Raw genomic sequence first — 288,358 nt, 5'->3', positions numbered from 1 at the left:
CTGTTAGGCAGTTAAGCCACTCACGCATAGAGAACCAGAATATACAGCTCAGCCCGAGCTCCTTGCTAACTTGAACTTGGTTGCAGGACCAAGGACATATAACCTAGCTGATGATGTTGCTGCTTTCATAGTGATGTCCTTGTAATTTGACTAGCTTACCCTAGCAGAGAATAAATTAGGGGACATGCTAACCGAGTACATGCATACAGAGAATAACTTCACGCTCACTAACATCAGTAATGGCTCTGTCAGGTCAGCAATGCCTTCGCTGTGGAAACTGACTGTATACCATTTACTGCAGGGCAGGCAAAACAGTCAAGCTAAGTTCTCCCAGCTTTTACAGCACAAAATCACCTACAAGGAGCAAGTTTCACTTTCCTTAGTATGCCATACAAATGTATTACCTTCCCTGGGGGAACGCTCAGGCTGACGTCATCAAGCAGAAGAAAAGTCACCAGGAAGGGCGCAGCTCCAGGGGTCTGCTCTACCAGGGCAGCTGGGGAACACCCTGCCCCTCTTACAAAACCAGCCTTCGAGTCCTTCCCATCCTCCCCTACATGCACTGGAAACTGCAACTGCCCAGGGAAAGGGTGGTGTGGGCCCTTAATTCATCAGTTCATCTTGTGAGCATTTTTCACTGGTTTATTTTAAAATGTCACCCTATAGAAGAACTAATACAGATGGAAACATAGTGGCTCTGGTCCTACCCACTCCCAAAATGCTATCAAAACCCCCTTTTGGCCCCAGATGCTACGGTGCAGGGGAGGTTTGCGCACGGTGCAGCTCTGGGTACCCACCCAGGCTCCGTGGGCAGAGGGGAGGCAGCCAGCCCTGGTGCCGGTTCCAGATGGCAGATGCAGGACTGCCGGAGGCTGGGCTCCAAACGGCACATCCCTGTCATCTCTCCACGGGTCAGCTTCTTTTAAAAGGGGATGAGGTAATCGAAGTGCCCATATTCACGTTGCCTAAGCACTCAGATAAGCCAGTTCGGAGTATGGGATATCCAATTTCTTGTTTCTTTACAAGCAGTTTGAATATGTCAGGGATGCTACACAACCCGGCAATAATTTGGAAACTGAAGCCCGGGGCAATTACACAACCAAACGCAACTGGCAAGCAGCTTAACAGCCAGCAACATCTCCAAGCTTCTACCAAGCAACTCAGGAGAGCAATCAAAACTGGCATTACCCAGAGCCAAACACCAAACAGCCCTAAAAAGTAAAGAAAAAAAGAAAGAACAAAGCATGCCACAAGCAGCAGGCAACCTTGTTCCATTTAACAAATCTCTTAAAAATACTGTTAGATGGGAAATTGCAGGCAAACCAAAACATCCTTGCGAATGATTCCACTGTCAGTAAAGGCCAAATATAAAGGAAAACATGCAGGCTAGAAAGACAGGGATCAGCTGTATTAGTGCTGTTCTCCCCCTTACTTCGCTATGGCAAGGCAAGGAATATTCTCTTAATGTTCACACAGTGACTGGAATATGCCAAGCACCTGCTGAATGCCCCGCGTGCTCCGCGATGCCTCGAATGCAGCAGTGGCCCCAGGCTCCCTCTCACCTCCATCGCGGCCCTTGGAGGCGGCGCAGCGCTGCCCCGTCGGCCTGTCCCCACAGCCCCGTAGGAAGAAACTGCGTTTGCCCGTGAATAAGAGATTGTGTGTCCCAGGTCGTGGGGTCCTGAGGGGTCCTCGCTGCACCCCACAGCCGCTGCACGGCTTGAAGCAAATCATTTTTTGCTCCTCGGATCTCACCTCAAAACTGCTTAGATTGCGAGTTCTGTGGCCTAAGGTCTTCCTCTTTGGACTTGGCATCAAAGTAATAGTTCCTACATGAAGCAGGACTCATATTTGTGTAACCCACACAGCATAATTAGAGAGCTTTGCCAGTAACTTTTCCTTTGTCGGCCGGGGCTGGGAGAGGACTCCCAGCAAGGGACACACACATAACTGATCTTTATAAGCACGCATGTATAACTAGAGCTGATTCAAACTTGTCTGAGCAGGCAAAGATTTACTGTGCATTTGTACCAAGACTGTAGAAAAATGTGGTTGAAAAACATGTTACTCTGTTCCCTTTTACCTTGGGCAGGCCAATGATACACGTTTCATCTCGATAAGGAAACCCTGATCTCATTTGGGACATTGCTTTTCTGATGTAGTACTAATAATAACGACGGTGACGAATCTGCTCCTTAACAAATAATTGGCATTATTGGGTGAGTATAGCATTTGATGTCCTTATATCTTTCCACAGATAGACATAAATGCTGTAGATGAATCAGACTGCACTGATCGTTCACAGTCTGTGATTACCCTCTTCAGGGTCAGTACTTTTCCTGTCTTCAGCTCCTCCCTGTGTACAACCACAACATGTTATAAAAATCAAGTGCTGGCTGTGAAACTTCCAAGTTGAAACTGTTTTCTCTGCCTCCCTTGCTAAAAAAAGCCCCAATGCTTCCACGGTTTCTTGCAAACTCTTTGTGAATCCTAAGAAACAAATGGTATCCAGATTTACGTTTTTTCATTTTCCTGTTGCAAGTTCAGACACAGCTTTGCCAAAGCGCTCCTTCCCACAGAAGGTAAATCCAAAGTGTGAGTTGTATGCTCCCCAGTGGTTGTTAATAAATTTAATGAGCAATAATTGTCCAAAACAGATGCTTGCAAAGATCAAATTACTTTTGGCTTCATCTCTCTGCCTGAGAATACTCTTTTATAACAGGCGGTTGCAGTGCAAATGACCGTAGTTGTCTATAGTTGTTGTCTATGTTAACTTACCAAGACACACTTGATAAGTCAATGCTACTGGTTAGGCGAGGAAATGCTCACATAGTTCTCATTGCTGTGCAATCTAATCAATACATAATTGCCTCACTACACAAATCTGCATTTAAGTAAGTAATAGTATGAATGCCAATAAGCTCCCTTCTCTCATGCACTCACTCAGAATGGCTTTTGAGAAATAGATTAGACTCTGCTACATTTGCAGGAAAGAATGGATTTAGGCGGTAAAGTCTTGTCCTCAAAATAGCTAAGAAGGTAAATAAACTCCAACCTTCTCTTGCTTTTCTGCCTGAGTTTGGGGAGCAAAAGATTTAAAGCCTTCCTTCTGGAGCGTGGCATCCCTCCACTCCCACCACCCTCCACTCCGCCCTTTTGCTGAGCGCACCCTTGCATGCCGCAGCTTGGTTTGGGCATTCATCTCAGGTCTGTGAATTTCTGCCTGTACTTATTTCCATTCGCTACCTTTCTTCTCCCTCATCTCCCAGTGGGGATTTGCCTCGTTTAAACAGAATAACATTAGAGGGAGAAAGCAAAGTCTCTTCCTTCGCAGCCCCCTCGCCCGGGAGTCAGTGGCAGGTTGACTGCATGCGCTGCACCACTCCATCTTCCAGAAGGTTTTGGGCTCTCTTCTCCCACAGCAGGAATGAATTGGATTGACAGGGTCCGATGGCCAAGCAGCTTTCCCGCTTTCAGTCACAGTCCCTGATGGCAAAAACCCTCAGTGAACATGAGGCAGGTAAACAGCCAGGAAAACTGGCTGAGTGAAGCAGGGATGGCCTCCAGAGCTCCTGCAATGCCTGCCTCTTTTTGCATTTGGTTCAAGGGATGGACACCTCTGAATATGAGGATTCAAATATTACTGTGGCTTTTGCTCCTGCCTAGCTTGAGCTGCAGGAAGCGATGAGCCACAAGAAAGGAAGGAGTCTGGGGGTCTCCTTTGGGCATGGTCTGCTGCACCACCACTGCAGCACAGCGGAAACAAACCCAAACCAGCAATTACGGCTAAACTCAGAACTATTAAAGCAGGTTATGAATAAAGGGCCTGGATTAACTTGGCCACCTGCATGGCAGAAGTTCACACAGCTCTTCTTTGAGGAGAGCCGGAGCTCTTACTCCCTTCCCTTTCTTCATGGCATTTTAGCTCCTGAAAAAACAATGAGAAAGTTGATCCTGGAAATATGAAACAGGTTCGCTACAAAAGGAAAAAGTTGCACTTGTCAGCGAAGTTTTGCAAGCAAGGTAAAACACATGCTAATAATTTTTGAAAACCAAGATGAAACACGTATCATTGGCCTGTCCGAGGTAAAAGGAAACAGCGTAACATACATTTTTCAAAGTGCAACCATATTTTTCCACAGTGCCTCTGAGTGCAGGATGTATTGTTTGATTTCTGATTTCAGCATCTAAGGCCCCTGCAACCGAGAACTCGATCAGTCTAGAAGGAGAGCATTAAATGAGTTAACAGTATCTACTTTCAACCACCATCACAGATACAAGATGGACAGATGCCAAGTCATCTGTTTCCCATGGAAAAATAAAATATTTTCCACTATTGACTCCCACCTTAGCTTTCAGATCCTAAAATAAGTAGGGAAATTTCCTGGAGTTTCAAAACTCTTCCCATGACAATTTAGGGTAGCTCAGATAATTGAAATTCTTCTTTAACATGCTAATCTACCTATTGGTTCAAATTCATGTCTCTGCATTAATTTACTCATAAGATGACAGTGCCTTCCCCAGCACTTTTTCCTATCCTAAAACTTCCGATGCAGCTCTCAAACTCTTTCTGTCAAAATATCTCCTGGTGGAGAAGCATAAACCACTAAAAGCAAAGTCCCACCGACTTCCTTACATCACCTTACTGACACAGTGGCATCCTCTATGCCTCAGCACGCAGGTAGTGAAACATTTGACAGTGTGGCTTCCTTGCAAGGCAGATCCAGTGAGTATGTGCTTCTGCTTTCTGACTTACAGAGATGAGTTAGTGTCCCACATTGGAACGAACACCCGGTGTTAGATACCTTTGGGTTATGTCTCTATCCGATTTCAAGATGAGGTTATTACCCCTTTGCCTAGGTGAGATGCCATTTGAAATCATAGGTAGTCTGTGTGATTATGGTGACCTACCAGGAGCAGTTGGCACAGTGTGAGCCTCCAAACGTGGAATATTAAACCACCATGAGATTACGTGGGTGGTAGGAAGCTTCCACAGGTTAAAGACAAGTCCTGTTATCCTTTAAAACCCATCACTTGAGTGGAATCTGGAGCCCACAGGACAATCTCTGTGGAAAAGCACCTATCAGTTGTCATTAGTGTTGCTCACAGTTTAACGGACACAGAAGTGACAGGCACTGAATAAAAACATTTTTAAATACACATCTTCTGCTTTAGTCAAGATTTATTGCCAAGATTATACATGATTGCTCCAGTTTTCCTTTAGAGAACCATCACTATGAATCAGCATCCAAGAGCCCCCTTCATACCAAATGTTTAGTTGGCAAGAGTTAATAATTGAATGAAATCATTTCTATATTTAAGAAGGTAGCAGAATATAGATCTTCAGGCAGATAGTGGACAGGGTGACTCACTATGCTATTTCTCCTCCTTCCCTAACCCCTCTCCCTTCCTTTTCTTGGTTCATATACTAGGTTACTCACAGTCTATAGCTGGCTGAAAGGAAAAAAAAAAGCCATGAAAAATAAGAGGATTTGCTCCTGTTTATCTTCCCCCATTGCAATAATGACTGCTTAAGTAAAAATCAAAGCTAAGGACTGAAAGGAGCCTGAATCCGGGTCTGTTCGGAGCACAGGACCCAGCTGAATCTTAAAATCTCTCTGCTGGAAGGCGACTGCTGATGTACACCAGAAACAGGAGGAGGTTGACCTTGTACCTTCACAGTCTGCTTTCTCCCATGCCACAGGAAAAAGCATTTATAAATATAGTTTCAAAGAATACAACCTATTGGTCTTAAACTTGTTTTCTGGGTACAGAGCCTTTCACAGATGTCAGATCTCCTTTCCTGTCTAAATTCCGTCTGCCATTTTATTTGCACCAGCGCACGCGACAGAAACTTGAAAACTTAAGACACTCTTTAACAGAACAAACATCTTACAAGTTCTTCATTTCTTTGTTCTTCTCTCTATATAAACTTCAGATAACTCTACCCAAAACATTAAAGAGGGCCCATTAAGACAAAGAATTCAACTTACTTCAGTGAAATTTTGATAAGGCCTAACCAATGGAAGACCATATTACTGTTAACTTAAATGAAATACATTTTTCAATATTATTATAGACCACTGACTCCATGATCACAACAATATGTTGCCCCAAATCTATATTTTAGGATAAATCTTTTGTTGGCCTTTTCTTTTGGGGTTCCAAGCCTGTGCCATACTGAAAACAATTTTAAGTTTCAAGGATAAAACTCCTCTAATTGTTGTTCTTGTTCAGGTCTGTTCAAAATGTTGGAATAATTAGCTTCATATACCAGTTGTGCTCTCTGGCCATGGCTCACCTTCACACTTCAGTTCAACACATTTTCCTTAAATTCCAGCTCTCCTTTCAAAAGAGAGAAATTCATTTTTTATAGGATGCTTATTAATTTAGCTGTGCTGTCTGAAATTGGTACGGTAATTTTTATTCTCTCTGAAATCTTTGCCACAGTAAAAGCAAGAGCAGTCATGATTTTGGACTGTCATTGCCTGAACATATATTGGTAGAAAGAGTAAATGGATCATGAAGAACCATGTGTTAATTACTTCAGAAATCAATATGCTCAACTTGAATATCCCCGAGCAAAGACTGTCCTTTGCTATGTCAAACCACAGATATTTTGTGCTCAATAGCTTTTTGCCTGGCTCTGAATTCACCACAGACTTATTCCTATTCCATTTGTGATTCCGATCATAGTGTCCTGAAAGCTTAGATGCAATAAATATTGGGGCAAATGGACCCACTAGCACTAGAAGAGTTTATCGATTAGTCTGACAAATCAGCTGCTTTAGCTCCAGACATAAGATTTTTTTTGTTTTCAATGGAGTTTTCTTAACTGCTGGAAATTGAAAGCCTTACTTCTACAAACAACTGTTACAGTGCTAGCCTCATGCTAGACAGCATCGGAGACAATACCTATTGTGGGGTTTTTATTCCTCTTGCACAATTCTTCTCTGCTGCAAAGACACTTGCCATTTTAAGTTCAGGTGGCGCAAAAGCAAATGTTAACATTTTGAAGCAGCCTGTGAAACAGTATGTCCCCTTGTATTTTCACCAGAATAGTTTATTTTCACCATAACCACAGTACCTAATGCATGCCTGGTTTAAGACTCAGCCAGGCACTGAATTAAACTGACTTATTTTAGGTCACAATGGTATAATCAGCATCCTTACATTATTTCTTGTTCCTCCGTGAAGCCCAGATGCTTTTTCCTTCCAAAGTCTGTGATAAGTTTAAAACCATTCACCTTTCCAAGTGTGTCTTCACAGAACAACGTGCTAGAGACAAACTCTTCACAGAAATAATCTCAGAAAAGCTCAGTTAAGTCTCTTTGGTCACAGATGGTACATCCTTCATCAGGCCCAAGCATTAGCTTTGGAGGACAAGCTATAAGACAGCTACTCGGGCATTGCTCCCTGTCTCCTGAACACCAGGCTTTTGGATAACTTTCATTTTGTTGTTCTTGTAATGGAATAATCAAGGCCATCTCCTGGAAGCGATACACCTGCCCATGGCCATTGCAGGACATGAACATCATATGGTTTCCTGTGCTTGCCAGCTGGCCAGGAGGAGATTGTCTCTCCGCTTAAAGAAACTAAAAAGTACTGTGCTTCCCGCAGTGCACATGGATCCTTGTTCTGCCATACTGTGTCCATAGCTACGCCCAATCATTTCATCACAGTGCGCAGCTGAGCAAATGACAGCGACTTCAGGGGCTTTGGCAAACGGCCGGTTCACTCACGCACTTGACCAAATTACAAAGACTTCCTGGCCATTACTGGGATGAGCAAAAACGAGGTCTCGTATCAAATTATTTTAATCTCCATGTACAGGAATAAAAACTATGTGATACGCTGTTAAGCGCAGGAGAACATTTATCATGCCATAACTGTAAATGCCATGTTGGTTTTGTATCACTGCGCGCCTCATTATTGGAGCAAATGAGGCTCGGGTGACATTGGCTGCCACATTCCAGCTGCTTTTTGAAGCGCCTCCACCTGTTGTTTTGCCCTTCTTGGATCCCAAGCAGTTACATTTAATGAATCCTTGTCGTACCAGAGGAAGATCATTGTTGAACAGCTTCTGTCACACATACAACGTTCTCAAGATTTACATAATTTTCACTCAACAGCTCCCAGGGTTGGGCTGCAAGAAGCCTGCCCTCCCCGGGGTTCCTAAGTGGCAACCAAAAAATAAGTAAATAAATAAGAGGAAGAGAAGAGAAACCCGGCTTTCTCAGGGTCCAAAATAACATAAAGAATGCATCCTGAATGACTCCAGCCTCTGCCCACAAGTGGAAGAGGAAGGGCCACACTCTCTCTCCCCCTTACCCATAATTGTTGAACATTTGCTCCACTCCTCCTGGCTATAGCTCTCAGGAAAGTGTCTTCTGTCCTTAGAAGACAATCAGTGTCCACAGGCACTGACCCAGAGAGTGTTGCACGCTGGCACCACAAGCCAGCCTGCACTTTAGGTCACCACCCTCTGCTGCAGAGCGGGACCTCCCTGGAGCCGGTCTCCAGAGTACATGCGGGGGCACAGCAACAGGGATTTGCCTTTATGTCAATGGTACAGCAACATTTCACGGACTCCTTAGCCAAAATGGATCTGTCTTCAAAGATACAGGTCTTTGAAGGTGAGACATCACTTTTGGAGAACAGCTATTAAAAAAATAAGCTTTACGACCTTCTCATTGTGTTTCACCCATTTCATCCTACAACTGCCCCAGCTTTAATACGTTTCTGTTTCTCCTTCACCTCTCTGGCTATTGTTTTACTACCATGTCTGTCATTGCAGCTTTCGGCAGATGCTGCTGTAATCTTCTTGCTGTAAAGTCCCATTACCTTCAACATTAACTTCAATAAATAATTTCTTTCCCTTCAGATACTCACAGGCCTGTCTTTGGTCACTTTTTCTGCTTAAATCCGTCATTAGAATTTATTGCAAAACATCTGGACATTCCCTCATCTCATTTCTTCCTTCACGGTTCTGTTTTACTTCACGCAGTAGATTTTCTGTTCTTTTTATTTATTTGCAACATTGGTTAATTGTCTGTTTGGTTTTCCATCAAAACAAATGTCATAGATTCATAGACATGTCAGTTGGAGGGGACTTTTGGTGGTCTCTAGTCCAGCCCCACGCTTGGGGCAACACTGGCTACCACCAGCGCTAGACCAGGTCACCCATGACTTTGTCCAGCCACACCGTGAAAGCCTCCCCAGAGACTTCGCACATCGTCTTGGGGTAACGTGATGCAGTGCTGCACATCCCTCCTGGACTCCTAATCCCATCCCAACAGCCATCTCCAGAGCTGCAGCAGCTTCGGCTGAAACAAAGGGCCAGGCTGCTCTGAGGTTCACTCCTGGTGCGTGGAGAAGGGCACCATCAGCTCTGTCCCAGGAACGGAGACGAGAGGCACCAGGCACCCTGCCCACCTTGTGCACAGTGCACAGGCATCCTGGCATCTGAGGAGCTACGCAGTGGCTTGCCCCAAGGGGCCACATGATCCGAGTCACAACTGAAAACCTCTACAAAAAGGGCCTAGAGTTTCCACAGCGCCTGACTCTATCTGTGATCCAAACGAGTGTCAGCTCATTCCCACGGTAACTCCCTCCAGGGAAAAGATATTTCTCAGCAGGAATGGGACCGGTACAAACAGGGTCATCACTTGAAACCAGGAAATTTTGTGGCCATTCAGCTGGCTATTTTGACTTCAACTGATCGCAGGTCTGCCAGGATCCAAGGGAAAAGAGAAGACTGAAAAAGATACACACCCAAGTGTCCTCTGGACCCAAGCATGCACCCCAAAAATACTGCACTGCTTAGAAGCTATGAGGAAAAAAAAGGACAAGACCAGAGGCAGGCAAGCCAAAGTCTGCAGTGAGGCAGGGCTAAGGAAAGACACTGGGAACCAAAAGTACTGTCTATTTTTTCATATAGCCAGGAGAAGAAAAACAATTCTCCATATATATTAGTGGAAGGTACAGAAATGCTTATACATATTGCTATGCAGACTGGTGATCCGCAGAATGCATCTACAGGGCCAACAGAAACACCACATGGGCCACTGGCCCCAGCACCACCACACAGCCTACAAGAGCATTAATGTGAGGGGCCCAGAGAAAAACAGTGAAGCTCATCAGTAGAAGAATTGTTAGGGAAGTTTAACAGTGTTACGCTGAATGCTGGTACGTTTTTGCAGAATGCTTTGCAAGCTGTTTGCTTTGTTAAAGCAAGCAAGCTCTAATAGCAGGGTAACTGTATAAAATGTGTGAAAGCCAGCAAAATCATTTCAATAAAAGTGAAGCAAATAACACATTGTGTAACAGCAAGCAAGAAAATTATTTTACCTATGAGAAAAATTAAGAAAGGCTCTGTGGGGATTGCATGCATGATCCCAGAAATAACTGGAAACAAACAATGAAACAAGTTCATTCCTGACACCATTCCAAAGGAGCCAGTGAGGAAAAAACACACTGGGGAAAAATTTGGCCCTGTTGGCGTATTTACACAGACAGTGCAAATATTTTGATCAATAGCTAAGAGAAACATGTTGAAAAGGGAGGTGCAAATTAACTCCAAAAGGTGGAATGTCTGTTTTAGTAAAGGAGATGCACATTATTAACCGTAAGAAACCAAAACTTAAGTGATTTCCAAACATGATGTGAATCCCCAATAAGCGATACATCTCAGCCTCCCCATTTTGAACCACTGTCATGTCATTGAAAAGATATTAGCTTAATGTGAATCACTCTCAATTTACACTGATGTAAATAAGAGCTGGTCAGCTATAAAAGATAAAGAATCAAGCTCTCTATGAACTATACATTGGAGAAAGCTGGAAGAAGTCAGCTTCTAATCTGAAAATCTGAGACAGGTTGATTAACATCCCTTTATGAAAAAAACATTTCTGCCAGCTGAACAACCCAGGTCAGGTTAACCTTATAGAAGCAAACTGCCTGCTGAGATGCAATCCAAATGAAAGTTGTTCTTCATGTATTTCTTTCTGTTTCTGGCCTAAAAGTCAGAGGCTCTTGAGCAGGTTTCACTGAAGTGAGTTGTGCTGGGAAAATAAGAAGGCAACGGCTGTTTGGAAGCTTCCAAAAATGGACAAACTGATTAAGAGTTTTCAACCTGGTGGGTTGAGCTCTGTCAATAAAGAAGGGTATTGTGTTACTGCTAAATCAAAGCTGGAGAACCAGACCTTCATCATCCTCATTGTTCAGTTGACAGCTGGCTTTGCCTAGACTGCTTGAAGGCAATTCTTGAGCATTCTTCAGGAGATGGTGCACTCCAAAGGCTGCTTCCCCAAAAGCAAGACAGATGAGGTGACATCAGAAGTCTTCCTCCTCCTTACTTTGTACCCCAAAACACCCCCAGCAAGCCTGGACGCTCCCCAGACGCTCACAGGGTCCCTCATCCACCTCCCATTTGCTGCTGTAAGCACACCACTCTGCGGGGGCTGACATGCTATTTCAGACTATTTGACCTGAAGCTCCCATACACGCACACACAGAATGGTAATCACATCCTAGGGTCACAGGGGCTGATATTAACCTTGGAGATGGCACAATCTCCACCTGGCATTTTCCAGAATTTCATGGTAATTCCACGTTGTAGAAGTTTCACGCGTTCTTAAAATTTTGTTTCACTTTGGTTAAAAATGGTCACTAAACAGAAAAACCCAGCATTTTGAAATTTCCATCAAAGGGTAAATCCTAGTCCTGGAGTCACCTGTGTGACTTGCTGCTTCAGAGCCCAGGGCTCTGGGGTCGGGTGCCTCTGGCCCGGTAAGCTGGTGCGCTGCGAGCTGCCAGGGTGCGACCTCCCACCAGCCTGCAGCCCGGAGCAGAGATGGGAGACACCCACCCAGTTTTCCCAGAACCATTTTCTGTGATGGGCTGTTTTGTAGAAAGTTTTAATTTTAATTAATTCCCCTTCCTGATGTGAATAAAAAGCTAAAGTTGTGTCAGAAGCTTCTGGACCAGCTCCAGTGATGAAAGCAATTGCAAGTCGCAAACTATCGGTGTCTTTGAATACTCAGTATTGCCACTGAAAAAAAAAAAAATCCCAACCAAAAATCCCCACCCGACTGATGAGCTTACCTTGTTACAACATGAGGGATAGCCCCCATGGTCTCTGTGGGGTTTATAATGCAGAACAGTTAGAGCCACGTGCCTCTGCCACTGTATAGGTAGAAATACTTGTTACTTGTGCCATTACCAAGAGCTCAGACGGGGGAGAAAGATCCAGTCCACTTTAGAAAAATCTGCTTCAGCAAGTTCTTATGATTAGTTTTCTTTAGAATTCCTTCCACTATTTTACTGCTGTTTCCATTATTTTTATGGACTACGTTATTTTCAAAATGTCCATTCCTCAAAACCAAACAAAGCATCTTCCCTCTCAGAGCATCACAAATTCACTTATTCCCGCAACTCCCTCCCCCTAGACAAGCCGCTAAGTGTCCCAATTCTGCCAAAAGCGAGGAACAGGCCAAGCAAAACATGGCAGAGATGAGGAGAAATTTGCCCCGAGTGCCTTCAGGAAACACAAAGCAGGTGGACACAGCATGCCCAAATGAGCCCACGCTGCTGAAGGGGCAACGTGGAGACGCGGCAGCGGCACAGGCGGTGCTGGAAGTCAGGCCAAAGCACAGACCCGTTCGATTTCAAAGAGGAACAAAGGTCCCTTTGACAAGGTCCTTAGTACTTTTGTCTCCTTTGCCAGTGATAAAGGACAACGGTAAGCCTCTAGAAGTTAGGCACCATTTAAAAGAGCCCAAGCTGACAGAGGATATATCAGCATAAAGGTCAGTTTAGATGGAAAAATATTATTCTCAATTTAGCTGCAAAGTTTTCCACTCAAGAAGCATAGCATACAGCCTCCCACCTAACCTTTCTCTATTAAAAAATGGGTTTGGAGTCTTTTGTCTGCATGCCAACCAAAACAAACTTCAGGAGCTGATTTTTTTCATAAATCACGATAGCATCACTCTGCAGAAAAGAAAAGCAGCTTCGGAATTTCAGGGCTTATCAAAAACAACTCTGTCCAGAGCTCAGTCCTGGGGAGAGGCAAAAAGGCCAAAGCCAGCTCTGCAAACAGAAGTAGTGAAAGATTCCTGGCCATTAATCATTCACAACAAAGCATCATATTTTAATTGAGAGGCAATTGCAGCCACAATCTCATGTCTAACTTGCCTCAAACTGTAGATTGCACATATCAATCTTACAAAGCGTCCAGAGGGTAAAGTGTCTGATTTCAGTTTTATACATGGTTTATATAGAGTTGACCAGATAAGTCAAAGTGGCCAATTTCTACATTAAATTTAATATTGTTTTGTACAGCAAGTCTATATTTCTAGTGAGTTTATAGATAAAGCTGTAGCAATAACAGATTTCTTAGTTTATGAAAGATGTGACAAAATGCCATTTCAGCTCCAACTAGAAAAAAAAAACCTAGCTGCATTTTAAAAGATGAAGAAGTTTAAGTGAACCATATTTAAGATCAAACAAAAAAGTTTTCATTCCAGATGTTTAAAAATATTTTTGATATCCAAGTCACATTGAAGAATATTGCAAAACAAGGCATTTCCAACTAAAAAATCCAAATATTTTGTTTTGAAACTAAGAGAATTCTTTTTTTTCCGTTGAATCTTTATAAAAGTTTTTTCTAAACAAAACACCCAACAAACTTAGAAAATGCACATATCTGAGCATTACTGAATCTGCTATTTTTACCCTCTCCTCTCCAAGAAACTATAAGGCTTTGACTCCCATGACACCCAAGCGCCTCACTACACACGATGCTCAGCATCCCTCTCCTTGACAGGAGGAGGAAATGAAAAAGGAGGCCCAGTTACATGGAAGTCGTTTGCCCAAGATCAGCCAGCAAGAGCAAAAGAGACTATAGCACCTACTCTGTCCCATGCTAAGATGCATTAGTCTTCACTGATCAAAAGTCTTTGCCTTAGAGTATGCAAGAACTTTATGAAAGTCTTTTTCTTTTCTTTTTTTATTTTATAGACTTCATGTCAAACGTGCCAGTGGAGATCAGGAAGATAGGCTGTGTGTCTAGATATTGGACATGTTTGCGCCTAAGGATTTCCAGAAGATTCTACAACCAAAGAAAGTGGAGATCTGGGCACCTAAATTTATTATATTTTTCTAGAGCTCTCACACAGGCATGTAGAGCAGGCTCCAAACCCTTGACAAACATCACAGTGAAGATCTCCTGGGTTAGAGGTGTTTTGGAGCACCTTAACCACATTCATGGGCTTCAGCAGGAGCCAAGGACTTAAACATGGCCACAAGGATCTTACTGAAATTACCTGTCCCATTTCAGCACAGTCTGGGACTATAGGCGCGAGGGCAGAAATCATAACAGTGCCAGTGATTTTTATGATTGCTTTCATATCAGCACTTTGAGTTTTTTTTCCGACGTAGCTATTAAAAAATGAGCAGGAAAATAAGTGAACTGAAACCATGACGAGTCTGGTGTTTAAGCACTTCTGAAGGTCTGTGGCATAGTTCACATGGGATTGGTTCAGTTTCCCCATTGTTCGGCTGCAACTTTTAGGAGAAGTTTCATGGGGTGAGCCCAGATTTACAGGCAGGCCTTGATCCCAAGCCTCCCAAGCACAGCAAGCAGTCCCTTGCCCTGCACAACGCAGCACTAGCTCCGGCAGGAGCAGGGCTGATGTAAAGCACCGGTCAGCATGCAGGGCTGGGAGCTGCCAGCTGAATTTGCTAGAACAGTCATGGAACAGGAACAAGCCATGATGCAAACAGCTGAACTCTTTTTTTTATTTGAGCCCATTTTCAGACTGCTTGAAAAAATATTCCCTGCTCATTTCATTACAAACCAGCCAAGTTTACTCCAAAATGACTCACTCCGTCACTGAGGGAGAAGGTACAATCTGCCACATGTGTCGGAGAAGGCCTATGAGGTAATTTCATTCTCTCACCATATGAAATATGTTATTTCCTCATATAATAAAAAGCAAGGATGTAGGTGGCAATCCTCAGATGGACACAAAAATGAAAAAAGTTCTGGTGGATTGCTAATTGTGTTTTGAAAAAACAAATGCATTTCATTCATGGTGAATATTTCTTTGTATAGAAAGTAGGTTTTTCTCATCTGCAGCATCCACATAACATTTGGCAATGACAAGCATAAGCCAGAATTGATATGCAAGTGTATCTCATTTCTGATGCTGACATTTCATGATGAGTTGAGTTACCCAGGAAATTCAGGTGCCATAAAGGGTAAGCAGCCACATATAGCATATCTTTTGCTTCCTATGTAGTTCCATTACTCTTTGGTACACTTCCAGATCACATGAAATACAATCTTGCTCACCAAGTTTTCTGGACCCTCAGCATTTGAATTAAGCACTCACAGATGTTCCCTTTGCTCTCTACTCCTTTATGCATGATGGGTCCCCTCACTGCAGGCTCTCCACTGAGGTACAGTTGTTTTCTCACTTCGAAAGGAATTTCGGAAACCATTTCAGTTCATCTGCGGAATTTTCCATCCGAGTGTTGTTATTTATTTGCATTGTCACCACCCACCAGACGCCAGTCATTAGCAAAAGCCCTACTACAAAGGTACTGATGAAACTTATATGGTCCCCACTACAAGCTTCCCAGAGGACTGTGATAAACCAGAACCCAGCATTTTATTTTTAATTACCTCAAGCTAAAAAGGGGCAGGGTGGTCAGGAAAAGAAGTCTAAAGGGAGAAGAACAAGAACTGAGGACCTCTCTGGTGAATCAGTAGGGTCAACGCTGTAGCTTTGCTGCCTGTGAAAGTGCCAGCGAGACAGACAGCTGAGGACCCATGCAGCTGAGCTCCCAAACCACTGAATTCTTTGAGCAGCATTTCACAGCCTCCAGTTTAGAAGCAGTCTTTCCCAAGAGATATGTTCATCTCCTAATTTTAGTCTTCAGAAACACACATAGTTGGACAAACAAGCAACACAAATGTTCCACCTGTGCCAAGACCTGCATTGAGTGGGAGGTTGTATATTCAGTAAGGACTTGGTGGGCAGGGGGTGACCTCATCTCCCTTTCCTCCTGAGGTGGGACACCCACACTGCAAACCAGCTATTTGCACTCCAGCACTAAAGGGCTATTTGTCCTTTAGAGGGCTGCTGGGGCTCTGATGGACCCCAAAAACTCTCAGGGCACAGCTCAGAGTAGCCCCTGGTGAAATAGGAGAAATAGCACTATTTCACCAGCTTGCACCAGATGAGGGTTACAGAGATCACAGGGCTGGGTGGCTACCATAAGACTCATATGCTGAGAAATATTGAGTCACTCTGGAATTTGTGTACTGCTGCACAGAAACCCCATGGAGAAATAAGCCCGTGGCTTGTGTACATACACCAGTGTGCTCCAGCTTGCATTTGAGAGCAAGTCCATGACACAGCTGGGAGAGGAGCCCCATCCTCAGCAGCAGGCCTCAGTTTCACAGCAATAGTCAATTAACTCATTTGCTCTCCACCTCAGCACTGACTAAGGTGAGACAGCTGGTAGAGCAAAGGCCTTGTGCCCACTTTATAGGACAGGCTAGGCTTTGCTGTTCTCCTGGGTTAAAGAGCCCCATCAGGGAGAGAGAAGCAGGACCCAAATGGACCAGAGCCTCCCCACAACAGGAACCCAGCACAATCACTGGAGAGGCACAGCTCAGACCATCCTCATCTTACCGCCCAGGACAGAGCAGTGCCACAACTCCTTCACCACCCTGAATCCAAATCCGATTCTGTGCTCAAAAAAGCAGCAGAGAACAACACAAGAAGCCAGCACTACAAGCCCAAACTCCTCTATTCCCTCTCGGCTACCAGCCTCGGTACAAACTGTCTGCAAAGCCTGCTATGCTAGCAACCAGAGTCTGCTCCACAGGCTGGGACCCTGCATGGCATCTCAGTGCCAGGGACACAGAAAAGGCTGCCCTTCAGCTTTTCTCAGCAGTGACATCCACACAGCTATGGGAAACCGTGGAGTGGTACAACTCCTGGGCTGGTTTTGATACACGTTCCCCTTCTCTCTGCCAGATGGATTTGAACTCTGGCTTCTAAACCTCCGCCTTCGGGTGCTCTGGAGGGTGAAAGCACACCGAGCACCATCAGGGAGCAGGAACGGCCATGGTCAGCATGGAGCATGGGCTCAGTGACTGTAGCAGCAGAGTCCCAACAACATGTGCTACGTATATAAGTGGGGATTTGGGAATGTGGATAATCAGCCAGATTTAAAAGTTTTGCAATGGCAGCAAAAGACATGTCACCTCTGCAGTGTTTTTTTTTTCTGGGCACCTGTTCCAAACAGGAAAGTGTTCCTAGAGGAAATATTTTTCAGAAGAGATTAAAAAGACTTTGACAACTCAACCTGTTTTCTTCCATTTCTTGGATACTTACTAGTTTACTAACATTTTCCCCACCCCTGAGAATTCGCACAGCCAGCACAAAAAGCCAACGCAAATACTCCATCTGACTCTTCCAACTGAAAAATGTAACTGAAAAGAGGAACTCAGGGGGAGGTGGGGTAAACCCAGCTCATCTGCAATGGTGGCTTTTATTCAAGATAGGCCTGAGCCAAGTTTCCTTGCTCTCTCCTCTGTCCTTTCAGGACCATGCTGTCATGGGAGCCAGAGACTCCACACAGAGTTCCAGCATTTCTGCAGATGGTCTATTTTAGGAGGTGAAGCCCCTTGCAGGTACAGCTCCCCCTTGCCTGAGGTAGCAATCAAGTGGAAACCCTACGGGCCCAATCGCCCTTGTACTCGTGCCCGTTCTCTGTGGACTGACGTCAAACATGCTACACATTTGTATTGGCGTAAATCACAAGACAGGAGAATCAATCCCTGTTCAGCCAAACACAGGTCACTTCCATCCCCTGGCCAAAAGTACTCAGTATAGCACACAATTTGGTACATTGATTTTAATATATTGGTATATCCTCCCTTTTACTGCGTGGACATTTTGTTTACAATTTCAGAAAGCCACTTTGGAAAACGCTGTTATAAATCAGGATAAATAAAAGCTTGTCCTGTTTGCCTCCAGAGGTGGACATGGATAGTAGTGTGGGAGGCAGGGCAATTGGGGATACAAAAAAAAAAGAAACCCAAGCTTTCTTTGCTAATCCCTTCATGTTTCAGGTAGGTCTGGACTGTAAATCTGTTGAGCATTTCGACAGTCACTCAACAGGAGTGTAACTTAGTGGAGGCATTTGACTCTCTTTACCAATTCATTTACAGTAGCCATCAGTATTCCTTTAAAGTGGCCATGGCTCACACACTAAATCTCTCAGCAGGGAGGCAAGCCTTGTTCATTTGCTCTATTTGTGTGTTACTTTAAACCAAAGAGTAAAGGGATAATCTAGATCAAATGTGTATTCTGGATTGGCTTGGCTCTGTTGCAAAGGGTAAGCACAGAGCTTCTCTTCAATTAGCAGAAGAGGCAAAGCTGAAATTGCTCTATGAATTTCCTATAGCATTTGAAGAGACAGCAGAGGATATGGCTGCGCTTTCCAAAGCAAAATGAGTCACCTGTTGTCTGCAGGAGCTCATGCCAAGAATAGTCAGATTTGAGCTCAAGGGAGAGCTTTCCAGAGGACTTCAGCCAACAGCTGTTTCCCTTCAGCTGGATTGTGCTGAGAATCTAGCCTCAAGTTAAAGCATGAAAAGAAAAAATGGTACTAGATGCCAAAAGAAGTGTGAAGGCCAAATTTCCCAATAAAATGGAAACATGGATTGTTGGAATTGCTTACGCTACTTTTCTGCTCACAGACTATCCCCAGCTTAGTGTGGTGACCCTGCCACAGCATTGGGGTTGCAGGCAACCAACGGAGAGCCCTGGAGAGTTCCTGCTCCTTCCTGAACAGATCAGAGGACCAGTCTCATTAATACATGTGTTCAACCTGATCCAGAAGTTCAAGCAGATAATTGTTCAAGCAGTGTTAAAGTCCAGGGATGGTTTGGGGAAGGCAATTTCCATAGGGGTGATTGAGGAGACAGAAGTGAAGATGAGGCTGAGGATACGTTAGATCAGCATCCTGCTCCATCACAGACTACCTCTAGGCATGTTCCTTGTTGCTGACCTCCTGAAGGTATTATGCATGCCTGACCAGCCCACCTGATTTTGGTGGGAGCTAGGTGCTCTATATCTTCACAGATCCGGAGCTTGGTCTGTTTCACCTTTCTGTGAAATGGGGTTAATGCTTTTCTCCTCCATACAGGAATTACTGTGAGAATACCTGAGGAGCACAGACCTCCTCCCTGTTAAAGCCTGTGCTTCAGCTTGGTGGTGAACTATCTTCCTTGCACAGCCCTGAAGCTCTTTTGGCACTCATGACAAAATACCAGCCAGAACCCACATTCTGCTCTCTAAATGGCAAGTCACTGCAGAGGGAGAACACTTGAAACCATTTCCCTCACCACTTTGCAAACATGAGCTAGTGTTAAGCAGGATCTTAAAGGAAAAAAATATCAATCTTTTCCACTGCAACTATCACTGGAAGCCTTCAGCTGATCAGTGTAGAATGCAAGGGTAACTCTGCCTGCTTAGCAGCTCTAACACTTGGGAAGATTCTGCAGAGATTACAGCAAATGGGTGCCCAGCATGGCAGCTTGCTCTTGCTCCCTGACCCTTCTTTTTCCAGAGATGCATATTACTGTCACATCTATCATGTTTTTGATATCTTCACCTCTCTGCAAGGGAGCCAGAGTGGCTTATATCTCATTTCAGCAAGTATGCCTCCCAGAGACAGGTGATTCCCAACATGGACAGACAGCAGAAAGTGACTATAAAATGCATTTCTGTGTTAAGACCAAAAGCAGTTTGCCAAGCCTCAATTCTTAAAAAAAGAAGTTACCATCAAATCAAGAGAAAGACATCTTTTTAATAGACTTCAAACCCAGGAAGGATTGCTGATCAAGTCCAACACTTAGTAAAACACAGGTCAATGATTTCATCCAGTGAAGCCAGTACCCTGCCCATGCATGCAAACTGAGCCTCCCAATTAGTACTGGTTAGAGCTTTCTAGTGCAGTATCAGGAAACACCATTTCATTGGAAGTGAAATGTGTCAGCTCCAATTACCTTTTCATTTAAAAAATAAAAAATCAGGCTACAAATTTCCAGGACAGGCCAAATGTAACATTTTGCTTTTCCCTTTTGTAATGGCTTTTTGTATAATTTCCTGGAGGAGTGGGCATACAAACACATCCAAAAGGAAATGTTTTGATGAATATTCAACTTTCACATGAAAATTAAACAAAAGTGTTTATTCTTCTCTTTGGAAAAAATGAAAAACCTCGTTCCCACAGTGCCATCAACAAACCAAATGCAAGATCATACACAGACAGTAAGGGGAAGGCAAACAGGATTAGCAGATAAATGGCAACATTCATGCAATGTTGCTCACTTCTATGCAGTAACACCATGTTTACACCCACAAGAGTAAAGGCAGTAAGGACAAAAGCTAGTTTTGAGTCCCTCAAAATCTCTTAGAAAGAAACCTTTTGGCTAAAACATGTCTGCAATGTTTAGCCAGAAAAATATTTTCTTCCCTGTATTCATAACGGTGAGATGATGGGAAAGAAATGTAATTCTCAAGACACAAAAAGGATTACTTAATCATTAAAAATTCTAATGAATTTTCACACCCTATGTCACAAAGCCTTGCTTACAAACATCACTTGATCTTCTAATTATTGAAACCTTCTTTAATTCAAGCTGCTTTGACGGTCTCCCACAGTGCTGAGGCTCTTCCTTCTAAAGAAATTTCAAATTACAATGCAGCTAACTAAATGAACCTACATGTGCTACCCCTGCTTTTGACTGCCTGGGACACTACTAAGGAAGCTTCACAGTGCAGTGCATTTCCCAGGCATTTGTCTTATCATACGCCTACCAAGTTTTTTCCCTTTTTCCATTTTCTCATTTTCTCCCCCCCTCCCCCCCACAGTTCATATTGCTAAAATTTTCCCCATAGGAACTTTAAAGAATTTGAATTTAAAATTACAATATTTGTGATGGTCTTCCCTACCCTCAAATTAAAAACAACAACAACAACAACCTTAGACATTAGGACTAGATAGGAAGGGGAAAAAAAAAAAAAAGTAAAATTTTGACCTGAGTTCCAATTTTGAAACCAGCACAGTGGTTTTTTGTGGCGGTGATTTTAACAATTTTCTGCTGTATATCAATTCAAAGTTCTCATTTTCTCACTTTCAGCCATAGTGAGTCTATCCCCACAAGAACTTCACACTGCTTCCCCTCCTGAACACAGTTACTTTCTGGGATGCTGAGCTGAAGCGTAAGGAGGGCCTGGTGCTCCGTGGCAGCTACGCCACACTGGGGAAAGCGTTGCTGATGGTCCCAAGGACAGAGCACACGCCAGACTGAAGAGACTCATGCATTACTGAGGGCAGTTAACTTTGAAACACAGTCTCTCTTGGTACGAAACCAAATTTCCATCACAACAGCATCCTTCAATATTGACTTATTTCAGGTGCTTACTGCCATACCAGGAGACACTATAATTTTAACAACCAGCAGCATATTCCTCAGATGGAAGAAGCAACTTGTAGGGCATTCAGCATCCTGCTGCAACAGAGTATGTCAACACTGACACCCAAGCCTACATAAACCAAAGGAGTATCAGTACCGTAGACACTGCCTATATGTTACAGGCACTGCCTAGAGGTAATTGTGTCCCACCCTATGGAGCTAGCAATGGACAGGATGCCTTTTCGACACCCAGAAAGTCTCAGCATGGAAAAGATTACAGTCTATAGACATAAATAAAAATCCAAAGCTTCTTTGTCTGAAAGAGTAATTATCTGACTTAAGAATTTATGTTGTTACTCATTACCAGAGTATCTAAGCACATTCCAGTTTAAATCAGTGGGAACAGAAAAATCTCTGGTGGTGGCACTTTTTGAAACTCTCTACTTAATAGCTGAACAAATATGTATGTTGCATCTATAAAGATTTTTTTATTTCATCTGAAAGCAGGCCACTATCCTTTGTTAATGTTCACAAGGACATTAAGGTCCAGTACAAAAATCTGTGCTTGTATTAAGCTTAAGTAGCAACGATATAACATCGATTAATTTGACAGTAGAGGGAATGAGCCACAGAGGGCCTACAAATGCACAATGCGCTGGTTTTAAATACTCATTTCTGTTGCCATATTTGCAGCTGCCAGAGACGCACTAAGTTCACCTTGATGTTGCAAGCAAGTAAAGCAGAAACTCCTTACAAGTAATTATGACAGCAATAGGAAAGGGCAAACAATGAACTACCCGAGAAAAAGGCAGTATTGCAGTATCTGAACTCAGCAGTAACCAAAGAAAACCACTCTGGGCTACCTGTGGCCATTCACAAACATATAGGAAAGGAGGGAACTATAAAAAGGAGTCAGGCTGACACCTTCACCTGGAATGGCAGCCCCTGCATTTTGTTTGGGAGCCTCTCTGACATTTAAGCCACCCACATCTTTAGTTCCACTCCAGCTACACGATCTCTAAGCATCCCTGATACAGAGAGCTTAGGAATTTAGCAACTCATACCCTATTGCACCAAATACAGCTCTTATCAGCACCAAGAGTCAAACCACTTGTTGTCCCATGCTCCATCTTCATTAAGCGTGTCCACTCAGGGGAGAGACACAGAAGGAAGACCGCAGCGGAGGCAAGCAGCAAACTGAAAATGTCAAGCACTTACCACGAGGAGATATGACTGCAAGTTTTGATGGTCCCTCATGTGCCTTGCAGAGGAGTGCTTTGCCATGGGGGTCCTTGGAATCTCAGAGCGTAATGGGAAGGTTTACCCTCCTGCTTGAGCTGCCCCATGACTTGCTTAGCTGTGGAAACACCTCCCATCCAGGAAAACCTGGTCCAGACAGTGCAAAATGGGTCATTTTGTTAACTGAATGTTTGCCAATTTCCTGGCCACTTGCCACAGCGGCAAACACGACAGATAGGAAGCTCTTCAGACTTGTGGGAATGACACCTCAAAAGTTAACTCAGTGAGTTTTCCCAAAAATACAGGGTCTAGTTCTCAGTTACATCTATGTGACCCATTTGACATTTCTTCTACATTCATCTCCAACACAGTGAGGCAGCTAACAAGCTCATTAACTGCTGGACTCTGACTTGTCACAACAAAGAAATCAACAAATTGAATATTAGATGGTCTACCACATTGGATGAGATCCTGAGACTAGACCTGTATTGCACGCAGGCTTTGAGAAGAGAAGGGAAATTTCCTCACGTTCTTTGGTGAAAAACCCTTCACATATTCTCTTGCATTGGGCTTTGTAGGCTGATTTTCTACCAGGCAGCCACATTGTACTCCAGAGAGGCTGCATTCACATACAGACAAATGGGTGAACTAGACAAAATCACTTGCAGTCTTTTCACATAGGAAGCATGGGCTGGTCTGCAAATGTCAGGGAGCAGAAAGAGCAGGGCTGCTCCCTGAGGGAATGTGAGCCAGGAGGGACCTCACAGCCAGGGCCCATCATCCCACAGTACCAAGGACAGACCTGAAGATGGCAGCCAGGTCCAACCAGAAGTCCAGACCATAAGGCAATATCACAGTGTTGAGGCAGGTCCAAGGTGAAGTTGGGCAGTCAATCCACAAGTCAGGGTTAAGGATAAGGTCCAGTGATGACCAGGGAGATCCGCAGCAACCAGGCAGAGTTTAGGTTAAGCCAGAAGTCAGTCTGCAGGTTGAGGTCTAGAGCAAGGTACTCTATAGCTGTGGCTGTAGATCACTCCTCTAATATAGCTCTGGTAGGGAAAGGCTAAAGGCCCAGGAGCTGAGCTTAAATAGAGCCCTGGGGCCCATGGGTGTGGTTGGAGGCCCCAGGCGAGGTTGGTCAGGGCCATTAAGGCCCATTAGTGCACTCAGGAACCTGACAGCAAAAAATACAGATTTTTTTTTTTTTTTATATGTTTGTGAAGTTACTTAGGGTACAACACAAGGACCTATTCAAATCAATGCAAAGATCCGGGCCAGTACTCAAGGAGTCCCAACAGAGAAATTAAAATGAGCATGAAGACACACCAAAGTGCACAAGTGCTCCTTAATCAGCCCTACCTGGTTGCGGTTGAGATGCTGTGAGTGATAATGTGGGGAAGCTTGTGTCATCTCCACATCTGATTGACAGATAAAAGATTTCTGAGAACTGACTCAAGCCTTTTTGCATGGAATCACTGAGCATCTTCTTTGTAACAGATGTACTACTACATATACACCCTATCAACGTGGGTAGTAAAGCAATAATTTGACACACCAGTTCTACTGGAGTCACTTAAAAACAGAATGAGTGTGTTGGCTCATCCTTGTTTGAAAGTGAGAATAAATAAGTATTACCATTTTTGTGAGTATTACTGTCATCAGTGATTAATTGGAATAATGAGCCATGATAGTGAGCTAGCAGAGGTTCCTGGAGATGAAAGGTGTATCATACCACAGAGAGAAAATCACTGGCCCTTACAAAAGACATTCACTGTCTCTAGGAGAAAAAAAAGTAGTACAATTAAAGGAGTACAATAGGCATTATCGCCTCCCAGAACATAATCCTGAAGTATGATAAAATGGTATTTCACCCAGAGATTATGAAACATTCAGTTCCAACACAGTGGGAGATCATTTTCAGCAGCCTTGATCTAGTACTGCGTTTAGCACGACATAGGGGCTTCAGGGCACTTAAAGCCTATCTGTGGGGAACATGAACGTAATCTTAGCCATATTCACACAGACGAAAGTACGTAGGGATATGACCCCTCTTTTGCAATCAAATGGCTCTGTTTCCTCCTGTCCAAAGAGAAAACAATAGAAGCACACGCCTACTGCACAAATTTCTTTCTGGGCTCTGTTCTTTCTAAGTGACATTATATTCATATCCAATCATTACAACCAAAGGAATAAATAAAACATCTAAAATATACATGGATGGTCTTGTTCTCCAGACAGCATGTGATGTTCAAAAGGACTGAGAAACTCAGACATCAAACCCATGACTTTCCTTTACAGCTGGCTGCATAATTCCTCTAAGGTCCAACCATAAAATTCTCTTCCCTTCCTGAACCCTGCTGAATTCTTGCATTTCACAGGGGAATTATGCCTTGTGTGGAAGAAAATATTTCCTTCTGCTACTTCGACGTTTGCAGCTTTCAAACTGCTGAGTGTTTGAGGAGGAGAGAGAAATAAGAGCATGCGATTTATTTTCCTTAGCAGGACAGCAAGCGTGGCCTGAATGAAAGATTAGGGCTCCAGATGTGCTTAACAACCATCAGTCACCACTTTCAATGGACATGCAGCTCTATTTAAAAAGGGACTGTTTCCACAAAATTCTTTATCTGAGGGCCAGACCCTTGAAAACTTAACCCTAATTGGGAGCATCCTCTTAAAACTTTCCCCTACCCTTTTGAGTGGATCTGACATCCTCCACCACCCCCGCCTGCCGTCCATTGCTGACCTCTGCTGCTGGGTGTAATTTAATTTCTCAGCAGCGCCTGGTGCTGGGGGCCAGTGGGAATAAGCAGACTCTGTTGGCACTCGTTCTGGAAAGCTTGCAAAGACAAAAGTGACTGTCCCAGTCACTCCACATGAATGCCAATAGTAGCTATACATCAACCCACACCTTTGTGTATCTGTCAGTACTATCTGCATCTATCAATTAAAATTGCTGAATTTTGGGCCAGAAGTCTGGGCCTTGGAGAAAGACCGCGAGAGCTACCAAAGATAAAGAAATCTTTAAAGCTGAGTGCTACCTACCTTCTCTTTATCTAATTGTATCAAGAAAGATTTCATAGAGAGAGCCTGACTCACTTCTCACACTTGCTAATTAAACCTTGTTTCAGCAGTAATTCAGTGTTAATACTCCTCCCTTACAATGTTGCCCGAAGAACCGGTAAAGGCCTCTGTAAGAAAACTTACTGAGAAACTCACCTAGGATTGGACTGAGTAAGTTTCTGACAAATAAAACAGAATGGCCAAAACCAAGGATGGTTTCTTCCGAGAATAGCTCAAAGCCTGGCAAATGTAACACCCACCTGAGAAACCCAGGCCAGATGCTCAGTTTGGGCTCCTAAGGGCATGGACTGCAGCCTAGGTCTTCTTCACCTCCAGCAACTGCCAGCACCACTGCCTGTTGGGCTTTTTAAGGCTGGCCTCATGCTCGCTGTATGGGGAAAAAAAATCAAAAGGTCTCAGGTTAGTCCTGGAGTGAAATGAGAATTGTAATCAAAATATTGGTATGAGATGCAGAACCGTTTCCTGTAAGGTCCTGGGCAAGACACAGGACTGTTTCGAGGAGCCAAGTGATGAGCAGACAGAAAGGACACAGTCGCTTTGCCCTGTAAAGGTTGCTCATCCGCTGCCCCCTTGGCCAGGTGGTTTTGAAGGCCTGGGCACACACAAAAAAAGCTGTGCCTCTCTTCCCTCCCACCCTTTCAGCAGCCCACAGCTGCTCAGGTCCATGGACAGCCTGACCCAAAAGAGCCCACAAGATCATGGTTTTGCTTCTGGCAGAGACATCTGCCTTTTGCTTTGCTTTGTGGAAAACACAGACGCACAGTCATGCAATCACAGCAAGTGGTGGATCCTTGGAGGTGTTTTACACCAGCATGGTCTACCCCTGAATGAAGCCAAGTAGGCATCAGAATAACAGAAGTGATGTCAGGTACGCTGCAGCCATAATTAATCAGTTGCAATTATTGTTCAGATACATTCATGTCTCATTTGGCCATCAGCACCAAAAGCATGAAAGGACTCCTTTAGCACAGTCAGCGTTATTTTATTGTTATGGATGAAATAAAGCACAATAAAGCGAAGGATTATTTGCAGGGAAGAGCCTGAGACATGGGGAGGATTAGAGTTTTGTTCCCAGCTTTACCACAGGCCTCATCCGTGACTTGGAGTGAATCACTTCATTTTTACCCTGTACAATGGGGATCTTCCCTTCTCTTTGCTGCTCTTATCAGTTTAGGGAAGAGTCTCTGACAATGTGCAGGCATCTAACAGCCAGCACACAGGCGCCTTAAACAAGTTAAGGGCTTTGAGATGCTTCTGTAATTGTAAGAAAAAAATCTGCTTTGATAGATGAATTATATTGTTCTGTCTCATAAACACATTCACTTGTGTAACATTAAGCAAGATGATGTTTTCGTAGCTATTTTATGCAGAAAAATACCATGTTAGCATACCGGGAACTAGAAAGATCTACTGGATAGGCACCCGCGTTTGTTAACTGAGCAGAGATGGACTGAGAACGTTCTTCTGAAGAAGTTCAGTTCCTCTCTTTTAGTTACTCACCTACCACAGTGAGCCATGGGATCGGACGTTGGGGCAGTGTGGGAAAACCTGAGCCAACTGAGCATCTCTTCAGAGAACAGTAGATATCACTCAAATGTTTTGCCAGTGTTAAACCCAAAAAGGCCCAATCATCTCACCTGGATGAGAGGGTTGGTCCCATACATAGGCTGTCTTTACCCACATGCTCCACAACTGAGCGAGAACTAAAATAAGCCCTTCTGAGCTCTTGCTGATTTTTCCAGCAGCAACCTCCCATGGCCTGCCCTTAATTATCAAGACCAGCTCATCTCTATCGGGTTTTGGAGAGAGACAAACTGACCTGCATTTACTGGGTGCTGTTACAGCCCACCACTGCTCCAGCACTGCTGAATGGGCGGGTTCTGACTCAGGAGAACATTTTTATTTGAGCCATGCACAGGGGTTCTCTATGAAATAAAACCCTGTAACTCCAAATAACTCCAAATAACTGTTAACTTCAAAGCCCTGGCAAGAGCTTTGGAGCTGACAAGATGCGCTGCGAACTGGCAGCTGGGACTACTGGGCTGACAAAGAAGCCTCCTGGACACACTTACCGTATAAACAAGAAAGGTCAGATCATTCTCCTATGGAATATGATATTGATACCGCTTACCCATGGGGTAACTATTGGGTTACAGGGACTGGCATGATCCAACCTCTGCGTGGGAGAGCGAAGAGAGCTCTACACACCAGGCTCTTCTTTTGTAGACCTTGCAAAGCAAAGCCTGATTGATGGTGTGGCTTTCTAGTGACAGTGCACAGAAAATACCTCCAGCCATGCCCTTCACTGGAAAGGTGAACATAGCCCTTAACTCTCCTGAGAGAGAAATCAACACCTCGGGGCCCTGGCTCAGCTAAACCAGCAGCTGGCAAAAGCCCCAGGAGCAGGAGAAAAACAACCGTGAGCTTCTTCTCCAAGGCAGATGTCTCTCAGGACCAATTCACAACAGAATGAGGACGACTAACAAGACTCTGCCTCATCCACTGCCGTTCCCGCGGGCTGGCAGTACGCTGCTCTCCCCCATCCTGCTCTCCCCCTCTCTGCAAGGAGGTAGGACCTGTCTCAGCTATCGGCTCCTGAATGCAGGGATCATCATACCTGCTATATATTTAAGCAAAGGCAAGTATATTGGTGCCAGAGCTCAGCAACATTAACCCTCTGCTGGTGCATCTCACTGGGGGAGCTCAGAAAAGAGTAGGATCCCTGGGGAAGTTGAGTCACACAGAGGCGAGGTGAGCTGGCAGACCTGTAACACCACCAGGTCTCCAGATTATCAGAGGGAAAAAATGTGAAGTACATATTGCAAAATGTGCCTCCCACAGACAGACAGAGAGTCCCTGATAAACAATCTTCAAACATTGTTGTTCAAATAACATTTGAATCATTCTCTGACTCAGTGATCAATGAACGACGGGTGACAGAAATAACAACAGTTAGCTAAGACAGCAGAAAATGTTAAAGAAAGAAGTCGGCAAGGTGTGGTATTCACAGCTTAGCCTTTGGTGAGGCAGGTCAGAAAATTACCAAAAAAGTCACTGTTCTGGATAAATCCTCTATAAAGCTATGATAGCAGAGCTTACATTAGAAAATGTTCATCAACTGCTTTGCAGTCAATGGTAATTCTTAAAATGGGATAGCATTTATAGTTTGCTCTGTCCAGTTTCTCCTGATCTTCATGTGCTTCTCTGGCACTTTTCCATTTTCTTGCTCTTGATTAAAGAGCACTGAGAATCTCTCTCAAAATAGCAGTGAGAATCAAATTACATCTGCTCCAAAATGAGGAAAGATGATAAGAAAATGAGGAGAAAACTTAGTTAAACATTGCTTGGGTGTATCATTTAGGGCTTTGCTAGAAGAACTTTCTCTTCAATGAGTTAAAAGTGAAATAAAAAAAAAATTGCTGTCCCATGGAGAAATCCACGCAACTGTTGGCTCACATCAGTGGCTTCCCACTTGTCTGATAGGAAAAATCAAAGTTTTTCAGTAAATGACTAAACAGATATGAACATCCATGACAAGAATTACCCATTTCTGTAGTTGCCCAAGGTGACCAGACATGACTATACAGTTTTTTCATTTTACAGAAGTAGTCTTAGTCACACTATTTTGCCACATGCAAGCAATTCTGCAAGATTTTTAATTTAAAAAGCCCAACATAAGCAACCACCCCTCCCCAACCAAACCCAGTCAGAGTTTAAACACCCCTGCTGATGGACTTAGGTGTATCTCTGGAGCAAAACAAAAGCTGCTGGTCTTTGGAAGCACTGAATAGAACCACTCCCATTTGTATCATAAGACATGTCTTGAGGATTAAAAACAACTTGTGTGATTAAAAGGGTTGCAAGACCATGTCTTCCATGGTTTGGCCAAAGTAGCACCAGAAGTCAGTAGCACAGCAGGAATTTAACCTCTGAGCACTTGTCCAGCACTCTAACCTCCTGGCAACCTTACCTCCCTGCCTGATGAAGCCAGGGCAAAGTCCAGAAGATACATGAAGGAATCGTGACCATACAGGTTAGACCAGCTGCAGCACCAGCCACTGCTGACACGTGGTCCATGGTGATGTGCAGGTGGATGCCATGTGCACACCTCGAGTCCTTCCCAAACGGCGGCATTTGGGACTGTCTCCAAGGCACAGGGCTCCCAGCAGGGCCTTCACCCAGGCAGTCCAGGGAAATAATAAACTCCATTTTACAGTAGAAAGATTTTTATTTGTCCTGGTGCTATTGTGAACTGATAGAGAAGCTTATCTCCCCTCACAACGCCAGCCTGATGAAAAGCGATAGAGCGCCTGTGACAAGGCGCCAGCCTTTCAGAAAAAGCCTTGTGCTACCTTTAGTTTTGACAGGGACAGTGAAGGGTAAATCGGCAGCCTCTGAGGCTTTAAAAACCACACAGCTTGCAAAGACCTGGTGAGGAAGGGGGTCCCGGGCGTGAAGCCCCACGCCGGGGCTCAGGAGATGTGGTGCTCTCCCAGCTGCGGCAGCAGCCTCCAGGCTGGGCAATCACTCGATCTCTCCGTGCGAAGGCTCGGTTGAGGTGAGAGGAGTGGGAGGTGAGCTCATTTCCCCCTCTCTCAGTTTCCCCCCACCCACCCCACAAGAGGCGGCGTGAGGATAAGCTGATGAACGCACGTGGGGTGCTTCGATCCTGCAGTGATAAGCACCAGTAAGGCCCCGCAGACAGAAGAGAAGCAGGATGCCAGCAGCAGCTGCCAGACCTGAGCACGCATCCAGGCCCCTGCAAGAGCTCGCCATGGCTTTTAAAGGACCTGTTCTCTTGGGGCTGATTTGTTTATTCCTGTCCCCTCCCAATCCAATATGTTATCTTTACATCTCAAAGTTTATTTCTGAACATGTCAACACACTTCTGAAAAGGTCAGACACATGAGGGCATGCACCCGTGATGGTGCACAGGGAGGCGCAGGCACAGCTGCATTCCTGGAAATCACGATTTGAAGGGTTTTCACAGGAAAGTCTGACACAGCAGCTGGGTTGGCAGACACACGTAGGCGAGCCACCATCTTCCCCCTTTTGTTATCACTCCCATTTCATTTCTGTGCTTTGCATGAAAAATCTGAAGGTTGCTTCTAAGTATAGGTTTTGCTGGCTTTGTTTGAAAGCTTGCCATAGCTCTCAGACATGATAACACCAGCAGGGTGCTAGCTGAACTATATTTATCAATGTATTTCATAAAGGAAAAACTTAAGTGGTTTTGAGAAGTTAAGGTATTTTCTTTTCTTCCTTTCTTTTCCTTGCAGCAGACAGCTTAGTTGTGTTATTTACCAGATGTCACCCTGACAAGTCAGATATTATTAAAAGAGGAGACCCAGGATCTGTTTATAGGCAACAATGCTTTGGATAAGTAGCTTGTGTTTAAACAAGACTTGAGAAACGTGGTAATTCAGTTTTTCTCTCCCTTTTTTTTTAATTTCAAAATAAATAAAGAAGAAACTCATTGGTTCCTCTCATCCCTCAGCCTGAGCCTTGGTCTGCAGCTCCCAGGGTATCTATCAACAGCAACACCCCAGCAAAGCCGACTGATGCTCAGGGATTGCTGTCTGCTCCCACCAGGAGCAGTGACAGTGCCAACCAAATGCCTTTAAACTAGGGACTGCAAGTAGAGTTGCTTAAAATAGTGAAAAGTGAAAACAGTGAAAACAGCCTTTAAAACTATAAAACAAGTGGTACACTTTTCCAGATGGCAAACATACCCCAGGTAGGTTACAGGTCCTGTTAGGCACCTGGAGATGGCCTGGAGCCACACGTCTGCTCCTTGCCTCACGAGCCCCTGCACGGCAGGGGATGTCTCTTTCCAGAGCTGTGTAATCGCTTGGTCCCCAGGTGCCCAGCCTGACTGAGGACGGCATTGTGGAGGATGACAGAGGGATCCCCAGCACCACCATTTCCCCCATTAACACTCAGCTCTGCCCCGCTTCGGGGCTCTGGGGGAGCAGCAGCGGGAAAGGCTGGAGCAGCATCAGTGGAGCCATGTCTACTCAGCAGCCACGTCCCACCAGGAGGGCAGGGCTGAAAACGACAGGGAAAACACTCCCTGGGAGAGGTGACAGATAAGAGTGCTGAAACGCAGGCATTCAGCTTGTCTGGTACATCAGCACATCAATGCTACAGCACTGATGAAATGTCTGCAAACGGGCCGGTGAGAGGAGCTGTGTTTGGCGCTGTGCACGGCGGTGCTGGTTCCTTACCCAGAGCTCCCAAATGGTTCCTGCTGGGGGACGACCGAGAGCAGCCACACTTCCTGCCTGGAGAGCGTGGGGCACCCCCCGGGCCTGCCACCGAGCTCCCCCACCAGCTGCTCTGCTTCGAGCAACCGCTCTCAGCATTGCCCGTTCCTCGATGGGTGTTTTGATGCATGTTTAACATTAGATCCAGCAAACATGCAAGGAAATTAATCCCAACAACCTGAAGACAACAAATTACAAGCCTAAACATTTTGTCATCCTTGGAATTTCTCCACTCCAAATGATAACAAAATCGACTCCATCCATCTGGAAGAAACAACGTAGAAACGCTAGAAAGTTAGGAAATTTTTTCACAATATTCTGATTTGCTGTGTATGAAAAGATCCCTCGAAAGTTCAAATATTTGATAAATTACAGCCTAACCACCAAACCATCTGTGGAAAATTTTAAAAGCCGTACCCATGAAAATGTTCACGGTTATTCAGAAACGTATCATTCAGAATTTCAAAACATTTACAAGCTGTACATAGAGTGATTAACTCGGCGGGAGGGAAGGGTCTGGATGAAACCCAGCACTGTGTGGGCAGAAAATGTACCACGGCTCTTCATCTAGAGGCTGACGTTAGTGCGTTAACCCGTCCTTTTTCTACTTCCCATCCCTCATTCGCGAGGGCAGGCCATGCTGGCCCAGCTGGCTGCTGCCCCTGCCATCCCAGCCACACCGGCGGCGCTGAACGCTGCCTGGGGGAAAGCAGGCACTGGGACAGAAGAGGCTTCATAGATGCCAGACACTTGGGCTGATGCTCACTGAGTTGGTGCTCTGTGCGGGGATGGAGGAGGGGTCCTCGGGCCCACAGCGACACACATGATAACAACAGCAAGAGCTTAAACTGTTCCCAAATCAGTCGGTCACATTACGTTCCTCTAAATTGTGCCCTTAAAGTTCCACAGGGAAAGCTACGGAATCAGAAGGTAGATGCTGTATCTTAAACCTGGTGAATCTCCACTTTAGATCAAATTCAACCAACTCACTGCAAAAACAAAAACATATCTAAAAGCTTTTCTTTATACACAACTAAAAATACTGCTGACTTTAATGCAACTATTCACCTTTCATAAAATCATCGAGCGGGCCACAGATTTATACTGCTGAATGCTGTTTAACAGTCATCATGTTCCACCTCCCAAATGATCACCTCTAAAAATGGGAGGAAATGATTTCTGTATAATTTTATCTCTCTAGAGTGTAGACATTTGATAAATACATGTTGCTTTTGTATTGTCAATGACAGCTCACCCCCTTTTAAAGTAATCCCTATCCCCCAGTCCCCAGTTTCTATGTATAGCACACACCCTCAGATGTTTAAAGAGTGAGACTCAATGTTTGCCATCATTTCAGACTTATCTTTGGCAAACAAGGAATTGACTCCAGTATAATCCCCAAAAGGAATATATCTGTCCTTCCAAAATCCACATTCAGCCTGGCTGCTGTTGTACTAAGAAATTCAGGTTCAAATCACATGGTAGCAGTCTTGAAAATTGCAATTTAACCTTGAGTTCACTCTCAGCTTCTCTCTTAGAGGATCCTTTAGACTTAGTACCACAAGAGTTTTTACACCAAAAAGAAAACAGAAGTAACCACAGTGTAAATTGCTCTCTCTGCAACTAGGAAATCTGTAAATTGCAGCATGATAAGAGCAGGAGAGATGGGAGGGGGAAAGAATATATATGCATATAAATCTATCTATAGATAGATATCTATCTATCTGTATCTGTCACAGTATAAAATCCCTCTCTACTACTGGTCAACTGCATGATTACACAGAAATCATTTTACTTTTTTGTGCCTCTCTGACCACAGAAAATGGGGAAAACGAAGCTTCCTTACAACTGAATTGCTACCCTTTGGGATCAGTACAGCAGCACATTTGAGACTGTTTAAAAGGCGGCGCAAACAAAGAAAGCTCCTGCTCAAAAGAGCTCACTACGTCCATACCCCTGGAGCCAGCCGGTAGGTGGGAAAAGCAAAAGGGGCATGGGAGGGATGGATGAAACTACAAGGAAATGACAAAGCTGCAGCAACTCTTACAATGCGTCATTAAAATTAAATGATGAACAGATCTTAGCCTGAGAGAGTGTCAGCAAGCTCCACCCAGTGCAATGGATACAGTTGTTTCCATAGGAACAAATTAGTTTCAATAAAAAGTTAAAAAAACAAACGTAATAAAGCCAGGCAAAGATGTGACACGCACAAAATATGGGATGGGGCTATAAAAGTTTTATCACTGCTTGTTTGGCATAACCTGCATAATTCACCAGTGCTTCTGCCGTTCATATGTATTGTGGTCACGGCTGTAAAATTTTACACCCTCCTCACAGCTTTGCAAATTCTCTATTGATTTGTCTCTTGCAAACACACCAAGGGGAAGACGTGAAAGTGCTAAGCCACAGAGGTGCTGCCTCTCCCCTCACAACCTGTTGCCGCGTGGAAGAATGACCTTAAATTAAACAGGATTGTGGTATGTGCCTTCTTTTGCTAGTCATTTTGTACGGGAACTGCATCTATGCTTCTTGGTCTGGGTCAAAACAGAACAAATGGTCACCAATGGAGATCTCACACAGTGGGTGATGCTAAGATGCAGTCACCTGTGAAGTTTGCTGCAAGCATCGGAGGAACAGAGCCAGGAAGGTCCAGGACATCTGTTACTGTGCTTCCAGCAGTACGCAGCAGAATATTTGCCACAAGGTATTGGCAATTCAGCTTGTTAAGCATCATCAGTGATTCAGATCACAATAATCTCTTGGTGGGAACAAGAGGACTGCAATGGCATACAAAGTGTGCCCTACACTGTCAGGTAAGGCCCTCCACAAGCTGTGCAAAACCTACTCACTCTGGCAATGACTCTTCTTCAACAGGAATTGTTTTGCTCACTTTTAAACACGGTGGCTTCAGGGGAAATTTTGATCTTAGATTTGTTAGACTGCTCTGAAAGCTGCCTTCAGTCCTTTCGTCTCTCCAAACACACACTCATGATATTTGGGATGAATCAACAGACTCTTGGGTCTACAAACGGGGAAGACTCAGAATTTAATCCCAAGTTTTTGTTTACCCATGTAAGGACCATGTGCATGCTTCTGTGTGCTTCCAGCAGGAGTCTTACCAGGCACCTCTTGTGAAAGGATCACGTTTGCATCCCAGCACTCATTTCAGAAGGGGACAGGAAAGCTCAGTTCTCATAATAAGAGAGTAGCAGAGTAACAGGACTTCCACCACCACAGTCAAACCCAATGCCACCGTTATCCTCAGCAGTCCCACAGGCTGGGACTTAAAGACACAATGATTCCCTAAGTTCAAAGAGCGTCTAGATCCAGCACTCTCATTTCAGAGCAAGTTAGTGCTGGAGCCAGTAAGATTCTGAAGACTCATCGCCCCAGTGCAATGGAATTTGAGCATATTCAGCGCTTGGCAAGATCCATCCTCGGTGCCTCGATGTTGCAGGCAATAAAAATGATAAAGTCTACATGAGCGAATGGCTCAGTGCCTAGAAGCAGTCTGGAGAAGTAGAACATAACTGGTTAGGCTGTTAAAATATTCCCTGTTATGCTTTCAGCCTTTGCAACTAGCTCTCTCAAACATGATCTGTGAGTCAGAACAGACCCAGGAACACCTCAAAGGGCAGTTTGCCCACAGCCTCTCTGTCCTGCGTGTTAAAAACATTTACAACGTGGGCATGGGCTTTTCCCTGGTAGTCCCCTCGGCAGCCAGTGCTGTTCCTGGATGCAGCTGGCTTACGAGTGTGCTGCAAGGCCTCCAAGTCTTCCCAAGATCTTCCGGAGTCCATCTGCTGGAAAAGCTGACACCTTACTTCTGAGCTCATGCAGACAAGCACTCCATATGACCTAAATTTGGGCTCCAAATACAATTACAGTCAGACAAATAATGGATAATTTGGGAAAACTAAAAAAAAACCAACTAAAAACTGAAGAAAAAAAATCAACGTGAAAACTCAAGTTTTTTCTTTCTGCTTGAAATATTTTGTTTGACAAGACCTTGGTTTGTTCCCTGCTTATGGAAACCCATTGTTTATTTAGCACCTTGAAATGGAGGGGGGGCAATGTTCGCTTTATAAAAATGACCCTGGTCTCTGCTAATACTATTCTGTGACCATGCACATGGGAAATGATAGTTGTATGTCCCAGTTTTCTTAGACAGAAAAAACCACAATGGGCTTCAGAAAGGAAATGTAATTTTTTTAATGACCTGATTTAATAGATAAATGTTTCTTGAGAACCTCATTAAAAAAAATAGAAACAGCAGCAGGTCAAAGAAGCCATCTGCAAAATAAATATAACAGGTCAGATCCTTCAAATGCCATAAAATAGATGCAACTTCTGTAATTTCAGAAGAACAACCCTGCATTTGCAAGAGCCCCAGGGCAGAGCCCTGCCTGTCTCTCATGTGAGCCATACAAGCTCCCTGCTGATTTCCCTGTAACTGCAAAATACCAAACCAGGTGGAATCTGGGCCTTCTGGATTTGCCTAGAAGGGTGAGTAGTCCTTGTAAACCTGCCTAGTGAGAGACAGCTGCTAGGTTGTGATCATCTAACCATCACCCAAAGATAAATCTGTTACTCTCTGAAGCACTGGACAAACTCTTCCTGCCTGTTGGATGGATAAAAGGAGCTTCCCTTTCACTGGATGAGGCTATCACCCAATACAATTTGTGTTGTGTCAGTCCTCATGTCAGGTCTGGCCACCGCTGTGTCTTGAGGTACACTGAACCCATGCGCAGCTCGAGTGAGGCTCCTCTCCAGGGCTGCATCTCACGAGCACTGAGGGGCCATGAGTGCTGCAGCTCTCTAGGTGCTGAGCCGCTATGCAGAGACCTGGGAGGCCCGAGAACAGACTTTGCCAGGAAAGGCTGAGGCAAAGGAAGTACTGAGTCCCTTAGTCTTTCCAGTGTCCTTCATCACAGTACCACCTAACCCACTCAGCAATAGCCCTCCCTCTGCTGCTGATGTACCGACAGAAAGTCCCTTGTTGCCCCTCATACCCCTCACCAGTTCTAACTCCAGACAAGGCTGGGACTGCCTGTTTCCATCCCTGCAAGCCCAGGAGATGCTTCTATATTCCTCCTCAATGTCCTCTCCCCTCTTCCACCTCTCCTTAGTGCTTGTTTTGTTCACCAAGCTCAGTGAGGGATTTCCCATTCAGCCAAGGTAACCTCCTGCCACACCAACTCATCTGCTTGCACACAAAGGATGGGTTGCACATCCCTGGGCAGCCCGAAATAGACTGCAGTACTGGTGGTTTTACTGGGAATACTTCTCCACTGGTGAAGTGGTTAAAAGCCCTCACCGTGTCTGTGTTAAAGAGCAGTTGCTGGTGGTGTTTGCTCTCACACAGGAAGAAAGGCTCTCCCTCCAGGCAGGAAGAGTTTGAGTTTCTCTGTGAACACTTCTCCCCTAGAAACCATACCAATGCAGCAGTCACATGGACAGAACATAGCCCCTACTTTGTGACCCCCTCCATCCCTAAGTGGGGAAAAATTTCTGCTTCCTTCCTTGCCCGAGGACTGGTAAAATCTGGCCTTAATTCATTTCCAAGAAAGGAAACACGGTTGTATTCTGCTGAGTAACAGAGACACCTGTGAGTTGGCAGTTGGGGTCCTTTGCCCCAGCTGAGCTGATGGATCACAGCATTTGTAGCAGGCAAAAATTAAAATAGCTATAGCTAAATCCTCCCTGATCCTGTTCATTGTGCTTCTAAAAGTGCTTACAAATGATGTCAAAAACGAGATGCCCAAGGTCAAATAAGTGGCCTTGGTTTGTTGCTGTACACAAGGCTTTGACATAAACCCCTCATAAGAGATCAAATGGGCAGAGCTATGCCCTGCGAGTGGACTTCTGCAGCGCCGGTGGCAGTGACTCAGCCGGTAGCAGTGGCCTGCAGCACTGCTCTGCTGCGATGTTCGAATCTCAGCTCTGCTGGCTGAAGCCAGGGATTCATCTGCGGATGCAGCAGACCTCAAAAACACTGGAGGCACAGACAGGCTCTTTTCTCTACAAGGAAGAAAGAGCTGACCTGCAAGGAAGGGAACAGCTATCAGCTGGTGTTATCTTGACTTGGTCTGATCTTGTCCGAGCCAGGAGGATAATTTAGAACGAAATATCTATCAGCAAACTTAGAAGATGGAAGATGTATAGTCAAGGACTGCAGGAGGACTGGCAGGGGTGATTTTTCTCTTGTCCTTCTGTATATTTTCTCTGTGAGTATTCTCCTAAGTGTTTGAAGAAGTATATGTTACATGTATTTCCATATGGATGAATGATTAGCATGGAGCATCGCAACTGCCTTAAGCTGTAAACAGAGCTCTAGCACAAACAATGGAAAATATAGCGGTCATCATTAAAAAGTGAACATTTGCCAGAAAAATCACCACACTGTGGTATATGAAAAGACCACAGTTACTTCCTGCTCTGAGTATAAATGGAAAATGTGGTGTCTCAGATACCAATAGGCTGGTAACTGTTAGCAAATGTTGACTTTTCTATGGTATCCCAAACTGAATCTAAGACTTTTTTGAGGTCCAGCCATTGCTATTTTCCAAGCCACAACAGACTGCATTTCACTGGTGCATGAAACGATCTTTCTGCCATGTATAATAAGTTGTGCAACCCTTTGATATAGCACAGAGTGGGTCACTGTGTGTGTGCACCACTGCCCTCCGATGAGTGTAATCAGAACTGCTCTGAGTGTCACTTCATCCCCTACCACCCCGCATTCGGGGAAACTCCCCCATTACAGGACGCGAAGCTTTTGAGGCCGGCAGAGTTATGCTCTTTCCCATCTGTGCCATCAGCTTCCAAGCAGCCGCTATGTGAGACAACTAAAGCTGCTTGGAAAAATTGGGCTGGAAAGCTTTTTGATGAAAAACGGAAATTGTTTCCCAATGAAATCTTTGCAACAAAATGTTCTATTTCCTCGTTAACTATAGAAGTGGTTGGAAATTTCCATTTAAAACTATTTCCAATGGAAACCAGATTTTCCCCCTTCCTTTCCACCCCACCCCACCTCCTCCTTCCCAGTAAAAATTATGTGTGCAGAGAACAAACGTAATTTTTCAGTAAGGTCTTCTGAACATCATCACATTTTTCAGTGGCTGTGGATTAGATGCAGTCCCTAAGATAGCACCCTACATCCTGGGGCTTGGCTGTTTCAGTTCTTTCAAGTTCCATTAGAAGGTACTGTGGTTTGATTCATTGAGAGAGACAGAAAACAGCACATCTTACTTCCCAGTCGTGGCCCTCAAAGTCCACTCCCAGTTCTGGTTACATGCAAGTTTCTTCAAAGTTTTGCCTGCAATGCAGCACATCAATTCCATGCCTCTGATCCCATGTGAATTTGTCCTTACTATTTGCATTACTGTTAATTTGTTCTTAAATGTACTGATTTTTCACCAATTAAACTGGAACCCTCAATTTCATTTCAGACAAAGATTTCCAAAACCACCCCACTAGATTAACACTCCTTCAAAATGCAGGTTGTTAAAAATATAAACAGATTTGGATTTATGCACTCATATTTCTCTTTCTCAAATGCATTTTATGCCTAGCCTTTCCAACAAGAAAAAGGGCCAGACACCATGACATCTCCCTTTCTCTAAACACCCTGAGCCACGTTAAAATTAATCACTTCTTAAGAGGTACACACACACTCTTGAGGATAGGCTTGTAGCTGGATTTTTTTGGTACGGAAGAAGTCAGCACAATGGCAAATGCAGAACTGAGTCTATGCTCTTGTGAGGAGGGGGAAGAGGGAGACACAGTTTTATACTTACTCAGAGGATATGAGAGGTGCCAAGAGCAACATAATAGGAATACAACCTATTATACCACATATGGTCTCACTTATCTGTTATTCATATAAGAATTCCACATCTTTCCCAAAAAGCAAATAAGAGATGAGCATGTATACTTGAGGAACTGCAAATTTCACTCTGTTTTAAGCAAGCCAGTGTTGAATATGGAAATAAGACCTGACACAACCTTCTAAGAACAGTTAAAACAGAATTTAAATCTGAAACTTTCCTAATGCCCTTCTCTTATTGTTTCTGCTTCTATCAATCTCTACGTGCAGAGAATATAACAGAAAATGACATCCTCTCTGAAGAATTTTTGACCAACGTGGGCAGTATCACAGAACAGAGCCCTGCTTAGAAAATAACTGCGTGATTTAAGCATCCTCTTGAAAGATTGACAATTACCTTCCAGATTAGCACACTCATTTTCAATTCTGCAGGATCAAAGACCTCTATTATACATTATATAAATTTGCCAAAATGACCTTTAAAGGGAAAACTGTCTTGAAGAGAGACAGCAGAATCCTGATCCTGCTCCGTTGCTGTACCTAATCCCCAGTCCTTCAGACTCCAGCCTGCAATCAATTTATCGTGACTTTACACAGTACTGCCCACCAGCCAGCTCATGCAAACTGTCCATGTGCTGGCTTTAACCTGGAAGAAATAAAAAGCAACATGAGTAAAACCCTGGCAAGTTTGCACATCAGGCAACTTAAACCTAATCTCAGTTCCTGTTTCCTTTCCATAGGCTGTGGCTGTGTTCAATTCAACTAGTCACCAAAGCTAAATTTCAAATGCCCTCCAGGGATGGACTTGTTGAGAACCTTCTCCCGCTCCCCCACAAAGTTCTGGACATGTAACTCCACAAACAGTTCCACTGAGCTCAAAAGCACAGATTTAAGAGCAAGTTGTGATTCGGGATGAATGAGGGTGGTGGCTTTCAGCTCTGTACAATCTTGGAAAGGTCATTCCTCCCTTTGAGCCATAGAAGTACAAAGCATTACTTTTGTCTTATTTGACTAACTTGCTTTCTCGTTGCTCTTTAAATACAGGAGACAGCTTGCTTAGTTTCTGCACTTACTTGGCACTATCACTTTGTCTAACAGTACTTAATACTTCAAGTACTTAATACTGAAATTAAATGAAAATTTATCTGTTCATGTCTGTGATTTTTCCACATATTTAAGACTTCTTTTGCTTGTGTTTTATTTCTTTTAAGTAATACATGAGAAAGTAAAAATCTCATTCATTTACAGAATAACTGGAAATAATGGGTGTTTGCAGCCTGCTCCTGCAGAAATCCATTTCTAAGTGTCCTGCTGTGACCCATTCCTTTTTAATAGAAGAAGTTGCGTTTGGATGGGCTCCTAATGCAAACATATTCCTGCACTGAATAAACAAATGAGTAGATAGTTGCTTCCAGATCTTCAATGCTTTTGATACTTTCAGTTATAATCCTCAAGGAATAAAGTGAGGGGAACGCGGTCCAAAAAATACAGGCTGCTCTGATCTTTAGAGCTCCAGTTAATAGAAGCTTGTTTGTATCCCCAGCTATGGTTGTGTATTTGTTTCCTTGGCGTTCATATCTGCTGTAATACTGGTTGATTGACATAATATAGTAATGGAAACTTTCCTTAATTTCACTCCCACTTCTTTTTCTTCCTTATTTACAAAAAAAAATTACAAGAGGACAAATCAAGCAATTAATGTATTTAAAAATATGCACATTTACGTAAGTTTATTTAATAAGGGGGTTTTGCGCGATGTATGTAATGGAGTTAATCAGCTCCTGTCTAGACTGTGGAGCAGGTAGAGCCTGCAGGCCACATCACAGCTGAGGTGGAGCACATCGCTCTGCCCAGCCTGGGCTTTCTTCTGAAGGAAACATGCCCCAGCACGGAGGAAGGACCAAAGCCTCTGTGACGTTTGAAGAGTCCAGACAGACTGACTGTCTCAAGAAGTTCGGATAATTTGAACAAAGGCAGAATAATCCTATGGGATTGTATTTTGGCTTCACTGAAGTCAGTTGTCAAACCTCCACAGCTTCAGAGGAGCTAGGATTTCACCTCTGAACTGCCGGGAGGTGATGTGGCCCAGGATATTGAGCAACACCCAGCTCCTGGGTTCCAGGCCCTGTTTCCAGCTCTCCCCAGTGACTAGTTTTGTTACCCTTGGCAAGTTTCTTAATGCCTCCACTTCTTCATTTGTAATTGGGATGGCAGCAATTAGCTTTTGTAAAATGCTTTTCATTCCATGGATGGATAAAGCCGTGTACAACATGATGCTGTAACTCATTCTGAGCTTTGCAGCCCTTTGCTGTAAGCCTAACAAATAATCTAACCTGAAACTCTGCTAAATTCAAATCTTATCTGACATTTCATCTACCAAGTGGTTTGGCTGGTGATTTTCTTTTGGACTTGGCAAACGCTGATATTGTTGGAACGCTATAGAACAGCCGCATCTTACCAAAAACCTGCAAGACTTCTGATGATATTCCTAGACCAAAAAGTGGCAGTTCCCAACATTATAAATGCAGTTTGTAATCCTTGCAAGATCCCTTCATCACTTTGAAAAAATCTGTTCAGTAAAACTGCTGTTAAAGCCTCTCCTGCCACTAACAGGATTGTTTATAGGAAATACGGTGGCCATACAATGTCATTGACTTCCTCAGCATTGCATTTAGGTGCTACATGCTCTCATCTAAAGGCAGCTAAGGACAATTAGAAGGCAAGATCACTGCTGGGAAAGGGAAGGGTATTGAGGTGGTGTTTTCAAGGTGATGTGGAAAACAAAATCCGCCAGACCTGGGTGACCACAGGTCCCAGAAAGCCTGCCACTCGTGGAAGAGCACCACAGATGCCCTTTTTCACCTCAGTCTTTCCGTTTGCCACATAAGCCATTTTACATGGAATTGTGTTTGCTGTAGAACTGTTTCTTGTGGGGAAAAGCTGTTAAAACACTTTTTAAAATATCTTGCCTCTGTTCAGTAACCAGATGTTTCACAAAACCACATCTGCTAACACACAACCAATGTCAGGGAGCTGGATGGCTCTGAACTAAAGAAATGGTTGTACAATTACTCCCTCCCCATGTGTTGTTTAAGTTCATTTGTTTGGCCCTTTTTTCCCTAGCCAGAATAGACATAATTAACAGAACTGCTGGGCACTAGCCTGGCAGAAGAGATCACAGCTTGAACTTGGCTGGCTTGCTTCTACACAGCTTGGTCTTTCATGATGAAAGATGTGCAAACAAGAAGAGACATTTCTAGTGCAATGTCCAGAAAACTGGTAGGGCTTGACAATATGGCATCTCAGAACATCCCAGTCAATCTGTTGTCCTGTGTGCAAATCAATTAAGGTTAGCAGATGCTAAAAAACTTCAGTATGATATGCCAGATCCCATGGCGGCTTTGATTATGTCCCCAATACTGACCTTATCATGCTCTTATTAAAGCCAGCAATAACCTTTGGTCGGTTTCATTGTTAGCAATAAAAGCCCTCATTGACTTTGCTATAATGCCCCACAGTACTACAAGGAGGATATAATTTGAGTTGTGAATGATGAAAGGCAGCCTGTTTGCTACAGTTGCTTATCACAAAAAAAAAGGCCAAGACACCTGACTCGGTAAAACATGTCTTCTTCTAGAGGGCAAGTGAAGCAAGAGGTCCTTAGCTACTAAGTCCTAGGACCTAGTCAGAAATTATGCTGTATACACTTATCTGTATGAACGTGCATTTGAAAGGTTGGTGAAAATTGGCCTGAACACAGTTTACATTCACCACGTGCAATAATTCAATATCACACATATGTGCCAGCAGGTAAAACTAAGGACCGTCAAGCCACATCTTCTCTGAACTCCGGAAGATAATTATTCTACAGCAATCTTCTTAATGCCTCCATTTCCCTGTCTTGGGTGTGACAGCAAAACACAGCCTTGATTATCCAGAGATATTTGAGGCACCTGAAATCTGCTGATAATCACTGGCTTAAGTAACTGGAGATCTTCAGCTTCTGCTCTAGCATGGATCCAAATGTGTCTTTACAGGTATATTATCCTGTTATTCTTCAACCCTCTTCTCTTCTGGCCTGGAAGGATCTGGGCAGTTTTCCCAATACCTCAGGCTTTCATTCTGAATGGAGTTCAAATGGTCCAACCTGGAGGCTTCAGGGGTATTTTCACGTTTTTAAAGACACAGGAGCTGAAGCAAGATTCCAACATCTGCCCTTGTTGATACATTTGCCACAGAGCTGAAAGCAGGGTCAGTTCATAGGAGGGGATAGGAAAACATCCTATCATATTCAGGGAGGAATTATTCTCACTAGAGAATCAGGTTTTACCCAGACAGACCAGGTTTCAGGGTGCTTATTAAGTAAGTTCCCCCATAAACTGTTCTTGCCAAGATGCTGTGAAGTTTCGACCCCCCCTTCCCCTCCCATCCCGTGGCCTCCTCCAGAGCATGGCCACAAACATGGCAGAAGCACAGCTCCCCAGAGAGGAGACCGGGCTAACGCTGGCTAGATTTAGGTCCAGACAGATCTAACAAGTCTAAACACAGTACAGCAGTATAATTTACTTGCACTGAATATGTTCACAAGGAGGCACAGTAAAACCTCCCAAAGAGAAGTCAGGCTGCCTTCATATACCCAGCAATCATTCGTGGTCTACGTACGTGCTTATTGATGAGCCTCCATCCCAAGATCATTTGCCACAGACACAAAAGGGCAGGGCTCCCACACACTGCCATGACACAGCTCCAGCTCCACATCCATGACTCACCTCCAATCCAGGTTCCTTGAGTGAAGCTCAGTGAGACAGTTTCTGAGTTAAGAGGACCATGGTGCGTGAGCCAAGTGGGGTCATGCTACAGCCATCTACAATGAGAAGCTTAGTGGAAAGTTATATTGATTTCTGGCAAAGTTCTTTAAGCCCCAGAATGAAGTCCATGATAATCTGGTGTTTACTAAAGAAAAAGGGTCTCAAATCTATGGCTCCTCCAATATTTGCAGCCAGGAGTGATGTTATGTGAAGAAGCCTTTAAGAAAAAACATAGCAGGCATTAAGACAGGGCACTATTGTTGCAGAGGCCCTGTGATGCCAGAGTATTTCCTGCCCTAAATAAAAACCATGATGGCAGTTGCTTAGTGAATGAACAGTGGCAAGAATGAGCAAATGTTGGATAACTCTTTGAACTGAAACAGCTTCTTGCTTTGAAGATATTTCAGTAGCCTTGGAAATAACTACTCTTGTATGAATGGAACCTCAATCTCCCTCTGTATCTTGTTACTATCCGTCAAGATGTTTTCACGCAACGGAGGTATGGCAGCTCCCGCAGAAGTGTGACTTGGACATGAGGAGGGAACTACCACATTTTTACAGCAAATTTTAGATGTTTCCAAAAGTAACTAGAACATTCAGAATGAAGAACAAGGCAAAATGTGACACCAAAGTAGAGCTGCTTCTGTTCTGCTGTCCCTAATTCACTGTATTCTTCCTTGGCACGTAATCATGTGTCTGCAGCCCAAGGGTTGTTCTTTAACTCCCAGGATTGCTGCCATTTTCCATTCTGCCAGCCAAATGAGCACTGTGTGAACTCTGTCTCAGCAAGTGAACTCAATAAGTCCTTTTATTCTTCTCTGACCCTGCTAAAATGGTTGTTAAAGCTACCCACCATTTGTTCCCTCGGAGTATTTCACTTTGGTTTCTCATGACTCCTGCAGCTTTCCCTTCTTTCTTCCCCGCAAAGCCAAAGCAAGAGACTTCCCTTCTGCAACCCCACTATTCGTTTCCTACTGAAGATCTTTCCCCTTTGATCACTTAGGTTATTCACATCCACAGAGACTGCTCTAGAGCAACAGATTTGGTGGCAGTGTATTCCCTCCCCCTCCACAGCAGAGATCAGTGCCTGCCTAATTGAAGGGGATGATGTCATGCTGGCTGCTCTTTTTAAGGCAAATAAAAATACATCCTGTCTCTTTGGATGCTGCTTTGGAAGCCTGAAACCTAGCTGGAATCAAGAAATGGGTTAAAATCCAGCAATGTGCTCATACTGTACCCAAATATACTGATAAATCTTTTCAAAAATTACACAAACCTACCGACCTGACCTACAGGCCACACTTAGGACCCTGTGGAAATGAGCTCACTTGCTTGTCAAGCTGTTACAGGTTGGACAAGGCACAGTCTCCTCCGTTTGCTTAGTGGATTTGCCCTGGCTCACCCTCTGTGTGACCCTCAGCTACTTTGTGCCTTGGCTTCAGTAAACTGAAGACAGCGTGTACCTGCCTCACAAGGAGAGGAGCTCATCTGCAAAACTCAGATGAAACTGCAGCATTAGCAAGTGCAAAGTAACTTACTAGGGCTGAAAAACACAAATAAATGTTCATGAGAAACAGGAGCCAAATCCTCCGATTCATAACTCAAAGGTAATTTCACAACCAAGAGGTAATTTGATTCAGCTGATTTAAGCCTTACTTCTTGTTTAATTCACCTGAGTCTTTTAACGACAAGGCTTTGGATTTTTTTAATTCTCTCTCTTATCATCTGTTCTGTGGAATCAAAGGAAATTTATCTCAACTCAGAGTATTAAAAAATATACCGTTAAAAGACAAAAGACTGGAATGAAAATGTATTGTTTCATTTCAGTGAAAGAGAAAAAAGTACAAAGTCACTTAATCATTTTATAAAATCACAAAATTCAGATCACATTATTCATCCAGAGCAACTGTTGCTGATGTGCTTTTTCTCGACTGCTCAGAAGTAAGGCTTTATTCGCAAACATTGTCATCTTACTTCATGTAATGGAGCGCCTTGCTTTCCTTGTTCCAGCAGGACAAGTGAAGGCAAGGGTGCACCAAGGCGCCGCGCAGCAGTGCTCCCGAGGGTGTGCGCTGCTGCTCACATGAATTTCCTTTCTTGACCCCAATACTACACATTATCTGATGTGTCTGCTCCACACTTCACCTCTAGTACAATTTGTATCATCGGAGAAAGACAGACATAAAATACTTGGTGTGAAATCCTCCACTATATTGTTCTGTTTTACCTCTGTGAAGTTGATAATGCCTTAGAAGAGAGCCAAGCCCTCAGAGACCACGACAGAAAACACGGACCATTACTTTAGGACACCAGAAATCATGGCTATCTGCAGACCCCATTTGAGCTGGACCTTTTATGCCCAAATGGTGGGAAAAAGTTTCATCAATGCTCCCTCAAAGGTGCTGAGCCAGGGAACTGAGGAAATCAATGGAACCACTCTGAAAACACCACACCTAGAATTATTACAAGCTATCACAGCGAGCACAGATGGTGTTACTGATGACACTGAAATACTCAGAGAAGAAAAAGGTGGAAGGAAGAAAGTAACTCTTCAAACTCACAACGCAGCAGAGGTTGGAAAACAATCCCCAGACTCCATTAAGTCACCTCCCAAAATCATGTATCCTGAGCAACCTGAAGACTATTTTATATGACCTGGCCAATGTGGGAACGTACTGCAAGCATCTAGGGCTAAAGATGACTTCATTCATACAAGGCACCTGACCCCATCCAAGACCCATGACTCCAGGTAAGCGGTTCAGAGCACAGCACGTTGAAGTGAAGGAGTTCACAGCCCTCCCCCCCATTTGATTTACTGTTGTAGAGATCAAGAAAGAGAGGGAGAGAGATGGAAAAATACCAAGAGCTAGAAGCTGTCCATTATTTAGCTTGGAAACAAGTTCAACCCATTAACTGTGAAACTGGGCAATGTCTGACACCTTCCTCCATTCAGTTGCTAAAGAGAGAGTGACCAATAAATTAAATACAGTCAAAGCCTGCTATGGGCTCTGAGGAGTTTACGTGTAGCTCAGCCCTGACGCTTGCTCACTGGGGCCATATCATCTCAGAGAGAAGGAGCAAAGCCACTCTTCCTGAAGGTGGTTACAACAAATATGAATGAACTTTAGTCTCCATTTCAGGTCACTTTTCCAGTGGCATGTATTAAATAATGCAGCCTCTATACACAAATTGGTCTTTCTGTTCTCCAGGTTGTGTGATACCTGCTTTTTAAATAGTGTACATGTGTACAATGTGGGTGGTGCAGGTCTGATACTTCCCCAATATCATCCTTAAGAGGGTTTTCTCACTGTCTCCCTCTTCTAAGTGGGCTGTTGTTCAGCTGTACTCGGGTACAGAGAAAAGCACTTGAAAAACAGACATTGAACCACTAGCAAACTACTGCCCTTCTCCATGTCCAACACTGGAGACTTTGCCATTGCAGTGCAGTCCTGCCGACGTCTGGTAGTTGGTGTGTTCATACTGAGGCAGCTGGGAGGGAACCACACAAGTATATGCCTAGGACCTCCCCCATTTAAAACAAGAAACTGAAGCAGAGTTGTTTTCAGGTCTTCCCACTTTTCTTAACCCCCAAGAGATGGAGAAAGAGAAGCAGCAGGGCAGAAAGACAAAATTTAGCCAGAAGCTGGGTATTATCTCACATTTAGAAAGAACAAAACAATGAATTTACACATGTAACTACCATGAAGCTATACCTGAAATAAAGTATAACTTGCTTCTGAACAAGGAGACAAAAAAGCTGTTGTAGTAATAAAGGCTGCAAAGCGTTAACAAGCCAGTCACAGGCAAAGCAAGCCAAGAGCACTGTGCGCCACAAAGGTGTGCCTAAGCTTGCCACCTCTGGAGGAACAGGACCAGTTGTATCCAACGTTAGGGAGCAATGTTCAGCACTGTAACTATGCAACTGGGTGACACCCACCTTTTTGCCTCAGACAGGTGTAAAAGATAGACAACCCAACCACTGTCCGTTTAGATTGTCAGGCAGAAAAAAAGAAGTATCTTCTCCAGATCCAGTCTCTAGCTCCAGTGCTGTTCACATCAGATACTAATATGGACAGCCCTGGACACCATGCTTTTTGACTCATGTTTCCAGAGCTCCTCCATACTGTTTACTCAGCATTTTGCATTCAATGATGGGGAAAAACAAATGAATTATATTTTTTCTAATTTTGCTGCTTTTCTTCAAATTTCCTGGAGTGATCAATACCCCTTAGCTTGCTGCAGTGCAGTTTTCTTGCCATGAAATGGTATTATGCAAGCACAGCAAAGCCTAGGTTTAGGCACGAAGCAATATAATTCCAAGTGAAAATCCAGATTTTAGGCAGATGCATTAGCCCCAGAGATTCCTTTCATTGTTATTTAATCATTATATTGCAGTAGCAGACAAAATCCCCATGAAACAACCCCAGCTGTATTAGGCACTATACACTGAGTTAAAAAAAGAACTTGCCTCCCTCAAGAGTTTGCAATTTAATAGAAAAAGCAGGTGTGCCATATAAGCAGCAAGGAGGAAGAGGGTAATTGTGGTATAAAATCTCTAGCTGGGTTCAAATTGAATTTAAAAACACAGGACATAAATCAATCCATCTCAGAAGTCCCTCTTACTCACACGCGTTGCCCGACGGGGCACTGACAGGCTGCAATTGCGAGGTGGCTGCTAACGTGGGCTCTCCTGTCATGGAGCAGGCTGACTCACACCACAGCTCAGGGCTATCCGCAAACCTGCCGGGAGGGATGGAGGGAGTCAGGGACGCCCATCCAGGGAGCTCGACCGAGGTAACTGCAAGCTGGCAGTAGAGTCGTCTGGGAGTGTGTCAGAGAAAACAGATTAAAATGTAGGATGGGGTGAAGGGAGGGAGACCCCGGAGGGAAGGATCTGCTGGTGACCCATGAAGAAGGTGGGAGAGGCCCTAGGAGAGCTGAAGATGATCCAGAGTTACAGAAATTAAGAGGAAACAACAGACAGTCCTAGCTTCATGGAGAAATTAGGCATGATAAGCATCACCCTCCTTTTGGGGACTGCTTATTAAGACTACCTCTACTGAAGCCCATACAATAACATAAATGTGTAGGAATTCATACAAAAAGAAAGAAAAAAAAACCCTATGGTTTCTTATTTCTAACTTTCACCCTTACAGGCCTCAGTCAGGTCTCTGCTCTTTCTCTCGCAACACAAATATGAAATTTTCCTGGAAAGTGCTACGAAAAAATCTCAGTGATACAGCAGTCATGTACATCAACATGTCTCTCTCAAGTTGAAAGTGAAAATCACACACAGCAGTATGAAAAGCACTATGAACAAGCATGTATTCTTGTCTAACTCGGTTAAAATTAATGCTGTAAAGGCAATAAACTATCCAGGAATAATCTGAATTGCTCACGTTGAGAAGACCACTTGACTACTTGCACTACTTGGTCAGCGCTGCTGCCGTGCCATACCTGTTTCCCTTGCTGTGGTCACACGCAGATGATCTGTTGCGTCCCGTGGCACCTTCTACCAGCCAGTGATCTAAGACAGGCAGTGAACAGCTCTTATTTCTGTTTATTTGTTTTCATCTCACTTTACTTAAGCTTTGAAACTTTGTGATCGTATTAAACGCAAAGGCCAACAATAGGAAATACAGAAAATAACACCAGGAAATGGAAATGTGCATGAATGCAACGTGCTGAACAAAGATTTCTACGGTTTCTGATCCAAACTAAACATTTCAACATTCCTAACAGTTTAGGTTTCCCATTAACTGTAATTGAATCATTTCAGAGCCTCCTGTGAGAGGGACTGTGGTGTTCTGGGTGCCCCAAGAGCATCACCATCATATGATGTACAACAACAGCTAAGGTGAACACAGGCAAATGGCAGCCACACTCAAATCAAAATTTCATCTCACAGCCTCCTGGTGGAGAATCAAAACATCTGCTTCTCCTCAGATCGCTGGGATTTTGCAGAAGCTATCACTTCCACAAGAGCCTACCAAGAATTTTCTGTCTTCACTGTTTTTCCTTGCAATGTTTATTGTTCAAATAAACTTTTTGCATGAATGTACAGACCTGCTTCGATGGACTCTGGTCCAAACTGGAATCTTCTCCAGAGTCACTAGAGCAATGAATAGCTCAAAATCTAGAAAATTCACTGGAATTACAGAAATACGGTATTCGAGTTCTTGTTTTGTCTAACTTAGTTCAGTGACTTCAAGGTAACCCTTTTGCTCCATCATCTGTGGCATCCTTTGATCAGCATACCAGAGGATATTCCAAGAGCTGGGCATTGTAAGATCCCCTGATGAAGACATGCTCCTGTACATAAACAATCTTATTGCAGCAGAGACTTGTGCCACAGTTAGGTTGTGGGCCCAACACAGTTGGTGGGCGACAAAAATTCTCTCTCCCTTTCCCTGTCCCCTCTGTCCACCATGTTTTTTCACAGGGACTTCAAATGCATGTCTGGCTGACTGAAAGCTGATGAGTGAAGAATGTGCAGAATATTCAGGAAATTATCCTCTCCAGTTAGGATGCTTCCTCACATCATCTTTGTTTCTTTGCTTTAGGTAAACCTGCACCTTAGGCTATCTGCTCTGTTTGTTCACAGGGAAATAACGTTAAGGAGAGTTATCTGCGTATTGCTCATTTTCATGCTGAGCATAAATACCTTACCTGGTAAACCCAATAACTTATTTAATATGAAACAATATAGCTGATAAAGAGGATCCAAGGGAGATGCTGAAAAAAAGAAATGGCGAAATTGCCCAGCTCTTGTGTAGGAATAATGTACAAGATTTAGATTAAAGTGTAATTTATTGTCTGAGTCATATGGGGAAGGGGATGCTAAATTGGTTCCCAGGATGAGAAAGCAGCTGCCACCAGCATTCTGTTCTCTACATGCAAACAAATCAGCTCATGCTGTAATGCCTCTTTCTGCTCAGGCACTATTTGGCGGTTGGGTTTTACGGGGCTGGGTTTTGTCACCCAGTTAGAAATGCTTTCGTAAACTGTACTCTCAGTCAGAAGCCACCTTGGATATGGGGTTCCGCCATCCTCCACAGCACATACCTTGTGAAAGAGAAAGCGAGGGCCAATCTAAAGGCCTGGTGAGAGCCAACTTACGCTCTTTGCTTCATTAAAGCAGCTCCGTTAAACCCCCAGCCTCCCTGGGCTGTTACCCCTCTGCACAGCAAGAAAGAGGACAGGATCGATCAGGTAGTGTTTTACACCCACTTTGCATTGGTGAAAATCAATACAAAGCACTGAATGAGCCTGCTTCACCAGCATTCTGCTTCTTCCAGAAACATAAAAGCATCTGTAACCTAGTACAGCTGCTTGTGCTCGGCTGCAGCAGCTTTGTGCTGCCAAAACAGCAAAAGGCAGCCAGAGGATATTCAAGAATGAGACTGTAGTGATCTAAGCCATAATGACTTTACACTTCTTTTTTAGTTCTGTTCTTATTTAGTTAAAACTTTCACTGGTGTCATATTTAGGTCTGGCCTGCTGGCTGCCCTCTGCCAGGTTTCCGCAAGCTTACTGCAACTGGGCCACAGAATTGGGCAGGGGAAGCTTTGTGCTTCCCCGCTGCGTTGGTGCTTGCACTGCACTCACCACTGCTGGATCTGACCGCCTTCCACCATGTGTAAAGCATGGGCACAGCTGTGTCCCACCTCGGGACAAGTGGATGCAGCTGAAGGCTATTTTCCCTTGCACCAATTCAGCTGCATTGGGCTGTCCTGGAGCATCTGATATTTCCACACAGATCTAGCAGATATGGTACAGGATCCATGAGAGGTCTTCACCCCTCTGGAGAGACAGTTAGAGACCAGGTGGTACCCTACAGCTTCTCAAATGATACTACACACATAGTGCTAACCCTGACTGTCTCGCTATAAGTGACAAATTTTCTTCTTGAAAGCCTTTGAGGATTTTTTGAAAGTACGCATTATTCAGGGGTTTTGTTACAGAAAGCAAAGGTCAAAAGAATTCATCCTGCCCAGACAGGAGAAGATGCATGACGGTTCGTGGGGAGTTTGCCCAGAATCGCGGCCCACCTCTTGAAAAAATTATAGAAGGAACCATTCCCAGCTGAGAACACATCTGACCCGTGACACCAGGGGAGCAGCTCTGAGAACCGCTCTCCTCCCAGCCGTCTCGTTCTTAGCTTAGGCCCAAGCCAGCTACAGGGTTACAACATGATCTTGTTTAACCATTGATGGAAAGCCAAGTCAGCAAGTGAAATGGAATTGCAGGAGCTGCTGGGTCACTGAGAAGGTGGTCTGCACCATCTTCCATCAGACTGCAGTTCCTTGACCTTGATGATATTGTTCCCACTACCCCATGCCATGCCATACAGCCACAATGTAACGACATCACATGAAGTCAGGTCATCGTTTGTCAGAATGATGCAGATCCTCTACTCATTTGTGGATGGTAAGAAGTCTTATCACAAATGCCACTACTGAACACCAGCAAGGAATCAGCAGCCAGAGCTGGTCTTTACAAAGGAGATCAAAACTGGGCGTCTTTACAAAGGAGGTCAGGAGCTGCATAGCAGCTCTTAAAAATGTTTCCTCTGCCCCTTAAAGTCCCCTCTGCCATGAAAGAAGCTACACAGCAGGGAAAATGCACTGGTAAATCGCATCCTGAGAATCTCACAGCATAAACTTTCCTTTGATTTTTGAGTATTAAACTACAACTCTACTGCTATCTTTTTCTTTTCTGTCTTTGCAGCAGAAAATAAAATACAGAAGGTGAGCAATTCTTTTTCCCTAAAAACACAGACCTTAGGAACAGCTCATTTTAGAGTGATGCTGTTATCTGTTTAAGTTTGCATTTCTTTGTTCCTTTGTGCTGTTTTATTACCTCCTTCTATCAGCCATATCCAATGGCTTCTTAAATTCTGCCTCCAGCCACAAGGAATGTAAGCAAGTATAGCTGATGTAAAATGACATCCATGCCTTCATTCACTGAGCAGTGATTGTCTGTTGAGTACTGGCAGGGAAATGATTTTCTTTTTTTTTCCCCAATACAAATCCCAAGGCAGCTGAGGTTACACAACCAACTTCATACTTACTTTAAAATATGTCTCAATTTATAAGCCATCTGCAGTACTCATCATTAAATGAGAAGGCCACAAACAGGAAAACTCACAACAACGATAAATAATCAGGACTCAAATGAGCATTCTAGTTCGAGGCAAGAATCTGGGTTGATCGAAATGCTCTCTAAATGGTGCCAGCACAATGAATGGGACAATCACATCACAAACCACTTGTCTGGGGCAAACGGCCCACTTTCCAAAGTCAATGATACATTTTCTGGCTCAGGAAATCCCTGACCTGCAAATCATTAGAGAGTAGGAGAAGTATCATTAGATGCTTGCCCTTTTCTTTACTCTTCCTTAGGCGTCTGCTTTGGCACCATTGTCAGAGAAGAGACATGGAGGTAGGCGGGTTTCTGGCCTGACCCTGTACAACCATTGCTGTGGTCTCAGGCACCAAGCAATGGGTCTGAGAGCAGGATACAGGGTGTGCTACAGAATGCAAGAGGCAGAGTGCAGTTCAATGGATGCCCTCATCTTCGCCCACAGATTCCTTTGTATCAAAATTACTGTGAATTACTTCATTTACTTATATCCCTATTTATGCAGGAAGAAATATGTTGATATGTTGGGAAGATTTGGAAAAAAGCAAATTAAAGAAATTAGATTCTGCATTTAGATCTGAACGTGACCAAGTTAGAGACTGCCCTGGTATCGTTCACGGACTAAAGCACTCCCCACAATGTCTAAATGCATTACAGGATGCAGCCATGAGCAGTACCACTGAAAAGAAATGCTGGACTCACAGAAATTGGAGCCCTCATCTTTGAGAACATATAAAACCAAACACATTTATATCCCATGATGAAAATTACAGGACAAGTGGCATTTATCTGTTTGTATAGTGAAGACTAGGCAACTTAAGTCTCTCAAGATTTCCACCCAAATATGTTGATTGCCTTTGGGATTTAGATTTGCAGAGGTTTTTATGATTGCATTTCAAGGCACATTATGCGCTCTGGAGAGGCACTGTAATTTCTTTATTTTTGTGAGGCCCCAGAAGGATTCCTAGATTTTTGAAATTAGAGATGGAAATATTTATCTTTCCCTCTGATGAATTCCCCACCAGGACAGGGCTGCCTTCTAAAGCATACTGCCAAGGACTCATGTTGTCTGGTTTGGAGTGACAAAGCTTGTATCTGAAGGCAACTCCAAAATTTTAAAGGTTTCACTTTTATAGACCAAGTGTCAATATGACTGGTCCTATCATCAGCTATTGTTTATTAATACTACCTTTTTTAAAACTCTCATCCCTTCCCATTATTCTAGGAAAATTGCAGAATTTCAGAAGTATTTGTAAAAGAAGCCACTATGATAAAGCTGAACAGACTTATGCTCAGTGGTACCTTATTTTATCAATAAATTCCTATTGAGGTCATTAGGGTTCTCCATACAGTAAAATCAGCAGGCTTTGGCCCTCAGAGCTCTCATGCAAGAGGAATAAATCAGAAGGCACTAGAGCAGAATCTGTTCTTGTGCTTTTGTCTAAGTTTTTTCTTGTTGTTGTTATTTTCTTTCAAATCTCTCATGCTTGATTAAAGAAATTTCTCCTTGGTTTTCTGTTCTGGTTTTATTATGCTTGTAGATAAAAAGCCTTTGCACGGCAGGAAGAAGAGCAACAATTTGCCAACTCAAGCTGCATTTACCATCTGGTATCCAAGAACTTAGCAGACTGCTTGTTCCATCAATGCAATAATATTATGTTGCTTTAATGACCTCATGCTCTGATTTGAAGATAAGCAAGTTGGACTCAGATGACAGATAGGGACATTCACCTCCTGTAATAACCAGCATTTCCTCAGCTGTTGTCACCAATTACCACAGCATTGATCACAGACTGATAACAAAAGGTAGTACAATTTCAGAAAATCAGCTTTCTCTGCTTTTTCCTTTTTGTGCCTTCTTTAATTGGGTTTCGATGGCTGCAGTGCCAGATGGATACAAGCTGCACCATGTAAGACGACGGAGTACCATTTCCCTAGAGAAGGGAGAGGGGGGCAGTGCCCTACCCACACCGCTAAAGCCAAAATTTCCAAAGGAACCGGCAATTCCGAAGGCTCGGTGTTAGACACCTCAAATGAGACATATTTTCCAAAGGAAAATGTTCAACATATTGCAATAAATGATAGTGTGATTTTTGAAACCTGGCCGGTCAATGATTGCCTCTGACATTAGACCTCCAGTACAGCTGTGCAGCAAGTAAAATGAAACACAGATTTGCTAGGAAGAGCGCTACAGTCTGAAAACCTTAGTATGAAATGAAAATACAGCTTCTCACCCCCATGATGTCCAACTGGGGGATTTAATTAGCAGCGCCACAGAGGAAAACTCAGCGATGACCCATCTAGTTCTTGTAGCTGGCATTCCTCGTTACCCATCTACCCACCTCTGCTTCTGCCTCCAGTCGCTCTTATTTACTGGAAGCCACATCTTTCTCCTCTTCCAACCCCACAGTTACTCATCAGCTTTTGCTGCAGTGAACACGGAGTATATTGCACACTGCGGTGTATTCAAAAATCGGCTTCTGTTTTCAAGGGCAAGGATGACAAATTGAACGCGAAGCAACTGTTAGTTTTATGGATAAACTATGTGTCTAAAGTAGAGGGAGAACATACTCAGTGCAGGCTACTACTATATCACCTGCCACAAAGTGATAACAACGACAGCCACTAGCAACTGACTATTGATCTTCCCCATAGTCAGTCGGAGCCTAAATAATGAAAACAAAGTATTTGGGGCTCATACAGAAAGATATTAACAGAGTGTTCCCTGCAAAGAAAGGCTTGGATTTGCCGGAATTGTATGCAGAAGCATCATCCTTTAATAGATAAACATGGGAATAATCAGAGGATCATCCTTTTTGGAGATTAAAAAAAGCCTGTTAAGCCTTACCCCCTGCCAGGGCGCATTACAAGTAAAACTCCCTACCCCAGTCTCTGCATTTACCAAATGAGAGAACAGGCAGGAAAGATGGGCTGATTTCCAGGCTGTTTTCACAGCTCCCATCACACCTGTGATGCTGAAGGAAGTAATACAGCAGGGGAATTTAGAGGGAATGAACCCCAGCGGCCCCCAGTCAGGACATCCTCTTGGAGACCACTGTTTATGGGCACACTGGCCAGCTCACAGATGTCTAAAGCAAGGAGGAAAATCACAAACATTTCTATGGAATATGGGCAAGTGCTTTACAAAGCATGAATCATAAATTAACCAGATGCATTTTGCCATACGATAAGGAGAAGAAATGATAATAGTTATATGTCAAGGACACTTTTATCCAGAGCTGTCATGATAACTCCTTCCACTATAATACATTTACTAAAAGAGTAATAAATAAAAGCTAAAAGGAAGGATACTGTGTGTAAGCAGGAGTGATGAATTTCGAGCCAGAAATTTAATCTTGGCTACCATCCCCAGAATAACCAGCTTCATAAGCATCTACGTGAGTTTAACAAGGCTACTCATGAAGCAAGGGAGCCCATAATGTAAGTGAGGTGTTCATGATACACCCATTGATGGCAACAAAGATAAGCTCCACAGTGAGATATCTGGATAGCTTAGCTATGAAAATAGCCACAAGAAGTAGGATGTGGTCCAGGGAAGGGCTCTGGAGAAGGGACTCTCCAGCAACACTGGAAGCAAACTGGGTGAAATATCACAGCTTTTAAATATTGCATAACAAACTCTTATGTAATTCCAACTACAATTTCCTAAATATTATGCATTACTGTGCCATGTATATTTTATAACGTTAATTTTTTAATTGTGATCTCATTTATGACTTGGTGGAGACTGCAGCTTTATAAGGACCCTTTAGGACCCTAAGGTCCACACTATCGGTCAGAAGAGGCAGTGCAGACCCACGGAAGGAGGTGTGCTCCCAGAGCTACGGCTGATCCAACTGACCACTGGCAAACAGGGCCGCAACTTCCTCGGTCCTCCCATCTGGAAAGGGGATGTAATGCCCTCTTATTAATCCGTCTCACTAGAGAACAGATTAAGGGAATAACTCCAATGCTGACCTTGACTAAAAGGCCTGGAAGAAGGCTTTTTAAAGTTAATTGAGAGAATCGCACAGACTTCAAGCTGCTTTGTACCGGTTCCTAACAGACAAATTGACTGTACCATAGTGAAATGCAAAGCACAAATATATTAAAATATTGCATTTAACATTTTAGCTCCCACTAAAAATACCAGGAGGAGCTAGGATCCTTATCGTCTAAATCCTTCCACCTTGAACAGTGACTGAATAGTACAACAGCCTAAAGCTATTAAGATTCTTTTGTTCATAGGCTTGTTACTATGAAATGGTTATTAGAGAAATGTCATCGGGGAGAAAGAGATGTTGCTTAGTTTTCTGGAACAGGAACTTATTCAGAAGATAAATTCATATTATTATCTCTTCCATTTTTCTCTAGTGTGTTTACTGATGTTCTGCCCACAGGAGAAGCTGATCTTTCTTGATGAAAGAATAAGCTGTTTGAAAAAAAAGCAGCAGATCAAAGAGGAGAGCAGCTCAGTGATGGAAGATGCCAGCTAGAGGAGGGGGATGAAAGTTAATGTGCTGCTGGTTGAGGAAGCCATTTTTGTTCAACTCCATGTGCACAAGATAAAAGCAGGGCTCTCTTTCTGTGTATTTGTTCATTTCACAAATTGTCCAAGGTAGTATTTTTCAGCCCGCCTACCGAAGCAGTATCTTCATATATAACACAGGCACTAGTCTGTGCAATAGAAAAGGCACCTCACAAGCAAACAGGAATGGGTTTGCCTAGAAAGAGGGATGGTTTGAACCCCTCAGCATCACAGACACTGATTTTGAAGCTACAGCTCAAGATAATACTGTATTCTTAGAAAAACTTTGCTCTCAAAACACAAATGTTCTCACATTTGTATTTTTTGGCCTCTTCACCAAGAGACCCTATGTATTGTTTCATGTGACTGTGCCTCGCTCCTCAGTTCTGAGATCATCCACAGCACAGGGACTCTTCCCATTTTCAAACCTCCCTGGAAACCTCACTTTGCCAGACTTCCTCAGGGAACCTAGATGATCTGGATTTAAAAATACGTACATATTTCTTCCTGTCCTTTCCTAGGTGTTCTTAAACAAAGCTCCTCAGAACAGGGACATTTTGTTTATATTACACCAGGCATCTGACAAGACATTAGGAGCACTTCAATAAAAAATGAAGAACAGCAAAATATTGTCTATGCTAGGTGTCTCTGCCCCACTTGGCCTAGCCACTTAGCATGCTTAGGCTAATTACTGATGGATCCACTAAACCTAAGTACCAGTCATACACTGTTGGCTTTTAGAGCTCCAAACATGGACTTTCAAGACAGATCTGGATCAACTAACACTGCAGCTGACTGAACGTCATCACTAGAACCATCACTGAGCAGCAAAGGGAGAAGAAACTAAAATGTGGGTGCAGATGTGAATTTTGACGCTCCCTCAGATCCTGTTAAATCATCCTGGAAACAGAGAAATTGGGACATAAAGTTGTTGTCTTGCTTTTTTTGCTGTTCAGAGTCACGATACCAAATAAAGCCCATTGCAAACCTGGCAAGGAGAACCTTTCTACAGATTATGCTGCTAAACTGGAAGCTACCAAAGGCTTGATCATAATTATCACACTTAATAATGTAACTGAAACTAATTCTTTTCCCCTGAACTCCTAAGCCCCTGTAACAGAAACCCTCCTTATTGTAACAACAGTGTTTGGATTGACTTCCCACTACAAAAGTTAGTCAAAGATGACCAAGGGTTTTATAAAGATTGGTGTCACAGTTTCTAAATTAAATGCAGAATAACAAGCTGCATGAAAATTAATGGATTATCTGGGTTCACATACTAAGTCAGCGGCAGAGTCCAGCTAAATCCGTGTATCCTACCTTGAAGTAAGCTGTTCTATTCATTGGCTTAACATTACAAATGAGGTAATTACTGGCTTACAGGTGTATATGCAGCCACCTATAATAGAGTAAATAGTCATGCCACAATGAAATGGACTGCATGAGTAACCAACACAAAACCCACACTACCTACATTAGCTGGGAGTAAAAATGCCCTGTCTTCTTAGTAACAGCCATTGAGATTGGACCCAGGACAGTTCCTGCTTATGCAACCCTTCTACTCAGGGCTGCTGCTGAAATATTATTTCACATCATTCACTCCTGCTACGTGGCCTGGAAATAATTGTCTGGAAGAGGCTGGCTTAATTTTTTGTCTAAGGAAAGAGCACTTCTTTTGAAAGAGTGGTAGCCTCAGATTTAGATTGTGTCTAAAAGACAGTTATATAAAACTCGGTATTGGTGTACATGTTTTCAAGGGATGGTTTTCAGACTTCTTTGGGATTCAAGCGGTTCCCCATGGACCTGCTGTGAATCTAAACAGAGTGGTATTGCACTATTGCAATGCATGATGTGGAAGGAACAGTGGCACTGAAACAACTTCTTCCGCAACAGCTGAAGCAAGATAGAAAGGGGGCAAAGGAGGAGGGCATTATAATACCTGCTCAGCCTTCTAAAAAAGCAGCATCTTCCTCAGAGGTATTCTGACTTATGCCAGCTATTAAAGCTACTGGATTCCTAGTCTGGACTTCACCTTGCTGATTTTTGTTTAATGTTCAAGAGATTATATCGGCATCATCTAGTACTTTCCTTTATTATATTATAAAGTTTGTCAGCCCGTACCTAGTGAGATCACCCTCTGTCCCAAGGTAAACAGTAACATGCAGCACGGATGGGGTCACCATTTAATTCTGCACACCCAATGGAGACAACAAAGTAAGGTCACAAGGACCTGGGGTCCATCAGACAGAACTGCGAGTAAGATCAGGCAAAAGGACTCACCACATAGCTCAGGAAGATGTGCCCCCACTGTAGTTTTGAGAGGAGGTGTACCCACCCCTAGGTCTTCAAGGACAAGCTACTGCTTCTGCTCACCAGAAATATGTATGTTTCCTACCACTATACTGCAAGAAAAGTGTAGTATTTTTGACTCAGGAGACAAGGACTACATAAAAACCTGTGTTAGTGGGGAGTGGGAGTGGAGGGGAGGGCTAGGCTGCATGTTGCAGTCTGCCGCAGAGGGATCTGGAAGCCCCATGGAAGAGGGCTTCTCACCTGGCAGCCATCCTTCCAATCTCACAGGCACATGGAAGAGGTATCCCCAATGGGACTGTACTCTCTATCCTGCAAATTCTCTGATGGGCCACTGTACGGAAGACACACAAGTATCTCCCGCTTCTCCTTAGACCATTTTGTTGCACCTACTCCCAATGCTTTGAACAGTCTCTTTGAAGTCCGAGCGACAGGCAGAGCTGGAGAGGAACAGTGGCAGGAAGACAGTTTTACGTTTCATTCCCAGCGAAGAAGCTGCTTCTGCTCCGAAAGGGACGCCCACAGCACCTGCAGTCCTGCCTGCCCCAACCAGGACACACACCCAGATAAGCAGTGAAGCGAGAGGTTGACTCCCCGCTGCGACCTGAGCCCACTTTCATTTCCAGGCCAGAGCATGGCATCACCCCTTTAGAATTTACATTGCTGTTATCCACCCCATTAAATGACGTTTGATCAGATTAACTAACAGCGGCCACTGCTTGCCCGTGAATGCCAGCATTAACTGTAACACAATAGGAGCACAGGCCTAAGCCCATTTTTTTTGCAGATAGCAAACCTGTCAGCGGAGCGGGAGTGTTGATGTCATCTTCTGACTCAGTGGTAGTGCCTGCTCCTGGATTCACCCTGCATTCCAACACCATCAGCATCCCCTCTCCAAATCTCACCTATTATTTGCTCATTGTGGCTAGATTTTGCCCGGAGGAAGAAAGGAGAAACAGGCTGACATCACCTGCTTATTAATAGATGGGTAGAGAAGAACGATCTCCAATAAAGGCTTGGGTAAGGAAGTTCTCTTAGGGTGTACTCAGGAGGACGGTGTGTTAGCGAGCAATACACGCTGGCAGCCTTTTAAGGGAAGCAGCTGTCTGCCCAGTGGCTGCTTCTGAACCTTTGAACTGCAATTTGCTGGTCCTTCCAGAGCACGGTTAACCCTCACTGGAAAAAACGGTGCTGGGCACCATCAGCGGGAAATGGGTTCCTGTGCAAAGCAAAGTCATTTGTCTTTGTAAAGGAAAATAACAAGGTTCTTTGGGGAGAAGGCGTGACTCTGGCACTGCAGAGCAGTGGCTCCCACCAATGACCCCGCAGCTGTCAGTGACACCAGGTTAGGGATCAGTAAGGAGCTCCCTGTCCGGCCCTCGCTGCTGACTGATCTCAGCCTCCAGACTGAGGCTTGCAGCTGGATGCAAGTTGCAGTGGGTAAAAAATGTGAAACATCTCATTTAATCAGTAAATCTCCTCTTCTCTGCTTGCATGTTTTCTGATAACAAACAGTTGGAAATGTTATCAAAGGCATGTGTTATTGAAAGTTGTTCGTGGTAAAAAAAACCTTGGTAAAGAATTATTTGCTGCAGCTCAGTGTTAGGAATGATAACTCCATGTCATATGGGGTGGGGTTTTTTAATGTTTAAATAGTTGTGTGTGACTCTTGGTATTACGCTTCCACAGCAAGATCACAGGATTGCAAGTTTAAAATTCACCTCTTGTAGATCAACTGCTACGTTAAGTTCAAATGCATCTTTCCAGCAGACTTTCTTACCAGGAGGCTACTAATGAAAAGTAAACTTAGAACAGGAATAAATGAAGTCTAAGCAAATTAATCAGAAAATGTAAATACACATTCTTACTTCTCCTTTGTTTCTCCCAGCTGATGGAAGGAGCCATTTAACATGCTCAAGTGAGCCAAAACAGAGAAATTAATACATACTCATATTTCTAAGGCTTCTTTGACATATCTCCTGCGTATTATTCCCATTTACCCACTTCCAAGACTTGGAGACTCCAGCACAGAGTCTCCTCTCAGCAGCAACCCTGCAAGATGAGAGATTTGTTTATTTCCCCCAGAAAAGGCAGAATATTACAGCATTCCCTCCTATGTGAACCAATCGATTTACCCACTCTTGGCTGCACTTACTGTCCCTCATAAATTACCAGTACAAAAATTAAGCAGAGGGGAAAGGCAGCCTGAACCTTACAACTCAGTGGTAAAGTAAAGGTCTTCCCAGGCGGATAGCACTGACCCTGCTGGTGACGTGCTGGTGCCCCTGACACAGAGCAGAGCACTGCAGCTCCTTTAGGATGACCACACACTCTAAAGCACAACGCTAAAACTGGAGGCACTCGGCAGCACCAAACTGGCGTATTCTCCAATTTCTTTCTGAAAGTGCCATAAATTGAGTGGTTTAGTGAGGAAGAACACTGTTAATAAGAAAAGGGCTTTCTTTTTTGCGTTTCTTCTTCTTTCTCAGATGGATGGTAACCGCCGAGGAAGCATTTGCAGAACGTCAACTGCAGCATGTCCATCTTGCCTCCCTCCCACTACTGACTGCAAACACAAGACCTGAGCAGCAGGCTGCTGCAGTGTCTTGTTCACTGACACGAGCATCCCGGTCTACATTTTTCTCGGGTATTCATGCTGGCAAGCCTGCCACTGCCTCTGGCTGCAGGTCTGGCTCATGATTCAGACTGCTTAAGTCTTCCAGAACATTATTCTCCTTTTGCTAGCTGATTAATTTGCTTGCTTTCATCTGTTTTCAAATAAACCCTTGCTTAAAATCCTCCCTGGGATTTCTATCAGCCAGTGCAGGAGGGAGGATGCCTCTTTCCAATACAACATGCTCTGACCTTCGCAGTGCTGCCATGCCAAGAGAGCTGGCCCATTTCCATGCTTTAAGAACACAGAATTGCGAAGAAGTGACAGTGCTGCCCAACACCTCTGTCATCCTTCCTGCAGGCACCGCTCACACCTTGTGCAGTGGAAGAGGACAAGAGCCACACTAGATCATGCTGTACACAAAGGGAATGAAAATTCTCTCTCTCCATTGCAAAGAGGGACTTTTTACACCTAAAAAATGAGATCTGGTTCTCCCTTCCTTGGTCTGCATACCTACAAACGTTATCCTTGGTCATAAAATCACAGAATGACAGCCACGGTGTTTCTCTCTGAGCTGCAGTGAAAAATGAAATCAAATGCTAGCAAACAGACGCGATCAAGTTTGCATGGTTGCACCTGTACATCAAGTACGTCAAACATGCATGTCCGCCTCTATCATCCTTCCTCCTGCTGCAATCTGGATACAAGCTTGGAAATATTAAGGTCTGCATTTCATGCCACAGGACGAAACAGGATGCAGGTGACCAGGTTTTCCTCACATTCTCGATTGTTTACAGTCCAGTAAGGATGAATGGGAACCCAAGAAGGAGAACACAATAAATAGTCATTCTTACCATTTGTATGCCATGTTTCTGACAGAGATACTAGGGGGTTGTGAAAGCTGAGTTCACAAGGAACAGTGATGAAAATAGCACACAAAATTAATTTCACCTTTTTCATACTACTGGTGCAATACAGTCTATCACACACTGGTAGTATCCAAGGGTGACAGAAGATTCAAATTTGTACACTTTGAGGACTTTGCATCTAAAATTATATTCAGATCTGAGCCAAGGCCAAATGCAGAAAATGAATCTGATTGAGATTCCAGTCATAAAATCTCTGCCCTTTGCTTTCTTGTGAATTTTTACATGGTGTGAAGACTACATAAAATGTAGCTGCTTTTCACAGCTTTATTTTTAAAGTTTGAAAAGTTTTATTCCAATTCAAAAGAAACAAAGTAAGTGACAAGCTGTCTGTTGCTTTCTCTTTCCCTAAAGAATGACTCCATTTGAATTCAGCAATACATACAGCAACCACCATTTACTTGGACAATCCCTGTAACTCATTGACATTCAGAGTCAGGTTCCTGACTCGAACTTTGCAGCTAGCTCTTGTCTCTTACAATGGCATATACCAAAGCCCAGGGTTTGAACACCTGTGACTATGAAGGACTTAGATCAACAATTATACTCAGACTTTACTATCCAGACCCACCTTTCATCAGTATTAATTTTGAAAATCAGGATCCTCAAACCATATTGTACTACTCAGTGGTGGCACTGGTGTACTATAGAGTAAGGGATCTTCTTGCAGGTTTTGGTATCTGGATATGTGGAAGAAATAAGCCTTCTTAATTGGAGACAAGCTTGGGCAGACAAAAAGGAAGATAAAGCCATTGCTTCTCGATCATGAGGCCTTCAGTGTCACAGTCTGGCCAGCTGTCTTTCCCAGCAATGGACTCAACGGCACAGTGATGGTGTGAACATCCCAATGGGGCATAGTAAAAAAAAAAGATGTGGACAGTAGCCACATGAAGACTCTCTTCTGCTGTTACTGAAGATGAGGAAGCTATAAAATTAAGATCAAGATTTGGATTTTGAATGTTAAGGAGTTTCTTCGGCCTAATCCCTGAGTCACATGTTTCAGCTAATGGATGTACTATTGTTTTACAAGTGAGATGTCTTCATAGAATGTGCCATCACATAGGCACGAAGCTATGCCATTACTATTTACTGTGCCCTGTTCACACAGTAATTCATACACATACATTTATTCAAAGAAGCCTTGAAATTGGCCAGAGGCCAAATGTTTGCAGATGGGTTTTATAAGACAGGATAGCTCAGTGCCTGGCTGGACACAGTTCTGCCCACAAACACAGCCTCCTTGGGGTTACAGTTTTGCAAATAAGAGTACAAAACGTCAAACACCAGAAGAAAAAGATGCACTGACAAGCATGGGCAACTATGTGCTCAGAGCCGTCCCTGCCTCTCAGCAAACCTGCTCTCCGCCCATCCCCCTAGCTTGCTTATTAGTAGCGTGTTTCATTTTTAAGGAAATGGAAAATTGTCAAATATAAATTTCCATTTACTTGGCACATTGCCCCCAAAAAACAAAGATCTAAGGTGCATATTCAACAGAATTTAAACTGAGCATTAAATTGGATGCAGAGCTCAGTCTGGTCCTGCAAAGCAATGCTCCATTTGCCCGCAGGATTTTCTATTTCTGTGCTGCTCAGGATAACAACAGATGGGACCCCTAATTCAAAGGACGATCTTGAGGCTAGAGGCAAGAAAACTGGACCAGAATGCAAAAAGCAGGGTTGTTGCAGATGTGGGGGAAAATGTGTATTTTCAGCTGAAAAAAAAGGATGGAGTCCAGATGGCAGGGGAGGGTACTCTGGATTGCTAAAATATCTCAAGATCCCACTGTATTTGCCTCCCTCAAAACTCAAGCCATTGGTTTCACCGAGAAGGCCAAATTAACTATGAAGGCAAAAGAGGCAGGTCTAATCCAGAAGATCAGGAGTTAGGTATGGAAATTTGCTGCCAGCTCAGAGAAAGAAACTTCTCTTCTGTGCTACCAGTAGAGCTGGTTAGGAATTTTCTGCCAATGCCTTCTGAAGAAAAAGGCAGCCATTTTTATTTTATTTTAATCAGAAAACCAAAATGAAAGATTTTGTTCCAGGTCTCGTTGACCCAATTGAAATATGCCAGGTGACCCATTTGAAAACACTTCTTTTTAGGTCAATTTTTCATTAATCTCTGCTGCCTCAGCTACCACACTGTCTCAGAGAAGTGATATCTCACATTCTTCCTTTCTTCTTTCCCCTACTCTTTCCTTTCTCTGTGTTCTCTGCTTGGATTTAATCTGAGAAGATGCCGTGGGATATCCTCCCCAGCTGAACTTCTGCTGCATACCACGGAGATGAATTCAGCCACAAATGAGAAGTGCCTAAGGCACTACGATTGATCCAGCAGATTTGGTCAAATCAAGCTGAAACAAAATGCTTTGACTTTCAGAATGAACAGTTTGCAACATCTGATAAATTCATGATAAATTTCAGTACTTTCACTCTTTGTTGAACTATTAGACCAAAACCAACTACTGAAGCATCCACTTTCCACAGGACTCAAATTCCAGTTTCTGAAAAAGCTGCGTGTGACCATCCTGGTGACCATGCCATTCGAGACCTCTTCGCTGCTTCTCCACCGCTTGCCCTGGCTGGTTGCAATGTGCTTTCCTGCCTAATTCAGCCGATCTGCCCAAGGTTGCTTTTGTTTTGGAGCCAGTGGCAAGATGAGCTCTCTGCCCAAGCTGGAAGCCTCTGTGAACACTGCTCATTGCTCCCCCACCAACAAGATAGCCTGGAACAAATTGTCCTTTCCCACTCCAGCACAGCTGAGCTGTTTATGGCTAGAACAGCTTTTAGCTCCTGGCGTTGGACTTCCTCAGAGCTCTCTCGCAAGCTCAGCCTCACCGTGTCTGTCCAGATGGCACAGTGCTGCACAGGGGCACCTGCACTGGCCCGCACACTGGAAGTGATACACCTGCACAAGCGCAACGCTCCATCTCCAGCTGATACAGTCTCAGCGTGGCAAATCTGGCAGGCAGAGTGCCACGCCGGCTCTGCCTCCGGTACCCCAGCGAGCTGCTCACTCGGAGGGGGAGGCACCTCCTGAGACAGGGCCAACCCTTCCTGCCAATTCTTTCACCAACAGGCACGGGCAGCTGGCAGCCCCGAGGTCATACTCCAGTACGCAGAGTAGGGCAATTCCAGTAAAAAGCCAGTGTTTCAGCGCTGGACTGGCAATCCTCCCAGCTCGTCTCAGCCAAGTGGAAGAGAGCAACACCAAGAGATCGTGAAGCCAGAGAGGATTTCTGCCGTGCAAGTGCCGAGGAACACGGCCAGCAGTGGAGCAGCAGGCAACTTCATGCCTCATGGCTGCTGTGGTCCCTCAGGCTGCCGTGCTCTTCTGCAGCCATTTTAAATGGGGCAGGCCAAAAAACCCCAGTAACACTCATGACAGAAGTGGCATCCTGAAACTCGTCATTCCATAAGATTAGCATCTCTGCCATGGGCTTCCTACACAGCCTTTTAAGCAACATTAAGAAGCAGCACTTTCTAATGCTGTAATCATACCATCCAGCACTCAGATTTCTCCTCTTCCTCTCCGTGCCTCAATTCCCTCCCCATATGCTTCTGTCTGCTCTGGACATTATTTAGGGAAGGTAAGGAGAGTCTCTCAGTAATGTCAGGAGAGGGTTTATCACAGTGTCTGTAAGCACTATTGTACCACTCCTTAGAGTTCTGGTTTTGGGTACTTTTACTGTATGAATATTTGCTTGTACAGCATCTGTTCAGCTGCAAATTAGCAGAGAGTCAAGAAGACCCAAGAGTTACATTAAATGATTTTTTTTCATGACTGACTTAGATCTGTTCCTTTGCTGCTTGTATGTTTTTCACATTCATTCTATAAGCATAATAATGTCATGTTAACAAAAGACAGTTGCTACAGGGATTTTTTTTTTAGTTCAAAGTGCATACAAACGATATCTAAAAACACGTGCTTTGCAATCAAAGTGACAGTCAAAATATCACTTAAATATTTTGATGTCCCCTAACTGCAACAAAATGCCCATTGAACATCTCCCCCTTGCACGTCGCATGCTGGTGACCACCAGCACAGCAAGTTTGCAGTGCCCTCTGGAGGTGAGTCCTGGGCTCTTGGGGGGAGAAAAATAAGAGCATTGCTCTTGGAGGCTTTTTGGGGGCTTTTAGGGAATGGGCTGGAAAGTGCAAGGAGCTTCTGATGTCTGGGTTCACACTGGCATTTGCAGCCAACAGGATGCATGGGGAGCATTTCTTGTAAGCGTAGTCAATAAAATGAAGAAATCCATATAGAAATTCACTCCTTTGCTTGACTGTAACTCACTCTCCGTTTCTTACACACATGCAGTTTGGTGGCTAGAAGCACAGGATTTGGACGTCCCGCTGCAATTCTGAGCTGTGTAGCCAGGAGACAGAGACCCAGGAGAAAACATTTGAAAAACCAGGAGCCCTTTGGAATCAGCACCACACTATGGTCAAATTTCATCCACGCTGTAATGAAATTCTTACATAAGGCCATTTTCTTTGTTTCTGTTTTTCATTTTTAAGAAAAATTTGAATTTCTAGGTGCTGTGTGGTACTGGAAGGAGAAGTGCTGAAATGTTAGGAAAAATATAAATCTCTTCTTATAGGATCCCCTTTTTCAGCTTAAAGGGGTTTGGCCTAGAAAAAGTCTGAACAAAAGCATCAGAACTTTTTCATCTCAGACTTGAAATATTTGAAAATACTTCCATCCTTGATAGCATCCCTAGCTGTCACAAATAAAAGGAAGAAGAAAGAGATTCAAGGATACTTTAGATAACACTGAAATTTCCTAAGGATATCTGCCAGCATGCCAAATTAAAAGCCTTCCAAGCCTAGAAAGAAACACAACCAAAATCAAGGAGAATATGAAGAAAAGCAGTTCAAAAGCTGGTATTATTTTGATTCTTTTGTTTGGCTAAGAGAGCACCGCAAGCAGAAGGCCTTATCCCTCCCTCCCTGGAATTTCAGATGAGAAATCCTGCACTTCGTAACCTCGGCTCAGCTCCGTTACTAGAGATGAACACTGAACTGTGAGCAGAAAACTGACCTTTTGCCAGGAGCTTCATGTTTCTGGAGTCTGGAGCTGCAACTATGAATTGCATTACAGCCTTTGGAAAGTTGCATGACAAAATCTCATATATAACCTTTGTTTTCTCTGACACTTCCATGGCTTCTGATAGGTAATTTTTAGCTTACTATATATACATTTCCCTAATTGCTATCAGACTAATACATAAATGATTGATGATAGCAGCAATCCTTACATTAACGAGGATAGCCCATTATAATATGTCCACACTATTCAAGTGTTTTCTTACAAAATTATAATAATGCTGTCTTTTTTCTGGGACCATCGTGTCTATGTGTGTCTTGTTCAGCTCTTTGGGCTCTCAGTGTGTACCTGGCACAAGAAATACAGAAACTTAGCTGGTGCCTCTAGATGGTCTTCTCAACAAAGGTAACAGTGAATGTTTCAGAAAACTGTCTGTATACATTACCGGAGAAGGGAAAAAGGAGAAAGTGGCAGGGGAGAACGAGAGAGAAACACTTTCCATTTATCAGCCACTACTATTCAGCTTTCTCTCCCCGAGGGGTCACGGCATCAATAATCTCAGGCAAGTAAGTGATCCAGAGACATTTTCAGTTAAATAGTTCATCTCCCTTCTTATTCTGATGCAAGAAATGAGAGAGAGCTGGTGATACCAGAAAGGCATCAACTTAAAACGCACACATGAACCTTCCCCCTGACAGAGTACATAGATAAGATGCAGAGCTTAGTATGTGCCTTAAACCAAGGCCCAGACAACAACACAAACATCATCTAATTCACTAGCAAATACAAAATGAGAGACTATCACACTCCTCGTGGACCAAAATATGAGGCAGCGGCCCTTGCCAGCTGAGAAACATTTTCTCCCCACTGTAGACACACTTTAAAAGGCAGAAAGAGGATTTCCAGGGCTCTTATGTCCACAGCTTCCAATTCACCTATGGGCTGTTTAGGATGCACTCAGATCTACAAGGCAAAGTTCACCAGCTTCAGCTGGCCTTCTGCAAAGGGCTAGATCCAGCCTCCGTGACATAGAGGAGAACAACTGCAGTAAAAACTCTGCCTTAAATAGCTTTACTTCTATTTAACACAACAGATTTTGGCCCCAATAACATGCTCTTAAGTGGACCAGGTTTATGCTCTGCCATGTTTCAAGAACCTGGAAGGGGAAAGAAATGGTGCTTTCAAAAAGAAGAGGGTTTTTCTGCTATCCGTTTCTCGTATGAGATAAGCATTACATTGTGGAGAAGAAGGAAAGTTGCCAGGAAAGAAGCTGTACATGAGCATGTTTTCCAAAGCCGCACTGAACAGACCTCTTATACCTCACTGAGACTAAAACTTAGCAAATGCTTATGCCCATAAAAAATTGTATTTGGCAGTAAGTAACATTTAAGACCAGGTTCCAACATTTCTCTGTTGTTTTACAGAGATTTTAAAGCTTGACAAGAGTTACAAAATTCCTTTAACCCCACAGTGCCACAGCCAGCACTAACTTGGGATGATCAAGTGGCAGGTAGGAACCCGGTTGTCTAAAGCAGCAGAGTGACACGAGCAGGGTTTTCACCACCATCTCCAAGTAAGAGCAGGAATGCACTCTCAGCCACCACATCTGATAGCGTCGCTCCTCAGGATAGACCTGCCTTCACTGCCCACCCGTCCCTGAAGCAGCAGCACGCAGTGAGCTACCAACTGTGCAGCCAGGCCCATGCCCTGCCTTTGGGCCCCGCAGCTCAGTACGGCTCTGCGCTGTGGAGGACGCCTGTGCCCTGAGCATGGTGCTCCTGCCCACGGAGCACGACGTACAATGTAGATGTGCTTTTACTCACTCCTGTTTCAACCTCAGTTTAAAAATGCAAAATTAAAATTGCATCTAATGATGATTATGGGATACACAGACACAGTACAAATAGGGCTCATGTGAGGGAGGTGCACGTTAATGGGTTTCAAAGTGTACTAAAACCATCTGAAGCAATGAAGCAAACTGGGGGGTGTGCTAAGCACCAGGCTGGTTTGTCAGATTGTTTTACAGACATCCTGGGAAACAGCAGATATTCCACAACCACAGAACAAGCCTTGAAATTAGCCCTAGCATGCCACAAGGCATTGAAGTGATTGTGGAAGGCAGAGAGTGTCAAAAGAAAAAGCTTCAGAAACGTTTCTGAAAGCCAACATACTTCTCTCCATAGGACTAATAAGAGAAAAGCAGCACGGGTCCTGTTGTATAGCACATACTCAAGCTGAGAGGTTTCTGCCCCCAGACTGGACATAAAATGAAATGCACACTGCGTAAGTGAAATCACATAAATCAGTACCAATGTTTTTAATATAGCAAATTATGCTGGCTTTATAACCCATGAAGAACAACTATAGATCTAGAAAAGACATTATGATTAGAACAATAATGAAAGGTGGAACAGAGTTTTTGTTCCAGGTGATTGACGGGTTGTCAAGGATAAAATGGTCCTGAAAGAAAACATATCCTATGTTTAGAACAACTGCATGCCCACTGCAGCGATGCTCAGACGGAAGAGAGGCATGAATAATTGGGGACACTCCAGTTTCTCTTGTTTCTGGAAGCGATTAATTTGAATTATTCTGCTTGTTAATGGGAAAGAACAAGTCACTTGAAAATAGCCAACCTGTCATGTGGCTGGGATAAGAAGGGAACAGCACCCCATTATTTAATCAACTTACACTAAATGCTTCACCTGAAGCTGGCTGCTAATAAACAAATTCATAAAGTCGCAGAAAGCTGAACCAGCCTCTTTGCAAATCACTTTGTGCTGCCAGACAAAAAGCTGGGCCTGGGAGCACGCAGAGAGCTACTCTCACATCTGAGCTCTGGCTTTGCGACTGAACACGTCCCCTCCTGTGCTAAAAGCACTGGTTAGCTGCAAATGAACAAGGTCTGGGTGAAGTCAAGCATAAAATGCCGCTGCCCTCGTGAGAGCACCGGCTAGAACCAGTATCTTTTTAGGGCTTCACAGAACCTGGGTACCACAATGGTGGGGAGGTTGTTAGATGGCCTGTTAGACAGACTGGTATTACTGGTATAACTGGTAGTTGGATAGACTGGTAAAAGTGGACTCTGACTAAACTGAAATAACATGACATCAGCACTTCCATTTCCTTAGCAAAATCATCAAGATACATTCCCTGCTTCTGAGGACATGTACCAGAAATGCCACTATAACCAACACAAGAGCAAGTAGTTCATGTTGGCTGCAGTGAGCGTGTTGAAGAGGAGATGCAGTAATGACCATATTATCCAGCTCAATTTGTGGCTGCTGGAAGGCTCTAGGCAGGAGGTACAGGAACTCTCTGCCGTGAATCTGAATTGCCTGTGACTCTCCCTTGAGATACTCCGTTACCTTTCATGCAGTACAATAGGCTTTAAGGACAATCTAGGCTGAAGACTGAAACAAAACTCCCAGGCAAACATTACAATCAAGAGCTTTCTTGTGTATTCCCAAGGCATTTTAATGAAACGTTTGACTACAGCTTGGAGTTCTAAGGAAACCATTACACAAAAAAGTTTGGCCAAATATATTTTGGCTTCTGAAGTCCTACTTGTGTTCACAGCTGAGCCCCAGGCTTAAGTGATGAATATGTCCATCCTTACAACGGATGCTGTGGTTTTCAACAGGCTTTCCTGCTTCATGCCAAAGGGGAAAACAGTATCATTTGTGAAGACTAACGGCTGGGTTAAAAATCAGTAAGGTTAACTATAAGAGAAGAGAGTCTCTTTCTTAGTACTATACAACATCAAGAAACTAGTCCTGGCAATGACATCCATTATGCATGCCATTCAAAACAGTGGAAGGGGCTGGTGTCAGAGTGCATACAGTGCCAGCCTGGTAGGGACTGCTGATAGCTTGTGCAGAGAAACCCCTGCTACTGGTCTCCTTCTTTAAAAAAAGTCTGATTATCCTTTGAAGCTCAGCAAAATAATTTTGTATCTACAGGACAAAGTTGCTCTTCACTGTGAAATAAATGGATGGTTTCTTGTTCCTAGCAGTAAATGGGTCTGTCAGAAAAAGCGTAGAGGGCCAGAGCCATCTGGTCACCTGAGGATAAATGAGAACAGGATGTGGCCTAACCACGTAAAGGCAAGTAGGGGCACAAGTTGGACTGATCTGAGATTCCCTGATCTCTGTCCCACGTTCAGTCCTGAATCCACGCCGCCTCGCTAGCTCTAGACACAGCAGTGGGAAGGTCTGACTCCACACTGCAGTACTGATCTCCTGAGAGCTGGTTTGTGGTACTAAAGCAATGGAAAGTTGCTGCTACAGACCGGCCACATGCCATCAGAGACCAGAGTCGCCACCTTATCCTTCTAGAGGCCTATAGCTCACAACTCGAGTCACGCTTCAATTTATAGACAGCCAAAGAGACCAAGACCTCATGCTGCTCCTGGGCTCAGTCACCTGCAAGGAAAACAGATATTTCTGCCAGAGGTTTCCAAAAGAGACATTCATAGTCTTCTGCTGCCAACACATACAAAGATGTCGGGATGCCCAGGAGAAAATAGTGAATTATCGCAGTTGCACTTTCCAAGTAACAGGAGCCTGTTTCTTTTTCAAGACAGAAACAACCAAGCGTGCTCCACTTCAGATAATACAGACATCCCACATGTTTCAATACCAGCGCTGCACCAACTAATTTCCTGATGGGGAAATTAGGGCTGGCATTGATTACTAAGTCTCAATTCATTCCCAGTACCTTTTACATACATAATGTGCTACATAAATAGTGTGTACTTTCGGAGAGCAAAATAAAGAAAACAAAATTATTGAGTATTTCAAGAAACTGGATTATGGACTGTTTTTACCTTCATCTGGACAAAGAAGGGAAACTTTCTTTGTTGCTGAGAGTAAGTCAAGTAACTGGGTTTTCCTTTTCTATTATTTTGCATGGCTTTCTTTTGCATTTCCTGTAGATGTAAAATAATAGCTATGTATTTGAGACATTACTTGAAGCTTTTAATTTATGTTATTGATATGACTTCACAGATTTCAAAATTATAAGAAACATATCTGGGCTATGATAATTCATATACCAAGATCCATTCCAACTCAAACGAAATATATTCATTTCCTCTGGCCAAAAAATGGGAAGTATTTCTGACTTCCAGAGCAATCATGAAAGTCAGGCAATCTTTAGTTACTGGAAATGGTGCACTGACCCTAAATGGATGCACATGCACGATCATATGAGAATTAAGCTTTGATACACTAGTTAGACAGAAACTCCTTCCATCCTGCTTTATGATAACAAAACCTCTGAAACAGAAGCTTAAGAAAGCTATCAATAAAAACTGCTAAAAATGCTTAGCGTTAAATTCTAATATTTTAATAGTTAAAAGACTGGCTGCAGTCACTGAGTGCAACAGACCGAGAGTATTATATTTGAGATATAACTTTTAACCTCCTCTGCACTAGAGAATTTCAGGGAGCAGGTCCATCAGCGATACTGTAGATTAGTCTCCTTTTAACGGGGCAGACTGCCCATTTTTATCCCTTTCCACAGTGCTTTCAGTCCCAAGTGTTATATAAGGATGAGTATTAATTACTAAGTGGAAAAAGTCCTAAAAAAGAAATCCAAATGCAAGTGTTCCCAAGCATTCAAGGGAGCCAGTATATTTAAGTGCAGTCTCTAATGAAGAGAGGCACTCCTTCAAATAATTTATTCCCAGTCTTGAGGGAATTCAGTGTTCAAAATTTACACCTTTCAAAAAGGGAGATAAAAATAATTTCTTTCTGTTTTAGGTGGGTGTGAGATCTGTTATTCTGAATACCATAGCCATTGCACAGGATCATAACAGAGATGGATGATAGAAAAGACCTGAGCTGGGAATGCACAAGTTGAGCAGGAATTTATTTTTTAAATAATACATTTTTAAATATGAAAAAGGAAAAATACAGATTTGGGGCCTTATGGGTCATTCTCAAACAAAGAGAGAAAATTCTGCAATATGCCAGCTACTGGCAGGGTCACAAATTCTAAGCAGCTTAAGATAAACCCAGTTTACTAACACTTTTTAAAAGTAGATAAAAGCTAATTCCCTGCTAGGAAATTCATCACCAAATTTGTATTGCGAAAGCACTTCTGTGTTGCCTTTTACTTGACTGAGTTTTCTGTATCTTCCAGTACGAAGTTTGAGGTTTCTACTGTTTGCCCTCACTTCTTAACTGTGCGTTAGTAGCTGAGTTCTCACTAGAACTCCATTACTCTATAGCTCAAGAATGCAAGGGGGAAAATACTTAATTTCCTCCCATCTTTAATATCTTTAATGCTATTTCATGGCATCTATTTTATGTTATGTCTAGAGGTCTGGGTAATAGAAATGACTCATGTATCCCATGCTTAGCAAAAGAGCATGCTTTCTCTGGGTGGATAACCTGAACCATAGCAAAGCTATCTGACCCTTGCGCTAAACTATAAACAGAAATTTCTTGCACACCCTGCTAGTGTTGGGTGGTCTTTGTACAGGGATAAGTTTTATAGGCTCAGCTTTGAATCCGAAAATGCACTAGATCAAGTGGTGCTTTGGGAGGAGCCTGGTAGTTTCAGAAAGCTTTTACAGACTTCCCAAGTGACTGAGCAGTAGTTAAGACACAGCCTCACTCCCGTAAAAGATGTCTCTTTTTTCCTAGTAATGCATCTACTCCACAATAGTAAAATCCTGTGGGGTCCTTCCTTGGCAAGCACAGCTCTGAGCAAGGGCACGGTGAAAGCTGAGTTGGCTCAATCCCTCTCGTGGCCAAGCTTGCAGGAAGAAGTAAAGGTGTGGAAAGTTTTCTAGAGATGCTTTTTAATAGCATTCCCCTTAAATATGTCCACAGGGGACAATAAGAGGGAGGAGGCTTTGCCTCCCTGTTCAGGTCCTAAAAACTAGGAGAGCTAATGGGATATATAGAAGGCTAAAGCCAGCTAGGCCAGTAGCTTAGGTTTTTTGTCAGCTTCATTCAACCAGGGACAAATTTCACACCAGAGTTCACAAGAAATGGGCCACACAACTGCAAATGTCACCATTTTCTCAGCCAAATGCAAAACCAAAACTGCTTCTCAAAGATAAACATACACATGCTGTATTTACATAACAAACGCTAAGTGCTCCTCTGCATATGCATGAGGAAGAAGATGAAGCCAAGCCACTCATCACCTGATATGTTACTCCCACACAATTTAATGTACTACTGACAGGCACGCAGACACCATCATGATAAGTACAACCAATGTGACACAGAAGAGAAGATACCTATTTCTTTATGCACCGGTGACTTTGTTATTCACTCATTGGAGCAACTTTTTTACACTAGCACTAACCATCTAAATGTTCATTCTGGATTCAAGGAGCTGACATGAACATAAGCCCTAAAGATTTTAAGTGCTACTGCAGCAAACAGGCAGGGGACAATAAATCCAGCTCTGCAGACCTCCTGGGTCATTCTTCTACAGCAGTGTTTGCAATATGATGTCTGAAAGGAGGGAAGTCTGTTTTGTTTAATGATTCCAGACTGAAGCACAGCAGGTAGGATGATCTCTCCAAAATTTCCTACCAGATCTAGATTTTCTAACCTACAAGTCAATGCCATTTCCTCACATCAGCCACTGTTCATGAAAATAAACTGCAAAAAGTTCCCTATCTGACCAAGCCCATCAAGTGACATTTTCACAACTTGCATAAATGTTCAGTATCCAAGAGCCATACGCGCTTTGGAAAGACATGCTGCAAGTAGGCTGAGCGAGCAATCCATACTGAAAAAAGGGCATTGGGCTGCAGCTCTAAATTGGCATTGCCCAAGGAGAAGTCAGAGGAGCAACCAGAGAAGCAGACTGCAAGTGCATGACAGGAGGAGACATAGTTTACAAAAGCTGAAGCGGCAGCTTTGCAAATGACTGGAAAGCGGAATACAAGAGAGATCCTGGAATATGAAAAGACTCTGGTCAGGTGAGTACTAGCACTCTCAAAGCACAGCCCGGGTACATATTTTAAAAGGATTCATTACAAGGCCATAAGGCTAATGGACACGGTTTACAGTCAGGGAAGGAAGTTTATTTACACATTATGTAAATAACTGCAATTGCCTCACAACTCAGTATGCCACCATGAAAGGGGATCACTTTAGCAAATCCTGTTTCTACGAAGTAAGTCTCAGTGCTAGAGCATTTTAAGCCACAACTGTTTTTAACAGTATAACTAAAATGGACCACGTCCATTTTGCATGTTGCAGCCACGCTGCAATACCTTCACACTTCACACTGCCTGCTCACAGGCAGCTCTTTTTGTCCAGAGGGATCCTCTGCTGAAATCAGGTTCCTTTTACAAGCTTCCCTGCTTTTGCTTGTCCCTGTCAAGCTTGAGCCAAGGTTACAGGGAAGGTTTCCCAAGGATCCTGAATACTGGGGAATACCAGAGGCACTGTACAATAAAGCAGCCATCAGGCTACTGTAAAATATCCAAGAAGACAGTCAGATAAGCGCAGCCTAGGGATGGTAAAGGTTATCAATAGGCAGTATAGATGCTTGCTCACTACCTATCCGTGCCAAGCAGCTTACTAACTTTTAAGACTATGGTACTTTCTTCACTGGGCCATCTCACACATCCAGCCTCTCCTAAGCACCCTAGACATAGCTGCAAGAAAAAAACTGGTACCCCAACTCATACCACAGTGCCGAGAGAGAGATACAGCCTCAATACATGGGGAACAACATTGACACGGTTATTTGGATTGACATCAACAGACTAAAACACATGTTTCTGTTTCAAGTGGCCAGAGGAGGACATCTTTGTCCTGCTGCCATCTTCTCCCATGAAGAGCCACTTCTGAGTACTCTGTCACAGGATGTGGTAGGAAGTTAATATTTCTAACAGAATTGTTAGGGAGCTACCTCTCATGTGCAGGACTGATGGACAAGCTTAGAAATAACTCCTCTGCATGAAATGTATGGATGCCAGTGCTGTTCTGCTGTCCCCTCAGAGGACATCCAAACAACCATGCTGAGGTGAGCTGAATTTGAAAGCCTTTTCTTAATTTGCTCCAATAGTTACTTCACTGTAAAAACAAGTTAATGCAGAAGTGTTCACGTATGAGCTCAGGAAGCCACCCTATTCCTTTCTTTCTCCACCCCAGGCATGTTGAGTCAAGGTGTGTTTGTGGCAGGAAGGTGCAATAACAGGATTAGTGATTATGGCAAAATCACAAGCATCAAACCAGTCTCATCTGTTTCTTTACCCTCATTCTTTTCACACGTTGCTTTGTATTTCCCCTCCTTTAGGTTAGTCTTCTTCACTCCTTGCTTTGAAAAGTAGCTCCTATTCCTTCCCTCTTCTCCCCATGCCCTCCATTCCCCAAGCAACATTGCCTCAACCTCCCGGCTTTGCCTCAGCGGGACTCCCTCGGCACTGCCCACCATGCATTGACACACACAGGAGGAAGTTATCATGTTAAACACTCCTACAAATCATATTCTACATGTTTGTAAATGGCACAAATATCCCTTCTCATGCCTGCCAGGCAGGCAGTAAATATACCAATCCCAGTCTTACCGATTCCCATCAACTGTAAACTGGTATAGCTCAATTGACTCCAGTGTTGCTATTGACTCCAGTGTTGCTATCCCACTACCAGCAAGTGAAGGTCATTATTCAAAGCCCGCAAGAGGTTAGCAGGTTGGCTTCCACATGGCCACCCACAAAGACGGGATTTGAGTGACAGCATTTCATTCCCCGAGTCCCATGCACACGTCTCTCAATAACCTCACCTAGCTTTATTTTATGTCAGCTGGGAAGCCAGCTCCAAGGTTTGCTTTTGTCCTGGATAACAGCCATAACAATCCACTTGACTTTAATTGTGTGGTATTTCACACGTCCAGCATGCTGAGGCCATATGTACTTGCGAGTGTTTACAGTGTTCTCAAAGAGACCCACTTCTGCACACGGTAACTTTAGGCCTCTGATTTTGTGCTGCACAGCAGTGACTCCCCCCTTTTGCCAGCTCTTCAACACGCCGCTGTTTTGCTTCCATTGCCTGTGGGATATTAATGCTAGCTGCCAGCTTGCTGGTGCAGAATGGAGTGGTTCAAGTTCAGCTCAACAGCTGTTGACTCATATGTGAAGTATCAATCCCGGGTCTGGAAAAGCAAAACACTCTTGTGGAAGGGCTTTTCATCAAGAACAGAGAACGCCACTTCAAGGAGCTGCACCAGGCCCCTGAGAGCAGCATTATGGCCCTGTTGGGTTGCACATCATCGGATCTAAGGACGCTAATTGTTTCCCCAAGCTTAGAAACTGTGTGATAACAGGTGCTTAGGTCAGGCAGCTGTAGTCCCTGAGTTATATCACAGCTAATGCTGGTCTACAATATGCTGACAGTTTTATTCAGTGGTAGTATGGATGGACACGCTCCGCTTGAAACTCTACATCAGCCAAAACATTAACTAAAGTCTTACAACTTCTCTGTCAGCTTCAGCATAGAGGGGTTAAGTAACTTATGGAGCCTCACCAAACACATCAGAAACACATCCAGAAATTAAATCTGAAGGTGAGGACACCCTATCTTGTTATCAGCCACTAACTCGCCCCAGCCCACCCGTATACATCAGAACTGGTGTCTCACGGCAAGTGACAACACACAGAGTGCAGCATCAGCTCCTCGCTGGCCACAACAACATGCTGTGCTGTCTGCATTAGTGTGGGGCTGATTTCAAGGAGGCTGGCATGATCTGACAGCGTATAAACACGTCTCCTGCCTACACACTACCAAACAAATTGCTCTTATTTGGATTTTGCCTTTGTCTTTTACAGTTTCATATACTCTCGGAAAGCACCACTTTGGCTGAAACTACCTATCTAGCTACTCCAAGAGGGCAAATGCACCAGCAGTTGTTATCCACCCATTTCCCATACGGCCATCCTTAGTCCAACCTAACACATAAGAGTTTGTCCCCATTGGCTCTCAGTAAAGGTGCCACTTGGATGGTGAGTTTTGTCTCACGGCCTCTAGGCAGGCTGACAGCTAAACTGATGCAAGGCAACGTGATCAACACACTGCAGGACTGCAGCCTCCCAGTTGTGTCCTGGAGCAAAGCGTCTGCTCTTCTCTTCTAGCACACACTGGACTGAAGATGGCCTTAGCTTTCCTTGCAAGAATCTTCTGGCGTACCCATAACCTGAGTCCCTCTCACCTCTCCCTAAAGCCATGAGCAGTAAATCAGACAGTCCTCTGGCCCACGTTTGGCAGGATTTTAAGCAACAACCTATAACTATTTCATTACCAAATCCAGACTTTCAGGTCCCAAAAGACATTGCACTTTACAGGGAGATGATACGGCTGAGAAAATCATCCATGGTTTTCCACTCACTCATTAAGGGAGCAATAAAACATCTGTATTCGTTTACTTAAACTGTTAAACCAGTGAGACAGAAGGAAGCGACTTATACCCATATTTAGAAACACGCAGTCTGCTCAACAGATCAATTAGGGAGATGAATTTACAGCAGACAATACCATCATAACAGTGGTTATTTAGCTCCTATTAACAACTGAGAAGAGCTATTGCATCAAAGCACAAGGCAGAGCTTTCTTTCTAACTTCTCCACTGACTGACAGGCTAATTCAGCAAACCAGTCCAACTCTTTGCGAGCTCCTCCAGCTGTTTGACATAAGTGTGACCCCCCCCCCCATTAGGGGTGACTCTGCCAAGTTATATTGCAGCAGGATTCAGGCTTTTGGAATTGCCATTCCCTCTTGCGGGGAAAGGAGGAAGTCTTCGGACGAAAGCAAACAGGGAAGCTGTATGCTTAAACCGGTGGCAAATAGCTTCCATTAAACACAAGATTTCAAAAGAGAGAGGGGTTATAATAAAAAGGCCTACGCCACACAATTTCAAAGATCAGAAGTCTTTCCACGCTGCTTTATTGATTACTTAGAACCAGTCTGATATATTTAACTAAAAATCAATGGGGAAAAATAAAGGACTGCCTATTTGACTCAGAGGAAGAATTTCATTCACAGGATAAAAGAGCCTAATGAGGCAATTCAGTATTCAAAGAGAGCTATTAGCGATGAAGGAATGAAGTGGTTTTGTAACAAAATGATGAGCACTGAGTGCAGATGGAGGAAATGGTGTTTTGTAAATTCAGAATCCGGGATTTTTTTTTTAAATCTTTAAATACTTCATTGATATGCGCTTTGCAATATTTAACATGATTTAGGGTCTCATTCGTGGCCATTTTTTCCCCAGATGGGGCACCTGCAAAAATATGCTTGAAGCCAGTAGAAGCACTTGCACACAATTACAGATCACTTATTCATATGGGCATGCCCAGTACATCCTCTTGTAAGAGTCAACATTTTTGAGACGTTAGTGCTTCCCCCAACAAAATAAACAGTGAAAAGAGGCCATAGACTGACACAGCTATTATTTGTAGCTCCATCTGGACAGAGACTGATTTCAAGAAATGCTGCGTGATGGTCATGTTTTTAGCCTGTGAGTGGGGATGAGGATAGGGAGAGAGCAAGGCAGTAGCCTGTCCTTCCAGCAAACACAGACAGGTAAGTAGGGGATGACATGAGGATGGGCATTTCACATGGCTCTATTCAGTAAACTCAACCCAGCACGAGGCAAAGATCCTTCAGACGTTCTCCTTTTGGTTCTCAGAAATACCTGTCGGTGTTCAGGCAGCATCAAATTGTTTGGATGAAAAAACGTTACAGATATTTCCTGAATATCCACATCATTGCCACTTTTTTTTTTTTTTAAATGCATCTACTTGCTCTGCTAGAAAACTGACCTGATTCATTAACACGGACTCATTACCTGTTTGTTGAATAGGTGTTCAGATAATAAATATAAAACAGATCCTCTAAGCAGAGATGCCTACAAATACAACATAGCTCAGCAAACAGTGGGAATATGCACTGACTGAAAGAACACAAAGCCTTTCATAAAAAATTATTGGCTGGCCTTTTGGGGGTCTTAAACCTGAGAAGATTTGCCTGTAAATGTGCTAAATAGCAAACTGGTCCCTGCACCAAGAACCTGGTGCAACTGAGCTATTTTAGCAATAAAGCCATTTTGTGGCTATCACACAAGCTGCCCGTTTGGATGCCTATAATTAAGGTTGCTCAATGCTTTCTATTAGAGGATCCCACTCCCAGTTGGTTGCGGATTTACAGGGCTTTATCTGAGTGGAGAATGCTTGGTGTCCACAGCCAGCATGACTGTATGTGAGGAAAGAGTAGGCAGCCTGACCGCCACTCCCAGCTCTGCCACCTATGTGTCTTGCTAGCCTGGCAAAAATCGGGGCACACATCCACACTATCTGCTCTACCCACCTCAACTCCAGAACAAGAGACCTGCAAGAACACGGCCGGCACTCTGCTAAACAAGAGCCAGCTCGAGTAGGGAAGCAGTTTAACAGGGAGGGGAGGTTTTCAGGGAGAGGGAATATCCTTGTTTTACCATCTGATAAAGCCTGGAAAACACACCTTTCCAGGCTCTAATCTCCACATTTTCTCAGGCAACTAACAAACTCTAAGCAACGTATGGTCTAGACATATTTCCACTAAAAGTCTATACATAGGAATCATGCTCTTCAGCAAAATCAGTGTAAAAAGCTCCTCCTGTCCCTGCTCAGCCCTCAACTCCAGGCTGCTCCTCCCAGCCACCACTGCACTTCGCTCCACCATGCTGCTTTGATCCTTCTCTCTGTGGGCGAGACTGTAATCTGCATTGCTGAAGTGGCCAGATTAAGAAGCCTCCCTGATTAGCACGAAAGAAACTGGTTGCTAGAACAGGTAGAGAAGAGAGGATGTAGCTAGGGGACAGGCCTCTGGAAGAGACGGAAAGCAATGGAGAAATACCCCCTGTGCAGCGCAAGAGGAGGCAGCATGATTTTTGCGTCTCAGCAGGGATTTAAGTTTTAGGATGACACTTCAGCATTTCCTTTTAGGATGATCCTGATAGATCAGAAGCAGAGAGATAGTTACATGAAATTAGAAAAAAAAAAAAAAACTAAAACCAAAAAACAAACACGTATACAAAACAAACCCCCCACACTTTTCTCCTTTACAACTGGGTATCTGTTGCACCTTTACAAATGCCTGGCAGTTCATTCTGTGGCCCAGTGGATGCCCTGTCTGGAGTACTGGATGACATATTACATTTTGGGACAAGCACATACAGGCTGTGTGGATTTAAATGATTCTGTCGGGAGGACATTTATTACCACTGCTATGCGACTGCATTTATTGTTTGGGCACAGCTTGGCTCTGCTTGGAGTTTTTTGATCTGCAGAAATTTTACTTCTGGTGATTCTTTACTTTGATTTTTCTCCTTTTAATCATATCTGTGCAAAAGTTGCATGGCTATGGAGTAAGTGAAAAGTCCTTTCAAGGAAAAATAACTGGTGAAAAGACAAAAACCAAAGGGTAAGCTTTCACAGTGGAGAGAGATCATCAGCTGATTTCCTCAGGGAACTGTGCTGATATTCAATACACTTATAAAAAACTGTCAAAAGGTGAGAAAGTTTGCTGCTGATAAAAAATTATTCAAGACAGTAAGAACAAGGGCAGAACTAGGAAGATTTGCTGAGAGGCCATACAAGATTTGGTGACTGGGCAATAGAATGGGAGATAAACGACAATTTAGGTAACAATGCACATGGAGAAAAAAAAAAAGAAATCGTAACTTCACATAGGAAATGATGCACTCAAACCTGTCAGTTAACAGCCAGGAACAACATTTTGGCATTAGGATAGTTAGCTCCATAAAAACGTCAACTCAGTAGGAGTCAAAATAGTAAAATTAAAATAGAAGAAAATAAAAGAATACACATTATCAAGAAGAAATGAACAACATAAAACCTAATTATGTGACTGTATGAATCTATCTATGGCTCTTCCTCCTCTTCAATACAGCGTGTCGTCCTTGTTCCCTCAACTGAAAAAGGCTGTATCAGAATGGAAAACGTTCAGAGAAAGGCAACTACATTGACCAAAGCTACAGAACAACTTCCATACAAGGAACAATTTCCATATGGTCCTTTCAGTATGGAAAGGGGTCATTTCAGTGCAGGGATGATACTGATCTACAAATCAAGAGTGGCCAGGACCAGACAGGCAGGCATCAATTATGCACTGTCTCTTCCAATACAAAAATGAAGGCCATAACGTGAAGCCAGAAGGAGCTAACCTCAAGGTAAAGGAGATGGTTCTTCATGCAACAGGTAGTTGGCCTGTGGAATGTCTTGCCAAAGGGTGTTATTGTTGCAAATAGTTTAGAGGGGTCCAAAAGAAGACCAGACACTTCCTTGGAAGAGAGATTTACTAAGGAGAAAAAGGATCTGAAGAAAAAAAAAGTTGGTAGAAAGTCTTGTATATGCCTGTCCTCCAAGTATCTGCCAGTGGCTGCCATCAGCAGAGGACACTGGGGCAGGTGACCTTTGTTCTGAACCAGTGCTGCTGTGCTCCCTTGCATCTCCGCCATTTTGTCCTGTACTTTTGCTGGGTGACACAGTATACTCTGGCTGTTTGCTTTTGGATGGATCAAATGTCCTATTTTTATACACGCTAATGAATAAAAATTGAAATTATTTCAAAAGCTTGTCTTCCCCACTGTGAGGACTGCAGCACAGGCCCAGGAGGGACTTTACCTCATGCTTGGAATATCTGGCAAACCATTTTATACAGAGCTGATGATAATGAACCCAGCAGCTCATTTTCCTGAGAAACAGGAGCTCACCATTCCTTTGTCCAGTAGGAAATTCACAGATAAAATGTTCAGCCTTGCAAGAGAAAGCGAGAGAATCGAACTTCAAAATGAAAGGATTCCTACTTAGATATAAAAGCCATCTGAATCAATAAGCATGAAGTCTTTTAACTCTTCTACTGTGTGTATCTATGAAGAGGCTTTACCTAACCCTCAAGAACTTCCTTGGTACAAGAATCACCATGCTGCTTCCTCATGAATATGATTAAAGTCTTTACCCGCTAAGGAAGCTGGTCATACACAGATATGCCACACAGATATTCAAGGGTAAATAACATGAAAATGATGGATAGAGCAGAGTCAATGCTGGTTTTCCAACATTACCTCTGAGGGTGAAAGGGCTGCTATTGGAAAGAAATTAATGACTGAACGGCAGTCAGACAACTTCTGGTAGCGTTCTGCAATGCAAAATTAAAGTGAAAATGTTGGCAGAGCTTCACTTGGATAGCACCATATCAGGATACATCAAATAAAATATGTCCTACCTTCTCCTTCAAGATCTGACTGTGCCTGGCCTGACAGGGAATTAGTGAGACATTTCTATCTGCTGACTTATTTATTACTGAAACACTCTTGTTATAGTCTTTGAAATGTTCCCAGTTTTAGCCTTTTTCTGACTTAAATTCAGTGACAGTCCTGCAAAAACGTTCAGAACCAAATGGCCATAATATGTTCTGCAGACATATGAAATACCCTGAGGAAGGAGTTAATGGGAATGAACATAATAAGGCTTTTTGAGGAGAGTGAGATGTGGTATATATCTTATCTTAGCAGATTTTAACTAAATCCCTGAAGGTTCTTTATGTGGGAAAAGTTTTTCTGTTTAAGTGAAAGTCTAGTTGAATTTGAAAGGAGATTCTAATTTTATCTTCCTCCAAGAAGAGTGTTGATAGATTTGTTCTATGCTATTTTGGTTTGGGGTTTTTTGGATTTGTTTTTTTGGACAAGGGTTCTCTAAATGCTGGATAATCTTCATTAGCAGAGACTAATTCAGAAAAGAGGGACCAAAGTATTTAGATTTCGAGCAAAGATTAAGATGGCCTTCCTTTCACATCTCCATTTCTGCATCCACAACACCACTTTTTTCATTTGTATAGTTAGGCATCACTAAGGACCTGATTCAATTCCCAGTGGAATGAGTGGAAGATATTTCCAAATCAAGGATATCTCAGGAAAGGCAGAACTGCCAAAAGGCAGTATCGCATCTACCCACAACATGAGTTCAACCCAGTCTTCCCTTGCAACCCAAGGGAGACACTAGGAACGCATAATGCTGTTTCATAAAGACCAAGACCACCCTTTTTAGGGGCAGTATGGTCTCAGACTGGCTTAGATCAGTGCTGAAACAACACCTTCTTTCCAAAGCTTAGCAAGTCTTTAACTCTACCACTGAAATCCTCTGAGATATTAAAAATGCAGCCTGACAACACTCCTCTTTTCTCCCTTTTTACAGGGGACAATAGCATGTGCGCAAGTGCGAGAACGCCACAGGGATCCAAAGCACTTCACCAAGGGTAAGTTAACGTGGCCACACAGGAGTCATACTGTGCAGAGTCACACTGTGCGGAGTCACTGGGTATTTTTGCTTAAGACAACTTGGATGTCTCTTTCTAAGCTCGTTTGTATGATGTACCACAGAAAGCTTCACTATCTATCTTCCATCTTGTAGTTTTGATCAGTTGTTTCATAGATGAACCAATAGCCTGATTTACAAATTAAAACAGGAGAAATGCAGGAGACTCAGGTGTGTTGCCAGTGTGTTCTGCCTACTCCTCTACTCGCAGTGCATCAAATGAACTCTAGTGTTCATGGCCACCATCAGTCAAGTGGCAAGCTAAGGTAGCTAAGCTGGTTTAGGTTGCATGGATTTAGGTTCATGCCCCAAATACTTCTTGAACGACCACGCTTTGGGAAATGCTGACGAGAAACAAGAAGCTGCAAGTTTCAGTCCTGAACGTGTGATCTGCCCAGTGGATTTCACCGGCTTTTTTTCAGGCATTTAACTTATACATTAAAAAAGCATAAACTTTTTAGTTCAGTCAATGGTTTCAACTTCCTGACCCCCGGTGGTTTCCAGAGTGAAAATACTGAGGTTCAAAAAATAAGTATCTGGCTTAGAAACATACTCCTCCGTTCTGAGCAGGCAGCGAGGTGAACATTCAGTGCTGCCTACACACCCAACGGCCTGCGTCAGCATCTCCTGGATGCGCTATAGAACAAGACCTGCTTTACCTTGGGCTGATTGGTCTCTTTTCTACTAGCTTCATCTCTCTAGTTAGGGACCTGAAGAAAGTAACCTCTGCATGTTAACATGCCAATTTCAAATGCCTTTGCCTAGGTTGGTATCACTCACCTCTGAGGCAAGGCCATGATTACAAAGCACCACGATTGCCCCCATGCACTCAAATGTAATGAGTGCCAGTAAGACCAGTAAGTCTCATCAGTGTGATGATGGCCAGAGGAGCTCTCCTCTAAGAACCACAGGGCAATGCTTCTCCAGGGTTTCCCAGGTCTTAATGGGGTGTATATCAAGCCCACAGGGTTTCCCAGGTCTTAATGGGGTGTATATCAAGCACCCAGCTCCCACTTTCTTGGCCTGTATCTAAGCACCTTCCTCTACAATTCCCCACCATTTCCATTATGCCTGCTGTTTCCATAGAGGCTGTGTTGAGTCTCAGCATGAAAGGTGCAAAGCTCAGAGGATAAGAAAGGAGACTGACCTGCTTGAAGACCAGAGTGAAAACAGCGAGGAAATCCATTCTCTGAACTGGCATACGTACCTGGGGGGTCTGGCTGAACCCAAGTAAATCCCTCCTTTGACCAGTGGATCACTTTGACATTATTAGAGAGGTGATATTATATTCCAAGTCTTATATTCCATCAGGTTCTGGAAAGGGCAGCCTCCTTTCACTCTCTACGTACGTTTCACAATGTAAGGCAATCCCTGCTGTTAAATAAACCTCAACATGCAAAGCTTACCAACTGTACTGAGATCTTTTCTCAGCATGTTCTTGTCCCTGCCAAGCTAGCTGGCACACAGAAACCTCCAGATACAAAAAGGGTGGGAGGAAGGGAAGAAACTTTTATAGAATTCTTTCCAATTATATACTAAAGAGAATACATGCAAGCTTTAGTTTTGTGGAATAACTACATCTTAGCAGAAGCAGCACCCTGAGCCCTGCAACAAGTGTTTCATCCAGCTCCAATTAAAATGGTAGGAGTTTATCACCCACTGAACTCACAGTGCTTCAGGCAAAACCTCTCATGAGGCTGCAAAATAAACCCAACACCTGAATGTTATATTGCAAAACTCCTTTATGGATCTTCTTACTCTCATGGCTACTCATGCCTTGCCACTGTGAAAAGTTTCTGCATTTCTTCTGTGATCAGCTGTCAGTCAGGTGGATGAATGATGAAACTTCATCAGGATCAGCATTTTAATATACATTATTTCTCAAATTTTGCAGAGGGCTGTGAAGAAATTGAACCTACTCACACATCTATTCTAGACCACTTGAAAAAGTGGATGATGGGATGACTTCTCCTCCCTTCACAGGAGGTGACTGCAGCAGTACAACAGGATTGCTTTGTTCCAAATTCCTCTGTAACAGCACAACCACACTGCAGGTGTGTTGCCCACAACACTGGACAAAGGGTCAAAGTCAAACCTGCAGCACACCCAAAACCACGGGCCCTCTTTGGAAACTTGCATATGGATTTCATGCATATGCCTCGTTGCTATAACTACATTCTTGTAATCTTAAGCTAGTTCTTGGAGATGTGTACACTTCAAAAAATAACGCTGCAATACAAACTTATTTTTCTTTTTCTTACCCTCAGTTATAACTTTGAGTATGAAGTACACAGCCATTCTTGGAGATTTCACAAGGTGTTTTCAGGATGTCTTCCACTGTCTCTGACTAAATGCTCTGCCCCGTTGTGGTATGAACTATTGAGGTTCCAATCGGAAAATCCAACCCCCTTAAAAGACCAAGCACTCTCAGATGGTTTCACTGCTCAATGCAATAGACAGATTAAGAGCTCATTGTTTGGAAATCATTTTTATCTTAGGAGTAAACCTTAGAAATGTAATGTTAGATTTATAGTTTCAATTGGTAACTTTTTATAGCACTTCCCAGTAATTTTGGTGTTTTCCATGTAATTTTTTCCATTTTCCAGAGCATAATTATTGTACATCATATTAATAAACTGATGATTAATTGTACAGAGGGCCAAACACTATCAGCTGTCAGTAGCTAAGATCAACACAGGGAAGGGAAGAAAGCTCTTACTCGATGCCTAGCAGTAAGCATATGCTTATCTTCACTGTATTTGAAAATCGAGCTCTAATGCCAGGCCCATTCCCCAGTGGGTCACTTAATCCCATTCCTGAAACCGCACTGTGACTCTGGGAGCTATACATCTCAGGTAACACCACCTCAAGAACTCTCTAGTAAAAGAAACCAGACCATATTCAAAAACCACTGCAAGATACACTTCCTTAACTTAGGTTTTACAACAAGCGCTGAACACATTTCTAGCTCTGTCCTTCTGCAGTACTGGCGCAGGTGGGATTCACCTGGTTCAACAGTCCCCTTTTGCACAGGGAGTTTCCCTTTCAGCCCAGGCTAACGGCAGCACAGCTGCAAGTCCTAGCAAGTACCGTGTAATCAATAAAAGTGGGCAACCAGTGGGAAGTTTGTTTGGCCTTTCTTATTAGTTAAAGGAGGACACCAGAGTAAGTGACGGAAGACGTGGCGCTACAGAATTTAAAAAAAGCATCAGCACTGAAGATGACAAAGTTAATATGAGTGAAGCAAACGATCTTTCCTCAGACATGCTATTTCCTTCACTGACCACAAGCTTTTAGCTTACAAGCCCTTCTTCGGTTGTCTGATAACAAAACCCCAGGCTTCAGGTACTGCAGCTTGACTTGCCGTGATTAAGCTGGAGGCCCTGACAGGCAGTTTGGTGTGCTAAAAGAACAGCCTGACTCCACCTGTAGAAACAACACAACTGCCTGGCTATGTGGTGCAGCTGCAAGCAGAGAATTTACACCAATGGCTCAGGTCATGAGTAAATTAGAAGGGCTTGTTCCTATTGTTGCTCTATGGCCTCTATGACCGATTAATTTAATGATCATATAGATGGCTCCTCTGTCAGCCTCTCAACCCTATCTATTTCACTCTTCCCAACCAAGCATTTTACTGTTTTGGCAGCTGTTGAAAACTACAGGGTGCTGACTGAGAAGGAGAGAGAGATGCCAGACCCACACTAACTACCCCATCTGCTTCCTGCAGGCAGGGCAAATGAGAGGCACCTACTACATTTTCAGGCATGGAATATTTATCACTTGATCAGTGCTATCACAAAGGCAGCCTGAAAGCTTTCCTGCATTTAAAGGTGCAGTATAATCAGCCCTAGAGTACAGTGGCAGTTGTTGCATGCCAAAGAAATGCAGGACTGGGCCCCACACTTGCATCTCAAGGTATCTGCTACCTTCATAAAGCACAGGCAAAGCTCTTCAAGCTTCATTTTACGCTGATACATTGGCATTTCTCCCTTCTTATTGTAAGCATTCACAAGAGTTGAGTTTCTCCTCACATGGGCTGGGGTGATATGGAGGGAGGAATTACACCAGTTCTTTTAATAAAGTCTAGAAAAATAAGGCCAGTCAAATTCTGAGTCCTTGATGAACAGACTAAACTGTGCTCTAAATCTTGTGTAGCAGTTTGAGAATCCAAACCTGTCATTCACACCCACAAAGATCTCCCTGACTTTCAACTTCATTTGAACAGCTAACATGGGAGCTCTGGTGTTAGAGGAGAAGGGGAAGGCAAGCTTTGGAATATAAAATTAAAGGACTTACTGATTTCCCAAATGGCTCAGTCAAGCTCTTTACTGCACATTCACAGTTCCAAAAGAAGGCCTGTAGAAAAGCAAATGATGAACATTTTTGAGAAGCTGGCCATCAGATTAGTTAGTAAACTCTGTACAGTATAAAGGATTCAGCTGCAAAATTCAACTCTATGTCCATGTGCAGTCTTTCCTGGAGTTCAGCAGCACCCAGTTTCTGGACCAGGCAGTTGCTGTTTTTCCCCATCAAAAGAGGTATCAGTCCCATCCTTTAAATTACAAACTGAGTCTGGAAGCCAAGTTTAAGGATTCTCAGATGTAGTGTTTTGATTTGGGCATAGCCATAGCTCTGAGGAAAAACAACAGCATTTTCCCTTAGCAAAACTATTCCAGATCTGTTTTAAAGAGAGTAAAGACAGAAATTATTTTAGTTAACATCTAATGACTTCTGCAGGATACAGTGACTGCTAAAGTAATTGCATTTTATTTTATTGCAGAGGCAAAGGAGGAGTAATGCAAGCAGTAAGGGTCTGTAAATATCCATCTTTAGCAAACATTTTGGCATATGCAAGTGCTGTATTAGATTGCATTGAGTGTAATGTGTGAATCAACTGAGATCATTCTGTGGTGTTTAGGCCACATTTGCAGTGTTAGATCCACCGTAGAAGGACGCTACATTTCATTTTGACAGCGAAAAGTAACCTGGAGAGGAACAACACATCGTGGAAGGGTGATTTCATTACGGCTTATACGTTGCCTGCTGCATTAGGAACTCCCTGGCCAAACACTTTATGTACACCCAAACACATGGGACACCTTACACTTTTCAGTGCAGATATCTTCAGGATTGCTCTGCAAGGAGGGGAAAAACTACCAGTGAATAATACAACAAAAGGAATGAGACACGGAAGGTAGATGCCGTGAGCGGCCTGAGAGCCTTTAAGTGAGGCAGGACCACCTAAATCCTTGGGGAGCATCCATCTACAGGCTGGGGATTCTCGCACCGCCCTAATATCAGCACCAAGCTGCCCTGTTCAGAGCAAAGTCCCCTCCCATGGTGCCGGCAATCAACTAAGAGTAAAACTGAAGAGAAACATGGAGGTGCCCTGCAGATGCGGGTCGCAGTGTTCAAAGGGAAGCTCATTATTCTTATTAGACAAGAAGGACACTGTGAGAATGAAGGGATCTGCTGTTGTTTAACATTGGTGCTTCACAGCAAATTTCCCATGACCCCCAGTTTCAGTTACACACCAGACTGGCAGCTAAAAATATATCCAAATGTTACCTGTAAAAATAACCTGGCAAGTAGACTATGCTGTCACCGGAGATAAATATTTTCCTTGGACTTTTTGCCTTCTACCGTGGAAGGGGCTAACCTATGTACAAGAAACATTTTCCATTCATGCGTTACACCTCATAGTGCATGCTGCAAGTTGCTGTCTCGTACTGATATCGTGGAATTTGAGCCCCCTGCAGATGGTAATGAATTCAAATGCAGTACCAAAACCCTCTCACAGAATAGGGGATCATTAAGATCTTCAGTTTGAAGATGAGACAACTAAGAAAAACAAAGGTGACGTCACTTATCCACAAGCATACAAGGACACTGCAGCTGAAATGGGAACAGAGCTCGTATTTCATGAGTGCCAGGCCCATTGTTACCACAAAGCCCTCCTTTTCCCTCCAAACAGGAATACAGTAAAGCTGTTATACCTAATTCAACACTCTAGAAAATTTTTCCGTGAACAGTTTTGCCACAAGCCATGAGAATTATCAGAACAGGGAAAAATTCACAGTGGCCCTGTAAATTTCTGCAGAGATCACAAGTTTGACACTTGGGTCCAAAACGCTTCCAAAGAACAAGCTCGCAGGTAGCACTGCACTGAGCACTTGCCCAAGGCACAAGAGATTCATCTCTATTCATTTCCCAGAGCACAGAAGGAGGAATCAGAAATTACCCCAGAGTATTTTTCAGACAACCGTATTTGAAAAGGATTAGTCAAGTATTATGCGAGTCATGCGAAACACAAAGCCACTCCAATAACAATACACTCTCCATTGCTTTTACTTTACTGGAGTCTCACAGAATTTAGCAATAATCAAATTATTTAAAATTGATCAGTGAGCAAAATTTCCAAACCATTTTGATTACTAAACACTCACCTGCAATTTGTCAAGGAGACTTGGCAAAAATGGCAACTAAAAGCAGCATTACTGTGGATCCCATAATTCTGAAATTGTCCCATCCATCAAGCCATAAAATAAGAAGCAGAGCAGGAGAGAGAGACACATAAATCCATTCACAGCATAGTCCAAAGCATGAGAGAAGAGTGTCAGCACTTGTCAAGTTAGATATAACAGACATGAGAAACTGGCCACATACGAAAACAGAAGCGGACAACTGAATTAAGATTAACATGGGAAAAGCAGCCAGTGCCTTTTACCTTGCTGCTCTTTATTAGGGTATAAAATCAGGAGGTGAGGTTACACTGGGAAGGTGGCATGGCTCTGATAGCCGGCTCTGAGTACATTTGTTTTAGACCAGGATGAAGGCCAAGAGAGCTGGAGTGTGCCTTCAGATCTGTGCGACCTCCAGCGCACAGCGGACCCAGGGCGCAATCCAAGATGCAGAAGGACGCTTCCCATCCCCTTTGAGGGGCTCAGGCCTCACACCCTAGAACATCTGGCACAGGCATAAATAAAGATACCAAATGCAATGATGGTTGGTTTTCTTCTGATTTAGTGAAGTATTCCAGGAAACTCGTCTGTATGGTTTCCTCTGTTCTTTAATAAGTTTCTTTTTGCTAATGATTTAACCTTTAGATGACCATAAAAAGCTTCGTAAGCCCAAATTATGCAGGCAGCCAGAGTCTTTCTCCACCCACCAAATGCTAGAGACTGATACAGTCAAAGTTTCCTGTCTGTCGCGAGACAGAGATCTTACTAATGACAATCACTAACAAACCTCCTGAAATCTGTGAAGCACACAACCTCCAACTCGACAGCTTCAGCCTGTCCAGAGCTCTCATATACAGATAGCTTATATTTTTAGGCTTGTAATGGAAACCTGGAGATCAGGTGCCTTGTGTTCATGCTCCCTTACACTAGTGCAAATCAGAGTAAATCAAATCAAGCCCCAGCTGCACCAGTAGCAACACTGCTTCCTCCCCACCCTACCTAATGAAGTTGGTTACCACCTGTGAAGCATTAAACATGCATGTATTTATCAGGTTGTTCTACTAAGGAACAGGAGGAAGATAAAAGAATTGGTATCTGGATTTTCTGTGATTTATTTGGATCTCTTTCAAAGTCTCCCTCCCTCCTTTTTAGGTTTTCACAGTGCTAATTCCTGATGTCCCAGCCTGTTTTCTAGCTTAACGTGCCAGATGACAGGATGTCAATTTTGCCTTGGTTACCCTTTGAAAATCATATTACACCTCTGTTTCCCATTCTGCATTGATTGCTTATAACCTAGTGTTTGGCACAGAGGCCAATAGCAGCAGCAGGATGCTTTCCTGACTGAAGCAAGGATTTTGTCCATAATGCACGCAGGATTAAAAAGAGGTCTTGTAAGGAACAGCAGGAACCTTTTGCTCATCCACAGAAATGCTTGTAAGAAAATACTTGGCATTGAATAAAGAAATGAAAGTAAAAGATAATACATGGGGTTTGGTGGTTGTTTTTTAAAATCAGTGTATCCTTATGTGAATTATAAAATGTGTTAAGGGAGTCTAAATAGAATCCAGAGACATAGATGTTAATCCATACACAGTACAGGAGACATAGTGAAGTCTTCTGCATTTCTAGATGGGAAATTTAGGTATTAAATGGCAGATGCCAGTCAAGAAATGGCATGTCTGCAAGTTCATTTGAGGTGAAGAATTTTGCCAGAGACTGCTCTCACATGAAGGCAGCAAGCAGGCACCATGTGCGTGGCCTCTGAATTCAAAGTAATAAGACAGTTAAATGAGTTCCTTCAGCTCTAGGAAATGGTTCAAATTAATTAATGTTTCAACTTGCTTCTAATGCATGATAAGATGCATGCAGTGAGGAGTGAATTAAATGAGAAAAATGCGAAGGACTAATTATGTTTACAACACTGTGCTGAAGAACAGCAAGAGAAGAGATTATCTAAGCACCAGAATCATCTGAGAGACCTATATTTTATAAGAGACTTTTTTTTTTCTCTTACTAACAGAAAACCCCAAACAGGGTGACTTGTCAAGTGGTACAAATCAGCTACATAATTCTTCTCAGGTAGCCTCTTCACCATTAAAAACAGACAGTCAAAACCTAAGAGAATTCAAGTTTGTTGGGAAAGAACTTACTTATCACTAGTACAGTATATTCCAAATACTGATGTTTAACCTGCTCCAGAAAGCTAAAGTGATGTTGTTATCCCCATGAGCAAGAAAGGGCACACACACCAAAAAAAAGCACTTGGCCCAGGTCGCCCAGCAAATAGTTTATCACAGCTAGTAAAACCAAAGTCCTACATCTCCAAGTCCTGTGCTCCTTTGCGAGGGAGCGTCATTGCTTTCCATGAATTACTGAATTAAGAAAAAAAAAAAAGAACAAAAAAGAGGGGGGGCGGGGAGAAGGGAATTAAAAGCCAGGGGGAGGGGGAGAGTTGTTTGTTGTTAGAAAGATACAGCGTCTATACTTGCAGCTCCTTGGAGTTTCTCTCCTGGAAACGTCCCCAGCAGCTCCCACCACTTGCGCTGTGCTGAAACAGCTCATGGAAGTCACTCATGCCCTGTCTCAAAGCTCACGACTAGCACCTCATTTTCACCTTCCTCGAGCTACCCCACTCCCAACACACCGCTAGCCACACTCCTCCCCTTGAAATTTTATTTTGCCTTCCGTGACTTTTTTCTCTAGGTTTACCTGTTATACCTTTAAACACCTCCCCAGGCACCTCTGATGCAGCCATCAGCTCCATCACACTCCTGTTGCTTTCCACAGGATTGGGTCCTTTTGTCCTGAAAGCTGAAAAATGTGCATGAAGCACAGATCAGACTGCTGAACTGTTCAGATCTCTCTGCAGTTTTTGGCAACTGGTCTGCACTCCCCAGTGTATTGGACAATAAAACTACATGTTCTGCTTGTATCTCCTCTCTGTGGCTATCATGACATCAGCTACCTTTAATCCATTAGCAAGCTTGTCAACAGCGTCATGCAGGTGCAATTAGACAGTTATAGCCAATGTACTGGTATGAAATAGAAATTAAAATTTATCAGCCTTTCCACTAACAGCACCTCACTAAGAAATAAAATTTTACAATGCCAGTTGTAAGAGCATCACTAAAAGCATCTCTTCCGTGACCTTGAGATTTTATCACAAGCCAGCAAAACAAATCTTTGAGAAATCTTCTGGGGAAAAGTTATGAATAAATAACATGTATTTCTGGGGAGGGGGCATGAATAATGCACATAAAACACAGACACCCCCTCCCCCTCCACTAATACCAGCTTAATCTTTAATGAATTCTTTGGTTGCAGCAGAACCCCTTTTTATTATTAATAAAGGTTTATTTTTATTGCAGCACAGTCTCCAGCCTCCAGACCCCATCCAGGACGCTATAAAAACAAGTAAGAGTACCCTTGACAAACATGTTCTGTGAGATGGTCCCTGTCTGCCCTGAGGCATGACTAAGCTAAATAGGTAGTCTGGAAGGACAGCATTATTTTCACATCTATTCTGAGCAATGAGGGTCTGGATTCTCCTACTTATTTCTATAGAAATTACATATGAAATTATTCATTTGTGGTCACATAGAAAGCCAGTAGCAGAAGCGGAAACAGAACCCAGAATTAATTACCAGCTCGTTTTTCTAATCTCCCTTCCCCTCACACTCATCTTTTAAGATTCAAATTATATCTATCAAAAGCATGTGCAAGAACATGCCAAAATAACATGCATCTTTCCCTTCATTAAAGAGAAGGGAAACAAGACACTGAATAGATTCAGCGACTTGCAAAACTTCACAAATGGAAGATTTCATTAGCTCTTCCCAACAGACTTCCCCCCTGGAGCCCTGTGGATGCTCTCCACGGAGGTCTCCGCGGGCGGTGCTCTGTGGACCACTGCTGGTTCTCCATGCTTTATGGTGGCAACCGTACTCCGTCGCGCCTCGCCAGCCCATGGTCACTTTATCAGTACTGCTAGGGCTATGCAGCACTGGAAGATATCCTGGTGCTTTGTGCTGCCTTCCCTGGTGCATTCTCCTGGCATTTGAAATAAAACAGTATTGTTTCTCACACCTCTCACACTGCTGACTACAGTTTGGGTATTTTTTTGCCTACCCTTTGTGCTGTTTTCATCTTGAATGACAAGATCGGGACCCTGCCATTCCCACTTGCCTCCTGGATTAGTTTCGTTTATACTTGAGCATTTGGTATTGTGTATGTGGTTGTTTTAGCCTTTCTTGGGGTACTCTGACCACCTTGCTCTCTAGAGAGACTTCCTTAGGGTTGCTTTTAAACCTCTCTAGTATACCGAAATGGCAAGCCCATCACTGGCAATCCCAGAGCTCCCAGCTCTCTGGGGAAGTTAGTTATCCCCTTCATCTGGTAAGTCAAAAACACAGAAACCCTACCTTATATGCACGCAGTCTTGTTTTGTTCAGGGTCACAGAAATCACAAACTTTCAACAGCCACTCCACTGCTTCGGGCAGTGATCCTACACAGTATTACGTCTCAACCACTTTCTCAGGAATGTGTATTCCTAGTGGAATTATTTCCTTACTGAAAAGTTCTTCGATTTGGAAACTAAATTTCTGCACAGGACCCTGTTGGTGCTGCTTCCACCCTCTGCTTTCTAGTGTGTGGCTCTTCTCCCTCTGGGTTCTTATAGGTTGCAATATGGATAGTACCATTTAAAGAAATGCACCCTCAAATCACAAGAACCATGTTTCGGTCTTAAATGCATTCATCTAAGCAATAAAGCATATATTATAATGCTGACAATTCTCAATGCAAACTATGGGCCTAGCTCCACCAAGACATCTTCTTCCCTTTATATGCTTTATAGCATAAAAATACTTCCTCTTAACATCATCTTATAAGACTAATCCCAAACTGGTCATCAGAAGAAAAATCATCAAGGAGCTGATCATTTTTATTATTTTGCCAAGTCAAACACACAAACAACTTGCCAAAATCAAAATGAGGAGAGTTCAAGCCATCAAGTCCTGCTGAACATTTGCATGAGTAAAGCAATTTGAAATCTGCATTGACTTGCTAAACCTCTGGCACTAAAGATAAAAATAATTTTCTCCAACTCTAAGTGCATTGGGTTATATCTGGAAAAACTGAGACTGGAATGCCCTTGAAGCTAAATGTCACAGACCTGTCATTCCAAAACCAGTTCCTATTTCAGAAGAAAATCATAGAGTTACCTCCTAAATATAGATAATTATTCTCAGGAATAACTGAAAAAGTGCACTGTATGGACTGCAAGTCAAAATAAGAAACGCTATTTCAAATTTAAGGGAGACAAGCTCGTAAGACCCAATAAGAGTTTATATAAGTGTTAGCTTCATGATTCTGCTTCAAAGGTTTTTGCTGTTTGAGACAATAAACTCTAACAACAGTTATAGTCTATATAGTAACAACATTATAAAACGCAACAGCATTTCATACTGTGTTCTTCACCATTTTGCATGGCAGAGACTCGTAGCTACCAAGAACAGAAGAAAGGGATAGTCTTGATCTGAGGACTTCTTGGGACATTGACTTGTTCCCAGCATACAATGGAGCATCCTTATAGTTTGCTTTCCTGTCTCCTCAGAGCAGACTTTAAACCTCTTCCCTCATGTGTGGGGCTGGCCTCAGCTGTCTTGGTTCAGCTTAAGAGCCAAGAGGAAGCTTGAGACAGGTTTTGCCTATCAGCCCCTTACTCTCCCAAAGAGTGACACACTGCACTTCACCGACACATCGCTTAAGAAAATGCACTGTGTTGCCCATGGTGAGCGCTACGGTGCATTTTCTATATTATCTTGAAATACAGGAAACCTCTAGATTTGGAAAAGATAGAAATCTAATTCAGCTACTGCCCAAGAAAAACATCATACATTACCCATCATCTTTCATTTTCAGTAGCCTCAAAATGCTCCCTGACCACAATTCTCAAAGGATACTGCTATAGATAAATTTCCAGAATGCACATTGGAGACAAGAAAAGCACACTGTGAAAACGCATGTGTTATTTTTATTATCAGAATTGACAAAATCTCACTGCTAGTTTTAGAATAGCCTGTTAAAGCCATAAAACCCAGAATGATGGGGGACAGCTGCGTGTCAGTGCTTTGGCATCAAATTCACAGTACGGAATATACAAGTGAGCATACTACTACTCTGGTCTCAAAGCTCATTGCATCCTACAGAGTTATCTGTCAAGCTGAAAATACTTCTTTTACAGCTACCCTGAAGAAGATCTTTTTCTTATTCCAGTAAATTGAACTTGTGTATGGGTCTGCTCAGAATAACATTGGCAAATGGCTGCTTCTAGCACCTTCTTTTAAGCAAATGCTATTGAATTTGGGCAAACAGACAGACTCTTTACCAGGCACAATATTGTCTTTGTAAAGGCACATGAATCTGTTCCTGATTTTCAATGTGCTTCATAGATTAAGGACAGAAAATGCCATCTGCTAATCTGCTTCTGCCGCACACAAAGAGCCGCTGCGTACGCCGTTTCTGATGGCTTGAGGTTATGGCCTTTCTCCGCTGCTCAGGAAAAATATGCAACGCATGTCATAAAATCAGTTACATGGGGTTCTTTGTAGTTTATCCCACAGTGCCACTGTCTGCCAGGGGGTTTCCTGCTCATCAACAGCCAGCAAAATGGTTCTCCAGTTACATACGGCGTGGTAACCTAACCAGCTGTAATGGATTCACCAGACGCTGGTATTTAGCAACGCCTGCCAACTGCACAGCTACCTGCTGTGCTGCCAGAAGCAAGTGCTTATGCAATTCACCTTCCTTCTTCTGGGCTTTGGCTTGTTCTTTCAGTCTGGAACGTTAAATGGGTGAGAAGGTACAAAGCCTCAGCACTGCCAATGCTGTCTGCGGACAGTCACCCATTTGTGAGAAAGCACACGGACACACACACTGTACGGGAAGAATAACACAAGCCTTGACCAACCTGCATGTGGCTCGAAAGACCCTGATCTTCTGCAGGAGAACTCACGTCAAGTGTACATAGCAGTGGATGAATACATCTAATAAAACAAACAGCACTGCCTCAGGACAGTCAGCCAGACATGGCGAATAGCAGCAGCAGGGACACGAGAGTGAACTCCATCTCTTTTTTATACAAGAAGTTCAAATATTACTCCAGGCCACATTCTGATCTTAGGCTTTTTATTTCTTCATGAGAAATAAATCAAACCACCCATCTTGAGCTTCTGGCCATCATCAAAAGATGAGAGAGGAAGAAAAAATAGAACACAGATATGAATATTTCAGAAACTTAACTAGAGCAGGTGCATCTGGAAATGGGATGGGCAGAGAGGCAGGATTATTATTTTTCTGATTAGTTGCCTATCTCCAGTGACCACCTGAAAATCAGGCCTCTCCGAACAGTCTCATGGCGAGCATTGCAAATCGCTACTTTGAAAATCTTGACCTAAAAAGCAAATGTGTATTTTTAAATAATTAATAGCATTCTCTAAATGGAATTTTCCAGCCCCAAATGAGATGTACAGCTGAGTTCCCCTGAGAAGAGGTATTTATAACGGAAACACTGACACAACTGAAATGATAATGCACTGACTAGCAATAAAGCTTAGCACATGCTTAGTCATTTCATCCTTCTTATCAAATTGGACCTGGTCCCACAGAACCATCATGGCACTTTGCTTGTTTGCTTGACCTCAGTTTAAACACCTCTACAGCTGAAAAAAAAAAACATTGCCAGTTCGAAGTCTAACATTGCTTTCGAAGTCTAACATTAATAAAAAACACAACTCGATATGTGCACAAAGATCAAGGCTTGCACCCAGCAAAAAGGGAAGTGCTCTTGTTGCCTCTGCCATAACTTTGGTACAGGGATCTGGGAATCCCTCCTCCAGAGCTATCATGCCCTCATGACTTCAGAAGCGAGGCAAGACCCCGCTCAGCCTGGCCACCGGCTGCTCTGCTTTGTCCCACATATGTTGGCTCAAGTGTGCATTTCCAAAAGAAGTAACACCGTCCTTTTGGTAAGTGACCTTTACATATTTAGTACCAAAAGCTGCCTTTTGCCATATATAGATATATACTTTTTTTTTTTTTTTACAGTATCAAAAGCAGCACAAAGCACCTTTTGGATGACCATAAGTGGTCAGACCCAAACCTGGACAGCATCATCACATTTTCTCCAGCCCTATAAATGTCTTAGTAGGATCTGTCCTCCCTGCATGTTGGAAGATGGGTGATCTGGACCTTTACTAATTGAAACTGGATCTCCTACCTAAATCTTATGCTATCTGGGTCAAAGCTGGACTAGAAAGTCCCTGAAAAGACACAAGACATGCTATAAAATGTATAAACCTACTTTTAGGACTGATTAAATGGGAGAGAATGACAAAGAACCAGGAAAAGATATAGGGACAAGCAAACTACAGGCAATAGTTGACCAAAGCATGCGATTTCTTGGTGTAATATACAGAAATATGTATGAGTGAAACATCTGCATCCTTACAGGCAACAGGATGTTTTCATTGATTTCCATGAGATCAGGAGCCCATTCTCTGCATTTCTTCATGATTTAGACACAGATGAAGAGAAGGCAAGTGGAGATGTTGATAAAATTTGGACAACAGAAGAGAAAAAAATTCCACAAAAAAATGTCAATTTTTCAGCCAAAGATCAAAATGCTCTAACCCAAACCATTAACAGCATATATACTTCCTGAATTCAGGAACCAGAGGAGATTCCACCTTACATTAGCCATACTCCCTTGTTAAAACATCTCAACTATCTACCAGACTCATAATCCTGCTCTCAACTACGGGCTAGGCTTTTGGGTCAGAATACCTTTTCCCATGACAAACCATGGTTTCTTTCTGGTGACAAGAACAAGCACATCCTGAGAAACCCACTGATTCCTTCATCACATCTGAGATGAAATGGTTACAACAGAGACATAAATGAGACATTTCCCCTCAGAAACTTCCATGGATATAAAACTAGGTGGCTGCAAAAGTCTGTCTAGTTATCAGTCATCCTACCCATTCTCTTCCTATTAGACTATATGCAAAAATTTCATATTAGCTCAACTGGGAAGAGGAGGAAGGCACTTCAGTATCTTATGTATACTTTTGTTTCTTTCAGGAAAACGCTCTCCTTTTGAATGACGGTGTTCAGCATTTCAAAGCCTAAAAGCACAGAATCACCCACTCTCATAGAGACCATGAGTTAAGTTATTGACTGAAAAAATATCACTTGTTTACAGTAACACATTTGTATAATCTAATACATTGTAACAATAATTCTTTAATGTATATCACACTGGCTGCAGGCAAAAAATTCCTTGAGTGTTAGAGAAATGGTGAAAGATGAGTCAGAACTTCTACATCAGCATCATCTTGAATAATAAAATACATGCTGTAATATTTCCCAGCAGTACTCTGACGTCAATCAATAAGACCCACATTTTTAACTTCATAAAACCCCACATTTTTAACTTCATAACATCAGTCTTTAATATACTGTTTAAATTATATTACTGCCACATGCCGTAGATAAACAAACAAACAAACAGAAAATTTAAAAAGCACAGCCAGGCAGGTTTTATCGTAACGTAAGGCCGTGATGTTTTATTCATCCGCTAAGAAGAGGAGCAGCTTGCAGCTACCCAGGGAGAGCTGTTACAGACACATGGGGAAGGGGGAGAACAGGACGCAGCTCAGTGAAGCTGTTAAGCAGCAGGGATGCAGGTGGGGAGTGGAAGGGGAAATAAGATTTTCCCCCTAGATGTTCAGGTGGCTTCACTGGATATTTATTAATCAGGGCAAGAGCTATTTATTCCAGACAGGAGGAGAGACGGCTGCTCTGTCAGAAGCAAAATAAGGGATGCTCAGGATGGTGCAGGCTGCTGTTTCTGCCCGGAGGCAGGCGTGTGGTCTCCCTCAGGTATGCTGTTACTCAGACCACCAAGGACCAACTGGACAGCACTGGGGCCAGCTGCCTTTCAGTCTTGTTGGAAATCTTTGCTTTCTGAGATGCTTCTCCAGTTACTTGACTGTGGCGGAGTGGAGGGGGACCCAAGCATAGCGTTGACCCCTGTGACGGATTCTGACAGCGACCCTGTCTTTGCTACAGCTGTCCCAAAGGCTGTGGACTAAGAGAGCTGGATTTACCCTACCTGCACAAGCTATACAGCACTCCATAGAAAACTGCTGCTACAGGGGAGGGCATGCATCCCTTCCCATGCCATTTATTTTTACAGAGCCATTTGCCCTTACTTTCTCTAGAATACAGAGGTATATTTCAAACTGAGGAAAATTTGAGACACATTTCTCAGGCTTGTAACGTCTGCCTGAATAGATGCAAGACCAGCACCCTACAACCAGGCCACGAAAGCAATGAATGATGTTTGCTACACCATGAGATTCAGGCTTGTGGGTAACCGCTACCTACATTCCCTGCAGGGAAAATGCTGTTTAATAAACAGAGCATGCTGCAGTGACACAAGGCATCATGACTTCTGCAGAGTAACATTATTTCAGAAACGATGGGCATTTCTGAAAGAAATTCAGAAAGAAATTTCTGAAAGAATTTCAAGAAAAACTTCCCACTGAACGCAAGAGCAGCTGCTAATTCTTGGCACTTCTGAGAGGCAGGCCATGCTGCAAAAGCAGTCATGAACCTTTGGAGATTCAAACATCCCAAGACATAAGCTGAAAAATGCAGCTGATAATAAAAAAGGAAATAAGCAAGAAAATCTTTTCTGTGAAGGACTGGTAATAGAACGCAATGAGGAGCTCGCTGCTGATTACAGCGTCAACTAATCTCCCTTGTGTGAACCAGGGGCAATAATACCTGTAAGATGCAGAAAAGATAACTCTGTCTCTGTTGACCTTATGTTCCAGCTCACTGATCCTCCATTTTGTTTACACTAGCCACACACAGGTATAATTCCTTGTGGGGACTTATCAGCACAATTTAAAACAAAAAAGGAAAAGAACTGGCAGGGGGAAAAAAGCAAATGGTCATGTTGCCTCCAGACATCTCTAAATTCATATTCATAACCTCCCTGTCCAAGTAGCCAAAGAACAAGTTATAACAGTAGGAGGCCATGCACTTTTACAGGAGTTCTGCAAAAACATGAACTGTACTCCAACTGCTACAACATCTAAGCTGGGCTTCAGGGTTTCCTATGGCACCTCAGATGCAGAGAAGAAAGAAATCAATTAAGTCACCTACTTCATCCAGAGCTGGCAGATTCTGGCTTCACGTATCGCCAGCAGGGAACAGGCAGCTTACCCGGATGCCCCGGAGGTACAGACTTTGTGTACCCACCTCTCCTCTCTTCCAGGCTGAAAAGACACAGTCTTCTGAGTCAATCTTCGCACAGAAGCTATTCCAGATCTACGGTAACACTTTCATACTTTCTGCCCTTCTCTGAACCCTTTCCAGCTTTAATATATCCTTTAGAAATGAGGGGAACAGCACACGTTAATCAAAGTGCGTGTGAATCATAGGTCTATACAGTGGCATAGTGACATTTTCAATTTTGCTCTCTGTTCCTTTCCCAATCATTTCAAACATTTGATTTGCCTCTTCAACTGCTGCTGAGATACAGGTATCCCCAAATGAGTGTTGTGAAAAGTTTTATTCTATGCCACTCTTAATAGAGTTCACCATGGGCAACGCTGAAGAAGAATGTTGTTATTTCAAAAAAGGAATGTGTCCAGGCAGATATTCTCCTACCTCTCCTTGGTTTTGAGTAGAAAGAAACAATAAACATACTAATTAGAGCATTCCAAGAGCAACAAGGAAAAATACCAGATGACCCTCTGCTCTTTAGCCCTGGCATAAGCCAATACTTTTGAGGACAGAGGGGTGGTGTGAATAGGCAGCTTCAACTTGCATCACTAGTGGAAATTGAAGTAAATAAAATACAGTTTGGTGGGGCTTCATTCTGTGCACTCCTCTTCACTGGTTTGCCCTGTCCTCTGCCCTCCTCCATACCCACAGGCCCCAGTCCCTTACTCTGGACAGCAGAGCTGTGACGCAGGACACTCGCACCCCAGCCAGGGTAGAGCAGGAATGTGGCACGCATGGTCACGGAGGCACTCCCCAGCAAGGGTGGCCAGCCAAGGTGAGCTCACTCTGACCTGTGACGCTTCAGATCTGGGATTCAGCTTCTTGCAAACAAATAACAAAAATGACCACATTAATATTCCCAAACCCCTGTGTGAAGCACTGCAGAGCACGCTATGATCTATCAGCAACGTCACAGGGAAGACTCCATACGGGTGCATGGTTGACTATAAATGTTTTTACACCACTTATATTGCTGTCATTCCCCAAGAGTCACAGTCACCAAGGTATGTGACAATTTCCTGACCAGCCAATGCTATGCCGATGCATTTCATTTACAACCTTCCTGTCTCAGTACAGTGTGGATTTAGCTCCCTGCAGCTGAGGGATATGATAGAGCAATGATCAGTGAGTGCTAAAATTTGGCAATGCAGAGACAACATAATAGAAGAGATAAAGAAGCAACTGACAGAAAAAACAGCATTTCCCCTTAGTGCACGTACGAGCCAAAAGCAAGAGACGCTGAGAAGAAGCACTCTTGGGTGAATAAGTACAGGAAGTGAGTGCTGAGAGCAGCACCAATTGGACAATTTGAGAAACATCTCGTTTCATCAGATTTCAGCAAATTAATGAATCTTTTGCAGAAATGGACCTGTTTTGCCAAAGCAGCCATAGCTGACAGGTAATTTTCCTTCAAAAGCCTGGTTTCCTGGCATAACCCCTTCCCAAATTTCTGACAGCCCCTACACTCCCTGCTGCTTGGGACGTCAGGCTTCTGAAGCCCAACATTTCCAGAGCAAACAGCCATGCAGACTGTCGTTCATTCCCAGGACACCAGAGGCTGCAGTGCCAGGGAACCAGCAAGAGGCAGGCAAATGGATTGTCCTGTGGCTTTCCACAGCTCTGTCCTCCGGTGGTCCCATCGTGCACTTCCCTCTGAAGGGAATTCAGGAGAAAAAAAAAATTTGCTTTCTGCCAAAAAAACCGTGCTTTCTGTGCATGCACCTTAGTCCTGAATGGCATTAAATCTTTCCGCTTGGTTCAGGTGACAGGACCTGGGTTCTACTCCACGCTGCAGGCAAATCTCCTATTCCTTCTGTGCGCTGTGTTCCCCATCTGCAAGGCAGGCAAGATGCATCACAGAGAGATTACAAATTTAAGGACTGGCATTGATAGTAGTGGAGAGACCAATGAGTTACTATTAATATTCTTTAGAGATCCTTTGTCCACCTAGCAGCTGAACATGACCAGATTCCCAATGACCTCATCTTCATTTATGTTGGGGTCCCTTACACAACGCAGAAGTACAGATGGACCATAAAGTAGGAATAGATTATATTACTTGCGGTTCAGAGTCCCTTTAAACCAGCCTGAGTGACATAAAGGGGCTTTTCTGTAAAGGAGAATCTGGTCCATCAGTCTTTTTAATGCTCAGAAGCAGGTGATAACAAGCTGCAATGCACGTTACAGATGGCTGGCAGCACGTAATACAGAGTAACACACTGTAAATAGAGCCACTATGTTGTGAAGCCATCACATGCTCTAAATTGTCAGAGGAATAATGCTTTTAGCAGTGAAATTTAACATGGGGTTTAGGTTATGTACCAGCTCTGGGCTTTCGCATAGGACATGGTTCGTAACAGATGCAAGATTGTCACTTGGCCTTAACTGAGTAGTCAGATCAGATAGCAAATGTAAGGAAAATGCGTTATTTACACTGTTTTAAAATGATACATGGTAATCATTTTGCTATAGCCCTTCAGTTCTTAATCTGTTCTGGACACAAATGTGACCACCATAAAGAGATATTATTCAGCACCAGAGAACCCCAATATTGTTTTCTCTGCCTCTGTGCCTCAACTCTTGATGGGTTGTGCCTGGGATCTGATCCAGATGAGGCCATCGGATCATCCAGTGTCTTCTCCTTTTTCTCATATCTTTCAAGCTAGGGCTGCATTCCTGTAAACAGTCAAACTATGCAAAGAGGAGTCTGAGCAAAGCACCTGAAGAAAACCCCTGGTACGTAAATCCCATGCACACATAGAAAGAGGTACCAGCAAAGCCCCGGTGCTTCAGTGGACAGCTCTCTCCCTTTCGTTCAATCCAACTTGACAGGACAAAGCACTGTGGTTTCAGACTGTCCACGTATTTCACACACAAGAGTAATGACAATATATCCACTTGCCTTGGAAATACTTAACTACTTCAGGTTAACTGGTTATTTCAGGTTTATTTTGAGCACTAGCTCAACTTCAGCAGAAAAAGCCGAGCGTAAACATACCCAGAGAAATAAATCAGTTAGTTAGATAAGATGGGGGAGAAGGGCCCATCTTGCTCATTCTTTAAAGGGATTGCTCGTACCTTGAGCAAATCCCAGTGCAGCTTCTTTTTGCCTCTGTGTATTCTCCACATTGGTTCAGTTACGATCCTTCCTTTCACAAGGAAGGCTTCTCTGTTGCCATAGCAGAAAGTGACCTTCAGAAATCAACCATAACAAGTTTTTACAGTAACAGGATCTTTGTTTTATGAGCTTAAATTAATCAGTTAATCTTATCTACTGTGTAGACATCATGTTCATGCTCCAAAGCTGTTATTGCCTGCAGTGAGGTTTGTTAAGGCTTCAGGACTTGGGTTCAAAGCTCATGAAAAGGGCATCCTCAATTTGAAAAGCCCCTTACTGATTAATTCCACTATAAATAACAAGAGGAGTATTTTATATTGTTTACTCACTGGAAGCCGCCTTCCCATGGGTTTCCACCATACCATAGAATCAGCATCAGTAACATTTACTCAGAAAATCTTCTCCATGTGTGTGCACTTAAAGACCCTTCGCCTGTAATCTGTGTGTTTCATTTGGCACGCTCTGATCCATGAAGACACAAAGCAAGCTGCTCTTTCACAAATAGCCCAAAATCTCAGCCAAAACAATTGAGACTGGACTTGAATGACATAATGAGAAGTGGTCTGCAGCTGATCCTTAAAGCCATGATAAACATTATGGTTTACATTTGATTACAATGGTAATAGTAAAGGAGTGCTGTGCTGTGATTCCCGGGAAATTTCTGATGGTTGACAGAGGCCTATTGGTCTGAAAAAAACTGTGATCTGAGAAAATACGTGGCCAAGCTGGACTTTCCTACTTTGACTAAAATAAGACTTCACAGAAAATAAAAAGCAAATTTTGACTGGATGTTCACATTTCACCCTCATGTGTGAAACCTGGCAACAGATGAGGGCTGGTATGACTAGTCCTCCAAGACAAAAAACTCCTGATCTTCTTAATGTAAAACCAGGTTGACAAATAAGACATAGCTTCCTGAATACATGAAGTAGTAATGTATAATTTTCAGAAGTGACACTGCCTTTTGAAATTCTAAATCCTGTTGACTTTCAGTGAGAATTATCAAATTTTCATAAGCACTTAGGAGTTTATGTACCATTTTCGTAAGTCAAATTATTATGAGCTTAAAACGACGTGCAATGATGTAAGTCCATAAAACTGAGTTCCTTTACCACTGCTGAGAATGAAGCTAAAGGATCCTAAGCCATCTCAGCAGCTGTGGAAAAATTTACACATGAACCTATCATGCTAATTAACTCAACCACTTGAAATATTTTGTTCTCCTAATTGCCCTGTATAAATCTGACCACACTGGCCAGGTCTTCACAAAGAAATTAACTTAGAAATCACAATGTAGTAAGACAGATGTTCTTAAAAACCCAACCCTCTCTTTTCCAGCTCCACCTCGTCATGCTGATCCATTAGCTCCATACATCATCCTGGCACTGCTCTCCTTGTGATGGCTTACAAAGCATTTGGCAGCAGCAGAAAGAACCCCCAGGGAACCTATTTTCTTTTGATATCATTATTTTTCAATGTTATAAATGAAGTATTTAGTTAAAACAGAAGAACACAGCTCGGAGAGCCATGAGAGAAGGACATGTATTAAATCTTGGTTCGTATTCTAGGTGGCTCACAGAACTGAGATGCCTCAAGCCAATGATGAAAAACGAAGATAATGAAGATAATGAAGTGGTAGGTCATATTATGAAATGTTTTCCCAGATTTCACCATACGTGCCAGGTATTTGCAATTCCCATTTAGGCTACCTGTCCACTCAGTAGTGGTCAGGAGCAGACCAGAGGTGTACAACTGACCAAACCATACAAGTTGTGCAAACAACTGAAAGCACCGTGGGTAGCAGCATCTCCCTCAGCCACAGCCAAGTGCAAACTGAGCTTTTCTGACATACCAGAGTACATCAGTGCCCAGACTGATTTTCTGGTGATCAGTTTATAAAGTTAAAAATATCTTAAGCCATATTTTCAGATTAAACTGTGCTCTTGCCTTACAGTAGCCCTTCAGCTGTTCTGATAAGATAGCAAATTGGGTCAAAGTATAAGTATGCAATAATGAAACATAAGTTGTTGATAATAAGAGTACTTTAGTTTTCAGCCCTACAAAACTGTGTTTCGAGTTCACATGCTGGAAAAAAAAATAATCTTGTGAGGCAGGTGCGACTGTAACATACTTCTCTTGTTTAAATCTGGGAATTAAAAGCTTTGTGGTTACCAGTACAGTAAACAGCAGTGCTTCTCAAACTCTTAATCTTACTGCAGATCTGTTTTCTATCGCTAAATTTCTCTACATCGTGATTTCCCCAATCTGATTTGCCAACGAAACTGATCTTATCAAGACATCAAAACAACACTGTGAAAAGGTGCCCATGCTGAAAAAACCAACATATTTCAGAGCATAATTCGGAGAAAGTACACATGTACTTAAACAGACAGCTCTCCAGGGACAGGGAGGAGAAATATGCTCTGAACCAACTTGCCATATAGATGACAAAAATAAGATAGGATTTCATTGGACTTGTCATTTCAAGCCTAGCTGGAGTTAAATCCATTTAATCAATAGTACACACATTTTATCACCAAAAAATTAGAAAGTGTAGTTAGAGCCTGCATGCATTGCTACTCATTATAGTTCAGTTTTAAGAGACTTAGATTTAAAATCTAGAGCCCTTTTAAAAGCACTGGTCACTCGGCTTACTTGACAGTTTCTGTCCCTCTTTTACCTATTTTCTTGAGCCTTCTTTAACCTCAAGCTCCACTTTTTTTTCTTTTTAAAATTAGCCTTTCTTAATTTTCTTAAATTTTGACTGTTAATTTTCATAATTGTGTGCCCAACTGTAGACTCTCAAATTCCTAGCTAGATGCCTAAACAAGGACAGATTTTTAAAGGGCAAACCATTCAGCAGTTACAATTGCTAGAAGAACCCAATTGCTGTCAACGCCACTTTTTAAATCTTAACCTGTGGCTAGATTTCACAGAGGAGCTCATGACATACCACTAAGCTTGTGATATAATTCAGCTTTAACTAGCCATCTCCTTGTTACTTCTTAAAGTAATTTGTCTGTAATTCATGTAAATCCATTTAATTACAGAATCAGTCAAATAAATGTAACTACATATTGACAGTGTGGAATTTTAAATAGCTCTATTTCTAATCATAAATCTATACAAACCTCACCAATCAATCTGGAAGACACAAGTATGGACATGCTGTAAATTCCTGCATGTTTGGAGGACTACAATGTGCTGGCCTAAGTGGCAGCAAAAGAAAGATTGTGATAACAGCATCCTTTACTGTTTGGTCCCAGAATAACAGAAATTGGGGAGGTAGGAAACCTCACAAGCCACAGATTCACTACAAAGCCTCAGTCTTTTTTGGACATTTTAGTTACAGCTTGGATTAATGCCTTCACTAATCTCTCTGTGAAATAGCAATCCGTTAAATTTCAAATTTATTTCAAATAAATTTCAATTATGCATCCAAGAGTAGGCTACTATAATTCTTCATTAATGTAGGATCAACAGGGTCATCACCATTTCAAACAGTGTCAGAGGCTGAGCCTGTTAAAAATATGCTCACACATTTAATCAACAGCTTTTTTCTTTATACAGGAGAGGAGTGAGCAGAGAGTCCCTCTACGTTAGCTAATCCTCCAGGCTCTCATTTAAATAACTTCATTAACTTTATCTAGAAATTAGACTGGGTAATACCAAGTCATAACACTGGCTCCAAACAAACACACTAAAAATATATACGTTATCAATTAGTACCTTCCTGTGTTGGATTGGATCAGCCATGTATCTAGATAATCTCATCTGATTTATCCAATGCCTCTCCTTGATAAATCTTGTGTGACAACTTCAAGCTAACCAAGCTAGAGTCTCAAAGTAATACATAAAGTTAATAATCCGTAAAGAAAGATGTAGTATTTCCAGACTAACATTAACTCCTTATTTGAAAAAGACTAGAATTATTTGAGGGAGAGTACAGATGATTTACGGACAAAGACTAAGCTACTAGTAGCCTTGTAATTAGAAATCTTCTTTCTTAGGCTACTTGATATATCTAATCAAGAAAGTGTCTTGCTGGGCAGAGAACACAAGCATGTCCAACCTCCTGTAGTTAGAAGCGATGTTTTCAGCACCACTCTCTTCCCCATTATCTTTAGTCTCTGGTGCTGAAAGAGCTTGGTCTTGGCCTGATTACTTAATCCAGCATGAGCTATAATACTGTGAAGAGGCCATTGTAGACGAGGAGTGAGAGAGAACTAGATCTCTGCAAATCAAATATGCCTGAGAAGTAGCGGTACGGCAGAGGAGGCATTCTGCATGTGCCGGTACTGTGGAAAGTCAGTGTACTACATACCAATTTAAGTATTAAAGACATTTTCTAGACACAAGATTCAGGAAAGAAGTATTCTCATCCTTCTGTGTGTCAGAACAGGAGACATTCCCACCATCCTTGTTTCCTTTCTTCTTGTGGAAGACTTCCAGAACACCAGTTCTATTTATTCTCCCATCTACTTGTATTCCACAAAGAATGAAAAAAAAAAAATCAGATGAGATTTTCAAAAACCATTTTACAACCATGAAACATTCCACAGAGGTCTAGTTAGAGCATGGCTCCTTAGTCATCCATGCTGCCATGTGAATGCAGATTGAGATTATATATGCAGTCAAGCCAGAATACTTACATTAAAACAACTACATCTGATGGATGTTGACATTCAGGATCTTGGATAGGGCCAGAAAACAGAAATATCTAAGCATCTGAATTTGGATGCAAATTTAATACTGTCCTCCAAACTTTCTCAGTGTTCTGGAGTGGGAACAATCTTGTTTTCCCATTCAGGCCTATTTGAAGCAATGACATTGAAGTGATTGCAGATTTCATGCAAACTACTTTGTTGTCTATCTGGACTGTATTTGTATTGCCTTAGCACACAGCAAGGTTTTGGCTAAGGATGTCCTCTTAGCTTTCCCTCTCAGTTAATCACTCTTTGGTTGCACCCTATCAAAGTAGCCAGCCCTATTCTTCCTTCCCCAACCGGCTTCAAAGGTAGAAAACACTGTGCCTGTTTGCAGTGTTTATTCAAACAGGTTTATGTGATAACTTAAGGATAATAGATTGAGGGAATCACTTTTATCTGCAGTGCAGGAAGGTGCTGAGGGCAGACAGAGATGGGCAATGCTTTTTCCCTCCAGCCGTTACTGTTCACGTTTGCCCGTTTTCTTTCAGAGAGCACTAACTTCTTGCTGCTTAGTTGGATTGCACAGGATAAACACAAGTCTCATTCACTGGAAAATTATTTTCCACATCATCTTTCCAGATAGCTCCAAACACTCACTCAGTTGGACGAGTTTGTGAGTGGATTTCAGGCACTCTGATTATTGTCATTTATCCTCCAAACTATCTTTGCACTCAGAGGCCTCAGATGAGGAGAGTTCCCACTGTGCTCCACACCAAAATCCTCACACTGGGACTTGGTCCCTACACTGAGGAGCATAAAGTCAAAGTGATTAAATACAAGAGCAAGTTAGGAAGCAATTTGCCAAATTGCCAGTGTGCAGCAGAGCCAGGACCCAAACCCAGCTCTCCAGAGCTCCAGTCCCAGCTCTGAACCACCTCCTCATTTAAGCCATCCATTTTGGAACAGACCCCAATACATTTTTTTCACCTCCAAATTTAAATTTCAAATCCTTTGCTGCATTTCTTTTGAAATAGTCCAGTTTCATTATCATTTCTAAGCTGCACTTGAACACGTACACAATTAGCAGCTCTATTATCTCACTGTGGTAGCATAGTCTGCATTTTAAATACAAAGGAAGACCCATGAAAACATATAGAACGATAGGCAATTCTGCGCCTCAATCGCTGAGACACAGCAGATCCTGCACACAGTATGCAGTAAAGACAGCTCTGCGTGTCCTGACACTGTGCCATTTGTGTCATACAGATATACAAAATAGCACAGAAAATCATGGGTGCATACAGACATAACTGAGAGCTTTGAGATATAAATGAGAGTTTGGGGGTTCATAAAATGTGGTGGGGTTTTTTTTCTTATCTCCATGCTGCCCTTTCCCCATCACTTCCATGCCTTTCGTACCCTGGCCATAAGCAGCACTCCGATAAAGTCAGCAGTACAACTTCCATTGATTTACCATGCCAGAGGCCAATTTCCTGAAATACTGTAAGACAAGCTTCTCTTACAGTATATCCTCCTTGACCACAAAAATACTAACAAGCTACAAAATTTGCTGTAGTGTGAACCAAATACAAAATCTCTCCTCGTCTCCCTGATTTTCATACACTTACAGCTTCACTCTTACAGAGTCATCCTTCAAAATAAACCAGAGTCCTCTGTTTCCATACTGTTTTCTCACCATCATCAAAAACAATGTAATTCTTTAGACTGATGGACTAGCATCAGAAGAAGAGTGATTTGATTACATGTAAAATGACTTTTTGGCAATTTTTTTAGCATTGAGTTAATGTTTTTTCATAAACTAATATGATAGTTTAAAAAAAAAAAAAAAACAACACAAAATAAAACTGAATGTCTTTCCTTTACACTGCAAAAGGGTTGTTTTCTGTTAGCAAGCCAGTGTGAAATACAAAAGACTAATCCAAGATGATGGCCCCATCTGAAGAAACATGGCAAGAATAATTTTTTTAAGTGGAAATCATTCTCTATTTACCAGACCATCTACCTGAGACACCCACCATCATTTTTCTTTCCCCTGGGGCACAGGACATAGGATATAGAAAAAGCGAGGCAGCATGATGCTACACCATGAACCAAGAGGGAGAAAAGAGTCTTCTATGGCTTCAACATGTTGGGGTTTTATGGCATTTTTAATCCAAGGTTCTCAGACTATTCCTATTATTAAATATACTCAACTTCCAGTTAGTTATAAATATACCGCTTCTACTGTTTGTACCCCATTTTCCCAAAAAAAGACAAATGACTTTCCAAAGCACACATAATAACAAGGTACTGGTAGGGTCCAGCAAGACATATGGCTGGCACTCCCAGCTATTTTCTCACATACACATGCACGCAATTCTCTCTACACAAAATCAGAGTACAACATATCATCTGTAAAAAAGGTATAGTCACACTGGAATATGTCATTATAATCAGGTAGATTACTATTTACATTTGTCAGTGCTTTGCAATTGTTAGCATAAGGACCATAAGGAACTATTTGATTAGAATCTAATTTTGATTCATGTAATGACAAGCAAGGTGATATCTATTGCATAACTATAGACACAAAAAAAAATACTGAATTTGGGTCTATTTCAGATTTTCTGTGATTTCAAGCTGAAGATCCTACCTTTCCAGGATCTAGAAATCCCATAGAGGCTTGTTTTGACCTGAAGTTTCATATAATACATGTTGCGTGTTTGGTTTCGGCTTGCCTTGTCACACACCATGCACAGTGCCCTGCAGAACTTTGGAGCTGACCCTGCAAAGCAGCACCTGGATTTAAGATCCTCTTTTTTAAAAAAAAAAAAATCAACCATGACTACATCACCAAAGAGACTGGCAGAATCACTTGGCTCTTGCACAGGCCAGCTATCAGCAAGAGAAAGTCCCGTGCTCTCCTTTTCCTCATAACCCCTTTACTACAATAACTTTTGCAGGAAGGTTGAACATCTCCTACCAGCTTAGGGACAAGTAGGTGCTTCCCGTTTTCTGGTCACTACTGCTTTTTTGAACAAAACAAAAGAACTGGGTGCTCTCATGTGCCTATGGTGCCCAGACAGGTGTCTATGGCTCTTTTATAGGACACCTATAGAAAACAAGTTTAGAAAGACCATAAAGGGCAGTCTTACTCATTATCTGTCCCATTCCAATAGCAACAGTGCCCATTAACTTTTTCTCAGAAATTTGTTTACCCTGTTCTTAAAAGCCTGTATGTCAGTCATTTATGTAGCCCTGCTGTTAGAAAGCCTTTCCCGCTGTCTAATACGGATTTCCTCCAGTGGAGTTTAAGCCTACTACTTCTTGTGCTATCTGAACCGCACACGGAGCATACCTCCTTCTCTGAGGCAGCCATTTTGTTTTATGAACTCTCACAGCTCTGCAGTTGTCTTGTCTCTAGATTAAACAGATTTATTCTTCCAGCCTTTCCTCGCTGCCTGTGTTCTCCAGATCTCTGATCTCCATTCACTCCAAGTCTCTGTGTGGGGCCTGGAACGAGACAAAATGCTCCAGCTGTGGCCGTACCAGTGCCAAACACAGCGCAAAGGTTGTTTCTGGTGTTTTGCGTGGTATGGTCTTGTTTATGCTTCCTTGCATCACTATGATAGCCTCAACTAGCGTTCAGTTTGTTATCCACTATAGCCCCACATCCTTTCTTGAGAGACTGCCAGCTAGCCTTTCATTCCTCATCTTTTAATCTCGCAAAAAATTTATAACTCGTCATAGGACTCTGTACCTGTCCTTGAACTGAATCCCACTTAATTCAAATGAGTTCTTCTAATTGTCAAGATTCTTTTGAATGTTAATCCTTTCATCTAAATGCTTGCAGCCTTTCCAGCTGAGCGTGGCCTCCAAATGCAATAGGCGTATTTTCTAGTTCCTCACACAAATTACTGCTCTAACTACCAACATGCACTAGACCCACTACTCCTTCCCAAGGAATCCCAAACATTGCATCCTCCCCATTTGACAGAAACTCACAAATAGCTACTCTTCAGGACTCTCCCCACTATACTACTCTCACTTTGTGTCACTCTGCGTCTTTATCTTGTTTAGGAGAACGTCATTCAAAATAGTATCAAGAAGCTCTCCTGCAGTGAAGATACAAGTTGCCTCTTCCTTATTGACACAGTCTGCTGTCCTAATGTGGGAGAAAATTAAGGTTGTTGTCATGATTCAATGCCGTTGGCTGTTTATTAACACCTCATCATATTCAAGATGGTTTATTTTAAACTTTTTGTCCCACTGTTCTTCTAAAAACTGAAGATCTTTGCTTCTCCCCCCACCCCCCTACCTCCATTTTCAAAGCTGTTTCAAATGTTGGCCCTCTCTGGAACCTCACCCATCCTTCACGAGCTCTAAGAAGCAATTCCTGCTGCCTCTTAATTGAGTCAGCCATTCCCCTTTCAACTCTTTAACTCCTCTCTGACTTGTTATTTTCCCTATTTTAATCTGAGCTGTTATCCATTCTCACTGAGGCTAGCTGTAGCACATGCCTGATCATTGCTAAGATTTTTTTTAAATGAAGCCTAGGGAGGGGAAAAAAAAAAAAAAACCAAAACCCACACCAACACCCAACCAACCAACATTAAATGCTTTTCCCTGATATCAGTCTGTTGTTCAGATAGAAGCTGTATTCTGATTTGCCAGCCATCTCTAGACAATATAACATCCATCACCTGTCTTCTTTACCCTGAAACTTTCTGATGGCCCAGCTCCCACCACACTGGAGCTCTGTGAACAACCCCATGGGCTCCCTAACCCGCCTCCTCCTCCCTCACCTCCTCCACCCCTGCACTGCTTCCTTTCATGGCATCATTCAGCCACGTGATTTATCCCACTCAATCTCTGTTATGCTAATTAAGCCATCTTTTTGATTGCACGTAAAAATGCTCAGGTCCTGCTGCTAGAGGCAGCGATCTTTTTGAGAGAAAAAAATGGCTTCTGGAAAAAAATGTCTATTCAAGCCATCTACTCTAGGAGTCCAAAGTAGGTGTTTGGGGAGCCAGAACCTAATTCCCCTACTTTAATTCACCTCAGGCATACGTGAATTAAGTTCTCCTGTTACTCCACTCCTGATTATTCTCAATGAAAACTCCTATAAAACAGTACATAAGCTGCTTTCTTCCTTGTTGTGTTTCCGTACCTGTAATGTTTAAGCCATTCATATTATTTTCTTCACTAATGAGCATATTTGTCAAAATTACTTTGACAAGTAATTTTAGTTAGAATAACAGAATTTTTTTTCCAATTTAATCTTTCTCTCCACTCCATTTTAACCCTGAAAAATGTGAGAACCAAAGGCTTTAAAAGCTTCGTTGTCCTTCCATCTGATGTATCCAACAATCATGACACCACTGATAAAAAAAAATAAATTTTGAGACAAACTAGGTAAACAGCTGTTAACTTTTAAAGGAAAAAAGAGCTAGAGAAGTTAAATACCTGGGTGCTTGGTGTAACTACCTTTGCCCTCCTTTCCCACAATTATTTAATCTTATTTTAAATTAACTCCTCCTTCTGTGTGTTCACACCTGGGTGTCAGCCTTTAAGGACACTCACCCAGAAGAGTACACAAGGACTGCCTCAGTTACAAACCCTTGGGTATAAAGCACTAGTAGCAGGTTCATTTTAAAAGAAAAAGGTGGTGCTTGTCTTGGGGGGGGGGTGGCCTTTAGCTCCCATGGTGCCTCATCAACAGGACAACCAGAGAGGTTTGCTGCCATCTCAGAGGAGACACAGCACACCTCAAAGGAGACTAGGTCTCTGTAAACGACCTTTTCAAAGGTAGTTTCAAAGTTACCTTTTCAATGCCCTTCCGCAAGGCTCGGTGCCGCCAACATCCTTGACACAGCACCTCCCCTCTGCTGTACTAAGTGGACCTCCCATGCCTCTTCCCTCAGCCAATTTTAGTGGCCCCTGCCTCTGAGCAGGGAACTGCAGCGAGGGTCACATACTGGAGCTATTGGCAATAAATCCTTGCATTAAGCGTACTGCAGGACCCTAGGTTAGGAGGTCCTGGAGCACTGACTAGCGCCTGGACGTATTTTTTAGCTCCATCTGGTGGGAAAAAAAAGCTGCTTCTGGGCCACGACCACCCACTCCCTTTTGACAACTGTTACTACATTTATGAGAAAAAGAGATTATTAAGTGAGACTGTCTTTATTAACATCAATTTTTGCTTCTCCTGTTAAGAACTCAATTTATAAAGAGTAAAATACATCACTGCTGGCTGGGATTATTTCCTGCACATCTCTCTCTATTTCCACATATTTCAGTTATAGAACAGTGTTTACCTTCACAGGTCCCAGACAATTGAAACTACGTTCCAAAAAAATCAGTATATATTTACAATCACCACTCCTGGGACTCGAAGTACCCTGGTGATAGCAATCATCAAGCAATTCATGAACAACTCCTAGGCAGAAATGGAGCAAAGACAGAATTCCTACACGTCGACTGTCTGCTGTTACACTACTGTGCATAACCACAGTGGAGCGTCTGGGCTCAGTTTTTTCAGTCATTACCCAGGGATATGATTCTGCTTGGAAAAGTGGAAGGAGCTATAAATTGCACCCCCACTGCACACGTTTCCTCAATAGAGACCTCATCTAGCTCTTCCCCAGCAAGATGGATGAGAAGTAAATGAAATATATAAAAGGAGCTCATGATAAAGGATTCAGCAACTCCTTGAATTTGTCCTTGTCCTCACATTTCAAAAAAATATAAACATTACACAGAAAAAAGATCCATGGTCCAATGAAAGGCAGAAGGTTATAATACATGGCTCCATTTAAATTCTTGACGGATTTCATTTGTTCATCTCAGTGACAAGCTTTGGAATAATTTTTCATTCTATGTTGTCAGATTTTTATACTTGAGAAACAATAGAGGTCTATTAATTGAACTAAGGAACAAGATAGTCCCAGCCATTTTGTCTATGCACCCAGCTAATGACAGAAGCAAAAAGAAAATGTTTAGTTAAGTATCTTTGTCTGCAAGCTGGATGCAAACCAACGGCATTAATAGCTCTCTTTAAGACAGACATATGGACTAAAGCCCAAGATTGTATCTCTGTAATTGTGATTACAATAGATTTCTAGTCACTGAAATATGTGTCCCAGTTTAACAAGGTCCCTACTGTCACTATTTTTTTTGCTGAAGATAAAGCAATAAATAGTTCCACACTCTTGATTTCTGGTTTGAAAAGAAACAATTCTAATAGTATTGCTATGGCCTTTTCAACATCAGAGTTCCCTTCTGTCTTTATCCTTTTTATTACATTTGAGTTAATTTATTAGAAGACAAAAATATTTCTCCAACTTGCAACAGCAATTGTATTTAATTAATTCCAATATCAACTTATTTCATTTAGTGCTGAGTAAAAATGGTTTCCTATCAAACAAATCTGTTCTTTCTTAGGCTACATTTAGTCATTATCATGACCAAAATGCATTTTGATTTTTTTAATTCCTGAAGATGCAGACTTAGCTCATCTTAGACTTGTCATAGCAAAACATTTTATAAAGGAAGATATTATAGCTATTGTACAAGTGATGGGGTAGCTGAGGCACAAAAAGATGAAGTATTTCACCTCTGGAGGTGAAAATAGGAATCAAACCCAGTTCTGTGGACTTCTGATGCAGTACTATACCCCATGATGTGATGTAGATCCTTCATGTACTATATTGCTAAAGCTGCTTGGTATACCCATGTAAAAGCTTCTCAGTTTGCAAAGGTTGCTACTAGCAGCTCTGAAAGAAGAATAGATTCTGTTTCAATTCTGAAATTGTCCACTCACAGAATTCAATTCTGAATTGTCCACTCACACGGTGGACACCCTCCTGGAAAAAAGGGGCTGTGCCTCTGACTTGCTCATTAAACATGCAGCTTTTAGCATTCAATAAACTCAGTAAACAACATGCAGCTGTTTATTATCCATGGTACCTATGTTTCTCAGAGGAGACAGACTGCCTAAATATGCAGATATGTACTCATATGTGAACAGCACTGATGAGTCGCATCATGAAATTTTACTTGTCTAACCTAACTGAATCTATCCCAGACAGTAATAACACTAAAAAAAAAAAAAAAAAAAAAAAAAAAGGAATTTCACAGCCTCTGTTCCCTTTCCCTTTTTCATAAAAAGCTCAGCTCGGAGCATAATACACCAGGGCAATATTTGAATGCTACAGTGCACAGATGCAGTCACACAGAAAATTAGAACTGCTCCAAATATAAAAAAAAAAAAAAAAGCTATAGTACATAGCTGCGTCAGTACCAGCTCAACAGTGGAAAAGTACTTCATCTGCTTAGCCCCCTTTCTTTCTACTCTGTTGGTGACGTCAGTCAGGCACTAATGAAAGCCCAATTAGCATATCACCTTGTGTGTTTGAATGTACAAGTGGAGCAGCTGATGATTCTCTTCTGAGATTTTAAATAACCACCAAAGCTGAGCCAGAGCTGCTGCTTGGTAGGAAAGATTTAGCTTCATAACATACTCAGTTCCCTATGCAACACAAACAAATAAATGTGCCAACGGAGGCAAAAAAAAAACCCAACCCAGAACAGATGCATTTCTCTGAGGAAAGCAACACAAACCAGATTCAATTTTGAACAGTATTCATTTGGCCCTTTTTCCAGAATAAAGTTTTTAATTCCTAATTGAGTTTGAAAACTGCATTGGCTATTTGCTCACAAAAATCAGGGTACAGACCTTGGTGAGCTTTAGGAAACCCAGTACCCTTAATAATGTCCTGCCAATTTTTCAGGAGACAGTGACTGAAAAGCGAACAGCCATGGGACAGAAAGCGCATCCTTCTGCTGTAAAAGAGCACATTGCTATCACCCAACATAGAGAATAAAGGGAATCTGCAGACTGTTCAACTTCAGATATTGACTGGAGCCTTTGGCAGGTGCTTAGTTCAGGGGTCTATGACTCCCCGTGGTCCCCATTTAGCCACCAGTGTCCAAGAGAGGACAGCAATGTATGGCTCTCACCCCATGCTTCTTACCTGAACACCTGCACCCAGCTATTCACGCCATAATCACAAATGTGAGTGCTGCCATCCAGGGAGCCACAAGTCATTTTCAATATAGCAATGCATCAATAATTGGCACTAGATTTCAGTCCTGATCAAAATGAATGAAGGAGGTGAGATGTGAGGTTAAAGAGGCACCCACTGAGGCAATGTAATATTGACAGAAAAGAGAGAAAAAATGAAAGGCCTAAGTCTGTAGCAAGGAGTTCTCTATTCTCTCTCTTTTGCAGCATTTGGGGGCTAGAAACTGGAAAACCTGTCTTTGCCAATCCAACAGCAATGACAGGAAAGTGCAAGCATCACGCAGTGCTCTGAGCAAGAACTTCAACCCTGACCTAATAAAGACTATCTAAAAGAAACAGAAATTCAAGCGCAGCTGGACTTCCTTGGAGAGTCTGTTGAAGTGACAAAGCTACTTAAGAGGTTCAACTGGTTTTGTAAAGTGCTAGTGTTGATTGTTCTGCCTAAATGGACAGCCTCTATGGAAATCAAACCCCGAACACAACAGAATACACTAAGAGCAACCCTTCAATTCCTATACACCCCAAAGAGCTTCTGTCCACTCCCTAGTCCCTTCAGGTACAGAGTCTTCCTATCTGACTGTGGCAGTCTTAGGACACAAAACAATCTGTAACCATCAGTGAATGCTTCATAAGCAGGCAGAAGTATGACAGTTTTAAAAAGGTTATGTTAAACGAGCTTATGTCATTGACTGATTTCAGCCTCAGTCCACACTCTTACTCGTAGTCAATCACATCAACAAGTGCCAGATTTTGCAGAAAAAAGGCAAAATGCTAATAAGTCAAATAGGAAGATGATACTGCATTTAGGTCTTTATTAAACATGCCTACAGTGTGCAGAGATGTAATTAAAGCTTGGGCTTTGATTTGGCAAGCAGCCTCTATAAATAGTCTTTCTGTTACACTGTTCTTTCTCCTCAGTGCTTCATCAAGAGATGTCCTTCAGCTCCTCCCCCACCCCTGGGATGATCAAATATTTTATACCTCTGCAAACCTTAAAACAGCCAAACACTACAGCAGTAATATTTAGGTAACTCATTGTGGGAAGAGAATTATCTTCAAGGTGTTTTTCTCTCAGCAGCATCTTGCATCTTCTTGCCTGGGGTGGGGAGACTTACCAGATAGCCAGAACAAAAGAGCAGGGCCCCATTCCAGAATGCAGAATAAGAACATAGACTCGATATCGTGGCTCCTTCCAAGTGGTGATCTATCTTCTAAGTGATCTATGGGAAAAGGAGACAATATTGAAAAACTTTAACACTGGAGCTAGCTACTTCTTGCCAGCTGATATATTTCATCTCGTTTCTCATGAGAGAAATTAGTTTGGTAATTATGTCTAATGATTTTTTATGGTAGAAATTTTCCAAAAGATTTTACATTCATTCTTACAGCACTGAAGAGAACCTGTCATGTTGATCTAAGCCCATATTGAAGCTTTGTAGCAAATAAAGAGAGCACAAACAGACTTTTAAAAAATCCGTAGATCAACAGAAATGTTTTATTTTCAGTTCTGCAAAAAACAAATCTTTGTTTTCTTTTGAAAACTTCCTTCCACTACACCATAAAGTAAAGCAGACCAGAAATATGAGTTGAGCTGACCCCTTTTAGCATTCAATAAACTCAGTAAACAACAAAAATCAGGAAAAGGAATACCAGCTGCATAAACAACAAAAAGTAAAGTTGACATCTAATGCTATTTATTTTAGTACTCAAAATAACATCCAAGATTAGCATTTTTAAACAATCACTCTGTGAATTGGAATACAGGAGTGTCTCCTTACAGTATTCTAATGCTGGAGAAGATAAAAAAATGCATAAATATTCTTTATGAATAGATCAGTTGGCAAATCAGTTCTGGCAAAAGGGTATTTGAACGGAGCAGCAACCCCAACTGGATCTGATCTTTGGAAAACTTTTCTTCCCAAACAGCCTTACAGTCTCAAAATCCCCCAGAAATACCTAGACAACAGCAAAAGCAACAGCAATAACACAACTGAGAGAAACATCATGAGATCTTCTCCCCAGAGTGATTTAGAGAGTTAGGGTAAAAGATTTACATGTGCTCTTGTCCATTTTCAAGTCATTAACACGCGCACAGAGTGGGAGTGAACTGCTACCATATCCAAAGGCAATGGTTTGTATTGACTTTCCTTACACATCAGTGGCTCCAACTAAACTTCCAAAACGTCTCAAGTTTGCCTGTCCCTAATATGCCCCGCAAAAACACACAGCCAGCTATACCCTCCCTTATTCTAGGGGAAATAAAAATTAGTTCCAACACAGTCAGCAGTTTCATCCAAGTAAAATGAAAGGAGAACTGAGCTTCTCCTTTCAAAATTGACGATGTGATTTGCAAGCTGTAATGGAGAATTCCCGCTTCCCCTTCCTGGGGGCTGGATAATTCATCTGCACACAGAGTACCTGGGAATCTAGAAGTACTCACTTCTCAAAGACCGCTACTTAAAATGACTAATCTGAATCAATAATAAGGACACAATTGATTCTTTGTTGGCTTCCAGTGGCTGCCCTTGTCAACTTACAGTTTACTACATTTCTAAAAATCATAGGGTTCTTTGCTTCCAGAGAAAACACTTATTTCAGATAATCTTGCCTCCACAAAGTTATTTTTCAATTTTCTTCAGTCACTGCTAGGCCTGCAGGAATGTCTGATTATCCATAAAATGCTTTCTGACAGCTCAGATTCATTACTAAATTACCACATTTAAATTTTTCATGTGCACAGGGCAATTACTTTTATGAATGACTGCCAGCAATATTTCACTAAATCTGAATGAATTTTTAAAGGATTCTAATTGCCACTTAGATGCCCCTATAACTCTCGTTTTAAAGGTTTTCATTTCTTTTCGTCATAGTCACCTGTGTTCAATGCAAATGTGTTCCCTCTCACATTTTATATCACTGAAAATTATTTACATCAGAAACAAAGAAACACGAAACTGGTGGTGCTACATAAGCAGTTAGGCTGCACAGCAGAAATGATTCATAGCCAAAGTCTTGAGCATGAATAATCTGTAACCCTCATTTGGAGCTTTTGCGTCAAGTTACATTATTCATTTGGGTTTTGGCAGGGGAAATTAATGAATACCAACTTGACAGACACCTTAAAAAAATTCTAACTTTTCAAGTAGTTGGGCCAAACTAAACCTTTAATATGTCCCATGAAAGAAAAAGGGGAGGTGCACAAGGAATTTTTTTTTACCAGTGAAATTTAAAAAAGCACAGATACAAACAAGTGTTCAGAGAGGACAGGTGAGCTTTTAATTACACCACTAAAGATGGGTTGGAGTTCTGACTTATCTCCCAGTGGAGTGTCATCAGGAAATTTCATTAACACAGTCTATTTTTTATGCCAAGGTTGTTAACGAAAGCGATAAACAAGATCAGAAATAAACTAATCATTGATGAACTCCCTCAACAAACTCCAGCTAGACTGATATTTCTCTTTGAAGTGCCACATTTTGTGTCATGTTCTTCATCCGAGTGCTTGCCCACTTCAGAGATTTTTCTGTTTCTCTTTCTGTTGTCCTGTTCCCTATCAGTTTGTAGAGAGGCATCAAATCAAATGTTCCTTTGAAAACCAGCTGGATTAATGCTCCTTTATTTCTTTCCTCTAGAAAGTCAAGGATCAGGCTAACAGGAAAGAAACAGAAATGTATGTCTACAATGTCTTCTGAAAGCTGTCATGAGTTTGGTCTTGAAAGCAAACCCACCTGCCTCACGAACAGCAACTGTGAATGCAGAGCTCCAAGCAGAGCTGGTTAGAGCTGGCAGGTTAGGACACCACTGAGGATGCTTGTGCAGGTCATCTACGCTGTGCATGGCAGTCGTTTGGGCAGAAAATAGGGGGTATCCCAGGCAAGACACGGGGCATAGCGGTAGCTGTATCAATGGCAGAATTACAGCACTGAGATTTAAGCACAGACATACATGATTCTCTATGACTCTATAACTGAGCCAGTTGCAGATCCTAAAACGACTCAGAGATAAGCAGTAATTAAAAAAGAGGTCTAAGAGAGATGTTTGAAGAAGGTCCCATCAAAAGGGATACGTTGGAAAATAGACTATAAAAAAGGGCTTCAATTTCTTAAATTATATGTGAAGCAAATGACCCACCACAATCCAAGACTCTTGGATTACCTTGCTGGTTTTGCCAGTGGCTGACTGCAGAAATGTGGGTAATCCAGTGAACTCTTCCATCTCTCTGGTTCTATTTTTAGTAGGGAGGGAATGGGGGAAAACATGTGGCATATCCACTTCTGTAAAGATTTTGAAATCTGCAGATGCATGTGCTGCAAGTCATTTTTAAGCAATATTAATCTTCTGCAACAGCAACCTATTTCACTGCGACCTTCAACAAAGGCTAAAACCTCTGAGGGACGGTTGCCAGCAGTAAGTTACACTTCAGTATTCAACCTTGCACAGGATCCAAGAGGGGTTTTCATCTGCATCTAAACTCTAATTAGCAGCTCTCATAAAGCTGCATTTGATAACTTTATTCCAACATTTAATATCAGCCCTTAATACCTTCCCCTGTGTGTTACTGTCCAAAATACACAGCTATGGATGAAGAATTGCTTGAAAAAGGTGATTCCAGCAAAACCTGCCACCTGCGAGAAACACTCCATTGTAACACAGAGGCAACAACAGGTCAAACCTGGTTGAAGCTAAGTCAAGGGAGCAGTAAGCTGCCAATGCTATTCCCTGCTTCCCAGTTGTCCCACTGATCTTGTGTACAGTAACTTAATGAATGCTGGTCTTCTGACCAGTTCCAATACAGATCAGCTTGTCTCTGGCTTCAAGCCTTACTGGCATGCTTAGATACAGATGAATGGTCTGTAAGTCTATTTCCAGTCAGCGGGCAGAGTGGGTCGTGTTTTGCACTTGTTATGGATCGATATAAAAGAATCCCAGGTTGCTATGAAAACTGCAAACATACAGGAAGGGTTGGGCTTTTTTTCCACACATTAGGGTACGACCTTGCATTTCCAAAGATCCTCAACATTTTGCAAGAGGACCCTAAAAACTGAAAGAGTCTGAAGAAGCTACCTCAATACATAATCTTGCTTTCCCCCTTCTCCAGCTTCCCACTTTAAATTCCTCCTAGATGAGCAATATTGAATGGCTCTCCAAAAGCTCTGACAGTCCTGTGTCTTGTCTCATTCTGAGAAGAAAGGTCTACATTACAAGGAACACTGTTTGTGCCAGCTAACACCTTGTTAACAGTCCTAACAGAAAGTAAACTCCACAAAGTTTGCTAGACTTCAATGGGACATAATTACAATGGTAATATTTGAAAAACAGAGGCTGTTCCCCTTCAGGCTGTCAATCATGTTGCCCAGACATTAAAATAAACTGCATTCATTTATTTCTTAAAAACATCACAATGACCTGAAACGATGTCAAGCCTGACTGGCACCTGTCCTTACTTCTCATTCCACGACAGAGGACCACTTCTTTCCCACCACAGATGTAGTGTAGCAGACCGTCCCAGGCAAAACAGAGTAAACCACAACAAGTAGTGGAACTGGATACTGAGGTTTATTTAAGAACCAAAGAGATTAGACCTTTTACCCTGCCCGATTATCTCACATGCATTCACTTGCTCTCCTCCAAGCTTTATACATTCACTAGGTCTTGACAGCCCCTCCCCAGAGGAAGATCATTGCTCGCCTGAGAAAGCAAGGCGGAAAGTTCTTTTAGTTCTTGCTGTGCAGCTGTTTGCAGTCACCAGCCTCAGGCACAACTGGCCAAGGTCCCTGCACATCCCCGAGCATTTGCCTCCAGGCAGCTCCCTGATCTCCAGTACCTACCCCCACTTCCAGGATCTGTACTCCAGCCAGGATCTTTGCCACCTTCCTTCCAGGTCCCCTTCTTTTCAAGACCACTACTTGTCTTTGGGAAGCCACCCTTTTGGCTTCCTTTTCTTTCCAGCACCCCAAGCCTCTGATTTTCCCAATCTAAACAGTCTAATGCAGAAACACAACATATGATCAGCCTGCTCATTGTTGGTTCTTTTTCAGGCCTGTTTATTAATTGGAGGATTTGGGATGTGCCACTACTTTTTAGTCCATGTTATTAAAATTTACAACTGGCCGGTACTGATCGCAGCTTGCAAGTAGCAGGCTTCTGCTTGAGAGTTCGAAAGTTCAGTTTCAGACATTCACACACACATGACCAACTATTTGCCAGCTGCATGCGCTCACAGGTTAAGCTATTTTTTCACCTGAGACACAGACAGATATGCTAGCCACGTTGAGACAAACTGAAATCTGCAGATCATTTCCACATAAGAGCCATCTCTCCCAAGAGACCAACACAGTAACTGGATTAGGTAATGTGTCATCCCCTGGTCTCAGTTCACTCCCCACATGTGCTCTGGAACCAGTTCAAAAGAAAGCAAATCGCCTTCATCCAAAATGCACTGAAGTCTGTGGATGGATTTCTCTGTTGAGAACAACTGGATCAGGCCCCAGTCTCGGGCTGTCATACGGCTTGTGCTTTTGTCTAGCCTGCTCGACGTGCAGCCGCAGCGAAGTATGGGCAAGGCAGCACAAAATAGGGAGCCCCGATTCATTTTGATTTTTCATATCTCAGTAGGAAAGAAGCAATTAAAAATATCATAAGAATATTCCTAACTGGATTTTGAAAAGTTCTGAGGCTCGTTAAACATTTTTTTCAAAGCTGACAATGGTTATTCTCAATAGCTCAGGGTAGGAAGATTTAATGGCTTATGTAAGACCAAATAACATAGTCAGAAAAAAACAGAAAAGCTTTAGGCCTTCTACAGGATCAATTTTGTTCTAGCTAGATCAGTAGACCTAATAAAACTTTATCTGCCTCATATCCTTAGGCTATCAAAGCTACAAGAACGCTATATTCTTAATAACTTAGCATCCCACCAACACTGAGAATCCGACTTCATGAACATGTTTCATTTTAGAAAGGAGACATGAACAGAGGGAACCACACTCTGGAAGACTTAACGTGCCATTTATACTTCAGGAAAGGTATTTTCTTTCCATGGGAACTCGGAGCTATCCAACAGTATTAAGTTTATGAGATAAGTACAATTTTAAAGTTCTCAAATATGACAGAAGATAATATAGCTGGTTTAACTGCTTTTTCCCCAATAGATTAAAAGTGAGTGTATATATAATATGCAGTTATTTGGATGTTAATGAAAGTTTCTGCCACTGATAAGCTCAACACTCAGAGAACAGGCTACTTTACCCTGCAGGTTCCATCTGTCGAGCTACAGTCCCAGTACTGCAATACCCAAGCAGCTCAGAAATCTTTCTGAATATAATGCATCTCCTTGAGATTGGGGATACACCATCATCCCCAGTTTGCAGGTAAGGCATTTAGGCAGAGAGAGATGACTGATGAACCTAAAGACACCTGAAGTCTACAGAACTGCTGTAATTTGAATTTCATTCACCTGTGCCCCAAGCTGATGGTCGTCAGTACTGAACAGTCCCTCCTGGGGGATGGTCATTGCCCTCCACAGTTCACTTTGGCAGGCACTGCTCCTACACTGCTAGCAGAACTATTATCCATCATATTATTTGTCCTCTGTTCACTAAGAACTGAAGCATCTTCAGAGCTAAAAATCCCCCATAGCTATATACATCATGGACAGTCACAGCTAATGGCCTTGACACTAAGACAAACAAGAGACAGTATTAAAAACATCGGAAAAAAAAAAGATTATCCTCAGTCCAGCAATGCACTGCTGTCTCCTTTGCTTTTTTTTTAAATAGCACATCTCTGTCTCTTTAATTACAGCAGGCAGGATGTGAACAGATGCTTACTGCACCCAGCAGCCCAATGATTCAGGCAAACTTTTAGCTATTAGCAAATCCTTTAGGTAGCTGACTCAGGCAAACAAGATGTGCAGATTCCCCCCAACTGATTAACAACGGGGAGTTTGCACAAGCTTGGTTCACTGACCACAGCTGTTGGAGATACAAATGTCCTCAGCTGACAGCCCTGTTCTCAGTTTCATCATCGTTTTGGGTTGAAAACAAGAATGTCAGCATTCACTGACATCTTGTCTGGAGTTGGGACAAAATATCCCAAATCAGTAGGTGAGGAATTCCTTCATGAAATTAATCACAGGTTGAAGTTATTCAGATCATGAAAAAGAAAAGCAGAGAACAAGATACAGGCTACAGTGATACCCAGCCTGCATTTCTCCAGATAAATCCTATGGATTTATCCACTGCTTACGGATATCTCAGTTACAAGGTCTGGCTCTGTAACTACCTCCCAAGGAAACAAAATCCACACAGATTTGCAATTATAAACAAAGAGCATGTGAATTAAATTTCTTTAATAATCAATCCTAAGTCCCCAGCAGTTCCAGCTGTCGTGTCCATTTCTAGTTTCTACAGGCACTTCATCAGTCTTCACTTCCAGAGCCAATGTCACACAACACATCCACTGGTTACTGCTGCGAAAACATCTCCAGTTTCACACCTTCTAGAAAGAAGCTCCTCCAAAAATCCTGCGCCACAACACATAGGTGCCTCTTGACAGCCTCTCCAGCACTAAGCAGGCACAGTTCTAGGAAAACAGAACTGATCTTACAACCCTTCATCTCTCATCACATCTGTCTTTGTCTGTTCCTGCCACATTGTTTACCCTGCCTTCTCCCTCTACAGCCTTTCTCTTATCCACAGAAACAACCCTCTCTTTGGTAATTACCAGGCTTTCATAATCCACTTGCTGATGAAGAAAAACAGAAATGGAAGTAAGCACACATGCCTTTTTCCTTGTTTACTTTTAGGATGCTACAGAATTTATCTTCAGCTCTGACTGGATGGATCTGAACACTGGAAGGATACAGACAAGCTTTGGGGTTCTTGCTGTAACCAAACAAGCATTTATGTTGCATGTAGAGATGCTGGAAGAACGAAGTCATATTAACTGTCAAAACTCAACATCCCCAGAGTTTTACAGTTTTTTGAAGTATCACAGCTAATTATATCCGAGTCCCAGACTTCCACTAGACAAACATAAAAATGTACAAAGGATGTCACAATTTAACTATATTGGTTCTTAAAGTTTCATTCACTTTCAACTCCATGGGTTCAAACCATAAGTATAGATTCCCCACCAAGAAGAAACTACCTGCTGTTCATTAGGAGTCTGCAGGGTGGAGAGCACCTCCGCAAACTTCAATCATCTGTGAACAGTCAGTAAAAGAGATGCTGAACACAACTTGCAAGACTGGGCCCTGAGAACGATGCACAATGATGTGGAGTGCCAGACTGAAAGATCATCCAAGACACGAGGGTCTCTTCCTATAGGCACAGTAAATAGGCTTCAGATCAGATCCAGGGGCCAAGGAGTGTAGAAATCCCTTCCCTCAAAATCCGTACTTGCCATCCAACATTGTCCCTATCAAGCAAAAAGTCATATGGCCTTAAAGGCATTTGTGAGACACTTAAGCTAAAGACTCCATGTAGTCCATTTGCTTGGAGGACAAACGTTTGCTCTTGTTGGTGAAAAAGAAGGAAAGGACAGGATGGGAAAGTGGGAAGAAACCCACTTTCCTGTGGGACAATCACTCTGGATTAGTGATGGGAATAAAAGAGAAAACTGCATTACTCGTCATCCTCTCGGGCGGGGGGGGAATCTATATTCTCATCTTGCATATGCAAATGAAGAGCCTGGCAGTGACTTTTTGGATTAGCAAATTGTAGCATCACTATACCCACTTATCAATTACCCTCCAAATGATTTCCCAGGTCCCAAGGAACCAGAGCACAGTTATCATCAGTGCCCAGCACTACTACAGCATTTCAGCACGCTGAATATCTAACAGCAGAAATTACATAAATCATTATAATAAGAACTCTACAGATTCTTAGCCTTGCTAAAATAAACAGTATTATATGCTATCCTATTATAATACAAAAACTTTGAATTTCGTATTTTATTCTGGTGCCATTTTCCCTCCTTCTGAACAATCATGAGGTCAGGTTGGAAGGAAGGAAAAGAATCTTGTAAGATGCTAAATCTACAGGAGCTGCGGGTGCTTAGCACTCCACAGAGTGCAGACAAATGACAATAAAGCAAATAGACTCAAGGAAGAAATTTAAGTTATTATTCAAGTCCTCACCCAGACAGTCTTACTGCTATCTACTGGATTTTCACCACAGAAAGGCTGAGCAAAGGTATAAATGGATTTGCTCCTGAGAAGTCACAGAATTTGCAGTGTAACAACCAAAACTATTCTCTAACACTGCTGCTACCACTGTGCCTATGAACCTCAGTCACAGACCAACCCCACTGTGCTGAGCCATATACAAGTAGAGAAGAAATAGTTCCTGTCTCAAAGAAGAATTAAACTGGACGCACCAAATGAATATGAACTAAAGAGAGGAAAGAAAGGAGACAATACTGTCTATATTGGCAGGCTGTCACAAGACACCAGTGGCCTGGCTTGACCACTGTAGACATCAATGAACAAAGGAAGCTTTAAGGAAGATCACGAAGGGAGGTAACATGTTTACAGAATGCTCCTCCCAAACATTAGAGTTAGCATGAGTCCAAACACCAAGATGGGCATGGGGAGCTAAGTCCAGCCTAAGTAGATGGCAATCCTGACATCTCAATAGCGAATGAGAGATGAAAGATGAGACGTAGTAGGCTAGGATGGGCCTTCAAAGTGAAGATGAGCAATTTAATGTTTAACCAAATGAACAGCGCAGGGAGAAACACAAAGAGAGAAGTGGCATAGCCAAAGGGACAGAATAGGAAAGTTTGCTTGACAGCAAAATTTAAATGGAAAAAACAGGGGGGGGAAAAAAGGGCCAAAGAATGTTGGTAACCAAGAAATAAGGACCTGTGTGGTTGGTAGAACTGCGCTGGAAATTGTCTACAGACAGAACCAAGGCTTAGACACAGTCCTGTCTTGTTCAGTCACACCCAGACTGAGCAGAAGTCATTCTGCTTCCAAATTTAGCTGACAGATAGAAGGGCTGTGCCCTGCACAGGGATCAAATCCAAAGCAGGACACGGGCTGAAGAGCTTGCAGGGGTAGATGAATATCTCCACAAAAAAAAAAAAAAGGTTCAGCTTTAGTTAGTGATGACTTGTGTTCCTGACAGGGTGACCAAAACTGCAGTTTATATAGAAGAGTGCAGAGGTAGGTCTGTGAAAGCAAAAAACTCACTGTTTATGGAATATACTACTTTTTGGGCACATACAAAAATAAAAGAGAAAGAAGGAGAGCGAACAGACAACTATGGGACTTCCCCAGAAATGCAGAGCGCGTCGCAGAAGAATAATCCATTTACACTGGCCTCTAACTAAAGAACAACGGAGATCTTTAGTGAAGATGGAGATGTGCCCAAGAAACAGCGGTTCTGCAGAACCAAAAAGCATTAGCCCAGAAGCAAACAGGGTTTGAAACGTTTTTGTTTCCTCTATGATTCACCAGTGCGCTCCAGACGGTGTACTGACATGATGTGTAACAGTCTGAAGATTACTCTTAAAACTTACCAGCTTTGACCACAGCATCATTCCCGAGAAAAAGATCAGTAGATTAAGAATCTGAACCTAGCCACCCTTTCCCTGGCTATGTTCCCAGCCAGCAGCAGAGAGAAGATGGTCACACAGACGCTATCGCAAAAGCTCTGCGCCATTCGCTGCAGAAGGCAATTCTCCGTAGCAGGAAATCCCCGCAGCGGTAGGGTGCTTTGTCTCCTGTGCGTCACCAGCATCCTGAGAGTCCAGACTAACCTTTGCACAGCAGTCTCATTCTGAACACCTCCAAAGCCCCAGGGCATCCAAACCCAGACACGAGCACATCAGTAGCGAAAGTGAAAAGCACTAAATGAAACGAAGAAATGAAAAATGAAGTTTAAATCGCTCCTATAACTGATACGAATGCTATTACAGGGAGTTATGGGTTGGTCTTTGGTATTTATGTGGACTGTTCTATTTGATCATTGTTTTATAAATGGTTTCTATCAGTATGTATGACTCACTGATTACAGGGTATGCTATTTCACTCTATCAGGCTATTCCCCATAACACATACAACTATAAATTGATTTCTTGTTAGATTTACGAGTTTTTCCCCATTCCCCTTGTTTTACAAAAATGAAGTTTTAAAGTGTATCATCAACTTGTGACACTCCTAAAGATACACCTACAAAGATATTCTTAAGCTAACTAACAGTTAAAAAAATTAACAATTAGACAGTTATGAGAAGAGCAGCATTTGCAGTTGTCTGCAAGGGCATATGCTAATCACCAGCTGGAATCAACAAAAAGCTTTGTCACACACATATTTTCAACACATTGCAACACCAAGTACCTAGAAAGCCATTCCTCCAAGGCTGTACGATTCCTCAGCTTCCACTGGAGTAAGTGATAGCTATAACCTTTCACTCAGACATGGTCCTTAGCCAGATATGCTCATAATATTTTAATAATCAAGTGTAATTAAATATTTTCATGATTTCAAACACAGTAAGAATTACTTACTTACTCAGTTTCTTACTCAGTACTTCTGAATTTGGAATTTCTTACTGAGTTTGGAATCCTGAATCAGCAACTGTTCACCGAATTTCAAAGAATAAACATTTAAGATCTTTTTCCACATATATATATATTACAGATTATAAAACATACCAAAACCAACCTTGTGCTCAGCAGAAAAGAACTGCTTGTCTAACAATGTCAAGGAAGAAAAACCTACACTGCCCAGCCAAACTGCATATGAAAATAAATTTATTCTAAATGGGTAGATTGACTGCTCTCAGGATTATACACAAGACCTAGCTCAAAGTGGACAAACAGTATGTTACTCAAAATAATTTTCTCAGCTAACTCTACTCACAATTCAAGCAGTGAATAGGAGGTTTTCTACAGATCTGTCTTTATCTTCTTATCTAATATCCTGCAGGGCAAATGAGCTTTTTCTTTTCTTCAATGTATGGCCATAGTGAAGAGATTTCAAGATACATCTCATGAAAGCATCTTACGGAGGCATGAGAGCCTTGAAGCAATCCACATTTATGCATCAACATTTTATTTCAGTAAATATCAAGACTTTTTTTCTCCACGGCAGATGGGCCCAAAACACCCGAATGCAGGTTCACTGGATTCAGTGCTTGAATTTAGTCTTCTTATTTAGTTTCTTTTACTGTTCCAAAGAATTAGCTATTCCGGAAGGATGATGTCTTGACTATTTTTGGTGATAACAGTATGCAATTCTGTAATTTTGGGGTTCTTATACTGTACTCACACATCTAATGTCCAAGTACCATAGAGCAGAGAGTGCTCACACAATGGTTATCATCATGTGCTGTTTCTTCCCTCCTTCACTTCCTAGGGGAAAGGACCATGCAGAGTAGAGTGCAACACTTGGGAAAGCAGGCTTCAAAGTGGAGGAGGGAGGCGGTGTTGTTTGCAAATCAGCTGATGCAGGCTAATATGCATTTATTTTACAGCAGGTTCCTACACTAGTAACAGAATCACAAAAAAATGCAGCTGGGAACAACCTCAGGAGATCATACAATCCACATTTCTGCCCCAAGGAAGAATCAGCTGTACCTTTGTCCTTTCTGACAAATGTCTGTCTAATAAGACTTTATTGTCTTCCAATGGCCCCCACTGCCTCTTTATGCAATATCTCTATTTGCTCCATTTTGTTGGTTATCTAGTACCTGTCCTAAATCTTTCTTATTGCAGAATAAGCCCACTGATTTAGAGAAGAGATTATTCGCTTCTTTTAAGAGTGTCATTATTTTCTCATTACAAGGATGGCTCATACTCTCCTTTTATCCCTTTCTCAACAGATGTCTGAATAGCTCCAATTCCCTCAAATTCCCTTACCACCAGCCCTGTGCTTCAGAGAATTCTCCTCGTTGTTCAAAAAACCCCACAAATCTTCATCTATGTGATCTTCCTGGTGTGGTAAATTGGAGTAGGTCCTCATCACTAAGTTGTCCATGTTCTTCCCTCTTTCCATACCCATGAGTATAACTCCTTTCATATTTTGGATTTCAAAGCAAGTATACATACTGTTGATAAAAGGGCAAAACCCACACCTCAGTTCTCTGAGCAAGTGACTATAGAATCATAGAATGCTTTGGGAGGGAAGGGACCTTTAAAGGTCACCTAGTCCAACCCCCCTGCAATAAGCAGGGACACCTTCAACTACATCAGGTTGCTCAGAGCCCCATCCAGCCTGTCCTGGAATGTTTCCAGGGACGGGGCATCAACCACCTCTCTGGGCAACTTGTTCCAGTGTTTCACCACCCTCATCATAAAAAACTTCTTCCTTATATCTACTCTGAATCTACCCTCTCTTAATTTAAAACCATTACCCCTTGTCTTATCACAAGAGGCCCTACTAAAAAGTCTGTTCCCATCTTTCTTAGAAGCCCCCTTTAAGTACTGAAAGGCCGCAATAAGGTCTCCCCAGAGCCTTCTCTTCTCCAGGCTGAAGAACCCCAGCTCTCTCAGCCTTTCCTCATAGCAGAGGTGTTCCATTCCTCTGATCATTTTTGTGGCCCTGATGTTCCCTTTTATCCCAATTCACATAGAGTTCTCCCAAGAGGTCTCAGATAGGTAGGTAAGTCATCCTGTTTATAACATATCAAAACTTCCAATTCCTTTTATTTATTCTCTCACTTCAGTGTAGTCTTCATCTAAGACCCCATTTGTTCTAGGCATTATTCCTAGCATGTGTCATAGAGACAGAAATTTTCCCTTGGGATCTTCAAAATTCCATCTTTTAAAGGGCTTTAATTTTATGTGACTGGGGTCAGAGAAAGACGAAGGTTTAAAAGTTCTGCCTTGGTAAAACACGCTCACCTGCAGTCCATACTACATAAGCAATAAGTTATAAAAGGTCTAATTTACACACAGTATTTTTGTCTCCCTGTGCAATGTCATTATAATGTTAACACTGCTGTTGAAAAGCGGGTGTTGCCAGCAATGGGCTAAGTGGAAACATTAATGTGACAGTTGATTAATCAATTTCATCTCACAAACCCTAATGTAACAAAAAGAAGCATAAATAAATGTCTGATCTGTTAAAGTTATATATGGCCTTCACATTGAGACGTAGGCCTACTTTAAATTTCTTGGCAGTTTTAGTTTAGGCTGCTAACACTGTTAGATAATATACTAGCTAAATGCATGAATGGTTTAAGTTTGGTTTGTGTTTGCATTTAATTTTCAGTGAAGTTCAGTACCGTTGAAAGGTGCTGGATCAATAGTGCTGGTTTTGAGCATATTTATCTTAAACTTTCCCCCCTGGTCTTATCGGCTCCCAGATGTGAAACAGAATTCAGCTTACCTGGAACTTAGTTAGCACTTGCTGGTTTCTCAGCTTCTTCCTAATTAAAAAATAACCTGGAAGATACTAGGCATAAGATAGGTGCCTTCCAGAGAAGAATTCAACTAGCCAAAATCTGCTTGCTTGCTCCCTGTTGACTACAGAGAAAGCTCAAAAGTCATCTTCGAGCTTTAAGCTGGCAATATTTACAGCTCTGTGCCCCCTTGCCCCAGCTAGCCGTCCTCACTCCCGTGCTGCCCCTTCCCTTGTGCTGACAGAAGAGGCTGTGCCTGCACGTGGGGAACCAGAGGGGAGAACTGGGTTAAAACAAACCTGTTCATCACACTTGCGCTGCCACAAGAAAGAGGGCTGTATGGGAAGGAATGACAGGGAGGGGTCCAGCTGTTTCTTTCAGTAGCTGTGCTGGCTTCCTCCCTGGTTAAAGCACTCGTGAAACCCTAATGTCCATTTACTGCCTAAAATCAGACAAGATGAATCCATATCTCCCTCATTTTTCCCTCTCTTGTACATACACAGACTGAAAAGGAACCATACTGTTCAGCTTGGACAACATTTTCGCACGGACTGAAAGAGAACCGAGAGAGATAAAGCCTGTCACATTCCTTGTCATAATCGTGCACAGATGTTCCATATTAAAAACTAATATTTACTGAAATACTTTCAAAGCTGCATCAGAGCTCCTCAAAGTGTGTTAAAAATAAGCACAGGCAAAATATTACATTTAGCTGGGAGCCAGATTCCTTCACCAAAACTACAAACAACTATACAACTGTTTCTCTGCTAGTATGATGAGCGAAATCAATCCCCTTCATCTGAACACCTCTGAACTCTGGGACTGGTTTTATCTGAAACTATATTTGGCCAAATGATTGTTACCCTCCAGTGAGTACATGACCACATACAAAAAGTTCACTGCATGATCAGTTTATTACACGAAGAAGTGTAATAAACTGTGATTTAAATTTAATAGCCTCAGACAAATTTGTCTGTCTGTTCAACGGAGTGAACTCTCAACCTCCACTCATTTACAGAGGTCCAAGATTCCTCCACTACACACAGCAATCCAAATTGCCTCAGCAATTTGTTAAGAAATATTTGTTTCCCCTAATAATGATAAGTAATAATAATAATAATAATAATACAACAGCACATGTGGTTCTGATAAGAATGAGCTAAATAGGATGGACTCAAATTCCTATCTGGTTAAGAGACCATCATATGACAAATCCAGCAGAATCAAGTATCTGCCTGAAAACCAGGGAAAGTACTTGATTTACAGCACTAAGTGGATGTCTGCCATGATTTTCGCACACTTTGCTATCTTGGCTGACCTCTCCCAGGCTTATTTTCTGCACACCAAAAGATTTCACATGTTTTTAAATATGGTGACAAGCGGGAATTCATAAATAATATATCTCCACTGAAATATAACTGTCATGTCTGAGCAGTTCCAGCTCCAGGCTTGATCTGCAGCAAAAACCAGACAGCTTAAGTTGCTAGCAGCTCTCCCCATTCTGCAGCTACACTATTAAAATGACTCCACTTGTACTCAGCTGCCCAGACGTAGACGGCTCAAGCCAATGGTACCTAAATACAAGGAAAAAATATTGCCTCTTGTCAGGAAAAGTTACAGTCATGCATGACAAATTTAGGTAGGTAAAACTGCAGAAAAAAGTGCATCAGACAAAGTGTGTACATGAACGCCTTGTTTCAAAAAACAAATATGAACTTGTCCAATTTGTGTTTGTTTTTCAATAGGCATCTTCAGCGTCATTCATGCCCATCACATAGGAATGTCAGACAGCATTCATGGACTGGAATATCACTTCACTCCTGCAACCCAGGTCATGTCCCCTGTACCCCTTACACAGTACTTTAGGGAAAGAAAAGCAGAGAGCAATCACTTTCAAAGGGAATACTAATTTTCTGTTTGGGTGCTAAATAGAAGTCTGGCTTGCTGGTAATCTCTCTGTTGCCTCTTGCCTCTCAAATTGTATGAACTGCTATCCTGGATCCGAAATTCTAGGAAAAACAGGATTCACTCTAGATCCCAAGTTTGTGATTGTAGCCTTCAGTATGAAAAAGGAGAAGTAAGAAATAACGAACATATAGAGGAATTTTTAGCAGCAAGTACACAGGAAGAGGTATTTTGGTCTTCTCTCCATCTCCCTTAATCTATTTTCATTTTTCTTCTAAAGTTTTTTTTTCTATGTTTCCTGAGCCTCCACACTAAAGACACTGTATGCTGCTTAGGACACCTCAAAAGGTCTATCCTGATCTGAAATCACCATTTGACTGACGCTAAAAACCTCTTCCTCTGCACACCCCTCCCGCCCCAAAAATAATCAGAAGCCACCATGTTCTGCCTGATTACAACCATAAGGCACCATTTGAGACAGTAACTGAGACCAGACCCCCTTGTTACTCATCCCAGATTCAACAGATCTGCAAATATAAAGAAGTTCCATCTCTCTCCCCTGTAAAACACACGACACAGCTCACGCAAGAAAAGCTGCTCAAAATGCTAAATCACCCCCCTTCAAACAGCCACGAGGTATGCATGAAAATCTTATCTTTAGTATCTCAAGTGCTCAGAGCAACATTTAAACTTACTTTAAATATTCCATGTAGTCACCCACACACAAGTGATTTATAACTGTCCTAAGAGTTTTTAAAATACTTTGAAAAAAGTTAAAAGCAGCCACCAAGGTACCTTCACACACAAGTGCCTGGTATTCTGTGGGTGTGAGAACCACAGAAGACAGCCAAGACCTTTTGGCACAACCAAAGGGACTCCTGGTACTCTCTTCACTCAAACATACAGTCCTTGAAATGAGAGATGGGAAAGTCCAAGTCCATCTCCCAGTCTAACAAGAAGGATCATTCCCCTGGGCTTATCCACCCATCAGTTTCCAATTACTCAAGCGATGGATTCTTCTACCTCATGTCCTGGGAAAGTCTCTGTTGCTGTAATGAATCTCTCAGCTACACAAGTTTCCCACTTGCTCAGCTGAAGTTCTCTTTTCCTTTGTCTCATTCCATTACTTCTAAACACCACTCTCAAAATGTCTCCTCCTTCTAAGAGTTGTTGTTGACTCCCCTTCTATGCCTTCTAAACATTACATTTGCATTTCTAATGAATCACATGGTTCTTTTCTACTGTTAATGTTGGACTTTGGCCATTTTAATCTTTCACTGGTATTACCAATAATGTGATCTCCAAATCCAGCTAGGGCAGAACTAAGGTGGAGAAAACTTCACAAGAAAAAGTACAAAGATATTCCTCAGGTTGCAGGTCCCCAGTGTGAATTATTCTGCTTTCTGAGAACTCCGTAATGAAAGGAGAGTAGTCTTCTAAGCCCCAGAAAAAAAATGCTAGATACCAGACACTGAGGGACACAATCAGTGACCACCTCACAAATGCCTCCCCTCAAGGGTCTCCCCTCCCACCTGCTCCATGCTCATGCTCTAAATAAAGAAAAAGCTGCTCTCAGCACCAGCTCTCAGCCTCTTGAGTCGTTCCTAAAGCACCAATGGACTGGCCTAAGAGTTCCTGAGAAGACTGTACCTAAGCAATTCAAGATATCTTTTCCACAGGTTCACTGTAGAAAGGTCTACAGCAATCTTCGCATGCTGGCTCCACAACAGCCTGTACACTGGCTTAACTACACCAGCATGGTCCATGGTAGAATTTGGGTACAGAAGGACAAGGGCACAGAAGTGCTGCTGTCATCGCTGTAGCATCTAAGCCCTTTTTCTCACGAGTGACAACAACTCCCTCCTGTGGTTTGTCCTTCCATCCTCTTCCAGAAAGAACCACAATATAGGAGGCAGCTTTGTTCTGGTAGAGCTAATGGTCTTGTTTCTTTTAATGTGTCACTTGCCATGCATATGTATTAGTCAAGGGAATGCACGTTGGAGTAGGGAGCAAGCTGGTTTGTAAGAGTTATGCAGAAGATCAGGGACATCATCAGATGGACAGTTAGGGTAGAGCTGTGAAATCCAGGGCAAGTCCAGACAAAGGGAACAAGTTACAAAACACGCGCTCTTCTGCACTCACAGGCTAGCAGAGTTCACTCTGAGTATTGTCTTTCCTGTGGAGAACTGGGACAACTCATGATGATATATGAATGCCCAAACACCAGTGCAGACACATCCACCTACTCCACTGAGCTAAGGACAGCTCAGATGGTGCAGCCATGTGACTGGCTGAGTGCACTTAAGTGCTTGCTAATACCCTATGCATGCCCTGGGAACTGTAATGGCTCTTTGTGAGACATTTTCCAGATACTGCCTGACTCTTCCACAGAGCAGGCAGTTCTTATTAACATTTTAATAAATTGGGTCAATAATTGCAGCAAAAGCCCCAATGCTCTGATATAGTGCTAAGCTGAAAAAGGACAGGGAACAGCACTTGTCTGAAGCACATCCCAGTGTTACACAGGGACACCTCTGCTCTCAGCTGAGTGAGTACTTGTAAATCTGGTCAAACTCAGTCTGAAGGTCATACTCATCCTCTTGAGAAATCCCATGACAGTGGGAGCTGCAGTCCCTTGGGGACAGGCATGTTGCACGGTTTGATCCTAGCAAATAGTCAGTGACTGAATTGCTCTAGAAAAAGGCCTGTAGTCAGGCAAAGGCAGGCAGAAGTCCTGGAAGCCCAGCAGGCATGTACACCCTGTCAGCATGGCGACACAACAGGCAGCTCTCAAGAAGGTCCAATAAGCGAACATGTAGGTAGGCACAAGGGTCTACAAGGGCAAAGTCATGCTCTTGTCTGATCCACGGCATGCCTTGTTCCTTGCCTGTGACGGGGCCTGGGATCTGTCAGAAAGACAGATCCTAAATCCCACAGTTCCTGCAATATGTGTTCCTCCCTACTGGGGAAAATGCTAGGACCATCTTTTGGATTTAACCCATTTTCAACCCAGAGCCTGTATCCCAGCCTCATCAAGCAGGCACACACCTTAGGATACCTAGTACTTTCCTTGACATGGCAACAACACAGTACAGAACATGCAAGCTACCTGCTGCTGAACAGTAACCTTTATGTTACTCGAGGTAATTTAATATGACAAACTATATCTTTCCAACATTGTAAACCCTTTCTTCTTAGGAGGTAGACAAAGCATACATTTTGAAACAAAGAAGTTCTTGCTGCTCTTTGAAATCAAAGCTTTTCTCCTCCTTTACACAGCATCTTTCAGAAGAGTCCAAGTGCAGGTGGAAAGGCCAGGTACTTCTACAATACAAATAATAGTATCAAAATTGGTTGTGAAGCTGCTGGTAAGTATTTGCCCTATGCTACGCTTCTTCCAACAGCTGTATTTTCCCTTGTTGGCCTGGTAAATTACCAGGTACAGCCTCCTCTCTATTCCTGTGTGGCTTCTTCCCTTAACTGCTGCTGAAAAGGGACCCTGAGGAATGGAGAAGCTTTGAATGTCCAGCCCGTATGAATGATTGCCTGTACTAGCTAACACCTCTTCAACAGAGACACTCTTCTTTGCTTGAGGGGATAATAGAAATACGTGCAATCAAATCTGATGTCATTATGACTAGCTAATTGAGGAAATTATAGAAGCTTTTATACACTACTGCATTCAACAGAATAGTCCAAGAATATTTTTCTTCTTTTTTAATATAGGTAGGCATTTAAACTTTTTTTTAATCTATTCTTCATATACAAACCTCTGTCACTAGCTTGTTTCTTCTGTTTTCACTCGTTTTCAGGTTTAAATCATTCTGTAAATAAAATAACTATTGGTGGTGGGCTTTTTTAAGATAGAGTAGTCCAATTTTATGGGATGCTATTCTAGAAGTGTACAAAGGAGGACCTGACCACTTAAAGGTGTTAAAAGCTGAGATTGAGACTTGTACCTTCAACCCCCCCTGTCAAACTACAAAACAGTTTATCCTATTGCTCAGACCATCAAACATCTCCTCTCCAAATAGTTCAGGTTACAGAAGTGGTCAGAGTCAGCCTCTGCTGTAAACTTGCAAGATTTCCATTGCTATCTTGCTGTAAATGGGAGCAGAGTTCAAACTCTTTGAAGCAACAACTAAAAAACCTCACAAAGACCAGTCCTCCGACCAAAAATGTTGCTTTTTTTCTAAGTGTACACAGTGAAAAATAATTCAGAAAGAGTAGCTGTAAATGTGACCTCTAATAAGGAAACTCCTCCTGTCAGGTAAACAGTTTAAAAAAAAAACCAACAACAAACAAAACATGCTGTTCAACACGTTGAGTATCTTCCTTACGAGAGGAACATTTCTCTGCTTTAAAGCATCTGATGATACCTGGTGTCCTTTCCTTGTCTGACACCTGCTCTGATATTCCAGCACTTTACACTTTATAACTGTGTGACAAACTTAGTTTTGACAAAAGCAAAGGCATCCTTTAAAAAATTCACTTCTTCCACCAGGGAAAAAATCTAGCATCCACAGGTGTGTCTATAGTGGATTTTCACCATCACAGACTAAGAAAAGTCCCTTACATGGAATTCTGACTTGGAGGTTTGACAAGCAGGCTTGTTTCTTTGCAACAAAAAATTGACATCCACAAATACACGCAATTTACAGAATCAACGTACAACAATGCTTGTTGCATTTTACTTCCACACAAGCTACTTACTGTGCTAGTACAAAAGGGGAACATAGGTTGAAGGCCCCTGAAAACATCAACGACAAAGATAAATAACAGGTCAGCTGATGGTGACGAAAAGGTCATACAAAAAAACAGAACAAAATAAACCAAATGTTTTCAGTGGAGCAGTGTCATCATTTTCTTTTTTTTTTGACAGCTTACCAGAAATGGGTCCAAATAGCAATGCAAAGTATGTTTTTATTTGGCCCCTTTTTAATGATAAGGAGCAACTAAAAGTAATATAAAGGATGTTCATATTCATTCATGTTGCGTCACAGCCAAACTCAGCTCCAGATTTGGACTCCAAGCATGCCAAAGTTTAGACACGGTCAGTGTTGTTTTTTCTACTCATTCTAATTTTAATAAAATTATTTCTAATTTCTATTCTACTTCTGGCTTCTGCTGGCAACTGGAAGAAGAAATCCCCAAATAGACATATGTTGTACCATCCATTTATACACTTAAACAGGAAGGGAAAATACTAAACTCTGCAATGTGCAACAGGACTGTGAGTCAGAACTGGAACCTGAATTTTGTACTTCCGGACCTTTAGCTATTTTAAACATGTAGTCTTAAGGCTGAGTTGGCATGAGATTTTGCATTTCTAACATAAAACAAGTACTCGGTACTCAAATACAACTCTATTTTCAGGAGCTGTGTAAGGAAGCAAAAGCTTTCCTGTAGCCTTGCTACTACTACCTGCTCATATTTGTTTTGTGGGCAGCTAAGTAAGAGATGTCTGACCAGGGGAGTATCCATGCATTGCAAAATGGAGAAAACAGGTGACAGAGTAAGGAAATTAGGCCTTGGGCTTTTCTTCTAATTTAGTAAATACTTCCATGAAAGTCTGTCTCTCCTTCCCTTTTCCTGTCCCCCCACCTTTTCTTTGCTTTTGGACAGAGAACCAAAAGGCCCTCTTTTCCCCGGCAGCTCTGAATTAGCCTCACCATGAAGTAAAAACCATCTTTCGCATAGGAGCCCCTTTTAAGCTAGGGCTTTCGCCCTGCCAGAGCTACGCTGCAGCAGCATCACAGTGCCCATGCCTGGCCATGCACCCCACTGATCTGGACCCCGACACTGCCCTGCAGACTTGATTTCCCAGGTTGACCTTGGACGTGCCTTGCCACTATAGACTTGCCTGGCGATCACTGCGCTGTGTCTGACTTCAGTTGCTGTCCTGACCTGATCCTGGCCCTGACTCACCGGATGACGACTCAGCTTGATCCACAGACCTGCCTCATCACTGTACTCATCCACTGGACTGGGCTCTTGCCTGACCTTGGTGCCGTCGCTAGGCCTCTCAGCTTGCATCGCCCCGGCGTTGCAGGGCTGCACCCTTGCCGGTAAGGATCTTTGCATCTACCAGCCTTGTCACCATGCCTCCCCTGCCCCTGCTGCTCCCTGGCATGGCTTGAGCAACAGCCCCACAGCTTTCCACCAGAGCTCTGACCCCTGCTAATCCCATACAACGTGCAAGGTCTAACACGATCTCAACATAACAGCAGTGTGGCTCAGGAGTCTTCTTTTTATCCATTACTATTTTCCAAGGGATTCACTCTATATATAATGAGAAAGGAGGAAGACTGCAGCTGTTGCAAACAAGGCTGTCAGATCCTGTATTCACCTAAATTACCACTGCACTGAGATCTAGAGCTGAAAATCTCTCCATTGCTGCCTAGAATACTGCATCTTAACACCTCTTTTCTTCTGCTATAGCTTAATAGGTTCCCTTAATGAGCAAGTACCTCAGAGGGCAAACTAACTATAAGCATGGATGATAAAAACACGTTCAGCAAGAACATCTCATACCACTTCCCTCTGCCTGTTGGGATTAAGACAACAGTATGCTCTGTGTTTTAAGGATGGGGGAAAAAAAAAAAATCAAAAAACTGAAGCACATTATTTTCACATCTCATTTGCCTAACAGATGAATAGTTTTTAAACAAGATCACATCAGTAGCCCATTACCATCCATTTTAAGACATTGGGAGGACACACTCTACAAAACAAAAGAGGAAAAACTCTTGCTTTTCAAAGATATGTCTCTCATTAGACCCCTACCTACACTAGACTAGGATAAAAGAGGCATGAACAAAAATTCAGGATGCCAAAGCAACCAAGTATCTCACGACATGCAGCAGCAGACACTCATCTCTGTTCGCTGAGATCCTTTACATCCACCAGAATGGTGTCTAGCTGACAAGGACTGGCAAGAGGCAAGAATGATCTGACAACTAGGATTGGTGCAGAACACAAGACTTTTTATATCTAGGACCTGCCTTCTGAGATATCTGTTGGCATACTGAAACACGGTTTATTTGTAAGGAGTTGGCAGTGTTCACGGTGCTACGCAAGCTGTAGGAAAATAATACAAACAAACTGATACGAGTCAGCATAAAAACTCTGCTAACTCATACTGGCTGAAAATTGGCCCCAAAGGTTTTGTTACCTAGATGACCAGAAGGAAGCTAATTTTTCTGGTACCATAGGAATTGCCAAGATTGAGCTGTTTTCAAAGTCTATTCTTGATCAACATTTTCAATTTTTGGTTTATAAATTATTTGGGCCCCTCCGTAATGAGCTGAATTATATCTGCCTTAACCCTTATTTCTGAGAAATTCTCCAGGCTTGCTAAGCAAAATAAGACATTTGGTGCTCTAAGCAGGTACAAACAACCCCATGGCTAAAGCGTTAGCAGCATTGGTCTGTATCACACTTCTTAGTATTTTTTCAGACGGACATGGCTGACAAGATGCCTGTTGAAACCCAGTTTGGAGTTGGAACATGAAGAGACGTGGCCCTAGAGCTCTGAAGTGCTCTGGCAGCATGGTGACAACCCAGGCTGCCCCTGGGACAGGTGCTTCTGCTCATTTATTCTGCTGCAATGGAGAAAGAGGGAGCTGTTTTACTCTAGCTGGCTATATTTACAGCTATCGATACCAATACTGCTCCTCAAGTACATCTCAGGGATGCCTACCCCACAGAATAGGCTGTCAGGACTAAAAGATGTGTCTGCGGCTATTCTTTCTGCCTTCTCTAGCACTTACCAACATAGGAATTGATTCTGAGCGCACAACAGCACTCAAATTCAGCCAGGGAAACAGTATACTCCTCAACTTCTGCATTGCATGAGAGAGGAGCAAAAAGCAGAGGGAGACAGGACAGGCCAAACCTTGGCTTTAAAAAATATACATGGGATTCTTAAAGTTCATAGCACACCTCGTCTTGAAAGACTCGCCACTCATTCTTCCACAAAGCAAATCGTGTGATTGACTTTCAGGGAGTTATGCTTCAGAAACTAGAATGGCCTTCCCTGAACTTCCATGATTTCACAGAAAACACACATCTGCAGACAGCAATAGAAAAGACTGGGCTGGTTCATCCCAAATCATTACCTGACCTAAGTGCGTGCCTTTGTAAGGCACTGCCACGAGCTTCAGCAGGACCTGAACAGAACAGCAAAAAATCCAGCAACGGGTCCAAAACTCACATCATGCGTAGGATGAGCACGGGCCAGCTGAGAGTTCCATGGAATCTGCATGACAGTTTTGGAAGGAAATTCCCCATTTTGGCTAGAAGGGACATATTCCCACTATCCTGGACAAAAAATGGGGAAAAAATATTTCTAAATTAGTCCCTTCTCAGTCCCTTACATGCTCATTTCTGTGAGAGAAAGCAATTAGACCCTTGATACTTAGGTCAGCAAGCCATTTCCTCCCTCTTTCACTTGAGGCAATGTGTTATAAGTATTACAGCAATCTCCTCATGAGGTTAAGGAAAAAAACTACAAAATTCAGTAATGAGAACAAAAATATAGGAAAAGACTAGAATTGTTTGTGGGTATAAGCAGAAAATGAGAAGTTTTTATCCTTCCAGTCCAGCAATATATCTATCTGCTTATTGTATTTATTCAAACAAAATTATAAAAAGAAAATGAAGAGGCTGTCAGAGTAGCACAGGAGCTGCTGGAAAACTGTTTCAAGCTGTGCATAACCTTTCCTATAGTGCTTACACCACAGAAAAGCAGCTTTGCTGTGGAGAAGGGCATAAACGATACGCTTGTCAGCCACAGGAGAGACCTCAGTCCTTAGCCTGCTGGGGAAGGTCTGTGCTAATCATGTGGGGCAAAGGGAAGCACAGCTATCTTAATCTTTATTGGGAAGGGGAAATCACTGTTTGGGTATGGCCAATACATGCCTCACTGAAGCAACGAGGCTATTAAAACAAGAAGTTGTCTGGAGCATCAGCTCATCTTGCAGGCTGCTCTTGTAATCCACCTGGAAACCTAGAGCAACCTTGAGGTGCCTTTACATGATATCCCTCAGCTGTGGGATTGCAACAGATTAGTTTTCACTCCCTTATGCCTGTGACACACAGCAGACAACTAGACCTATATAATGAGAGGGGTTCAATGTACTGCTTCACCAGGTTAGTGCTGATAGTTCATGTTCAGACAGGATGTTTTACTCAGAGACCCACACCCCACTGCATGAATATTAAGTGTAAAACCCTGTTACGTGCCTCTGTAATGGAAAATTCCTTTTATTGCACAAAACTATAGGGGCTTGATTGAAGGAAAGCCCAGTTATAAATAATTCACCCAAATGCTTCGTGTGCAGTTCTTTCATGAAAAATGGCCTCTTATGTCTTTTCTTTGCAACTCAGAGACTTTTTTATTTTTAAGAGCAATGCCATATTTTCTGCCAAAATGCCCCCAGAAAATTATTGACAGCTGGGTTCTTTTCTTAACCAACCAAAATGCTAGATTTTTTGAAGGAAACAGCCCACATAAACACAACCTTTAGCTGACTTTCCTGAAAACCTGTGAAGAATCTGTATGCTCTCCAGCTCATCCACTTGAGGAATGGGTGGGCAGCTCAGCAATGTATCCACTGCTTCCTCTCTCCAGCTTCCCACCAGTGGTATTGTTGCACTGGGACACACAGCAAGGCCTTAGTTATATGCTGAACCAGACAAACACAGGAAATTTAAGTGTAGCTGGAATGCCTCCACCCTGCTTTTGGCCACCACCGGACAGACAGCAAAACTTGCCCCCCATATATTAAAATTCAGGTTCCGTAACACCGAAGTTCATAGACTCCAACCTTTGCAAAACCCCAATGAAATAAGATAAGCATTTTACAGAACTGAGACCCATTTCAGCCTTCGCACACTGCTCCGGTGTGTAGCAGCAGCTACAGAGCAGCACCGGGCCTCCATACGTTTGTACAGTGCCACCATCTCTGCCCTTGGCACAGGGGCAATGTCAGGGATGGGGGTGTGAGTGAGGCATTCTGTGCTCCAGAAACAGAAGCAGCTGGGTAAAGCGTCTGCAAGAGTACCCACGGGGGCTGCTCTAATTTAAACTGGCCCCTGAGCAGCTGAGAAGCTGAGGAACAGAAGCAGAGATGGCCTCAAGCCACTGTTGTACTCTCTTCCTGAAACTGCACCTTCTGAAGCACAGCAGAAAATAACAGCAGATTGTAAGAGAGCCAGGAATGAACCTGGGCAGAACAAAGTCGCTTCACTCAACGAAGTCTTCTTTTACCCAGACACCAAAACCACCCCAAAATTGCAGCCCTGCTGCAAGCTAGCATTGCTTGCTGCGTCACTTCAATAAGGACGAGGAAAAGGGAAATGGCTCACGTTCTGATCATGTTTGTCCCAGCTCTAGTACTGAATAGAATCATAGAATAGTTTGGGTTGGAAGGGACCTTTAAAGGTCACCTAGTCCAACCCCCCTGCAATAAGCAGGGGCACCTTCAACTACATCAGGTTGCTCAGAGCCCCATCCAGCCTGTCCTGGAATGTTTCCAGGGACGGGGCATCAACCACCTCTCTGGGCAACCTGTTCCAGTGTTTCACCACCCTCATCATAAAAAACTTCTTCCTTATATCTACTCTGAATCTACCCTCTCTTAATTTAAAACCATCACCCCTTGTCCTATCACAAGAGGCCCTACTAAAAAGTCTGTCCCTGTCTGTCTTAGAAGCCCCCTCTAAGTATTGAAAGGCCGCAATAAGGTCTCCCCAGAGCCTTCTCTTCTCCAGGCTGAAGAACCCCAACTCTCTCAGCCTTTCCTCACAGGAGAGGGGTTCCAGCCCTCTGATCACTTTTGTGGCCCAACTCTCGACCCACTTCAACAGGTCCATGTCTTTCTTGTACTGAGAATAACATCCTTTCACTTCCACAGCATTACTTTTGAATTACCCCTAGGAAACCAGGAGCAGTCAGCCCTTCTTAGCATACAGAACTGATCAAAATTTGAGTTTTGATCTTGGGATCATCCCAGACAGTCAGAGCAGTCACTTTGGGACTTCTCCTAATCAGAGGAAGAGGGTTAAAGCGGTAACAAGCAAAGAACTCCACTGTGTCTTACAATTAATGAATCTTACTCAAGCACAGTGCACTGACAGCGGGACTGCCCATGTGTGATAGATCAGATCGGTTGCATAAATGAAACTGCTCTTCCCTATTAATATATGCCCTCAATGGGAAGAATTGGGAAAGGGGTAAGAGAGGGAGAGAGAAGGGAGCAAAAGGGAAGACAAAAAGCAATTTGACATTTGTCCCACGACACTGTGAACATACAGAAGCTGAAGGAGGAAGCTGGAAAGTCTCCCGTGTCCCACACAAGCTGTAAGACAGTCTCCTGGACACTCAGCCCTGCTGATGAAAGATTTTGGCAAACTTGGAGGCGAAAAGAGCATTTCCTTCTGCCCCTGCTGACTGCTGTACATCTGACAGTGGAGCACAAGTTCTAGCTTACCAGAGTTCATTTCTCATTTGGACTCACTTACTTCGTATCTTAGAATTGGGAGGAATGGAGTGGCCTCCAGATAAATCTCCAGCTACAATTCAGGTTTGAGGACATAGAGAGTTCAGGATTTTATTTCAAACCAAATAAAAATTAGGCTTCTCTGGTAAATTTAAAAGTGATTCTCTGGAGACTCAGGCCTGTAGAGCCTTCTGTGATCCATGGCATTTCTGGGATATTCTTGGGCCTAATTACTGACAGATTCGAGCACACAAATAGATCTCTAGTCTCCAAATAATTTTAAATAGAAATGCTTGGTTTATTGGCCAAAATCATCTTGAAAATTGAGTCTGCAGTGGCTGCAGTATGCAATTGAAGGCATTTCTCTAACTGCCTCCCTTCCCTTTCCGTATCGGTCACCCTGCCTCCCCTTGCCAGCACTGAATACAGATCATTACAAAAGAGAATGAAAACCCAGTGCTGAGCTTTCTTATACAGAAAGAGAGCACCTTCAAACCCTCTGAGCTGGCCAGCACAGGGCACACTGACCACATGATGAGAGGGCATCAATAAGCTTCCCATTGAAAGAGGAGCTTTCCTGAGCCCACCACACACCATGTGTGCACACTTGGCCTGGGAACAAGAGGGGCCTCATGGCACCTGATCACCCCCAGGGAATCTCTCAGCAAGTTATTTACAGAGTTTCTCTGCTTCGGGGAAACAGAGTGAGCACACAAAAAACAGCAGGCATGAAACCAGCACTAAAGTGGCTTTCATGCAGCTGGCGTAGTCCTCAGTGAAGTCGCCTTCTCCTAAATGACCTTATTTCTCTGTACATCCTCCCATTCCTGCTATGAGTGTAACCGTGTTCCCTACCTCACAGGGTGCTGCAAAAGGAAGTGGATCAAAGCTGCTAAATGCTGTGGTAATCAAGTAAACAAGTCTTAACTACCTAAAAGACAGCAGGAATTTGTTTTGCAAGTGGAGTGGGCTTTGTACAAAGCCCAAACAAATACAAAGCAACTAAAATAACAATGCCAATTTTTATGGTTTGGACTTGGAGGGGGCAACTAGTCTTTTTGCAAAGACAAGACAGACAAGAAAGCTGTATTTTTTGTCTGATTAATCAAAACTAATGAGCCCCTAAAACCTTATGTTCCTCTCAATCAGCATACTATCATCAGTGACACTGTACTAGCCTTTCTCCATCAAAGAGCAGCCCAGGGGCCATCTAATGACACTCCAGTGTGAGTGACTCAGAGTTTCTCTGTAAAGTAAGGCTTGCCTAAATTTCCAGACCAGATGGTTGAACTGTGAGACAATCCGTCAGATGGCTCTGAAGTGTTTAATACAATTAAGGATATGCAATCTGGAAATGCCCTGGGCTCAGACAATTTGTCCACAGATTTCTGTAAAGCTTTCAGAAACAACGCTTCACAGTCCCCTTCTGAACAAGCTTGATGATTTCTTAGCCAACAGCAATGGAATCAGCCATTACGGGAAGCAAACAGAACTCCTTGCTAATGCCTTCTCACCCCTGTAACAGGCAAGATAGCAAAGCAACAGAACATCAGCTGTTGACAAACATGATGAAACAAGATCAGTTTCTCTATAGCAAATGCTTTGTGTGCATAGCGCAATCGAAACATTCATTCTCTCTACAGTCCTCAAAGACTTGCAGTTATACCTACTGTGCAGACAGGAAAGCTGAGGAACATTGCTACACAGCTTGTCTTCAATTGAGGAGATGGTAGGAGAACTGGGCCTGCCTGCCTTTTCCTCATTACTCACCCTCTTCTTCTTTTCTTTGCTTTCTACCTGCACCATTGTCAGCCTAAGTGAGCAGCTCCCAAGCCCCTAATGATTTCCCAAGCTGAGGAAGAGAACTTGCCTTTGACACCAGGAGAGACAGAAGACTCCCACTGGAGGGGACAAGCTCACGCTTCTCACTTCAAAAGAGCAGAGCCGAGTGGAGAGTGTGAACAGAACCACACCAATACATGGTCCTAACTAACCTTTGTCAACCATCACACCAACAAGATTATCTTGGTACCAGGAACAGGAGTACCTGGTAGCAACCATCCCAACATGTGACACTTCTCACATATCTATTTCGTCTACTGTGAAGGGAGAGACTTACTGACCAAAACATACACCCACAGAGACAAGAGGAAGAAAGGAAATGGATGGAGGAGACCCAAACTGAGAGGCTGAGCTGCTGTGGCACAAAGCTAAAAACTAGTACTCATGGGTGAGTTCAAGATCTCTTGCTTCCAGGTGTTCTTTGTTATCTGTTAAAGGGCAGCAGGGAGATGACCACAACACCATAGTGAGGTAAGTCAAATCCACTCCAGGCAGGGATTCATCCTCTTTGATCCCCAAATAGAAATACGTGAAGAGCTTGAGTGCGCTTACCAATAACTTGAGGTACACTGTACATAAAGTATATTACATATGTTTCCAAAAAAAGCAGTGAAAATCCAGGATATTCTATTGAAAGAAATCTAACTGTTAGATCTGGAAAAAACAGATAGTGATTGCATAGCTACAACTAAAACCTGTGAGTGCCTAGTCATGAGCTGTGGTTCCATGACTACTTTAAGCCAACAACAACACTAGCTGCTACCAAAAAACAAATTTCCCACTTCCCACTGCTATCACTCCTTCCCATTCCCACCAGCAACTGGGAGCTGCATCGAGCTGTATTGGTTTATGAATGCTTATGCCAGCACTGGTAGCAGGATCAGAGAAGCAGAGGTGGGAATGAAAGGCTGGATGTGATTGTGGCATTGTCATTCCAAATTAAATTCATCTGCCTTTAAAAGATACATGTGACTTCTTTTCCTACCCCTCACACTGACCTTGTGGCCCACAGGTCTGACTTTTCCTGCCAAAATGGTACATGCCACACTTCTACCAAGCCCCATGGCCCCCTCTCTAGGCTGAGCTTCACATCACATAACATTTCCTTTTGACCCTGCAAGCTCATGAAAGAGGCTGTTGTGCAGCCACACAAGTACCATACTTACACTGCTTAACAACCAGAGGGGAAAACACCATGTGACTGCGCAGTTGAGAACGGTATTGAGAACTGTATTTGTTGCACATGCTCAGATGGACAAATGAAGGCCTTAGAGATCAGCTTCAGCTCCTGTACCACTAAACTCCTGGGTGTTTGTTTTCATACGTTTCATTTCTGCTTCAGGTTTTCCTTTGTGATATAACTATGCATACACAGAATATCTTCTTCCATTGTGCAAGATTTCTAATGGAGCTATTCCTGGTTAAATCGCTATGCAGTACACTGCCCAGTATACCTAAAAGCAAGTGAAAACCTCCTATGTATTTTATTATGTATAATAAATGGAAGTTGTGCCTGTAAGAATAGAGGGGGGAATCTGATGTTGCAGTACAATCAAAGAGCAAACAGGCTGTAGAGGGTATTTCAGGGTGGAAGACCCATCTACCTAATGTCCCAGAAGGTCAGAAATCCGTTCAGTAAGTATATCTTCAACAAAATATGATCGCCAAGCCTGAAAATGCTAGTCAAGGATACCTTACAGCCTTTAAAACTGGGGTTTGTGGCAGATCAAAACTAAAAAGATCACATGCATTACTGCCTTAAATATCATGTTTTCTATCTCAGCATGCTGGGAGGATACGACACAACTTTTAGTGTTTGGGGTGTTAGGCATGCTGCTGAATGCAAGACAAGCACACAGGGATGTAACAGGAGCACTTACGGAGACACTGCATGCTTCCTTCCTTGCATTATACTGCACATGAGCCCACATGAATTGGTCACTAGTTGGAAACCTCACCCACTCAAAACAAGTTACCAGCTGTCTCGTTCAAAGACTGGGTATAGCATGAGCTCCCTTCCAGTTCCTACATCACAAATTCACCGTCACACTTTGCTCAAGCTGGCAGATGCAGCAACAGACACAAGAAACGCAGGAGCCATACTGATTGAAGCGTCAACAGTTCCCACCAGAAGATGTTCCCATGCTTCTCCTCGAATCATTGTTGTACCAGGCTGGCAGATTTAAGGGGGTAAGAAGTGACCTGCTACGACCTTATATGTGAGCAAGTGACTCCATTCTTTAGAGCTGTCAAGCAGTGTTAAATTTATAGAGTTTTCATGCAGATTATTTGCAAATGAGTTCAGTAGATCCTGGAACTTACTTGGGTATTACGTAGGCAGCTGCACAAAGCTTGGCAGAGCTTGAGATAAATTCTCCAATTTCTCTAATACATACTTGTAATCTTCTCACATGACCTGTCTCACACATTGCCCACAAGCTCCCTGTGCTCCACATTCTCACCTCCCAAGATCTCATCCTGCATGTAATGTCTGCCAAAAAAACCTACACGCACCTCCAGGTCCACTCTCAACCCGATATTCTCCCTCTCTCCCCAACCTCATGAAAAACACCTTCCCTAGGCAGCTGCTTCAAAGAAATTCTTGTCTACAGATGCTTTGATAAACAGCCTGCATTACCAGAAGGATGTATCTATTAGGTAGCAAAACTGGTAATTCTGAGATAGGGTCCCCTGGTACACTTCCATAATGTTTTCTTACTGCTATTATTCAGCAGAATTACTGATGAAAGTCAGTGGGATGATGAAGATAAATAGTAAAAGGCAAATAAAGTCTTCATGCATTGTGCCATGGTCTTTCTTTCAAAGACAGATAGCAACCTGCAAAATGCTGAGCTTCATACTGTATGTGACCTAGTAGATTAGTGACCCCATACATTATCAGCTGCCTAGGCTGAGGGCTGGAGGGTCAGAGAAAGGCAGGTGGGATTATACAGGGAAAAGACTTATTTGGCCCCTGTGAGTAGTATGGAGGTTGGCAGATCACTTCATCCTGCTCTAAATCTGCAAGGTGTGACATTTTGGCTGACAAAGACCTCTGCCTTACTTTCTTTTTGATAGCAACTTTGGACAAATGATCGTATGTGCAGTTTTATATATTCCAACTCTGACAGTTTCAGATTATGTCCTTTCCTGCACAACAAGGACATTTTCAACCTCAGTGTGTAATTCAAATCTCATAATTTCATTGGACAATTGCAGATTAGAGCTCTGAAAAGGTCTCACTTTCTTCCCCCTGCTTCTGAGGTGAAAATGAAAACCAGAGGGGAGCACTTGATGAAGATTTTGCTGATGTGATCACCTACAGTTTCCTCTAATGGTACTGATCACAGCTTATAAATTCAGACATAAAGAATTATTTTTATTAAATAGCATCCCACAAGCCAAATGATTTTTCCATCCGGGAGCAGCTATGAGAGACAGAGAGGATGTTAAACATAAGCAGTCTAGTTTGAAATGCAAGCACCTCAAAAGAACGTCCAGATCCTGAATTACGTGGCTCAAATTGTCATTTAAAATCATGGGCTTAGATTGTCATAGGCTCAGACTGTCATCTAGCATAGATTAGAACAGCATAGTATAAGGCAGGATCTGGGCTTCACAGCGTAAACACGGTATACAATTTGTTCTGATTCGCTCCTAGAAGAAAGAAACTCTGTATGTCCTTCACTTCTTTTCTGACCTCCTATGCAGCTTCTGTAAATTGCTCATCCTCCACAAAGCACATCAACTGTGTACTAGATGTACCATAGCTCTGTCTCTAATACAGGGACTAGCTGAACTCATGATCAGCCAAAGAGCTTTGAGAAGCTCAACCTGCTCTATTAATTCAGAGATTCCACATTTACAATGTAGCATCATTCACGCTGCTAAATGTACAAAGTGCCTTCACCTCTGCCAGTCATAGGAGCACCCAGAATCTAGGATACACCCACAGGGACCTGCAAGGCAGCCACTGTCAGATAAGGTGATTATCTAAAGTCTGACAGCTACGCAAGACGTGTAAAGAGCACTTAAGGAAGAAGCTTCCTTGAGGACAAAGGGTTGTGGCCTTCCACTGGTGAGCACTGATACCACAAATCTGGGACTCCTTGCACCAGGCAGTGCCCACCAGCAGAAGTAAAACTGATGATACAGCATCCAAAACAGATGGGATGACATACGCTCTTGCAAACACTGTTCCAGCCTCTGAGGCTATATTTGGGTACTATGTACCAGAACAACATCTACACATCAATCCAGCCTGGACCACAACACACTGATGCACAGAAAGAATATCAGTCTCATTGATGCTCATTTTCCAAGCAACGCTTAAAGAGAACATGAGCTTCAAGCTTCCTTCTATTGCACCACAAGAGAGATGCTAAAATGGGAACTGGGAGAATGAGCCTGGAGAAGGCATTTAAGGGAATAACCCTAGGTCAGAGCGATGAGATAAAGGTTTTCAGGTTTTGCCAATTCATCTAAACAACACTGTGGTCAGGGCCCAAGGGCTTTGGGATTTTCATCTACATAATCTTCAAATGTATTAGACTGGCAAGTTTTCAGTTTTTTTTTCTCTTGGCAAAGGTGTACTTGTAAAAGGAGGAGTATTCCAACTGAGGTGGAAAAAGCAGTCCCTCCCTGCTTCCCCCAAATGCATGCAGAGGGCACTCAATGCACACTGCAGTGGCCAATAGCTGGTGTTATGGGTATTTTCTAACCCAGCAGGTTAGGTGGAAAGGGTCACTCTGGGGTTTCTTAAGCTAAAGTTTGATTGATCAGCTCTTGCTGAACCAAATTGTTTCTGCAAGTGCTTCTGTAAACAAACTAATTAACAAACCTCTACTAGACTGTATTTAGTTTACGCATTTAGCAGTGGCATCTGCACTAGCTAAATCAGACTGGAGCAAGCACACCTATCTCTGACACAGTGTTTAGTGAAGAAAGCACATTAGACTTTTTTGTTCATAGTTTTTTCTCCTTTCCCTCAAACCTGGTGACCCTCTGTGACAAAGATTTATAGAAGTAGCAGCCTAAAGGGGGTCACTGCAGAGCAAGCAAGCGTAAAATGAAAATGGAAGAGATAACTGGAGATTAGCTTAAACCCAGATTCATGTCGTACAATTATCACTGTAAATTCAGGAGTTCAGAGGAGACAGCAATGTGCTATTACTTCTCACTAAGCACATCGGAGTGATTTAGAGCAAGTGACCATCCGTTCAGCTAGAAACAACAACTTAGTCTTGAAATTACCTTGACTTGCTACTTGCTGCTTTAAACATGAGCTGCGACGGTCCACCTTCTGGTCTCCAATTCTGAAGTCTCACGAGGAAACACAGCAGATCTGAGACTTTCAGCAAGACAGTTGTAAAAACATCCCTTTGCTGGGGCTGCTGAGGAACATTCACTGGGGAAAGAAAAAGGAGAAATGAACACCAAAGAACAGAAAGTCTCTTTGGATTGATTTATTCTCCAGTTCACATTCTTAGGCACTGAATTATCCATCTTCCATAAAAAATGATGTATTTATTACTATCTATTTTCCAGACATCCCACAATATATACCAAGAATTCTGCTTATAGAGAACTCAGCCCAAGGACATGTCTAAAGGGATAGGTACAAGCAAACGCACTCTTCTTTGCCTTTCTTTCTCAGTGCACTAAGAACAACGTGGGTCTCTCTACTCTTGCTTCACAGACGTGTTCAAGGACTCCAAATGTTAAACATGTACATGCAGCATAAAGAATGGTTTAGGACTGATCATGTGCACTCCACACTAATGCAAAAGTGTCTGGTGGACTGGAGGTTAAACTAGTGCTTCTGCATTACTGCTGCTTCTTTTTCTACTCTCCAGAGGACTTTAAAAGTGTGTATATTTATTCTGGGAAGAATCTAAACAAGTTTCATTCACTTGTCCTATAAAACCACAATAGCTGAGTCACTCTTTAAAAGCATTTCTCTCTTTAGTGTTGTTTTCTTCATATAGTACTTATTTATTTACTATAAATAGGAATGGATCAGGTTTTATGTACTTGAAGATGTGACCATTTTTTTTTCCTGAACTATTTGAAAGAGAAATTTCCCAATCAATCTCTTGTACCATATTAATGGGCACTAGTGCCTTCAACCTTGAAGCAATTCTGCTTCAACCGTAGAACTAAATGAAAAGTTAATTAATACTTTTTACAGGAAAACAACAATCCACCACTGGCCAGATTTATACCACTGTCAGAATTGCTTCCACCAGAAGAACAGCCAATTAAGCAAAAGGTAAGTGTAATTTTCAGTAAGTTTTTGCCTAGGGTTGCACTGATGGAAAGGTCACCAGAGCTGGGTCCTCTGTAGGTAAGACACATCTCATCCTTTCTTTTGTGAGATTTTTCTGGAACACTGATACAGAACTTTTCCACCGTGCAGAGGAAATGCTAGCAGGAAAACAAGAATGCCTCAAACACACCCACAACACAATCCCACAATCCAGTAACGTCTTAATGGAAGGCTAAGAACATTTCATAGATAAGCTGCTAAATTATTCTCTACTTTGTAAGGTAAGATGCATTTGATAGCCCAGAAAGGGTAAAGCCACTGTAAGACCTAACAAATACCAAGCAAAAGGTATGCCATGTAATCTGTATTTGAATTGCCCTGCTGATAAGGAACGTGGTCTTAACGCACTGGGTTTCATGCTCTGGGTCACAGCAGATGACCCGACTCTGTTTCACAGCTTGTATTTTAGCGAATGGAGTGACTCCCCATTCCTCTCCTCACTCTCAGTGGGAATGACTGTGGAGATTAAAAAGAGAAAAACAACCAGTACAACAACAAACAAGACTTCCTGAAGAGCAGCAAGACATTACACCTCCCAAATGAGGACATACTAGAAGGCACAGAAAAGGACTACGGACTTGGTACAAGCCAGACATTTCAGCACACTTCTAAATACCATTGAAAGTGACATCACTTAAATATTTTGCTGATCTGAGATCCACACGGGCTCAGATTCATACATACAAACGCTTCATCACCTCCTTTCAATCCCACTGGACGTGTAAGTGTTGTATTTACCAATGTAACTTGTAGACTGATTTGATTATCATTTATTTGGCAGAAGTGCCTCTGCATCCTGACCCTGATCACTTCCTACCTCTGACTACACAGAAATGTTGACCCAGTCTTTCCACAGGGGTTGAATCAGTTCCACTCCACATTGCAGAAATCATGGACTTGATAAATCCATTACCCTTCAACCAGTTCTGGCTGGAGGTTACAAATGAGTCACTTCTAAATTTACTCACATAATAGCAAAGTAAATTGGGACGAGCATTTCCCAACACACTAAAAGCATTAATACATCAGTTCCCTAAGTGAATTAAGATGCTTAAGATATCTTCTCTACCCTATGGCAGGTTGAGGCATCCTTCAAATAAGTTTTGGTGGGGAGAAGAATTAATAGGCATGTATAAGCTTTGAAAGAGATCTGTCATGTATGAAGAGCAGCTGCTGCTATTTATGCCCCACAGAGAGGCTCACTTGGAGTTTGATTACAATAGTCTAATGTTCTGATTTGCAAATTACACTCAAGAACAATTTATCCCCTCATGCAGATGCGATCTAACCTCATCAGTCCCGTTTGACATTCTCAGTGGTGCTTTTAAAGCTTTTGGGCAGGTTTGATCATGGAGGCAGCTTCACAATTCTGCTTGAGGGGATTTGTCAAAGCCATTAGAGTGCAGATGGGATGCCAGTGTCTGAAGGATGTAGTATCACCTGTGTTAGCCTTCATTAGCTAGCCGGGACCTCAGGGGTAGATATATCTGCCCTATTATATAGTAAGCTAATTTAAAAGAAACAAGCCTCAAACCAAAAGCTTTACACAAAGCTTAATCCAAGTCCTCAAGATTCAAAACATTTTCATTCATTCTCTTCCCATTCATTTTCAGCTCTGCATGATACGTTACATTTGGGAAAACCAAAGAAAACAGACAGTACCCCAAGGAAGGCTGCACTCTCAGTACTTCCAACCCAATCGAAAGCAGGAAAAATGGCAAAGGAGAGACAAACCCAGTCACAAAGCTGAACTGTGGGTCCAAGCTTACTCCAAAGAAGGGAGGGTCTGCAGATAGTTTGGTCCTTCAGAATCAGAGGAGGGACTTGGAAACAGCCAATTACTCACCGCTTTGAAAACCTGACAATACTTTGTCAGCAAAAGCATACTCTGAAACAGTAGCACCTGCCTAAAAGCTGAAGGAGGGGAGGTTTTCCACGCTCAGTAGGCAGGCTTGTGGAAAGAGTGTCAGAAGAGGAGCTGACACTCAAAAGCTGGCCTTCAAACCTTTCCAAAAGGTGGTTCGGGAAAGCTTCACAGCAGCAACTTTGGGAGGAGGGGCTTCTACCAATTACTAGCATAAGGCTGGGAGCAGAATCACAGCTTCCCAGCATTCAAGACCAGTCACTTCTCAGGTTCTTTTCTAACAGAAACCAGATCTGAGGAAAGGATACTCGGCTGGTTTACTATCCTAAAACAAAGCCGTTGCTAGATTTTACACAGTGAGGCTGCAGCATACCTACGTACTAGTTGCTTTTTTTGTTCACCTTAAAAAACTCTAGCTATTCATAACTTTGTCAGAGTGTATATAGGACCCTCAGCAGTTTGGCAGCTGAAGACAACAAAACCGGAGCACACAGAACTGCAGCTGCCTGCACAATCCATATTTCAAAATCTCGACCAGCAACGGGAACCAAGGGACCGGACTGCAGAGAAGGGCTTCAATACAACACGAAAATTCACAAGTGGGCAAGTATACAGAAACCTTCCATCCAACGTTTTTTCATTTCAGATTGTTCTGTGGCATATGTTGGTCCAGTCCAATAACTGGGAAGATGAATGTATTCTCCTGGGACAGAAGAGCAGAGCTGCTGAGCAACGCATTCCATGCACAGAACTGATAGGCCTGTATGTAGACAGGACCATGCAAGTCCATCCAGCTTAACCCTAAAAACAGAGAAGGGAATCTCTAAATTCCCATTCTCATTTGGTGTCCAGGGACCACCAACCCTACCTGGGGGCTGAAACACCTGGTCCTAGTCACTCCTCCAGAGCGTGTTTCTGCTTCAGCAGAAGTGTCCTGAGCTGCCCATCCCAGGGTGGTGAGGACAGGCCTCTGAACAGCTGGAGCTCAGAGCACAGCTCTCCCCAGGCACACGAGGAAATGGGGGCAGGATATTCCGAACTAACTGCACAGAAGAGTAACACACAACCACTTTTGTAACTCTAACCCGCAAACTGTTGTCTCTAGCAGCAAACATATAGCAAAATCAGAAACAGAGCTGGGAACAAAACCATATTTTCAGTTCATTTACTTTTCCCGGGAGGAAAAAATACAAATCACCTAGCTCCAGTTATCATGTCCAGCGCTTAAGCAACAGTTGGCTTTTCACAGTTTATGTATTATTTATTAGACAGGCATCTTTCCTCCATCGACCTTAAGAGAGCTCCAGAACAAAGAACAATTTATTCCTCGATTAGCATAGGGACTGTCAGCTTTTGGGACTCAGATGTGTTTCACAGGAAAGGGAACGTGAACACTTGAGGAAGATGCCCGATAGTTGTGACAGGTCTTTTATTTTGCCTTTCGTAGTAATTGAAACCCAGACCAGACCCACACATTTGTGTCTTGCTTGGGTAGCTGCATCCTCAGTTGAGCCAAATATTCGAACCCTTGAAAACAGGCCATGGCTGAGACAAGAGCCTCCCATCTACAGCAGTGCTGGCCACACTGGGACACATTCCCATTTCCCTACCTCCATCTGAGCTTCAAAAGGAATTTAGTACCTATAGCTTTACCGCTGCTTGGAAGAAACCATCACAAAAAGTTTATTTAAAACAAGGATTCTGAATCTTATTAAGAAGCTCTTTTTCCCTGTGTCTAAAAACAGCAACAGAAAAATGAACCTGTTCATTTTTTTTTTTCCAGAGGCAGGGAGTTTTGGGCCATCCTGTTGCCACGTTTTTATCCCATTACAGCCCACTTGAAATCTTCTGAGTCTATTTTTGTGCTGATAATAATAAGATTTTGCATTTATAGAGCATACTACAAACAAACACATCCGCCATCCCTTTGGGAGGCTGGGAGGGAAGTGCTGGACAGCTACGGAAACAGGGCACAGGGTTAAGTAGCAGAGTCCATATCAGAGTAAGGATGGGGACTCGATCTCCTGGTTCCTCTGCCTCACACTCATTCCTGAATTGTCTGTTTTCTGAAGAATTTTAAAAGCTTGGAAAATGTGATCAGTACATTTTTAGCTTGGTTTTCCTTGGAAAAGGGTTCATGTAACCTCACTGGTTGGCAACCCCACTCCCAAGTAACTTTCAAATCTGCTAACGCGTTTCAGGCAAATTTGAGGATTAAAGGCCTTAACAATAGTCCTACATTCCTGCACTTTTTGAAAACCAACAACTAAGCAAGGCCTTCAGGTTAGTGTCTCCAGAGATGGAGAACACAGCTGCTCTACGCTCTGCTTGGCAGCACAAGCATGCATATACGTGTATCTACATACATAGACATAAACATACATATTCAGTGACAGACCGATGAGCACGCACACAGCTATGGGGCAGCTATTTCCTGCCTTGTGGACTCGTACAGGAGACACGCGAGGACAAGAAGCTGGGCGATGGCAGCACGCAGCTTTCAACGTGCTGTCTCTTTTGGGCAGCTGACATAGCTGACACGGGGACCAGGGCTGAGGGGCATCGTGCAGCCATGCTTCATCTGCGGGGAGCTCTGGGTAGGTTCAACACGGTTCAGGGGGTGAAAAGCACATCCAGCCAGAGGACAGCGCATGCAGCTTCACTGGTCAGAGCACAGGGAGACCTGTTACAGGACTTTCTTCACCCACCTGCTGGCAGACGCCGATCCCTCCGGTGGCTCCAAGAGGGGAAGCCCTCATGCTCTCCCAGAGGGATGAAGTGCTGGGTGATCTCTCTCTGTCCCTTCCCTGTCCCACTCCAGGAGTGTCTCTGTCTTCAAGGCAAAGGCCAGGCATGGTCAAGTCCTTTTCTGCACTTTGAAGAACACTATGTCCTTCGGCTAAGACACAGGCCTTGTAAATGTTTTTGACAAGAAGATCTTTTTGATAGTAACATAAATAGACACAACTTCTTTTTAATCTAGGGCACAAATAAAAAGAAATATTCTAGCTCTTTCTCAAACTACGTAACTGTCGTGAAAACATCTTTCACTTGCAGCCAGGTTAGCTTGGAGCAGGTAACATCTTGATTTTTCAAAGATGCTAAAGATCACCAGCTACCTTATAATAAAGTGTTTCTGATTGTGATAATAACAAATAGCTTCAAATCTGATCTGCATCAGAGAAATAACTCTGAAGCAAACAAAATTAGAATTAGATTACTCCTTTCTTGTTTCAGGAAGAAAATCATAAAGCATTTGAAGACAACACCTCTTCTGCTTGGATCCCCCACATTAAGAAAAGTGCATAAGATGCATGTTAGCTTCAAGAAAAAAGAAAAGTAACTGTATCGGGTTCCACAACAGGGAAGCACAATGAGGCAGAGACAGAACCGTTACTCTGGAGTATGACTTGAGAACAGTGATGGCTTCTCCACGGGAAAAGTACTGATGCTCAAATATGAGCACCACAACACCCATCACATGAGGTGGCCTATGAGCAAACAGAGATATAAGGAATATGATTGTCTTTACAATTCCCTTGTGTGCTATGCCACCTTTCTGAAGAAGAAAAAAAAAAAAAAAAAAAATGAGAGAACTGAGTTTTCGTAGACATGTCAGTTCCTAACTCCTCTTCAAAGCTGCACAAAATGCTGTTAAAAAGGCAAGATTTTTTTTTTTTGCATATGATAATGAATGCCCAAAATAAGAGTATTGAGACTACCAAAGTAATTTTGAAAGGTCACCATATCTGTGGCATGTTTGAACTTTTTTCCTATGAAAAGCAGCGTATCAGAGAAGGGGAAGGGTGCACACCAGTATCTCATGCTAGGATGGGGTAGGGGTGCAACCAGTGCACAAGCTCAAACCTGGAAACAGCCTGCACAGCACCTTATCCAGCCTCTGTTACACAAGGTAACTGTTGGTGGAAAAGTCACAGGAGGTTAATTTTGCTGATTTTTATCTAGTTCTAGCTTGTGTTTTGTATCCAATGTTTCAAGGACAGGTGGATCATTCCTGTGTAAGTTGGAGAACAATGTTTTTTAAAAGGATTGATTGGGTCAAAACTGCGGAACAACAGGACATTTCCTCAGGCATATCTCAAGCAAACAAGACTTAAAGCTTCACATGCAGAAGAGAAGGCAAGCCTCAGTCACACGTTGAGATCCTTCGATGCCTGAAATACCCCAAGGACCAGCTCCAAAAGCCACCCAAACTCAGCAGGAAGTGTTCCTCTGATTTTAATAACATTTTACTCAAAAAAACGTTTGCATTTGTACAAGACAAAGTAATCCATCAGCACTTGCCAATTAAAATAAATACCTTAAACTCAGAGACCTTTAGGTTAGTACAGAGTTTCTTTAAAAAACAAAACCAACAGTACTGAACCTGTTGAACAATTAAAACCCCCAGAACATCCCGTTTCATAAAAAGACTGGAGCTGTGCTCCAAATTCTTTCTCACAGAGGTTGACAAGGAAAGACAAGCATGCCAGTTTTGCTGATCTGTACTTCTGCTGAGATAGCCGCAGGTGCACTAGGCTGCCCCTGGGATGCAGAAAACCAGATGTAAAGAGGAGAAAGGTAGGCAAGCCACAACAACCTGTTAGGAAACACCACAACTGCAGAGAAAACTGTCACTGCTATATTTATTTCATACCGCTGCAGTCCAAATCTGGTAGCTGGTTTGTGCAACAAAGAACTGAATCCTGCAAAACACCAGTAAAACTGAATTCACCAGGGAACTGGATAGCAAACCAGGCAAAAGAGTTTAGAAAAAGAAAATACTACAGTATAAGAGAATTTCTAGGGATAATTCATGAACCAGCTGTCTGAAGAGTCATTCCTTTGGTTCACTTCTCCTGTTAGCATTTGAATGCAAGATATGGCAATAAGATCATATAGAATATGCATGAGATTAGCTCACTGCTCTTAACAAGACAGATGTAAATTCACAGCAACACGGTTGACATCTGCGGACTGACACCAGCTTTACACACAGTTAAACACATATTTGTTCAGTGGGGCTGTTCAGGGAGCTAATCAGGAACAACTAAGTCATTCTTTAATAACAGCCTTGGTCCAGACTGAGGGCAAAATGACATCTATTCTTACATTAGCCACTCTGTTTTCTAGCTTAATGCCTGTCCTTGGTGTAGAGGTGGTCTAGGATATATCTTTCAAATCCTGCTCCTTCTTAACAGGTTTCCTCAGGAAGGGGAAACTTTTCTGCATGCAGCTCCCAATAATGTTCGGCATTCCTCCGTTACGTTGGGAGTGTCTCTCTTACAAAACTCTTCCATATGAAAGAAAAAGCCAAATGTGTTACACCAGGAAGGCAGTTTGCAAAGGGCCTGCCTGCTTGCTTTCACAGGGCCTTTACTAAACAGCTGCTATTAGCCCTCCACTTTTATCAGCATTAATTCACTGAACCAGATGAAAAGAATGCTTGGGAAAGTCCTGATTTAGCAAGGGCGCCACACAACACAAGTTTACTTTTACTGCAAAGCAGAAATTTTACAGAGCATATATATAAACGTGGATCTTTACATGTTTGACACATCTTTAATGGTAAATTGTCCTACAGTTCTTTTTAAAAACCTGTGTGGTAAAAATTCACTCTTTTCAGCATTTGAGGTCTGTTAAAACATTTTCCTCCTCCTTTCACACAGTACTTAGGTTCCACCTAGTGGCTTTCAACAGCAATAAACAGAAGACTAGACAGGCGTTTTATTGCGTAAACGCTTAATTTTCAAAATCTCTGTGTCTGGTTGCAGAATATTCATAGACTCTTCTTTAGAGATATAATTTATCTCATCATCTCCCTAAAAATTCTCTTGGTCCTCTGATGGGAATTTTCCACCTACAGTTGTTCTAGTTTAAACATCTAAAGCAAAAAGGTATTAAATTAAACTAAAGCTTATTCCCATGCAAATGAGACTGAGGATGGGCTGGCTAAGTGCATTAGCCGCTTGCAACAGGAGCTATGCAGTGCTGCTGCGCCTGTTAAATAAAGCAGCTGCTGTGTCCCTCCCCAGCCAGGTCTCAGCAGGGTATCTGCTCCCTAGCAGAACTTAGTTGGCACAAACCTGTCACGCCCAGTGAGATGTGTCTCACTTAACTGGTGACATTTTCAGCATCGACTCCCTTCACAGTCAACTGAGAAACAAGCACTTCTAGACCATGATTCAGGTGACTTATTTTAGAGGTTTACCTTCAGGTGAGATGAATTGCATCCTAGAAGTGTCTCATTTCCTCATTTCCATTACAAAGAGAAGCTAGAGGGCGTACTGATAGCATGCTACCTCCATCACACATCTTAAATCCCACACAGGGTGCCTGCCTAAGACTCTGTCTGCTACACAGCATTTGAAGTGTAGCTCACCTTGGAGCAAGCTCTAAGCAGACAGCAAAAGGAATCTGGAAGCAGGGCAACCACAGCAGTTACAGACTTTGCACCTAAGTTAAAAAAACAATAGTGACAGGTAGCCATGCTACCACAGAAAACTTGATTTCAACACTGTTCTGTTCTCAGAATATGTCTCACCCTGCTGCTCAGCTCTGTCAGACTGATGAAGGTAGGTTTGTCTTAGAGCAGGAAAAGTGTAAGACAGTTCTGCTCCTACCCCCTTTAACGTTATAAAACAAGCTATGGTTGTATTTCAGTTCCCTGAGGCATTAGCAGAACACAAACATCTTAGCCCTGTTCGGAAGAGCTTTACCAACTCCAAAGAGTCACTGTCTTCAAAGGGAAGGGGGAAAAAAAAAAAAAGCAACCATCAAAGAAATGTGAAACTTCACAAATCTATCAGCTGCCACGTTAGAGGTCAAAAGCAGATATTTTAAGTAATTTTAGTGTCTTACATAAACAACAAGACAGAGTTCACCAGAACTGGTCTAGCTTGTGCACAGAGATCATATAATGTAAAGAGAAAGTGAAATAAAAAAAAAAGGAAGTTGACCTAGTTCATGATTTGTGAAGTGTGGGATGGATGAAAGGTTTTTAACTCCTTAATGAAACTTTTTCCGTCTATACTCATTTCAAGGAGCTTTACTTTTGGTCACACACAGTTTGAGGCTTGCACCCAGCAAATCATGCCTGCTTTTCTAGAATGTGACTCCAGCATGCAGCAGAACTGCTCAGATTTATTACTCCATAGCAGCGTCTCCCAATTTCCTCTCCACAGCTTACCTTTTCACCTTCACCTAAACTTTCATGGAGGAGGGCTGCATGTGACAGACTGGCTCTTTTATGCAAAGAAAAGGAGAAAATCTTCAATGGTTTCAAAATTTCTTGGTCTGTGAAAGTGAAAAGAGAAACTAAGGCTACACAATGCCTATCTTGCCATCGGGTTCATATCCTAGTCAACCTAGACTTGTGGTTTATTTGCAAGATAATTAAACCCATTTTTCTGATAAACCTGATAAGATTTACAACACCAAGTTAATTATAATCGCTCCATGTAAACTGACTTTTTTTTTTCTTTTCACTTTGCACAAAACTGTAGGTTGTACAGCGTTACCTCCCAAAATCTTGAATCAACCCCCATCACAGCAAGCAACTGCTCCCTCCTTCACAGCATGGAGGTATTTAAAAGACATGTAGATCTGCCACTTAGGGACATGGTACAGTAGTGGACACGGCAGTGCTAGGGTAATGGTTGGACTTGATGATCTTAAAGGTCTTTTCCAACCTAAACAATTCTATGATTCTGTGAAGGACACTGCTAGGCAGCCCTGGGGCCAGGAACCACTGCACCGATCCTTGAAGTGATCCTCTTGCTAGCCTCAATTTGCCACTGAAATACTTCTCACTGCAATAGCAGCTTTATTCTAAATTTGCAGCAGGTGCACTCACCCTTTGATAAAGAGGAGAAGGCCCCTTCGGTTACCCTCGGCCCATGGCGGGTGGGCTGGGATTTGGATTCACACACACCTGCGCCACGGGTAGCTTTTTGCATGAAGGAAACGGGTGTGGGGGAAATTTCAGAGGCCTGGCTCTGAAATTCACCACAGGCGAATGGCCCCCAGACAGACGGGAGGGGCTGGAGGCCCAGTGGGGCCCGCCACCCCTGGCCTCCGTGGCCTGCCGCTGCACGGTGGTGAAGAAACCCGGGCGCGGGGGAAATTTCAGGGGCCTGGCTCCGAGCCGGGGGTGTCGCAGGCAAATCGCCCCCAGACACACCCGAGGGGCCGGAGGCCAGGGGTGACGGGCCCCACCGGGCCTCCAGCTCCTCCACCCCGGGCCTCCACGGCCCTCCGCTGCACGGTGGTGAGGGAACCCAGCTCCTCCACCCCGGGCCTCCACGGCCCTCCGCTGCACGGTGGTGAGGGAACCCGGGTGCGGCTTCCACAGCCTCGCCTTGGCTTGCGCTGCCGGGCGGAGGGAGAGGGGAGGCCGGGGCGAGGCGGGCCCCGGCCGGCGCGGCGCAGGGAGGCGGCCCGGGGAGCGCGACAGGAGCCGTCGGCAGGGGTGGAAGTGATAGGTGGCTCCATAGCTCAGTGGTTAGAGCACTGGTCTTGTAAACCAGGGGTCGCGAGTTCGATCCTCGCTGGGGCCTCCTGAGCTTTTCCCTCCGTTTTTCCCTTTTCCATCCCCTGCCCAAGCCGGGGGTTTCGCTCCGCAGCCGCGGGGGCGGAGGGGAGGGCGGGCAGCCGCACTGGGTGGGTCGCTCCCCGGCGGCTGAAAGCCAAAGCTGCGGCAGCAGGGTGCTGCTTTTTGCGTCCCGAAACGCTGCCTCCAGCTGTCTCCTACCTCCTGGTGGCAGGAGGAGACAAACATACGGTTGAAACTGCGAAGTGACGTCATTTGCTTTGGCTCCCTCTTAGGCCAAGGGCAGGAGTCTAAGCCAGGCCGTGCGCCACGCAACTAGATACGCTTCTCTGGAAAAGAGCATCTGAGGGTTGTTACTGCCCCGCTTCCACCGTGGATAACGCAACCCCATGGTCCTCACCCTCCCGATTCTCCTTGCAGCACCTCACCCCATTGCAAATTAACATCACGGCGCGCTCCCCATCCAGAGGAGCGCGGCTGCTGCCAGGCTGGCGGGGTACCTGCGCCCCTCCAGCTCAAGCTCTAAACCCACGCTGCTCCCAGGGAAGAGGAAAGGCTCAGCCCAGGAGAGCTGCAGCCCGTAAGCCTGCACCAGGCCCTTACCTGCTAGCCAAGGTGCTCTCTAGATGGACAGAATCCAACCTATGCTCCGTTAAAAGCCAGGTAATGGTTCTATCCAATTGCTCAGCTGTAACTAGGATTTTTGAGGGTTGCTTGGTTTCTGTTGCTTTAATTTTGTTTGCTTAAGCTTTACTGAATGTTTCCAGCCTGTACTCAATCCTTTGGAACCTGCAAGGTGATCCATACCTTGAAAAAATATTGCTTAAAAAAAAAACAATCTAATTTCATTGTCTGAAAGACAACTACTCTTAAAATATACTTTTCACTGTATTTCAGTTAAAGGACCAAAAAAAAAGGTGAGGTCATTGACATGTCTATTTCATACTCTTAGATAAAAGATGCAAGTCCTGAAAGTTGGAGGCACTTGGATTTATTAGACAGCCATACACAGCCAAATCTTACCAGTGAACATCCATCAGAGACTGCGTATGACTGCTTATGTCAGAAAAGGACATCACAGCAGGAATTGCAAAGGAAGTTAATATTAGGAGGCTGGTGCTGTTAAGGTTGAATAGAACATAACATAGAGACTGCTAACACTGACATTAATGGAGGCGCACCTGGGAGCACTGGCATAACAAGTCAGCTGGTTCTCTTATTTTATCAAAACATTTGTTTCACCATCTTGTACGTGACTTGCTTTTTCTGGGACATCACTGAGCTTCAAAAGCTGCTGCTTGATCTACTCGCCTTCCTCCTCTTCTCCAGTTTTTCCTTACCTACTGCTGCTCTCTTTGGAAGAAGCTGCTTGGTTCTGGTTGGTTGGGAGCTCTTTTTTGGCAAAGGTGGTGCTGGTGTAGTTCTGGAAATGTGCACAAGCTCCTCTTCCTGCTTTGGCTTGTGAGGTTTAGCCTCAGCTTTGATTTTCTGTCTCTTTTTACTAGATGGAGCTGGTTTCACTGTTGATGCTTTTATTTTGGTGGATGGGGTCTTTTTAGCTTTCTTAGAAGAAACTGTTGGGATGGCTGCAGTGGGGGTAGGAGATTTTTTCGGAGGCTTGGTTGTTGAAGGTTCATTAAGCAGCTCAAGGACAGTCTCTGAGGAAAGTAATTAACATGGTTCAGCATCCCTGCTTTAAGGCAAAAGGTTAATTCAGAGATATGACTGATATAAACCCTTATTAGAGCTACAGTTAAGAAAAATAGCTGACATTCTGAAAGAAGAAATATACACTATATAAACCTCTTTTCTTCCATCAAAAGAGCCTTGGGTTTCTTGGAAATAAAATTTGTTTAATCTTAGAAATGATGAATGTATATTTAAGGAAAATAAGTCCAGACAGAATATGATGAAAACTTGTACACTTTGGCAGACTTAATGAGTTTTCCATGTTACACTAATATCTGGAAATCCCAGGCAAGATAACCTCAACTTGCTAAACACTGTTTCTACTCAATAATAAGATGTAACCCTGCCCTAGTTGCATGGGACATAGGACAGAAAAAGGCCAGGAGAAAGGAAGATTGACCCTCCTAGATTTACAGAGATGGGATTATGGGATTCAAGGAGCTTGTAACAGAGCCAGGGATGAGTGCTCACAACTTCCCAGACCAAATCCAATGCCTGAATCAAAGCCATCAGTTCCCTTGTGATGCCCATTTACACTATTACTTGGCAACAGTTAGAAAAAAAAAAAAAAAAAGAGACTGGCATTAAGAAAAGGCATGGCATCTAGTAGACAACAGAAGCACACATTAAATGTGATAATCTAACTTCAAGATTGCTCCTGCTCAGTGCTTTAGTTTAAGACTGCTAAAGATTTCAATCACATGCCTGTAAGATGGTTATATGTTTTGCTTCTCTGTAAAATTAAAGCCCAAAAACTTACTTGCACGTGGAACAAATGGTATCTGTTTACTCTTTGTTTTCACTGGAACAGGCTTGTATTTACACTTGCCTGGTGGAGCTCTCCTTGAAAAACAGAAAGTCATATGCAGATATCTGAGAGATTGTTAAGGAAGTTTATTTATTCCAGAGGCACACGTCAATCCCCCATTGTCATTTGCCTCTGCTGGAAGAGGCATGAAAGCACTTTAGGCACCTGGAGTGGAACGTAAGTGGAATTTAAAAGCCTAACTCAGGGCTGCAAGCCATAAAATCCTTGTCTGAATAGCAATAGCAGCTGGAAGGCTGCAGCTTCTCTTCTACCACCCTTCTGGTTGACTTTCTGCCATCAGGCAGTCTGGACTGTCTTTATCCAACATCAATAGCTGGTTGGATTGTGTGGGGGATGCCGACCTGCCTGCATGAACTTGTAGTCCACCACTGAATTCCAGGGTGCTGATTAGGTGTGTTCAGTTACATGTCCTGCTGCTGGAGGCACAGCACAACGCTGTTTCTAGAAGCCTGGTGGATGCATAGAATCACAGAATCATTTAGGTTGAAAAAGACCTTTAAGATCATCAAGTCCAACCGTTAACCTAGCACTGCCAAGTCCACCACTAAACCATGTCCCTAAGCACCACATCTACACGTCTTTTAAATACTTCCAGGGATGGGGACTCAACCACTTCTCTCGGCAGCCTGTTCCAATGCTTGACAACCCCTCCGATGAAGACATTTTTCCAAATATCCAATCTAAACCTCCCCTGGTGCAACTTGAGGCCATTTCCTCTTGTCCTATCACTTGTTATTTGGCAGAAGAGACCGACCCCCACCTCGCTACAGCCTCCTTTCAGGTAGTTGTAGAGAGTGATAAGGTCTCCCCTCAGCCTCCTCTTCTCCAGGCTAAACAACCCCAGCTCCCTCAGCCGCTCCTCACAAGACTTGTGCTCCAGACCCTTCACCAGCCTCACTGCCCTTCTCTGGACACGCTCCAGCACCTCCATGTCCTTCTTGTAGTGAGGGGCCCCAAACTGAACAAAGTACTCAAGGTGCGGCCTCACCAGGGCCGAGTACAGGGGGACGATCACTTCCCGAGGCCTGCTGGCCACACTATTTCTGATATGAGCCAGGATGCCATTGGCCTTCTTGGCCACCTGGGCATACTGCCAGCTCATATTCAGTCAGCTGTTGACCAGCACCCCCAGGTTCTTTTCCACTGGGCAGCTCTCCAGCCACTCTTCCCGTAGCGTTGTGTGGGGTTGTTGTGACCCAAGTGCAGGACCTGGCCCTTGGCCTTGTTGAACCTCATGCAGTTGGCCTCAGCCCATCGATCCAGCCTGTCCAGGTCCCTCTGTAGAGCCTTCCTACCCTCCAGCAGATCAACGCTCCCACCTAACTTGGTGTCATCTACAAACTTACTGAGGGTGCATTGGTTGAACTTCAGACTATCAGTCACTTTGGGTTGTTCTTACCAATACTGGCTCATGCATCCCACCTTGAAGTGGAAGAGTCTTATTCATGCACATAAGGCTTGTCAGTGACAGTGGTTTCCACTCGCTCGTGGTGCAGTGTAAGGATCTCTGTACATGCAGCAGAATATTCCCACACAGCCCCACGAAAGTTAGTGTGACCTTCAAAGTGTGCTGCTTCAGACACAACATAGTGCTGCAGCAAGAGGGGTGAGAAAGGAAAGGAACAGGCAAGGAGGGAGGAAGCAACAACAACTGCAAAGAAAACGTGTTCATGTTCCCCTCCTGCTGTTCCCTGACAACTTCCCACAGTACAAAAGCACCCCAGAAAAAGCACATTTTCCCTGAGGTAAAGCTGTCACATGTTAAATGACAGGAAAGGGGGTACAAAGAAGAGCAACAGACCTGTGTTTTCTGTTACATACCAAGGAACTGCTATAGGACAAATAAGAACAGGCTCTTCCAGTTTGGCATGCTTGACAGCACAAAGCAAAGCATGACCTAAGGCATCACATTTTCTTGTGATTAGCATTCTCCTTCAGACAGGGGCAACAGCCAAGTGCTTCCTCCATACCATTTCAATTAAAAAAAAAAGGTTACTAAAGCAGGGTTGTTGGCATTGCTTGTGGGTTTTTTGGGGGGGGTTGGTGTGGGCTTTTCCCCTCTCTCTCCTCTCTAACTTTTAAAGCGCTTTCTAACAACTCTTCCCTCTGCTCCTGACTGAAGGGATTTGGTGCCAATCCAGGCAGAAGCACGCCAGCCATTCTGCTGTCTGAGAGCACTGCTGGAGAGGCAAGCTGAAGTGGGAACACAGGGCGCTTGCTGCCATCAGTTTTCCTGGGAGGTTCCTAGGGAAGTTTGAGTTGCTGTTAGGTATATGGCAGTGGCCCTGCCAACCTTTTGAAGGAGGCGTTTGTGTGGCTTGCTGCTCTTGCCAGCATGCTTGCTGAAGTGCGGGCAAGAAGCAGGAAGTGTCTGGGCTGGACAAACTGGGACTGCACCCATCAGAGGCATCGGAGGAGCCAGTTATTCCAGCCACAGTGAGATGGAAATAGAAAAAAAAAAATCCTATAAACAGCATTAAAATACAACGGAGAAGGGAAGAATCTCCGCTTGTGGTACAATCAGGAGGAGGCTAGAGTACAACCCAGGATCTGGAGGTGTTAGGACTTTCTGCTCCAGGGCCAAGCAAGCTCAGCCTCCAGAGGAGCAGTCAGTGCTTTGCACACTCTGGAGAAGCTTGCAAAGTGCTTAAGCAAACAGACAAGGGCAAAGCTCAGCAGAGCAGCATCCGGGCTAAGGTAAACAAGGGGAACCAGAAAACACAAGAATAAATTCAAAAGAGCCAAGGGAATAAGTGCCTGGCCCTGCTGTAGAAGTGATAGATATGAAGCTCCAAAAACACAAGAAAGAGCTGGCTTCTTTCCAGAAAGCCCTTCCGAGCAGCGAAACCATCGCACTCCTGGCTTGCTGGCCCCCATAGAGTCATCATAACATTACTGGTACATTACTGCGCACCAGTCCTCAGGCAGGCAGCCTCCTGGAAAGGCTCCCGCAGGCTGCTTATGAAACAGAAAGCTGCATTTCTCCCTTTACAGTAGGAAAGAGGAGAGGATTTGGATCATCCTGATAGACTTCATGGCACATTAAAGGGTGGCATAGGGACTGCAGGGCTTTTTTTTGTGAAATAAAGCATGCTCGAGCTCTCGATGTTTATGCTAGCTCACAATTTTGTTGTTGTTGTTGTTGAAAATGTTACATTTTGGTCGGCCGCAGTTAATGCGGTTCAAAAGCTTCCTGGCAGACAATAAGCTGTTAAAGGCAGCAGTCTCCTCAAGTAGTTATAGCAAGTAAAAGACTCAAGTTCCTATTCCCATCACCTTGGTACAGAGCTCGAGTTAACTATCTAGCTTTGGATTTAACTTCCCAAGAAAACGTAACTTGTTTTCTTCATTTTGTTAGTGTCTGAGATCTCGGCAACAGCACAGGCACATTAGTACTGTATCTACGTCACAGGGTGATTTGAAACCCATTTAATGCTTTTTAGCAAGATCCAAAAGCTTGGGAGGGGAAAAAATTACATAACCATACTTTTTATTGTAAAAACAGACTTTAGCAGGGATAACTGCTTAATGGGGAAAAAACATTTTGCTTGGAAAACCTCAGGTTCAGGCACCAATTATTATTCGAACACCGCATGAATTCCCAGGTTTCACTCTTTGTGAAGAAAACTAAGCTGTGGGCTGCAATTTATTTATTTATATGAAAGTGCATCACAGATATTTGACATCATAACCCTGAAGGATATGGACTGTCATTTTTAAAGCACCTCTGTGCTATACTTCAGATATGCAACCAAGGAGACATTATTTCGACGCTTACTGTCCCAGACTTTTAAGGTATCTGAACTCTGTCTATTTCTAGGTGCACAGATATGATGAATGAGGAAGAAATTCACTAAAACTGATTACACTTGCACCAGATGTACAGTGGGTGAACAAAACCCAAGGACTGGATGTGGAGGTCAGCAAGATCAGTAGTACTTAGCATTCTTTCTGCTATGACAGCTGGAAAATGTATGGTGATAACAGAAGAATTTGGCATGGAAAAACATCTTTAACTACTAACCTTGCAGGATCAATAAACTTGTAGAGCGATCCATGTGGTGCGTAGGCACTGGGATAAGAAGTAGACATAAAATACAGCTCACCTAAACAGAAGTGAAAAAAGAAAACCAGTCTCAGATTCAAGTGCCCAGGCTGAATCCCAGTTCTCCATTTCCATCTCTTTCCTGGCTCTTCACTATTTCACATGGTCAGAAAGGAAAACCCCCTTCAGTCACTCCCTCAGTCATGTCTTACTTCCAAGAAGTGGGCTTTGGTCTCACCCTGGCCCGTGCAGATGGACTCCCAGGGACACCAAATGATCTCTTGGTTGCAGCAGGGTTCTGCACAGAACCAGCAGCTCTCGATCAAGCACAGTGCCTGAGCAGGACCTTCGCTACCTCATGTCAGTGGTCCTCCAAAAGGTCACTTTCCTCTGTATAAATATGTATTTTTTTTTTAACTTGTTTGTACCAAAGAAGCAGCAAGAAGCTACAAATAAAGGGGAAGACCACACAACAAATATTTAGCCATCTCATAGTCGTACCAAAAAAAAAAAAAAAATCCAACAAGAGCTAAATTGGCTAATCCATGGAAGACAGAAGCTTCTTATTCCTGTATGGTTGCTGAGGATAGCAACTACTCCTCATGCCTTCCCTTCAGCTCCTGCTAGAACAATATCCAGGCAAATTATAGTAGCTTGCAAAAGAGGCAAAACTGCTATCTTTCAAATGACATGAAGACACCACATTGGTTTCTAAAAGAACAACCAGTAGAAGAGATGTTTAATATCCACTCACTCCACATGTTGTTAGAACAGTTAAAAATTGTACATATTTCACAACAAAGGCTGCAACTCCCTGCATCTTTGACAGACTATGCTAGCCAGATGGTCTAGGATCTTTTCATTACAAGCAAATCTCTTTTCTGCTGAATCATGAAGCAATAGAGCTCACTAAAGCACATTATGTTCTCAAAAAACTTGTAGCCACTTTTTGTATTACATAGCTCTCTTTCAGGAGACTGTACAGAAGTGAATGAAGTATGCATCGGTACTTTCACCTTCGTGAGAGATCTGGTCATTGTGACCATAGCAATAACCCTATGCACAGAGACATTTCCACTAAATTTTAAAATGAGTGGTTTTCCTCATCCCCAAGTAAAGCGTTGGTCTATAATGCAGTGGGAAGCGCTGTTGTTGTGAATAAGATGGAGGAATTTACACTAATGAAGTGAGGGAAATTCAGATAAGCTCTAAGAACTCAAGTGAGGATGAGCTGTTACAATGAAAGAACAAACTGCATTGATATAGTCTTTTCATTAATGAAATAGCATAAGCAAACAACAACAAAAGGACAGGGAAAGGCTGAAAGAAACAGGAATTCAAACTACTTAGAGAACCTGGAGCATTCAGACTGCAAAGTTCACATGAGCATCTGTCTCCTGAGCTCTCCATCAAGCTGAGCTGCAATAGTCTCACAGGGCAGGAGACCTCTCTGAACCCCATACCAACTCTACTTGCCATGCTGAGATAGCCACGCTGAGATAGCCACAAATGTGTTTTGCAGTGCCTGCTTTCTAGTAACGTGTGAGGAGCAACACAATTTTACACATTTGCCCTACAAAACAGAACTGATAGTACAGTTTCCAATAAAGGTACAGCTAGCACAATACCTACCTGCTTCATCCTCAGCAAATGAGATGATGAATTTGCTGTAAGAACTGATCATTCCAGGGAAAGCACAAGCTCTTGTGCTGCCAATGCAGATATCTTGCTTCTTCCACTTATTTGTCATCTCATCTTCCTGTAAAGCCATAAGTCGACTAGATGAAAAAATAAAACCTTGTGTTTTATGTTGCCATTATCAAGATTGGTTCCTGTCAAAATCATGCATTACTGACAAAAAAAAAAGTCACTGAGGACCCTGACTGTTGACTGGCTTTAAAGGTTGTCTTCTGGAAAAATAGACCTGAACAAAAGCAAACCTATCCTAAGGACTCTAAATTGGAGGAAGTTTAGATTCCAACCAAAATGTTGTTATAATAGTCAAACAGAGCACTTAATCTAATACATAGACACGTGAGATTCTCATTTACTCCAGCTCAAAAGGTTTCAGGATGCTCCGATATGCTTATTTACCCAGATAAGGCAAATGTGGGTACAGAATGGGAGCTGCAGAGAAAACAATTAGTCTCACCCATTCATGAAATCACCAAAAATATAAAGGCCGTTCAAGTTGGGCGATTCACATCCTCTGTATACATAACCTCCAGTGACTGACTTCCCCACATTGCGACCATATGCAAATATTGGCAGAATGTCATCTGTTAAACACAGAAGAATAAAAAGTGAGAAAATTTACATCCAGAGAGCATTAAAAAGCAATTGCTCAATGACACCAACAGGCACAAAAATGACTAGAAGGACCAGTACAGTTGAACAAACAGCATAGTTAAGTTTCAGTGGGAATTCAGTAATTTACTCCAGGACAGAACAGACCCAAGGTCTTTAAGGAGCTCTCTGTGTAGTTGGTTATCAAGGCTTAGTCATGATGAGCTTCCATAACACATGGGACCAAGATTCTCTGCATCAAGTGAGCAATGCAGAAAGGTATCAATGCCTGCAGGAAGTATTATCTTACAGGTTTGTGATTGCACCAATCATTTTAGCAAGGATTGTTTTTACAAATTTCAGTATTTTTAGAGAAGGGAATAACATCAAACAATTGCAAGTTAACATCTTCATAGGTTTGCTGACAGTCTCAGCACAGAACATGCATAAGTGTGCTACCTCCATTTTATGTCATGAGACTTATAAAATAAAAGCTTTGCCTCGGGCAATGGTAAAATTGATTTCAGCCCTTTCTCAGGTTGAATATCAGATCCCACAAAATTTTAGTCTTGTCCTCACTTTTTTCCCCTGGATCAAGTAGCTTGTCTTTAATCTTCAATGACAAGGATAAAGATCACAAAGGCAATTCATTAAAAACCATAGATTAACAGCAAAATCTAATTCAGTTTTGTTGTCAATTAAAGATTGGGCCATTAAAAAAAAACAACCAAACAAAAAAAAGAAACTTGAAAGCCATATGCATATGCTCAGCATAGCAGAGGAGAAGTGTTGATAACATCCTCTACAGTTGCCTGCTCATACAAATGTTTCAGAAACATCTACATGAGCTTGAGACAGGGTGTTTTCTTCCAACAGCTTAAGGAAGATTATAATACCACCCAGTTCTTCTACCATGCTTTCCAAAGAGCTTTAAGACCACCAATATCTACTCTTTTTTAAAGGCAGAAAGTGAGTTTGTCCATCACACCCACAGTCAGACCCAGAGCATAGCTTTTGGGTGTTCTGCTGCAGCACCCTACTTGCTAGGACACACTGTCTCTTCCACAGGATTTGTTTCAGGGTCTCAGCATCAGCCTGGTCCACTCTCCTTAGCCATAGCCATGCCTCAGAGCATCTGAAGAAAACGCAATATTGCTTTTCTACTTAAACTTAATCCATTGCCTTCCTAACTTCACTGGGAAAATTCTGTCCGTCTGCAAAAGGCACAGGCTTTGACCGACACCACCTTGTGCAGTGCAGTGTATGGCAAGGAATTTCCTGAATAAGCAGGACATCATTTCATACCAACACTGCAGGGCTGGAGAGAAGGAATATTCTGCTCTTAAGAGGTAAACAATCTCCATTTACCACACAACACTGGATTATTTAGCTTCACTGGAAAAATGGAGCTATAAAAAAACGAAGCTATCCAGTACACACACACACATGTATAATAAAGTAATCTTCTGTAAGAAACTTCTGCCTTACCCAAAGAGGAATTGTGGCAAAGCTTTGTGTCATAGCATTCAAATCCCTCCTTCGCTCTCCAGCCATAGTTCCCTCCTTTAACAACGATGTCGATTTCTTCAAACCTGTTCTGCCCAACATCCCCACAGAATATCCTCCCTCTTCCCTTTTTCGTGACAGGGTCCCCTCTGTCAACCGCACAGCGCCACATATTCCTGACTCCATAAGCATAAACCTCAGGGCAGGCCTTGGGATCAGACACAAATGGGTTATCAGGAGGGATGCGATAAGGCTTTCCATCAGGGCTTTCTCCATCCACGTCAATCCTCAAGACTTTCCCCAACAAAGCACTCCTAAAGAGAACAACAGAAAAAGACAAATCCCAGCATGAGAGAGAAATGAAAACGAACAATTCTCTCCCTCTTCACCCTTTCCAAAGGAAAAGTTATCTGTCCAAAAGAGATAAACCAACAGCTGGTATGTCTTGCAATCTGTTTAAGTTACAGAAGACTTTTCCCCCTCTCAACAAATTGGGTTCCCTCAGCTTTCAAAATGTAAAATTTAAATTTTTGAAATACTGCATTAGACAGAGTTGCAGATTGACAAGCACTTTTGGGAAGCACTCTTACTTTATTCTTCCACAGTTTATTTCCAAACCCTGTGTCTTGGTGGACAAGCTCAAGGCTTTCAACTGCCCTCCTACTTACTTGTTCTGAGCATTCCCAAATTTTCCAAAAGGGTCTCCAGCTTTCCCTCCATCCCCTGTGAATAGATACATATAGCCATCCACACCGAAGAGCAGCTGCCCACCATTATGATTTGCAGCTGGTTCTTCAAGCTCCAAAAGATTCCTAAAAAAGAGAAATGACTCCAGATGTAGCTACTGGAAAGGACTGAGCATTCAGGTAGGCTGCAGAAATATTGCATCACTTCTTCTACAGAAGAAAGCAAGATTTCCCAGCTGTACAGACCTGTCAGCTTTGTCAAATATGGTGCTGAGTTGCATGCTGTTTCCTGTGAACCTGCCTCCTTTCAGGTATGGCATCCCTCGAGGAAACGTGTTTCCCGTGAGCCATGCAGCGCTGTGGCTGCCCCGTGCACTACAGCTTTGGTCTGCACTGCATTAATACCTCTTATGCTACAGAGCTCGCCCACCACCATGAGCACAGGAGTATCACAGCTCATCTGAGAACATGACTACAAATACATAATGTGTTCATCTGCAGGGAATGCTTGTTGCCCTTTAAACTTTGATTGCAGCAGGTGGGTTCTGCTTTCTTATTGAGAAGCAGTTGGTGAATTTGAGGGCTTCAGAAGCATCTTATGGTGATTGTGAAACTCTTGGAGAAAATAAGACCATTATTAACAAATTATTCTCCATAACTGAGAATTAGCTTTTTTCTGAGCAGGGGACAGGGCAGGGGCACACGTGTCAGATCAAATGAATGGTAGTACTATACTGGAACATCCCTGTTCTCCTACAGTGCAAAACACTTAGGACAGATGTTAATTCCACAATAGGCTTAAGGCTATTACTGCTCTTTAGAAGACAAGAGTACAAGATGGAGAGAGATGACGACCTGGAAGCCTAGATCCTGGGTCCTCTTTACAGTTTCGTTTCTAGTTTACTGTGTGACCTTGAGCCAACCTGTCTCTGGTAGCTTCATAGCAGGCCAGTCACATGCCTGAACCGGGGTGACTGGGAACGTGCAGGTTCTGCAAAGGGGAAAGACAGGAACAGAGAAAAATCATTTCTCATCGTAGCATACAGTAGCATTCAACATGAACTTTACCTTTCTGAGCGTGGATCAGCTTTGTTGGCATCAGATGCCAAAACCTTCAATTCACTGATCCTGATCTTTTCCACTCTGTTCTTATCCATGTATGAGTAATAGATATAAAACTTCCCATTGTCTTTGTACTTGGGGTGGAAAGCCATCCCCAGAAAGCCTCTCTCATCCCCTATCCACGGCGTAGCCAGCACTATACTTTTAATATCCAGAAAGGGCTCCTCCAGCCGGCTGCCATCAGGTAGGTAGACCCAGATCATGCCCACCTGCTCAGCTACGAACATGCGGTGGGTATGGTCATTCGCGTGCACCATGAGCACTGGGTTCCTCAGGCCGTTGGCAACCTCGGTCAGACAGAGCTGGAGGCAGCCTTCGCGGTCCTCCAGCACCAAGCCCAGGTTGCGGTTGAGGGCTGTATTCTTCAGCACATTGGGGAAGCAGTAGTCCTCATCGTGTAGGTGAAGGAGGCTGCAAAAGCGCGTCTTGTTTGTCTTGCAGCATTCTTGGATGTGCTTATCGCTCGTCAGCAGGCTGATGGCAGAGTGGCAGTTGAAGTGAAACTCGGAGCAGTAATCAAAACAAAGTCCTGGGAGGTTTCTTAAAGGTGTCCGAGGGTTTTCTGCATCATAGAGATGCGCAGCGTATGGAGAACATTCCTAGAAAGTAAAAGAAACTAAATATGTGGCTGTGTACACACATCCAGGAGAAGCCAAGACACCTTCATGGAAGCAAACCAGTTAATAAAATGAAAAATTAGTATGTCAGAGAACATGAGTCATCTTTGAAGTGGAATAGTAGAAAGTCAGTCAGAATATTGCTGAAGGGGATTTAGAAGTCAGTAGTTGTTTCCTTTACCAAAGCAATCAGCTGGACCTAAATTATTCCCAATGGAAATATGTCTATGGAGGCTGTGGATTCTCCATTACTAGAGGTTTTTAAGGAAGTGACAGGCAATTCCTTTTTGCAATCTCTTCTTACTTTCTCTTTTAGAAATCCCCCTTAGCTTCCCCCGCTAGATTTTGAACTAGGTACTTTGTGACCTGTTCTTAACAGACAGAGAAGAATTTGTTAACTCCCTCAGTGCAGCAACCTTTTGCACTATGGAGAACATTAGCCTTCATACTTCTCCAGACCAGCAGTCCCAAATCTGGACACATCTTTCACATCAGCCAGCATCACTGCCTTTTCCAGATATATTTAAGGTTTTACTTTGTTAAGCCACTTAAGCCCATACCTAGGTCTAATCAAGTGTTAGGAAAGAAAGAAAGAAAACAAACCAGGTACAGGTTCACCCGCGCCTTCAACACTCTGCACAGCTCTGGTCCCCCTTCCCAAAAACAACATAGGGGAACAAATCCACAAGGACAGTCAAAGGTACAGAACAGTTAATTAACATGGGACTGAGCAGTTTTGCAGAGAGGTGATCAGAGTAGGGTAGAACAGCCTGACAGCGGGCTGTAAATATCACAAGTGACATTGAGAAGATGCATGGGGAATCACTTATTCACCCTTTCCCCCAGAAGAAAAATGAGGGAGCATTAGATAAAGCTAGCAGGAACCAGCTTAAAGAAGGAGGTGGAAGTCTGCCAGAAGAAACTGTAGGTGCTAAAGATGTACACTGGTTAAATGTACAGGCTAACTTAATCTTTGGTCTACTACTGTATAACTTTGATCGTGTTCTTGCATGCGTAGTATCACTGAAGCAGACTGTAGTTAAGATTTAAAACTGTTTCAAATAAGTAGATATCATCTTATACAATTCATGTAGCTACCATTGACTCTATATGTGATCTTCAGGAAAAAAAAATACTGCAGGCAACATTTTCAGGTGTTGTGTCTGAAATTAGGTCCCTTCAAATATCATTAAGTTTTTATCTGTGCAAAATATAGGTTAAATACTGAAAATTGGGCATTGTGTTTGAATTTGTACCTAAATTTAAACTCCTCAGCTTGCAAAAATTCTGGGCCAGAACTTCTATAAAATGTTTCCATTAAAATCCCACCTCTATTTTAATCAGCACAAAATTGCAGAAGTTAAAACCGAAGGAGCTAAATTCTGCAGAAAGATTATTTTACTGGTTTTCATGCCAGCAGCCTGAAACAGTCTATCCAGAGTTTTTATTGGGCACATATGTAGGAAGGTAAGTACATAGACAGTTGAAGAATGAAGAAGTACTACATTAGTATTTTTTCTGCCTCATTACACAAGTTTGCTTGACACTGACTATTTTTTGGTGCAAGTAGCAGCCTTTCCAGGACATTTAATGTGAAGGCTACAGACCTCATTCCAAACTTAGCATAGCAGGCCGTTTCCTTTGCTCACAGAAGAACCCAAGGGCTTTTGACCATACTGAGAACAGATATGACTTGTAAGTAGTAAAGCCCTTTCAACTCTTGGATGGTGTAGTAAGTTTCTCACTTTTCATTGCTGCCATTTTGTTATCAAGCTGCACAGAATGAGCTGGGTTCTGTTACTTCTGCATCACATCTGTAAGGAACCTCTCCTCTCCTAAACAGAAGTCCCCAGCCTGCAAAGGGGAGCCAAGTCCCCCAGGCCTGTCCTTGCAGCCTGACCCCAGCCCTAGGTAGCAGAACCACATCATTTTTCCCATGTTTAAGGTCTTCCCAGAATAAGTAAGGGCACCATTAGGCCCTGAGTGCCATTCCCAAAAGCCAAAGCTTCAGGTAAGTGTCTTTGTTTTCACCTTCTTGAAGGAAAGCAGCTTTGGTGCAGGCATTCAACATCACTTGGCTGGCATGTTCCTCCCCTGATGCTTACTGAGTCCATTAACCATAGCCCACCCTCTCCACTTTCACCAGTATACACTCGCATATCTCTGAATATGTTGAGTTTCTAGTTGTATCATAGCTTTCACAAAATATAGTGCTGCTCTCAAGTGACTAGGAGACAAGGAGAGGTGACAACTTGATAAGGTGTCACCAAGAAAAGGTGGGGGAGAGCAGACAGAGCCTAACCTGTGCTGCATTTTCAGTCCTGGGAAGCTCCTTCATTCTCACTAACGTGTGGCTGCAGCTGGCTCACCACTCCGTTGTGCACAAGTCGCTTGCAGTCTAAAGCTCCTCTCAATTCTGTTCTGAAGTGATTACTTTATTAACACCTTTGAAAACATTTTTAATTTCTCTCAATAAGTGGGAAGAGTCCAGCTCCCAAACCAGCAATCTGAGAAGAGAAAGAAGAAAAAAAACAGCTTCCTCTGAAACAACGCATATTCTCACTGCCTCCGAGTTGTATCAGCTGTGTTCTGCCACAGAAGGGTCCCCTACAGTTCATCCGCCTAAATAAATGCAGCCCCTGAGCAGCTGCCATGCTTTTCCAGCATTTGGGCTTCCCACACACTGTTTGCCTGGTAAACAAGGCCTGCAGCACACAGGCCCAGCAGGACATGAGACGGAGGACGTTCCTCAGGATCTACAAAACCTCCCAGGATTAGGTGGCCTTGCAGTCACTGTTGGTTGTCTCACTTCACTCAAGCGTGCATGAAAACACAATTAATCCCACTGTTCTATAGAGCGGAAGAAGCAGAAGCTGCTAAGATCAAGTTGATACTTCTTTGCTGTGTTGTAATAGTTTCTCTGCAAAAAGAGAGTGCATTCAGCAATCAAGTCAGGCCTCAGATTAAAATTGGCTTAAAAAGTATGTTGCTTTCCCTGCACTAGCTCCTGTCTCACACTAATATCACAGCTTTCAATTAGCTTGAACAAGGTTTAATTGGCCTTTTTGGTTTTCTAAGCCACTCCTGTAGCAGCTTTCTGAAGAGAGAAACACCCTCTCAGCCAGCAGCCAAACAGCTGTTCTAGCGCCTGTGACAAGGTTTGCATCCAGGGAATTTGTATAGCCATGCAACTCGCACAACACCTCCTTAAGAACATTACAGGCAGTTTTCAGAGTTTCCTATTCAGTTTTTAGGCTAAATCCTAGAAGAACTCAGCTGAGTGTCAGACTCTCAACCTACAAATGCTTAGAACAAGTGTAGCTAGCAAAAATAGACCCAGATCTTGCCAGATGCAAACTGAAGCAGGTCTACCAGCAGAGCCAGATTACTTTAGATGCCTCTTCTAACCTGTTAGTTTTCAAGAGAAACATATCTGGCTTAGAGTGACAGCAGGAAATCCATGATCCAGAACACAACCCCTTCTCATCATCTTCTATCTGTTAAGAAACACATGGTTCCACTGCCAAGGTAAGGTGCACTCCATGGCATCCTTCTTCGGCTCTGTGGGACCAGTGAGACTGCTGCAGTCACCAAAACCAGCTTCTTCTGTGTAACGCTCAGTACACCACTCATTACCACACCAGGAAGGCTAGGGAAAAAAAATTGTCTGTTTTTTACTGTCTGCTGGTTTGGGCACTGAAGGAACACCTGACAAATGAGTTGCTTTGTTACAACACATCGCTACTGCTCTGATCTCACCCAAAGATGTAAAATAACACTGGTTTTGCTAAAGTAGAGCAGCTACTAATAATTCAGGTTTAGCAATAAGCACCTACACTTCTGTCTTGAAATCTGTTTTGTTCAAGAGACAAAAGCTACAATATTATATTGTCTACCATTGCTCCTGAGTCTAATCTTTGTGTCCCCAGTTCCATACAAATATCCATAAAAGCACTTGTTACTGGCAACAGTTTATCTTAAGTCCTGCTGTACACAGCAGAAATAAGCACTTGGCACAATTACATCCTGACCACATATATGCATCTGGTTTTTTGTATTTGAAGTGGCACTAAGCACATCAACATTTCATGGGCAGTGACTACAAATTATCAGGATACTGTGGAGGTGGTAGAATGGAGATGTCATCATTTTCCATCCCTTCCACATGAGATCATCAGTAAGAATTTGATCCAGCAAAGCGACATCACTAAAGCAAAGCCATTTGGTAGATCTTTGCTCCTCCACTAATTCAACAGTCAAATAATATTTGCCGGAGAACCCAACCTTATTTCCATGGTTATCACCAGCTTGAACAGGAGGAGCAACACATAACACAATCACAAGCTCCTCCCCAAAGATTTAACAGCCCTCTTACCCTAGAAAGACATGAAAACAGTAATAGCTTATTACTTTGAAAATCTGTAACAAAATATATAGGGTGGTTTTGTTGTCCAAAAAGCAGATCCATTATGTATGCAATAAGCCAATTGTCACACACTCAGGAGAGACATTGCTTATTTATTTCAGGTTTGTGCAATCCTGGGTGCTCAGTGGCTTCCCACAAATCAAGCACACCATCTTGATCGCGTACAGTTCTTTTATACTATACAAAGGCAGCATCATTTTTATTACGCATGCTCAAAGGGTGGCGGTCTTCTCATTCAGGCTAGGGTCTCACAGCAGTAGGTGTGATTTTTAGTATTATAATGAGGGTAGTTCAGTTATCTGCCTTTTCTACTGACTATTCAAAGCTAAATGTAAACACATTAATGAAGTACACATAGGTTACATATCTCCAGGATACTCAGGGTCAGTCCCTGATTAGAAGTTCCTCAACTAATCATTGTTGATCACTGCAAGAATGGTACACAAAATAGGGGCCTTGAGTCTTCTTTTGCGAAGCTGGCAATGCACGTGAAACCTCCTCAAAACATCTTGATTAACTGTCTCTTAAAGGCCTAAGTGTTTAGCTTGTTGCCTACAAGGTACCATCTTACACAAAATAATCAGACTACTCAATTTCAAAATAATCTTCAACGGTTTGTTTTTTTTTGCTACAAAATACACTTACAACAAATGCAAAATTAAATTATGCTCCACAGAATGAGCAAAGAGGCAATAAGACACATTTTTATAGTGGTTTTTCTACCTGCAACATGTAGAAAGTCTTCATAACACCAACATTGGTGGTTCTGCTAGGACCTGTAACACATCTTTTTCTGGTTTAACAGCTGTAAAATGACAAACAACACTGATGCTACTTTTTTCAGCCCTAGTGCTGAAAGGGTGTTCCCCCCAATGCCAAGCAGATGCCAGAATCCTGCCAGCATCCAAAACGAATGGAAACATTTTTGTACACAGATAACATTTTAGGGCTAAGGAAATGTTAAGCAGAAGCATTTTATACGTTCTTTTGGCTGCTTTGTGTTTTGGCATGCAGTAAGTCCAACTCTGCATGACTAATGGTTGTTGAAAAGGGAGGTCAGTTCTGCCCTTTAATTACAGGGAGGCAGGGGAGCTCAGAAGAACAGTGCCTTTGGTTTTTCTCACTGCACAATGCCTGTTTCTGTGAGCCAGGTGGACAGTGGGGAGGCAGCATGGATGAAAATGCAGTGACTGAAGCCTCAGGACCTTGCAGCAGCTGTGTGAAACCACTGCCTATTAAATTTGTTCTGCTTTAACAACTGCACCGTTTGGAGTATCCTCAGCAGGAACAGGATCAAAACATCCTTCATGGGGTCCAGGGACCCAAACACTTTGCCTGATAATTCCCATATCATTTGATCCTGTAGAATTTGTAATCCAGCACCTAGTAGCTGCAAGCAAAAAATGAGTATTGATCTGTAACTCTCCCCTTTGTTATGAAAAAATTAGCAGCACAGCAGGATTCGCATCATAATCTGAGTTGGGCAATGCTTTCATAAATCATTATTGCTAGCAAATGTCATATATTGCCAGATACCACAAAGCGATGCACCTTACACAAAGCACTTTACAAAATGCATGCTGAGGATTAGGTATCATTACTCCGTCAGCCCACTTTTCCCCTGCTCCCACACTTCTTTTCACAGCAACACAGCTAGCTATAAGAGGCTATCAGAACCACAACTGACCCCCAAGTCATCCCGAAGCGTAGGATACAAATACTATGTTCTGCCCTACCTGACATAGGATATCTTTGATATACGTTCCACACATCTTACGCCCCTGGGGATCAATATAATCCATGATGTCCCAGTATTTTGCTGCAATGCTGTTGTCTCTCTCCTGGTCACAGCAGCCAAAAGTTTCATAGGCAGAGCAGAACTCCAAATGAAAAGGGGGCTGGAAAGGTGGCCCATAATCCAGACACTGAGGATGCCCCAGCAGACTGCCCAGCAGGCACAACAAGGAGAGGCAACGAAAGACATGTGGGCAAGAAAAAGAAACTCCAGAGCTGCTGCTGCTCCTTCCAGTGCCTGGCCAAACATTCACTTCCTTCAGTGTAGGTTTCTTGAGGTCAAATGTATAGACATCCTGGTGTGGTTCGTTCATCCTCTCTGTTTCGTGAATCGCCAGCCAGAGCTCAGCATTCACTCAAGTTTGCTTACATTCTCTCTCCCTTTTTCTCTCTCTGAAGTTTACTACTTGGCAGGAGAGAAACCCTCTGGGCTGCCTCTTTGGTATTTCACACGTCACATAGCTGAACCCTCCCCTCTGGACATTTCTCATGCCCCTAGAAGCACTCACAAATCTAATCCCTACATCTTAGTTTAAATTGGCTGAGAAATCCTTCACCAAGAAATATGATTAACATAATATGAAATACGATACCTATATGCAGAACCTGATAATCTCTCCTCATTTACAAAACACAAGTGAATAATTCTCAATTGCTAACTACCATTTTACTCAGCTTTTAAAACGCACCAAACTTAGGTCTGGTTTCATAAAGACTGAACAGGGGTCATAAAATACAACCCAATGAAGACAGCAGTTAACCATAGGTACAAGCAATTTCAGGACAAAAAGTTTTACAGATATATTGCTGTTACCCACAAATCCTGGTATACATTCAGGGTTAAAATGAGAAGAAATTCAGAAAGAGTGAAGGAAAACACATACATTTCAGGCACCAGCACAACCTGAAGTCAACTGTGATATTCTGTGGTAACCCTGTACTTAAGCTATTTGATTTTTAGTGGATTTGATCCTAGCTGACATTAAACTGATTTAAAGATGCATGAGATTTTTGCCCACTTTCCCCTCTGGTGAAGAATGTGTGAGCACTCCCTCCAGTTAGTGAAATACAGCCCCAGCTGTGTGTGCAGGTGTATTGTGTTTGTACACATTGTACTCAGCCTGCATTTCTAAGAATGACACTTCCCTAACTCCGCAGGAAGTTATAAGCAGAGTTAACATAAGACAACCAAGAGTGCTTTGATCACAGCCAAGCTCCTTCATCACTTCACCAAAAGAAACATTTTCCTTTCACGTACACATTGCTACTCGAAAAGGCAACAAATCCACTCAGAGCACACATCACCCCTGTGCTGTATGCATCACGAAGCACAAGTTCAAGATCAGCAGCACACCAAAAGCCTAAGTGATCCAACAAAGAGGAATAAGTCATGCTTCACCTTGCAGCTGCAGGAGTGATCAGCCAGTCTGATGCTGTTAGGAAGAGGCTTTAGCATGCACCCACTCACTAGACATTTCCATACAGGAAAGCTTACTAGAGAACAAGGCTTTGTGATCTGTTTTATTGCTTCTGAAACATCAGTGAGGAACCAAGCAATTAAAAAAAGCAATTAGATCTCTCTCCTCCCCACAAATCCTAGGAGAAATTATTACAGCCAATGCACAGGTATCCTTTGTGCTATTTCTAGCAGCTTCTTACTTACTGCTTTACTACCATAGGACATAGGCAGAGAGTGGGGAAAAGCAAGCTGCAGGGAAAATCTCATGTATAGGGACACGTCCACTCATCCAAAACCCTTTCACCTCTCCCCATGTCACCATTTACTCCCAGGATCTATCTGTATATGGCTCAGGGGGAAAACAAAACTCCCAGTCCTAGCTTCTCAGTACAACCGGTGTAACGTGACAGCGAAGAATGCTCTGTGATTATGGATCTCCTCAGAATCTTTATTGGGAAACAGTTGTTTTAAAGAACCTCCGGGTTTTTAAACTTCACCTGTTTTGCTGTGGTTCTAACTTGTCACACCTTGACTGTCCAGCAGCCTGCCAATGATCCCATCTGCTTAGACTTCAGTGAACTGGAAACACGCCAATCAAGAATCAGCCCCGTCATGAGATAAAGCATTCTAAATCCAAGTATTTAAATCTGTGGAAGTATCAGTTTATCTCAGTTATTGCTCTTGTACATTGCAGACAATCACTGAAATTAAGGCATTACTTTGGTGTCCCCTGGCAATTGTCTTATTTTGAAACCGTAACAAACAGCAAGGATAAGCGACAATATTTGCATACTCTTCATTTGTAACTACAGCCTACAAGTTCCATATGCTTTTAATTCCTTTAGCATTACTGAGCTCTTTGGGGTAACTAACATTATCCACCATTAAGAGAACTTAAGCGCCTCTCTCCCTTTCCTAAAGGCATGCCACTTGCAGACAAAAACTCAGAATATTTACCCGTGTGTGGAACTGCACTTCCTAGTTATTGGATACTTCAGACCAGGAGGCAAGACCGCTCCTTGCTGCTCCCTAATGAGGGTAGAAAAGCTAGAATAGCTTTACTCATGTTTGGACAGGACAAGGACAGAACACATAACCTCCCACCAAGCCTAACTGCTCCCATTACCCAAGGACTCCTTGCAGTGGGCAGCCTTTTTTTTTTTTTTCGGCCTCACAGAAGTTTTGCACACAGGATGAAGATGTCAGGTCATAAAAAAACCAAACCTAGACCACAGAATTTAGAGCCAAAGCAGAATATTCATCCACTAGGAGTTACCATATTCAAAGTACAACACAAGCTTGAAAACACAGTATGCGCTCAATAACTTACACAGGAAATTCCACTCAGAACTTGCGATTTGCAGGTTTGCCTCAGGTGTAAGTACTATGGCATCAGGAAATCGCAAGTTTCTTGCAGGACATGAAAGAGCAATGCTTGAGATAGTTCTGTGAAAGCTGGGACTGTGCTGCTCTTCTGCTGGCTGACTGCTGCATGGTAGTCCTAGCACCAGGAGAGAACATGATCCCTGGCAGCGATCCTGCTTCCAGAGGTCATAGGAGAAAGCTGCGAGCACAACAGATTTTTCTCAAAGACATCAAACTCCTCTTTGTCCTCTCATTCTCCTTACCGCATTCTTCTTGCCTCCACCCCAATCTCTGCTGCTTGGTTTCAAATTTCTTCCTCAATAAAGAGATGGTTTCTCAGCTGCTGCAAGGCATACACATCTCCCACAGGCAGCTAAGGGGAGAGAAGGAAAATTATATGGGAGCTCTCCACAAGCAGCAGGGGCTCTAGCATTCAATTTTTATACAATTCTGTGTTAGGTTATATGATAAAAGTTCCTCTGCACACCCACAAAGGAACACAGAGAGACAACGGAAGGGGAAGCCCAAATTATACCCTGCTGGGATGCTCCCAGGCCCATCACAGGAGAGTCACCAGCCCATCAAAGACCCATCTTTGCAAGTCCAGAGAAGCAGAGGGGCACAGTGAAGCCAAATTAAGGACTCCAGGGAAGGGACACCCTGCCTGGTTGCCTCCCAGGGCTGTCCCAGAACAGCTTTAGCCCCATTGTCCAGGCATGAAATCCATCAAGATGAGTCATTGGTAGCAACATTTTGGATCACCTTTCGGACTAAGGTGCTTCCCAGCGGTATGGGACACATTACAGGAGGGATGCAGGGGAAGACTGTTCTGAAACTGCACAATCTAAATTCAAACAGTCAAAACTCAGTTGAAGACCTCCAACAAAAAACTAGACTATTACAGAACGAGGCAGCAGCATTCTTAGGGAGTCAGAACTAAACTAGCACACGGGTCTGGAATGACAGATAATTGCTTCTTTTTTTGATAGAACATACAGTTATGGCAAGTAACTCAATATTTAAGACACGTTGTCTTAAGGCAAATATCACAAGACCCATATTAACCCAGACCAAAATCCCAGATAAACACTCAACTTTTGAAAGCACAGCTGTACTTATCCATGTACTACTATGCTATTACAGATATCTTTATTTCATTCCCAGAGTTACTTCAAGCAGTTCATCCACCAGAGTTCTACAGACCTGTCATTAAAACAGAAGTAGTATTTGGAAACGATTTTGTTGTCGTTTTCAAGCAAACTGGAATGCTAGTTTGTGACAACACATTAACATTTGCTTTGCAAACACAGCAACAGTGCATATTTCAACTCGCAGGCAAGACTGCAAAAAGATTCTAGAAAGTCTCTTCCACCAGGCAGAGAAGTTTTCGGTAGTTCTGTGCCTTGGCTCTTTCAAAGCACTGTAACACTAGCTTTCCTCTGTAGCCATGCAGCTACAGCAACCTTTCCCTCTCTCCTAGCAATGACGTGAAAACAATCCCTGAACTGGACACACAACCCCTAAGCATGACACATGGGAAAACTGCCTTTGGATATGTCGAGGTGCATCACCTATTTGAACAAGCTGCAGTAGATCTTCACAACCTATAATTCTTCTCAATATACAATGCAAGAAGTGTGACAAATGCCTCTCCATTTTCCATATATTTCAGGAAATGATCAGTTATAAGCAGCAAGCTATGTAACCTTTACAGGTTGAAAACGCATTTTCACACTACATCATGTACCGTTCCTAGGTTAAGACACTACACCTATTATGAATGCCACTGCTAGTCCTGAATGGATTTTGAACTACATTCCAGCAGTCATTTAAATCACCATCTATGCACCTAAACGTAAGAAGGATCAACCCTACAACACTAATGATACAGAAATTCCACAACAGAATACTAAACATTTTTCAAGATGTATTTGAAATCAATGCTGTTTGCATTTCACACAGAAATATGGGACTAATATTAAAGAAATTCCTCAACCTTATCAGTTGATTTATATTCATTTTATTATAAAATAAATACAAACCAAAGCATTTTTACAGAAATATATAAAGAATCTAGTACTGAGTCAATAGGGTCTGCCTAGATGTTTTAGAATAGCACCAATACAGAAGTCAGTTTCACAGAGAGGAAAAAAATCCAGCAAGAACCTTAAGGGTGCCTTCTAATCAAGGTTGTACGGAGGAATCTGAAAGACCAGATATTCTCAGGTAGGCAGGATTGTGCTTATTCACAAATTTCTTCAGTATCCGAAACCTTTTCACCTGAGCTTTGCAGCCTTGGTGTGATACATATTTAAAGTACTTGCAATCTAAGCAAAAAAAAAAAAGAAAAAGCATTTTTAAGTTATACCATGACATAAGCAAATACAAAATGCTTTCACTGTTTAAATGACATGCAAACATCTAAGAAAGTTTTCAGTAATGAAAGGTAATAATCCAAGGCATGCACATTAGAGAAAACTGCAACATTAAATAATCTATCATTTGACCCATAAAACACTCTACATGTATTTAACTGCATGCTGTGCCTTGCAAAATGTTTTTTCTCTTGTTTTTAATTTTCAGATAGATTAGAAAGTAAAACTTCAAGAATCTAAAGACGCATTGATTTCATACATTAACTTATTGTGTTGGATAAGGAAAATAGAGGTTCATACTGACACCAATAAACACAGAAACTTCATTAAAGAAAATTAGAGCTGGAACAATTTTATTAGCCATCTGGAAATAAAAGCTGGGAGACATTTGATAACATATTACTGAAAGCAAAAAAAAAAAGACATTCAATATGAGAAATCATTTTATGAAGTCCAGAAGATAAAGGTATATAAAAGCTGACAGTGAACAAGTTGCCTATCAATCAAAAGCCCAAACCAGTATACGAGCCACCGTCTCCATGCCATATTCTCGTTCTCAATTTAGCAGCTGCTTCTTGGCCTGATACTCTACTTGGTTTTGGCAGCACTTCAAAGAACACTACTAAAGAGGTCATGATCTTCACCTTCTTATCAAACTGCTGATGGTTTGTACTCAAGACCCACCTTTCCTCCTCTTTCCTGCATTACAACACCCCCATGGTCCTTAAGGACCAGCTGATATCCTGTATTTGCTGAGACACTGCCTAGACTGGCATCCAGCAAGCAAACTCTGCAGTCCTCACAACATTCACTCAGAAGCATGTTGTGCATTTTTGAAATTGTGGTTTGAAGATTAAACAAGATAAATAGTATTTTCACTGCTCAACAAGGCCAGATAAAACAGAACTCTAAACCAGGATAAGAGCAGTTATGCAAAATATGCCTCACTGTCAAATATCAAACCAATTTAAACTTCTTTTTTTCATATTCAGCTTCAAAGACAACAATCTTAACTAGAAGAAAGAAACCGCATTTCTTCCAGCGAGTAGATCAGCTGCATCCCATCTCATTAGGGCTAGAACTAGACATTATTTCTGTTCTATGTAGTGAAAAGGAAAGAACATTTAGTATTACCCTTTCCCAGTAAGATTCCAGCCACCAGAGCTTTTTCATATGAAAGGCTTTCATTTTCCTGCCAATTCGTTTTTGCCAAGTAACGGCTAAAATGGAAGGCCGGCCACCAGTCCTTTCTGGAGTTCCACTCTTGCTTGATCCAGTCAAGATGCTTCTCAGAGCTGGAAAAAGGTAAAACAAGTTACAGAAAAGCTTGAACTGGGGTGAAAAGATGATTAGGAGGCAGTGAATTTTATAATCAGCTTACCACAAGTCTCATAAATCGCTAGACACACTGACCTTACACCACAGATTGAAACACTAATCTAAACAGAAATAACCTTTTTTTTTAAATTCCTGGCAACACTAGTGAGGCAGGAGGTGAACTCTAGCAGTCTTATTTAGACTTGGCAATAACACAAGTTACGGTGTGAAATGAAGCAAGCCTTTGACTTGTGAGCCAGTTTGTCAATAGTAATAAGAAAGTTTCTTCAAGTTTGTCAACAAATTAGTAGTATGAAGGGGTTTGTTTTTAGAAAAGGTTTGTGTTACTCTACACATACTCATCCCAATAACTGTTATGCAATAAAAACCTTAAACCAAGCATTTCAGAAATAGAAACTACCTACAACAGGGAAGTGATATTCCCATAAAAAACCCAAGATGCCCAGTATATTTCAAGATACTCTGAAGTTGTGTCTTCAAATACAAAAATGCAGACAAAGTTAGAATATCATACCATTTTTACTAACTCTATGCAACAACACTCCTAGCTTTAATCCACTAGCTTCTGGACCTTAACAGCAGATGCTGTGTAGGTGGAGGTGGGAATGAAACAGCAAAATGGGTCAAATTAAGTACTGAATTAATTTACTGTAAATACGTAGGGCTTAAGAAGCACAACACCCTGTTTGTTGGGTGAAATAAAGTCTAGACATTAGAGACCTTCTGGGCACAGATTGCCTGAGATGGCTCCTTCTGAAATCAGAGGCCATATCTGTCAGTGTTGGCAACGACACATCAATCCCCAGGCATGTTGGCTCAGCTTTTAAGGACACACTGGCTGCATTCTATAACAGCTACAGCCGTCACACAACACACCAGTCTGTACAGTACCAGTCACGCCCCTATTGCAGCCCAGCAATTCTCAAGCCAGCTTCAAATAATGCACACGTAGTAACAGAGCAGAAGACTCAACAACTTGGTTTTTCCCACCCACCCCCCCCAAAAGAGGGAGATTAGCGATGGGCAGCAAATGCTACCTGAACATCTGAATAACTCCTTCTGCATAAGCACGTAACTCAGTAAAAAAAAAAAAACAACCCACAACTTTTTTCAGGTGATGATGATACTGGGAATTTGGAATTCCCTTCAGTAATAATTTCTTCTTTCCTCCCAATGAAAGCACACTGCAGCCAAGCACTGCCACAGAACTCAGGGTAGGCCAGACGACAATTCCTTTCACCAGCACAGAAGACAAAGGCTACACAGTGCCACTTTGTCAATTGCTCGAAGGTGGAGACTTGACATATTTGTTTTTAGCACATTGTATGAGATACTCACATTACAATTTGTTTCACCTGTCTTGCCAAACAGCTCCATGCTTTTACATTTTCCTTCCAACCAGCATAATCCAAGACTGCAAAAATAACTTCTAGCCCCAGTCGACGTCTTTTTCTTTTCTCTGGAAAAAGATTAGGCTGATTAATGAATTACTTAGATCGGGCTGAACTCATCAGTAAGCAACAAATGAAATACAGTTCTCCACCCTGCCTCCCCAAACACCGCTACTTTCGCTATTACTGAGGGTTCCCCCCATTGCCTTCTGCCTCTTCCAGGAGATAAAAAGTTAAGGAATACTTCCTGGCTCTAGAGCAGAAATCATACCTGTCCCTACTCCCATCCTGCTCACAAACTGCTGACTCAAGAGGCACACAAGACTGCTCACTTATCCCACACTGCCTTGCTTACAATACTTGCTGCTTCCAAAGCTCACTAATCTGTGCTTCCAATGGGCACCACTGTTCAACATGTTCTTCCCATGGGAAGGGAACACAGTGCCTCTGAGCACTTCAAATCCTGAGACGCCACCAAAAAAACCCAAAATGAAATCTGGGCCTGACGAATAAACCAGACATTTCACATCAGCAGTTCTGTAGCAGCAGAGTTCTTAAACAACACTTGACTTATCACAGCAGATAAACGCAAGAAAAATTATGTTTATCAGTATAAATTTCTTTAAAAAAATCAGTTGGTCCTTAATAGCTACAAAGTTATCAAATGTGTCACGCATGAACAGAAAAGGGCAAGGTTTCAGCCAGGAGGTTGTTTTTTCCCCCCCTCACAAAGAGGGAAAGCAGCAGAAGAGAGAACAATCTTGATTCAAGGACGTTTCACCACTCTGCTGACTTGCTGGAACATACCAGGTCGCAAGAAGACACACAGCTTGCAATACAATTGATCAGCATGGAAAAACAGTCTCCAGATTAGAAGACTTTTCTACCAGCTTGAAGATAAAACTCCCTTGAAGAAGAGGAAGATTTTGTTCTTTGATCAATAACAATGAACTAAGGCATAGATCCATCTCAATTCCTCCAGAAGAAAAAAAAAAAAAGCAGAAACCCCAAAAAGGGAATAGAGACCTTTGCATTCAGAGTAAGGTATCTCAAAAAACAATTTTAAGAGTTACTTTCGAGGTCCTTGCTGTGCCTTATAACAGTTTGCTTTCATCAGCCTTTAAAATGAGAATGGCATGTGTTTACAGAAGTTTGTAAATGCCTGCTCACACATCCAACTTAAAGGTTCCTTCCTGTGATCAGAAAGTTGGGTTTGCGCTTTTTTTCCCCTTAACAAACATAACTACTTTGAAAAGCAGAAAGAAAGCTGCAGAATAATTTCAGAATATTATTCTAGATTGACATAAAGAAAAAGAGCAAAGATACTTAAAGACTTACTTGATTTTTGAAGCATTGTGTTAAAATCTATCATTAGTTCATGAGAAGGAACAATATCATGCAAGATCTGAAAAAAAAATAAAAACAAACCCAAAAAAAACAGATACATTATTGTAATGTGAAAACTTTTGAAGACTTCTACCTGATCAAGAGAAGCACAGGCTTCAGAGTTTTGGGGGTTTTAGTTAGGAAAATTAAGTAATTTGGTACCTTGCAGCCATGATATAAAGAATGAATATCTAGGTCCATTTTGCACATCTGTGACATTACTCTGTGACACAATGGATGAAATACCTTGATGGCTGCTGAAAAACACTGCATGTGACAAACACAATATTCTCAAGGAGCAGCCCAAATCCATACCCAGTGTCCTCTTTTTAGAGGGCAACGTCGTTTCCTTCCTAGGCCAGTTCTAGCTCCCCTGCCTACCGCTCTGTGCATTGGACCACGGTTTCTGGACCTATCAGACTTGTTCTTTGATTTGTCACTATTTTGTAAGAGACTAGTGTATAGAGCCACTGCTAAAAAGCACTGAGAAGATGGAATTTTATACATATATGCTACACTTTAAAAGTCTAAACTTTATGAAGCTGTGTTTTAAAGCACCTGCCCTAACAAAAGCACGTTAGTGCCATCAAGTGGCAAAACAGACTGCAAGACATTGTTTGCAAGAAGCTACCAAGATCAATGAGCAAGGGCAAGCAAAGCAGGAATTTAAGAGCAACTATACAAAAGCTTAATACAGCAAGGCCTTGTCTGCCAACAGCCAGCAGAAATTAACTTCTATTTTAGCTTAAATGCACAGCTCATTGAAAACAAGCAGAGAAACTAATTGCTAGACAGGATCAATATGTGAAAGAGCAAGCATCTAAAAATTTCTTCAATATTGTAAAGATCAAACTGTAACAGAAATCAATGCATGTTATCTACAAGACTGCTGATACAGACTTCTGGAACCATGTAAACATGTTTCCTGAGCTTGCTTACTGACTTAAAGTTACACAGTGTGTCAGTTAAAGGCAAAACAAAGGCTTGAATTCAAAGACAGTAAAGGATACCGTTCACTCCACCCACTAGCATCACTCCCACTACCTTTCCTCTAACCCTCTCCTTTCCACAAATACAACAGGGTAAATAATGTAACAGGAGTTCAACTGAACCAAATCGTCAGACCAACATGCAACATGAATGGCAACAGGCTGTATCTACTATATAATACATACCTTCAGTGCAGATATGAGTGATTTCTTTGATTCACCATGTCTCTTCAGGAACTGATAGAGGTAAACATGAGCATTGGGATTAGCAGGAAACTTTGAGTTGTAGGCATATTCATTTAATACTTGCCGGGCTTCGTTATGGTCTCCATAGAACTCCAACAACTAAGAGAAGTCAAGTCTCTCATTAGTTTGCCACATATTAACAATCAAACTCTTACTACTAATTTTGGGCTGCCACAGAACTATCCAATAGCACAGTCTGTATCTAAGAGTGCAGCATATTAAATAAGACTAACACTAGTGTATTTTCATTTTACTGGCTACTCTTATCACAGACAAAAATTCACACATAGAAGCCACTACAGGAGAAAATTCCTTTAACACTTATTTAATTGTCAAAGAATTACCAGCACTTGCTCACTGGCAAGAGACATTGAAGCAGCCTGCCATGTACTTAAAGAGAGAACTCTGAGAACTTGGCAGCTGTCAGCAGCAAGCAGAACTCCGTAAGATCTGCTTAGAGAAGTCAGAGCTTATCAGCATTTACAAGTAGTAAATAATTTCAAAAGAGATTTTAAGATTAACTTAATTTCTTAGTTACAAACTCTAAGCAGATACTTAAAAAAACAAAACCAAACACAGAGGGACTGCATGTTTGGTGTCTAACATTTAGTGCATCCAGAAAAACACTGCTCAGCCAAAAAGAGAACTTGCTTTCAGGAATTTAAACAAAACAGCTGTGCTCCAATTTCTGTACTAGTGCCATGAAAACAAAATATGCAAGCTGTTTGTCTATTTCTTTTTCTTGGCAATGCACAGGTAAAGTCCTTTTTGTATCCTGTGCAGGCTCTGCAGTTCTACCAGCAGTAAACTGTGCTCTAAATCAAAGCCAGCAAGATACATGTACAGATGCGTTGCTTTTAAAATACTTCGTTGTCACCCACACACATATAAAAAGCTGCAGACAGACAAAAATTAGACAGGGAAACACAAAAGGAAGGTATCTGTAAAACGTGCCCTTACATCCACATAGCATTTCACAAAGAGATCCCAGACTCCAGGTATTTTAATAACCTCCTTCAAGTTCACTGCTGCCTTCCGAAAGCAACTGTGCATTTCCTGTTCAACAGACAAGTCTTCAAATCCATCCTGATCTAGCAAAACATGAAAGAATACCACAAAGTTCAATACTTGGTTTTCACAGAAACAAGTAGAGATCCAAGGTAACTGATAACACACAGCCAGCAGGTACACACAGAATTAGACACCACACACAAGTATCAACTTACATGTCTTTAAAGAAACTGAAATTCCAACACAAGTTTAGGAGGCTTTTGCTAGCACTCAAAATTCCAGCAGCTGTCAAGCACTTATGCACCTATTAGGTCACTGCTATAAGTGAATACATTCCTTTGATCATTATTTTAGGTGATGCTGGCTGGATATAAGAAACATGATTTGGGGGGGGGAAGTTTCAGAATAGCATTTCAGGAAACTTCAGAAAAATGCAGGTCAGTGTGCCATTTCAGCTCCACCATCATTGGAACAGGCTGCCCAAGGAAGTGGTGCAATCACAGTCCCTGGAAGCATTCAAAAAACGTGTGGATGTGGTGCTTAGGGACATGGTTTAGAGGTGGACCTGGCAGTTAGGTTAATGGTTGGACTTGATCTCAGAGGTCCTTTCCAACCTTAAAGATTCTATTGCTGATATAGAATTATGTACTATCCATAACATCAAATTTTGAAGTCTAATAATTCCCTTTGGTGCCTTCACATGCAGATAAAGGCAGAAGAGCAGCCTGCATGGAAAAGCTGTCATTGCAAACCATGGTGTCTGCACGAGCAAGCAAGCTGAAGTTCACGGCTCAATACAACCCTAGTGTTGTTTTTACACTAGGACTTACCATGCTCTAACAGGATGGTCTTCTGCTTAGACCAGCTGTAGTAGTCCAACAGTCCCCTGTAAGCCTGAATCAGTTTCATTTCTTTATCCTGAATAGCTGTTTGTTCTCCAAACCTCCAGCTTTCTGCCAGGGACAGGTTGTGGTAAGCTTCATCTATTAGTCCATTACAAAGGAGATGAAAGGCATGCTCTAAACAAACCTGCAATTCAAACAGTCCATACCACAGCATTTCACATCATAAATAATCTCAGCAATACAGCAAAGTTCTACACAGATGTGCAGGGAAAGAAGACAGACTCATTACTGACATGCATATAAAATATTGCAAACATAGTTAGTCAAGTATTTTAATTAGAAGAGCTTTTTATACATATCCTTTCATACAAACAGTATCTTTACAAGGAATTTTGAAGAAAAATGCAAGAATGGGACAATACAAGTGTCACTGAGGGCAGGGAGATGAGCCAAGAACCTAAGTAATTTTTTCTGTCTGAAGACGCTGGAGAAACATTAGTAACCAAAAGCATATCTGATACACAAAGATGTATCCCTGGGAAGGGAAAGGGCTGAAGCTCTTGAAATCTATGGTGCAGAAAGCCACCCTTCAGGTGGTAGACACTCAGTGGTACTTATCAAGGCAGCAGGAAGCAGTTGTCTCAAAAACCTGTTGTCGTTAACAAGTGCTGTACCTATTTAAGAAGGCCCAGAAATGACCTGAGGAAATCCACTTGGGTTACATTTGGTGATTTTTGATTTGGCTACCCAACTGCAGAACACCTGCAAGAGGGATGTCCTACCACCCTATCATGCTGATTAGGACTGGATAAAAGTCTAAATCTTCAGTTAGCTCTAGTAAACTCTTGTATAGAGCTTCCGCTGAAGGCCTTGACCAAATACAACATGATGCTTCTGTCTTTCATTCTCACAAGTGAGAAACAGTCAAAGAAACCAAAACAACAGAGGTTTAATTGAACTACCACAGGAAAAAAGCTACAGCTGGGTGACACAGGGGTCCACAACGTAGGGCCCACTGTTTCATATGCAGATTAGCTACTTGAAAAGTGAGTGGATAACAATGGCAAAATTTAAGTGTAACTGTTTAGTCAGGAGCACAGTGGCCAAATTAAGGACTGGAAACAAAACTTGGCGGGCGCTAACACATAATTAGATGTTGCTGGGCATGCATGAAAAAGAATGTAACTGAAGCTACAAAATTTAAGGATCTAGGCACTTCTAAGGACTGGTGATACACATCAGATCAAATATGTAGACAAAATGAGATACGGTTAGGTATAGAATAACCCTGAAATTATCATGCAATTGGTAACTCAGATGTACTATCTTTTTTGACACTATTGTCAGTAATACACTTCAAGAGTAAACAATCATCAAGACTGCATTAAGTGCTTACCTTCAAATACCTTTTTACTCCTAAAGTTTTCATCTGTTCTATGAAAGAGTTGAACTCTTTCATGCTGCTATGGGAATGATGGCACAGAATTTCAGTTCCTATTCTCCAAATTATCTATTAATGGAGAGAACGAGATTAAAAAATAACTTCAGTACAAAAAAATTGAACAGTCACCATTACATACAGTCTTACCAAACTTGTAGTTACTGTAACAGATTAACAAAACATACATTTGAATCACAAGTACAAAATGAATACTAAGTGTTGTCTACTGCTATAGTTACCTGCATATTCATCTAGTAGGATTTTTACAATTATTCAGTGGGTGCTTCACCATTGCTCATTATAAATGCAGCACTCCAGCAAAGCTTATGAAAACTGCATTTGTCAGGTTTCACCTCCTGTTACTGAAAACAGGATGCTTCAAAGGTACTGAAAACTTATGTTTTCCTTTGATAGGTTCCCACTGAGACACAAGGTATACATAATTCTTTGAACTTAGTAATAAAGACTATTTCCAAGTAGATGTAGCTTATCATCTACATGCACTTATTTTCAAGGTCTGCCTACACAATGTAACCAACTATTCCAGCAGGCTAGCCGTATTCAAGCACTCTACTTCATTTATTTAACGACTCTAATCCCTCTCCTCCTGCTTCTATCTCAGTACCTGCAAGGAGCTTTGCAAGTACTGGAGGAGCTGGTAAAGACCTAAATAAGCCACTAACTTTCCAACAGATTCTGACTGATGGCAAGACAGTGGGAAACACATTTACTGCTTTTCCACTTTAGAAGACTTAATTAACAAAACAAACAAACAAACAAACAACAAAACCCCACAAAACCAGCCTGCAAGCCCAGAGAACTTTTCAGGAGCACTGAGCACTCTGTCAGGAAAAAACATCAGGCAGCACTGCAGATTCTCAGCACCCCTGAAAGTGAGATATCAGCAGAATTAAAGCTCCAGCAAGATTGGTTAAACCCACAGCAGAGGCATGCCTGTGCAGAAGCAGACTTCTGGTGAGTCAGCATGCTGCCTTGAGCACTACCAATGATGGTGTCTAGTGTACTTTCTGCAGCCTGCCATCCAAGAGTTTCTACATCAGCACCTGCATAGTTGCTTATTTGTTTTTGGAAGCTTCAATGTCTTTTTTTTTTTTTTTTAAGAAACTAGTTTAGTTTATAAAAGTTGCCTAATTTTTCAGGTCAACCTCTGATACTTTTTTTAAAAAATTAAAAAGAAAATCAAGCCTATGATTAGTTAAGACAAATGTTGGTCCTGAAGTGTTATAGGTGCTTCTTGCAAGTATTTTTCAACTGCCAAAGAACTCTGATAAGGGACACTGGCTTACCTCTGACGGACCCATGTATTCTGTAGAAAAGTCTTTCTCTAGTGACTCAATATAGAAGGTCAGAAACTCTGCAGCCCTTTTCCACTGCTTCTGTAGCACGGCATCCTGAATGTAACTTAAACATGCTTCCTTGCTCTTCTTGAAGTTTAATTTGTGTTCATGGGAAGATGCTAAACAAACAAACAAAAAAAATCAACCAAGCCCACAACTGTCACAACCCTTATTCAGCTGACAACGTGCCTACCACTTCAGTAGGTCTCTCACATTATCTTTCTCAGACACTACAGAACGTGATCTTAAGCTATGTGGTTTTGAAGTTAAACACATCTACTAGTCTGCAGGGAAGCAAGACTATGGCAAAAGATGAAATGGCATTTTCCACAAGCAGCACACAGCTGCAGCCACTTGAAACAGTGAAGAGCCAATTATTACACATTACTACCCTACCAGAATTAGAAGACCATGTTGCTTTCATACCTTCACACTACATTTTGTTATATTTTGGGGACCACTCTCTTCCCTTACTAATCATCAGCTAAGCTGGTGAGCCCACTGTGCTGAAGATTTGCATGCACACCTACAGACAGGCCATTCCAGTACCAAAGGCTAAGCAATTCCCACTAAAAACAAAGCCACACATAGGGAATTATTCTCTTTTGAGCACAAGACTGGAAAAAGGCCACTTACCCTTTTTACAAGGGCAATGGTTCAATTCCTGTTATAGCACAAAACTGAATCCTCGTGTTCACACTTATTTAAAAATCGTGGCTATGTACTAGTTGCATGCCACAGTCTAACCTGCCCCTACAACAACGCTCAAGCCACAGGAGCCTTCTGCGAAGACCATACAGAGCTCACCAAACCACCTCCTACCTGGATGCTGTAGGCAATGGAGTAACTCCAACACTGGCTTGAAGCAGTTTTATTACAGTGCATTCTATAAGTTACCTCTAACCAACCTACCTATAGTTCTAGTATCACACCTATTTCTAGCCTCAAAGGTTCCGAGTACTAAGAAAATAAAACCCACAGTGAACACCACAAGATTAAATATACCAAGGACCTGGCTACTGTAGGTAAGAGCTACTATGCAAGTTAGAAGTCATCCAATATGGTGAGAGTTGATGTGAAGTGTTTCACTACAAAGCTATTTTGAAAAAACTTCTCTAGAGGTTTTGTGGTCACCTGCACCCACAATGCTTTTGTTATCAGTCACCTCATAGAACCATTTAGGTTGGGGGAAAAAAAAAAAAAGACAACCTTTAGATCATCAGGACCAACGGTTAACATAGCACTGCCAAGTTCACTACTAAACCATGTCCTCAAGCACCACATCTACACATCTTCTAATACCTCCAAGGATGGAGACTCAACCACTTCCCTGGGCAGCCTGTTCCAGTGCTTGATAATACTTTCAGTGAAGAAATTTTTCCAAATATCCAATCTAAACCTCCCCTGGTGCAACTTCAGGACATTTCCTCTGGTGCTATCGCTTGTTACTTGGGAGAAGAGACCGACCCCCACCTTGCTACAACCTCCTTTCAGGTAGTTGTAGAGAGCGATAAGGTCTCCCCTCAGCCTCCTCTTCTCCAGGCTAAACAACCCCAGCTCCCTCAGCTGCTCCTCACAAGACTTGTGCTCTAGACCCTTCACCAGCCTCATTGCCCTTCTCTGGACACGCTCCAGCCCCTCCACGTCCTTCTTGCAGTGAGAGGCCCCAAACTGAACACAGTACTCGAGGCGCGGCCTCACCAGTGCCCACGTGCCTGGCCCTGCTGGCCACGCTGCTGCCGACACAAGCCAGCCCTTACTGTACGAGTAGCGCACACGCCACCGTCAAGCGCCCCGCAGGCTGCCAGGCAGGCGGGCCGCCCGCACGCCCAGCGAAGCGGGGCCGGGAGCAGCACTGAGGGCACCGGGAACCAACTGCCCCCTCGGCGAGAGAGCGACGGCGAACCGCGAAGGGAAGGAGCAGGCCGGCCTCACCGGCAGCGGGCACAGCGGGGGCAGAGGGCGGCCTTCCTCCCTCAGGGCCGGACGGGGGAGAGGGGGAATGGCGAGGCGCGGGGAGCCGCGGCGGGAAGGCGGGGACGAGCGGCAGCCGTGGGGGCCGCGCCCGCCGCCGGGCTGCCCCGCCCTTACCCGGTCGGTAGAGGTTCGGCGGCAGGCAGGGCAGGTGCAGGGGCGGCAGCAGGGCGCTCCCCGCCTGCGCGGCAGGGCTCTTCACCGCCTCCTCCAGGAAGCCGTCCATGGCGCCGCGGGCAGGCCGCCACACCCGCGCTAACGGCGCCTCCCCGCCCGGCTGCGCCGGACAGCGGCCATCTTTCAACCCCCAGCCGCTCCAAACCAACCCAGCCGAGCCGAGCTCCGGCACCGGCAGCTCGCTTTAACACCGACCACCCCCTCAGGCTGGCAACGGGCCGGGCTCTCAGCGCGCGTGCGCCCCCGGGCGGGGCCTGCATCCCGACAGACATGGCGGCGCTGCCGCCGGGGTGGAAGCGGGAGGGAAGTCTTTCCGGCCTTGCGCATGCGCGCCGGGGAGGCCGGGTAACGCCGTCGCCATGTTGGAAGAGGCGTTTTTTCCCGCCAGCGGCGGGCTCGGGGGCTATGGCGGGCCAGGCCGGGCCGGTCCGGTCCCGGGGGATGGAGGGGGCTGGGTCGCCTCTTCGCGCTTGGCTTCGGCCTTAAAAAAAGTGTTGCTCGCCCTCCGTGCTCAGCACCCCTTGGCTGGGGGCTCCGGGGACAGGGTGGGGCAGAGGGCGGTGCAGGCCTCGGAGGAGCCCCTGACGCCAGAGGGCGTGCACTCAGGCTGACTGACTGACTGACTGACTGACTGACTGACTGACTGACTGACTGGGTGCTGTCAGGTTAGGCCGTGAACCCAGCGGTTCCTGAATATGAACCAGCAGTGTGCCAAGGTGGCCAAGAAGGCCAACAGCATCCTGGCTTGTATCAGGAATAGTGTGGCCAGCAGGACCAGGGAGGTGATAGTGCCCTGTACTCAGCACTGCTGAGGCCGCACCTCGAGTACTGTGTTCAGTTTTGGGCCCCTCACTACAAGAGGGACATGGAGGTGCTGGAGCGTGGCCAAAGAAGGGCAACAAAGTTGGTGAAGGGCCTAGAGAACGAGTCTTACAAGGAGCAGCTGAGGGAGCTGGGGTTGTTTAGCCTGGAGGAGGCTGAGGGGAGACCTTATTGCTCTCTACAGCTACCTGAAAGGAGGTTGTAGTGAGGTGGGGGTCAGTCTCTTCTCCCAAGTAACAAGTGATAGGACAAGAGGAAATGGCCTCAAGTTGCACCAGGGGAGGTTTAGATTGGATATTTGGAAAAATGTCTTCATCGGAGGGGTTGTCAAGCACTGGAACAGGCTGCTGAGGGAAGTGGTTAAGTCCCCGTCCCTGGAGGTATTTAAAAGATGTGTAGATGTGGTGCTTAGGGACACGGTTTAGTGGTGGACCTGGCAGTGCTAGGTTAATGGTTGGACTTGATGATCTTAAGGGTCTTTTCTAACCTTAACAATTCTATGATTCTACGATTCTATTCCATCTGAAATAAATCTGAAATTAATGGAGAATAGGGATCTGTCTGCAGGTATCGTCTGGAGTGGGGCTGAGGGCAGCAGGGTGTAAGGATTAAGTGAACTCTGGAGGTACAGTTGTCACAGCGCTGCCAGTGCACGGTGGGCAGAGGGGCTGGGAGGATTCTGAGCCCCTGCCGAGGAGGTGCAGCAGGCTGCCGGGGAGCTGCTGTTGTAGGCCAGGCGTGCTGCATGTGGCTTTCGTCTGCATATGGAAGTGGGGAAAGGAGAAATGCTAGCAAAAGGTGAAGCAGGAGGGATCAGGAGGAGCATGGGAGGCTAGCTGGGTGTGTTTGGTAGTGTGGCAGAGAGCCACACACATTACTAGAACCTGACTAATGCGATGGTTACTCTAAAAGTGATAGTTAACTAGATCCTGTTGTCACTTTTTCCATTAGCTGTACTGGTACTTTCCTGTTAGTTTGTAATTTAGAACATCATGTTCTATGGAAGAAAAAGATTCTGAATCAAAATCTTGTGCATTGTAGAGCAATAATATTGCCTGTGCTCCCGCAGAGTACCTGGATTCTAGAAATCTGTCTGCCTTAACCACAGAATGTGGTTTGTACAAATTTGCGCTGGAACTTGTTTCTTTAAATCACTTCTGGCAACTGACTTTGCCATGGAGTGTTTTGGTATGTGTAAATTCCAGTTTTCCAAGTAAGAATTCACAGGTTTTTTTCAGAACAGCTTTGCCATGTGAGGGTGAGTAAATAATAAACTGGCTCAGATTAAAGGTTCATGTAGTCTGGTATCCTGGTTCAACCGTGATCAATAACGAGCGTCAAGGGAATAGTACAAGGCAGAACAGTTGTTTGTGGTGTCTAAACATTTAATCTCGGTATCATACCTTAATATGACATTGAATTAATCTATGTGGGGATAGCAGACGTCTTCCTTTACTTTTTTTTTTTTGATCCTGTGTTCTTCCAATATATGACCAGCATTTCAGTTCATAAGTATTCTATATTATTAATTGATAATTAACTTACTTGACTAACTTGACAATAAACTCTTACATAGCACCACTTCTTTAACAGTGTCATCTTCTTTGTCTGTCCTTTATAATTTGTACCTCGTATGAGTGTCTCATTGGTATTCCCCAAGCGTGGTGTCACTTCCTACAACATTTCTGATCTTTTGCTATGTCAGTACCCTAATTTCACTATCCAGCTTACCCCACTTTATTTCTTAAATTTGGCACGTTTGCGTAGAAGCATGTTTACATTTGGCTTGTTATTTTTATCTTCCCGTCTCATACATGAGTGAGAGTCTTTGGTGATTCTTGTGTAAACTTAGCCAACTGATCTCGTTAGTGGGTATTAGTTATTAATTTGGTAGATACTTTAGTGCAGCAGAGACTTTGTAACTGTAGACACATACCAAATGTTAGATTCCTCATGTACAGCAGGACTACTCTCGTAGTTGAATACATCTGTTTCCAGGATTGGGGTTGAAGACTGAAAGGAATTTTATCTGAAATATTTGAACTCAGTGAAATATTTCTGTGTTATGTCACACACTGGGGAAAGCTGGGTATGTTAATAAGTGGGTACATTATTACTACGAAATACTTGAAATTGTAGGGAATGCTGGACAGTTGCAGTGGTAAACTCGTGTATCCTTATCAACTGTGAGCTACTCATTATTGCACCATAAAGGCAGTGACTTATGCAAGAAGTACACGATCTTGTTTCTCTTCACATCTTCCTTTCTTGCCCTTGTCTTTATGACCACAGACACTGTTACCTTTTATCTTGGTCTTTTCATAAAGATAAGCTTGATAACCTTGTACTGATGGGAAATTACCAAACAGCTCTGTCTTCACAAGCAAGTGGACCTAAAGATCAGGCTGGGAATTAAGCCACAAGAAATATTAATGTACAGGGAAAAATGACTTGTCTTTCATTCGTACAGTCATCATAAAACGTGACTTGAATATATTTACTGCCATATTGTAAACTGTGATAAAACTCACAGTTAGGCTTTCTTGGAGCTTTTTATCAGCCATGGCAAATAGGTATCACCTCATTTTACAGGATGTGAAATATAAAAATGTCAACAGAGTTCCAGGGGGCCTGTCAGCAATGCTGTGTGATGCGGCCTGGAGAGCATGCGTGGGCACGGGGTGAATGAATCGTTGTGTTCCTGTAGCGTGCGGATGTTTCCTTCATCTCGGGATGGACCGGGCTGTAAGAAATGGCAAACTGTCTGAGGTGCGTGCGGCAAAGGCATACCAAAGCCATTCATTGCAGCACTAAGGAAGATACCTGTTTCTGTCTTGATGCTTTTTCATAATGCGATTAAAATATTAAACTGCTCTAGATGGGCGCTGAAAATGAAATTCTTACATATTTTCAGAGGCTACATAGCAGTAACTAAGCTTGGATCTCGGGCCCTGTACGATGGGGCTGTGGAAGTGAGAGTACGTAGAGCAAAAACCAATAATCGTGAGGATATGATAAGAACGCGAGCAGGGCCTCTAATGCAATTAGCAGTGGTGGTTGCGCACTCTTGCGATGGGAGCTGGCAGTAAGTGGAGCAGTAGGATCAACTGCTTCTATCCTAGTTGCAGAACAAACCCCAAATAGCTGAAGTTAAGAGTGCTTGCAAATACATCATTTAAAAGGGCTCTTAAAAAAAAAACAAACCAAACCTCAGCTGTCCGGAGTGTCCTTTGACATGCGCAAAAAAGCAGAATCCTTCACTTTGACCATCAGTTTTGCCAAGCGCCTCTTCGTTTTGGGAGCAGCTTCAGAATTTGGCCTTTGAAAAGTTAATTTTTTTAATTTTTTTTTTTAGTCATTTGATAAACCAGCAAGAATACTCTATTATATTACCTATCCCTTCTGAGGTGCGTCTTTTATCCAGTCTTTTATCCCCTTTGTCCAGGCTGTGCTGAACAAATCACACGGGTCTGAAAAGAGGAGGGAGAAGAAGTTTTCTTCATTTTTCTCCTGTACGTGACCATTGTGACTTCTGCTGTTAGTCTACCGTTTTAGATCTCTGAAGCAATACAAATGCGACGGATGCGAAGAAGAGCTAATACGAAAGCGCAGGCGCACGTGGAAGTAGCCCACCTTTCGGTTTGCACACGTTCGTAGCTAAAAGCGGAGCAGCCAGGGGGAGCTGAAGCTACGGAAGGGGGGGGAAGGGCCCCGCTGGGGAGCCCGCCCGTGCCCGCCCGCCCGCGCCTGCCCGCTGCCCCGGGGACCGCCGCGTTACCGCGGGTTCAGCTTCGGGCTCCCCGCGGTCACCGGGGGAGGCGAGCCGCTTGCTGGGCGGCGATGGCTCCTCTCCAGCCGAGGCGTGAACTTCCCGGCGGGGCAGGAGGGAGAGCGGCGAGGTGGGCGTCGGGGTCTGCTGCCTCCTCACCCGGCAAGGACGCCTGTTCTGCGCCGTGGTCGGACCGCTGGGCCGTCCCTGTTACTTCAGCGGGCCTCTGCTGGAGAAACCGCCACTAATAAGCAGAAATAAGGGGCAGGACCATCCCTCTTCCCCCTCCAGGGCGGGGAGAGCCCCTCTGCTAGGAGGGAGCCCGAAAAAGCGCCGGGGGTCCCGTCCCCGCGGGTCGGGGTGCGGGAGGGAGGGAGGAAGGAGGCCGGGAGGGAGGGTCCGGGCGCTGCCCTCCTCCTCCTCCTCCTCCTCCTCCTCCTCCTCCCTCCCCCCCCACGCCGCGGCGGCGGGGCCGTGCCGGTCCCTCCCCCGCCACATCGCCCTCCCGCCGCCGCTGCTGACGTGTCTGCTCCCTCCCCGCCGCCGGCGCCCGCCAACATGGCCGCAGCCCCGCCGCCGGACCCTCGGCCGCTCCTCGCCCTGCTGCTGCTCCTCACCCCGCCGCCCTCCCTCCTCTGCGCCGCCGCCGGGCCCGACCTGGGCCGCCGCTTCGCCGAGCGCAAGCGCTGCGCCGACCCCGAGTGCAGCAGTGAGTGGGGGCGCCGGGGACGCGCCGCGACCCGGGGAGGGGGCTGGGGGCGGCGGGGGACCCCGGCCCGGGGAGCGGGGGGGGGGCCCGGCGGGGAGCGGCTGGGCCCTGCCCCGGCCCTGCCCGGTGCCCCGGCGCGGCCCGGGGGCCGCCGCCCGCCCCCGGGAAGTTGTTGGGGGAGAAGGCGCAAACGCCGGCCGCCGGCCGGGGGCAGCTCTCGCAGCCTCCCCGTTTCGGGCGCCAAAACCGGGGAGGATCGGCAACGTGGAGACGCGGCGCCCGCCCGCGGCGCTCCTCACCCTTCCGCCAAGTTTTCGGATCCCCACGGCGCCTTCTGGTTTTTGGGGTTCCCCCCCCCCGCAAAACCCTCTTGTAATAAACGCTCTCTCTGGGTGTTCTTCACGCGTGGAATAATTTCGGGGCTGATTCGCCAGGACACAGATGACATCTTTCAGCCCGTCTAATTTAATATTAATAATTAACTCCGTAATGCACTTCTGAAATGTAATTCTCAAGTGCTTTGTCAAACGCTTGTCTTCATCAGTGAGCTTCCTTTTTTTTTTTTTTTTTTAAATAATCTCCTCTTTTGGTTATACTTTCAGTTAAGTTCTTATCTCTTGACCCAATCTGGAAAATGGGAAACCGGTGGGTGCGGGGGGGATTTTGTTTTCTGCCAGTTAGCAAAGACCTCTTTCATGAAACTGTTTTATTATTATTATTTTTAAAGTAATACTTTGCTTTTTGTTTTCTTTGGACAGTGTTAATGTGCCGAGGGAAGGCAACGCAGGATTTTAAAGGTCCAGATTGTCGCTTTGTAAATTTTAAGAAGGGGGAAGCGGTGTACGTATATTACAAACTAATAGGAAAATCAACCGAGCTCTGGGCTGGAAGTGTAAGTACTGTAAAGCATTTCTTCTGTTTGCTCTTCTTGGCGCTTTCTGTTGGAATCCTTTTTCCTTCCTTTTGCCCTGTAGAAGAACACTTAGGGTTTTGAACGTAGCTAAATAACATAATGAATGCCATTTTATCTTGAGACCAGTGTGAAAGGGGATGCGGTTTGATCAAACCTAAGGCATTAAGTGCTGTGAAAAAAGGGCAACGCTAATGTGTGCTAAAAACTGTTAGAAAACTGCCTTTCTGTTGAAAACCTCCCGTCGCAGCACCGTAAGTGGTAGCCCACGAGCCTGCCGGGAAGCTGAGCCTCCCTTCCCATCTGAGGAGGCTTAAGCCTGTGCTTGTGTTTACCCTGACTGTGGTCTCGTACCGCAATCTGTGTAATCCTGCTAAAAATCATTCCATGCACGTGTTTTAATCGCGTCTCTCTTCCTAATATTCAGCTGCTGTCTTGCCCTTTTTATCTAAGCTGCGTGCAGAATCGGAGGAAAAAAAAGTAGTAAAACTAAAAAGAATTAAGGTAAATACAACTTTTAAAAGGTCTGTCTCTCTTTCAGCTTTAGTAACTCATTGTAGCGGCTTGCAGAGTCGTGGCCTTGTCTGAGTTGTTGTCTTCTTTGGACAATCAAGAGAGGGTTAATGGGAAAGGAGGGTCCCCGTACTCGCAGTTATTTCATAGAAAACTTCTCTCGGCTTTCATGATAAACACCTTATTTCCCTGACAGAAGCAGAACTGAGATACCCTGGCAGAAGAGCAATTTTTGTGGACTTCCCTTGAAAATGCTGGCAGTCTGGTGGTTGCTTAGCCCTAGTCCCTGTTGCCCCCTCCCCGTGTTTCTCTTAGGTACCTTTCTGTGCCTGAACCATTTATTTCAACCTCCTTTCTCACTCTGGTCTTCTACAAGGGATAGACAATTGCCTGCGGCAGTGGTCTGGGCTGCTCGAAGCCGCGCCTGGGTGTTGACTGTGGGACTAGTGGTTTAGTGAAAAGCAGGATGTATCACTTTCTCTAACCTGTTCAGGCTGGGTGTGGGCAGCCGAGCTCTCAGCAGGAGCTGAATCCAATTAGAACGATAGAGAAGAGAGCAGAAAACTACAGCGCGTGGTTAAAGAAGAGTTTATAATTGTATCATGCTGGTAATTCCCTTCTGACATGTACTGTACCATAAATAATCTGATTAATTAGCCGGTACAGGTTTCCAGGGCTGCCAGTTCTTGAGACGCGGAGTAGCAACGTGGGGCCAATTTTGCATCTTCTAACAAGGTGTAATGCAGGCTGCAAGATCAGACAGCAGGTTTAAGGTAATTGCTGAGTTAATATTCAGTTTAACTGTTCACTGATAGGAAGCTCATGCAACAGTTAGGTGTGTCTCCAAGTTAAAAGGATGTTTGCTTTGACACGTAAAAGCTGAAGTTGGCAGGTTTAAAGGAATTGCAAAGCTCCGTTTTATTTGTTGTCATGTTTTACTCGTGTCACACTATTTTCTATGCTCCTTTTAGGGCAGTGATGACAGACTAATTTCTTTCAGTTGGTGGCTATAATCCTTATTTCTTTTTTTGCCCGGTTTATTTGACAGCTTCTGCATGAATCGTAGTACTGCAGCAAGCAGTTTGCAAACGCTGCGGCAGGGTCAGAGGTGCCTACCCTTGCACGTCGAGTAGAGCACTGGCATAGTCTGGCCCTGTCCCCGACTTGCAGGTAGCGCTGGGGTCTCTCTCGTGCAGCGTGACTTCCCATGCCAGATTCGGCTGGGCAGCTTGATTTATGCAGCCCAGCCGTGCCTGCTGTGTGCAGTCTTGGAGCTAGGGGGAGGCTGTTGCTTGCTAATTAAAACCAGGCTACCTAGCGAGGTCCACGTTCAAACAAATTCCAGTGGAAGGCACGTTACCTTCTGCCGCAGCCCTTTTGGGATTTCAACGCGTGACTTTGTGTGCTCGTGTGTGTCGCTTGATCTTGTGCATCTACCCTACTGCCTTTTTCCATTCCCCAAAGTTTTGGGGGAAAGTAATTGCTAGGGCATAATGGCAACTAAGAAATCAAGGGATAATTGGCATTCTGATCTTTAGGTGGGGACAGAGGTTAGGGGAATGTGTGTATGAGATGCTTCAACTACTGCATCCTGGGGCTTATTTCAAACAAGTTGTAAATACAGGCTCTAATCCTGAAATCGATTTTGAGGACCCATGAGAAATACAATATTATTTTGACCTGAAGGGAAATGATCTGATAAGAATGGAGACTTTCACCAGGGCTGAAAAATCTATAGCAGTTGGGTCTGGGCTTTATTTGCCTTTGCTTTTCTAAATTTACTCTGCCCTTTTCAAGCCATTGTTGATTTTTTTTTTTTCCCCTGTGCCAGCAAACATGCTGTATTTTAACAAAATAGATCCTTTATTTTATGATCCCAGTCTTGTATACTTTACTGTTTGCAGAACTCCCATTGAGCTCTGAGTATTTTGCCCGTGAAAAAATTCTGAACCCAGCTATAATATATATTCCATACATTATATGGCATGCAGTTTTTAGCAGAGCTGTCTAAATCTCGTTAATAAAGCAAAGCCAAATGCTTGGCAATATTCTAAGACCATTATTTAATAGTGATTTTATGGTATGAATTTCACAAATATCTCAGTTCCAGGAAAATACTTGATTTTTTTCTCAAAGCTGAAAGGTGGAGCACGTCTGGTACTCTCATTGTCCAATGCACCCTGTCCCGCTCTAAAACTGGTCTCTTCTTCAGCATCCACCTCGCATCATTTACGCCATCAAGTTGTGTTATGTAGACTTTTCTCCTGTGCATTTCTCCTGCACTCTGCCCTCATCTTTAGCAGGGTCCAGAACTCCAGAACTACTTAAGATAATTCAAGTAAAAGCTGCTGCTTTTTAACAAAACATTTCAGCAAAGACACTGTAAATTCTTGCTGCAGAAGATTGTTATTTTATCGTGCAGCAAAGGGCTGAACTTTATTCCTTTGATTCAAGGTTGAGAAAACTATTTCTGACCTCATATTACAAGAAATGGACTTGGCTGCAGATCATGTTTTTTTGGGGTGGTTGGTTACTTTTTGGTTTGTTTTCAAATCTTACATACAGGGTAGTAAAAAGGGAGACAGGGTGGGGTAAATTTAAGGTAGGACAGAGTATGTCTGGAGGACCCAGAGGATCAGGGAATTTGTTCCTATTGTTTCTGTGTTTTCTTAATGATGCCAGCGTTCAGAAAGGGCTGACCAAACCAGCTCCCTCCTTGGACCGATGTTCTGCAGTTATAGGTACCGGTGATGCCCGTGCTTTAGGGATGTGGGCTTTCAGATTAGAAACATTTGAACACCTTGTTTCCCAGCTGTCTGTTTTCTGTCACTGAGGTAGGAGTTGTGAGAAGCTGGTTTCTTTGTCGGTGGTGGTCAGTGACCCTGCTGCAGCTGGCTGCCACACGTGGGGAGAGATGCTGTACCCCCAGCTACGTGTTTTGTCCACCCACGGCATTTTAACTGGGGAGGGAGTGGAACTGAAGGATGTGCTTTTTTCTCCCGTGTTTACTTGGCATTCGTAATGCCTTTCCTCTGTCGTGTCTGTGGAGAATGAAGAATGTTTCCTTTATTTGCACAATGGGGCATTTTTTCCCTTACAAGAGAGGACTTGTAGGGAGAGGAGCAGATGAAATTTTGGGCACGCAGATCCCATATGGCTTGTAAACCACATAAGTAGCAAACTGGGTCACTGCAGAGGACTTGTATGGTCAGCAGCTTGGATTACACTAAATGAGTTTCAAATTGTGATGCCTAATTATAATGGTAGTCACACAGATTAGTCTGTAAGGAGGGTACTTTGAAGCTTTGGCTTTTGTTTTCAGAAAGATCATTTAAAACTGGCATAGAAGTTTGTAGAGAGAAACAGGCCAATTTAGAATAAAACTGTAGTATACCACACGAGCTTTTGATTTTACTTGTCTAGTTTAATTTCCCACGCCAAATAATTCCCAATAATAAACCTGCATACATTATATCTTTTCCATATGAGAGTATCTCTATGTGTATACAAAAGGTGGGGAGGTAATAGATTTATTTTTTTACCTTTGTATAACTAACTTCAGAGATCTCAACTATGGAAGGTAAGATTTGAATGAATGAGAAATAGTTAAAAAAGGAAGCCCCAAAATGTATCGATGCTTACTTTGCTTGCATAACAAAGAAAAAAAGGTATTAGTACGTATTATTTGCCAGATACAACTTTCCTTTTTTTTAATGCCATTGTAAATCCAGAAAACTTCAGGTTAGGTGAACCTATTTCAGTGATACCAGTGTAACCATACATATACCTATATATCCCTAATTATTTTGACCCATAACTGGCTTCCTTTTTAATCTGATCTTTAACTGAGTGCTTTTCCCAAATAAACTTTTCAAGAAAATTGGCAATTGTCGTCTTCCTCCCGTAACAAAACATTGAGGAACTGACCAACACTTTTTGTTTTTCCCCCGGATATTTTCGTTGTCTAGGAACTCTGTATCTTTCTAGGTGTGTCCACCAGGCTCTAATTGCCTGGATTATCTAATCTGCACAGTGATAGCATGCTATTAATATTGGCTTCTTGACAGCAATTGTCAGAACTCTCAAGTGAGAGCATTACTGTGTAGATCTTATCTGGTGAGTGATAAGAGAGATTCTTGTCTTCCACTGTTTGCCTTGGCTTAGCATGTTGACTTGCCTGAAGATAGCCATCTGCAACTGATTTTTGCTTGTATTAGTCACTGAAGAGCAGTGCAGAGGGGATATGTTTTCCATACAGGTTTTAAAATAGATTATTACCTCAGATACAATTTTGCATTTTCCTAAAATCTGCTTTAAGAAATTTATTTTTTTTCCTTAAGCTACAAAGTGAGCGTATTTCAGGCTGTAATATTGTGCGTGGATGTAAATCTTATTAGTCAAAGATCCTCTTCTGCTTATGACTTGAGAAAATACTTGAGGCATATGCAGTGCCCGTGAGAGCGCACAATAGCAGTTAAAGCACGTGAGCCAGAATGCTTGGGCTTCACTCCCAGCTCTCCTAATAATTTGTTGTAAGTCAGGCTTTAAAACACGAACAGTAAAATTTAGCAACCTCACAAAGGTGTTGTGAAAAGTAAGTATAAAACCTCAGCGAAAGCTCTTGCGTAAACAAGGCATTGCTAATATTTTTCTTTTATTCACTGTGTTACACTTCATCTAGAAATACTTGAGAGTGAGTTTGATGTGTTTGTTACTAGTGTCTGTAATTAGGATTTTAGCATAGTCACATGATTTCAAAAGCTTCTTTACTGCTTTTTGTTTGCTTGTGTTTGTTTTCTGGCAGGTTGGAAGTGATTTTGGATATTTTCCAAAGGATTTACTTGAAATAAATCATAATTATTCCAATGAGGAGCTAGAGTTACCAACAGATGTAAGTCTTATTTGTTATTTTTTTAATTGGGCCGCTTACTGTTTCTTACTTTGGCATTCAATAAAATCCCTGAGGGAATGGGAATATCAGTGATCCTTAGATACCTTTTATTAGTAAGCAGCTACATATGTGCAGAGATGCACATGTCTGTCGGGGAGTGGAATGTTTGTGCAGATAGGTATGTGGATGGGTGTGTAAGCATCAGCCCAAAATGTGGGCATTGATCTTTCTTTTCTTGAATATTCTGGTTTTCTTCTAACAAGATCTGTTTGGATTGAGCTCTAGAAATGCTGCTAGCTGGCTCGCAAGTGGGCTGTTTGGTATGTATTCAGAATTATTTCTTCTCCCAAACTTTAGAAGTTTAAAGTATTATCAGAAACAAAGAAAACCTGATAGGCTGTTAGCCCTTTGATTCTAGAATTGGTCCTTCCACCCTTACACACATAAATGGCTTTCATGCACTAATAGCTAGTAACTCCAGAGCTGGGTGAGTAAGGCCTGTTTGTGGATGCAGCTTCAGACCCTTATGAAATCATATTCAGTGGCTTGCGCTGCTATTTAATTTATTTTTCAGAAATTGTGTGACCAGCAGCTCCTGCTTGGAGGACTTGGTCATTTGAGGAGAGACCAGCTAAAAGCGATTGGGACAAACAAGCTTAGTGATGCTTGTTTCCTTCTCCTCACTGGCATTCAGCAATGGACTTGTTCTTAATTCAGGATGTATGTGAAGAGTATGTTATAATACCGTCAACTGCATTGCTGACCTCCAGTTTGTTCCTCGCTAGGAGGTCTTTGATGGGGGTAACACACGAGCTTTTTATTTAGGTTTTTAAGAGACCTTGGGCAAAATTTCCACTGATTTCAAAGAGAGTTCTGGTTAAAGACGAAAGGAGTTAATTCTGGACGATTGATATAATTTACTTTGCTGCTGCATCTCTCTCTAACCAACCAAATGGGTTTGGTCTCATCACTGTAATAAAGAAAATAATATTTGTTGCTACATATTCTTTTTCATTTCAGGAAACAGACTTTGTTTGCTTTGATGGCGGAAGGGATGATTTTGATAATTATAATGTGGATGAGCTTTTGAAGCCATTGCGAGAGACAATAGCAAATGAAGGGGAAACTGAATCAAGTGATCCAGGGACAAAACCAGCTGAAGGAATTGAAAGGGATGAGGAGACTGAACAGGTCGATACAGTAAAGTCCCTTGGTGCTTTGGAGACAGACAATCTTGAGCTAAGCACAGAAGACGACGACAAGGAAGCCCTTGCCATGACAGAGGAAGAAGACAGTTCTCTTACAGAAGGAACTGAAAATACTGGGGGAGACTCCAGTGTCAATAGTCACGAAGAAAACTCTCAGGGAGATCAAATTGCACATGAGCACTTGAAAGGAATGCTACATGGGAAACTAAAAGGGCTAGAAAGTGAAAATACCAAAAACACTAGTATTCCTCAGGGTGAAACCAGTCAACTTGACAAAGAGGGTGAAGAAGTCAATGCCTATACACTTTTAAACAGAGAACTCTCTGTGAACTTGAAAACAAAATTTGGCTCAACTGCTGATGCTGTTGTATCAGATGATGAGGTGACTGGCCTTGTTACATCGCTGGAAGATGATTTTAATGAAGATTTGAGCATTAATACTCATGATGCAGAGGAGGAGCCAGACTTTGCAGATCAGTCTGAAGAAATCCCTTTGCTGTCTTTTACGGCAGAGGAAGAAACTACATCCCCAGTGGATTTAGATGATGATGAAAATGGTGACATTGAGTCACAAAATCATGAACTTGATGAAGATGCAAAGGGTGCTACAGAGCTAAATAACCAAAGAGACAATGAGGAAGAACACGATTCAGATGCATCAGTTCTTAAGGATGCCTTCAGTAAGAGCAAGAAGTCGGGTGACAGTGTAAGTGTGGACAGGTTTGAATCTCAACAAACAAAAGAGAAACAGGATGAGGTGATGCTAGTTAGTAAAAGAGAAGCACCAGCAACAACTCAACCTGAGGATCTCTCCAAAGAACTCCTTAGAAAGGAATCTGTAGGTGGCGGTGATCTAGATTCAAAAGAAAAAACAACCACAATGGAACAGTTTGAAGAGCAGCTTATGGTTGATGGAACTGAGTCACTTACTGAAGAGCTGAAGAGTACAGCTGTGCCTGATCCTCATGTTTTGCCTAGTCCAGAAGATGCTCTGGAGTCCAAATCATTGGTTAAAAGCAAGCAAGATGCTTTAAAACCACCTGTTGGTGATATCAACAGAAGTCGAGAAAGAGTGCCGCTTGCTCAAATAGAGAAAGATGAGGAAAAGTTTGAGGATGACACCTTGGAAGACGTCTTGGAAAGTGATTTAAAGCACAAAAAGTTATGGGAGAAAACAAAGGAGAAAGGAAGAGCTGAGGACAAGCCTTCTGTTGATGTTCCAGCCAAACCAGTGGAAGAGGTAAAAAATGCATCTCAACGTGACTTAAGAGATACTGACCTCTTAAAAGAGAAACCGGAACATGGAATGCCCGCTGTGGAGAAAGAGCTTCTAAGAGATGAAGAAGAGTTGAAACAAACAGAGGAGACCGATCATGAAAATGAAAAAACCACCTCTCTTAACAAAGAACCTGAACTAAAAAGGGGAAACACGAAAGAAACTCCTGCAGAGGAGGGAGACACAAGCTATAGAGGAGCTGTCAAGCAACCTAGGCCATGGGAAAATGAGACTGAGTATTCAGAAGCAGATGTGAAAGAAGAGCTTTCAAGAAATCTTGGCAAGATGACAGCATTTGAAGAAAGCGTTGAGAAAAGTTCCCCTGAAGAAAAATCAAAAAGCACTACACAGAATACTAATACAGAGAATCTTACTCAGCAAGGAACTGCTCGTACTGAGGGCGCAGATTCAGACAGAAATCTTGGCAGAAATTTTTCTCAAGAAAAAAGCCTAAGACCTGAATTGCAATCTGAAGAGCCAGATGCTGAAGATGACCCTGACCTGAAACAAGTAGAAGAAGAGCTACTGGAAGATGAGAATGCTGCGAGTGCAAAGCTGTCACAAGCAAAGGCTGCATATATACAGGGCGATACACTAAATGTTAAAAGTGCACACCCCGAATTAGAAGGACTAAGTGAAGCTGTTTCGGGAACTGCAAATCCTACTTACAAAACAGGAGAGGAAACAAACTCATTTTCTAAGGAGGCTAAAGAAACGATCAGCATGCAAGATGCAAGCGAGACTGGGAACAAAGAGGTTGATGTACCAGTGAGTGAAGATGCTAAATTGGATGAGATAGAACGTGTCATGGAAGATGATGAGGAGTCTTCTGAAGCTGAGGAACCATCAGCTGTGGAAGAACATAATTTCCAATCTCCTGACACGGAAGACAACAGTGACCTTAACCAAAGGAAAGGTCGTCTCCCAGAGGGCATTTCACAGAAAGACTCAACAGACGTGCAAAATTTAGAGCATAGAAGAAACGACCACCAGCAATCTGCACATTTCCCCAGCCCTGCTGACAGCTCAGCAGCCACAAATGACACTGTAACAGACTTCAGTGAGTCTGTGAAGCGGCTCACAATAATGAGGTATTTTCTTGATGAAAAGCGTATAACACGTCTACAAAAGTACCTTGGGCTTCAGCACATGGTTAGGATAGAAGCCATGTTTCACGACATGAAGGTAGAGATGGAGCTTGCTCAGAAGGCAAGCCATAATAACGAAGATATAGAAAAAGCTTTGGACCAGATACTTGAGTTTTCAGAATCGAGCATTATGGATGTTGTAGGAAAAGTTCTGGATTCCAGAGTGGCAGAAAATAAAGAGGAGGTGGTGAAAGAGATGGATTTGTATGATGAGGAGAGTGCACTGATGGATGATATTCAAGAATTAATCTATTCTTTAAGGAGTAAATATTCGTCTGCTAGTGAGAGTGTCCCACTTGCATCTGTTCCAGAACAGGAAGATGATCAGCTGCACGTTCAAGGTAGGATGTTAAACCAGTTAATAAATAGATGAAATGGAAGTAAAACCCTATCCCAGACAACACTATGTAACCCAGAGAAGCTTTCAGAAGAGGGTGAGGGAGCAGAATTGAAAGAGGCCCTGCGGAATCTGCTGGGATTTTGCATATTTGTAATGCATATTTTTGGCATTGTGACGGGTGGCCCAGGGTCAAATCCAGAGAGAAAATGTTGAGCTCAGCATGTCTGTTCTTATGGGCCAGGTTCTGTGTAAGATAAGTGGGATCCGTGCATGGATATGGCTAGGAGGAGCCATTCAGGTCATGTCTATACCTCCTTCTCTCAGGAAGTAGGGATTCACATATACTAATGTGCGGAATTTTCTGGAGGGTTTAGAGCAGTCTTTTTTTTCCTGAACTAGCTAGCACCTAATTATGAGACATCCAGTGATTAATGCAAAGTTCAGGCACTAAATCCATGCACCTAAAATCTCAGGTGTCCCAATCATCATATTTTTGCCCACATTCATCAAAGAACGCGTAAGCAGAAATACTGAACAAACAGATCTTTTGTTGGGGGAAGAACCAGCGGTAGAGTCTACTCCAAACTTGCTGTTTTTTCTAATTAATGTGCAAGGTGGTAAGATATGCTCCTAGCAAGGCTTCTTTTACAGTAGTACATGTTAAGTATGTGATTTCTGATAGTAGCGAGTGATGAAAATATTTCACCTTGCAGTATTTCACCTTGCAAGGTGAATGGTTGATACCTTGCATAAATTTGATATAAACGTTTAATTAGATGTTACTGAAAGTTGATGGAGAATATATTGGAAGCAATACACAGGCTGAAGTGTTTAAAAAGTGTCAGGAAAGCTTTGTCAAATGCAGTATTTCACTGGAGACAGCTGTGGGTAAGAAACACATGTTAGCTCAGTGCTTAATTCATGTCTCCCTATCTGTCACAGATGTTGCAGAAGAGGCTGAATATGACAGAGTTTCCATCAGAAACCCAAATGCCATTGATGAGAGCAATTGGGAATTTCAGCAGCTTAAAGATAAGAGGCCAGAACAGCCTGTTGAGGAGGAGGAGGAGGAGAGGGCTGTTAATGTTCCACCTGAGCATGAAGAGGCCAACTTCTCGGATAACAGAGAAGCTGAAGAAGGGTATGATAGTGAAAGAGGATTGCTGCTGGAAGATACTTCCTTTGGCTCAATTGATTCAGGACAGAGTGCCAGGGAAGATATTGCTGCAGGTAACCTTTTGGAATTGGGTTATTTTGTTCTTTTGCTCATAAAAAGGAGTATGGTTGAATGGTCTTCAGGTAGATACCAAGGTTTTTCACTAATATTTTCATTGTATATTGCTGTAATCCTAGTGGCTTTCACTAATCCATGACAGTCCCTCTAGTGGCAGTATTGTATCGCTACCACTCATCTCAGCAGAGAGGTTTTCTACTACCTTTTTGCACTACAGAAATAAGAGAAGTTCTCCTGTAAGTGTCATAGTCAGAGCTCTGTGCTCGGGCTGGTGGACTGTGTCTCAGGATGGTAGTGGATAAAGAGCAGGAATCACTGGAAGCATACCATCAGCCCAGGTTTCCTCCTACTTGCAGGGGGACTGACAGTCTAGCCATTAGGCTATAGAATCATGCGTGCTCTCTTCTTGCTTTTTTTAACCTGTGACTCTGGGCTATATTACCTTCCAGGAAAGATGGAGTGTAACTTCCCTCAAGCAGTTCAGTAATTTCTGGCTAAGGTGTTTGTTGAAGTAAGAGAAGTGTTTGACTCTGTTCTGCTGAGGCCTCCTCCCTCTGGAGCAAGTGTGCTGATGTGTGCTGACTTGTCATTATGCCAAGGAGGGACCCCATTACCGTCATCTCCCCCAGCTCTGTTTTGGCATGAAACTACCTTTGACTCCATTCTCGGTGCTAAGCTCATCTTTGCTGTTCTGCATTCACCTCTGATTATGTTTAATAAATCTGTCTTCACTGAGCATTTAGAAAAAACTGAGGCACATCTAGCTTTAGCTTTTGTACGCTACTGAGGTGCTGTACCATCCCCATAGCCAAGCACTTTTGAGCAGCTTCTAAGTTCTGAGGGAAACTCTAGGTTGAATGCAAAGCTACCGAATGAATTTTAAATGGCTGGTGGATTGCTTATGTGGTTAAGCAGTCGGATGTTCAGTTGTATTTTAGACCGTCTTACGTTCCTTCCTTAATGGTGGTTAGGTGCTGTTTGGTAGGAATTCCTATGAGGACTGCTAGAAGTGCTGAGAAGAAACAGGGCAGATGTTTGTAGAACCGCTGGCCGCAGAAGCTGTTCCACAATGTAACAGCAGGCTGGGCGAGTGGGTATTTGAACCCGCTAACCTGAATTCATGGCAACAGTAGCAGTGAGAGGAGAAGGCAGGCTTCAGATCAGGGTAGGAGGAAAGATCGTTTAAGGCTTATGCTGTACTAACAGTGCTGTAAACTTATTAGAAGAAGTAGGTTTATTGATTAGGAATTGAACACTGTGTGCTGCTTTGCTGTTGTTGACTTGCTGCTGAAGATGTTGTATGTGCTCTGCCTGAGGCAGGCTCGGCAAAGCGACTTGGCGTACCTGCGCCCCTCTCTGTGGCTCCTTTTCTAAAGCAGCCTGTGGAATATCGCTGCCCTTTCTCAGGACTTTGGCCTCTTTCTTCAGTGCCCTGGAGAAGCAGGGCCCGTAATGTGAAATCTCGCCTAAGATGCCGCAGAAACCGCGGGGGGCGGGGGGGGGGAGCGTGCAGAAGCGGGTTCCCCGTTGCAGCCCTCCCCTGTCAGCGGGCCCCGCCAGCTGGCGACGGCTGACGCGGCCGCTCCGTCAGGTAACACCTCTCTCCCTCTCCCTCCAGACCCCGACGAGGGCGCCGGGCGGCCCGCAGGAGGCGGGGCGGAGGCAGGGGCCGCCTCACGGGGAGCCCTCGGCGAAGCGGCCAGCGTCGCCCGGGAGCTGCTGCGGCGGGTGAGTGGAGGAGGTGGCGGCTGCGCATGCGGGCGGCGGCGGCGCGCGCCGATGACGCGCGCGCGCGCGGGGGAGGGGGGGGGTGACCCTGGGCTGACGTGTGCCTGGAAGTTGGCTCGCGCCGCCATGGACCCCGCGGGCGGCGGCGCGCGGCTCCTGGAGCCCCCGGCGCGGCGGCTGCTGCAGGTGCGCGAGGGGGGCGGGGGGAGGGCGGCAGGGGGTTGTCGCCGGCCGTTGGGAGCCGTTAACGGCCGTTGGGCGGGCGGCCGTGACAGGCGGCGGAGGGGGCTCCGCCGGTCCAAACCGGGGGGGGGGGGGGGGACTCAGCGCCCCCAGGGGCACCCCACCCCCCCCCCCGCCCCGAGGGAGACGGGCCAGGGCGGGTGTTGCTCCGCGCCCCTGAGAGGGGGGTCACCCCGCCGTACACCTGCGCCGCTCCCTTCGTGAAAGGGCTGTTTTTCCTCACCCCCGCCCCGCGATGTGGGGCAATCCCGCGGGAACGGAGGCGTCTGCTGGCGTCAACAGGGGTAGGGATCGCTGCCCGGCCTCTCGCCGCTCCCCGGCGCTTGGGGGCAGAGGGGGCCTGCGAAGACACCCGCTCGCCCCTAGGCTGGGCTTTGCAGGGGGAAGTGTGCACCCTCATTTTAATTTCACGCTTCTGTCGGTTGCGGCCAGGGAAAAGGCAGGGGTTTCTGTGTGGCTTGCACAGTTTGCACAGTTTATTTTCCGAGCGCCATGTCTGTATCAGCCCCGTAAACTGTACCAGGTATTCACACCTTTTTCAGGCAGTTGGTGCTCTATGGCCTTCAGAGAGACGTATGATGAGACACATGACATATGACCCTGTGACCAGGGTGACAGCGAGGAACAGATCTGAGCTGTTTTTACTGGATTGTTACGAATGTCCAGATGTAGAGCTGTTTGGGGTTTTTTCTATATTTTTCCATCCTTATAGCTTTATTTGGAAACGGACCAAATAACTGCTAGTGCTGTGTAACACAAATTGTGTGTATCAGCTTATTTTGGCGTAGCTGTTCTTTGCCAGCAGATTGTTACTGTCGGGTGTCTTCCAGGTACTCAGACTTTTGACTTGGAATGCAAGCATCATGCTGCTTTGTGGTTTTCTTGATTTTTGGTTTTCGGTTTACAGGAAAACTGCAAGAAAGCTCTAGATGGTTCTCGGGTTTTATGAGAGGAATAAAAGCATTTGGCAGAGTGCTTATTTTGCCTGACTGTTTAATAAAAACGTATTCATAGTTGTCAATGTTGTTGGTTTTCAGTTGGTTGCTACCCTGCCTGAGGAAATTCGTCCTGGGCCTGATTTCCATGGACTTCCATGGGAGCCCATTATTATCACTGCCTTAGTGGGAATTGCCACGCTTGCTATAATTTTCTGGAGAACCTGCCTTTCAGTGAGTATACTTCATGCTTGCAAGCCTGCTGATACTTCGCTTACTGAGCGGTCTTTTGTATGGTTAAACTGTTTCAGCATTACCGGGGTCAAAGCAGTATGTAGTCTTTCGCGTTTTTACTTTTCCTGTTTAGAGCATTAGTGTGAACTAAATGCTGGGCTTAATAGCTGAAGTAAGTTGTAATTTTTTTCACGCTAAGAAGCGTTTCCTTTAAGCTATTAATTGAAGATTTTTTTTTAGTAAGGGGCAGTTTCGAAAGCAACGTAAGGGCGTATGATGTAAATCAAGAAGGCCGAGGAAAGGGTCAGCATATCTTTGAAATGAGAAGCAGCCTATGTGCTTGAGCCTGTTGCTGACTCTCTCCAAAACAAGCAGTTAATCCTTCCCCCGTCATATTGTCCAGCTGCTTGTAGGTGCCACATTTAGGACCATAAACACCTGATCTTAATTCTCACTGGAGAGCCCTTTCCCTACTTTGCATTTGTCCTCCACTTTCCTGCATGGATAATTTTCTGTGCAAGAAAAATACCGTCACCAGCTCTCGAGTATACCAGTGCATCTCCTTGGGAACTGAGAGACGAAAATCAAATAGGACAGTTTATTGTACAGCTGTCCAGTTCAGTGATGATATGCTCTGGAAGTTTGTGGAATACTATATCTTTGCTTGACGAAAATACATTTAAACTAAATATTATCTGTAATAACACTGGTAGTTTTTTTTTTCTTGCTTAGTTTTGATATTGAATACACTAGGTCAGTTTCAAATGCAAAATAGTGTTAATATACCAGCATAAAAAGAAACCTGAAATTATTTAACTGGTGTTAGTTTCAAAATGAGCCACTGTCATGTAAACATACATTGCTTTAAATGGATCAGAACTGGGATGGAAGTGTTTTGTGTTTGCAAGTTCATGACTGTTGACGTAAAATGGCTTAGTTTTCTTTGTTGCAAATTGGATGTGGGCAGTTACTCCTATCCTTTTAGTGACTGAGTAAACAGATGTTTACTAAGGCTCTAGGACAGGGCATTAACCTAGAAGGTTTATTAGAAAACAGCTTAAGCTTGTTTGTGGTGTTATTCAACAGTCTTGTTGGCAGTGGTAGATGTGTTTTCCATATGCTTCTTTACTCCATGTATAAGTGGTGGCTTTTTTTCTATAGGAAAAATTAATAAAATTTTTACTTATCACTTTTATGGCTAATTTTTTTTTTTTTTTCTTCTGTAGGTAAAGAGTAGAATATATCAAGGTAAGTTTCTCTGTGCTTGTCAGTGTACTCGATGCTTAGGCACGTAAAAGTTTTGAAGATTGTTTCAGAGGACCAAGTGTCAATCTTCACTCCCTTTCAAGGAGAATGCTAAGTCTGGGGTTATGGTGTAAGCTAGGCTGGTAGACGATACTTATTTGAATCTGAGGATTTCAATTTTGCTTTTGATAATGCTTTGATTAGGAGAAACAATGCAGCTCACACCTGCAAATTAAAGAAAAAGGCAAGGAAAAACTCCAACTTGTTCAATGTAAATGTGATCCATTGGGTTATTGGTACAGTAGCAGCGGGACAGAGGTTGTTGTGGTTTTCTGACTAGCAGCAAATCTGCTTTTGCTTGTTGCTTTTCACAAAAAGCAGTAGCTAGTTCCTCTTGCCTTTTTGGATGGAGGGGAGCCTGAAGCTCCCTGCTGTGCAGTTGCAAAGGGACCTTCTAAATGTAGACCTAAATATGCAGATACTCCTGTGGCTAGCACGTCGCTTTTTACAAGGGCATTTCTCCAGCTTCAAGTATATAAAATTAAAGTGTACCGAACGGAGAGGAAATAGAATTCAAAGTAGGGCAATCGCTGAAATTCATAATTGAATACAAAACAAAAATATGAAAGAATTGTCTTCACACAAACTCTGCCTGTTTCCCCTTCACAAACCATGCTACTTATCTGTCATTCCTCTCTAGTTTCATTGTAGTTATACTGCAGTTTCCTTCTATATAATTAATGCAGAATTGGCGAGCTGAAAAAATCCATCTTGGATGTGTAAGGAGATTTCTGTGCTGCAAAACAAATATTATTGGAGGGGGAATAACATTGGTATTGGTGTTGTAGAAATTACTTAGCAGCCCGCCTTAAAAGAAAAAAAAAAAAAGAGAAGCATAGATCCAATCCCCTTTATGTTTTTCCCCCCCAAATATTATTTGGTGTAATACTGTATAGAAACTACTAAAGCTAAGAGCAAATAAGCATTCTTCAAGCATGATAAAGTTCATGTTATTATTAAAATATTTTTCTAAAATGGAGGAATATTAACAGTGACAAAAATGCATTAAGAAATTGATTGCATTGGAATCCCAGTGATAAAATCTATTATCCACTCTTCTTCACAGTAGTAAAATTGGGAGACCAAGCTAATGCAGGGATTCCTGCCCCCCTTAAATTGCTGAGAGCTGTCTTGTACATCAGCAGTCGCTTGCTGGCTCTCCTCTCCCCAGAGCAGGAAGGGCTGGGGACCCTCTGGCCCAGAAGCCCCCGTGTGGGAGGGGAAGGAGGAGTAGCAGTTGCCATTGCACCCTGCGGGATGCAGTTGGAACAACCAGTGCATCCTGTTTGTGCTGCAGGATTTGCTGTGAGGCAGGTGGGGCTTGGGATGTTCAAATACGGGGGTGGTTTGGGACTTGAAAAAGAATGACAATTGGATGTTTCTTTAAATTAATTTGCAATAAAATAATTTAAGTATGTTAATGGTTTTTGTTGAAGCCTGAGGGTTGTTTGGTGACTTGTTTAGGTTGAGAAACAAATGCATGCCTAAAGAACTGTTGCTTGGTCACAGCCCTCTTGATGTCTGTGAGCAGTAGTGGCTGTTAGAAAGCAGTGTAGTTCCTTGGGGCTTACTGATGCTGTCTGCTAGCTGACAGTCTCTTTTCTGTTCCCAGTAGGTCTTTCAGAGCTTTCATCCTTTTCTCTTTGCTGACCAAACATTCAGTTTCAATACAGCAGGAAGAGGTGTTTGTTAGGGAAGGTGTTGCATCTCCCTGAGTGTCACGGGGACTGAGACTGCTCTGGCACCCTCGCTGCCAATTCTTCCCTTGAACATACCTCATCTGTGTATAGCCAGCACCTTGCTCTGCTCTGCTGTGCGTTCTCTGACCAGCTTCTGTGAAGTGGATGCAAGAGCTATACGTTTTGTGTCAGTGTTCAATGCTTTATGGTCTTATTTTCAACCCTAACTTTAAATGAAAGCTGGAGATGCTTAGACTCCTGCAGAAAGGGCTGACTGCCAGGGAATTGACACCATCCTGATTTGTGCTTTAGTCCTTACTTGAAAATGTTCCCTAAAGTGATAGTAATGATAGCTCTGATTTTTTTTTTTAATTTTTTGACCCAGGATATGAAGTACAGTTACTGTAAGCTTTCTTTTTCTTCCTAGTGACTGAAAAGCAGCTTGCTGAAAAGATTAAAAACCTGCTACAAGAAAAAACAGAAATCTTAGAAAAGATGTCAGAATATGATCAAAAGGTATTGTTGTAGGTTTCTCATCCATTGCTTCCTAATTTTCTGTTACTGGTTTAATGACACAGTCAATACAACAGCTAATATATTTTTATTTTCTATTCTTACTGAATATTACATTGACAATTTCCTCAGTTCTGTTTGGTTGTTTCTGTGCTTTAGATAAAGGAAGCAAAGGAATCTGTGAAAGTGGCCCAAGAACAAAAAGACGTTCTCTCCGATGAAACTGCAGGGCTTAAGGTAAGAAACAGTTGACAGTTTCTGTACTGAAAGCAAAAACATCAATAAAATAACTTGCTTTAGTTGGTCTTTTACTCTTTTTTTTTTTTTTTTTTTTTTTTTTTTTTTAGGACACTGTCAAAGAACTAGAAGAAGCAAATCGTCAGCTGGATGACAAAGTAAAAAATCTGCACACGATGCTTGAAACAGAGAAAAAAAAGAATGAGAAGAAACAGAACAAGGCAAGAACAATCACACTAATGTCTTATATTTTCCTTAACTTAATGTGCCCTAAAAGCTGCTCACAACCTGATGGGTGAACAGATAGAGGTAGAGCAAACAAGATGAACCATCTGAAAAAGAAAACTGAAATGTAATTTCAGGTTCATCCCAAGCTCAAGGGGGAGAATCTAGTGATTGCATTGTGGTTGGTTGTTTTCTTGGGTGGTTGGTTTTCAGGTTTTTTTTTTTGTTTGTTTGTTTTTTTTTTTTTTTTGTAAGATCTTGATGAACTTGTGTGGTTATGTGCTTTCACACACAAACGGATGTATTCAGGTCATGGGCTGGTCTAATACTTCCTAGCCAGAGCCGGGAAGTTCCTTAACAATATGGTCTAAAGGTTTCAGGTTGGTTAGAGACATTTTCTTGTACTTAGAGAAAGCATCTAGTTCTGTAGTAAGTGTGAAGGTCTCTCAGCTGCCTGTCATTCTTGTTGTCTAGAGGTTTGAGGCTGGTTTTGGGGTTTGGTTGGTTGGTTGGTTGGTTGGTTTTTTTGTAAAGCCTAATTTTCTGTGGTAATGGTAAGCTCCAACAAGTTCTTTGGTGTTTTGATCAAAGGTTGTTGCTAATGACAGCAGCACGTGGTACTTTCGTTCTAGACTGTGCAGGTGTACAGGGAACTTTCGCAGACACGGACAGGCAGAGTCACAGAGGGAAGTTGATTCTGATGTGCTCTGTGTTTCTGTTCCTTGCCTTACTGATAAGGCAGCGCTGTGTTGCTGCTGGTCTAATGGCAGCTCTAAATGGAAATTTGTTGGTGTTTTGACTTTCCTTTTATGCTTCCAAAATATACAGGTAAGGTAATTACACACTTGGGCTAAGGCGTGTACCAGGCTAATACAAAGTCACTGCTCATCTTTTTCTTCTATAGATCTCTGAAACTCAGAAGTCCTTGGAGAAACTTCAGGAGGCTATCAGTGTGCATTCTGTAGAGCTTTCAGAGGTAAAGCATTATCTACACCCTTTTAACGGTCACAGGTACAGGTTCTTGTACCAGGAAAATTCATATCTAGGAAGTAACTGAAAATGCTGGCTTGGCAGATTCCAGGTTGTTTGCACATATATACCTTTTTCTTTTCCATTACCGGGTAATACATAGCTCTTGCTCCATTACAGTTTGACTTTGTCTTTTTTTTCCTGTTTCATATGTAGGTGCAGATAGCCCTTAATGAAGCTAAACTAAGTGAAGAAAAGGTGAAATCTGAGCTTCATCATGTGCAGGAAGAGAATGCTAGGCTGAAAAAGAGCAAGGAGCAAGTAAGTTACGCCCAGGCCAGGCAACCGTGTTTCTCTTTTGAACGAAATATCAAGGCTTTATTCCTAGTTTTCTCGAGTATAACTTCAGTGTGTCTCCATTCTCTTAACATGTCAGAATTCCACATTTCATATTATCAAGATAAATTTTAAACCCCTTGCGCCTGCCTGCACAGGCTTTTTGTGCAGGTGAGCCACATGTCTTCAGTATGAAGGCTTTGCCAGTTCCAGTGATTCGTTTTTTGTCAGCAGCTCCACAGAAAGTCTGTGCCGATGTGGTGGTCGCTGCATGGTTGGGAGATTGCTGCTTGGGTTCAGGACTGAAGGAAGCCATGGTAAAGAATTGCCAAAAAGCAATTCTGAAGCTAAGCTAAATGGGGAGGGCCTTTAGCCCTGAAATGTCATGGCAGTTCTTTTACAGATAATTGTAAATATCTGTCTATTTTCTTTCTCTGTATGTGAAGTAGCTGGTCTTCTATGGAATGTGGTTTGATTACCTCAGGGCTGCAATTAATTCCTCATATTTTGAAGTGTGCGGGCAGTTTGACTCTCATGTTGGGATATTAGCTGAGAAAATGGCAAATTTGTAAAATCACCTAATAATATAAATTGCAGAAAGATTCCCAGCATCCAGTTCTACCAATGGACTAGTGATGAGTGTGATAACTGTGAAGTTTACCCTTTATCTGTGCTCTGTGGTGATCAGTTATCACCAGAGCTGGTAGTAAAATAGGCTTTAATTACATACGTCCTGTACTAAAAATAAAACAAGTAATCATCTTGCCTTGGTGCTTCATACAGCTGCTAAAAGAAGCTGAAGGTTGGAGTGAGAGGCATACTGAGCTCAGCGAGCAGATCAAACTGTATCAGAAGTCTCAGAAGGACATAGAAGAAGCACTCGCCTACAAGGAAAATGAAATTGAAGTAGGTTCTTTATAAAAAGCTTGCTTTAAATATTACACGTCATAAAATACTTTGGAATACTTTACAAAATGCAGAGCGACTCTCCTTCAGTGAACATTTGATTTCATTACTAGGTTTTAACTAACTGCATTATGCAGCTGAAGCAGCTCGACATGGATTCAGCATCTGAGGCCAAGAAGGATGGTGAAGGGCGTGAGTGGAGCACAGGAGACGATCTGGCCAATGGAGAGCTGCCAGGTACAGTAATCCTACCTGCTGGCTGATAGGCACAGTGGCTGAAGCATCCTTGGTGGTATGTTCGTGTCACGTCATATGGGGAACAAGGGGAATCTATGCATGTGGCTGCCTGCGGGTTAAGAGACTGCCAGTTTTAATCCTCAGACAACAGAAACGATCTCCTAACTGAAGGGAGAGACCATTAAAAAGGGCTATAATTGCTTTTAGATTACTGTTTAGGTGTATCGTAAGTGTAATGACGCAGTTTTAAAGATTGCATGTAAAGGTTAGCAATTAAGAACATTCCAAAAGCGGTGAATCTCAGCTTTGTTGTTATGCTACATTTATTTTTAATTTGGATCTTTAATGAGTATTGTGCTTACCTCTGGTTAGGTAACTAATTTACATAATCACATCATTTAAATCTGAAAGACTGGAATAGACATTTTCAAAACTCTTTGGGAAATTTGTGATTCCTGATGTTGCACATGTATTTGCTACATCTCTGGTTTTGAAGTCTTTTTTTTTTTTTTTTTTATTTTCCTTTTTCCTAACCGTACAGTGTATGTGGGCTGGAAACTCCCACTTTTTGATTTTCAGATAGTATGTCTGATAACAGATACTGCATTTGTATTAATATTAGTGTGGTGGCTAGAAGAAGTGACAAGAAGGAATCTTCTGAATGCCTTTTGGAATAAATCTTATAGTTCTGTTGTGCTGTCGTGGAATTGCTATTGTGTTTTGTTCCCCAGCTCCCCCCTTTTTTTGACCACGTAAAAAGATCTATCCCAGATTAAAATGTAGGAAGTGTTATTTTTAACAGCTGTAGTCCAAGGAATTGGGGTTAAGAAACAGGGAAAACAAACATATTTTTCTCTTCTAGATAATGAGAGTGAGAAGATGAAGACTCAGATTAAGCAGATGATGGATGTCTCCAGGGTATGCTGCACAAGGTATCTAATAAATGCAGCCACATTACTGCTATGCCTAAGATTATAAACCTTCTGCTCCTCTTTTCAGGTAAAAACTATGTTATCGATAGTTGAAGAAGACAGAAATCTTCTGCAATCCAAACTGAGCGATGAAGTAGCAGCAAGACATGAGCTGGAAGGTAGGCTTAGCAAAAGACTTGCTTAGGATGAAATGATGTTTGTAGTTTAAAAAGAAACAGAGCGTGTAAGTGGCATAACGGATGCAACTTTCTTCAACTTCCTCACCTACCTTTGCTTCTCCAACAGAGCAAATAAAAAAATTAGAACATGACTCCTGTTCACTCCAGTCAGCCAAAGCTCGGCTGGAAAATGAGTGCAAAACACTACAGCAGAAGGTGGAGATTCTTGGTGAACTTTACCAGCAGAAGGAGATGGCACTCCAGAAGTAAGCCTTTCCTTACTCTTCCACGACATAGCATGTTGTGTCATATACGCTGTCCAAATGCTCTTTGCTCAGTGGGATCAAATAACTTCAAGTTTTATTTGGAGTGAAAGGTGACGACCACCACTTCAGTACGGTTGAAGCCCTTTTTTACTTTTTCCACCATTTCAGAGATTCTAAAAAGACTGTCACTTTGCATGCACAATATTGCCTTCTACCATAAAAAAAAACAAACCAAGAACAAAAAACCACCACCACCTTCTGGAGAGGGGAAAAGGGTGGCTTGATCTGCAAATTCTGTGGTTGCTATGTCATGTTGTTCAGAAATGTCAAGTAGAATATAGTGGCCATTAAGATTTGTTTCAGTTACTCAGTTCGATAAGTCTAATTCTCGTAATGTAGAAATTTAGTATTTTAGCCTTGTGAGCTTTTTGCATTCCCAAAGGGCCAAATTAAGGTTGAGGTCATGGTGATAGATGAGATGAATGAATGGCTAGCAGTAAAGAATTAGTTGTGTATCTGTGTTCATTCCTCATTTATTTATTCACGTACTTACTGAAGTGTCTGTAATAGCATCTCAATTTTGTGGGGAGAATTTGAGATAGGATTCAGGGACGTTTTTCAGCTAAACTCTTTAGGAAAGCTGGAATTGTAGTGGAGAAGCAATTGAAACTTCCACGGTTCAAGTGTATAGGCTGGGGGAAGCACAGGGCTGGGACAAGCTAAGGAATTGAGGCTGTACAGCACCTCAGTAGTGAAATGGCCTGACCTCATAACTTTAGGATCCAGGTGTCATAAACACATAATGGAGAGGTGAAGGATAGCTCACCTTTCAAGGAAAACTTCCTCTTGACCTCTCTGAAGGATTTCTGTTCCTTCCGAAACTTTTAGGAAGTTACGCTGCCTGTTACTACTTCGTGATTCGAATGAAGGACTTTCTGCAATTTTTTTCTGGAAAACTGTTTCCAGATGTAGCCAAGGAAATGGATTATGTTGAACTGGCTATTAGCAATAGTCAACTTACTGCTAGTTGAATGGTTCCAGTTTTGTGGGATAGCTCTTGTAAGTTAGAAACACATTATGGACCTCTTAAATACTTCCAGAAAAATGTCCAAAATTAAAAAATTAGTGAACCATGAGGTTATAAAAAGACTGTGGAAATTGGTCGTGTAATAAATTGGTATGGACAACACTTGGAAAAAAGCTTCTTTCCTCACAGTTGATGATTATTGAATGTGTTTGTCACCTGGGCCCTAAATTCCCCTTTTTTTCACTACACATTCGTTTCTTCATTTCCCTTGGTTAGATGTCAGTTCTGCATATTACCTTGTTTGTACCTTTGTAATTCTGGATTGCCATTTGTAGAATTGATAAGTAAACTACAGGATCTGAAGAGGTGAACTGTCTGCAACTGTTAGATTCTGACAAATCTTTAGATGCTGACAGAACTTCCCAGTCAACCCTGTGTCCTTAATTTTCAGGTTCTGTACACAAAGGGTTTCTCTGTTGGTTTCAAAAGACAGTATTTCTGTCTCTTTTTTTTTTTTTTCTTAAAAAAAAAAAACCCACCTCTCTTTATTCTCTCTCTGTATTCTCACGCATTATTATCGATTCTGGTACCGTTGTTAGCAGGGAACTACCTTGATTTTGAGTTGTAGTAGATAGAGGATGGTGGAATATATGGTGCATTTTTTTCCCCCCCCCCATGCAGAAAACTAACCCAGGAAGAGTATGAGCGTCAGGAGAAGGAGCAGAAATTGTCGGCTGCAGATGAAAAAGCTGTGCTGGCCATCGAGGAAGTGAAAGTTTACAAGTAACTTCAGTTTCTAAAGACTCTTGTTTTCCTTTATTTCAGCTATTGAAGAAGATTCATTTAAACCTCTCTCCTTCCCCTCCTTTTCCTTTTGTACAGGCAAAGAATCCAAGATATGGAAGAAGAATTGCAAAAAACAGAGAGATCTTACAAAAACCAGGTAAATTTCCTGCTTGCTGGTTCCTGTGTCACCTTTTACTGCATACTCGTAGTTGGACAAAAATAAGCTAAGAGGCTTCTTTTCTTCTCAGATTGCTGCTCATGAGAAAAAGGCACATGACAATTGGGTAAGAATGTTCTTCCTTTTCTGATGCAAACAGTTTGTGTTTGACTTCAGGTTGGTGCAGTTAATGCAGCTGGCAAAATTTTCCCTCATAGCTTATTGCCCGCTCTGCGGAGAGAGCTCTAGCTGAAGAAAAGAGAGAAGCAGCCAACCTGAGACAAAAGTAAGTACAGTGCAGACCGTTTTTATTGCTCTTTGAACACGTTCCGTGTTGCTTGGGAGAGAAGGAGCTCAAACAGTGCAAGGTGCTCAGTTAGCCTGCTTGTTCAGAATGTGCAGTGTGTAGTTGAGTTACTAATTTTAAACTACTATTAAACTGTTTCGATGGTGAAAATAAGATTTCTTGGTGAAAGCTGCAACATTTTACAATGCAGTTTGCCTATGATACTGTTACATTATAACAAATATAACTCATGTATTATTTGAATAAAGAAACTTTTATTTTTTAAAATTAGATTAATAGAAGTAAACCAAAAAATCGTCATGCTTCAAAGACCGTTAATTGTAAAGCCAACTCCAGGCAGACCCGATCGCCAAGTCGCACCGCGACGAGGTAAATGCTGCTGTTCCTCCCAAAACTTTGGTCTTTGAGTCACTATAGCCTAAAAAAATAAGGCTACGATACATTGTAGAACAGTAAATCAAGTGGATTTTTATTCTTTGGCGTAGGGCCCTTAAGCAGAGATGGCTCTTTTGGCCCGTCACCTGTGAGTGGAGGAAATCCATCCCCCACACAGATGATAGAAGTTCCTCCTCGGCCCCTCTCTGCTCCTCGAAGGGAAGGCTCAAGAGGTGAATTTGGTAAGCAGGGAAGCTTCCCGTCTGTGATAACTCTCTCTTATGCTACAAACCCAAGAACGCTAAGGTCTGATCTTGGTTCTAGGGATAGTGTTAAGTATTGATACCTGCTTTATTAATACACAGATGGATGATTTTTTTTAATACAGAAATAGCTCAGGCACGTGTTGATTAGGATCCCTGGGGTTCTTGTTTCCCTTAAGGTGCAGTGGTAGATGGCCCCCCTGCTCCACGAAGGCCACCAGAGTTACCTGGAAGGATGTCTGTTCCTGGTAAGTTATGTGGCCTGCAACCAACTGCAACTTACTCGGTTATTCTTTCACTTCAGAAATGTAATTTGAAAAACGACATTCCTTACCCACAGCACGGTAAGTCATGCATTCGTGGCTCTCTCTACAGATCTCGGGCCTGCTGTAGCGTCCCTGATCAGTAGTGGGCCAAGAGCCTCCTCCCCTTCCACAGCAATGGATGGCGTGGTAAGCTGAAAAAAACCCCAGCCTTCAGGAAGCGTTTCTAATACACGATTCACTGTACTTCCTGCTGCTTCTTTAACTGTATCGTGTTCTGTCTTGTCTATATCCTGTCACTATCCTTATTTGCTGTCCAAAAAAAAAAAAAAAAGCAACCCTCTCCCCAAGAGTCTGAAGCCCCCTGTGTAACTACTGATTCACCTTCATCTCTTGAACCAGCTACAGTGAGTATTCAGAGGCTGAATATGGTGTTACTCTGCTGTGCTGGAGAGGAATAACAGGAATAACAGGCTTGGTGTTCTGAACTGCTAAATAACAAAATGCTCTGCGAAACTAACCAAGGGCTTATACCTCTGTCTCAAAAGGTTTCTCTAATGATGGAACAGTTGCTGTCTGGTTTTTCTGGAATTGAGGAAATGAGATCTGTCTTGTTAAGGACTGCAGGCAAACACTTTGGAGTGACTACAACAATAATCCCAAGAAGCTGACTTACCTGTGGTATTTAAGCACAATTCCACATGTAATTCAAGGTGCCAGGCCCTTTACCAAAGGGGTGTCCACCGAGGACACTTCAAAAGAGACTGAACTTTTCTTTAGTACAGCTTCAGCTAAAGAAAACTTGTCATCTCGGAAGGTACACCAAGCATTCACTCCTAGGTAGTGCAAGCAGTGTTCTGGGTGAAGGGACAATGATGGCACAGTAACTTTCCCTATTTTCTACTTGGTTAATGTGTTTTGGCGTGTGGGTTTTTTCTTTTTTTCTTTTTTTTTTTTTTTCCTTCTCCTCTCTTCCACCTCTTGGCCTTTGGGCGAGTGGTTGTGCTGTTCAGCAGCGTCCATACTTCTCTGATGCAGCAGATAACACACTGAAGCATAACCTCATCTTGCGCAGGCTAGTGCTAGTCCCAAAGGCCCACCTTCTTTCCCGGGGACACCCATCATGACCTCCCCAGTGATGGGACCTGCGCCTCCACCGCCTGTTCGCTATGGACCGCCGCCAGCTCCTCTCCGTGGGCACTTTGGGCCTCGACCTCTCCCTGTGCCCCTAGGTACGGTCGCGTTGCCGCGTGCTGAAACTTAACGTTTCCCACCGCGCTTCTCAGAAGCCTGCTACAGAACCGAGATCTGCCACTCGTTAGCAGACAGCTTCCCCGCGCTTCGTGGGGCCTAGCTGTCTTGTTCAGTAAGCTCGGACAGGTGGGTGGTTTCAAGCTGCCTTAACGCCAAGGTGTTTTTCCTTGTTTAGTCTAAAACGGAAACCAGCAGCCAAAAGTCACTGGAATATAACTCGCGGCCTGTTGAAGTCTGCACATGACAGTGACCTACCCCAGAGCTGCTCCAAAAAATGAAGAAATGAACAAGTCGGGAGCTTCACCGTTTAGGTTATAGCAAGATGTCACTTAACTCTGTGTTTTCCTTCCGTTCTAGTTCGCGGTGCTCCCTTGCCACCTCCGGCTGCCAGAGATTTCTTACCTGGCCCGCCCTTAGGAATGAGAGATCTGCCTCCTGGCCCACTACCGCCTCCTCCAGATCCAAGAGGCTACGGACGTGGGCACCCTCCTTTCCGACCCCTGGGTCCTCCTGGCCCAAGAGATTATCCTCCAGGCCCACGGCTACCCCCGCCTGGTTCCAGAGACTATACGCCTTCTCCTAACAGAGACTTGCCTCCGTCAGGACCCAGAGACCACCCCGCAGGCCCGCCGCCGCCACCGGCAGCCTCAAAGGACTACACACAGCCTCCAGCGCAGAAACCCTAACTGCAGCGTCCGGTCAGCAGCTCAACGGAATGGACTAGCGCACTTCCTGCAGTCAGGATTTTAGGAAATGGTTCTCTATTTGAAGCCATTTGTCTCATTTCGGTATATTTCAGCTTTTGCAGGATTAATTTTTATCCAATTGCTACAGACATGTGCATTTATGATCACCTTAAACTCATCCATCCTCTTGGGCTGCAAGAACCTTTTTGTGATGGACTTGAAGCTACTCTAAACGTGCAATAGAAAGGAAGTACCTGTGTGGCTAGTTTTAATTAAATGTAGCCTCTGTAACCAGTTGGTGAATGAACTAATTTCGTGAAAAATGTAAATCAAATCATTTCCTGTGGAAATAATTTTTAAGTAAAATGCTATCCTACCTGCCTTCTCCATCACATCATTAAGCTGCAGTTATTGTAGGCCAGGGGTTTACATGAGGACTGTGAGGTGGTTTTTTGGTTTTTTGTTTTGTTTTGTTTTTTTAAAAGATGTCTGGTCAGAGATCAGAAGCACAAATGACACTGTATTCAAAGGAAAGTTATAATAAAAAGCAAAATTCCTTTTGCTAAACCCTGAAGGCTTTGTTTCAGTGCCATTTTTTGTTTAGAAAGGACATTGGTTCAGTAATTTAACCAAGTTCAGGAATCGCAGCAGCGGGAGTTATTCAGCCTTGCTTCAAGATTAATGACTGTGTTACCCTCGTGCTGAACCAGCCTGGCATCTTACGGACTCGCTTCATGTAACGAGGACAGAGAGGGATACAGCTGAAGGGCAGTACAGAGCTGGAAGGCTTCATGGAGTTGTGTGGGTAGCTTGGGAATACAGGTGAACGCTCCAGGATTCTAGAAACTAAGAAACTGCGTAATCGCTTTCTGCTTTCAAGACCGGCTTGCAGCATTAAGCAAGGTTTGAGAGCTGAGTTTTCGTCATACTCGGTATTTAAGACGGGTTCAGCTTCCTTGGCAGAGTAGGGCTGGATTTTTATAGCCTTTTTCACTTGCATTAAAAGGAAAAAAAATAGTTTTCTGTAAAGCAGAGTGGGTTTATGTAAACTGTATTAACCCGCATAGCTTTCAGTCAGTTTGCGTACACAGACCCCTGGATAGCTTTAAAAACCCACCCTACGCTTGTTAGGTGTGTTCAGAGATGGTTGAAGAAGTCCCTGTATGTAAGTGCGAGTACGTAGCGTTGGGCATAGCAGACTACTTACTTACCCAGACACTAAGGTTTTTCAACAGTGTTCTGTACAACAGAAAGCCTCAGGGAGGGGAAAAAAAGGGAAGAGAGAACAACTAGGAATAATAAAACACCCCTACTGGAAGGCCATTACAGCTTTACTGCCAGAGTACAAGCAGCCATTAAACTTGCCATCGAGGTGTTTGTTACATTCCTACAGTACAAGTATTAAGCTTTAGATTTAAGGTGAGAGGCAAGCTAGAACATCGCTAAAGCATAAAGCAATAAAGAGCTTGTGCTGCGGGGAGGAGTCGTCCTCTCAGTGAAAGACCGTTCACAGAAAAAACACAAAGGATAGAAGCAACTTTAAAAATGGTATGTCGTGCTCTCCAGCCAGTAGTTCACAATTAGTTAAATACAAAGCTCTACTTGTGTATTTAACAAAAATGCTTCAAAGTTGACATTTCCTATCGCTGGAGTTAACGCAGACATCGACAAGCTGGGGAAGAGTCGGGCAGCTGAAACCACGGGTTTGTAATTCAAGCGCAAGTGCTCAGTTTCCGTAGTGGCTAAGGACACACACAGTGATGAACATTCCCGTTTCAAAGTCGCTTTCTCCAAGCTCGGGATCTCTCCTTTCCCCACACCAAGCTTGCGATGCTTCGTGTCTCCTCCCTTGCCCTCCCCCCCTCCCCCCCCTTAGCCTTAACAACTTAAAGCTGGGTGGGATCGTCCTCGGGAGCGCCAGGGAAGTCACGGGGAGCCCAGGACTGACTGACCGCGGTGCTTTCAGCAGGCGTGAGCGACACCAGCGGACACGGGAGGATGGCAGAGCCGCCGAATCGGCCCTTGCCGAGCGAGAGGAGCCGTACGCGTTGCAGGGACGCTCGCTGCTGCCCGTTCCTAGGTCAGAAAGAGACCTGAGCCAGCAGGGACCAGCAGCAGGTAACACAGCCATCGACCGAGCTCAGATTTACTTGCAGCCATAGACTCATGCTTTGCTCCATCCTTTTGCAGAGTTCAAAAGATGATTTTTATTTATTTTTTAAGAATGTACGTATCCTCCTTTTGTCTGCCATCCAGAAGGCTGCAGTCAGAGGTATTTCCATAACTCGTCAGGATCTCTTTTTCAGGGCTTGAGATTCAACGCATCGGATGTAATACCACTGGGGTATTGTAAAGACCCATAAACAAACAGGAAAATTCAATCGCACTTTTTTTCCCCCTCCAACCAGCAGTGAAATTTGAGGAAGCGTTGCTGACTTTTGTCATAACACCTAAATAATTTCATCCCTAGTTATACCAGAGCAGAGGGAAGGCAAGAAGATTAGGACGCTCAGAAATAGCTTATCCTAATCAAGATGGTGAAGCCAAAAACGCTGAACACCTGACAGACAAATATCAGGAGGAAAAGTAACATCCTTCCCAGTAAAGCATAGTGTGACATCTTAGGGTTACATGACACAAAAGAGGAACTGGTGTTACACCTGCACCCAGATTGTTTTAAAATAAACCTAATATTGATAATATTTTGGGAGCTGGGTCTTTTTGTTAGCGTAGCAGAGTATTTAGGCACTAGTTAGATATGCAAGAAGTATATCAAACCTTGAAGTATTGTATTAAATATCCACGCAAATATATGAAAGATTTGACTGGGTTCTACTTCTGTCCCTTTATTAGGTCAAAAGGTAAATGCAAGTGTGTCATAAAATAAGCCAATGTCCTGCAGCTTATTACACACCAAATCAAAAAATATAGAAAATAAATGATAATCCTATCTACTTACATAAAAAGGTAATTTTTAGAGTAAGTTTCCAGACTTGCACAAAATATGCAGAAAACTGCATACAATCAGTTTCCATAAGAACAGCAGTTTCATGGAAAAGGTGGGTCAACCTGCTAGCCAGATCCACTTTATCAAAAGCTCGGGAAAAATGACACTGGAACACGGAGGGGCCTGTCCTGCTGCCACTGAAACAACGGTGCAATACCCACCGCCAGGAGGACAAAGCCCCGGAGAAAGCCTCTCTCCGTCCCCCCGCCCGCCTTTGCAAATCACTCTGTGACAAGATACAGAAAAATTAGCTCTCTTAGGGAGTAAGGGTGATTTCAAGGATTGTAACCTGTATTGTATCCAAAACTCAGTACAAGTGGATCAGGCAAGGCTGTTAAAATCATAGTTCAGTGTTCTCATCTGCAGTTGTCCTCCTCCTGGCCCGACCAAAGCAGAACAGCCGACTGCGGAGCTCTTCTGCGGCCACCCCACTTGACCCAGCCTCCTCCTCTCTCTCTCACTTCACATCACTTGCAGTACCTCAGGCTCCTTCCCGCCCCACCTCGTCCTTCTCCCGGTCTTCTGCCACCCAGCCCGCTACAGAGGACTCCGAAATGCAGATGAGAGGAACTACAACAGCACAGCAAGTGTAAACAGGTTAGTAGGCCTGCCACATCTTTATTGCTACAGGTCTGGCAAAGGGGCAGTCTCCATCCTTGGGTGGAGTTTGAGGCAAAAGGATAAGAACGGTTAAGATAAAAAGTGATGAACAGCAAAATTAGGAAAAGCAGTCAACGTATTTCAGGGCTCTCAAACAAAACCTGTATCTGGAAAGTACTGAGAAAGACTTGCAGTTGAATGGTAGGCTTGCCTCTGACCCTGAAGTAGTGCTGTGCAGTGCGTGATGGTCCCGTCTGACCCACTGGCATGAATACAGTCGTCTTCCTGCCCCTCGAAGGCTAAGGCTACTACACACAGCTACCATGACTCGTGGTTCAGTTCACAGAAGTCTCACAACTAGGGTCATTCCTTGTGCAATGTTTGATGGAGGTGAAGGTAAAGTGGTTTCTTGGTCAACAGTTGCAATTTCTTCCTTTTAAAGTCAGTGGGCTTTTTGTACCTGTAACCACAAGAAAGTAAATTAAGCCTAGTGCTAATAATGGCTGCGTAGGAAGATGAAAGCATACTAGAAAGCTTGTCCTGTACAGATCTTGTTAGCGTAATCTTTTAAATACATCTGACAAGACTTACTGGAAGCAACAATAATGAATAGATTTACAGGAAGAAACTCAAACCAGTATTTTCTCTGGATTATTATTTTAACAGAACAAAGATTTCAATTTTAAAAAATGAATCTGAGCTTTTTGTAAGGAGAATTAATGATATACTACTCTGGACCGTATGAAATGCAGTATCTCCTGCTTCAGCACTCAGTATCTCAGTACTGCAGAAGTACTCCCGCTAGCATGGACTAAGCGCTCTTCCTAGAGATGCCCAGAATTGCAAGGTTCACCCTCTTCCTGAAAAAAACTGCTCAAAAACCTCCGTCAGACCTTCAGCCGCACAGTAAGGGTAGCATGCACGTCGTAACCGCTGCCGCACAACTGGCTAATTTATGTCTTTGTCTGCTTAGAGCAGGGGAAAAAGCAACCACCCAACAATGCTCTGAAATGTTTGTGAAATTCAATTGCAAATCAGTATCCCAGGTCTCAAATCAGTTTTCCTTTACAGAAGTTCTGCACCAGAAGATTCTGGCACTTGAAATATTTTTAATTTTTTTTAAATATAGCTGATCTGACACTCAAGCTAAGGTCAAAATTAAAATCTCCCAATTTGTTAGCTTCATATAAAATTTATTTACAAACACCAGCATTTTATTTGGAAATAGCCTAGTTTTTCAGAAGAGTCTCTAGCCATTTTATTTGCCTAAAAGCATTTTGTCTTCCCTTCTTTATTAAAAATGGAATATTCCTTATGGAAATCAATCTAATAAATGAGTCCAAGAAACCTTCCTTGGTGGAACAAGCCACACATTGTAACTGAAGTCTACTTCATTTCCTCTGCCATTGGCGTCTGTAATTGCAAGTCACTTACAGTTCTATAACAATTGCCCCAGGTTTAATTTCATCCATCTCCATGAAAGCAAAGCACTTGGTGCTAGTAAACCTTTTCTTAGGCTTGTAGTGTTTGAATTCAAAGAAAATAGCTGCACCTAGAGGGGAAAATGGTTTAATAGAAAAGTTAGCAATTATGGCCAACGGTTATCTGAAAACTTATCTGCTATTAAGATGCTCTACATACATCGGACAGAATTATCTCCAGCACTTCCGTTATTTACTCAAAAGCTACACTGTGTTCTTACAATGCTCATCACACTCACAAGAGCTTGTACTCGTCGCTCAATTATTCATAGCCAGGTAACAGTTTGTCCCATGACTAAGAAGGTCATAAAGCAGCTCAATACCTGTGTAGCAGAGCAGATTGCTGCGTTTTTATCTCTCTTCATTCCTCCCTCGTCTGCAAGTCATCGCAATGACCGATTTGAAAGAGACAGGATGCAAAGGTCTATTTTTATCCCTGTCTGGATCTTGAGCCCTGCAGCAGCAGCTCAGGCACGGCCTGTTTATTAGATCAGGAGCAGCCTAGTGTCTACACTTTCAAAGCTCCTGGGCCCTGTTTCGGGTCTCTGATACCACGTACCTTTTGTTAGTTTCTCAACATGTTTCTGAATCTCGATGTCCACATTGAAATGGACATACGTGTCCTCCTTCCTCAAAGCCACAGGAGTATCTTGCACAGGAGTCAGATCTATCCCATTCAAATCTGCAGGAAAGAAGGAGCATGGGAATGGCAGAAGCTTCTCAGACTTTAAGGTCCTGCTTTAAGAGATTTATGAATCACTCCTAATACTTCCACAAAAAGTTAATGCACACCTGGATTTTTCCCTAAACTTAACAAAGGGGCAATCCGGCCCCTTCACAGTCAGTGAGTTTTCTTTTTGATTGCCACATGAAAGCAGGTAAAGTTCTGACAAATATTTAAGATGAAAATTTGGAATTATCCCTCTTTTTATTTTGAAGAGCGCTTTTCTTTCTGCTGCTGCAAAGAATTCCACTCCCTCTGCAAGCAGGACTCCAGCAGGGCTTCAGAACTGCCAGCTGAACCAGCAGAAGGGGATACACACCAAAGACTCCCCTCCACCCAGGGTCTGCAGGGCGCAGCCGGCACAGCTTACACGAGCTGTATACGCCCTGCTTTGCTGCCTGGACTCAACCTGCGTTATTCCTCGAGGCACGGTGGGGCCACGGGTTGGACTCCAGCTGCCAGCGCCAGCCACCGGTTGTGCTGCTGAAGCACAAGCCACCACAGACAACATCGTTTCTCACTAAGCCTCCGCTGTTTACACGAGTACATTTGTCCCCTTGCTCTTTCTCCTCTCATTAGTGATCCCTTTCCCTCAGGTGGGGCAAAGTTGCTAACGACGTGGCCGAGATGACGAGTACATAGCCCACGCATTGTGCCTGGGGTACAGGCTGAGGCTGGGGCCCTGGGGCACCACTGACGCGCTTCATCCAGGGAGCGGGCCGGGACCGCCAATGTTGCATCAGGAAGAAACCTCTCTCCAAACCTGCAGAAGAGCAGCCTAGTATAGAACCAAGGAAAACAACTACTAAGCATCTTGAGACTCCTAATAGGGACAAAATGACTTTCCAGAGCTACTTTTCCTCACCAAAAGTCTTGAGAAATAAAGTATAAAAAGCCACCATTAGCAGACTAGACGATAGCCTGCCCCCCCCCGCCTTGATCCTATTTTCTACATCGTTACTTGGCAGCCACCATTTATGGGAGCTTGCAAATACAGCACCACATGTTAACAAAAAGACTTGTTGGGAAAGCAAGCCGAGCAACATACAGTCTCCCTTAGCTCCAGAAAGGAAATGAGAGCTAGGCCTGGAGGCAAGCAACAGTTTTAACAATATGTAATAACTTAAGACAGACAAACATTTCAGTGGCAAGGAACAACGAATGTTTGCTTTACAAGTTCTGATAAGTTCCAGGATCCAATGTTAGAACCCCATTAGGGCTGGTATTTTCCTGTTGGCCAAGAGAAACGCAGCATGAAAGAATTAAATTTGATTAAACCCACATCCATCCCGCTAGCCCCGCCACTGAAGTCACCCGTCTCTCAGCTTTCTGGCATACTAGAGGCAAAGAAAGATCCACAAGTGACTAGAGAAATGGAGCCCGAAGAATAGTTACACAATCTAAAAACAATGCTGCAAACCTAAGGCAACACCGTAAACACAGAAATACTGCACGTTTCCAAGACTGAAAACACAAAGAGGCAGTTGTATCAGCTGGGGAAGGCAAGGGTCATGCTCCAGCTTCCACCTCAACCAGGTGAACTCCCCAAAGGTCCAGAGAGAAGTGGAGGGTTTCACCGTTGGAAAATCATCACAGGAAGCGGGATTAGATAAAGCTTTCCAGCTGTCTCTTTTGGCAGGTGACGTTTGAGAACACGACTGAGATTCAAGTGACATTCAATACCGTGACCCTTACTTCTGCCAAAGAACTTGTCCGGTGGAGGAAGCGCCTGATCACACATCTAACAAGTGTCTTATCCCTGCGGCTGGTATCCAATAGCACATCTAAAGAGGACACATACAAGGTCGCTATCACAACTGAAAATAACTGGAGGCTGTTGGCTCAGCTACAGATTTTTATATGATAAACAAAAAAAATCATACACCTCAAAAGATTGTAAAGATAAGCAGAGGTCAAGCAGGGCAGGTTAAGGGTAAGCAATTCTGACTACAGGGGCTTCCTGCTAAGAAATGTAAAATGGGGAAGAGGCAGATGCTCCCACTAGAAAGAGTCTGAATACCAAAAATCTCAGCCTCAAGCAAAAGCCATCAACCACATTGCCGTCTGAAACAGTGAGAAATCCTAATGTTGCCTATCCCGGACTGACAGAGAGAGAGAGGTTCTTCCAGATTTATGGAACCTCTCAGAGCGGCGGGGGCTGTTAGCCCACCAGGCTTCACCTGAAATATTTCACTGCCGAGGCTAAAACATATTTTATATTTTATTTCATTTGCAGGATTTGCTTCCCAGCTTCATACCCGTTCCTCTAAACCTTAAACTTTGGTACAATGATCTTTGCTCTACTAAAAAATTAGTTCAATGACAGGGAAAGAATGGAGCCAGCGGGCTGTGGTTCACCACCTGCAGAAAGCCCAGAGACCAAGATGTGTTGGGGAGTACAAGCAGTCCAAACAGATCTGTACTTAAGAGTCAGCTGAAGAAGCTGGGATAGAGAAGTACAGTCTGACAAGTCACCGATACTCAGCTGCCAGCATGGGGAAGGCACCCCGGAGCACACAGATAAGCACGTCTCCTGCAGCGATTCACCTCCCAATATCTCTCAAATACAGAATTTTTCCACCCTTGATTAAAGCAGAAGCCTGAAGTCCACAATAGAAAATGCAAGTATCAACACATATTTTTTCCCCAGCAGGTTGAAAAAAAATCAATACAGCTTTCAGAAAACGCACTCTTCCCAAACGAGAAATGAGGAGCCAGGAATGGAAATCATTACCCTTTACACTGACTGTGATGTAAGGATCAATGCACTGCCCAGCATCTTTCAGACCAATTTTCTCTATGTTGATGGTGAGTAATGTCATCCCGGGTTCAGATGGCAATCTGGGTAATAAAGTACCTGGAAAGAGTAAAGCATATTATTAACTCTTTGTGTCATCTTACAGCAAAGGCCTTGCTTCTCCCATCATCTCTCATGGAAGATGCTGTTCTCCGTAGGGGGTTCCAAGCCCAAGGATTCATATCCCAATAGTACACAGCACTATGAGAAAGTCTGTGTGCACAGACACACAACATCATCTGACAGATTTCAAAGCCCACACCAAAAAACCCCAGGACTGCCTCAAGTCCAATGAATTCACAAAAAACTCATGTCATAAGAACAGAGAGGAGCTTTGTTTAAAGTGTTCTTTCTTGCTCCCATGCAGAATAACTCAAGCATGGAACTAAATTTACATCATTTTTAAGGATTAAATTTGGGAGGCTGGATTCAATCTGCAGTTGCAGGAAGTTCAGACGCTTAATCAGGAGTCCCACCCCACTGAACGTGACTTGGCTTCATGTTGAACATTTAGGCTAGGAAAATAAGGAGGAAAATGGCATTGTTGCAAATCCCACTGGGCATAAGGGAACCACAAGACAGATTCTTAATTATCTAAGTTCTACTGGTCTCTACTTAAAGGAAGGAGATTACAAAAAAAAAAAAAAAAAAGGGCAAAAAAGCGTTTGCATCCCCCAAGTTCCATTCTGCCTTAAGGAAGGAGTTCCCAACTCTGCATCAAGAACATTTAGCATCAAAACTTTGTGTTCAGTGTAGGTGAATCCTCGCAGTGCTGAGGAAGACAGAGCAGCTGGCAAGAAATCCAAACTGTTCAAACTCCCTAAAAGCCACAAGGTTCTGTCATCAACAATGGCGTAGGTTTCTTCATGCTGATTTTAGCAAAAACTGGCAGGCTTACCAAGCCTCTCTCCAGTATTAGATGAATAAGCACCAAGACAGAAAATGCTTAGACTCGTGAGCAAGTTTGATTTAAAGTTATGATTTTCTAATTAAAAAAAAAAAAAAAGTTATCCCAAGGCTTGAGATCTAAACAAAGTAATAGTTTCCTTTGGCAAGTCCAATATGGGTTTTCCTTGATACTTTTTTTCCTCTTGATCTGCTTGAGGAGCTGGAGAACTAAGGAGTTTTTGTCCTATTAGAGAGACTGGCTTTGCAAGAGGGGATCATGTATTCTGCTCTTGGAACCAGAGAGCCACAGCTTCAGTGAGATTTCATGAGCACTCACACACCCAGTCCCTCTTTCGGGACCGTCAGCAAGACTTTACTTCACATCTATGACACAGTACGTTTCTGTATTTCAGGTCTTGGCTGCTAGCAGACTGATGACCTCCAAGGTACCGCATCTACAGGCGCTTCACAACATATCACGGCAGAATTGGACCCACTGTTCTGAAGTAATGGGACAGGCTTCTGACCACATATGAGAAATGCTAAAAAGCAAACTTATTAGAGAGCATCCATTTCTGCAAAGCAGCATACATGCTCTAGTTAATCTTGCTGTCTCTCCTGAACAGATGTTCAAAGACAGAGTTCTTATTTCAATCTAAATAAAGGTAGAAGCAAGCCCATCTTCTCTTTGGCACAAAACTTTGCTCTGCCATCTTTCAGTTGTCTCCTAAAAGCAACATGCCCCCCAAGAGCCAAGAACAACTGTAACTTTCAGTTTTCCTATCCATCACTCAAAGTGACTAAGTGATGGGATACTTAACACAAAAATCACCTGAAAGGTGCATCAGACTGGCATTTATTATAAAAATAGTGGCTTAAGAAAAATTATTCTGTTCTTGAAAAATGCTTTCCAGAATGTGTGAAATTGCGGAGTTGCAATGAACAGAAAAGTCAAGCTCACTTCCAGCAGGTAAGAGAACAGTAGGACCGATGGTCTCCAAGGAACACGGTTTCCTTTCTGCCTCAGCAGGAGGAACAGCCAGGCCAGAGATGGACTGAAGCAGCTGACCGTAACCTGTCTCATGCGAGCCGCAACCACCCAAGCAGGTCTTCTGCTGAAGCTTCTGGAGTCATTCCACATAGCAGCCATCAGCTGACAGCAGCCTCCCTGTGGTATAACTTTACTGGGGCTGGGCATCGCACTGCCAGTCTGCCACCGTGGCTTGGGCCCGTTAGCCTTCAGCAGGCTCACACTGAGGCTTTGCATGAGAAAACTGCCAGCCATTTCAGACACAACCACAGGGCAACGTTGCCAAAGCGGGAAGGGAACATCTACAAATGAAATAAGTGTCCTCCTACAGGTGCGTTTCAGATATACAACGGTGAGCCAACCCAACAGCTCACTGCCACCAAGACACAGGTGTTCAGTCTCTCCGTTTCCAAACCTCGATTCAGAGAAAGGGGAAAAAGTGACAAGTCTCCTGCTGGGTTCACAAACGGAAATGGTTCACAGAAGAATCCATTGCCAGCACAGCACTGGAATAAAGAAGTATATAACCAGGAGAAAGGCAGGAAGCCTTTGCTGTTAGAGGCAGCAAGCCATTGGTCAGTTCAGCTCCATACAGCACAGAAGTCTAACTATGTAAGCCCTCTTTGTGTAAGATTTCCCATCAAATGCGTATTCCACTACAGAAAATCCGGCTACCTTTGGCTACACTGCAAGTCAGAATGTCTGTATTAGCCCAGTAGAACTTCTAGAGAGCTATGTAAGGTGTGTCAGCAAACGAGACCTTGCCTTTTTCTGGTACTGAAGGCAAATGAAGATTGATACGTAGATGCCTAGTACTATGATTGTTACTAAGGATTGTATTTTGAGGGTTGAAACTAAGAGCTGAATGAAGAACATCACAGCTACACGAACATGATCAAATAAACAACCATATATACTAAAAGGTTATCATACCTTCGTTGGCTCCTGGGTTAGATGAATGGTGCAATGTGATAACGATGAAGCCATGCATGTAGAAGACAAGACCATGGTCAGTTAGACAATACAGTTATGCACTATGGATTAAAGGCATATAGAAGCAAAGAGTGCAACACAGTTCTGTCAATTCAATATGGAAGGTCCACTTTGCTTCAGAAGACTGCAAACTGCTTTTGTTTAAGCTTCATCACCCAGAGAAAGAGCAACAGACCAACCTCCAATCAGGTAAGAAGCACCACGCTAATTTACATTCAATGGGGAAACAAGATCTGTGTTCAAGTAGTACAAAACCACCTTAGGGGTTTAGATTATTGTAGCTATGGGCAAGTTTACCTGAATGCAAAAAAATTCAGAAAAGTCAGATATGCAGTTTATTAAGTAGATGACAATGTAAAATATCAGTAAGCTCAGGAGTTGCTCTCACCTCCTCTTAAAAGCATGGGTTTACTGAGGAATAATTCTGTAAGAAAGTATATGCCCCAAACCTGTCCTCTTTCCAGTTTGGCTACCCTACTTCTTTGAAAGCGATTTAACTGTAAACTCAATCTATCATCAACTTAGATTCTTTCTTAAGCACACACACAGCTTTTACGTCCACTATACGTGTACCACTCTAACTGTTGGCACTAGGGTAATGGTCACTGCCTTATTGATTCACCACCAGATCTCTCTGCTGTACTTTGGACAGACAGAATACATCTTCCTAAATGGATTTATCATGGTAAATAACAAGGATCACGATAGTAAATGTCAGCAATAAAATATCACAATATATTGTAGCCTATTTGTGAGCTTAGCATAAACAAGTGTAGACTGTGCATACCTACATCAGTATAGCCTGCAGGGATCATATTCAGTAGCATGCTCAAATCTAAGGACAGAGACATGTTTTCTCCAGGCATAAGTAATGCAACACCCCAGCTCTTCTGACCATAATTCCAGTACTAGTTTCATAGAATCATAGAATCATTAAGGTTGGAAAAGACCCTTAAGATCATCGAGTCCAACCGTTAACCTAGCACTGCCAAGTCCACCACCAAACCACGTCCTCAAGCACCACGTCTACCCGTCTTTTAAATACCTCCAGGGATGGTGACTCAACCATTTCCCTGGGCAGCCTGTTCCAGTGCCTGACTGCCCTTTTGGTGAAGAAGTTTTTCCTAATATCCAACCTAAACCTCCCCTGGCGCAGCCTGAGGCCATTTCCTCTCATCCTATCACTTGTTACATGGGAGAAGAGGCTGACCCCCACCTCGCTACAGCCTCCTTTCAGGTAGCTGTAGAGAGCAATAAGGTCTCCCCTCAGCCTCCTCTTCTCCAGACTAAACAACCCCAGCTCCCTCAGCCACTCCTCGTAAGACTTGTTATCCTTACTTGTTATCTCCTTCCTTAAATACAAAGTTTGCCAACCTGCTCTGAAACTAGAAACTTGTTTCTTCTGCAAAGAAACTACACCAGGAACCAAAAGAACCTCTGTTGGAACATCCTGCTTTACCTGGTAAATTGTCAAAAGCTGAAGTTACAGGAAGGCCTTCTCTAGAATCTGTGGGTATATCCAGTTCCACAAGTGCTTTCACATGGACAAGGACTTAAGCTATCAAAACCAAAGCTACCCCCTCTTTATCCTCTCAGAGCTTGGGTTTAGTCTAAGCCACTGTCTCACCAGATGATGCAACACAAAAATAACCAGCAACAACTTACCACATCTCTAGCAGGATGTAACGCTCCTTGCAGGAGAAACATTGCCACAATTTACCTTTGAATGCGTTTGAAACACTTCACAGACTACAGTTCAGAAAGTGCATGGAATGAAAATACTGAGTTTGAACAAGGAATAAAGGCTAAGTATTTGAGGTAGATGGTACCACCCTCACAGGTTATCCATACAACTGTTTTGCAATAAGATATTGTTTGCTGAGACAAAAAAAAAAAAAATCCACTGGCCACCTTTGTGGTTCTCCAATACGGCATTAGGGTTTACATTAGCCTGTTGCTCCTCACCCAAACTTTTCAAATCACAGGTGGAGAAAGGGGCTTCTCAGAGATAGAACTTACACATGCAACATAGGCTGGCATGGCAAGGCTAGTGCCCCTACCTGGAACTCTAGCAGGAAAAGAGTCTGGAGACCCTGCTCCAGCTCCTCCTTCCTCATCATCCTCCTCAAACTCCAAGTGTTCCTCTTCTCCAGGTGCTAAAATCTTCCTGTAAAATATGAAAAAGAAGAATGAGACCAAAGATCATTCATCATCTGGCTTTCAACTCACAAGTCAGCATCTGAGTATAGAGCAGGGGCAACATGCTTTAATGTCATTTCATGCTTCTGATTAGCTACTAACTGTATCTACAGGCCATGACAGAGGTTGCAGGAGCTCAGCCCGCATAGAAAGCACAGAGTCTAAAAGCAAGGGACAATATAGAGAGATGAAGGGGCCTACCAACTACTGATTTTACCAAAAGCATGGACGTGATTTTTAGTGGTACCTAGAAAATCAGAATTCAAAAGGGTTTTTTTAACCAGTTTACTCAAAGCAATGCAGCAAGTAGGTAGCTCTAGAAATTCTAGTGTCTCAGCTGTACACCAGGTCCCAGGCTATGCTCACTTTCGGATACATATCTGTACACGAAGTGACCCAGTTCTCTCTTACCTGAGTGGGACAGGCTGAACATCAAAAGGAAACTCCTTATTGTAAGTGAGGATATTCTTTAAGACTGCAGACAGAAACAAAAAAAAAAAAAATCCATATCCATAAACAAGCATTAATTCCACTACTTTGCACAGCTATGTCCATTCTCACAACATCTTCACACACACAAATAATAATATAGAAAAAAAATCAGGTCATGGCAAAAAAAACCTTTCTGTCATATTTTAAACACCAGTACAGTCCTGATCAGAGCTACATCAGTATAACATTCAGGCCAACTGCAATTTCAGTACATAATCACCACCACATTCACACAGGCAGGGAAGATAAACATGGCAATAACCAAAAGCATCATGAGAAACAGCTACAGACCCCTGGGGTAATGGTAGCAATCTTTGGTGGTTATTGAAAGGAGGGTGGCGCTGGTACTGGCAACAGCTCCAAACGGATTGAAGTCTCCAGAACTGACACACTTAAGCACACATGTAGGCTGCACATTCAGACAGCCACCATGGGAGTCCAAGCACGCTGGTAACGCATAGCTGAGTTGATATTTCCTCCTTCTTCATGCATGTGTTTTGTTTTGGTTTTTGTGGTGGTGGTGGGTTTGTTTGTTTGGTTTTTTTCTTTTTTCCTGCCCTCAGATGTCTGGGCAGATTGGCAAAATTCAAAAGAGCTACAGTGCAACATCTGAGCATCAAGCCCCAGAGACACTAACCTCTCCAGCATTCGGTGGAGAATGGCTTTGCCATTTGTATTGGAAACTTACTCAAGTTTTAGTAATTACAACTTCAGCTGTTATTTCCAAAAGCATTTACAAGTAAAAGCAAAATTTCCAAAGCACGTGAAAGAAATAAGCACTTCATGATGGCTAAAGGGCCTAAAAATTTACACGACAACGCCTGCAGGGAGAGGCTCTCTCCCACCAGACAATGAGTATCCCAGACTGGGAAGGGGGAAAGGAGGTAGAAAAACTGAGTCGTCTCACTTCACAATAAGCCCTCTCGGAACACGTTTTAGAAATCTCCCCTTAGGACTACTGAATGAGAACAAAACTGTTTTAAAATAGTGTTAAGATTACACAAATACCCAGAGGTACTTAAATACCAGTTATGTTTAAGGAACCACTGCCAGGCCCCTCAGCCTCTGCACACTGCAACTCAGCCCGTGTAGGAGAGCTTTCCTGTCTTCATATTCACATCGCTCGGCGTGGGCTCCATCATTAACTTACCAGACACCATCCGGATGCTACAATGAATAAAGAATCCCTCAAGGAAACTATGAAGAACCCGAAGTCTTTTCAGTCTTTGCTCATTCTGATTTTTTTTTTTTTTCTGATTTCTGTACCACCACCTGAGAGGTTAGGTACTACCTGATTCCGGCTGGACACAATACATAATACACAGAAAACTTTAAGTTGCCTTCAGTCAGAGACGTGACAGACAAAACTGATGCCAAGTCTCTTTCTCTCTCTCTCTCCCCAAAGACTTCTGCCCCAAGGGAGAAGTAATGCAGATCTCAACATGGTGGCAAAGAATCACAGCCACTTCCTGACAGAAAAGCAGCTGGTCAATAGCAGACAGTCACCTTCCAGCGCAGCTGAGGTTCAGGAAAAGAAGGGGATTTTTATCCCGCTCAGAATTCCCCAGCTCTTGGAGAGCCACCTCGTACCCGAGACAGAAAGTGAAACCGCCCCGGGCAGAAAAATCTCGGTAAAGCGAGATCTCTTACAGATCACAGGCACGTTATGCAGAAGCAAGAGAAGTTACAGTAGTTCTCCTCCCACCTTCCAGAGGTTGGGAAGCACTAGATTCCTCCCTCTTCCCGGTACCCAGTTTCTCTTGCTACGTGAATGAACACCCCCTGGAAAAAAAAAAAAACAAAAAAAAAACAAAAAAAACAAACCTTCTGGTAATTCCTCTCCGCCATCACTAGAGGGCACGAAATACTCCACCGAGAGGCGCAGAGGAAAAAGGCGAGGAGCTGTACCGCGCCCCACATCTCGACGGCGGCCGGGGGCAGCGCGGAGCGGGGCCGAGCCCGGCAGGGGCCGAGCCGCCGGCGGGAGGAGGCTGCTCCCCGGCGCCGCCGGCAACGAAACCCTTCTGGGAGCACCGTCCCCAATCCCTGGCCTGTTGCCACACAAAGCTGCGGGTCAAGTTTTTGTGTTTTGTTTTGTTTTGTTTTTTTAAAGGCCTTTAACTCTGCCTCATCGCCGACAGCGAATAATTTTGCAAAGTTGTCATACGGCGATTTCCTAACGCGCTCCTTTAAACACCGTCGGGGTGAGAAGTGGGTCTGCAGAAGTGAGCCTGGTGAAATAGTTATTCGAAGTTACTGAGAAAAAGCAAACCAATAAAGCAGCAATGCAACAACCATCCTTTGAGGAAAAGGAAAATCCTCTCACACCTATCAGAAGGGCGAGTTTCAGTCGATTTAAATAAAAATAACCAGATCACAGAAAAAAAACCAATCGGCTACAACGAACAAGTATCTCCCTTGCAATACTGCAGAAGACACCCAAGCTTTAAGAGGCTGGTTTGCGCTTTTTTGGTTTTTGTTTTGTTTTTAAAAACACACATCACCTCTGGGAGAAAGAGCCCTTCCCCTCTGTAAGGCTGCTGCTGAGAACACGATTCACAGAAAGCTCTCCATGTCTGTAACTAATGGGCAGATCCCGGCATCGTGGCCTGCATTTATGTTGCTTTTCCAACAGAAATCTTTTTAAAATACTGTTCTGCAGGCTCTTGTGCAGAAGCTGCCCTTTGCTTTTGTGACATTGGACAAAATCACGTTGATTTGATCAGCAGTTGGCTCTCTCTTGAAAGAAATTATCAACATGAGCCATAAGACCAGTACGCGGTACGCACTAACTTGGTAAAGACCACCATCCATTTGGATTTTTAGTGTTGCTTAATGTTGCAAACATTTAGCCTATGATACCTATACTGATTTTTTTTTTTAAATAGACAACACAAAATAATTCAGATATCAGGCTCCCCAGGACGACTCAGTATCTACTTCTCTTATAAAACATATATACTGAGTTTGAAACTAGTCGCTTAGTGGCTAGAATTACCACACACGAACACAGGCACACGGGATGACCCACCCTATCCGTTTGTAACCTGTATTATAACACTGGTAGAAGCTTTCACAAGAAAAGGATTTGTGAGATCCAGTGCGTTAGCAATGATTTCACACAGCGTAGTCTCAAAAGAACTATTTGTATGTATGGACCCTCCTGTAGCATTATTCTAGCACAAAAGATTCAGTGACAAATCCTATAAACACACAAAACCAGCCAACTGCTGCACTTTCCAAGCAGCGTGAAATGCAAGCTTAAGTAGGAAAAGTTAGAACTTGACAACACCAGGGGGAAAAAAAACAAAACAAAAAGGTTAAATCTGAGGGCTTTGGTTGTTATAACAACACCTAAACCAAATTTCTCAGCCATTTTGACAGCTTCAGGCACAAAAGTAATTAAAACAAGCCAAATTGTGTGAATAGCTGTTTTCATTCCTAACAGAATGGCTTGACCTAACAAAGGAATTGCTTATTTGCATTGCCAGCCCAGATTCTTTAGCTTTTTCTGGTGGACCGCAAGAGAAAATTGACAACACACAAATTAAAACACTTCACGGTGTGTTTTACGAAAAGGCTGCTGTTGGCCTGATTAAGATTTACTCTGTTCAAGATATACTTAAAAACCACACAACAAAGGCACAATTCAGAGAGAAAGAGGCCAGAACAATCCAAGTCAGACAGCAGCATTAAGAACATCAATGTTCAATTGTTGTCATAGAAGCACCCGTTCTCCGCCAAGGAAAATAACTCGGTGTCCTTGAGAACTGATGGCCACACACTCTTCCTCCGTTTTAATATAGTTGCTTGTTGTATGCAGCGTGGGCTGAATGCGCTTCACACTGTTGAACGGTTTTTTGACAGCTAAAAATCAATTCTCTGAGGGAGGGCAAGATAAGCAACAGGACTGTTGTACAGTAACTGAAATTTTGGGTTTTAAGAAAAGGAGGCATTTCAAGGGAAGCTTTACATCTGTCATCAGAATGTAAATTCTGACTAAACCCTTCAACAGTCACTTCCTTTGATTTGTAGACCAGTTCGATCAATTAAAACATGATTCCTCTTCCATCATTCAGTCACTTACAGGGCATTTGCACAATGGAGTCCGAAATCCACAGTCATTAAATGATTACAACGTTTTAAATACTTTGTAAACAGAGAGCAGGAGTCTCTATACAAAATAATCCCAATTCAGAGGATGCAGAGGCCAGACATGCAACAAGCTGATAGAGAAAGACCTAATACTTCCAACACATGGTTAGACCCTTTCCTGAGTTATGGTCTTCACAGACCTAGCAGTCTTGTAACGTACCTTCACTTTCCATTTTCAGGGAACAGTTTAAAAGCATTCGGACTCTATGTTTTGGTAGAGACACTAGGAACCTCAATTCAACGCCCTGCTTCTTGACAAGCTTCCCTGTAGGATCCTGTGCCAGTTACTCAGAGAATGGGAGTGCAGAGAAGCTCAGCTTACTCGTGAAGTGGAAACACCTGCCTTCCCATTGTGTTTATCCCCAACATCCCCGTTAATGATACAGTTGTGACAGCAGCAAAACAAAACCAGCTTTTGCCAGCATGAAAGACGCTCTTCCACATCTCCTGTTCCCCAGGAACAGCAGAAACATTAGCATTTAGGATAATATTGCTTAGATGTGGAAGCTCTGATCATAACGGTGCTTTCAGAATAAAGCAGCCAGTGTTACGGGAAGGAAAATGTAGCAGATAAATAGATACTTCCTACATGAAAAAGTTATTTCTGGATTGACATACCAAGAACTGACCCAGGATCAGCTGGGAAAAAACAACATCACACAAAACCCTTCAAAGACTGACTCACATCCTCACTTTGACTCTTAACTTCGTTACTCTGGTAGCATTCTGGTGGAAGGTGACAGGTGATTGGCTACCATGAGCACAAGTTAAATATTTTTGGAAGAAAAAATAAATTTCATGCTGCAAGGAGGAAGACCACAAAGTGTTGAAATTCAGTTCGAATAAGAGATGTGCAGGTAAATTTTCCAGCTGATTATATACTGTTAGCTTAAATCACTGTTTTGTGCAAAAATTAGCAGCACGCAAAGAATTACTTAGTTGAGAATAAAGATAAATACATTATCTGAAACATTAGGACTACTATACTTTGAAGTTACCCACATTATGTTCCTTAATACACATCAGGTTTTGTCTACATGGTAACAGATATTTGGAAGAACCACCTAAAACCAGCATTACTGTCAAATCACATCGTGGTCAGTCAGTATTCATGCTGCTGTCATATTTTCCACTGTAATGATAAACGTCACTCACTTAAAATACAAAGATACTACTTACTTGGTTCCAACTTCTTCAGATCCTCAAGCTTAAATTCATCCTGTGATTGGGTGGACTAGAACATTACAAAGAAAGAGTGAGAACTTAGTATGCACCCTCCCCTCAGACATCCTAAATAAAAAAAACCAAAACAACAAACAAAATCTCCCCAACAGAGGCTAGGTTCACAGGTGAGGTGGAAAGTACATTACTTCTCATTTATTGAGAACAAACTTATCCCATGTTCCAGGCTCTAATGCAAGATAAATATTTTTAAAGCAACTAGTTGGTCTTTCATACTTATTACACACAGGAACATTAAGACAGAGGGACTTGTTTTCATTCTTCCCCAATCAAGTTATGCTGAAGCAAGATCAGCTGTAAGACTGCACTGCAAAGTGATGCTCCAACAGGAGCATTCACAGTTCAAGACACACATCTAACGTTGTAACGCTGGCAGAAATTACAGTATACAGGATGAGCTTGACAACACACCCAGCTAAGAGCTCGCTGCAAATGGAAGAGGGATTCCCATCTCTCCTTTCTCCAACTCTGATGATGCAGTTTCCTCATCTGGCTGTAGCACATCTGCTTCTCAGTAAGCCTATTTGACTTACTAACTCAACAGAAAAGTTTTTAATTTTTTATTGTAGGGTAGTTCACTGACAGTTTGGCAAGCTGAACTAGCCTATTCTGAGATGACAAGCGGCAGAGCTGGCATAAGAAAAGGGGTGCAAATAAGAGGATTGACACTGGACATCCCTTTTTAGGCAGAGGATCAGGTCTTACCTATTATGTCATTGCACCCTTGGCATCTCTTAAGATTACCTCTCGTTTTCAACATTTCTTTAAGGCCTGATAGGGTTTTTTTTTCTTGATTTTTTTCTTGATTTTTCTTGACAGTAAAGCAGCTATACCCATACTGTTAGAAGAATGGGAAGAGTTGACCACACTCCTAACTGCTTTAATCTCCACTAAGAAACCATAACAAAACTGCAGCAAGTAAAACACTCCCAAAGTGAAGTGGATGAGAAGTTCTAGTACCCTCACATGAGCTTATAAAATCCTTGAGTTACTGCTGAGGAACCAACAGCAAGGAAGGCTGTTCTTGCAAGACATCGTCTCTTCAGTTTGGCCAGTTATGACATTGCTGCGTCTTCCGCTGTTGGTCTGAGAAGTGACCTGACCCACAAAGCTGTCCCACCGTGGAACACGCCTGCTCTCATCACAAAATCACAGTGACTCAGAACAAATGCAACGCTCTTCAAATACCCCAGGCTGGATCGAAATAGAAAGACAGGTAGAGCTAACCAACTAATTCTTCAAACGCTGCACAACCTTGAGGCTGGTCAGCCCCCAGCTCATTAGTCCAGCTCCAGCATGCTGCCTAAACGGTCAACTGTATCCCAGCCTCTCAGACAACTGAAGGCAGCACAGTGGAGCTGCTGCACCTTGTACAGCAACATGAAGTACTCAGGAGTGCTGCTGTGAGTAACTCAATGCAAAATTTGCCTGTCACCACTTTTTGTTGGTAAAGAGGTGATCCAGTAACCCAAACTTTGCTTCAGTTGATTCATCCCACCCACATTCTTTTGGAAATTTCTCTCACTTCTCTTTTGTTTTGGGGATAAGATTGTGCTGAGAGAAAATGAAATTCACTTCCATGACACCTACCTTCAATCCAGAAAAAAGCCCAAAGAGCAGCTTCTAAATCATTATTTTCACACACTTGCCTACTGCACTGCCAGTTTTCATGACTGCTACAAAGTCATTTTTATTCTACACGCATATTCTTCCTCATGCTCTATTACGATTTGTGAAGCGGCTGAATTACTGCAAGGGCCACTCCAGGGATCTTTTTACTCTTGCACACAGGTTAGGAAGACAAACTAATCAGTTCTGAAGGAGGAAAATAAGGCAAAGAACCAAAGACACAAGACCTGCAGTTAAATTCCTGTACAAACCCTAATACATGCTCATATAAGCACTTAAAGGTTTTTAAGGCAGCCACCTGGGGCATCATGTTGACAGCCTGGAAAGTCCAGGTGTTCAAGGGTTTCTTAACTCTGTTTTCAGAAGTTTTGGCTATGTCTGAAGACACTAAACTAGTTTTAAAAAGCTCTACAGTTACCTATCACTAAAGTATGAAGTCACATAGGAAAAAGAGCTATACCTGTAAAGCTGCACTTCTCAGTTCCAAGCATGTTGCAATTTTAGCTATGGTTTTCTGAAAGGAAAAAAAAAACACCACAAACTTAATTTAGTACTGAAACTGTATTCTTCCATATTCACAGTTTTAAAAATATAGATATGAACAATTGCTTTTTCTTGCGAAGATTTCAGCTCTATTATTCAGTACCAGATCATTCAGCATCAAAAGCTTTTCTATACACAAACAAGATTTTCAGAAAGTGCAATAGATGAAACAGACATCTGCCACTTAACTCCCCTCCCACAGCTCATCAACACAGATGGGGGTCATTCACTCAGCAGAAACTGTAATAACACCTACCACATCACAAACTGTTTATAAATTCAGCTGCTCTGAAGTGATAGGGGAGAGAAAGAAAAAAAAAAAAATCCAAACCAACCAGTATATTACCTTCTGAGAACCTGAGTGGTTTGTTCTAATTTGCCCTTTTAGGAGTCACATCTACAGTTCCCCTATTGGGCTTACGATCTCAGCAGACCAAGCCAGCCCTCCTCAGAAGTTACAGAAGCCCAGTATCTCAGCACTGAAAAAACACGGTCTGCTTTTGTGGGTTTCGGTGGGAGAGGAAGTACAAAGGTGAATTATTTTTCTAACTTTCTATTTTTGTAATTTTAAGACATTTAAACTCTGAGTGAAGCATGAAATAGATTATTTGATTCAAACTTCTCAGCCATCTAAAATATCCCTGAGCAGAACCGTGAAGTAATATCTCATTTTTATTTAAAAATGTAGAAGAGAACGAAGAGCTTCAAGATAGCCCATTACTAGCAGTCTTACTTTGAAGACAGTGCTACTTAAGCTTTTATATCTCACAAAGTAAGAAGCTCCAGCAACAGTCACATTTCTTTCTATTACTACCAGCTGAAAAAAATCAATTCAGGAATTCAGACTTCCATAACTGACATCAAGTGGACACGACTGCACAGCGTATTTTACCTTGCTTGACCATCACAAGTTTGTTCATTAACTAAAAGGTTTTAGTGAAGAAAAACTAAGTCTACCTGCAGAGGTCAGGGCCAAATATAATTCAAAATGCTCTGTGGAACATTTATAGGGCAAGAAAAATAGCAACAGTGAAGCTATAAAGAAAAGCAGGTTATTTTCAAACTAAGATTTCCCTTCAGAAGGAAGATAAAAGTTGAAATGTGCACCTGTAACTCATTCTCTCCTTTTAAACCAGGCAGTATAAAACCAGCTCCCCCCAAGCTGGATGCAAGGGGAGGAAAAGATTTCCTAGAGCACAACTCTAGCATCAAAGAGCTTCAAGAGTATGGGCATCTGGCAAGTTACGCAGTATCCATCAAAAGCCAAAACTTCCCTTTAAAGGAGGGTTACATTTTAGGGCTCCAAGAGGTTTATCTGTCGCAGCAGATAAAAACTGGCTGTGCTTTCACAGCTACCTTCCCCAGTCTTGACTCTCCTGCAGTCAGAACTGCTTCGCAGTCAGCTCCTGGGCCACCACTAGTTTCAATAGGCTGGGCTAAAAGCTAAGTGGTTCCAGTTTCAGTTCACCTTACGCCACACTGAAAGTTGAAAGAGTTCAGGAGCTGAATCGTAAGCAGATCAGACATCAATACCTCAAGGGCAGAGCCAACACCTGGAGTGCATAAAAGTCTCAGATACCTGATTTTCATCTGCTACCACAGGCTCATCAAAGCTTTCAAAGCCATTTCTCCCCAACTGGTATCTCCTGTCGTCTTAAACACTCTGTTACAACATGGCATTAGCCCAGACTTTACATCCTCGTAGTTTATATTACTACCCATTGGATGGAGGTCTTATAAAAAATTCAGTTCTTTTGAGCACCTTCCAGGAAAGTAGTGAGGGATGCGTATTAGCACAGGACACACATTGTTTTCTCTTCTGCCTAGATGCAGCACGTGCAGTAGTGTGCTGTTTGGGAATTTTAATATAGAGCAACGTGACCGTATACTTGCATACAACACGGCAGAGTAAAAATCTTACAGCTCCATTTCTGTCGAGGTTCATTTTGTAGTCTAGGTTCAGTCAACAAACTTCCACCTCCCTGAAATAAATTCTGCTACATTACAGAGATCCATAGCTGGATCTCCAGCAGAGCTTGGAAAAACACAGGTTTTTGAAAAAGAAAGGAGTACGTACAGTCCTGGAGTCATTTTGACACTTTCAGACCCACACTCCACACATGGGTGTTGTGGATTTACATGTACCTTCAGGCTGGATGGGAGGACACCAGGTAGTACTACAGAGGCAGATTCTCAGTCCCTAGGGTGAGAATGGATTACATCCATCTAATCGGCTGCAGCGTAACAAAAGGAATTCCTTTCTATATTTGAGAACATGTGGAAAGATAGATTTGCAAAGGTAGACTCTTAAAGAGAAAGGTGTGAAGTAATGGGTAAAAGAAAGGAATCCAGAGGTTCCCTAGGGAAGGGAGGGGAAATCTCTGAGGTTTGACTACAGCTCTAACATTTGCAAAAACCCAGCTGTTCTGATGGTTTGGGTGTTGACTGCTGAGCAAAGAGCATGCCCATTCCGTGTTAGATCAAAACCCCTCCGACTGCACCACAGAAAGAGGGCTACGAGTTCGCAGGGTGCCAGCACGCAGTATCCGTGCCTCACCACGGAATCAGAACGTGTCAACAGATTTTCACACGGCTCTTCCCCGCCCTGCCTCACATGCAGAGCATTAAGCCCACGCCGTAAATGAGGTCTCAAGAAGCACAGCTCAACCCCTGTCTCCTTGTCAATTCACTGATAAGCTCAGCAACACCCCTGTTCCCAATCCTGCAGATTCGTAACGGTGTATTCTTCGAACTGCCTGAACTAGGTACCTCCTAACAGGACAAACAGCCATACAAAATGCGTGTCCTCTGGCTCCTGGGGGCTGAAGGGCAATAATGGCTCTAGAAACAGATTAACTGAAGAGAGTTTGGGAGTCTTAAAATAGTAAAGAATAGGTTTTATATGGAATCTATTGAAATATGGCAAGCTCCCAGCAGGCATTATTCATAACTATTTTTTTAAGGGACCACACCCAAACCAAAAGTTAAAAATGCAGCTAAACACTGCTATCATTTTCAGCTGCAACTATCCCATGCAAAGGCTCGTTTCTGCAGCAGGGAAAACATTCTGCATCTCATTAGAATGACTGAAGCCATAATTAACTTTGCTAGTTTAAAATAGTTAAGATTCAGTTTTATGTAAACTCGTGACTAGAAAGGGAAAAAGTCAGTTGATCTCGTAGTCAAGGTCTCTTCAGCGCAGTTGTGTGAGTAATGACTGTGCTAACTGTAATGCAGTCAAAGATGTTTGCATAAATACGGAGCCAGAGCAGCGTTTGGCTTTAAAGAGAGGTCTAGGCTGTTAGGAGACCAGTAGTTCAATGAATCACGCTAAGACTGTTCAACAGTGCTCTTATTTCAGCAAGTTACCATTGCATAAAAAAACCCCATGATTTTCTAGTAATGCCGAAAACTCAGCCTAGCACAAAAACAGTTACACGAGAAGCAATAACTGTGGTGAGAAGAGGCCTTTAAAGGTCAAATTTATTGCATAGAGAAGTGGGTGAGAGTAACTATAGCTGGAGGCAAGCTGACAACCATGGCCAAACCTAACTGGAACAACTCCTGTAGCAAAACACAGTGGCTGATCATGAATGAAGATGGGCTTTTTAGAGAATGAAGGTAAAATAAAGAACAGCAGGATGCAGATGTTAAGAGTGAAGTAAATCCAGCAGTAACCGTATCTGTTAATATTCCATACACACAGCTTCTAGGTGATGAAATTGTTGCACAGCCTCCTGAAAGCTGTTGCAGGGTGACTAGATTTAAACACAATGATTTGTTGTTTACAGTATTTATCTGCAGAGAAATTCTTCACTAAAATTCACAATCATTAATGAAGATTCCAGCACTGTCAATTATCCAAGTCAAGACAGAGCCTTCCCTAAGGACTAAAACTCCAGAATTATGTCCAGCAGTGGATATAAGATGACACCCCCCCCCAGAAGCTGAAAATCCAGGAATGAATGGCAAATTGTGGAGTCTAGTCTGCTCTATCAAGGGAAGTAGCATACAGTGATTCAAAACAGACTCTTCAGATCAATAGCAAAAGGCAAGATATTAATATTTAAAAGCCTGAATTCTTACCATAAACAACACATTTATTATAAGATAAATGATATCTGGATCACAGTATGCCTAGGAAAGAAATTGGTGGTATCTGTCAAGTGCTGTTAGATCAACAGACTGTATGATTACATTAGCAAGTAACACACCATCAATTGTGGTGTGGCCGTATCTGCACTGTAACACCTCCTGTAATGCACGAAATAAACCCAAACATGGTAAAAGTTTATACAGGCAGATGGGGCTGAGGATTTTAACCTAGCCTTGTCCTTTCCCTGTAGCTGTAAAGCTAGTAGTTTTCCCTGGGTACAGAGGAATCACTGCTGAAATCCATCTTCCCCACAGAGCGTGTCAAGTAAGAAACAATGACAGCCTCAAAGTAATTCTCAGCAGTACGTGTGATCCTTTGGAAAACAGCTAACTGTAAACCTACACAAAAACTGGAATGAGGGTAGATCAAGCAACTGGAAATCATAATTAGCTTCACAGCCTTGCCTTCTCCAATCTATGAAATTCTGTGCACGGCCTTGGCCAGTAATATCAGATAAGCAAACCCTGAAGTTTACACACTGTTCTACATTCAGAAAAATAAACAGGTGGCTCTTATATGGCACACAGAACCACAGAAAGACAAGATATTAGGGAAGGAGACTTTCCAGAACCAGGAGGAAACAGCATGCTGATGGATGCATTGGCAGGAACTTTGTTGAGCAAAAGTAGGTGTTTTGGTATGTAGATTTTTTGAAGGGCAGCAAGTGAGAAGATACACTTCTATTTAACCAAACTGCTTCAAAACCCAGAAGCGTGCTGAACTCTACTCCTAAACGCCACGTGAATGATACTAGCGATGACAGTAATTGGTCACGATCACTAGATTATGCTGGCCAAGCTCCTGCAGAAATAGGGAAGGCCAGAAGAGCAAGGAGCTTAACATCAGACTAAAAGATTTTGCTGTACAGAGTTTTAAGTGCTTCTTGCAAAGCAATAGCAAGATTATGTGGATAGCATTCCTTATGGTGGATAGCATTCCTTATGGTAGCGGAAGGACAGAGAATGCTCTCTCAACAAAATGTTGGGGAATTTGGCTGTGTATGTGGCTAATGAAATAGGCACCACCATCTGATAACCAGGCTCAAAGTTTCAGTGCATCAGTCCCTTACTGATCCGCAAAAAAAAGTGATATAAATGTCAACCTCTTTTGTAAGTTATATCGGCTTTAGAAACAGGTATCACTCTGCAAGGATTCAGAACAGCCACTCCTTATTTTTTCTTTTCAGAAGACTGTCGCCTTAAGACGTGATCGCAGTTACGCATCTAACATCTGAGGTCAGTTATCTCTGCTTCCTGAGCCCCCCAGGCCTTCCCTCATGGCTGACCTCACTCACTTCCACAATCTGGTCCAAGGTCCTTTCCACAAGATTCAGGGAACATCTGGAAGCAAAGCCCTCTGTGGTTCTGGTTTCCATACTCACAGGAGATGATGCCTCCAGAAGCGAGATTAACAGCTTCGCCTTCATGAAGTAACCATATTTTCAAAAGTATCCACAGAGGGGAAACACGCAGTAAAGATGACTATAGCTGAGAATGATGGGGAAAGCTACCAGCAAGGGATAGAGAGCAGAAGCGATCAAAGAGTAAACAGCTGTCCAACATTAAGAAGGCTCCGAAGCCTTCAGGTCAGGAAAAGTGGACCCAGTCCTTCTCCAAGATTATGACTCAGTTTAAGATGATCACGAGCCTTATCATCTTCTTTGCAGAAGGTAAACAGAACATGAAAGACCATCTCTTTGCTTTTCTTATTGGTACATGTTGAGGAAACAGTTACGAACCACTGTCAGGCTATGTGTAAAGGTGTGTTTCTTCGTAATGAGTTTCTTTAAACACATCAAGTTAATTTCCAATTTCTGTAGTCAGGATCCGTTTTCAGGACCAACATTTCCAAACACAGATCCCATTACTCTAGCACCCTGTTACCATAGGTGGGATTCTGGGCTAGCAAAACGTCAATCTTCAGGCAACGCCATCGCTCAGACAAGTGATCTTATGACTTGGAAATACAGAGGTTCTCTAATTTAGTATTCCTAAGAAATACATGCCTTTAAACAAGACATGAAAATTCAGCAAGGTCTCCTACCTCAAAAGATTTTATTTTGCTGAAAATGCTTGAGTGTATGAGACCTCAGCTGGCATTTTCCTCTTAAATCCTGTCACAGAATTGCATTAATGTGATGCTGAGACAAGAAACAGCCTTTTGAACGGAGGGGAGGGAGGAAGGAGTAAAGTAATTTCAATATTTTGAAAGACTATAAACAATTAACATTCTAAGAGACTAGTAGGGAGTATTCTGCCAGGACCCTTCCCAGTCAGGTGTTACATGTTAAGCTAACATCCTCCTCACACACCCTCAATGTCTGCAGGTCAAGATGTTTTGTATTCAGGCTTCACAACATAAATTGTGCTAAAGTCATATAAGCAACTTATCAAAAGGTCACCCAAAAAAAGAAACACGCAGGTTATGCAGGACTCTGGCCAGCATGCGTGACATTCAATATTACACAGCAGAGCATCTGTCACATCTGATGACAGCAACTGTTTTAGCCATGCTGGGCTCTGTTTCTTTTTGTGTATATCGAGGGAGGAAAAAAGGTCTCGTAAGGCTCTGGTCTGAGACATACAGAGAACCGTAGTACACATCAACAGCTATGAGTCAAGCTCCTTGACTGAGCAAACAGCAATACTCACCTTTTGATCTTCTGTGAATTCCGAGTTGTTGTGCTGAGACTGCGCCTCTTTTTGTAGATGCCTCGCTAATCTGGATGGGGGGGGAAAGAAAATTGTAGAGTGGGAACACAACACAGAAGCACACACACACCCCAGTCAGTCTCCGGAAAACGTCAGCCAAAAGGTCCACAGACTGCTGCTCCAAATAGTTTTTTGGGGGGTTGGTTTTTTTTTTTTTTTAAACATAGATTTCTATAACCATGGCAGGCCATACTTAAAAAAAACCCAGAAGATGGACGAAGTATGCAACTACCTTAGGCACAGGAATACGTATATAATGTATCATGAAGGGAGAACAGGTAAGAAAGTCCTTCCAGCCAGCAGCCCCTTCTACAAGCACTGACCTTTTTCCTCTTCCCATCCCCTTATTTTATAACATCAAACTATAGCCCCTGTGAAGGCCCACGGTGGTACAAGCCCACGCGCATGTCACGGGGAGAGTTTGAGGCAAGTTGGACTGCCAGGAGGTGCGGGTGCGGGCACCCCGGGTGATGGCCGCAGGCTCTCCCAGCGTGGGAAGCCAGTCGCAGGGCGGCTTGGCCCAGGCTGCCGGGGTGCATCGGCTCACGTTCGCGCCTGTCAGCATCACAGCGGAGCAGAGACCCCACCCCTTGTCAGCAGGGAGACTGGAGTACCAGGGGGTTTGGAAAGGAGCAGCAAGCAAACAGCTGGAGAAAGCGAAAGGAAGCTGGAGAGGGAAGCTACGGGAAGAGTTACAGTTTCCGTCCGGGGAGGAAGGAGAACATTAAACAAGCAAAACCTCTGGGCAATTGTTGCCATTCCCTGTAAATAATTTTTTTTTTTTTTAAAAAGCAGGGGGGGAGGGAGGGCAGGGGGCTGATGTGAAACGCAGGGACAGCAGCAGTACTCCAGGCATCGCAACACACTTCTGTCTGGAACCTCACAAGTTTGCATTGTTAAAGGGAGTCAGCCTGGTTTTTGGGGGGGTTTAAAATACAAACACCAAGGTGCGTACACCAAAACAGATTACCGTCAAAGCCTTCGTCAGCAACAAAAGATCAGAACTCAATTATTTCTTTGCTTTTCCTAAAAATAAGCTCTGTTAAAAAGACACAAGGATTGAGGCCGCTGTAGTTTTTAACTAGCACCAGTGAAAACACAACCACACAGGACAAGGCAACTGCACAACTCAGTGGCGTTGTCCCCCTTCATGAAGGGGGGAAGATGGTGGCTGAGAAAAGACAAAAAGCACAAACATGCTTGAACCCAAATATGTACTTGTTCCCTACTGCCCGGCTGATACGACACAAGGGACACATAGAAAGGACATTTAAAAGCAACGATTAAGAAAACATATCACTATAGCAGCAATATGCCACCCACAACAGGCAGCATCACAGTATTAACATTTCTGCAAGCAAATGCAACCCTCTTTCCATTTGTCGCTAATACAACAAAAACCACCCTAATCCAAATAAACGCATCTGGCATCTCACTTGAAGCTTGTTCAAAGTTGGATCAGACCAAGTTCCACAGATGGGGACATTCAACAGGGAAGGCGGTGGCGACAGCTTGGAGGGCTCTTGTGCGAGTAAGCACCTGAATGAACAAGGGCCAATCTTTGCACCAAGCTTCCTGCACTTCCAGGAGTAACATAAAGACCTGAGCAGATGTGGGTCCCTTGGACACAGGAGGCGAATAATTGTGTTGTACGTCAGTAGCCGTTAAATCTATGGAATGAACTAGCTTAGATTCGGGAAGATCTTTGTCGGTGTCAGCAAGCTGACCATAACCAGCTTCTCCCCAGCCTCCCTGCGTTGATGAGTACAGACATGGCCAACATTAGCAGCACCTGGCCAGCTGCAGCAACACACTTGTTCATCCCATCGCAGGTTGCCATTTGAGAAGTCAACAGCATAAAGCCATTCTGTTATCTCTCCCCAGAGCTACAGGCAGGTACCTTGCCTTGTGCTTCTTACTTGCAGCTTTTACGCTATAGATTGAAATCGTTATTAATTTACCTGCTGTATCTACAAGAAACAGATACACACACTGACAAGGTTCTGCTCCTCCCTAGGAAATATCTCCCGGTAATCCTTTGATCTTCTCTCCCCTTTCTTCTCCCTCCTGGAACCACAGAGTTCATCTGCTGATGACAGTTCAGTAGGAACTCACTGATAAGGCTTGCAAGAGCAGCTTACAATACCACTACCCAAGAGGAGCTTTCTTACACAGATATCACACTGCTCCAAAGTCAGAATAAAGCAAGGGTGCAGAGATCACCTCAGCTCTCATCAGACACAAGTGATGCTGGGAGAAAGGGAACAAAAGTTATACTTCAACTATCAGACTGGACGGTCTGCGAACATTTAGTGGTCTTACTTCTCAATGAAGCAAGCTCGGAACGAGAAGCCTGAAAACTTTTCATTCTGAAGAAGCATCATTAAATGAAACTGACTGCTGAGGCTGCCAAGATGGTTTGACACATTAGGATCCTACTGGACTCCTCACAGATGTCCACACAAGGGCAGTTATTAAAAATATCTTATTTTACTGTCAGATGATTGGGTTTTTCTCTTCTGAAAGATAGATCTAGAAGAGAACTTCTTTTCATCCCTGTGCCAAGGTTTGTAGTAACAGCTTGCCCCACTCTAAAGACCATCAGCAAACTGCAAATAACTGAACTTGCATCATCCTGTCTGGTGAGTGAATGAAATGATGAGTTTACAGCATCTCATGACTATGCTGTACCCGGCCAGCAGTCTAGTTACTCTGAATGGCAACTGAACTGGTAGCCAGTATGGTTATAGCCCATAACTTGAACAGACCTGAGTAGCACTAGAAGATCTCTCAGAAAGCATCTCTTCAGCTGACTTTCTCTTGGGGAGCAAGTGCAAACCCTCTGGACTTCTTCCAGAAAATTCAACACAAGAAACTTAGCCTGCAATACTCGGATCACAAGGAAATAGCTTTCCTCTTCATGGTGAATAGAGAACTAGAGGAGGGCATCTGACTAAAGCGACCAGGTACGTTTCTAAGGATACCATCAGCAGCGCCCTACGGTGCCAACACTTGTCTGACACCAAGGGGTTCACGGACGGCACGGTCCCACCCAGTGCAACCCCATCTAACCCGGGCCGCACCAGTCCCTGCCCTCCCACCATCGCGTTCCCGCTCTCCCACCCCGGTTTCATCAGGGGTGAAACACGCAAGCGTGCAATGGACCACTTCTCACCCTGATGGGCTTTGGGGGTTTTTTTCGGGGGTAAGGCTGATGCTTCAGCAGCCCATTTGCCTCAGCCGGGTGCCCCTGCCGCACAAGCAGGGTGCCCTGGGGGACAGGGCGATGGGATGGGCTTACCCCGGCCCACCGCTGCCCATGGCCGTGGGGGCTTCGCCGCCCCACGCCTGGGGGGGCCCCGCAGCTCCACGCCAGCCGCCCGCCACCCTCGCAAAAGGACGGGCCGGCTCCCGCCTCGCCGAGCACCCGCCACCGAACGGCGGTCCCGGCGGGGCGGCTCCCGGCGGCCTCGGGCGACCCCTCCCGCCTCGCCTCAGGGGACGCCCCGGCCCACGGCCCCGCCGGCGGGGCCTGAGGGGTGAGGGGGGCCGCGGCCTAGGCCCGGCGGGGGCCCCCCCTGCCCTGCCCTGCCCTGCCCCGCCCCGCCCGGGGGCCGCTCCCCCCCGGGCCCCTCACACGGGGCTCCGGGGCCGTGCCGGGGACCGGCGGGGCAGCGGCGGGAGCCACCCGCCCCCGCACTCACTCACATCTGGTACTCGTCGATCGCCTCCACCAGCTGCCCCCAGGAGTCGAAGTCAGTGCCTTTCCTGAAGCTGGCGCCCCAGCGCTGCAGGAGGCTCCGGGCCGCCTCCGACATAGCCCCAGCACTAGGGCACCATGCTCACCCCGGGCCGGGGCACCGCGCCGGGCAGCCGCTCCCGCCAGCCCCGCGCCCGCCGCCGGCCCAGCCCAGCCCGGCCCAGCCCGGCCGCCGCGACAACCAAACACGGCGAGCGCCTCCCGCCAGCGCCGCCCAGCGAGGTAGGCTGCGCCGGCCGCGCCCGCCCCCGCCATCGCTACCGAGGCGGCGGCAGCAGCGCCCGCCCGCGGCGGGGGGAGGAACACCTACTTCCGCCTCGGTGTGTGTCATGGCGGCGGTCACGTGGCTCCGAGGGAGCCCGCCCTCCCAGCTGGGTCTCGGCGGCAGCGCCTGGGCCGGGACCGGGCCGCGCCGCGCCGCTCATCCGCTCCCGGCCGCGACGCCGCGGGAGGTCCCCCCCCCAGGTAAGCACCCGCGCTCCTGTGCAGCGCCGCGGGCGGGTCACCCGTCCGGGAGGGACGGTGCCGCCGCTGGGCCGCGGTCCCCTCCCGCTCCCGCCCCTGTTTGTGGCGTTGAGGGGTCCCTACCGGGGGAGGGCTGCGGGGCCTGGCCGTGCCTCCGCCGGCCGTCCTAGGGGGAGACCCCAGCGGCGGGGCTGGCGCCGGCGGCCTGGGGGCACCCGGCGAGGGGGGGATAACCGGCGGGATCGATGCTGTCGGCCCGCCGTACAGCGCGGGACGATGACATCGGCTCTCGGCTGGCGCTGCCTGCGGCGGCGGCGGCGGCGTGACGCACCGCCGGGAGCCGGGCAGGGCCGGGCGGAGGCGGCGGCGGGCCCGGAGCGGCGGGGTCCCGGCGCCTGCGGGGGCCGCCCACGCCCGACGCGCCGGTGTCGGCAGGGCTTGGGGAGCCGGGCGGCACCGCGGCTGCTGCTGCGAACGGGGCCGCACGCCGGGGCGGCCGTCGGTCGGTGTGCGCTGCTGGCGGCGAGGCGGCGGCCGCGGGCCTGAGGCGGGCGGCAGCGGGCCGGCTCCCGCCGAGCAGCCCGACCTGTGCTCCGCCGGGCGCGGGGGTGAGGGCGGTCGGGGCGCGGAAGAGCTCTGGTTAAGCGCCTGGCAAACCGCCCCCGGCCTCGGGAGCGACCGGGCGCCTCTGCGCTGAGCGGGGCGCGCTGCTGCGCAGGTGGGTGAAGATGTCGCGATAGGTGCTGACACAGTAGACAAGCGACGACCTGCTCGGTCGGGAAGACCTGGGCGGTGGCAGGGGGTCGCTGCTTGGCAGATCCCCTTTTTTTCAGCAAAGCTGCGAAGCCTTTCATACCGATGAGCTTAAGAGGTTCAGAGAGGGTGACGAGGGGACGGAGGTCCCCGGTCCCACGCCCTGCCAGGGGCAGGGCCACCCCTGCGGGCAGCCCGGCTGCCTCGGGGCTTTATCCCGTGGCGTCGGGAAGGCCTTTGAGTAGGGAGACCCCGCAGGCTCTCTGGGCAACTCGTTCCTCATTTTGGCTCTCCTCACGCTGAAGAGGTTTCTCCTTTTACTCCTCGTTTCAACTTGTGCCCGTTATGTTTCATCCTCCCGCCGTGCACCGCTGTTGAAAGCTTGTAAACACATCTCCTTGGAATGCTTATGCTGTATACGTTCTCCGAAATTGAGGCAGAAGAAAAAAGATGGTCTGTTTTAGCTGTGCTCTTCTACCAGTTTCCAGGTCTCTTGCATGTATGTAAATATATCCATGTTTTCAGCAAGGGTTACTGTGTAATTGCAGTTTCATCTATATCAGTGGTGCCCCAATAAAAGCTACTAACAGATTGACCGGATACGATTTAATGACCTCAGTGAATTGAGAGATACCTGTAAATGGCATGGGAAATATTCAGCCTTATGCAGGAGGTAACAACTGTTTTTTCAAATAAGAAAGTATACAGTAATATAGAACAAAGAAGGTCATAGCTTTTTGCCCAATTTAAAATAGTTGCCTCAGAAAACATGTATTTCAACAGAGTGAAATTCTCAAACTAAGCACGTGGACGATGAAGACAAGGGCTATGAAAACTTAGTGTTTCAAATAGGAAAAAAATAATTTCTTCTCTGTAATTATATATACAACTTTGCAAATTAATTTCTTTCTTAATTGTTTACATTTCGAATATATTTCTGTGAGGATGGCATACATAGTACCTCAGCTGTACCTGTTCCTACAGCTATTGATTTCTTTCCACACCTTAGAATTGGCGTAAACAACACTACAGAACGAAAATGACCCACTGGTTTCATCGCAACCCTCTGAAGGCTACAGCTCCCGTTTCATTCAATTTTTATGGGGTAGCTACCGCTCCAGCTGCAACAAAGGTTTGCAAGTAAGTGCACTTGTGATTAAATTCACTCTGCCTCTCACAGTTTAAGGGCATCCTTAAAAGTAATGGTTACTCTTCAGTTTTTGTTCTGAAGATGACTAGAAACGTGTAGGCTGGGAGACAACAAGACAGTGATAACGCTGAACATTTAGTTACAAAGAATGAATTATCCAGTTTTCAAGTCTCTGAGTGTATAGCAAGGCCTATTATAATAATGCAGAGGCAAAAGACTAAACATTTCATTGTCTTTCTGATGACTCTGCATTCTTCTGCAAAAGATTACTTAAAGTAATTTCCATAAGTGAATAAGGCATGAACGTTCTGTTGTAGATAGGAATATAGTGAAAAGAGATCTCAGAGATCTCGGCCTGTTTTGCAGATCTATTCTTATCTCTTCATATGCTCATCCTGTTCTAATGTTGAAGAATGTTCCTGCTTGTTACTTCTCTTCCCTCCCCCTCCACCCAACATCTTGGTGAATAAAGGCATAGTCACTTTAGTTTGTCTTAGAACAATAGATTGATAATGAGTACTGATTATGCGTTGCTGTCTGTCCAAAATGGATTGTACTTTAAAGAGTCAATTGTATGTACCCGGAGGAGAAAGGAAGATTTCTCTGTATTTATTGGCGTCTTCCTTATAAAGTACCTTTCCTTGCTTTCAGATAGCTAAATCAAATGCTTAGCTTCACTTTCTTAGCCAAAAGGGTGGTGGTATACATGTACTTTCTTGATACTACATTTTTGGGTATAATTTCTTAAGTTTATTTTTCCTTTTTTTCCCCTCCCCTTCATACAGTGATTTGAGGTTATCTCGAGCACGACTGTTGGAGCTGTTTACGGACTCGAGTTGTAATCCAGAAATGATGAAGAATGCAACTGACTTGTACTTCTCACTCTTGCAAGGTAGGAATATTTACTAGCAATACCGCTAATACATCAAGAGGTATATAAGTTGAGTTTTAATGACGCTTCTCAGGACGTGTATTTCACTGATCTTCTGTAAAGAAGCTTTGCGCTTCCCAGGAACGAGAGTATCTTCATGGATTCTATGCTTGATACCAGTCACGGGTACTCACCAGGCCCTTTCTACAAGTTTCAGTGTCCTTTGTGACCCTGCCAGTACTAAGTGTTGGCAGTCCTGTCCTCTTGCTTTTAACCTTATTCTGCTTCCTTCTGGAAGAGAAAACGTTTTTTTGTCTCTTAGATTGTGGTGAATTGCTCCTTAAGTATAAATTGGCTCTGTTAATTAGTTGACAGAAGGTGCTCTTCGGCGTAAACTTCTGGTTTGTCTAATGCCAGATAATAGACTTGTTGCAAGTTTACACTTCTGCTGCTCCTTGTCTTAGGTGTATGTATAGGTGCTCACTAGCATAGCATCTACAGTTTCAGTAGATGGTCACCTATGATGATGCATTCCCTTGAAACCTTCCTCCTGCCAATATTTTGATAACTCTCTCTTAGCTGTCAGGTGCTCAGGCAAGTTTGTTAGGACTGAGTTTTCAGGCATCAGCCGATTCATGGAAACTGTGATCTTTCAGTCTGTGGGAAGTGAAGCAGCTCAAGTTGGTGTAGTTCCCTTAGTCTCTGGGAGGGTGTAAGCTAATGCAACGTTCTAGATAAAGGTAAGATAACAGTCCATGTTGCTGCAGACAAGATTTGGAGAGTTTCTTCAGGAAAGCATCACGCTTGGTCGCTAAAATCTTCTGCATGTGAAAGGAACGAGTATTTTGTGTCTTTTAAAACACGTGACAGCACTGAGAGCTATATCCCCAATAGCGGCTGTTGCAAGTCTTGAGTTCTCAAAGTTTGTAAGACCTAATCAGGCCAAGGCCCATCTTACTCCTCCCTGAAAAATTCCTTGGGCCTGCATATGCTAGCATTTGAACATCCCATAGCATGAGCTTCATCCCACTGACTGCTGCTTTCTGGGCTGCTGGACGTAAAGAAGCAATTAACCGTAGCCCTGGAGACAAAAGAGATGATGACTAGGTGAGTCTGTGCTTACAAGCCCTTTTCCCTCTCCCTGTTGACCAGGCAGCTTTTCCTGGAATTTCTCGGTTGCCACTATGGTGGCAGGGACGGTCACTCGCTCACCTCAAGCAGCCCCAGCTGTCCCATACCTGGGTCAGTCCAAGTCCCAACTAGTCACCATACGGGACATGCAGAGATCTGCAAGGTTTTCCTTGAGCAATCAAGACTCACAAGGTTGAACTGGTAACCTGCCGGGCAGGGAGTTTCTTGTAGTAGTCAGTTTGGTTTTTATCACATCTTGTTCTCAAGATATTGAGGAATAAAAGCCTCAGGAAGTAACACGGGTTTTTGAGTGGTACAGCAAGAAACATTCTTTTATCTATTTTCATATTCTTATTGATCTCCATTACTTGTTTCTGTTTCTTACTTTGAGATTGCCTGGTACCTTTTTTTATTCTATAGGTTTTATCCTTTCACTGGATGACTCTTCCCAAGAATGCAAGTTGAGATATATTCAGAATTTCAAGTGGACAGACACATTACAAGGACAAGTTCCAAAGTATGTATGCTTTTATGATTACAGGGTATGCAGCTATTTTCTTCTGGTCTGTTATGTACATGCACGTGTGCCAGCACAGGTGTGAAGGAAAACTTAAAAGTGTAGCAAAATGCTGAACACAAAGTAGTTTCCAAAAACTTGTTGCTTTGCATTTTTGATAATTGCTGTACTGTATTAGGTGTTCTGAAGCATGTGTTGCCTTTACGTAAGGGTGTGATAACGCATGAGAATGGTAGAAGCATCCATTGTGTCTTAGTTGATCTACAAACTATATCTACAGTTCACTACAGCAGTACAAAGAAGAATCTTGAGAGTATTGGTGAATTGAATATAACATAGATTACTACAGTTTAGAAGTTTTTCATTTAGCATTATTGGCTGACCAGTATCTTCTGACTTTTTTTAAGCACAAATGTTGCTGAAGATCTGATCTTCTTGTCCTCCGAAGCTCCTATTACATGTACTCCTGGTACAAACAAACAAAGCTGCTGTTTTAAGTAGGAATATAGATCTGTAACCTTCTGGATTATTCAGTCATCTCTTGCTATTGTAGGTAATTGTGTTGTATAACCACGTTTACAAATTTGTCAAGCTTTATCTAGAAGAAGCGCTCGACTTCCGCAAAGGTTTTATTCCTGCTGGAAGACAATCTGTTGATTAGGACTCTCTTCGGGTTTTCTCGTGGTCATACACACTTGTTCTTGTGCCAACGTTATTCTTCCCACTCCCACACCTTTCTTTTTAAAGATTACTACTTCCTAAGCTATACTGAGCTTCTGATTGCAAGTTCACTCTTTTCAAGGACTATGTTTTTAACTTCTGAAATATTCTGCTATTCGCACATGCCGTTTGACTGAAGTTACATAAATACTTGCAATACATTCACTTGAGGGAGATGTAATAGACTCTGACTTATTAACTTAGCAGCTACAACTTTAAAGTAGACATTCCAGAGCAAGGCTTTCCACAAAATGTGCAATTTAAAAAGAAAAAAAAAAGATGGAAAAATGTCAGCCACACCCAAAGCTAAACAAATCTCAAGTTACTGTTTTAAAATAAAAGTTCCCAAATGGGAAGGGTAGGCATCTGAATGTGGGAAGTTATAATTATGAGCTCTTAAAGGGAGTAAGTAAAAACTGAAGTCTCTTTTAGGTATTTCAGCAAGTAGGAGGTTCTGAATTGGAAATTGTTGACTTCTTAAATGAAAAATATTTTGTGGAGTGAAATGTCGACTTATGCTATGTGAACTATCATCAGAGGGAGCTTGTCAGAACAAAGTGGAAAGCATTAAATTGTTTGGGGGGGTTTTGTCTGTCTGTCTCTAGTGCCCAGCAGGATGCAGTGTTTGAACTTGTTTCCATGGGATTTAATGTAGCTCTGTGGTACACAAAATATGCATCAAGACTCGCTGGAAAAGAAGAGTAAGTGTTTTTCTTTTCTTAGTAATTCCATTGCAGCAATATTCCACCAAAAAATATAGCAGGTTCTGAGTTTTCACTGCTGTAGTGCATGTCCAGCTGAGACAGTAGGAGTTCAAGGAGGCAGTTGGCCTTCATTCATGTGCTGTAATGTCTAAGTGCACTTCAGTCCCTTCTTGCATCTGTGAACAAAGTGTACTAGTACCATGTGACTGTGGTTTGGAGAAAGTGTCAGTTGTGAATAAAGCCTTCATCAGTCCTGCTCTAAACGTCCAGGTACAAAATTGAGATTCTCAAAATCACAGCTCTGCTGAGTTTTAGCCCTACAGATTTCTAAAGCTTTGGCTTTTAACACTGAGGCTACCTTTTATTTGAAAGTCATTACAAGGTCTTGCATTTCTTTTTTCAAGTGAGTTCTGTGTGATTATTTAATGATTGGGCGCTGTAAGAAACTTTTTTACCATGAAGGTAGCACAGCAGTGGGACAGGTCACTTAGAGTGTTAGTGCACTCCCCATTCTTCCTTGAAAGATTCAAGGTTCACTTAGACAAAGCCGTAACTGACCTGATCTACTGTTGTCAATAGTCCTGCTCCAAAGCAGGAAGTGGGACTAAATGACACCTAGAGGTCCCTCCTAACTCAAATTTCATTGATTCGTTCTATATTCTTAGTATAACAGAAGATGAAGCAAAAGACGTTCACCGAAGCTTGAAGATAGCAGCTGGGATTTTTAAACACTTGAAGGTAGATAAACTGTCTTTGCTGTCTGTCCTTTAAGTTGTCTCCAAGTACTTGACTTATTGTCTTAGAAAAGCCTTTGCTTTTCTGATGAGGGTACAGAATAAACAAATACATCAGATTATCTGAATGATACAGGAAAAAGAAGGGTATTGATATGTTGTGCTACCACTCAATCCCTGCTACTCTTTCCCAATGGCAGTGGAAGAGGTCTGAGTCTGTCTGCCCAGTAGCACATGCAGCAGCATGGCTAACCATCTTGGGACCTTCACGCAGTGTCCCATCTGTTTAGGAATAAGGGACTTGCTTTGCACTGGCTGCATTGGCAGCAGTGGTATTAAGCCTAAACTAACTTTGAGACTTGCTTTGTACTTAGGAAAGTCATATTCCAAAGTTGATTACACCTGTAGAAAAGGGAAGAGATTTAGAAGCTCGACTTATGGACTCTTACATCATACAGTGCCAAGCTGAAGCTCAAGAAGGTATCTTTAAATATACATTTGTTGGGGATGGGAGATGACAGTCTTTGTGGGTTTCTTTGATGTCTCATGAAGTCTGCTTGGCAGCAATACTAGTTTTTTCTTCTGAAGTACTGTGGCTTAGTGGGGCGGGTTGCTTTTAAAGAAACTTAAGTTACAATTATAGGAGGAAAATGCCAAAAATCAGTCTGATATTACAAATCTAACCGCTTTGGAAGAACTTGTGTGTGACATTCCTCCCCTCTTCTTTTTTCCTTTCATGCAGTCTCTTCACCACCATGCTTGCCTAACATAAATTCCCAGTTCCTTTAAAATATTTGCAGCTTCCGTTTACTAGCTAGTCTTCAGACTAAGCTTCCTTCAGCTTTTCTACTGATTTGGAATCATTCTATCCAAGAAACAATCTGTCTTTATTCTGCAGTTTGCTTAACTGCACAATACTTGTTTTCTGCTCATGCAGGGGTTTTAAAATGCTAAATGCCTCTGCTGATTTGATGTGACGTTTTCAATTAAACTTTAATACTATGGTGTGGAATTTTTTTTTCAGTGACAATTGCTCGGGCTATTGAGCTGAAACACAATCCAGGACTAATAGCTGCTCTTGCTTACGAAACAGCTAACTTCTACCAAAAAGCTGGTAAGTGTCTTGTTTTGTATCCTTAGTGACCTGGTTTATGCATTCTTGCCAGCAGACATACTTCACCCGCCTGTCAATTGCGATATTAACACTGTTTGTCAGTGGGCATGCTTTGTATATTTAGCTTCTGTTTAGTGCATTTAAGGTTTCAGTTATCACTGTAACAGATATATTTTGATAAGGCCTGTTGGTTTTGTGGGAATCTTTTTCTATAGCTAATGGTAGGAAATGTTAGTGAGGGGAGGCAGAAGACACAGTAATGTCTTGAGAATATGTAATAGCAGCAAGCAAATGGCTTGATGTAAACGGGGTGTGCTTCAACTGCCTTTGGGCAGCAGATGATGATGCAGGCTGTAAAGTGTGTAGCAGGTTAATTATGTACATCCTTCCAGATGAGTAAGCTGATCTGTGGGCTTGCTGAGGCAAGAGGGAAAAGTGCAAAAATACGGCAGTCAATGTAAGAGATGGAATATTGTAACATACGTAGGCTTTTATAGATTGCCACTTGAAATTAAACTAGGAACAAGCTTTGAAATGCTGCCTAAAAGTATTTAGGAAAATGAGCCTTCCAAACTTGGTGGACAGCAGTTTCAGGGATTCTAGGGACACCTACGTGATAGCTCAACAAACTGCATATTTTTCTTTTTTCTCATAGTTTCTTTGTGCCTTTGCAGGAGTAATTTATGTCACTTGTTTCTGGCTACTTTATAGTTAAGATCTGTTGCCTAGTTTAAGAATTCCGTCTTTGAGTATGTGTGGAATTTTTCTTTTTGGAAATGTCTTAAAGAATAACTTCACATATGTGTTCACAGATCAAACATTATCCAGTTTGGATCCAACCTATGCAGGTAAATGGAGGAAGTACTTAAACTTGAAGAACTGTTTCTATATGGCCTATGTAAGTACTTTGGCTGACATCCATCAGTTTTTAATGTTGTCTAAGGGCTGAGTAGGGAATGGGGGCGAAGTATTGCCTTGACTTTCTTTCCATGCTGTGAAGAGAGACTGTGCAGTGTCAGTGGCATTTGAAGTGGTTTTGTTGAGCCAAGTGAAATTACTGCAGTGTGGAATTTATCGTGATCACGTATCATTAAGTGAAGCAATTCAGGTTGAGCATAATACTTGTCTTCCATTATCTGCATCACAATCTCATTCTAGGCATAATTCAGAGCTGATCATCTTTTTGAAGGCCCTGAATGAAACTGCATCAAGTACTGTTAGGTACCATTCCAAGTGCTGTCCCTTTTTGCGTGACTGATCCCTTGGCAAGTGCAGTGGCACTCTTGGGATCATCAGCTGCTCAATTTGCTGTTTATTTCTTGTAGCCTGCCACAGCCTGTAATCTGGCTCTTTCATACTGTAAAAAAGGCCCAAACTAAGCAGCGAACATCATTGTTTTTTTCTTAAACCTGTAGCTAGAAGCTGCTTGCCTTATTAGCAAGTTCGAGAGTGAGGGAGGGTCAGAGCTGTGGTACTTTTTTTTAATTTGTGTAATATGGACAGTGGTAGATCCAGGTAGCACTTGCTATACTGTGAGAACAGACATTAAAGGAGGGTATGCAAGGTAGGCATTCGTTCATGGGGTTGTTCCTTTACCTATGGTATTTAGTATTTAAACTTAGCAACTCCTGATAATAGAAAAGAAGCCGCTCAGTTCTCACTGGACTACAGTACTGTCTTCAAACCTAAGTGTGAAGGAATGGGACTTTTTGGGGTGGAAAAGTTATTTGGACTATGGCAAAATATCTCAAGTGGCCAAACGCCTCATCTCTTCTGGGTTCAGTGATGTTTGTTGCATATTCAGTTTTTGAGTGTTCAGGTAGTTTGAGTTTTTAGAGCCTTTGCTTTGTAAACTTGATTGGGGTTCATCCTTGTTCTGTGAATGGGGCTTAATGCTGCACATTGATACAGTGAGAGAGAGAGGTTTGAACTAGACTGTGTACTAGTGCTTTTGGTAAAACGGCCTTCATGAAGCTCAAAGTTACGCTTGGCTAGACTTGAGACAGCTGGCTGCATACCTGCCTCACCGTGTTTGCGTTGAACTGCATTGTTCAGTGAACGCTGCTTTGACTGGCGTTCCCAAATTGTCAGCTGTCTGCAGGGAGTGGCAGCTTCAAAGAGGTGCAACTCCGATGTGAGGAAGAGCAGAGGTGAATCGGTGCGGGAAGGGCCCAGTGATGTTGGTAACGGTTTTGTCCTCTCCTATTAGGCGTACTGTTACCACGGTCAAACTTTACTGGCGAGTGATAAATGCGGGGAAGCAATCAGATCTCTGCAGGAGTCAGAAAAATGTAAGTGTGATTGAGACTGGATGACAGGGTCAAATGATGACGTGCCAGTTTTATTTTTCCCATAAACTTCATCTGTCACCTGATGAAAATCCAGCACACTTTTGAATGGAGACAGTATATTCTTCTTTTGTCTTACCAGAGACTGTCTTTCCTAGCAGTGCTGCAGGAAATTTCATCTTCACAATCTGTTAAAGACTGGCTTTGAATGCCTGTGATACTGTGTAAAAATCAATTGTCTGGTCACCACGTTTTCTGGTCTGGATGTTAAGTTACTGCAGCCTTTTCTGCTTTTGAGGTTGCTCTGTCTTACATTAAATAGTGAATCTAGACCATGTTTGTTTGTTTGTTTTTAAACAGGTTTCAGTAACTTATTTCTATTTGTTTGAAAGGTAGGTTAAGGGAAGTTTACAGTAGTTCAGGGTCTTCTGCCCATCCTTCTCTCTTCAAAGCTATTGCTACCCCAGTGGCCTGCACTGCATAACTTTACCACAATGTATAAAAAATGCTCAAATCATCAAATTGGAAACTTCTAATATTAATTTTAGAAAGAAATAAAAAGAATTAATTAAGAACAAACTAAGTTGGATTACTTGCAGTAAAACAAATACTGTGTTTTTTAGTGTGCCTGCTGTTCAGAGAAGAGTGCTTCTTTTCCCACTCCATATTCAGTGTTGTTTAAGAAGCAAGAAGCCTGAATAGATTCTGGTATCTACTAAAACTGAAGCACTGTAGATCAGAACCATGATTTAATAGATTCATATAAATGATTTTTATTACATTTCTTTCTCGCAAAGTTTTTGCCAAGGCTGAAGCATTGTGCAAAGAATATGGAGAAACCAAAGGGCCCGGGACTACTGCCAAACCTTCTGGACATCTCTTCTTTAGGAAATTAGGAAGTTTGATTAAGAACACACTAGAAAAATGCCAGAGAGAGAATGGATTCATGTAAGTAATTCGTGGTTGGTACAGTACTCCATATGAACTGTTAATACCTCACTTGCTTTTATTTCCAGACAGGATGGTAAATTTTACTCTCCAGTTCTTATATTCCTTTTGGCTATGGCATGTAACTTAGAGAATGGCAAATTTCTCTTTAATTTTCTCATAGTGGATTTGCTATGGGTCTGTGCTATCACCCTCTCCGTTTTCTGTGCCAGTTCAGCAGGATAGGTTGGACTGACATGCTGGAGAGGTGAAGCAGTTTTCTTCCTTCATTCCTCGGCCACTTTGTTCCTTTTCCTTCTGCCTGAGAGAAAGTCCTGCAGAGCCTGCTGTGTTGCTCTAATGCCCTCTTCCCAGCTGCTGGGATCTAGTAGGCAAAAGAGGACAGAGGGGGAAATGGAGAAGACTGGTAGCTGATTCTGCTTTGCTAGCAGGGAAGTCAAAACACAGTCATGCCTTCAGTGAAGAATATGCTTAGGGTGCTAGGAGGTTTACCAGTCTAAGTATAATCAATATTGTGAATAGGGCTTTCTGTTAGTTAATGCCCCTTCCAAAAAGCGTTTGGAAGCAGTTTAAAATAGCAAGATTACTTTGGCTTTAGAATTCTTTTGCTCATTTCATTCTCCCCTCCCTTCCTCTTATGATTTAGTATTCCATAATAGGTTTGTTATTTCCCTTTTTATGATATTTAAAGACCTGCATAATAGGGGAATTGACTAAACAAAAAGGGTTGTCAAGTACATCAAGCTGAACTGCAAATAGGAAAAGAAATTCTCTACTCTGCTTTGGTTGCAATAACCGTTGTCGTAGCTTACAACAGCAGCATACAGGAGATTTCAACAAATCCATGTCCCTCTAGAAACAAACTTTGAAAGAGAAACCAGATAACCAGTGACTGTTTTGGGAGATGTGCCTGCCACAGAGCTCTGCTGCAGCGCAGGAAGTAAGGTAGCGTGTGTCAGTATGTGTCAGTTTTCAGCTCTTGTTGGTTTGCCGAGGGGAGATTCATACCCTCGTTCAGGCTTTGTGTTGTGGCGAGCCTTTGTGGGTGTTGCAGTGTTGTTGCTATTATGCACTGTGGCACATTAAGACTGATTTAGGAAAAGAAGTGTCCTCTTCATCTTTCTGGGGAAGTATTTTAAATCCTCGTTTGGATTTTGGCGGTCTTTTTGGACAAAAGGTGCTCTTCTCATTGAAGTGCTGGGAATAATGGTTATCAAGCAGGAAAAAACCCACCTAGCTATTAGGGGATGAATACCAAGAAGGAATTGCTTTTGTTCTTGTGAACCTTGCTGACAGAATGCATGTTGGACGGTGCCTTAATGAAATGGAAGGGAGCAGCAATGATTGCCACTGTAAAAACCCAGATTGTTTTTCTTTAGAATTGCAAACGAGACTTGCAGAGATAGCGCATTGTGTTTTAAATATATTGCTGTATTCTATTACAGCTATTTTCAGAAGGTGCCAGCAGAGGCTCCCCAGCTGGAACTGAAAGCAAACTATGGCTTAGTAGAGCCTGTTCCTTTTGAATTTCCTGCCTTGAACGCACACTGGACTCCTGAAACACTTGCAGCGTTTGATCTCACCAAGAGGCCAAAGGATGACACTGTAAGATAATCTTATGTACTGTTCTTTCCTGGTAGCTTTATTCTGTGTATAATGCAGAATTGCTGTTTTGCTCTTCTGTAATGCTCCCCAGCTCAGTGCAGGACGTAGACACGAGGCTACCACCTGAGCTCATATTTGCACTGTGCAAGGAGGCAAGTCAGTTAACCTCTCTGCCACACTGTCAGCATCTGGAAATTAGCAGTAATTTTTTTTCTAAGTCCTGAATAGTAGGAAATTCTTTAATGTGTATAACATGCTGAAATGCTATAGGAAGATTCTTTTTTAGAAAAGGATTCATTTAAGGATGCTGAAATAGAGAATCTTTGGCTTCCCCCCTTGCTTGAGTCTCACTCAAAGCCTTCAACCTTGAAAAGAGAGGGGACTGTTAGATTAGAATGTGTAAAGTTAGCCGTGCATAAATACCGTGCGGACACAGTGGTTTGTACTTGTGGTATTTAATTTTTTTTCTTTCTTGTTCACAGGCTAAACCAAAACCAGATGAAGAAGTAAAACCTCTGAAGGAACCAGATATAAAGCCTCAAAAAGACAGTGGATGCCAGATTTCTTAAGTGCCACAAGTGCTTTGAATTCACTTTAAAACTGTATTAATTGGACTCTGGGGCTTTAGTTCTGATCTCCCTTTTTCTGATTCTTCTTTTTTAATTTAGAAGACTAATTTAATTTACTTTTGTTAATATGCGTCTATCTTGCTTGAGAATGTGGTGGATTTCTCGGAGTTTATTTATATCTGACTTATTTTTGGGTTTAGTGGGATATCGTAGAATGAGTGGGCTTAAATGTTCCTATTGTGCCTCTAGAGAGTTTCTTTTTGTGGGTTTAGTTTCTACCCACAAATAGCAAAGGAAGTATCATGATTGTAACACTTGAGGATTTTTCCATTAAATTACATGCTATATAATGTCAAATTCTGCAAACAAAAGTTTGCATGAATGGTTATATTTATTCAGGTTTTGTCATTCAGGCTTAATGCCCTGTCGTGTTCTGATTCACTGAATTGTAGTGAGTGCAGAAAATCTGGGTTTGGTTTGTAACACCCCTGTGGTGTTTCACAGGACTTTCACAGAACTTGGAAAACCTTAAGTTCTGTGTAACTGGAGCACAGTTTATGTTCTTCTGAAACGATTAGCCTCTGTTCTTTCCTCTATAGATTTAGGGTTCTTGTATGAGAATTTGTAGTAAGGTACTTTAGCTTGTCTGTCCTTAAATTAAAATCCTTTAATATCAAAGTGTATGTGAAAGTGATGCAGCAAGTAATATGAAAGTGCTTAGAAGTAATGCATCACTGTGTCATTCATTCAAAGTTTTTGAATCTTGAAAGATTTAGTAAGTTTGAAAGCTGCAGACAGTTAAAATCTCCTGGCACTAGAAAAGCTCCATTTGAATTCGTGAAGTTGTCATGCATAAGGTAATGGAATTGTAACCGAGATGCTGTGTTTCCATCTGGGTAGTGTCTATAAGAAGCTGTTAGGAGAAAAGGGAGGAGAGATGAGCTGGAGAGCTGATGGCACAACTGGGAAACCAAGCTCTAGATTTCCTTTATGCCATATGTACACAGTGCTGTTTCTCAGCTTTTGCAGTATTGCACTGAAATTAGCTCTTAATGAAGAGAACTTGCCAAAAGCCAAGCCCAGTCAAGGCTGAGAAAGAAGGTATTTTGTAGAACTTCCTTCTTCCATTTCTGCCTACTGTGGAAAATGTGATAACATTCTTTAGTGCTGAGCACTCCAAAACACCCGTGTCAACAAAAACATAGCTTTCTGATTTGCTGCAAATGCAAAAGAATACGGTGCGTGCGTTGAAGCGAGGGCCTTGCAATCTCTGGGTACCAGTTGTTGCATTTCCCTTTACCTGAGAAAGAAACTGAACAGCCTGAAAATGTTCCCATTTCAACAAAACCTGACGGCATATGCACTTATCATGATGTATACTATAAACACATTCCTCACTTCGTACTGTTTTGATCGGTTCATCTTCCGCTGTGGTGTAATTTAGTACTTATGTTTGAAATCTTTCATGGGACTTAGAGTAACTTAGCCTAGAGGGCAGGTGTGTAGCTTCTTGAAGACCTGTGGAACAAAAGCTGTTGAGGAAGTTAATGGGAGACTCGAGACTCTTCCTGAGATACTGGACCAAACTACAGAATCCATTGCTGCAAAAGGCAAAGAGGATCTTAATGTTGGCTGTCGTGGGTGAATCAAATGCAGAACTCATTGCTTCCAGTGATGGATTTTTCTTTCAGCCAGTTCTGCACACAGAAGTAAGTGTAAAATCAGCTGAATTGCTTTGGAAGAAGTTTCTGTTCTGCAAGGGCTTAGGTGGGTAGAGGATAATAAGTATCAAGGAGAATTTATATCTAAAAATGCTCCATTTCTTCTGATACTGCACAGGGGCCTGGGGTGTGTTTTCTGAAGACTTACTCAGATCTGTTCATAACTTGATCAGCTGACTTTTTAGACTTCTTGCATTATTAAAAGACCGGCTTAGGTTTTGCCAGAATGGGGCGTGGAGCTACTTTGCCTATGCAGATTTTCATTCTCCTGAAAACTTACTACAGCTGTAGCCTTCCCCCTTTAAGGATCAAGATGCAGTTAACTCCGTTTCATAATCATGATTTTTTTAGTTACTCATTGTTTTCCAGGTGTCTCCGTGTGTTAATAGGTACACCTCTCAACCTAATTAATTTTCTTTCTGTGCAGACTAGATTCCATTTTCCCTCCTCCCCTCATTTTCCCTTCCATGTGCTACACGCTGTGGCACAGACTTACCCGTGTTTGCTAATGCATGTGTAGGTGCTGAGACTCATTTCCAGTGAGGCTTTTGCCCATGGGTGTATTTCAGTATATGAATAGCTTAAAATAAAATGAACAGATCATGACTAAATCATTCCCAAACAACTTGTTAGGAAAGATTATTTTATGGACTTGCAATTCGTAATCCTTTGGATGCTTTCTTAAACCAAGTGGTTTGTTTGAATCAAGTTCACTGTAAATAGTTTGGGGCCTAACCAAGTGGATTGTGTCAGATTATGGCATTACTTAAGCCTAGCTGTGTAACCTCTTACGCCATAGCTGTTTCAGTAAATATGATGTAGTAGTTTAAAAATAGACTAATGGAACAAACTAATTCCCTTAACATGTTGCTTTTCAAGACAAACTTTGTTTACTTATAGTTAAAATTCCATGGCAAACATTGGATAGTTTTGCCCAAAAATAAGAAACTGGAGACTGTTTAGTTTGCAAAGTATAGAGAGCTGTGAGTCAACGAGCAGTTTTCTCTTTGGTTTTGTTGGGTAGAAGCAAGAATTATTGTAAATAATATGTAGATTAACTGTCCAATATGCTTAAGAATATGGGTGAATTGACTGGGACTTTCAGTTAATCTGGAAACCTAGCAGCCATGTTCCTTCTATTATGTTTTCCTTTAGTAATTTTTAAGAATGAGGTATTTTGAATGGTGACTTTTTAATACTCTAATGCTGCAAGAGCCTGTTTTTGTGGCCTCTCTCTGGTTTTAGAGGCTCTCATGGCTAAACCTGCAAATCTTGTTGGTGTAAATAGTCTTTAAAAATTTGTGCCCAGTCTGAACTAGGACAAAACTGCAGCTAAATAAAATATGGAGTGCTGGGCCCTCTATTTTGTGCTTTTAAAAATGCAGTGATTGTCTTTAATCTACTATAAAACAAACCATTAAGCTCTTTGTAAGATTTCCATTTAAATACCTTCCTCCATGTATTTAAATACACTTCCTCCATGTTTCGTGTTCCTGGGTTTACAGTAGTTACTCTCCATCCAGCACGTGACACTCCTGGAACGGAGGGACTAGATTTGGCCCTCGGATGCTGATGTTTGCCTCCCACTGGATTTGGTAGAGGAGTTTTGCCTGTCAGCCTAAGGATGACATTTGGTCACTTAAATGTTCAGCATGAATATGTGGTGCGTCTGTAATGATGGTATTGGTTCATAGTATAAGGAAGAAAACAGATCCCTGTATCTGTGTAGAATATAGCCAACTTTGCACTTTAGAAATTTCCGATCTTGCCGTTTCGGTACAATACAATGTGGTTGTAAATACTCCTTCCTGTCCTTCTAATCTTGTTGCACTGAGTTCACTACTGTGCTATTGGTAAGATTTTTATGGGAAACATTGCTAAAATGTATTTTTAATTGTCCGTGTATAAAATAAACTCACAAAGCATATCTCTACCTTTAGTATTGGGGGAACATGAGAGGAGGCAGTAATTCATCTGCTTTCCATGTCAATTCAGAGAAATGAAAAGTTTCTGTCTGTTGGCTGTGGGATGATACGTTTCATCCCATCCGTGCACCTAGTATCTAAACTGAAGTTTCAGCATTAACAGAAATCCTGGGGGGTTTGTTTGTTTTCTTTTTTTTTTTCCCCTAACTGGCCCAGTTGAGTGAGGCATAAAGCACAGCGAGTATGACTGGCATGGAAAATCCCCTGTAGCGGGTACCTGTCTCCAGATTTTGAGTGCGGCATAATGACGTTTGCGCAACAGCCATTGGATTCACTCATATCTTTCCCTGCTGGTGATGCTCTCAAATTCAACAAACGTCACATGGTCACTGAGGGGGCCCTTGGTCAGCTTTTTATGTAGGAAGGCCTGCTTCCTTTGGTGTTGGTGCCTTCATGGATCACAACCTTCTTGAAGCCATCCTGTACTCTGAATAATCAAACCTCAGTGGAATCAGCTCTGATGAGACTGACCGAGCAGCCTTATTTTGCGAAGACGGTCACCATGCGATCTTAAGCTTCATAGTTTGAAAATTTGTATGTAACCACAAGTTTCAGAATACCATTTAAAATAAACAATCTTAATGTATCAGGTTTTGCTTCGTCATTTAAAATTTTAAGTATAGCAGCAAGAAAGAGTCTATCTTGAATGTTACTTTCTCCAATTTAAAACAAATATATTAGAGAATACATTAGCCTTGCAGTATACCCAAGGGAGGACTTAAATGAGCAAGATAGTTATGTGAATTGGGTGCATATGGAAGTGGTAGCTACAACGAAGCACTTCAAGTCATGGGGCAGGAGGAGAGGAGGTGGAAT

At 43.1% G+C, this 288,358-nt stretch overlaps 5 protein-coding genes, 1 long non-coding RNA gene and 1 other non-coding gene across 27 annotated transcripts; 3 read left to right on the top strand and 4 right to left on the bottom strand.

Moving 5' to 3' along the window:
• Positions 1 to 168,598: 168,598 nt before the first annotated feature.
• Positions 168,599 to 168,671, top strand: TRNAT-UGU (transfer RNA threonine (anticodon UGU)). The gene has a single exon. It is a non-coding gene; the product is annotated as a tRNA-Thr (tRNA).
• Positions 168,672 to 169,645: 974 nt separating this feature from the next.
• Positions 169,646 to 190,788, bottom strand: HHIPL2 (HHIP like 2). 5 transcript variants are annotated; one of them, XM_087775041.1, is made up of 10 exons: positions 190,752 to 190,788; positions 183,747 to 183,951; positions 180,774 to 181,426; positions 179,688 to 179,831; positions 179,002 to 179,333; positions 177,380 to 177,506; positions 176,860 to 177,005; positions 175,207 to 175,288; positions 171,114 to 171,196; positions 169,646 to 170,322 (listed from the first exon to the last, which is right to left on the bottom strand). In XM_087775041.1, the coding sequence occupies exons 2-10, from the start codon at positions 183,780 to 183,782 to the stop codon at positions 169,949 to 169,951; spliced, it is 1,977 nt and encodes a 658-aa protein (XP_087631167.1). In that variant the 5' UTR covers positions 183,783 to 183,951; positions 190,752 to 190,788; the 3' UTR covers positions 169,646 to 169,948. The 5 variants fall into 5 exon arrangements, with proteins under 5 accessions (XP_087631167.1, XP_087631166.1, XP_009471283.1 ...); XM_087775040.1 differs by lacking the exon at positions 190,752 to 190,788 and adding an exon at positions 190,454 to 190,589; XM_009473008.2 differs by lacking the exons at positions 183,747 to 183,951; positions 190,752 to 190,788 and adding an exon at positions 187,607 to 189,591.
• On the bottom strand, positions 190,728 to 205,278 carry TAF1A (TATA-box binding protein associated factor, RNA polymerase I subunit A). 3 transcript variants are annotated; one of them, XM_087775044.1, is made up of 11 exons: positions 204,960 to 205,278; positions 202,818 to 202,987; positions 201,466 to 201,579; positions 200,055 to 200,253; positions 199,174 to 199,304; positions 198,154 to 198,312; positions 196,931 to 196,997; positions 195,540 to 195,660; positions 193,998 to 194,158; positions 192,655 to 192,815; positions 190,728 to 190,861 (listed from the first exon to the last, which is right to left on the bottom strand). In XM_087775044.1, the coding sequence occupies exons 1-10, from the start codon at positions 205,066 to 205,068 to the stop codon at positions 192,673 to 192,675; spliced, it is 1,374 nt and encodes a 457-aa protein (XP_087631170.1). In that variant the 5' UTR covers positions 205,069 to 205,278; the 3' UTR covers positions 190,728 to 190,861; positions 192,655 to 192,672. The 3 variants fall into 3 exon arrangements, with proteins under 3 accessions (XP_087631170.1, XP_087631171.1, XP_087631169.1); XM_087775045.1 differs by lacking the exon at positions 190,728 to 190,861 and adding an exon at positions 191,675 to 191,691; XM_087775043.1 differs by lacking the exon at positions 190,728 to 190,861 and having other exon boundaries at positions 192,492 to 192,815.
• Positions 205,279 to 208,276: 2,998 nt separating this feature from the next.
• LOC148053200 (uncharacterized) lies at positions 208,277 to 209,759 on the bottom strand. The gene is made up of 4 exons (XR_015708426.1): positions 209,620 to 209,759; positions 209,235 to 209,311; positions 209,051 to 209,160; positions 208,277 to 208,584 (listed from the first exon to the last, which is right to left on the bottom strand). It is a non-coding gene; the product is annotated as an uncharacterized LOC148053200 (long non-coding RNA).
• A 367-nt stretch (positions 209,760 to 210,126) lies between these two features.
• On the top strand, positions 210,127 to 238,249 carry MIA3 (MIA SH3 domain ER export factor 3). 10 transcript variants are annotated; one of them, XR_015708424.1, is made up of 29 exons: positions 210,127 to 210,319; positions 211,078 to 211,211; positions 216,547 to 216,633; positions 217,654 to 220,606; positions 221,548 to 221,835; positions 223,458 to 223,567; positions 224,848 to 224,979; positions 226,206 to 226,227; positions 228,391 to 228,479; positions 228,636 to 228,713; positions 228,824 to 228,934; positions 229,843 to 229,914; positions 230,124 to 230,228; positions 231,027 to 231,149; positions 231,263 to 231,386; positions 232,249 to 232,304; positions 232,386 to 232,476; positions 232,604 to 232,742; positions 234,451 to 234,552; positions 234,652 to 234,712; positions 234,804 to 234,839; positions 234,931 to 234,998; positions 235,291 to 235,388; positions 235,505 to 235,636; positions 235,837 to 235,905; positions 236,033 to 236,109; positions 236,256 to 236,327; positions 236,934 to 237,152; positions 237,532 to 237,669. XR_015708424.1 is itself a non-coding variant. In XM_087775696.1 (29 exons), the coding sequence occupies exons 1-29, from the start codon at positions 210,169 to 210,171 to the stop codon at positions 237,858 to 237,860; spliced, it is 6,066 nt and encodes a 2,021-aa protein (XP_087631822.1). In that variant the 5' UTR covers positions 210,127 to 210,168; the 3' UTR covers positions 237,861 to 238,249. The 10 variants fall into 10 exon arrangements, 8 of the variants coding, with proteins under 8 accessions (XP_087631822.1, XP_087631824.1, XP_087631825.1 ...); XM_087775696.1 differs by having other exon boundaries at positions 236,996 to 237,152; positions 237,532 to 238,249; XR_015708425.1 differs by lacking the exon at positions 236,256 to 236,327 and having other exon boundaries at positions 236,937 to 237,152.
• A 3,201-nt stretch (positions 238,250 to 241,450) lies between these two features.
• Positions 241,451 to 270,474, bottom strand: AIDA (axin interactor, dorsalization associated). 3 transcript variants are annotated; one of them, XM_087775711.1, is made up of 11 exons: positions 270,216 to 270,474; positions 266,448 to 266,517; positions 259,558 to 259,611; positions 257,406 to 257,460; positions 251,991 to 252,054; positions 251,441 to 251,547; positions 249,321 to 249,332; positions 246,407 to 246,529; positions 243,508 to 243,630; positions 242,902 to 243,019; positions 241,451 to 241,927 (listed from the first exon to the last, which is right to left on the bottom strand). In XM_087775711.1, exons 1-11 carry the CDS (start codon positions 270,323 to 270,325, stop codon positions 241,831 to 241,833), a joined length of 933 nt encoding a protein of 310 aa, XP_087631837.1. In that variant the 5' UTR covers positions 270,326 to 270,474; the 3' UTR covers positions 241,451 to 241,830. The 3 variants fall into 3 exon arrangements, with proteins under 3 accessions (XP_087631837.1, XP_087631838.1, XP_087631839.1); XM_087775712.1 differs by lacking the exon at positions 249,321 to 249,332; XM_087775713.1 differs by lacking the exon at positions 259,558 to 259,611.
• Positions 270,475 to 270,599: 125 nt separating this feature from the next.
• On the top strand, positions 270,600 to 288,128 carry BROX (BRO1 domain and CAAX motif containing). Of its 4 annotated transcripts, none has more exons than XM_087775706.1 (13): positions 270,600 to 270,732; positions 272,495 to 272,625; positions 273,421 to 273,527; positions 275,058 to 275,154; positions 276,480 to 276,575; positions 277,244 to 277,316; positions 277,687 to 277,792; positions 278,337 to 278,426; positions 279,239 to 279,324; positions 280,636 to 280,717; positions 281,512 to 281,662; positions 283,108 to 283,267; positions 283,750 to 288,128. In XM_087775706.1, the coding sequence occupies exons 2-13, from the start codon at positions 272,525 to 272,527 to the stop codon at positions 283,834 to 283,836; spliced, it is 1,236 nt and encodes a 411-aa protein (XP_087631832.1). In that variant the 5' UTR covers positions 270,600 to 270,732; positions 272,495 to 272,524; the 3' UTR covers positions 283,837 to 288,128. The 4 variants fall into 4 exon arrangements, with proteins under 4 accessions (XP_087631832.1, XP_087631835.1, XP_087631833.1 ...); XM_087775709.1 differs by lacking the exon at positions 270,600 to 270,732 and adding an exon at positions 271,051 to 271,450; XM_087775707.1 differs by lacking the exon at positions 270,600 to 270,732 and adding an exon at positions 271,512 to 271,984.
• The last annotated feature ends 230 nt before the right edge of the window (positions 288,129 to 288,358 follow it).

Source organism: Nipponia nippon, unplaced genomic scaffold (genome assembly GCF_047370975.1).
Source record: "Nipponia nippon isolate SJK-2023a ecotype South Korea unplaced genomic scaffold, ASM4737097v1 scaffold_4, whole genome shotgun sequence".
NCBI classification, from domain to species: domain Eukaryota; kingdom Metazoa; phylum Chordata; class Aves; order Pelecaniformes; family Threskiornithidae; genus Nipponia; species Nipponia nippon.
The sequence above is the reverse complement of the archived record's forward strand: the minus strand, read 5'-3'. Positions and strand labels throughout refer to the sequence as shown.

Coding starts and splice junctions, on each gene's coding strand:
- HHIPL2 (XM_009473008.2), bottom strand. CDS start 187,978: ATGAACGAACCACACCAGGATGTCTATACATTTGACCTCAAGAAACCT. Junction 177,507..179,001: donor TTGCCACAATTCCTCTTTGG/GTAAGGCAGAAG, acceptor TGTGTTTAACAG/ATGACATTCTGCCAATATTT. Junction 171,197..175,206: donor AAGTTTATTGATCCTGCAAG/GTTAGTAGTTAA, acceptor CTGTTTTTCAAG/GAGAGCTCCACCAGGCAAGT.
- TAF1A (XM_087775044.1), bottom strand. CDS start 205,068: ATGGACGGCTTCCTGGAGGAGGCGGTGAAGAGCCCTGCCGCGCAGGCG. Junction 202,988..204,959: donor GCCGAACCTCTACCGACCGG/GTAAGGGCGGGG, acceptor TTGTTTGTTTAG/CATCTTCCCATGAACACAAA. Junction 195,661..196,930: donor CACAATGCTTCAAAAATCAA/GTAAGTCTTTAA, acceptor ATCTTTTTCCAG/AGAAAAGAAAAAGACGTCGA.
- MIA3 (XM_087775696.1), top strand. CDS start 210,169: ATGGCCGCAGCCCCGCCGCCGGACCCTCGGCCGCTCCTCGCCCTGCTG. Junction 220,607..221,547: donor TGATCAGCTGCACGTTCAAG/GTAGGATGTTAA, acceptor TATCTGTCACAG/ATGTTGCAGAAGAGGCTGAA. Junction 232,305..232,385: donor AGATGATGGATGTCTCCAGG/GTATGCTGCACA, acceptor TCCTCTTTTCAG/GTAAAAACTATGTTATCGAT.
- AIDA (XM_087775711.1), bottom strand. CDS start 270,325: ATGTCGGAGGCGGCCCGGAGCCTCCTGCAGCGCTGGGGCGCCAGCTTC. Junction 266,518..270,215: donor GCGATCGACGAGTACCAGAT/GTGAGTGAGTGC, acceptor CCCCCCATCCAG/ATTAGCGAGGCATCTACAAA. Junction 243,020..243,507: donor TGTTGAGAAACTAACAAAAG/GTACGTGGTATC, acceptor TTTCCCCTCTAG/GTGCAGCTATTTTCTTTGAA.
- BROX (XM_087775707.1), top strand. CDS start 271,889: ATGCTTATGCTGTATACGTTCTCCGAAATTGAGGCAGAAGAAAAAAGA. Junction 271,985..272,494: donor AGTTTCCAGGTCTCTTGCAT/GTATGTAAATAT, acceptor TCCACACCTTAG/AATTGGCGTAAACAACACTA. Junction 277,793..278,336: donor CCAAGCTGAAGCTCAAGAAG/GTATCTTTAAAT, acceptor TTTTTTTTTCAG/TGACAATTGCTCGGGCTATT.